This window comes from Solea senegalensis, linkage group LG8 (genome assembly GCF_019176455.1).
Source record: "Solea senegalensis isolate Sse05_10M linkage group LG8, IFAPA_SoseM_1, whole genome shotgun sequence".
Taxonomy (NCBI): Eukaryota; Metazoa; Chordata; class Actinopteri; order Pleuronectiformes; family Soleidae; genus Solea; species Solea senegalensis.
Window position 1 is genome coordinate 21,794,028 of NC_058028.1, and position 288,358 is coordinate 22,082,385.

Sequence of the window (288,358 nt, forward strand, 5' to 3'; positions counted from 1 at the left end):
ATATAGTTTCAAATAACATTAAAAAAAAAAAAAAAAAACATGTTATTCTTCCTTTATATGATCCTTGGACCAGTCTGTGGACCTTGCATAACACGTGTCATCATATTTGTTGATTGTTGGAGGATCATAGTTGATATAATACCTTTGTGATGTGCTGGGTCGAGCAGGATTAGAGAGGAAAAGGCCTGTGTGTTCATGCTGTTTTCTTTGGCCACAGACGATTTTCAGACTTTAGATTCATCCACTTCATTTTTAAGCGTGGGAGTGCCTGAATTAGAAGATGCTGACATGGTGATAGCATTCTGTCCCATAAACAACCTTTTAGCTTTCATTTTGTAATTGAATGCCCTCTTGTGGCTGCAGCAGGTGATTGTATCTGCAGAAGAGCTCCACTTTCTGCTGATGCACCTCTCATTGTGTGTGTGGTTCATTATGTCTGGGGCTTATCAAGTGGAGGCAAGAATTTTTTTTTTGTACATTGAGGATCAAACTTGAGGTGTAAAACTGGTGACCTTTTTTATGACTGACCTTTTTTTTTGCCCACTGTGAGATATGTTTCATTTTATCAAATGTTGGTAAACACCTTATTTCTCCTATCAAGGTACTGTTGGGGTGTAAGACTTTTTAAATGCCCTTTTATTACCAATTAGAATGAAATGTAATGTAATCTGCACTGCTATAACAGTTAAAAGGATATACTGGAGGATAAGCCCTAATCACTTATTATTCACCAGGTTATCTCACCAATATTTATTATTATTATTATTATTATTATTATTATTATTATTATTATTATTATTATTATTGTTGTTGTTCTGCCTTTGTTTTGGCTTCCTGAACAGAAAGGATGTAACATTATTTATGTAATGCGTCCTTCATCTGACAACTAGTTCTGCCAAACAATACTATCAGACCTGACTGAGCATTTGTGTGTATACAACAGCAGCACTTGTATGTATTTATGAGTATGACAGTTGTGTCAGTGTAATAGACCTTTGTTTATATTTAAGAATTATGCATTAACGCTTTAAACTAATATTTTTAGAAATAATTTCCCATGATCTGTAACATATTTCCTAGTCTGTAATCCTATAAAACCCTTTATAGGATTACAGGGTTGGGAGTTGTGTGAGCTTCTTATGCATTCAAAGCTCCCGTCAGGTGGATTTCATGGACAATGTCAGATATTTCAAGGGCACTTTGTATCGAGGCCGTGCTCATTTTTGTCCCTGCTCAAATCTCATAATGTGGAGCCCGAATGAAGACCAAGAAGTTCTATGATGCAGACATGCTGCGTGCCATGAGAATCTTTGCATCGTACTGACTGTGTTTATGTTGTCTTGTAGGAGTGACAAGTCAACGGGGCTGTCAAATCTGAGATTCACTGTCAACAATGACCACCTGTTTCCTGCTCCACAAAATGTTTGGGAGGACCTGCATTCTGAGACTTTACTGGCAGGGAAGCAAGGCGTGCTGAGACCAGCGCAGAGTGACAGGGCTTCAGATCTTCATCATCAGAATGGGGGCCACGAAAAGCCATCTGAAACTATTCTGCAGAGACATGGGGATAATACCGAGACCTTTGCTTCAAGAGAAGTGTCACCTGGAAAGCCGCCTCTGCCAAAACATGAGCCTCCAGGTTCGTTGGCCCTCGACAGTACTAGGACAGGTTTAACCACACAGGGAGACAGAAGGCTTCCCAACACGCCCACTCCATTCACTTTTTTCAAGGATCACCTCCACAGCGCAGCCCACGCACAAGCAACCTGCCAACCAAAGTCTCGCATCGTTTTCCTGAAGACACACAAAACAGCCAGCAGCACCATCTTAAATATCTTGTATCGCTATGGCGAAAGCAGGAATTTGACCTTCGCCCTCCCTCTGAACAAACACAGCCAGTTGTTTTACCCGTTCTTCTTTGCCTCGCATTTTGTGGAAGGTGTCAGCAGCAGAAGTGTGAGGGAGTTCCACATCATGTGCAATCACATGAGGTTCAAAAAATCCGAGGTGAGCTTTGTCACACTGTTGTTTTGTCCTGCACAATTTAAAGTTTTACATGTGGAATTTGAAAGTGTGGATACATCGCAAGAGCCCTTAATGCTGGCCTCAGACTGCAGGAGATTTAAAGTGCTGAAAGATCTGGTTGCTTTACGCACCAGAGGGGAATCTTCACAGATAATCTCTAATCTCAAAAAAAGAGAAGCAAAACAAAGTCAGTTCAGTTTATCTTATATTTTGTCACACACTGGCAAGCCTCTCCTCCAACTCAGCTGCCCACCTCAAAAGTGCCACTGCAATTTAAATCCTAAATGTCAAACATGTTTGACTGTTATTGAGGCAGCCACACACAGTAGTGTGGGCAGTTTTGGAAGAATGGCTCAGTCAAACCATCCTCCAATTCCTTGGCGGTGTGGGTGGGGGTGAGGGGGGCAAATATAGGTCAAATCTGCCGACATTCCTGTAGTCTGAGCTCATCACAAGGGCCATGTGTGGGTGAGGCAGAACTGCATTTGCTGTGTGGGTTCAAAATAATCTCCAGACTATTCCATTTACAAACCCAACATTGAGGCATAATAGCTAGATCCATGCTGTTGGGCAACATTATCGAGAACTTTCTTGTCCATTTACAAGTGGTTGAAAACTGTTATTGTGGACACAGCATCATCATAGACGAAGACTTAATGTCTAAAATAAATATTTTCTCATGTCACAGGTGGCAAAAGTGATGCCTGAGGATTCCTTCTACTTTTCCATCCTGAGAAATCCCGTGGCCATGATGGAGTCCATCTTCATTTACTACAAGAGCATTCAAGCCTTTCATAAGATGAACAACCTGGACGACTTCCTAGAAAACAGCTGGAGAAGCTACAACTCCTCAGTAATCAACAACCACTATGCTCACAATATCCTAGCCTTTGACTTTGGTTTTGACAACAACATTACAGCTGATGCTGAAGACCTGGAGGACAGAACCAGAATGGTTATTGCTGCCGTTGAACGGGAATTCCACCTTATTCTTATTTCCGACTACTTTGACGAGTCAATGATCTTGCTGAGGCATGTCCTCTGCTGGTCCCTGGATGACGTGGTTTCCTTTAAGCTCAACAGTCGCAGTGAGCGAACTCGTCGGCCTCTTTCGGCAATCACAGCAGAGAAAATCAGGAAGTGGAATGCCCTGGACTGGAGGATTTACCTGCACTTTAACACCACTTTCTGGCACAAAGTGAACAGCCTGGTTGGTGAAGAGCAAATGGTGAGGGAAGTATCTCAGTTGAGAGAGCTCCGGAACAACCTGGCAAACACCTGCTTAAAAGATGGAAGGGCAGTGGACCCGTCCCAGGTAAAAGATGCTGGACTGAAGCCATTTCAGTATGGGGCAGCTGTTATTCAGGGCTATAACGTAAACCCACACATCGACAGAGAAACCAGAGCAAAATGTGAGAGACTAATTACTCCTGAGCTTCAGTACACGGAACGTCTGTACACACAGCAGTTCCCTGGGATCGCTGCTAAGCCAAGGCGGTTATCGAGGGTAGTTCGTTCACAGAGTCTCCATCCGGACAGAACTGAGACGACGGGACTGGCCCGGAACAGGGACGCCTACCAGAGACGCTTTATAAGACGCAGATTCTCAAATCTCAAGAACTTAAAGGCCTTTACAAGTGCCTTGTCAGAAGCTAACTACAGAGAACGGTCGTGAGGGATGGTAATTGTCCTTAAATGATGATCTCTGTTAATACTATCAGGTATGAGAGCAGCTGGTCCATCTAATGCTACATTTCTATAAAGCATAATATAAAAGCTAAGCTGCACAAAGCAGCTAATTATCTGAATATGATTATTATTGAGGAAATGATGTTGGTGCCTTTTTAAAGTATTTAAAGTAACTATTTCAGAAATGAATCATAATGTGTATTTTCTGCCTCTCCTCAGCAGCCTTTAAAGTAAGTTATGTTATCAACATCCTTGGTCCAACTCTGCACTAAACACACACAACTGTATCCTGGAACGAATGTAAATCAGCCTGCATCTTTAATATTCTTTCAAGATATTTGGAAGAGCCTTATCTGTTCGAGAAGGTTATTTAATGTTATGTGCATCCTTCTGTCTGTGGTGTCTCATTTACCGAGTTGAGATTTGGAAGACTGTACGCGGTCGACATCAAAATGCTCCGTCTGCAGTTACATAGATTAGGTTTTAATCGTGTTTGTCAGGACCAGAGTGACGTACTGTAAAAACCTATCATAAGCTATGTGAATGAAGGATGCCTCTCTGTCCGATCGCCTTCTTTTGATGTTTTGTAGTGATAAGGATTCATTGAATGTGTGAGTATATAATCAAATGGGGGGGGGACTTGTGATTAATTGAAATGAAAATATTTATAAAATTAACTGGATGTTTTACAGTCTTGTTTCACTTAAATAAAGCTCGACAAATGAAGTAGCTGGATAACACACAAAAGCTTCCGTGAATAATGTGTAGTACGTACTGTATTCTTTTCCCTAAAATCATTGTGTATGCTGAAAATTGATCAATAATAAGCACAGGTTTGAGTTGATTGTTGAGATGTAGCTCACTGTCACATATTTCACATTCATTGTAGCAGTCCAGCTTTAATTTACTAGCCCTGAGATACATACAGTCAAGAAAACGACAAAGAATAATATCTCAACTGGTGGCAAACAAGATAAATGTTCTGTGTTTATATAATGCTATAATCCTAGTCTTGGAAAACACTTTGAGTGCTTTAGAAAACAATTTGCATACACTCTTTTCTATCACACTTTATGTATCCCTCGCTGCCGGCATAGCCATGAGGAAGAATTAGGTTAGACGCCGACCGATTAATCTGTTTGGCCGACTTACCAGGCTGGTTCTTGCCTGTTCCTCCATTTCAAATAAATAGGCTGAAAATGCTGTTAAATAATTGTGATGATAAATAAAAATGAATCCAAAGGATTTTTTTTTTTATTGTTAGACGCGCTCAACATTTAAGATAATGTATTTCATGTTTCACTATATATATTTATATCGTTTTTTGCTCATGGTGGGAAACTAATTCCAATCCCTCTTTGCTCCACTAGGGGGAACTGTTTGCATTTCAATCAATGCAATGAAATTCCCTATTCATTTGAATGTTGGAATGAATGCGCTGGATGGAGGGATGCATGAACGGACCTGATCCAATGATAAAGGAACACTGGGTTATTTTATATAACAGCATCATCATCCTCTCTCAGTGTGGTCCATTGTGAGTCCAAAACATGGTATGATGGATTTGTACACACGGTTGCAGCTGATTTTGCTGTTCTATCATGCAAGTGTGCACATATAATAAGTATGAATATAAATATGTATCCATAATAAGTTTTGGAATAGGAAAAAATGCATTCTTTCACTCACAAGCAAACAGATGCAGGGATATTTTTCAGGGGACAACACAACATGTGTGTCTATGTTGTATCTCACGTGTGGTTGTTTTTTTTTTTTTACGTTTGTAAGGTTTGCATGTGTGACAGTATTTGCTGAAATGAAGTAACACAGCACTTTTATTCTTCAGTCATGAAGATGAGTGCAGCAGTAAATCAGCCTGAGGCCACTGAAGGTAGACATTGTGTGTCACCTACATGAGCTGTTTGTTTATTTTAGGCTGTAGAAAGAGAACACACACACACATATGCATGCACACACACACACACACACACACACTCACACACTACTGCCAAATGCCCCTTTGGCAAATTCTCTACATGTGTCATATCATCTAATGTTGAGTCTTCGTGTCTTCCCAACTTCTCTGTGGTTAGTGCACTGCAATTTAACATATTGTCATATCTCTATAAAAAGATGATATTATAAATGTACAATAAACAATTACACATTAATGCAAAAAACAACAACACAAAGTTAAGCCTCATCATGTTCACATGGTTTCTAAGATAATCTATTCATTGACTCTCCAGTCATTATTTACAGCCCTTCTTGTTAGTTAGTTTCTCCCACTAACCAACCCACTGAACAGTAGTTCCATTTACACATTTTCATAACATCAGATTTCATATTAGAGGAGTTTCACTTCCATTACAGTACAAACATGTGCTAAGAGTCGACTTTACTAAAGATTACACCCAAATCTCTTGTCATGACGTCTGAAAAAAATTGGACTTAGATTTAATTCTATTCTACAAATGTTTGTTTTTTGTGTCTGTCCTCACATGTCCCCTCACATAATTGTCTGCCCCGCCCTGATGGGATACACCTGAGTCTCATCTGCTCCGCCCCCCCACCCAGGGTATTCGATCTCTATGCTGCCCAGCTTCTTCATTTGATTCTGCTCTGTTTCTTTGTGTTCCGTTCGTGTTCCTGCTTTATTTCTTCAAGTCTGGATAATGGTGTTTCTTCCTTCTGTCATCATTTGTAAGTTTGGACACTCAGATCTTCTTCTTTGCATTTAACCCAGGCCCGATCTCAATGTTCCCCCTAACTTTGACGGGTTTTCACGTCACTTGCAAAGTGCTTGAGTGCAAAAGGCTGCGAGGGCTCAGCATGAACAGGAATGACTTTCAGTGCTTTTCACTTTACTGTTATGATGCAAATGTGGCTCAAACCAGCAAGTTCTGGACTTTTTTTTTTATTGTTTTACTTTCTGTTCACAATGTGACTGGACCCCAGTGTCTGCATTTAAATCCCTGGCCTTTAATTATCACAATGTCAGCTATAGATTTGTTCTTTTATAATCATTTTTCTTCTGCGATTATATGTGCTAGATGTCAAACAAATGCTGTCCCTTATGGTCTATTTTGAAAATGGGCCAAGGAAAAAAACAAAAGAGTTCCCTCTTGACTAGGTCTTCATTCAGTAAGTGATAACAGTGTGTTAAAGATGACCACCTGTGCTGAGCTTTAATATACACAGCACAAATACGTCACTCTCGCTCTGTGCATTCAGATGTGAGGAAGTGTCTCTTCACTTGGTTTGAAAGCAGAGGAACAGATCACTGTCTGCTGTCTGTTCAGACAGGATCAATCAACCAGTGTGTCCATTTCAAATCAAAGTGACCCCCAGGTCCGCAACAACAACATACGCTGTGGATGAGTGTGTGGGGATATCTATGTAAGTGGACAGGATGAGTGACAGGTCAGCCTGCGTGGTTGACAACTTGCTGGTCATTTGACATTTAAGCAGATAGGGGAGAAGCAGAAGCAGCGCTGGAGGATATTACAGCTGCCTGTGTGTGTGTGCAGAGCGGCAGAGTAGTGGATGTGGATATGAAACAGAAGCAGATGAAGAGTAATGATAATAGGCCGGCGACACTGCAGGTCACTGCAAATAGAAAAACACACATCTCTCATAAACACCTTATCGGTTTAAAATGAGATGGAGCCACGCTTAATATCTAAGAGGACAACTGAGGGTTGAAAAAGAAATGAAGGATTTGTGTGGAGTAATATCACTGTGAGGGATATTTCAAAGCATTTACTGTAAAGCTACTATCTGTCCCCACAGGGAGAGTAAAAGTAATGTGTTTTTAATCAGCTCATCTGTCTAGCACGTACAGAAACACTGATAAAAGCCTCAAAATGATGTTTTTTTATTAACACACTAAACACATTTTTTGATAATATGAACAATGATGATTAAAATGACCCACATTTGAGTGTAGTTTTTTTATTTTGAAGATTAAATGAGTCATTTACATTTATATCAGAAGCTTCAAAGAGGCCACCATTTTGGACCACCATGATTTTACAATAGCCCACAATGGGAGTTTTGATGCAAACTGAAGGCTACATAGATTCTCCTACACACTTTGAAGGGACGATTGAAGTGGCTGGAACATACATTTATCTCATTTTAAAATAACTTTAATACTAGGATGCATTTGCATCGTGTGATCCTCTGTGGTGTGACACAGCAACGTCACGTGACACGCCTGAGGAAGATTACAGGAAGTCGAAACTGTCAAGGTAAACAAACACAGTTATACTAGGCAAAGAAAATAAGTTGTAGTTCTATTACAGACACATTCCTTCAAGTCAAAACCAGGGACATTATAACATACAGTTCCACACGTCCAGGTCCAGTTTAATGTTATCGTAATTGTGCAGTAGTAATTCTGTGTTTAGTCAAGCATTGAGAAATGTGATGTGGTACAACTGGGTCAGATAAACACATTTACATGTTTTAAAAATCTGATATTAGATTTTAAGACCAGTTATAACTGCAGGAACTGTGGCAGGGAGTCTAACATGGACAGACAGGTTGTTTCATCATTTTTTTTGACCAGAAACACACTGCTTTTCATCACAAAATCTTGAAAAGGGTCAGAGTTCAAGCTGCCGGTAATGATAGTATCTCTAAAGAACACAGATGAAGTGTATTTCCCTCCCTGCCCTTCTCTCCTACAACAGCTCTCTTCTTCTCCTCGTCAGCCTCTTGTTTTTGGAGATTCTGTTTGAACAATCTAACTTCAGTCTGTACATCTGAAGCTGGTTCTATTTGTTTTCTTAAATTGGAAGTGGAATGAAAGAGCATCGAAAGCGTCGGTGATGAGGTGACAGGCGATAGACTCGCACAGATTTCTCCTCAGTCAACTCTTTCTCTCTTGCCTCTTTGTTCCTGTGATTGATCTTGACGACAAATATAGTCAACGGTGATGAAAAACACATAGTGTGTTTTTTCTTCTTCTTCCTTTTCAGCCATTCTCATTTGTCAGCATGACAGTGAGTGCTTGGCTCCTTTTCTTTGCCATAATAAGAGCCTCCCACTGAGAATTCTTCAGCCTTCATTTCCCCAGGCTTGGTGTTTGCTGCATGCTCTCATTCTTTCTCATTCTCAGCATTGATTTCAGCAACAAAACAAATACATTTTCAGTTTAGATGGGAACATTAACCTTCCAGACTTACCTCTGCACCAGGGGTAATTACTGATCCATTACTCTCTCCTTTTGTTTCTAAGGTGACTATATATTTCTTTATTTATTCTTCCTGCCCTAAGGACAAGAAAAAATGCAAATAAAGTCAACGTCCAACTGATTACACTGAACAAAAGTAGCAAAAGTAATTATATATCTAGACTCATAAGTGTTGCCTGGCCTCTGGACTATAATGGAAACTTGGACTTTGTAAAGTAGCATTAGCAATTAAAACTTATGTCGATGGAAAACACTTTCATTGTCTTTTAGTTGTTAGCCCTGAGGGATTTAGAATATCCTCAAATGAAAAAGGTCAACAGGGTTAGGACAACAACAAAGCACTGCAGCATCCCTCCGTGCAGCCTCCGCTAAATTCTATAATTGGCCACTGAATAGTCTTGGTAACTTCTTCATAATCCGAATGTAGAACATCTCTTCATCTTCAGCTGACAGCTTTCTGGAAATAGTTGGGCGAACTCACTGAAAACCAGGAAGTGACCGTGCATAATATAGTCTATTGGCAGCTTCCATGTGATGAATGTGGGATTCATCGCACTGTTTCTGGTAAATTAACACCAGAAGTGACAACGTCCTCTGGGACAGACAGGGTTTTCTCAGAACTGTGATCTGTAGCCTGTGCGAGGTGTGTGTGTGTGTGTGTGTGTATTGAGATGATGTCCTTCACTTGTTCATTTGTTATTTAACCTCCATCTATTTTGTGTTCCGTCTGTGCAGAACATTTATTGCTGTACATTTATTTTTTTGTTCACATTTACGATGTTCTCATTCCGTTTTTTGGTTTTGACCAAGAAAACACATTCCAGTTTAATTCCTATAATCTTCAGCCACCTCTATAGTTATTATATATGTACCTATAGAGGACACTGATGCTTAGTTTGAGCCTCAGCAGCTTGTCTTGATCATGTCTACTTGCCTTAATCCAATGAGTTGCTGCCATGTGACTGCTTGATCACACGTTTATGTAAAAGTATAGTTGTACAGGTGTGTCTAGAACTAAAGGGCAATTAGAATGTACTTGAAGTTGATGATTTTGTCAATCCCCACTTAAACACCACAGGATTTTTCTTCTGTGGAGCAACTTTGTCTCCAACTCACAGTTGTGAAGGATGTAACAATACTTAAGTCAAGACGGAACAGAATTGGAAAAGTCTCACTTGGGCATAATATGCGCACCACCCATCTAATGTATAATAATCTGCAGAAATACAAGAGTAAGACAGGTAACAGAGTCTGTTAGTTCCAGTGTGAGCAGGACTGTACTGTAAACTGTAGCTGGGCAGAAAATGAAGAACACCCCCTCACCTGAGACAGGCTGGCACGTTCACTGGCAGTTCCAACACCTGCTGCCAAGTCACTGCAGTCTCATTCAATTACCCCAGGCACAAACTGGAATTAATCAGTTCCCCCAATTAACAGGGGAAGTTATGAACATGTGAGGTGGAGGCTGAGTTTACTTCTCTCTAATGGTTCCCAGATGGAGCGTGCAGATAAACACAAACACGCACACACACACACACACACACACAGTGTTAAACAAGCCAAGCCATGTGGTCCTGGAACAAACGCATGAAAACACACACCCAGTCTCTCAGTAAAACACACAGCATCAAATTGTGGCCTCAAGTATTCAGTTAGTTCCTCACACATAATACACGTATCTTGTTCCAAAGAAAAATACATGTATTTCTTACGGCTAATTTTAAAAGTGACTTCTATCCATTTCCCAGAAGCATTACTAATGTCAACGTTAGTTCGACCACAGTTGTGAGAGTGGATTGTTTTTTACTTGGTGTAGCAGTGAGGTCACCCTGTCTGTACAGACACTGAAAACCAAACCTGTGCTAGATAACTCCAGACTGTCTCATGAGTTTGGCATTCACATACTGTATGACCAATGTATGAGTCACACATGTTCTCAAGTTTTTTTTATATACGTTCTCTTCTGAGAAGATCATGGGATAGAGGGCTGAGACACTAGGTTGACTGAAAGGAAAAGCATTTTAACAACACAAAACCCCCAAAACAGCTCTAAACGCTATTGTACAAATATAGTAACAGCGAATGCAAGAGAAGTGGGGGCTGTGACATCATAGAATTGTTAGGCTACTAATAAGGAGCCTAGGATACAAATAATAACAAAAAAAGACTAAATTATGGATTCTCCTGAACTTGTTTTCCTGTATCCGGCCCTGCTGGCGCCAGTTTTCTAGAAAAATAATACAGTTTGCAAGTGGGTCGGGTCAAAGAGTGACATCGCTCTGACTTAAACATTATTAACTTAAACACTATCTTTGAAGCAGCCGGTTATTATCTGGTGACGAAACAGCCTCTTGGGCAACAGCCAGTATTTTGGGGCTTCCCATGTAGACAACAGATGTTTAGGTCAAGACTTCCATTAACCAGTCTGATGAGCAATGTGAGATGTGAAATTGGAGTTACAACTGACGTGTAAGATCATATATTCTCTTTCCCCAAACGATTTAATGTTTGTCCAAATTCTTATTAACAGCCGTGTGTATATGAATGCAGATGAATTAAAAAGCAGAAAACCTAATGCATTTCAGACAATCATTTCTGCCTCTTTAGTTCTCCACATGGACAGTTTTACTGCAGGCTTCCAAAGCTGATCATAAAATACGATGTATTATTATTATTATACCTGCCCCAAGATCTGGTAAAGATTTGGTATTGAACTGCATGCCATACTAGGCCACACAGCCACACACATGCTCTCGAGGGAGCCGGTCGTTTCATGGCTTATGAAGGCCTATCAACATTAACAAGAAGTTAAAAGTCTTGTCTCAGCTCATTAGCAGCTTTGCTTCCAGTGAGCATCTATGTCGTAAGTTGTAAGAGTTTTGGTGTTAATTAGTTTAATCTAAGCCGTATACGAGGCACATCGTGACAAAAACAGTAGTAAAACCTTACAATTAACTACTTAGCTCTTCCAGTGGACACATCGCTAGGGTGACAGAGTCAGAAAAGATATATTTTTATTGCTTTACAAGCACTTATGTGCACAGGGAAGGAGAGGTGAGGGGAAAGGAACATTAATAAAAGGCAGGAGGGAGGTACAGGACCTCCGAATGTAATTGGAAGGAAACAATCGAGAAGCGATTCTGCCGTCGGAGCAGAATAACCTCAATTGCAACAAAAGTGGATGCTATTAAGGAAAACGAAGGCAGAATAAAAAGTGCTGATTATGTAGAAGTGGTTATTATTTTGAGGGAAGGACCATTAGATGGAATACAAATCCACACATGCTTCATGCTGCAATTAGTATTGACCAAAGTCTCCAACCTGTCAGCATCATTCTTAAGCCTTTGCATATCAACAGTGACGTGAATAAACGGCATGAAATTGTGAATAAATCCGAAGTGAAATTTGACTCTCTATTCACTTTCAGCGTGGCATAAGTCATTGAAATACATAGATTTTTAGGACCAGAATAAAAATGCATAGTTTGGAGAAACAGGGGGAGTCAGCATTTAGTGACGATAAGCTGGTGCTCAGTCATTAAAAACAAAAACTGGATACTGGAACAAACACCAAGGATGGAAGCTTGCTTTATGGTGCACAAATTTCACCGCTTCACCGCTTCAGGATGGACATTTGGGAAATTTGTCATGTGAAAACTGCGTAAAGTTTTGGAAAAACAGCCATCAATGAGCACATAACTGTACATTCGGGACTCATAGAGAAGTACAAACACAGGGTACATGTACAAACGCTTACACAGTTCACTTTAAATGGACATACAGATAAATCCTTATCATTTAAGGCTACATTTTATCTTCTGAAATATATGATGTCTTATCCTTTCTCTTCCTCCTGGTGTGCCACTGTTTTCCACAATACTTGTTATCCAGCAGCCAGTTTGATTATTTAGTTTTGTTGAATCTGACATGTTGTGGATTAGAATATGTACTTTAAAGTGTGTGCACATCAACAGTAGCCTTGGCTTGCATTTGATGATGCATTTACACCATTTTTCACTTCCATCACTGTGTCTCTTGAGTAACTACAACCAGCGACTACTCGTCTGGGGCTAACGCTTGAGGAAACCTCAGCCAACAACGTACCTGCAGTCCAGCAGTTTGAATCCAGTGAGACAGACATATGTTCAGAAGTAAGAAGTGCAACTTCCTTGCTCAGTTTCTGCCCTCACAGTCTTTTTGCTTCCCTTGTGTACTGGAGATGTGTACATACAGCAGCTTTCCTGCATTTCTGGTAACAATGTCAGTACATTAGCAGAATTTCAATGACAACCGACCTTCACAACATTGCATCAGGCAAGAAGAGGACAGAGCGCTGTCCTGGACCTTTGGGGAGAGAAAATCCAATAACAGCAGTGTCTTATGGGGAGTCTAAAGCCACCATCACCCCTGTGTAGTAATGCCATAGCTGGCTACACACATCAGGGACAATGTGTTTTTCCATACCTCACATGTGGAGGTCAGTGAAGACCTAAAGAAGAAGCTGACAAACAAGTCCCTCCCCACTCCCACTCCCACTGCAAACTGCCTGGAGGCTCAGGGCATGGAGATTTTAGTGGTGGGTTCATACAAGGTTTCTTAAAATACCATTGATTGATAGATATAAAATAGGCAATTATGAATCCACCTTATTGTGCAGGTCACAGCTTTAATAAGATTGAGGACTGTCCCCCTGAGAAGGATTAAGTTAAAGCTGCAAGGTCATTCATTTAATGTATGAAATAATTTTGCATTCTAAATCTTTTTAATTTTAATGGCAGTTAAACCCATGAAGAGTGAGATGGATTCTGTGTGTGTGTGTGTGTGTGTGTGTGTGTGTTCAGCTTCTGCATTTCAGACTGTCCAGTACAAAGCAAGCACTTACTTCGCTTTACAATTTCTCAATATGTACTGATGTAATCTATTTTATATAATCAAACCATTACCCCTGGGTTACTCCAGGCCCATTTTATTGTACCTTTATTCAGTTTTGACTTTTTGTTGTAGTGTTCTTTCTGGGTTTTTATTTCTTTGTTTGTAGAATTCTGTTTTCCTTGTGTCGTGTTTTATTTTATTGTTCTGCAAGTGTGTGCACCTCATATAGTTTGACTTTTGTTCTGTTTTCCCTCCTGATTGTCCACCATGCCCTGATGTGATTCACCTGTGGTTGATTACCTCCCCCTCTCTGTGCTCCCCAGTGTCTTGGTCGATTGATCTGTTTGTTTCCATGTGTTCTGGTTCCTGTTCACCATTTTTCAGCTTCTTGAGGTATGTTTCTGTTTCTGTTTTGGCCTAAACATCTCCTGATTTCTTGGATTATTTTGACATGTTTGTTTGTGTTTAGTCTTTTTGTTTATTTGCAATCCTACTTTTGGGTTCTAATTTTAGCAATCATGACGTTTATATGGATTACTTTAAAGCAGCTAGGCAATCAATTTAATAAACACAGTCATTTTTACTCTTGAATAGTTTTGATTGAAACACAATCTTGGAGAGTGTGAAAATGGCTGAGGAATAGAGAAGTGTAGTGGTATCGATTTTCACAAAATCAGTCACAGCATGAAGGTGTAGGAAAGAGTTGTGGAAGTTTGATTAAGGAACGGGGCTATGCGAGATGCGTGCAGTACAGGTGATTTAAGGAAGCACAATCCTAACATGTAGCATACCAACATGATGGGGAAATCTCAGCTACCAAACATTATCATCTAAATAAAATACAAGTCAAACTCCAAGCAAATATGGGCATATAACAAAAACACAACATCAGCATATGTCCGTTTTTCATTTTCATCTGCTAACTTCCTATTGTTGCTGCTATTGTTGGTTGTTGTTCTTTAGACACCTACATTTGATTTTTCAAAATGTTATGACACTAAATTAGTTCTATTTATTTATTTTTATTTTCTCCTCTGGTTCCACAGTGAGGAGGATGCTGAGTGCACATCGACATCTGCTCATCACAGATCTGCTCCAACATTACCATCATCCTTGCCCACTCCAAACACAGAGGTGAGGAGCACTTACCTCTACTTACTTGATATTGCTATTTTTGTTAGGCCAGTGAAAAAAATATCTACTATCCATTGTATTTAGTAAATGCACACTCAAAAAGAGTTTGTTTACTTTACCAACATGGCTTGTTTACCCTTACTCCATAGTGATGATAGTGATGATGATGTGTTTATGCCAGCTTCATTCACTACTTCTGGCCCATTTACTGGTGCTCAAAAGCCAACACAGTTGAGATTTATGCCAGTTCCAGTTCCCCAGACCCAACATTTGGCCATACACTAAACTATCATATTCTCTCAGATTATTCAAGTTCAAGCCTCTTTACACCAAGATAGTGTCTGCCTGTTCAGAACATTTGAATTGATGAGAGAATGGTGGCGTCCAAGGCCCGCATCAGTAAGAAACAGTACATGAAGGACAAGCCCACTAGGTGGGGTTATTAAGTGTTTGTGCTGGTGGATGCTCAAACAGCATACACCTTTAATTTTTTTGTGTACCAGGGGAAGAGTGAGTCCACCACTGACCATTTCCTCTGTATGGGACCTGCTGCCATTTCCAATACTCGGTGGGGACTACAGACTCTATGTAGATAACTACCACACCAGCCCTGCCCTGTTTGTGGAATTGGTTGTTGTGGGACCTTCAGAACTAACCGGGAAAGACAGAGGTCAATAGCCTCCCCTGGTGGTTCAGAAGAGGGAGACTTCTGTTTGTAAAGTGGAAGGACACCCGTGAAGTAAACATGTCTTGAACCATCCATGGCAATTGTCAAAAGGAGGTTGAAAGAGGCTGGTGTAAAGCATAAAAGCTGTGTCTGTGCCCAATGCTGTGCTAGACTACAACTGCTTTATAGGTGGTGTGGACAAAATGGTACAAGACTTTTATTGTTGTCAAAAGTACTGCCAGAGGCGCCATGATGCAATGAGTAGCTTCTTATTTCTTATTTAGAAATCAAATCGCAGAAAAACAAGAGTATATACTTCGGGGCTATGTTTAGTAGTACACATATATGTATGTATGTATGTATATATATATATATATATATATATATATATATATATATATATATATATATATATATATATGTAGTAGCGACCCAGCTGGATGATTGGTGGATGCGCGGCGGCCATGTTGGAATGAATGAATGAATGTTGTTGACATTCGGACTGTGTTACTGTGGCTAATGGCTACGCCGCACCATAACGCCAATAAAGGCTTTAACAAAGAGTACGCGACTCCAACCTGTTTGTGTCGGTGTTACAAGTAGATTCACTTATACTTGAACTTTTTTTTGCTAGTAATAAATCTGTTGCTTTAATTTAATTTCTGTTGTATGAGTAAAACACTGGCAATCCCCTGTAAATAATCATTGTAAAATATTTGTTGTTATATCCTGAAGGCTATGATGAGTTCTTTGGTTTTATGGATGTTGAGTGTCAGGTTGTTTTACGATCCCCAGACGAAGATGAAGAAGTGAGTGCAGGTAGGAGTTGTTGGAGATGAGCGACAGAAGGATAGCAGCAATATTGAAAGGGAATGTCTACAAGACAGTAGTGAGACCATTGATTTTTATTCCTGGTATGGTTTGGTGGTGGGGACTGCCCAAGTCTCGCTAAGTGCATGATCCTTATTTATCCCTCAAGTTCTGAGATGTTGAGTCAGTTGGATCCTGCCCATCACACATCTGCCTCTTGACAGGAAGTTCATAACTGTTTATATGAAGTACCTTACTTCTCAAACCAGACTGCAGCTCCAGTTACGTAAGCACTGAACGAGGTTCACAATGAGCAGTGGGTAAGACAATGTGTGTATGACGTTACTGTCCTGGAGGAGAAGGTCTAGCTCTGAGTTATGTTGGAGTCCATTCGCAGAACTCTCCCTAATGAAAACGCCAGACCAATTATAACCCGGGTCTTATCTCTCCCTGTCTGAAGCACTTTTTAGCCAGAGTTCTCTTTGTAAATACATACAGATGTTCACCTTAAGATGGACATTTTGAACAACTCTCAGTTTTTGTGTAACGCAGTGCTTGCTGTTTTTATTCCCGCTGTTGTAAAAACCTCTGAGGCATCAGGGAAGAGTCTCAGCTCTTTTTAACGTGTTTACATAAAACAACAGTAAGATTCAATTGAGCATGCTGTTATCTATCATAGTTTCCAGGTATCTCCATTTGCATTGTCTCCTTCTCCCACTCTGTCTGATCTGAAAACCATTTTTAGCTGTCTGTGCCTGTTTTTAATTCACAGCACCATGCATCATTATTAAAGCTCACTGCTCTGCTCTTATTGTTGTTCTCTACTGCCAAGGGTGTTTAATATCGGAACAGTCTCATTATTCTGTGGCTGCACGTTTAGCAATTACGAATACAATCCATTGGCTCCTGTTCTCCCACACGCCACCCCCTCAACCAATTACCTTTTATTATAGTGCTTGTGCTGGGGCTATTTTTTAAATGAGAAACAGACTCAGTAGACTAACATGGCCTCTGGTGTGTGTGTTGGCAGCTGTCGGGCCTTATAACCAGTAACAGCCTATATTCAGATTGTAGAACAGTAAAGAGAATCCTGAGAGTGTTTCCATTGGCAGGTATCACACACGTTTCAACTAAAAGGTCGCTGCCGATCATTGTTTTGGGGATTTTTGGTAAATTTACATGTTGACGTGTGGAAAACTGACATCAAGCTGTTCCACTTTCATGTGGCTGTAATGTTCTAAAGCCTGGACAGTGAGTAGGGGTAGGTTGGGGCATAACAATCCAAGTTTGAGGTTAAAAGTACATTGGCAAGATAATGCTTAACTATTGTGCTAATACAATCCTATAGATGTGTCGTGATATATCAGCGTGACCGGTGGTCTCCAAATTTAATGAAATAATATTTAACTTTGGGTGGTGGGTGGATAATATATGCACATGAGTTCAGGCAATCAGAGCCAAACTTCGCATCACTAGTGCACAGTGCTGAGTTGTGTTTATACAGGCAACGGTAAAAACTTCATGGATGTTTTAATGGGCCACCAACACAATGAGCGTAAAGAAGGAGAGAGAGAGAGAGAGAGAGAGAGAGTGTGACTATGCTGTGTACAGATCTATGGTGAAACAGCAGAGCCAAACAGAGAACACACACACACACACACACACAAGACCATGAATGGATTGGAAGTGTTGAAACTTTTCCGATCATTATGAAACTTGGTCAGGACAAATTAAATATGGGGCCACCCCCAGTCATGGTAATTATACACTGTTTATAAATGAAGCAACAATAAGCATGAAGGAGATTCAAGTCAAGCTGCTGTTGATTATAAATCATAGTATGGCTCGAGTTAACAAATTACTATGCAAGAAAAGTAATTACAAGTAGCAAACAGAGGGCTCCTCCATTCACCCCTTCCCTTTTCAAACCCATCAGTGAACAACAGTAACCTTCATGTACCACAGAGAATATAACCACTCCTGCACTCTCTCTGCCATTATCTTCTTCTTTGTTGATTTATGCATCAAATTTATGTTTGTGGAGCTGTTCATCCTTGGCTAAGGTCGATGTAGAAGACAATTTTATTTACAATTTTTATTATAAAGCTATTATACACTTATACACACATACTTATGGGTAGTATATTACTTTTCTGCCAATAACCCTCCCAAATGTTAAACTGGACCTTTAAACATGAGGTTTTATTAGTTGTTGCAGAGATTTATCTGCTGAAATAAAACGTTGACGCACAAACAATTTGAACCCAGTTCACGAACTAGGGCCCTGTGATGGACTGGCGACCTTTTCCAGGTTGTACCTCACCTTTCACCCTATGTCAGCTGGGATTCACGTCCCAGTCCCAGGGCCTTTCTGTGCGGAGTTTGCATGCGCTTCCTTTTCTCAGGGTTCTCTGGTTTCCCTCACACATATCCAGAACATCCAGCAGCGGTTAATTAAACACTCTTAATTGCCCATAGGTGTGAGTGAATGGTTGTTCGTCTCTATGTTGGCCCTGTGATGGACTGCCGACCTGTCCAGGGTGTACCCTGCCTTTTCCCGTATGTCAGCTGGGATTGGTACCAGCAGCCCTCATGTGGAGGATAAAGAGGCAGACAATGAATGAATGAATGAATGAATGATTGAAATTAAAAAAGTTTACCTAAGGAACTAGGATCTACACTGTCTGTTTTTGAACCACCTCCTAAAACTAAAGTCCCATTTATACCTTTTGAGGATTATTGCTCAACAAAACTAAATAAGTCATGCAACATTTTAAACTTAGACTCTGGTTTATAGATTTTTGTCATCTCCCTGTTACCACATACCTTCAGCTCTTTCTGCTGCCAGTGTATAATGTGTCATCCTTATTGGTACTGCTGACTGTTTGAGAGAGCAACAGAGAGCTGTTCATAGGACTGCACTGTTCTGGACAAAGGTCTCAGATGTTGTGTCTGGAATCTGTTGGAGCCACTCTCACAGTTTGTGCTGTCTCCAGTGGGACATATTTTGCCTTTAATGGATCTGGAGGTCCCATAGGATCTTAGCTCTGTCATTCTCAACCACCTTTGTAGGTGTATTCCACCTTGAGCCTGGGACGTCCAGTCCACTTTGTTGTGGTGTTCCATGTATGCCTTCCCAGTCCCAGCAGCTTGCACCCTGTTGTGATGTGCTCACAACATCTCTGTGGCATCTCTGCACATCCTACAGCTGCGGTCCTGGTATGGTAGACACCTTAGTCTCTCTTGATCTGGTGCTTAGGGCCTGGTCCTGTGCTGCCAAGATTAGTGCCAATATCAGCCACTTCTTCAATTTGTTGGTGGATCAAGCTATGTAGTCACTTGTCCTTGCATTTGCCCCTGTGGTACTTCTTCTATGTGGTCCATGAACATTTCTGTCTCAGCTGTTGTCTTGATTAGGATTAAGAATGGAAGTTCAATTTCTATTCCTTTGTTATAAAATAATACTTTTGGTCGTATCTTTCTGTAACTGCCTGCGGGAAATTTTTTGCGTCCATTCAGGCTGTTCCATTCATACCACATGCGGTGCCTCTCGCCTTGCCTTGAGCTACTATATAAAGCCATGCAATGGTGTCTTTTGGAGTGTGTGAGCTGTGAAGTGTCACATCACATTCAGCAGCGTTTTAATTATGCAGATGCAGCACAGAGTGTTTCTCAGACGAGGATGAAGAAAACAGAGTTTGACACCAGACACCGTGGGAGAGATGAGCATACCACAAATCACTGTGAGTTATGTAAAGTTATATTAACATCACCATACCAGGTCTCATTTTAATATTCTTTAAGTCATTTTGCATCCTATTGCTGATTACTAGCTGAATTTTTAAACAGTGTTTAAAGATGACCATAGTCAGTTTTTATGATGGATCCCACTGACCCAAAGCATTGATCACTACATTGGTTTATAGTGAGCACAAATTCCTCCTGTCTCCTTTTTGCTGCTTCAGCTTCAGCTTGCCGACCTGCAAGTCTTGGCAGCGTGGTTCCAACTGAGTGCCAGGTTGTGTGGCAAGCTGCGTAACAGGGCTGGATGGTGGAGTGATGGGGTAGTGTGAGTTTCTAAGGCTATGGGTTCTGTTCCAGCAGCTGAGACTTGAACATGCAATGACATGTGGCCATTATTCATGCTTGTGCTGCCCCTACTGAGGAGACAGCCGTGATGTTGAGCCCCAGGCTGAGTTGCAGTTTAAGAGAGACTTGACAAGGAGCACAATGTTGTTGATGGCTATTGCTGTCTATGCTGTACACAGGTACTGTGACACCTCCTCCTCTGCTGCTTCACTCAGGTGGAGCTAACAGCTAAGCTAATGGCTAGATCCATGTTATCATCTACAGTGTAGAACCTGAAATACATCCACATGCAGCTTTTCAGGTGATGGAGTCATGATTGTTTGCTAAAGAAGATGGTTTAGTTTGCTTGTGTCCTCTATTTTCCTCTGCGTGAATGGTTTGGTACGAAATGGTATGTATTTTTTTTGCGTTTCTGTTAGATAATGTAACAAAATAACCAGCCCCAACCGTTCCATTTTTTGGTACGTTCCCTTGGGGTACTAGAGTAATGGTATGGGTGAAGCTAGACCCATGAGAGTCACTCCCCTGCAACTGGTATTCCTTCAACACCCTAGTCTATGTCATCTGTTGTGTTGTTGTCTGGTGTCTCACATTCGATGCTGTTGTTCGTTGTCATCACACCTGCAGTGTCACGCTACGTATCTCACTGACCAGGCCATAAAGCACAGTGCACACCTCACCAAAAAAGTAAAGGTACTGTTCTTAGTCAGAATGCAAGCCTGACCCAGGGCTTTACCATTCCAAACTTACCGTACTGTACCAAACCAAACTTTACCATGACGTCTTAGGTTAACCAGCCAAGCCGTGCTCACCGTACCCTCTTCTGGCCCTGGGGTAATTACTGCAGACTGTCAATGTGTTGACAATGACATAGTGTTTTCTACTTCAATTTATTTGTGGAATGCACAGAAATTAAACCAAATGCTGAAACAGACCATGGGTGCTCTGCGGTGCTTCAGTGTGGTGCCCAGTATGGACAGCACGACTGATTAACGTGCAAGCCAAATGGAATTGAGCTGTGCTTTGCAGAGCTTCTGTATTTAGTGTTGCCCAGAATATCCAACCCAGAGGTGCTGCTGCAGTGAGATTAACAATGTTATTCACGTCCCTGATCATTCAGGGTTAGGGTTGGGGTAATGGCTAATCAGAATAACGGTTGTTCCTCAAAAGAGTTAAGCAACCACTGTAGTTTTTTGCCACGACAAAACAATATAAGAAAACAATTTACAAATGGTAGCTTGATGGCAAAATAGCTATTTAATAATTATCAGAAAACTTTCCAGGCCGCAACGAATGAGACAAGACAGCCCAAAATGATGATGCCTAGCCCCACACGTACACACACACACACACACATACTTCCCTGCTCTCTCCTCTGCTAAATGACTGTCGCTCTAAAAGGCCATTTATGCTAATGCTGTCATTTATCTGTAGAGGGAAAGGGCAAAGCATGTGGAAACAATAATCTGGCTGTCGTTGAAATCCATCTCACGCTTCTGTTGCATTCAAAAGGTGAAGCTAACACAGAGGCAATTCACAAAGACGAGTGACACAAAGCTCAACAACATTGTTACATCTCAGGCAACTATAATGGGGATAAAGACACTGATGTGAGTCACCTATTAGAAAGGACAGGAGAACAGCGATGGGGAGGAGGAGCCTGCTCTCGCAGGATTTAGTCAAGGACAAAGATTAAAGTGTTTATTACAAAATACTTAATGACGTATAGAAATACATACATGTATAAACATAGGCATTAATAATTCATTAGCACTGCCTAACAGCAAGATGGGCTTATTTGAATCAGGGTTTGAACCTTCTTGCAAGTTTCTTCTGCAGTCCAAAGACAGGAACATTGTAATTAGGGTTAACCAGTCTCTAAATTAGGTGTGATTGGTTGTTACTGCTGTATATTGATACAGAAATACAACACTTTTCAAGTGGCTTTAATTTATATATGTAATAAAATACACATTCAAAAGTGCCTTGTTTACAACAGCAAATTCATGTCCATGTATTGTACATATAAATAGTAATTCAAGCTGCCATCCAACTGATTGAGTTTTCTGAAATGTTCCAGAGCCACAGGCTGATTAGGATTTATGGTGTTAAATTAGTTATGTAGGTCAGTACCAAGGAAGTTATTCATCTATATGATACAAACTCATTATATCAAGTACACCAGCATAAATTGTGCTTGCATGTGTTTTAAGTGTGTCCTTTGTGACCTCACTCCTTTACATAAATTGCAATGCTTTTGTCCTCATTATTATATACATGTACATTCTTAGAATGTTGCATTTCTGGTGGTTAAGTTGACATTTGTCATTTAAAAAGCTAACAACATCTAGTCCCATCTTAATCACAGCGCAGATACATATCAAAATAGGCAGGTGAAACTCAAATTACAATTACAAGAAACCTTCATAAAAGTTTATTAACTTTATAACAAGGTTTAAACCCATGTGGCATAAATACAGTATATTACATTTGGTGATTTTTTTTGTTATTGATGATGTTATCTGCCTCTGTTTTATCTTCCTGAAAAGAAACATAATTTGTATGCTGTATTCTTCATCTGCAGAACAGCAAGGTTTTTGGAGCAGAATTCACTTCTGAAACTAACCGTTTGCTGTCGTTTGCTTTCCTAATGCAATGAACGGGGCTTTAATCAGCATTGAATTAACATATCTGACAATAGTTTGAATGTAACTGACGTTATACTCGTTAAATGATGTACTACACTTTATTACACAATAATTTGACTAGTCAAAATCCATTCCTTTTTTTTAAAATTTACACTGCTCACAGAGACAGATTGATAGGCAGACATGGACACAAATACCCACCTTGTCAGGGGTAATGAACCACAGCTGTGCCATATACGTTCACATCTGGTGTTGATCGAATCCTGATCAGGTCCACTCAACTGACAATTGATTGTACTGATAGTACTGTTTTTGTCCCATTACTATTATGATCAATGACAAATTATCTTCCACATGTTGTTTCTAGCGTCAAGCTTTTTGTCAAATGTTCTCTGTCTGTGCTTGTTTCTGACGGTCTTTGTGTTTGTGCTCCTCATTCCCTCCAGACTGAATGCACACCTGCCATCCATCAGCTCATTAGCGCAGCAGTACTTAAACCTTCCTTTCTCAGCCGCTCATCAGATTTGTGGGTCAGCCAGTTTGGGTCAGTGTGTGCAGCAATGACGTTTTACCACCATTTTACACTTTGCTCTGAAGCATTCAATTGTCACGCGTCCCGAGTCCTTGTGCCAATAAGTTCTAATATGATCTTCTAACCTTCATGTCTGTGTTGTGCAATTGGTTTCAGCTGCAAGCAAAAGTATCTAAGATTAATGTCTGCTGTCGACAAGACCTAGTGTGAGTTACTGGCTTTAAACAGTTTAACATAAAGGAACACCACATAAAGGTGATGGGTTGTCACATGAAGAATGTGAAGGAAAGATTCATAAATTTGCTTTTAGTTTTTGAACCTTCTAATCTCTTTTTTTGTGTGTTTGGAGACTGGATTGTTTGAGCATTTGATGAAATAAAATCATGTGTGTGGTTTTTGGAAGAAAAGTAGAATACTGTCTGTTCACCTTCCTGCCACCAGGTGCTGCAAAGTCTCTCTTCACTGGTCTTTGTCGACGCAGAGAGGAGACGAACAGCAGCTTGTGAATTGACTCATTATATTTTATATCATACAGACACTGCACTGAGTAAATAATCAGAATTTCATACAGCTGCTCTCATAGCCCTGTATTTGTTTGGACAATTTCACAGTTCATTAGACACTCCGCAGATTTCCTCAGCAAACAACTTGCTATCAGGTTAATAATTTTATGCTGAAACAAAATCCAATTTGTGTATTTCTTATTTTCTGACACCTGAAACAGAAAAACACGTAAAATGAATGAATAAATATGAAAAACTATTGTCAGTTAAACAGCATTAATCCCAGGAGAAGTGAGAATGTAGGAGAAAGGTGTTGTGTTTTTTTTACTTTCACTGTCATCTGTTTACTCAAACCCGACCCCCGGCTCTTAAAATCGAGTTATAATGGAGTTATGTTTATGATTTTAGTAATTAATTTTGCATCATAAATACATTGTATTGACACTTTTAATTTGAAATTCTGTAAAATATCTCATTGTGATATCATGATGGACCTTTGTGATATCATTTTAAGCTCATATCGCCCACCCTCTTATTGAATCACTTGACTGGCCCCTTCCAGACTAGATACTCCCTTTCGTTTCAGTTTGAGAGCCCTGGGCTACATTCTGTAGGCGATGACACATCCTGACACAATGCCAAACAACACATCTCTGTTTACCCTACTAAATGATGTCCTATATCTCTGTCTCTTGTCATAACCTTCAGACTTGGAATCAGAGGTGATCACATTTTTTTTTCTATAATATTACCTGGGGTCTTATTAGTCTCAGGTGCAGATGATTGTTTTCACTTGACCCACTCTAGTCACTACACTCCACAACATCTTTTTCTTCCCCACTCACAGAAACGATTTGCTTCACTGCAATCAAAGGAAAACACAAAACACAAAAATGCACAGCAAGAGATGCTTTGGAATACCAACACCGAGCAAGTTAGGATGGTGATTCTTTTTGACAAAGAAAACACCTCAATTAGCTGAAGTGTTGACATGAGAAAAGGCAAGAGGCCTATCTTTTATAGCCCACACTTATCTTCAGAGTTCCCACATTATGTCAGCGCTCAAAGTATCAACACTGGGAGACACACTAACTAGCAAACTCACTAAAGCGGCTGTCATCCTGAATTTTAAGGAACTTCCTAACAACACACACTGTAACATCAGCGCTCTGTTATGTTTTACTGTTATTATTTTCACCATTTCTTATTTTGGCATTTCATTTGGTCACATTGGTCACATTCTTTACGGGGACCCAGACGTGACAAAGGGTAAAACTCTACTTTGTGGACATAAAATAACATGCACACAAAATATTAATACATATGCACAAAATACTAAGTGGTGGAGTGCAGGTCTACAAAGTGCAAAAAAAAGAAAAGATATTAAACAAGATTTGATAACTACATTATGATACAGCGCACCGCCAGCGTAAACTCACCTCACATTTCCTTAGGATTATACTGCACCACTCACTGTGAAAAATATGCTTCCATCGTGCAGCTTCAGCCCACTTGTGCCCATTTTTAGGATTTTGTGTGCATGTTATGCATATTTCATGGCCACAAATTAGCATTTCCTGTCCACAAATGTGTTTTGTGAGCAAGTTATACCTATTTCGTGGCCTCAAATTAGTATTTCCTGTGTACATCATACCTATTACATGGCCACAAATGTATTTCCTGTACTTAATTACAAATGATGGTAACATCTGCCATCTTTACATAGAAAAAGTGTTATAGCTGGCTGTGGTTTTGGTTTGTGAGGTCTTCATTCTGATGACCTTTACACTGTCAGTGTCTACTTTTACTTTTACACTCATAGGGTTATACGACTTTCAGGATTCATTGTAACTTGTGGTTACAATTACAAGAAAAGGTAAATACCTATAATTGTGTTCACATTCAGACTCTTTTAGTGATGGTCCAGAGGATGCAGCTATTAATAAATACAGTCATGTGCCGCTTGACACTTTTTGTTTATGGCCATGTAGTCCTTGTTGTGGGTTTGGTTAGAGCCAGGTGAAAATATCATTTATCTTCACGTCCCCACCAAAAAAATGATGTTTTGAGTTTAAATTCTTGGCAAAGCCAGTTCATTGACAGCGTATTTGACTATGCATGCCCTAATACAGTCATCAACTAATGTAAGTGAATGCAATTTCATTTGACAGCCACAGAGTCTGACTAATCACTTAGTTAGCAACAAATGTGTGCTTTGTCTCTCCGGGGCACAGCAAATTGTCCTTGATGTCAACACATTCCCCTGTTTGCTTGGGTTTGACTTCAGATGAGGACACAACGCTGTGTCACAGCACACTGAGACTTTCTTAGTCATGATCCTGAGGGCAAAGTCACATCATGATGCACCTTCATTGTGCACATTCAATACATAGTCACATACATTCTTGAAAATGAGTGGAGGTTTGTATTGAAGTAATGATTTCAAGCACCTCCTGTGTGATGAAAATCAATGGTCACACAATTGACTGGCAGACATGACTGCACTTTACTTTTACTGCTATGACTGCACTTATTGTCATGATTTGCTTTATTCTGTGATGAATGTTTCGTATATCTCATTTCCTGTGACTATGTTTTCTCTGTGTCTATAATTATTTGCACTGTGAGCACCTGGGGTCATATGAAATTACATCTGAAGTGAAAAAAGAGGGAAAACAAAGATTCAAGTGAATTGAAGTGACATAAATATAATCACAGGCAGCAGTATGAGGAGGACATTAGGCCAAATTACAGTCAACAGGGAGTGCTGTTTTTAGTTTACAAGCATTTAAATTTACTTGCAACATGAATTATTAGGCGACATAAACACTCTTGTCATCCAAGCTGTGTATGGAGGATTTCTGACTAACTGCTTACATCAAGGCATAAATTTACTTTTTTCTATTGTTAAAATTAAATATTTTGAAACCTAGGCTTTGCAATTATTTATTTACGAAATACATTATCAGTTACTAAGTTATATTATTACAAATCTAAAATGTGTGCTTAATGAAAATATGTTGCTGTCAATTGTACAGTAGGGGATGTTTAAATTCTATATATATCTGCTCAAAAGGTGATTAATTGGAATATCATTTTCCCATAATTGATCTGTAATTTGGTAGCTGTGCCTCTTCAAAACTCATATTTCAACGAGCTGCTGGGCTCTGTTTTCCTGAAATAGGGCACAGATGCAAATACAAGTCTCCGCAGGCACAGTCAAACACAGCTGGGCACATTGTGGACACAAGACTGAGTTTATTATTAGTTGGAGGGATACAGAATCTATTACAGTAATGACCAATCCCAGGAGCTCCTCTCATCCTTTGTGAAAGCTGAAATGGAGAGAGAGGAACACTGGTGTCTCTCAGAGAAAGAACATTAATCTGTATTAATGACGTCCTGTTCTGGAGAAGAAGAGAAAAAAATCTCACACCAACCCAAAAATGATGTATGTGTTGCAGACAATTAATTTCCGGGCACATTAATGTAACCATGTGGCTCTTTTTCCATCTCTACACACTATAAAGACAAATGTATGTCTTTTAAGTACAATACATATGACTATTTGCAAAGTATAGTACTCATTTGTCTTATTCAGACCTAATCTGTCCTCATATCTTCTAAAACAATATACAAACTGAGGATTTTCAGAAAACCCTCATTTTCTCAGCCTCTGTCACAGATACATGCAGGAGCTATTTGACTAGCTGGAGGAAAATGGCACCAGCCCCAGTGCTGGTACTGAGCCAGCAGGAAATACAATCCAATAGCCAATACTTCATGTTGTGAAGTTGTACCTGTGAGCTTAGGATATCAGTGACTGCGCTCAAGCATGAACATGTGCTTCTGCTGACAACTAAAACTGCAAATGTCATTGACTTTCTATTGCCATCAATAAGGTAGAATTCTGAGGGCTATCTTTTGGGCTCTTTGGAGTCAACTTCAACAGCCAAAAAAAATAAATCACAAATGCATTTTGCTGAAGTTGGGTTTAAAAACTCCAGTTTGGAATTTCAATGGCCCTTAAAGGAATTGTAGAATTACCAAAACACTGCCAGTGTCGTTTTATTACCTGCTTCGCTTTCTCCCTCCTCATTCATACACACACAAACACACATGTTTGGGCAGCAATCGTAGTGAGGACAAACATAGACTTAATACATTCTGATAGATTCAGTCTGTGCAGATGACCCGAAGAGCAGGCAGTGCTGTCTGTCGCTGCAGGAGCAGACTGGGTAGCGGGTGAGACTGGATCTTCTCGGTCGGGACAAGAGACCTGAAGAGCGGCATTTTGAAATGATGGGAGCTCAGAGTCAGAGGAAACGTCACAGCCAGAGATCACTTTGTGTCCTTCGGGAGGGCTCTCACATCTTTGCCGCTTTCTCCCCACCTCTTCACCAGGCACTGAAGAGCTGGACTCTGGTTGCTCATCATCCCCTGGTTCCTCATGATATGAGCTCATTTCACCACCACCATAACTCTGGAGCGGGGTTTGCGACAGCGCTCTCTCAGGGCCTGCATCGACAACTTTCTTGTCTCATACCCCATCACTTTGTCCGGCAGTGACATGTAGAATCACTCGGGTCATGGCACATCTGTTTCCCCACCTGCCTCCTCTCCTTCTCCGATAGGTCTTGGTTGGCCTGAAAACACAAAGTCTGAAAAGTTGAAACAGAACTCTTACTTGGGTTGAGATGCTGCTCCGGATCATGTTGAAGTTCACTGAACCTTTCTTGCCCCATGCAGATAATTGCCCGGCTTTGAATCTGCTGACTCCGGGGTCGTATGGAATATAAACTCGGTCTGCTGACCCCCAGTGCAGCACGTTCCCTTCATCAGGGAGTGTTGCCAACCAAATTGTTCATCCTGAGGGACAAAGTACCACAAGGGGAAGTCTGGCTAACTAACCCCGACCCTACAGCCCTAACCTAAACCCAATTGTAATCCTGAAACCAGGTCTTAACCCCCCAAAAGCCCTTTAAAGGTGTGACAGAACATGAGGACAAGCCAAAATGTCCTCTCTCTATGGTTTATATGGTTTTTTGGTCCTCACAAAGATACCCATACAAGAACACACACACAGCGAGTGAGCTGTTCACCTTCTGCTGTGCATAACCTCAGATTTTTGTTTCTACAGACATCAATATTGTGACGCTAGTCTTTTAAACTCACATTAATCATCCAGGGAACATGAAGCTGAATGGTGTAGTAATGGCAGCAACTGCGACTGGCACATGCAGACACATAATCAGGCATTAGTCTTTTACAGGAGTGCTTAGTTTGCTTTGTGTTCTATTGGTGGAACATGCATTTTCAGTATTGGATGATCATATTTGTTTATTCGTGAGGAGCCAAAATCACATCGTGCAGTCCTACTTGAGCGTCCAGGTTGATGTTAAGCAATAGATCCCAATCTTTGTGTAGAATCACTCTTTTTGTGGGCACATCCTGGTGTTTCCAGTCATAGTCCAACTGTATGCAAGCTGTCTCACCTTACTAGCCTGTCTACTTGTGCTTCTTGCATATTCACAATTTACTGTTATTGAAAATACTGGCATTATCCTCATTTTGCTGGTATATACTGTAGTTCCACATACTGCTGTGGTACAATTGTTAGCATTATTATCTGCATGCTTTTGACACGACAATCATTTCAAACATACTTATGAGTGGTATACTTTGTGGTTCATGTATCAAACACATTTGGCACTCCAAATAAACAATATCATTGTAATATAATCACATTTTCTCTTGTTGCAATTTGTATTGTGAATTGGGTCACATTATATTGCCATTTTTAGAAAGTGGGTCACCGAATAAAGTTTGACAACTGGTCAAATTAAAACTAAATTAAACCTAATCTAATTGTTTCCTGTTTGCGGTGTTGGAATAGACAGACTCTCATAAGCTGGAAAATAAATTTAGACTTTCTCAGCCATGAAGAGCTCTGATATAAATAAATGTTGTCTGTTATGGTGGCATGACCCTCACAGTCATCGCTCAGGAAAGACCGCTGCTTATTGGATTTCAGGATTGATCGCTGCCATGACACATCTTCCCTCTTGCTCTTGTTGTCTTTGCTAGCCTTCCATTTTTCCATCCCTGAAGCGCTGTGAGTGATGGAGGCACTTTGTGCCGCTTTGATGTCTCCACAATTTTCTCCTCCATCCTCATTTTCACATACTTACTGACAGCTGTGTGCTGAGGATGGAGACAGAGTTCATGTGTGCTTTGTTTTTATAGGTCATGTTTACATGGTCACATGTTATCGTAACACAAACATCACCACAGCCAATTAGAGAAATTTGTTTGAAAGATGAGTATCATAGTGATTCACTGGTATCTGCTAATATGAGAAAAGTTCAGGTAAGAAATTACCTGGTTACCCGGTCGCAACAAGGGTCTTTCTGCATTGGGATTGCATGTTCTTCCCGTGCTTTTTTTTTTATTTTTTTTTACATGATTTAGGGGTTAGGTGAATGTGAGGGTGGATGGCTGTTTCTCTATGTAGCCCGGTAATGGACTGGTGACCTGTCTAAGGTGTACCCAGTCTAGGGTGTGCTCTGCCTTTCAAATGTCAGCTGAGATTGGCACCATTGGCAACACTATTTATCAAGAATAGCTGTATTGAAAATTGAGTAAGATGCAGTTTTTACTCTTTATGTTTTGCTGGTATATTTCCATGACCTCTGATGTATCTAGGAATAAAAGCCTAAGGTGCAGTATCACATGAAGGTCATGTTATTAAGAGACACACAGAGAGTTGGGAGTATCATGTCAATGTTAACAGATCATATATTATTGATTTGAGGATTGAGTAGCAAATGTCTTATTGCATATTCATGAACGTATTGACTAATGGATCTGCCTAAATGTTATTGTGAAGGGTTTAATTTACCATTTGGGTTCATGCTGTTCGCAAAATCCAGGGAAGAAAAATACAAAATCCCATACAATTCAATAACACTTAATATCTTATAGATTAATAAGTTAAGCCATAAAGAGTCACATGCAACCACCATCATGTGACCAGACTGTAAGGATGTAGTGATCATGTGCGCTACAGTGTGCAGACTTATTTTATGCAACAACCTTCAACCTGAAGAACTGAGAGCAGCACAGAATGTTCATAATTGTAAAATTAAGAATTGATTTTATCATCTAAAGCACTTTGTGCTTCAATGTATATTTATATGAAAAATGCTATTAAGTCTGATTGATTGATTGATTGATTGATTGACTGACATGAAACAGTGGTATTGAGCCACCCCTACTTAAATGCACCTCGAGAGTAGACGAGTAGCAAGAGGCCACAAATCCAAATTGAAAATCCCTCCAGCTGCTCCAGAGGATTGTAACCTCAGGTTTTGGGACCGGCTTTACCAAGTGAGTTATTCAAGCCAACCTCCCCCACGTCTTATTTAGACTTGTCTAGAAATAAATGTGAAACCACTTGGTGTCCACAGGAGAGAGGATGAGTATCATCTAACAAACGGTGGCTCTGGGCTTTCATTGTCTCCTCAGAGTCACACAGTCTGCTCTGCTCCAGCAGATATCAGGTTTCAACACCTTACATCACTTACAGCTTTTTTACCTTTTGGTCTCTCTCTGGTTCTTGCTCTCTGTCTCTTGCCTCTTTGACCTTGTCTGTAAATTGTATTGGCTTCATGAAAACTTTGTCCTTTATTCTCCTCTGGTTACTGTTTCTGTCATCTTGTCTTTCACAAAGCAGTAATCATCATAAAGCATTTCCTTGTCAAGACACTGTCAGACAATGAGGTAATTTGTTTTATTTTCATGTTTTGCTTCAAGAGACATTGTTCTCCACATGCTGTGTGTGTAATTATTGTGTTAATTAATCATTATTTCTGCTGTGTTTAGTTTCACGGTGGACTTGGAGTTTATTTGATTCCAACAAATCAGTACAAAAAGCCCCTCTTCAAAATGTCTGACATACATCCCAAAAACACTTTGTATTGGTGAAGTGTCTCTTGTAATTGATAATGGATCATGGTTGATGGGACACTAAGTTGTAATGATTGAGATGTAGCTTTCAGGAAAAAGAAAGTATGTGTATTGATTTAAATTGTGTTTGAAGGTTCTAGTTTTTTAGAGGGAATGGCTTAAGTTTGGCTTCATGTTAGAGGAAAGAACAAGATAACTTATCCTTGATCATGTTGTTGTGCCTTTTCTATCAGTATTTTCTATTTTCACATGCTCTATAATCCACAAACAAGAATATGGACTTAAGCACTTGCAATTTAAAAGTTGATGTCTAGCATTATTCAAAGTCGTAGAAATGTATCAGATGTTTTCTTTCAAAGGCCTCCTTATCTCTGCATGTCTCCAGTCAGCCACCATTACTCATTTCTATTTTCCAACGTGCATTTTCTCAATTTATTTTCTGCTTAAGAGTGACTCAGACATGAAGCTCATATCTGTATTGATTTTTTTTTTTTTGCATACAAACAGCTCTCTCTCTCCCTCTGTACTGGTACCACGGTGACTTTTGTGAACAGCAAAGATGTCATTGACAGGATCTACACATTGGTAACTTGCAGTTATGTCCCTTTGTGTCTGTTTATCTTTGTGTGATATGAGATGATGGACCCTTTTCGTCCGCCCACCCAGGGGAGTTGGCACAGAAATGGCTGCACATGTGATGGTGGTCACAGCGGTGGTCGTTGCTGTGTAGATGAGGTGATGGTCGTTGCAGATGTGATGTTTGTGAGAGCTGGCAGGATTATGGAGGTTATGGGAGCCAGGTGCTTCTCCTTGCACAGAGAAAGGTGCTTCATAAAAGCCCCTTTCCACTAGCGCTACTCAACTCACCTTGTTGTGGCACAGCAATTATGTATAAAACAAAGTCACGGCAATTGTTGAGGAGGTACTATATTGTAATGGAAACTGTAGAGTTGAGGCGTGGCCAGGCAAGGTGAGCTAGGGAACACAGCAAAAGTCTTTACGTGATAGGATTGATTGGCAGTGAATACAACAAGTATTTTGTGAAGATGAAAAGAGACCAAGACAGTCTTGCTGCTTCACTTTTATATGGAAATATACCAAGATCTTAGTCAACAGAGCATGTTTGGTGCACAAAACAGTTTGACATCTGAATGAATCCATTATTCTAATTGCACCCATGCCAGGTTGTGGCAATGAAAAGTACAAGGAGAAAGGAGTGAAATTAGAGAAAATGATTCCACACATAGGGAGAACTTTTGCCTTCTTGGAATAAACCTCCCCCATCATATTTAATCACATAGTCTTACCCAGATGATTAAAACCCAGATGTGGGCTATATTCCAATAATGTTCACACATTTGCAAATTAATACCCGTATTTCAATAACTTATTTGAATTTAAAAGTGCCTCTCCAAAATTATAGGGTACTGTACGATATTGAATATTATAGATTATAGATATAGAACATTTTTAAGCTAGTAAAAAAAATTCTAATAAAGTAGGGCTGTAACGGTATATGTATTCGTCCCGCGGTGTATGGGGGTCATGGTTTGGTGCATGCAGTCATATGGCGAGCAGCCTATTGGAAAAAAAAAAGTCCTCACTTCAATCCAGGTGGTGGTAATGAGCCTAAAAGCTGCAACCATCATTAGCCTACAGAAGAACAGACTAAGAAGAAAAGTGATGTGGAGCATGGTGTGGAGTTGGGCAAAATCCAGCAATGTTTTCACTGAACAACTTTATACAAAACAGTTCATTTAGCAGGGCTGCAAGCTAATGTAGTAATAATAATAATAATAATAATAATGTAATATTTTGGGTAAAGTTAGCTCAAGTTTCCATTGACAGGAGTATTGTCATATTGCTAGCTTATCAAAAATGTTACACAATCACGTGCTGCTATATGTTGTTCATTTTGCAGTTTGATTCTCTAAAATGCATCTAATTTTAAACAAATTAAACTAAACTCTCTCAGTACTCACAATGCGATTGTCCATCTTAGGTGACGCTCATGTGCACAAGGGAAAACACCCCAAAACATCTAGTGTTCATTCAATTCCCTCAGTGGTGCTGTTGCAAAAAAATAAGGGGCCTAATTCTGCAGGCCTGAAACTGCTGCCTGCAAGCCTGCAGCTACACCATTCTCCACTACAGGGCCAAATGTTACAAACCAAAGAGCAGCAACCCTGGATGAGTAGGCAGACTTCTCTGCTGCAGTACCTGTGCTGAGGATTGAAATGAGTTAAATCTATAAATGTAGGTCAACATGCTCCGACACTCAGTTGACCACTTTTTCTACACTCATGCTTTTTTTTCATTTCTGTTCCTCTTAAACATTTTCTGTTTCCATCCAGCTGTCACGTGAATTTTGCCAAACTTTTGAGCAGTCTCAAAATTGTTTTACTTTAGTTGAGTCACTGGCCCATGATACAACAAAGTTATGCAATGCAGATCTGCCTGTGGGTGCAAGTGAAGAAAATTCTCTTTCCCAGATTTTTCTCCGATATGAAAGCACAGCTAAATCAAAATATAGGAAAAAAAAGGAACATTCTGCAAACGGATCTGCATAAAGTATATACGTATATATATAAAAATGGTGAAACATGCATTTGCCTACACAAAATCCAAATGATCACTTAAATATGTTGGTAATGTTGATCACTTATTCCATAACAACTGTTTGTGGGAGAAGCTGGAATATGTGGAGAAAACTTTAGATCTTTTTTCAGTGCCTGATCTCAGTGTTTTATAGGATTCAAAGATTGAGTGAAACTCTTTTCCATGTGACTTAACAAGTACCATTACTATTCTTTAACGGGTAACACAGCTGTTTTATTCAGAAAAAGTAAATCATCATGAAATGAGCGGTCATATTTTATTGCACACACTATACCATAGTGTGGAGTGCAACATTCATTCTAAAGCATTTTCAGACATTGCCTGCCAGTCTCCTATAGTGTATTAGTGTGTAGTTCCTTAGCACGTCTGGAGCAGCTGGAAAACAAACCAAAGTGTCACTCTGGTAACCTGGTAATTGGCAGATAAATGTATGTAATGTTATGTTAAGGGGTGAATAATTGTCCCACAATTCTATTGAATAAATCAATGACTGTACTCAAGTCAATAGATGTGATTGAATAAAAAACTGCATTCTCTGAAAAAGGTTAGACTTGTGTTGTAGTAACAGCTGTGAAAACAGTGGAACTATTTTAGGTGGAAATAATATCATTAGTCTAAGTATTATTACTTCTAGTAGTAGCAGCAGTAGGGAGAACACATTATTTGCAGTACGTCATAATGCTTTTGTGAGGAATTTAAAGTAATCTACTCCACCATCACAAAGTTGATGAAAATAAAATTAAAATGAGTTGAATTATGCAAAGTGCAAACTATACATTTAACTATGTACATGTCAGGCTCCAGTCCTAGGGAAATGGGACACGTGTGCATGTGACTCACCACCTGAACAAGCTGGCCAAACACTCCAACAGCATTATCTGTATTATCCTCCGTCCGCACGCCAGCTTCCATCTCGCTTGTCCTGTTGCTCTGAAAAGCTCTGAAAAACAGGGCAATAAAAAGACATTCAGCTTTACATCTATATTAAGATCTTTGATGTCAGTAGAAAAGTCAATCAAATACAGCAAACACTATTTACTTCCTGTACAAACTTGTAACAGTATAACAGCCATCTTTTGCATCATATTACTCACAATGTCAGATAAGATATGACTTAAAGTGTGTCCCATGGCACGTTGAATGGATCTCTGCCATGCTTGTCCATACTTAAATATACCTAAATTTGTGGGTCTGATTTTAGCTCAACTGACATCTCGTCATGCAGCATCCTACCAATGATTGCATCCTATCTCTTTTCCCAGTTTTTGCTAGGGAGACATTTTTTTCCCTGAAAGAACTCCCATGCTTCCAGAGCAAATTTTTCAAGACGAATATATAATAATACTTGCAAGGCAATTACTCATTAGGACTCTGAAGCTTATCTAAATTTCCCCAACTCCCCTCGTCTCATCTGCAAGACGGTCACATTGTAATCATAGTCAATTTTATGAAGGCTTTCCTTTTAAGACTTGGGTTTTTTGTGCTTTCACTCTAAATGACATACAGTAAGGTCTTCTGTCCCATTTTCTCTCCTTTCTGGCACTTCTTCACTGCAATTTTTGTCACACCTTTTGCCCTTCTCTGCATCATGTCATAGGGTGCTAGTGTCTCAACCTTCTAAGCAGTGTTAATGCCTATCTTGTTCACTTTTATTTCAGCATCTTTTTGAAGATCTCATGGTGACATTGGACCTTCTTTCGTGATGCAGTCTTTGCTAGCAGAGGGGCTTGATAAGGCACATAATCATCACCTTCTGATTCATCAGTAGAGCCAACAATTAATATGCAGAATTTAACCGGCATTTAACCTTTTCATGCTTGAATTATTACATCACATAATAACCACCAAGCACACCAAGAATCCCACAGGACTGAATGTGAGTCTCTCTTAAGGACATAGTCATACGTTTAAGCAAAGCACGTTTCTTGATACAGCATCTTTCATATACACTAAACAAAGAAATTAAATCTAGAATAATCAGAAACAAACAAAGCAAAGACAAAAGCACAGCCCAGTGCAGAACACTATCAGGCTTAGACTCAGTTGGAGTACCCATGTTATGTTCGTGTATATTTTCAGATTTTACAATGCAGTGAAATGTTGTAAGCTATTTAGTACTGTGTAAAAGTCTCAGGGCACACATTCTGTGATCGTTAGTACTTGGATTGGAATGATAGAGTGTGTTTAATAAACACACTGCAATCATATATATATATATATATATATATATATATATATATATATATATATATATATATAAACCACCCACTTCTGATCAGTCTGGGACAATGTTTAGGTAGGGCAGGTTTAGCTCAGAAGAATGGGTCACATGACTTTCTCACTGGCAGATTTCAGCTTGCATGACAGCTTGTGTCCACCCTTGGAGCCTCGCAGAAGCAGCACTAGTTATAGGAAGTCCCATTGCAGCTGGCATTCAACAAACAGACTGCTGGCTAAACTAGTCTCTTTAGAGTTTATGTGATCCTACTGCCAAAATGAAGCTTGGATGTGGCTCCACGGTGCTACATCTTTCTTTAGACGGTCTGTGTGTTGGTACTCTGACCAGGTTCATTTAGTCATGTGTCACAACCCCTGGCTCATGAAGTAAAGCTGAAGCAACATAAAACCTGGTGTAAAGGGCTAAGTGAAATGATTTTAAAGTAGCAGTTTAATAACAACAAACGAGGGTGAAGCAAAGTCTCTTGAAACCAAAGAAAATTCTATGTAACTAAAAGAGAATGAGCCTCACAAAACTATGGTATACAGCAAACACAAAACAAACTAAATACAAACAGAACAGCACCCCTAAGACTATTGTATTTAGACATCAAGTAAACTAATGACAGTGAATAGATCCAGGTCAGTATTGAAGTTGCGTGCTGGCCCAGTCTAAAAAAAACAATAATACCATTCCACAACATTGGGCAAAGCACAATGCGAAGCATTTGCCGGCTTGATGTCTCCTGCCCTGGTCAGAGGTGTCTTCAGACCAAGTCTCCAATCAGCTTCGACACAGATTGGCGCACCAATCACAGGCCAGAGTTGAAACACCTGGGACCTTGTGGATAAAAGAGTCCACATGATCACACAATTTGAAAAATACGAACACAAAGGTCTCATATTAATATAGATGTTTAAAAAACTGGATGTGCATTGTATTTTGTTCTGTTGTTCTGATATAACATGTATGCTTAGACACATCTGTGTGAGCTGAAATTCCAGATCATTTCAACAATCTATAAATTTGTGTCAGTGTCGCACGTCATGATTCAGTTGCACACACATTACACACATGTAGACAGAGCTCAGAATTACTCCTGACATGCACACAACTGCATCACCTATCTCTTCTGATGGCGCAGCGGTGGGCGAATTAACATTTTTGCAGTTCTTTCATTATCATATGGATTAAAATGAGATAATGAAAATGTTCTACTCAATGTTTAAGTCCCATTTTCTGGCATCAAAATACATTATTAGGCCAATAAAATACTCCCTGTTATTTACTATATATTTAGTTAATTGATAGGTCTTTATGGTTTATAATATAGCTGGACACAGGCCTCTGTGAACCCTCTCTCCTTGACTGCAGAATTGTGAATGTATTGACCAATCACACCCATCATCAGAAAAACCAATTGCCCTCCTGATGTCATACAAGATTCTGTCCTCTAGAGGGAGCTCCAGAGCAAAGGTGGAATAATGATTTCCAGAATTACTATTGCTATGAGGTGTTATGCTGAAACATATACAGCATGAAGTATAGACTCCTACAAAGCTATAGCACGATTATTGTAGTGAGGACCACCCAAAAGGTCCTCACTACAAGAAATGTCCTCACAAAAAAGGCTGTGTTTCAGCAACTGGACCTCACAAGCATAGCAAACCCACACACAGGCATACACGCTTGTGCCCCTGGTGTACACGTGCTCAGTTGTAATTATTCTGTAATGTGGAGTTGTAGGACCTGCGTGCCTTAAGGTAAAACCCTACACACGCCAGCAGTGATGTACAACAGTTGGTGTCTGACGTAGTGCAAAGCAACACCACATTAATCTGTTAGCGCCTGGAGACTGCGAGTGATCTGAAGACAGTGACGTAGAAATCTGTGCTAAAATCACATTACCACAGGACTACAGCTTTATCAGATTCCCAGCAGAGACAAGTGGATTTACAGCGCAGTATTTGTCACATCAAAGTTGAAACTTTTCCATACCTCAGTGTTGACACAGTTTCCACAAAGGAAGAGGACGCTTTGGAGCAGATATTTATTAATTCACCCGATTCACAGATATTTTTTTTTTTTTTAGAACAGCAGAAAAGCCACATTCGTGAAGTGCACTTCCATTAACACTTTTGCCAAGAAACAAAAACATCCACACACTACACTGCTACCACCAGACCTTAGATGCAAGGTCAACAGAAATCCAAACATAAGGCACATGCTTTGATTTAATGTGCAGAAATTTAAAAAAGCAGTATAACTATGTAAGTCAACATTAGTGTAATTGAAGCCATCATATCAGGAGGGTTCTTCTCCGTTGCATCCTTATATTCCATCTGGCCTCCTATAACAAGCTATAGTAAATATTATAACACAATATGCTCTGTTGTTCCTCCCGTATCTCCCCTCTGTCCTCAGAGTTTCGAATGAGATCTCCACCAAATAATGACAGTAAAACTACACCCCCTGCTGTTCAGGAAGTCAACAACTACAGCAGCACTTTTGTCACAGGATTATCCAATTACAGTTATTTCATTTTCTACAAATACAGTAAATGTTTGTGATTTCACCTCCTGGTTACAATAAAATGTGTCACTTCTGAGCAATTCTTCTAATATAATTATAAAATCATGGTAATGCAATGAGTTACAGTGCATAATTCATTCAAAATGAAATATTTCCAGGAGTCCTCCAGGCATATCATTTATATTTCTCTCTGTTCATATTGGTGTGCCGTAACATTGAGCATCTACGTTTCAATGAAATTGTAACACACACATGCACAAACACAGTATGGCAAAATGCCAGGGTTTTGCCTTTAACCCATTCACACACTGAGTAACGTGTCTTGCCCAGGGACACACTGGTAGTAGACGGAGCCGGGAATCAAAACGTCGACCTTGGCATTTGAAAGATGACCTGCTCTACCACTAAATAAAATTCTCAGATTAATAAAGTATAAAAATGATCAATTGTCTTCTCACAGTTGCTCAGCTGATATGTTCTCCTTCTTCTATCCATTAATCTGTTAGGTGCCTCAGCAGAATTTATGATAGTTTGGGATATTTCCTTGTGAGCTCATGATGATGCCATACACCAAACTACTACAGCCCTCTCAGCGAGTCTCTCAGGGTCATGTCTCAGGATAAATCAGAATAGATTGAAGGCTGTTTTCAGACTGATCCCAATCCTGGATGAAAACCACATATCCCCTCATCCATCGATTGGCTGGCTCAGTGTGTCAGAGCTGTAAATAAGGCTGCAGTAAATTCTATGAGAGCAGTATCCAAAGTACTTTTGGACTGGTACGAAGTCAAGTTTGGGATTTTTTTTTAACTGTGGTTGTGAGGTACACGCTCAGGTCTGCGCACAAAGAGGGACACAAGACTGGCTTCATTCCAGCATGTTTAGTGAGCAACAACAGTTCACTTTTTTGAAAGAAATCTATACTGCAATGTTTGGCTGAACTTGACTGTATGTCTATTAATATGCCGGTTTAAAAATGTAATCAGGCTGTTTTTAAATCATGTTTTGTCTTTGAAACCTCCAACAGCACTTTGTTTACCCCTGGGTGTACAAGTACCCCAGTTTGGGAATCACTGCTCTAGACCATATATTGTGCATCAGCTACATTAAAAAAAGAACAACAACAAAAAACAATATTTGAAACCATCTTTATATGCACATGATAGCATTCACATTTTAAATGTTGCAATGCAGGTGTAATCTGTAACAAACAATATCCATTAGGCAGCCATACAAGCAGTGGTTTGCTAAGCCACTTTAAATAGGAGAAAATATTTAAAAATAAGTATCATAAGTGGGAATTAACTGGACGAGAAACCTCATTACAGCCTTATTATAAGTGTGTTACATACAGGCGAGGTGCTCTGTATCTTTCCCTGCGCCAAGAAACTGCCCGGGGCAGGCAGGCGCAAGCTCTGTGCATAGCTTGGACATATATATGTAATAAATAATGGATAACGTCTCAAGGGTTTACCTCAGCACATCTGCCGTTATATTCCAAGCCTCCACCACGTCCAAGGTCAACAAAGTAAACAAAAACACATAGAGGCAGGCCCTGAAGATGCCACATGTCAGATTTGTCAGTTACATTTTTCTTTCGCTGGCATATATCTGCATGAGTAAGGCGCTGCACCTGGTCAGGGTATATGACTCCACGAGTTTGCGTCAAAGAGTTTATGGTCTCAGTCACTAGTTTGAGGTCTTTCTTTTCCACACAGCATGCAATTATGATCCCATTTAGAGTCAAATAGCTCATAAAGCATGAAGGATGCACTGCAACTTGACACATGGATATTCAGGGATCTTCCTTGATTACTTCTTGTTTCAAATGATGCATTGGGTATTCAAAGATGGTGATCACCTCTCCACCACTGAATGAGCCATCAACCTTGTTCTCCCTGCTACATTCTGGCTGTACCTTCAACCCAATGAGAGTGTGACTGTGTGTCCCCTTGAATAATAATGGGATGCAGCCAGAATATTACAGAGCACTGCGGAGATCTGGTCTGCACATGTGAGACGAGAGACATCGACGATCTTTAAAAGCACAATGACTATAAAATGCTGTTCTTTCATTCTCCATCTCGTGCTCTCTCTCTCTCACTCACACACACACACACAGAGTTTTTCATTGCTATTTATCCGAACACCATCGACTTCTAGTCATTTGGACAGCCTAAAGAAAGCATTATCCTTAACCCTAACCATAACCAGAGTTCACATCTTAGCCTTTAACAAAACCAGTTCCTCTGAAATGAGATTCTGTCCCATCAGGATCAGGTTTCTGATCACAATGAAGACTACTGGTCCTGACAAGGTCAGTGTTTATGTCAGCAAACGTCCTAAAGATGTAACGAATACAAGTACAGAGGGAGGGAGAGAGAGAGAGAGAGAGAGTGGAGGGAGGGAGGGAGTCTGCTCCAGATCACCACAGGACTGGGGTGCCTGCTGGATGTAAATCACCTCAGACTTTCCACCACACAGATCCGATGCCAGGCAATAAATTGGGGGCTCAGTGTGTGTGTGTGGTGTGGAGGGAGGGGTAGACCTCCCTATTTCACACAACAGTGAGATTTGGTTTCCTCTGCCTTTCCCTCAGTTGCCTCCCTCTCCTTTGTGTTTCTTTGTCTTCTGTCCTTTCCAGACGGCTGACTTTGACTTCCAGATGAGATCATACACTCTCAAGGGCACTTTATGCTCTGGGATATAAGGAACAGGAGACAGCAGGGAGGGGCGGGGGGTGAAGAGAGGCATCAAGCAGGCAGAAAAAAAGGGAGCATGTGCTGAAAGAGTCATGATCACTAGATATGAATGAACACAAGCGACAGGAAGCGTAAAGGAAGGTGGTAGACGTGGAGGTGGCGATAAAAATAGAGACGCCTGCGACAGAGACATGAAGTGGAGAGGCAAATTGGGGAAAGGAATTCTTTCAGTAAAGAGACACAAAGAAAGGCTTGAAGGTTTTTAGCTTCTGACAAAGAAGTGAAGAGTGAAACATTTCATAAAATTGTATTTTTCATCAGCCTGGAAAAGCTACTGCACATATTCCATTTCTGGAAATGAAGGAGCTTAGAGATGTAAATCCAAGGCATGATTCCACCTTTCAGACATTATTATGGAATAATGAATCATTGTCCCTGATAAATGTAGAGAATTCTTGGCCTGGAACAATAGATGTTAGCTCATGACACTGACAATTCTTCAATAGAATTAATACTGCACATGATGTGAGGGCTTTTCCTTTCAACAGACTGCAGCTCATGTAAAAACCTTAAACAGTGAAAGTCTGCAGCTTCTTCGTGTAACAACCTCACTCTCACGCCATTACTCCCTGACAGATTAACAACTGAGGAAGAAAATCACTCAACTGAAGCGATAAAGGCTGTTTATCTTATTATTTCATGACCCAGAGTGATTCATTAATACCAGAAGCATTTAAATGTTAAATGCGGATGATTAAATATCAATTGTAAATTGTAGCTGTTGGTAGGACTTATGTATAATGTATAATGTTGGTCACTTCACTGCAAGAGGAATGCATGACTGTCACCACAAGAAACAAATCACTCACACAGTTTCATTACATTCATACATTCTATTAAAACAACAACATTCTTATATGATTCTGAACGCTGGCTTCTCAACTGTGTGGGCGTGGCCTCTTTTATCAAATATCAATCCATCGAAATCACAGCATTTGTTTTCGTCTCGCTGACCACTTACACAATAGGTTTAACCCATTCACACAGCACAACTATATGCAGGGCTTTTGATGTAAGAAATAATGAGCAGTAGGTCGACATGCCATGATTTGTCATACCAAATGTGTAAAAGTAATTTCAGTATAAACCGTATTATTCACACATTCATGAAGTTTCACATCAATTTGTGAAGATATTGTCATGCTCCGCCTTCGTCTCCTCTTTTCATCAGTTCACCTGCAGTGGGAGCACACCTGCTCCCAATCCAATCATCAAGCACCTACTTATTTCCTGGTTCTCCAGTCACTTGTCGCCAGATTCTTACAGACCTCTGTAAATGTCACAGCTTTCTTGAGGATTACTTAGTACTCCAATGTCTAGTTATTGCTTGTTTCTCTGCTTGTGTGCTTTCCTGTGCCCAGAACGTTCTCCCGCGTTCATACTGCCAGTTACCTGGATCAGAATTCCACCATCTGCCGCTTCCTGCATTAATTCATGCATCTGTTAACTCATTCTTAAAAAGCCTCCTGTCTTCACCTGCCTGCTCTTAGGTCCAGCACTCTCCCTTAACAGATATAGTCCCTCCAAGCAGTCTGTTATTAACCAACCAACTAAATAACTAGCCAACCTCCCCTGCTGGGACAAAACTTTGAGGCTTGGAGATGTCTGCATTGAGGCTGAGTTTCTTATATATCTATATATCTGTTTCTTTAAAACAGACGTGATCAAAATAAACAATGCCCCTGAATGACATGCTCACAAATTCAAAATGATATGCATTATATACTGTGTATATGCCTACTTTTCACTTTTCTCTGCTTCCACATCATAAAACATTATTATTAAACTCACTTTGATTTTAGACCAGATCCTCAATCATTTAAAAAGAATATGCAGTCCACACTGGCTCATTAAGATCCCATCTAAGTATAGCTGCACTCACTGTTATATTTTATTAGCATTTGAATCAAGTTTTACTCTCGCTGTCTTTAGTGTCAGAATTCATCAGATTTTTTTATTTTATTTCTCCAACAATGCATTTTCACAGTAACTGCCTTTCTATATAGTCATTTTAAATGTCACTCAGACTGAATTGTACTATATATTATTGACTGGTAACTTTATTTTTAAGTTGTTTATCATCAGTGGTTACACTGGGTTTAGCATAGATAGATGAAGAGGGGTTGCACGTGTCTTTGCCACTGTCTCGGCAGTAAGTTGTGGCAAGGGTGTGATGGGGTTGTTCATGACGGAGGGTAGTTTGTTCAATGACCTTTTCAAAGTCTCTAGGTTCTGACCAGTAATGGTCCAAAAGATGTTGAAAGTACATGAGGAAAAGGTGATTCTCTCTGTTTCATTACTGCCTACATGTGGAACAATAATGATGACAATACAATAGGGTCTTTGTGCCAGTCAGTGCTCAGGATGTAATAAAAATAATAATAAAACATTTATAAAGCACTTAACAAAATAGTGTTACAAAGTGCTCAGCAAGACACACAACAAATGGAAACCAAAAGCAGGCAATCACTGAAACAATTAAAGCAATAAAATGAGAAACAAAAAGATTACATCATGGAGGCATTAAAAGGTTTTGAATGGTGAGTCCTCTAAAAGCACATTTATGGAAATATGTCTTTAAGAGACATTTAAAGGAGGATAATGAGTGGTCCAAAAATATTTTGTTTAGGTTAGTTATTCCACAGAATAGGAGACCTCAGATCTCAGCAGTGCATAACCTCAGGTTATGACCGGGCACATGTGGTGTTAAAATATCATCAATATACTGTATTTAGGTGAATGAGACAGTTTGGATAGAATCTCTACCTCCTCCAACTGCCAGTTTGTGAGACATGTGACAATGATTTGACAGAAAAGATGCTGAATGTAGTGCAGATGCACTGTGGGAATATGCATGTGGATGGGTGAATGGCAAAACTGTAAAGGAAAGCACTGTGAGTGGTTGTAAAGAGAAGAGGGTGCTGGGTACATAATATCCTGTAAATACAGAACATGAACAGTTATCAACAAGATGTATTGTTTTTCCTGTAAAAATGACATGTCATCTCTCTTTTCTCTCAACTCAATACAAACCAAACAGCAGCAGACCTTTCCAGTGTCCTGACCCGTTTTCATTACATTTTGAGTCCCTTGGCAAGACATCCATTAGTAGACTGATCTTTTCCTTGACACTTTTTAAATAATACTTTCAAAGGTAACTCTATTGAACGTTGCTCATCCTCTGCCATGTAATCAGCAGTGTCTTTCCAACCAGTCAATCACAGCTGCGCCTCCCTGCATCATGCTCAGTGTGCACAGTGGTTTCTGCATCACTGGAAATTGTTGGTAGATTCAAAAGCAGAGTCTGACTGTAGGTGGTGCCCTCAATAACGTTTTAGTTCACCATAACCTCCCCGAGGGTCACGTTAAAAAACATTAATATTGGGGCACTTGGACTTGGACATGAAAAGTGCCATAAATATTTGTGCGAAAGAACTGGAAACAGAAGTCACCCACATTTTCACACGTCCTCCTAATCTTTTTGTCAGAAAATTACACTTCACACTTGAACAATCTGACAGGTGTAATAAGTGTGTTTCCTGAGCAGATATTGGGAGAGTTATTCAGGTCTTGATTAAACATAACTATAAGAGCCATAATTCACACAACCACTGAAGGGAAAATGGAATTGTTAGTCATATTAATTTGATCCAAATGTTAAACCATCACCCATTGGTTTGTAAATTATCATTATACAGCCTTCACCTTTGTATTTTGTCCAGGTTGTTGGTTGTTTATTATTATTATGATTATTGTTATTGTTCTTATTAATAATGATAATAATACTAATACTACTACTACTACTACTACTAATAATAATAATAATGATAAAAATTATACATTTTATTTAAAAGCACTTTTCTGTCACTTTACAGTAAATTACATATAGTTAAAAACAGACACATAGTTAAAACAGATATATGCAGTTAATCTGGTAAATTACAAACTAAAAGCCAATTTAAAAAAGTGGGTTTTGAGTGACGATTGGAACTGAAGGAGATCAGTGATGTTACTGATGTCAGGTGGGAGAGAGTTCCAGAGTTCAGGAGCAGAGCAGCTGAAGGCCCTGCTCCCCATGGTACTAATGTGGAAGGAGGGGACAGTGAGGTGGATGGAGGAGGAGGATCTGAGGGAGCGGGAGGAGGTGGTCATGTGGAGGATGTCAGACAGCTATGCAGGGGCAAGATTGTGGATGGACTTGAAGGTGTATAGGAGGATTTTATACTGAATTCTGAAGTTAATGGGGAGCCAGTGGAGTTGTTGAAGGACCGGGGTGATGTGGTGAAATGAGGGCATTCGTGTAATAATGCGAGGGGCTGAGTTTTGGCCAAAGAGGAGAGAGTTGCAATAGTCTAGACTGGAGGTGACGAGGCTGTGAATAAGAATAGAGGCAGAGTGGGGGGAGAAGGAAGGGCGAAGGCGATTTATATTTCGGGAGATGAAAATAAGCAGACCGGGTAATGTTATTGATGTGGGAATGGAAAGATAGTGAGCTGTCTAGGATGACACCCAAACTTTTAACCTGGGGGGAGGAGGAAATTGATGAGTTGTCAATTTGGAGGTTTTTTTTTGTCGTTTAACTTTTATTTCAGATATACAATTGGTGACAGTGAGGAGCTGGGTTTACGAGAAAGGTAGAGCTGGGTGTCATCTGCGAAACAATGAATTTAGGTGTTGAAATTGCGGAGGATATTGCCAAGTTGTCTGACACCAGATGTAGCCATACTAAGAAGAGCATAGTTTAACCGAATGGAGAGCACCTACACCTGCAACCATGCATTTATTGGATGCAGCCTTAACACTATTGTAAAGACAATGTAGACTATGTCAGACAAAATCATGTCTGACATAGTCTTGTCACCATGTCATCTGTGTTTCGAGTAGCAGCTATGAGAAGCATTCAAGGACCCCCGCAAATTGCATCATTTCTGCACCTACACATTCACTAAACTTAATCTGTCGCTGCCGATTCTGGTCACTGGAGTATGTATGGAAATACACTTAATTCTTTATCATTGCTAAAATGTATAAGATATTCTTCTGTTTTGTATTCTTCAACATTGCAATAAATATTATAAATGTTCTACCTGCTAAACCAGAGATGTAAAAGCATTCAGCCCTATTTAATGAATACATCTTTGATGTGAACTTAACTTTTCTGTAGGCACTGAGTAAATGCACACACTCACAGACCGGGGCCCAAAGAGCCCACCAAGTGTAATTTGTTACAGTAGATGCTTTTATCCAAAGCTACTAAGAACTGGACGACAGCGTTAGATTTCAGTACAGTTAGATTTAAGTCAATTATACGTTTAAGATCTAAATCTGTTTAATAAGACAAAGTGCAGGATATCAAGTGAAGAAGTGCGGCACAAGTTGTGCATAGACAGAGGGGGACGGCTCTGTTCTGGTCGCATGTGTCAGCGTCTTGTACAGACTAGATAAGAAATAAGTGTTGTGATTGTGAATCCCTCAGTCAGTGACAGACAGAAGCATTAGTTTTGCTTTTCCTTTTCATTGTAGAACATTGGAGGACGAGCCTCTCTGTTCCCACTCCTGAAGCACTAACCATTTACACTCCTCTCTGGGCAGCCATGTTTGTTTTTTCTGACTCTTTCTCTTGCCAGCTGGTGCCACTGAGCCTTATTCCGATGTTTTAAATATCTGACAAAGTGGATATAGTCAACTGATTTATACTCTGTACTACTCAGAGTACGATAAACATTTAGTTGATTGAAGATTTTATTTCAGTTCTCCAGTGTCCTAAATATAGATTTTTGGAGTGATTCATAATTACTGTAATTTGGTTGTGACATTGTGGACTCTCTCTTTTCCGGGCTTGTCATGCGCACAGATAACACACTACATGAGCAGCACTACTTGTGTAACAATATCCTGTCTCACGCTTGTCAAGCGCACTGCAGATCTAACACAGAGATTATGATGTAGCGTCATGTGCTTGTTTACTGCAGCGTTTACCAGTCACCTGTCAGAGATCAAGTTTGATCCTCATAAAACAAGCTGCTTTTCTCTCTTCATCATCATCCTTTATTTGCAAAGGCCCTGCAAAACTACACATAACATAAAACATAGTAGTAATAGCAATACAAAAAACATCAGGTAGACAAAACAGTGATGAAAGCACATATGTTCAAATTCACTCTGCTCCAGGGCAGATAAAAGGTATTTTAATTACAAAAAAACAATCAGCTTGTTTGGAAGTTTTTGCCAGTTATTCAGTTTTTGAGGTGCATAATATCTAAAAGTGAGTTTTCCAATTTCACTGTTAATAAGATCGGGTAATCCTGTGACCTGGTGCAGTGAGAAGTTGATCTGTGGGTTATTAGAACACACAGATAGCCTGGTATTTAACCATTAATTCATTGCTTTGTTAATGTAAGTGTCACTAGTTATGCAACATATGGCCGGGTAATATGGCTGGGTAATTTATTGTAGAGACTGAGGAATGCATTTAGATAATGTCACCCAAGTCCAGCACAGATAAGAAGGTAGATTGAACGATTTGTTATCTAGAATTTGAAGGGATTATTCATGCTTTGTTTAAGAAGAGACACGGTCACACAGATGGAACATCTGGAAGTCTCCAGAGACTATAGCCTGCCACCACCACAAGTGGGCAGTACATTACAAAATGATTGGGGTGTTTCTGGGACAAAGTGCTGGTCTCAGATCTGATGTAAGTACAGATACCACTTATATTTAGTAATTATATTTATAAGATAAAGGTGTCCAGTGTGAGGTAATGGCTGCAGCAGGGAAATAAAGTATCTCCTTTCCTGTAGCTTCCCCCACTCTTGTGTGAGCAGCTGAGGACTATGCCAACATGTTTATTTATTACTTTTATTTTGTCATCTTGGTTTCTCCAGTCCCATGTTGTCTTCTACTTGCCAACTCTTCACCTAGGTACAAAACATGCTTTAGTGACAGGTCTCTAATAAAACTGATGCATGATGTCTGGTCTGTGGCCCTGCTCACACACTTTCAAGCGGTGTCCCAGCTGAGGCTGCATCCACATTACTCCATTTTTGTTCGTTAATATCAATAAATTTTGCTCATGTACTGTACACACAACCCCAGCCCAAATCACCCTTTGGCAACTGGAAAACGTATGTGGTGTTTCATCAGGTAAAAGGGGCTAAGAAGGCTATAATGTTTAAAATATATCATAGCCCAATAAAGCTTTGCAATTTTGAAGCAAACATATCCCGTAAAGTCTCTTTTTCAAGTGTTCCAACTGTTAAATGGGATGAAACGGCTATAATGTAAATGAAAAGCTCCATCAACACTAATTTTAGTATAAATTTCACAGTCCCATATCAAGATCCATGCTCTTAGTTTTTACCATTATTGTGTCTTGTGTGTATTATTTTCTGAAACTGGTTCCTGTTTACATGGATAAGAATGGTGATGTGATGTGTATACAGAGCTAAAATGCTCATCTGAATGCAGATTGTTAGTTCATCTATATCCATAGCCATAATACATCCATAGTACTATGAACATAGCCTAAGGGGCTGCATCCTCAGAGGCAATTTTGAAGTGTCACAAAGCAAATGCTTTGCAGTCCCATTCCAAAGGCTCCTCCGAATGTGACCGACAGGTATGTCCTTCCAACAAAGGGTCCACTGGATGTGTATCCCAAGATAGGCACCTACTCGTGATGAACACCACATCAGAAACACTTTCAGAGAAGTGGCCGGCTGCTGTTGCTAGTTGACAGCAGCGAGGATAAACATAAGAAATTTCACTGAATAGTCTCATTTTGGTTCAACCTCTTTCGCCAACAAACCACGCCATCTTTGTAGGGCCACAAAAAAGTAGGCAGCCCCTGCATTGAGAAACAACTTCACACGACTGTTCCACGGCTTTTATCTTGGATGACAGACTGTAAACACAGCCCATGTTAATGAGGAAGTTTAATGCTCATTGTCTGTGCATGCTTTAATAGTCACCTTCATCAATGACAAATGACAGTTCATTTTGGAAAATTGCAGCCATTAGAAAGTAATATGTTAGTCGTGTAACAGATAAAATAGCCAACATATGATATAACCTGATAAGATATAGCCTGATTAAATAACAGGACTGTGAAGTCATTATTCCTCCAAGCTCTTGTCAGGGATTGATTTTGGTGACTTCATTTTATCAAGCATATGTTTTTGGTACAACACAAAGACACTCACACACCCACACACTCCTGCACTTTCTTGCAAAGTTTCCATTGTTGCCCATCAGGGACAGACCACAATGAATTTCAACCATCCATCAGAGGAGTTGGACTTAATAACCTGTGCAGTATGTTTGTGCCTGTGTGTCAGGGCTTCTTGTTCAGTGTCAACCACAGTTTATTTTTATTGCTCTGAAGCGAGCATCTCCTCAGCCTCGCAGGTCCTCTGTGATGGAACAGCCAGCTTTTGGCTGAGGGTGACGACCCTTTTCAAGGACGCCATAGAGAGGCATCAATCATGGGCTGCTCAGCATTCTTTTCTGTGTCTCAGTTTAACAGTCAGAGGGGATGCTGTACATTTGGCATGTTGTTGTAGCAGGCGCCGTCTGGCCCCTATAGCTTCCTCATCAAGTTGATTGATTCCCTCCATGTTGTGCTCAGTGCTCCGACTTCTGATTCCAGAATCATCTCACCAAGTACGAAAGGACAGATGAGACGTAGACTGTTTAAGCAAACTTGATTCACTAATGTGTTAAATATTGGTACTAATGAGCATTACGTCCTTATTACAATAATCCATCCACCCACGTGAGCCATATCAAGATGGTAATTAAAGGGCATGATAATTGCACAGGTGTGAGTTGGACTGGTCACAATAAAAGGCCACTCTAAAATGTACAAATATAGGAAACACCTACATTGGGCACTGAACTCATTTACCTCATGCAGTGCAACACATTTTTGCATAGATTTGACCACATTACTGATTGTGGCCTGCTTACTATCTGCTTGATACAGAGTAAAGTGGGATTAGTCGTTTCTTGAACACACCATGGGAAGATTAGCATTTGGCTACTCAAGTCAGTAACACAGACATGCTGTATTCAGGTCAAGACCCCAGTAAGCCCGACTGGCACTCAGCTGAGCTCCCTGAGACAGTTTCCTACCATGTGCACAGAAATTCTTCTTTCATCAGCTGTCTGGGTGGCTGATCTCAGATTTATGAGGTCTGTTGGATGTACTGTCGGTTGAATGTGGCTAATGGTGCTAAAATAAGCTGAGGTGAAATGAGTATGCATTGCCCCCCATTGTCATGAGCCATTACACTGTTTCACTGTAAACATTTGAGTGCACATCACCTCAACTGTAGCACAGACTGTGTTTGGTTCAAAGAGCCTTCATGCAGCAAGCTGGGTGAGGTGAAATATAGATGTGAGACATATGTCAGCAATGCACACCAATGAGGATTGTGTTTTTCAAAGCATTAATGTAGCAACAGTACATAACTTTCAGTAGTTTTCTGGCATGTATGAAACTAAAGCAGTGCTACATAATGGACAATGCACATTGGTGTATGAAGCATGATGGACTGACACACTGAAATATGTAATGAATCATATTTATGGTGTGGATGGAAGTCAGTGGCCCCTGGTTGTTAGCTTGGCTGATATTAACTATCTTGTGACGACAGCACATCTTTTTTTCCCACCCAGTCTGAGTGTAAAGTCACGTGTTTCCACCAAGTGGAATGGTTCAGTTTGGTATAGTAAGTACTTTTTTGTGTTTCCATAGGAATAGTACGAAAATAACTTGCCCCAACAGATCATTTGTTGGTACCCTTTCATGAGGTACCAGGGTAAAATGGTACAGTATGGTACAGTCTGGTGTCCTTGCTCCGGTACAACGTCAGGCACAGCCCACACCCCACATTCCAACTAAAGGTACTGTTAGGTACTTCAGGTACTTCAAAATGAAAGCCTGACCCAGGGCTTTACTGTTCCAAACCATAATGTACCAAACTGAAGTGTATCATTATGGGAACACGACAATAAGGGTCAAAGCTCAGCTCAGGTGTTCTGCGAAATGTGTTCCTCATTGGTGGAGATCTATGGAGTGATCTGCTGCCAGGGGTGAAGAAGCACAACACTTTGACCAACACTGTGACCTTTGGGGAAAAAAACTGCACAATGTTCAGCTGCATAAATGTGCAGCAGTGTAATATGAGAGTGTCTTATCTGGACTGTGGCAGCTCAGTGATCGGTTATTATTCCTGTATGTCTCTGGCTATGATCAGACATAGAAAAGGAATTGTCTGTTCCCCTGTGGTCTGAACACTAATGCCCCATATATACAGTATATATACATGATAATGCAGGAAAAGTTACTGAATAAGCAAGAAGAATGAAAACTGCCCCAGAGGAACCTGACTTAACAGTGGAGGATTCCAGTGTCAGTGAGAAGCAGAGGGAGGTTTGCACAAGAAAATGAACACGACTCAATCCATTTCTAATATGGACGCTACACATGATCAAATAAGAGGACTGACAGCCTTTGCGCATCAACAGCGACTCAATTAAAACAAAACAAAGTAGTCAAATCAACAATAGTTGAAGCTGTTAGCTGTGTGCATTTGCTTCATTTAATTGAATAACTTCAATCTCGTGTCATCAACGACACACTGCACAATCCTGTTAGATGTCTTCCTGTCAGAAGCAATATGAATAAATAAAAGCCACACAATTGCTCAGTGAAATTCAGTCACTCCTATAAAAACTCACAATGACTGGATACAGGTTTAAAAAATAATAAGTGTGGATAAATTGCACAAAAACATGTCTCGTGCACAAAGGCCATAAGAGGCAACAACCACAGTAGCAGCTCTGCGATAGTGAATAATGAAGCTCTGAGCTGAATGTCAGAATCACATGAGCATCTAAGTAAGACAGATTTTACAATAGCTTTCTTAACAGAAACAGTTCATTCCTGAGCCTAGTCAGAATGCCTCACTTTTGTTTTTGTTTTTATAAAGTTTGCAGCTCTGGTGTGCATTTAGCAAATGCAACTTAACTCAAGCAAGTCCAGTTGCCTGTATCTATACTGAAGATACAGTTACCTATCAGTGTAAAACCCAATTAGTTATCATTACTTAAGAAAAGCATGCAAACCGATTCCACTTACAAAAACAAGTGAAGAGAACTAGGTATTTTAATTTGTACTAAGTGTTTCCTTCGTAGAGTACACTTATAAATGAGTTTAAGCAACTAAAACATTCAAGTAGTGTGTGCTTAATAACTTATTTTGGATCTACTTTCGACTCTGTAAAGACTGCTCAGAATTACTATTTTAATCTACTAAATCATTGCATGTGAAATTAACTCGTGTTTAGTCCATATAACACACTTATCTAAATTGGACTAACTTAGCATTTCTAAGTTATATTTACTTGAATAGCAATCTGACGTACTTGTTAAAACCATGAAAACGGATTACACTTAAAAAAACAAGTTACTTCAGCAATGTAAGTGCCTCAAATATCTATACAGTCCAATCTCCTAAAATAATCTGAATAACAATTAAACATAATAAATCAAGGTCATTACACAGTTAACACAGTTAATTGGCACAGTGCATGTGCCAATTAATCCAAATGTCGTTTGACTTGTCGTTTGCAAACCCTGTTAATTACACTATTTAAATAACACTGCACCTTTCCTGTTTGCACAACGTGTTTCAGTCTGGACGAGTAACATTATGTTTAAAGACAGTTACACAACACATAACTATTACTACATTACTGGAGTACCATGTCTTGCACAGCAGAAGCTGAAGCACTCTCAATAGTTTTCTGGCAGTGTTTTGTTAATTACTAAGACGTCCAAAGGGGGCATTAGAAGTTCCACACTGAAGCTTTAACATTTATACATTAAAAGGACAATGGCAGACTTGTGGAAAACATGTGTCAAATAACATAGATGGCTTTTGCTATCAAACCTAAACAATATTTAACTTAACTAGTTTCAACTTTTTATTCATATTTACTCTGTGATCCTCGATCAAAAAGTCCCAGGATGACGGTATAGGTATTGGTGGGTGCAGGTTTAAAAAAATGCAGGACTCTGATGACATGCAGTTCTATTTAGATGACAAACTTTGCATTCAGTCTTGCAGACCAAGTATTGCAGAGTAATCACAGAACTGAAATAAACACATTTCCCACCCACTTCCATCTGATCTATTTCTTGGTTCTTTTGGTCTCCTGCATTGTGTTCTTCCTCCCTACCATCCTGCCTCCCTCTCTGTGTTTTTGCCTTCATCTTCCCTCCTCTTCCTTTGAAGGCCTTAGTGTAACTAGAGCTGAAGGGGTCCACATCTTAACATTTCCCTTGGCAAAAATAGCCTCAGACTTCAGAGGGAAGAAACCCAAACGAAAAACCAAAAGGGTTTTCGTCTCACCCTCCCACACTACTTTGCCTTCCCTTGATGACGTTGTTTATGTGTGTGTGTGAAATATCATTCAAGCATGACTGTGAAATGACTTTATCTTTAATAAAAGCATGACTGATGAAGAAAACATGAAAAACAGCATAGGGAGCTGTCAGTTCTCACACAAGTAAAAACAGCCACAGGACAGAAGTTTCTGAAGGCAAATTGACATATTACCAGCATGAAGTCATTTATTTATGAGCTGAGTTTGGATTCATTGTTGATTGACTGATTAAGTGCTGAGAAATCCATCCATCAAGGCTATGTTCACACTCGTTTCCCTTCTCCTCCTCTCAGTTCAGCTCTTGTTAATATTTCTGTTGCTCTGCTTTTGATGTCTTCCTTTCAGCCACTCTTCCCCCTCTTTTCTTTGTCTCTCATTTGACTCACCACCCCCGTTCTCCTTCCTCCTCTCACTCGGTCTCCGACTGCTTATAAAATATTGAAGACAAGAGTCTGAGCTGTTAATTGTGTTGCTTGCCATCTGTGGAAGCAGTCACAAGTGTTCGTCAGGACTGTGTGCAGTCTGTGAGACCAGCTCATATGTAGCAGTAGCATGCATCTTGACTGGAGAGTTCCAAGTACGGATGTATTTAGGGCATAATAGGGCCTCGTCATTCCTACCACGACGGTCCACGCCAGTGTAGCATACCACACATGCATACTTGATCTCTCAGTCTATATTAAAAGCAGCAATATCTGATGTTCAGGTGCCCTCTTTTGTCAACTGGTGGTGACCTTAAATAAGAATCGGACCACTGGAAGCCTCCAGAAGCGCGGTTTGACTAGTGCCAATTCGATATGTTGCATCATTGTCTGTTTTCCTGTTGTTCTCGAGAAAAAGACCTGAAACTGGCGATTGAGACTGTTTTCTCTTCAGGAAAATGTTTACTGATGTGACAATAAGGCTCATTTTCCCATAGAATCCCATTCAAACAATATGTATATACTTAGACATTGTCCTTGGGAGAAAAATGAAGATGTTCACTTTTTATATATAGTCTTTGTTACCAGTGGACTGTGCACTAACTGGACTTGTACAGGAAGCATATGCAGTCAGCATGTATGGTCCGCATGGACTCAAACTAGAGGTGTACTCAAGGTTGTCTGCATAGGGTCTTCGTGAGCCACTGAGTGATGAAATGTACATCTGGCAGAACCTGGTGGACCACTGTGCTCATTGGAACGTGGACAGTCTGACCCAGGCCTTTGACCTCTTTCACTTATATTATGTGCACAGGAATGTTCTGACTCTCTGCATGACATAAGAGCAAAAATCACTGCTCATTGTTTTTATATAAGGACGTTGTTTGATGCATCATAAAGAGAGCGATGAGAGATACTCCCAAAAGGTGAAAAAAAAAAGAATTTCACAAAAGCAGAAATGATTGTGTCACAGGTGGAGGGCGGACATGGCTCTGAAGATGGTAAAAAAAAAGAAGCCTTGGTTGCAATAACTGAGGTAGTGAATGTTGTGTCTCCTGAGACTCAGATGGTGCCACATGTGGGAAAAAATTTGTTTGATATCAAAGTATCACAGGCCAGGAGAAAAGAAATAAAAATATAATACAAGGAACACTGGCTCTCACCTCTCAGGGGGTGAAGCTGGCAGCAATTACTGGACAGTCACTGTAAAGTAGAATTTGTTCAAGGCATGAGGTGAAAGTGATGACATTCACCAAGACACATCATCCAGAGGTAATTTATGTCACAGTTGTTATGATGATATTTGCAATGTCCTGTGTGCATTGGGAATAACGAGTGCAAATGGAAGAACATAAAAACCTAAATTGAAACACTATTCCTACATACTCATGATTATGACAGTATTATGTTGTGATGTACATATGCATTAATACATGTCATTATTGTTCCTATAGTGTGCGTTTTGTTTAAAAGGTTTGAGTTTACATTTACATGCTGGGTCTTCATCATTTGTGTATAAGCATTATCATAGAGTATAAACAAACACATTTTCAGTGAGAACATATACCACATTTGTGTGTCTAACATTCATATTGAGTGCATCATTTAAGCCATTATTGTGAATAAGGTCCATGGTTGTTTGTTTGTCCCTTAGCTTTTCTCACTTTTTAATTGCCAACACCAATAAAATGCTTGAACTGTTTTTTATTTTTTACTGAAATACAACTGGAAAACATCAGATCTTAGCTAAAGTCAAGCACAAATACACACTTGTTTTTGTGACCTCCTTAAGACCTTTTCTCTTTTCCACATGGGAACCAAAGCCTGGCTGGAAACTTACTTGTAAGTCTCTGGTTCAGGTAAAGTTACGGTTAGAGTTTGTGTAGCAGTGGTAGCCTCCTGGCCGAGGCTGATCAACACAGCTTGTCTGTGGTTGACTCTAAACAGCTGATACTGTACAGGCTGAATGAAGATAAAGAGGCTGTGCATGTTCTGCAGACAGTTAGCCTTCAGCATCATGAGAAAACACACATTTGTCCACATTAAGATTAAGTGGCATGCCACATGATCTGCCTTTTGAAAAATGATCTTGGGAATCCTAATCAGAATATCAGCATCTCCACTTCAGTTTCCTGTCAAGATTTTCTCGTAAAGTTGCATTTGTCTTTGTCCATCTGTCACTGTGCAGAGTATATCACAGTTCTGTAATGAAGTCACTGCAGTGAGATGCTGATGACTTCAGAACAGGGAAAACGTGTCACATAAGCGTTTTTCTTTCATTAAGACAGATGGCATTTCAGCCCTCGGGTATTCTTCAAGATCAGGATAAATGAGACACAGGCCACTCCCTAATCTCATATTAGTAACATAGGGAAGTTACACTGTTTGGGTGAGAAGCAATCCAAGCAGCCATTAAGAGGCTTGAGACTCCACACACCACAGCAGGAAAACAAGTCAGCACAGATGTTAGGAAACAAACATTATCTTTGTAAATATGTAGTAGAGCAGAATGATGCAATTCCCTCCCCTGTGTGTTGATATCGAGCCCCTGTTTTAGTTGCTGGTCTAGCTGTTGCATTTAAGTGCTATCAGTATTGTTAACCCCTGTATGCAGTGTTCAAATAGGGTTGTCTTCTGGAATAACTAAAGCTGTCTTTCTACCATTAGGGATAGTACCATCAAACCCAGCCCCAACGTTCCATTTTTGGGTGCCCTTTTCTTGGGGTACCAAAGTAGAATATTACGGTATGGTCAGGGTAGCTCCACCCATGACAGTCAGCTTATGGGCGATACTGAAAAACGCCACTCTCTTGCGATCGGTGTAAATCTCCCATGGAAGTCGAGGCAAGCGCAGTCTATTCTATTCTATCTTTTTCAGAGCTTGACGTCTCGTTTAGACAAACAGCCACAAACCAAGCAGGACAAAACAAGATTCAAGATTCACATGTGGATGTACAAGTACACCCCCAGTGAAATGACTTTACAACAAGCCCCACTGTGCAACTGTGCAGCAATAAAATACAAATGAAAATACATTTAAATTTAAAACCCAGTTTTGCAAAAATAGTATCAATATTATATTATTTACATTATTTACATGTAAATAATGAGCTGCTGGATGTCCTCCATTGTTGATGTCGTCATTTGTTGCTGTCGCACAATGCCACCTTACTACACAGCCCACACCCTGCCTACCAAGAAAAGTAAAAAAAATACTGTTTACAGTACAGTAACTCATTCCAAACAGTACCATACTGTACCAAACTGAACTGTACCATGATGGAAACACAGCATAAGGCTTCAGGAAACTCCATGTTCCGGATGTTCTGTAATTGACTGCCACTTCCATAATTACATGACAATAGTTGAATACAGAAATGCATACATTAAGTGCATGGTAGTATAATGGTAGTAAAGGCTGGATGACAGAAATGATCCAGCTGAATCCGAATTGCCTCTGAAGAAAGGTCACTCTTTTACGGCTTCAGACAAGGAGAAAATGGCCTGGTGTTTCAGCAGCCCTAAGAATGATGAAAAGGTTTCCAACATGTCACACATGATTGTGCTCGTGACTAAGTTTTGCATTCGTCACCTTTGGATCTATCTACTTCTTACGTTGAGTCATCTTGGGCCAGTCACACACCTTAATCAGTGCAGCAGACACAATGGTTCACAGAGGAGAGCCTGGAGATTCTCAGCTGAGATGCAAGATGAAAAGAGAACACCAGTGACTGTTAGTCATTCCTGTTCTTGTGCCAGTGGGACTTTAGTCTCAAACGTTACCCATAACTGCTCCACTGCTCACCTAACATTACACTTTCAACATTACTTCTGTAACACTGTTAGCTGCTGACAAATATCTTGGCTCATTAAGTATTTAGTAAATCAATAAAAAGAGATAGTGATGCTGAAGATGGTGGTGATAAAGAAACTGTGTGAATGTTTGCTTCGGTGGCGCACAAATATGAGGCTTACCCTTACAGGCTCGAACTGTAATGTGTGGTTAAAAGGCCATCTCATGTGTCAGATATGGCAGAAGGGAGCACAGCTCTCAGGTTCAAATGAACAACTCCGCTTCCTGTGGTTTGATTTGATCCAGTCATAGGGAGAGATGAGGTTTGGGTGTGCTAAGTGTTTCTCAGTGTAAGTGTGTGTGTGTGAAGACGTGCACAGAAATGCATCCCATACACAAAAACATGGAGTACTGTACATCTGAGAGGTCATCAGCAAAAGCATACTGTCTTCCTGGATGTCAGAAAACCTGATATCTCCATATCTTTTGTGTACATGTATATAAATATGAACAAACGGTGAGCCTGGAAACAGTACAAAAAACTTATTTTCTCTGAATATACAATTTTTACCCAACCTCCAACCTTTCATACGTCTTATCCTTATCTCATCTCAGCAGCATTGTTTGTTTGGCATGACAGCGCGTATAGGCACACCAGTCTCGTCAAATATTTGAATCCAAATATTGAATTGCTTTTGTTATTTTACTTATTCAACATTGTCACAACTCTCAAGCCATGACACAAACAGTTTTCACTACACTTTTCCAGATTTTAGTAAATAATCTTAAATTGAATATACTGAAACAAGAAAAAAGGTGACTTAACATGGTGCTGAAGGTCGGAATATCAGAGGCCTATTGGATTTCCAAATTGTATTTAGCTTGAGTTTTGAGTCTGGAGAGCTGAAAAACATATACAATCTGATTTTTGTAAAGCTTATTTGAACCACATATGGAGGCAGTGGCGGTTGCTGGTCTTTGAAACAGGGGAAGCTCATTCCAGGCCCATATATTTATACATAAAGTCATAGATAAATTCTGCAAACGAACGACTAGAACGGGGAAATGTGATGCACAACTCGAACGACAACAACAATGACGTAGATGCGGAGAGGCAGAAGTTTATGAAACGATTGTCAATACTTTAGAAGCATGGAAGACAAAAACAGACCCCGCCATCGCTTCCTGCACCACACGCCCCGCTCGCCTGCCACTCCAGCCGTGATGGCAGCACGAAAGGCGGCACAACTCAACAGTTTACTCCATTTCTGTCGCTTCTTTGATATCAAAAGAAAGTTTATGCTGTGGCTTCACATAACCATTTGGGACTGAAGCAGCCACAGATTTCTGTAGTTTTTTTTACAGCACAGCAGACCCCGCTATAGCAGGAGGGCCTTCACTTCATGTTTTAACCATTTACTTACTTTTGGTTTCTTTGCTCTCAGGGGTCGTCATTACTTTCTTGAGAGCCACCTTATGCAGGTGAAAGAGAGATTGGGACAGCACTTTGTGACATCAGATGATTACCTCCCCACATAGTTTCGTTATTACTAGTTTGCGAGCAAAAGCAAGAGTGAGCGCTTTGGTCAGATTTTAGTGAATAGCTTAAAAATACAATGCCATTCAACTGGTTTAGTTCAAAATAAAAACAAAAAAAACAAAGTAAAAATGCAAATAAGCCACAAAATGACAGGTTGCGGGATTTAAAATGAAGCTCTCTGGAGAGGCCGTCTGGTCTGATGTTATTAATTTAAGCAATACATTCAGACATGAAAGAGAATAAAACAATGCAGTGGAAAGATGCAGCAACACAAAACAAACCAAGGCAGCCTAACTCTTTTATCAATGAACCTGTCTGATAAACAAACGCTGAGAATCCGCGAGATGAAAAACTTCAAAGTCGATCAAAATCTTTGAAAAATAAAAGAAATCCATTACCTGCACAGTGACATAATGTCACATATATGATGAAAAGACTGTCTGTGTATCCATGTGGTATAGTTTTGTGTGTGTTGAAGACAGACGTTTGTGTGAACCGTGACACGAACACTTATGTGTTCAATTATGTGGCGTAAACCGATGAGGCATTTCTGTTTTATGTGGTAGTTGTGCTGCGCAAATAAGAAACCACTGTGTACATAACAGCCCATACATCAGACACAAAACCCCACAATTCCTGTGCACAGTCCATATTTCATCAACAAGCTGAGTTTGCCAGATAGATGAAACCCGTATTACACGTCTGTTCTACTCTACACCGTGGTCCATGGAAAACAAATTTGTTTCCCTGTGTTATGTCTCACAATGGTATTTGACCCAAATGTCAGCCTCCGATATGAAACAAAATTCATTTTACTGAAGTGAAAAAAGGTTCAGTGCACATGCAGGAAATCCAAAACACCAAAAAAAAAACAAGGAGTTCATACAAGAGCAGCTCTACAGGCGTACAATGGGATAAAGCATTCAAGCTGGGCTTGATCAATAATTCCAAAACTAGCTTCCAGCATGATGTGATCTCAGAGATAATGACACGTCTACGTCTCATTCAAGATCTCTTTTCAGCCTTAGAGAAATTTGGCATGTGACAGGAGACTTTGACCAATCACAAAGCAGTTCAGTGGGAGAGAGAGGCTACTGTAGCATCAGCTAGAGCTGCCTATATGTTGCAAAGAAACCTAAAATAAGCATTCAATTCGACTGCCTACTACAGCTTTACCTTGTGACAGGTGAAAACAAAGGAACAGATATCAGTAATTAAATAAAACTAGTAGTTAGAAGTATAACTAGTATAACTATAATGGGCACAAGACATATTACAAAGTAATACTGCCTCTGCACAACACGTGTTACTGAATGTTTCACAGCCTCTTGCCGTTTATTGTCATCGCAGTTGTTGTGCAGTATGTAACTTTTGAAGATTTGTCTTTGTTGATGTGATTCTGCCTCTGTTTGGTCTGAGCAGAAATGATATGTAACATTATTTATATGCAAAATCCTTCTTTTTGAAAAGAGAAGCAATACTATCAGACTTGACTGAGAGAGCGTTTGTGTGTATAGAGCAGCAGCGCCTGGGCGGGTGGGGGCAAGCAAGCAGTGTTTATCCTGTCAAGTACGACACGTAATGCACATGTCAACATACATGTGTTGTGTGACGATGACAAGAAAAATGTCATTTTGTAAGTGTGAGCGTCTCGTCAACGTCGTTTGTTAAAAGTACAGACAGAAGTCAGAACTGATCTCGGACACTGAAGAGCCGTGAGTGATGCACTCTCACAACAGTCACTGCAGAGCACCAGCATTACTAAACCATTTCCCTTGCATTGACCTAAACTCATGTCTAATAGCTGGTGAATTGATTTGCTGGAAGTGTTGCAGCTCTCACATCTATTCACAACAGGAAGCACGTTAAAAGCACTTAGTGTGTGTGTGAATGATGGACTAGAGGCCCGAGTGCCCCATTTACATGATGTGGATGGTGAACAGCTACTCTGTGGCCTGGATCATGTGACCCTTGTTTCATATTCCTCTCATAATGCATTTTAGTTTAATGTTACAAAGCACACACAGGTATTTTTTTGATAAATGTTTGTACAATGACATAACTGCATTTGAGTTAATAAATATAATATATTATACTTTTTCACTGTATGACTATGTTTACCTCAAGTTAATTCATATATACAGTACGTGTATTTTAAATTGTACTTAATTCGCTCACTCACCCATTCACCCATGCATTTAAAGGGATGGTTAAAGTGTGTGTGCGTCCGCTTCGCCTAGAGCCAATAGATTTTCTAAGGCAAGCCTTTTGTCAATTGGCTAAAATGTGTTTATCCTTGTGTCCCTGCTGCTGCTGCCATGTTTTCACTTGTCTTAAGCTGGCTGTAGACACACAAGGGCACAGTCAACAGCGACTGTGTATCTGTGCCTTATACAACCACACTAGAAAAAGCCTGGGTATTGGTGAGATTCAGACGACCACTTGCACCAATAGAAGATGGAGCCCCTGAAAAAAAGCTGGGAATCAGTGTACACATCAACAGAATGTGAGACTCTGGTGAGGAGCCTACTTTTACTCCTACCTGTACTTAGATAACCTGTATAGGATAATTATTTAGTACTTCACCCCACAGTGGTGGGAGTGAAGTATTGTTTTTAGTGTGTCTGTGTGTCTGTCCACTGAGGCTGACAGAGGCTTGGTGCGTGAATGGGATGAAGTCTGCCATCTCTGATTGCCTTGTTAATTTAGCAGACGATGAGAGGAGACACAAGTGCAGGGACAAGAATGACAATGAGACAAATCACCAGATCTGCCAGCGGGACAAACTCATCAGCAATGGTGTGGAACGCAGTAGAGACCTTGTCCCAATGTCCACCTTCACTCAATGACTCATATGTAAGTCAGTGAGGATGTAGGAGTGTCCCATTGTGAAATCAGCAAGAATGTAAGAGCACTCTCGTGGCCATTTTGAGCACTTTATAGCCACTTCCCATGAATTGGCATCTTTGCAGACTTAATTACCCACAGATCATAGTGTGTGGGTAAAAACTTAAAGCTCCAGTATGTAACATCTGTTGCAAAACACTGCCAGTGTTACTACTTCATACCTAGACTTACTCCACCAATGTTTCAATGCAAAATAAAAAGCCTCAAAGACAACATCAAATAAGCATTGCTGTTGATACTGTATAATTTTCATGCTCCTGCAGCCTCTCACTCTCAGGTTTTTGCAGGGACTTTGCTACGAGGTCAAATATTCTGACCCTGAGATCTAAATTCCCTTTCCCGCAAAACTCTACACCATCCAAGAAGTGTTGTTTATCTTCTAGGAGCTACTTGAGATGCTTCCTCACACATACAGTTACACACAAAACAAACTTGTCTATGCAAGTCGGACAGTGTACAGTGTACAGGATCTTTTTGTTTTGTAGCTTTGAGTCCTGCCACCATGTTCCCACACACCTGTCTCTGAAAATACATGTGTGAAGTGTCCCTTTGTTCTAGAATTCCTGCTTTCCACCGAGATCTTGTAAATGATTCATTCTCCTCACCTGGTGTTCCCCATCTTATTTCTCACCTGCAAACCGACAAAGATGTATGAGAATGTAGAAGGTAAGATACGATTTTGGGAGTCCCTTCAAAACCTCACAAGGTAACTCGTTAATATGCCACTGACCACACATAATAATGATAATTATTATTATTATAATTATATAGGCACAGTAATGTGAATGCTTTATTATTATTATTGACAAAACTCACAACAATGAGGGTTTTTCCATTATTACTGTCATTGTAATACAATGAACCAAAGCTTTTAATAATAACTTCAGTGGTTGCTGTTTTTATGTTCATACTTTTATGATGTTTTTATGTCAATTTTTATCTCTTAATTTCATGCAATTTTCACTTTTATTATTATTATTCTTATTGTTGTTGTTTTTCTTATTGTTATAATTATCGTTATTGTTTGAAGTAGAAGAAGTGGTAAAACATACAGGTTATGCAACCTGGTCTCTCTACTATAGAGAGAAAGCTCAATGGTTACCTGACCATTTCTTTCAATTATATCCACATTTTCCTCTCTCTCCGTGCAGCCCCAAGCCGCAGGTCTACAGGCTAGACTGGGTGTGTTGATGTTATTGAATCCAACCTGCCGTTGAGACTTATCTGATCAATACCTCACACTGTATGCACAGATGAGTCCCAGGTTTATTAAACTGCCCAAATTCACTCACAGAAATTAAGATGAATTCTTGCCTCCTCGTCGCCTGCAGCCATGATCATCCAGCTTGTAATGCTTTCCAGTTTATAGATATATAGATAGATAGATAGATGCTTTATTCATCTCACAGAGAAATTCACAGAGAGCTGGCCCATCACAGGCGATCTAAATAAATCTGAGACCTAAAGTGGTTAGCGTCATGAAGTCGGGAGTTATGATGCCGGTGTTTGGGAGTTAGAAAAATTCAGAGGTGTCTGGCAAACAAAGACGGCTGCGATCACAGTGTAGTTCACACAATTTATCGATCATTTTAAAGATTAATTTACTTCAAAACCAAGTTATTTGTGACTGAATGGTGTATGAGTAACTCCCATAATAGTGTGATAGCTTCTGAAAGATTCAATACTTTACATTTGATGACTATAAAATGGACTTCTGGTTTTGAGGCTATGTTTAGGTGTGAAACTTGACAATGGAGAGCTAAGCAAGGCTTGTGATTGGTTGAGTGTGTGAATGTTTCAGTGGTCCTAATGTGTTGATGTTGATGTAATAAATGTACAACACCTCCCTAATGGTGTTTGGAAACTGCTGTTGAACTCTTCCAACTCTTGCAGCCGTTTCCATCTTATCCGCTTCTCCATTTATTCCACTTATCTGATGTTTTGCATGATTCCGCACCAATTTTGTGGTAATAGTAACAAACAAGCACTCTTAACATCCACTATTAGTACAAATATATTATTATAATAATAATAAAAAAAAGAACAGCACATGCAAAATAGACAGTGAGTAAAGAGAATAAATATAGCATGAGCCTAATATTTATAGTAAAAGCATTGTAGAGGACTGTATATTGCAGTGATATGAATAACATTGGTGGTATTGCACAATACGAGATTCAAGACAGACGTCACACTGCACAATGAAATTCTTACTTTGCACATCTCCCTGGTCACACGAAAAAAATGAAAAAAATAAAAATATATATATAACTTAACAAGTTAAACATGTACAGACTAAAAAAACAAAATTAAAATTAAAATGTAAAATGGAATCTTAGAACAGATCCAAGGACAATATTGCACGATTGATTCTGGGAAGGAATGATAACAGTATTGACAGAGATCAACATAGTATCAAGATATTTATAGTTGTTGGAAAGAAAACTATCCACATGCATTTGGTGATAACAGAATAAATGTGGATGTTGACTGGCCTGGTGTTGTTGTTTTTCCCCCACTAAAGACTGCTGTCGCGTTCATGTATTTTGCCATTACTGTCTGAGCTTTGGCCCAGCTCTGACAGCCACGGGGTGCAGTTAGCTCCGGGCTATAGCACTGTGGTGGTGCACTGCGGGTGTGCACTGGCACAAGAAAGATGATTTAGCCACACAGGATGAAGCAAAAGGAGTGTGCAGCAACTTGGTTATTAGAGAGGCATTCGGATTATGCAGCATAAGTTATTTATGTAGCTTTATCTCCTCTTTTCTGCGAATCAACTTTTTTGTTAACCTGAAATACAAAAACCATAAGTCGTTGTTGAGGATTCTGCACGAGTGTGCCTGGCATCCTCAAACTCCTGACGAGGCAAACCTGCTTCCTGTTCCTCATCTACTGTTCCTCACGCAACCGCTCAGCCAGATTATTCTGTCAAGTCCGGTCATGCTATGTGACTCTCTTTGCTGAATGTCATTCTATACATTTTTGTGATAATTGCCTTTTGCATTTCTTCTCGGCCGCCTTGTCATGCCTCCAGTCTTTTTGTGCTCCGTGTGCTAATTGTACAGTTACTCAACTCAACTTAAACTTTATTCCTACAGCACCATTAAAACGACAGCAGTGGACCAAAGTGCTTGTCCAGAAGGGGGCACAGGTTACGTACAAAAATACAATAAATAGATGCGAATAAAAACAATAAAACATAGAATTTCTGCTCATTTATGAAATGGCAGAGAGAAGAAGTGGGTTTAAGGGAGGATTTAAAAGTATCTATAGGGTCTGGGAGGTTCTAATATAGAGGGAGGAGACTGTTCTGCTGCAAAGGTCCTGTCACATCTAGACTTAAGTCTGGTTTTAGCAGTTGGTCAGCGACGCAGGAGCGAAGAAAGATACAGAGAGGTCATACCTTTGAGGGCTTTGAAAACAATTAACAGAAGTTTAAAATCAATTGGAAAACAGGCCAAGAAGCTGGAGTGGAGGGAAGCTGAGACTGGCGTGATGTGGTTGCGTGTTTTCTCGCTGGACAGAAGTTGAGCAGCATCATTTTGAATGAGCTGAAGGTGGTTGAGACATGATTGGTCCAAGCCAACGTACAGGGAGTTACAATAATGTAATCTAGATGTAACTAAGGCATGGGTAACCTTTCAAGGTCAATCTTAGAAAAATAGGACTGATCTGCTTGTCAAATTTAAAATGTTTAAAAGTAAATTACCACCATTTCATTTAGAAAAAAACACTCATCCACACCCAACAAGCTCCCTCCACCTCCTCCAGCCTTCTAGTGTAGATGCATTTGTTGGACACTAAAGTTCAGTCATCAGGGTTGCGTTGGGCTCTTCACTACACAAACCTCACAATTGCTAAGATAAAAGTGATTGCACAGTGTAATGATGATAGCCAAACAACACCATCTGTGTTTGTAATGGTCCCGTACCAACTTCCATTTCACTACATTTTGCTCTTCACACGGAGACACAGTTTTCATGGAAAAGTCGAACACAACCGTAGTTGTGAAGAAGAATACCCGTGTCTTTATTGACGCCTCGCAACTGCTGTGTCTTTTCAACAAACAATAATACACATGGAACTGCTATTGACACAAAAAAAATTTCTTCTGCCTCTTTTGGACGACAAAGAAGACGAAAAGCCAATGTTGTAACAAGTAGTTTCTATTCCTCACTTGAAACATAACAGCCACACTCTTACAAACCACTTGGACATACAGCTATTGGAAGCTGATGAGACTGGAAGATAAGAAGAGGACATTTTACGGAAAAATGTTTTAGGAGATGAAAAGGTGAGAAGGAGCGCTGTTTTGGGGACGTTGTCACTTCAGCTGTAGTTTATTTTTTTTCACCTGTGTTTTTTTCTTCCCATGCAGTGATTTGCTCAGTGCTTTGGCATCTGCTGCTGATTCAACGCGCTGAATCAGCCAAAATGGCACTGATGTTCCACTGCTGAGGGCTGATGTGTGAAACACACTGCACCAACACCATCAGCAACACCGACACCAACGCACTGATGCAAACCGACGCTGGAGCGTCAGCCTGGTGGATCCCGGCCTTCAGGGAACAAACATCACTGACACATTTTGTCAAACATTCGTCAGCACCACTGTGCGGCGATTACTGCGACAGCGCGACTGAGACACAAACCAAACAGCGGTGCTTGCTTCAACATCGACGAATGGCGTTAAAGCAAACTTTGAAAATAGAAATTAAGGCTCCAGCAGCTCCTCCCATCTCAATACTCTACTCAACACACAGCGTGTGTCAGTGCCTCCAGCTGTTGAACTAAGACATATTTACATATTCAGAGTAGCACTGAGCTCAGTTTTTGCCAGCAGCACAGTGACACACACACACACACACATCCATTACACCACCTAACTCGGATGTGTGGCGTTTGTGTGGCTTTGATATTCATACGTGCATGAAGGGAAGTAAGGACACCTGTCCCTAAGCATCAGTTTGACTTTGCAGATTCTGTCACCACGTGTGTGTGTGTGCGTTGGCTCGTTAGTCAGTGTGTATAATAAGCCAGGTTGGTGCAGTGCCAGCCCCCAACACACACGCACACATGTACTCTTACATTTACATGCAGACTCTAGGACTTAATTACTTAATAGATACTATCAGCTGGTTTGCTTTTTATTTCAAATTTGCCACAGCGGCTTTTTTCATGATCATGTTTGAGAAATCTGCAGGAATATCTTGAACTCTCCCTCCCCCATATGGTCCATGTGTGTTTGTGTTTTCATGGGAGTGGTGAAGAGGACGCGGGCTCAGACATCATCTCATCTCTGTCCTGTTCTCCTTGTACCACTCCTCTCATGAATGACAAACAGATTGTGTGCGTGTGTGTGTGTGTGTGTGCATGTTGAGAGAATGAAAGATGGAGAAAGACTGCAGATCGTCTGAGCCATATAGAAAATTGGACAGGTGAACTATATATGTTGTTTGTGGCAAAACAGGGCCAGTAGTATGATCAGCAGCCAGTAGTATGATCAGCACATGAAGTATTTCAGTATTGCATAGTGGACAAAATAATATAAACAGCCTGTTCTCTGAAGGAACGGAGCTTTTCCCAGGAATGAGAACAATTCCAGGGACCAATGTCTGTGCCCCTGTGACATCTCATTTCTCTCAGCTCTCGGTGACCTGCATCCTGAATGCAAATGAAAGTTGATCGAATCCAATCAAACGGGCACCACAATTGCCATATCAAGCTGCTGGACCATACCATTTGTATTATACACACCCAGCAACCATCTGCACGACAAATCAGGATGCATGGTTACTGAGAGAACTGTGAAACCAATGAGAAACATGCCTTTTTTTCTTCATACACTGATGTTATTTAATATTATAAATCACATCATGGTTCTTGACGTGGCACCCACAGCATGCAGGACACAGGAGCTGCTGGTCTACTGCTGCTCTGTTTTGTGAGTGTATGTCACTGCAGTAAATCCAAACAAAAGATTTCAAAGACTGAAGTCCATAAATAACACATTTAAACTCACTGAGTGAGGCAGCAGGGGACCAACAACTCCTGTGTCTCTGTAAGCTAAAATGACTGGTTTTCTCTATGGACTCTGGTGTGGGGGGAGTGAGTGATACTTTGCTATTGGGAAAGGTTATCCAGTGTCTCGCTCTCATAAAGTGGAGAACATATCGAAGAGCTGGTCCATAATTGGCAGAGACTGAAGAGCAGGGGGAAAGAAGTATTATTTATTTATTATTTCGTAACTGCACACAAATGCTGTGAGTTAACATAAACGGAGCTTAGAGGAGCAGCTGGGACATGCGTTTAAGGATTCCCATATCTCTCAGATCTCATTACTTCGGCAAACAGTCCCCCAAACAAAAGCCCTCGCACAGGCTGACGGATACTGCTGCTGCAACGTTGTGCTCATAGAGCCACTACTAATGAGGTAAAAATTCACTAATTGTTTTGCATTCATAAATGCCATTGCCTGCAGTCATCAATTAAACTTTTTTTTAATATAGTCATGGCTATGGCTTTAGCAACTTCCATGTTAGTGTGCATATCAGGTTATAATTCTTATCTTCTTCTATCACCCGCCTCTTTAAGAGGGAACAAATCACTACAAGAGCTCAAATGGCCTGAAACGCTGAAATATGTCGCACTCTCAGAGCGCTACAGCTGCAAACGTATGCAGGCAAGCAGGAGCACATACAAAGTGAATAATAGATATTGATGGTTGATGCTAACTTCCTTTGATGCCACAGCAGCAGCTGCAGCAGCAGTAGCAGCAGTGGCAGCAGCAGTAGCAGTAGTAGTGCTGGCTACACAGATTAATGATATGGAGGGTGAAGATTAGAAGGCTGCTGATGTGGAGCAGCTAGTGGAGATATGAAGGCAGGGAAAAAGAAGTGTGACAAGGGGTGAAGGGCACTGGATATGTTTGTCTATGTGGGGCTCTCTCTTTCTTTCTGTGTGTGTGTGTTGTGAACCCTGGTAAATGAGGTATGGGTGGTGTGTCTTGGCAGGTGGTAATGGAAACCAGAAGGACTGGGCTCTCTTTCAGCTTTTCAAGGACAAAACCGAGATTAACGACAGGACACACATAAGCACTCCCAACCGGTACTCACCACCTCCCCCTCCACCTCCCTCTTTTAAGTGCAAAAAATAATAAATAATCTACATGTCTTCCTGTGGTTGTGAGGACATGATTGGGCTCAAACCGTACTTGTGAGGACATTTTTGCTCGTCTCAATAACCTCAAAGGTTATTTGTTTTTTTTAATCCAGATTATGTTTTTGACGGTTAAGGCTATGGAATATAGTCTGTATACAAGTGTCCACACAGAGACAAGAATCTGTGAGCACACATGTTTCTCTAGCTCATTTATCTCCCCTCAGTTTTGAGATGACATTTTGCTCACTGAATTTAGGTCAGTTACCCATGGCCTACTTAATTATTCAATACATACAACACATATACTGCTCAAAGCTGTATATGTAATTTGTAATTTGTAATCTGTAATTTGATAGAATTACAGATTAAAAGAATGATATTTATCGTAGAAATTGAAATGTTTTTTGTGCCAGGGATGAAACACAACTCCTTATATGGACTGACAAAAACTACTATGTGTAGCAGTCTCTGCTAAATGTTACTGTTGTAGTTTGGTGGAAGAAGTGTTTAAGATACTTTATATAGTAATGTGAATATCTTGAAAACTAGATATAATTTGTTGTATTCGACCACAATTTCTACAAAACTGGGAAATTCTTGTGTTACAGCTGTATAGTATTGTGCATATAGGAAAGAGAAAGAAATACACATGGAATAAAAAAGAATGACACATAAGAACACAATCCAATAGCTATACTAACATACTGAATAAAATAAAAAATGATAAGAGTGCAGCATGTTTTTTGTAAGACATGACTGATGTGACTGATTTACTTTATTGTTTGGATGTTGTCTATGAACTTGCATGATTCCCTGGACAAAGTCAGTGGTCTCCTTCTGGAGGAGGCTGCAGGGAATATCCACATGAGGTATGATGCAGTTTAATGGTTTCAGGAGGAAGCTGGTCCTCCAGTAGCCTCACAAACCCTCCCGCTGCTTGCACAGTGGAAGGATCAAACTCTGAGTCTCTGATGGTTTCAAAACACCGCCTGAGTTCTTCTCTGTGCCCAAACACAGTGTTGAGGGCACAGCCACGGATGTTACACATTAATAAGCTCACTCTTGGGAGTCTACACTGCCACATGCACTGGTTCTCTTCTCTATGTGAATGTGTCTTTGTGTGTGTGTGTGTGTGTGTGATGAAGTCCGTCACAATGACAAAAGACAAAAGTTATCATCCAGGAGAGAGAGAGAGAGAATCTTCCGGCTCTGTGAGAGTGGTGGGAGAATCAAGTCACTGCAATCAGGTGTGTGTGGCACTGATTGATGTGGATTAAGCCCAGGTGTGTGGAGTGTTCATATGAGTCTCCAGTGCTCAGTGCTGACTCATTGTCTCACCTTCAGAGGTAGTGAGAGGTTCTCCCTGTGGCTTCAACGCAGAACTTTGTGTGTGTTTGATGTCAATTGCCTGTTTCCCAGTGTATAACATGCGGTGCTGGAGAGTTTGTTGTGACTTCAGCCTTTTGCGTTATCAAAGGTCTCCCGGGCAGCCTTTGCCTTTTGTTTCGTGTTTTCTGGGTCTCCTGGACATTTCTAGTTTTGAGTCAGCCGCTTGGTGGCGGTGGTTTAGTTAATCATTTTAGAGCTTTATCTCATTAAGGAAGCCTGTAGCCTCGCAAGCACCCCACCCCCCAATACACACAAGACTCACACCTTATGTGTTATCTGAAAAGCAGTATCATAAAATTTCAGACTCATCATTAACAACCTTTATTAACTCTTTTGAACTGTAACTGCTGATAATGATTGACACGACTCAGTGTTGACACTCTCGGCAGTGTGACAACGTCACATATAGTGTCGGCTCAGCTTGATTGAAACCTCGCAAGAGCAGGTACTAATAAAAGTACCAGGTACTATCGCTAATGGAAAAACAAACAAACAAAAAAACGTGCCGAGGCGAGCCGTGCTGGGACTGTGTAGTGGAAAAGGGACATAGGTAAATTACTTTTCAGTTTCTCAAAGGGCTCTGGTGGGGTATCCATGCTCTAGTTCACATACACTTCTTGCACTTTCTTGGCCTGGGTTATAGAAGCAGTGCCTCTAAAGAACCAACCCCAGAACCAAGGTGTGCATATCCTGCTAAGGGCATTTACACTATTGTCCCAGAGGGTCTTAACAGAGCAGAGCAATGCACTGACCTTTCATGAAGAATTCTAAAGGGAGTGGTATGGATCCAGTAGGCTGAACTGTTTCTACTTTTGTAATCTCCTGGAACCTAACTGAAGCGGGAGCTTAAGGCAAGCCCCAAATACTGTGCATTTTATATAGTGCTCCGTTTTTTTTGTGCTAATATGACTTAACTGTTGAACGTTGGGGATGCTGGAAGTCTCTTGAATTAAGGCAACGGTGTGCCAGGAGAGAGATTCTCACACATTTGTTTACTCTTTCCAGATCACCACCCAAATGGAGGCATTTTATTCCATCACAGGTCGATGCAGTTAAATAATTAAAATAAATAAATGTGTTTATGTAGACATAGGGTTAGGATTAAGTGACATGTTCCTGGCTTAATTTCCCCTGTGTTCTTGGTGTTATAGAGGTCCAGATAGCGGGTGAAGTTTGTTTACACTGCCAAATGAGTGGCACCAGTGCTGGGTTCAAACTGCCAAGAGTTCACTGCATACTTTAAATCCAAGGAGATTGAGCAATATATTGAAACGCTTAACAAACTGAATTTTTAGCTGTTCCCCATAATGCCCCCACGGTGCTTTTCATGAGTATGGAAACAGATGGAATGGATATTTTTTCCAGACCTGCGGTATCCCAACGTTGTCAGCTTTTTGATAAACTTTCCCTCATCCTATTCCGCAGAACACACGCGACAACACAATAAAATCATGTAAAATAAACAAGATATTAAAGTTAGATTTGGTACCTAATATCCAGCATATGCAAATATCCTCAGTCAAGATTACTTTCTTTACTTGTTTTATGGCATTAGGGAGCCAGTAAAATGCTCTCCTGTTTGTTTTGGCGTCCCATGGCACAAGCTATCCCCCGTCTTGCCTGACATTCCCCTGATGTATACTGTATGTTACCTGGTATATACATTTCTGGATTTGAACAGTGTGGCTTCCTGCCAAAATGCTGTTGTTTTGATTATGTTGTGTTCTGTTGCATGACGTCAGCTGTGGAGCTCTACAGCGGTGTTTCTCAATCCTGGTCCTGGTGACCCACCGTCCTGCATGTTTGAGATGTTTCCCTGCTCCAACACACCTGATTAAAATGCTCGTCATCAGCCTGATAACGACTCATGTTATTCATCCACGAGGTGCAGTCAATAGCCATAGAAAGGTTTTGGATACAAGTGAGTAGATCTGTACTAAAAGAATACATTGATTTTGTTGTGACAATGTCTTTCAAATGTTCTAAACGTTGAATTCTAAAATTCAAATGTTTAATCTGTCAGATGCTCTTTGATGAGAGTTGCCTCCAACACTGAGGCAAAGGGGGTCTGTCTGTGATCCGAGGTTATTTGAAGCATCATCACTCTCCCAGATGTTTGCATAAGAATACTCATTATGGTTCTTTTAAGTCAGTTCTTCTTCTTTTAGTCAGTGCCTTGTGGATTTAATCATCCATTACTTCTCCCTCCTTTCAGTCGTCTCTCAGACTTGTTTATTGTTCATCTTCCTTTCTTTTACATTTGAGAGAGTCCCATGGACTCAGGGACTTTTAATAATAATAATCCTGTGTTTCTGATTTTGTCCTTTGTTTTTTCATTTCTGTCTTATTCTGTAGTTTTCTCCCAGTTTACTTCCTTTTTTTCTCTGTGCTTTGCTCGTCTCATTTCATTCCTATTGTTGCCCCTCTATCAATTACCATCACCTGTGTTGGAACAGCTTCGCTTCCACCCACAGCACGGTGATTGCAAGCTACTCCCAGAGTAGCAACACCTGTTCCTCATTATCCCCTCAGCTCACAGTATAAAGGCTCCAGTTACCCGTTACCCACTGCTCCATTATCTTGTCAGTAACCTGTAAACATTCCAACACGCGCGCCGGTGTTTATGATCTTCGTTGCATTTTCGACTTTGCCCTTAAGCTCAGTGTTTAGATGCTTTTGGTTTTTGGAATTGGGATCTGGATTTTTGCTTGAACCCTTCTGTGTCCTGCACCTTTGTGGCATGAAATACGAATACGAACTGGATTTCTCCAGTTTATATTCTATTTTTGTCTGTGGCTGAAAGATAAATTTTTTTTAGAGGTTACTTACCACTGTAAAGAAAACATACTTTATTTTCTGACATGTTCCTTTTGGGCTGTTGAGCTTGATCCTGTAGATGATACAGAAGAAACATTAGGGCACAAGGCATTGGGCCAAGGGTTAAAGGTCAGTGGACCAGAGAGGCTTCACACACCTTACCTAATAAAGCTAATACGATGTAGTGGTGTCAGTTTATAATACATTCTGCATCTCACTCAAGAGCTTTAGAGCATTTTCTCACATGTGACAGTACTTCTGTGCTGCAGCAGTGACCGTGTTTCCCCTGCTTTTCTATGTCTTTATATTTGTCACAGAGCTCTGTAATCAAGGGTTTTTCACCACTGCAGTTAAAACACTGCTCTTGGTTTTGGATCTTTCTGAGACATTGTTTCCTCTTTACAACAATCACATGATCTGAGCTGCTCCTACAGCCCATGAATATGATGATTAGATGCAACTGAATTGTCTTAGTTGAACAGGCTGAGCCTCAAGTAGAGGTTGAATTAAATTCAAGCTGGAACTCTACACTGTGGCCAGAATTAGTTTAGCCACTTGAATGGAAAGGAATGAATCTCCTCAATAGCATGCTCTCTCAAAACTAATAGCATGCAGTCAAGGAGTTCACTTCATTTTGAATCTTCAGTCACAGCCTGTAGATTGTCCTGTAGAACTGAACCCAGGGGGGGCACCAAAATCCTCCAATCCTCAAAAACTCCATGGATCTAAGAGCCTTCACTTGCCCATACAAGACTAAAGTTCACAGTCTGTTATTTTATTTTATTTTATTGCCATATTTTATTCAAGAAAATGCAACAGGACAGTGTGTAACACAAGGGTATGAAACAAGTCTGTTATTTTTTTACTTGATGTGCCTGCCTCCTCATTATGCCCATGGATCCCCAACCTACAGCCTTCATCAAGCTTGGCAGCAATGATGATTTTACCAAATATAGCAAGCTGCTCAAGATTCTCCATGTGATCCTAGTTTTGACTTGCATTTATTTTTTTTTTTTTGTTAATGTAAAATAAAATAAAAACTGTCTGAATCCAGACGCTGTTCTCATCCTGAGGGCATCGCAGACGTCCCTCTGCGTCACCTTACAGACGCACATACCCTTCCATGTCTGATAGAGACGCGCCAGATAGCTGCTCCATATGTGTAATACATCATTTTTTATGTATCATCAAATGAAAATAATATCTTGCATATAGAAGAGGACCTTACGACTCTTCACAAGCCAGTAATTTAAGTCAATATACTACTTTTTGATAGCAAACAATGCATTTTTTTAAAGTAGTAGTCAAAGAAACTCCTTCTTTCATTATTCCTATTTATCTAGCTTCACTACCCTTATTAGCTGTTACTACCTTTTTTAATCTCTCTGCAGTTTTTTTCTGACATAGCATATGAATCATAATATTGGATCGTGATATTGGATTTCAGGGAAAATCCTAATATCATTTCTCCAGTGGTGTTAAAAGGCCAAGTAGTGGAGCTTGTACTCTGGAGTATAAATACTGGGGCGCCATCCTTGTTTAACTGACCTTTCATTTTCACATTGATGCCGTTTGCAAGAAAGCCCACCAGCGCGTCTACTTTCTACACACACTTCACAACTTTGGCGTTGACAGAACTTTTTGAAAATGTTTTACTGAATTGGATTTGAACCTTCGCTTTTATCTGTTGGCATTGTTGGCCTCTTGAATCAAAAAAACAGAACCAGTTCACATGGCATTGTAAAGGTGTACTGCAAGGCAACATAGTCAGCCTTGAATAATCTCTCTCGTGTGTACAAGACCAGGGTTTTGAAGGAGGACTGGTCAGTTCTTGTTGACCCCAGCCATCCTATCACAGATGAATTCATGTTGCTGCCTTCAGACTGCTGAGAGACTTAAAAGAATTATTTTGATGTTCCTGCGATTATGGCTCTGAATGAGTCGCTGCTTGGCTTGGCTTGTGTCATTGTAATCGTTGTTTGTGTCTATTTTTTTTTCTGCTGCTGTGCTTCAATTTTCCCAAGTGTTGTATAGCTAGATGTAAAGAAATTATATTATTATTGTTATACACCAGTCAAGTGCAAAAATATATTGCAACTGGCTCACCAAGTACGGACTAAAACTAGATTTACAACTATACCATATCTGTTTAAGTTCATAAAAATATTTTACTTCATTAATTTCTTCTAGGCAGTCAGGAGGATGTGAAAATCCCCCTCTGGCCAACAGAATATGCAGTTATCAACTTCCCAACAGGTCCTGCAGAGCAAGTGGCACACTACCCACCTTTGCTTCTGGCAGCCAACAGTCATGATGTAAATGTCAGCATATCTCATCGCCGGCATTTCCTTGAAAGGACAGTCTCCAAGTGGTTGTCAAACTTTTAACAATCAGGGATGATCACAAGTTATTACGTGGGTCCAAATTGAATAGTCTAAGTCCTTGGTGTCCGTGTTGTTCCCTGTTGGTTATAATTGCACTGCATTTTTGAAGACCTTGGAACACTGACATTCAAAAGAAATCCAATATAGCAATAAGCAGCAGCTGCCAATGTGTAGAAGACAAACTGTCTGTCGGGTGGGGACATAAAATGGTCATCTGTTTTAGTTCTTTCACTCTGCGTGTGTGTGTGTGTGTGTGTGCTGTCAGCTGAAGTTGCTCTCTGATATTTTCCAACCTTTTAGTTTCTTTCTTTTTTCATTCCATCCAACCTGCTGCATCCCATCCCGGCTGATATTGAGTGAGAGGCACGGACACACAGAGACAAACAACCATTCGTTCTCACAGTCACACCTATGGTCCATCCAGAGTCATGATAATCAGGATGCCTGGATTTAGTTTGATTTCATGGCTGTAGAATTGTCCAAATATATCAAAAACTTCCACTTTCGATATCTGGCAGTTATTCAACCGTTTAGGAATTAAGGTTCTGAGAATCTGACGTCACAAACGCGTGGCGCGCTGGTGAATCTTGCCTGTTATTAGACGGTTGTTCCTCAGAAGTCCACACAAAGCTCCATTTCTATTGCTTTCTGGTATCCATACATGAGGGTCACAGGGGGTGCTGTGCCAATCTGAGCTGACATAGGGCTGACACTAGGTCCTAACCCCAGTCTGCATGTCATTGGACAGTGGGTGGAAACTGGAGCATCTGAGGAACCGCACCTGTTTTTGTCAGAGAGGAATTGCGTTGCACTGTCTTAGCCTCACAAAGGTGGGTGACATCATGTACAGTACTCTGTAATTGAGAGTCCAGACTCTGCACCCTGTGTTTTCTTCATGATCTCTGGAGACTCAAGTCATTTGATACTGAACACAGTACATTTGTACATTTGTTCTTCTGTGACTAAATGATTTTACCACAACAGCTGGAGCAGTCAGTGGGACACACACACACACACACAGAGAGACATCGGTTGAAATTAGAAAATGTTGTGTACTTTTAAGTAAAACATCTGACAAACTAGACAAAGGTACAACAATCAACGTTGAGGAAACACAACATGGAGATGGTACACGAGATATTCAACAAGAGTGATGCTGGAGCACTCACAGGTTACTGATTTGAGGATTTTTTTAAACGTATCATGATCGATTACTCTGTGTTGTAGTTTGTTGGGTGTCACAGTCTGGACAGAATTTCAGTTAAAAAAAGTTAAAATTGCTGGGATATTTTTTTAAGGAGGAAAACAATTTATTACATGTTTCCAATCTGAAGTTGAGCTCAAATTGAGAATAGAAGACAGAGCGATGGGAACCCACAGGCAACAGTTTCCACTTGTGTAAAGATCGCTATATATCAGGAAGAGAATAATACACTAATTCACTTTAACATTTTGTTTATTTTACATACTTTTATTGTGATGATGACCATTCTCCAGAGTGGGATGAGGGAATGTTTATCAGTGAGCTGAAGATGTCAGAATGCCGCAGGTCTGGCGTAAGATCCTGACACTCATTCTCATGAAAAACATGGTGGCAGAGGTTATGACTGCACTGCACTGCAGTTGTTAACTTATTATTTTTTCCCCTGCCACCGTGGCAGAGTGAGCAAACTAAGTCATGTGACATCCAGAGCTCTATATAGTATGTATATCATCACCGATGGCCACCCTCATGACACAAAATGATTATTTCATTGTGAAAAAGTTTGACTTTCTTCCTCATAGAGTGAAATTATACAAGTGGGTTTTTATGTAATGTACCTATTCCCTAATTTACTGGAAGAACAGACTACATTCAGAGCATAAAAGTAATTATGTGTCTAAATTAATCTGTTAAAATTACTCCAAGTCTGCATCTTCAGACAGGATTAAAATTACGCGCCTCTCAGGTAATGATTCCTATTACAGAACCTCCTCAGGTGAGACTTATCCTCTCAGTAAAGTAATGAGGTGGCTAAAACAATAACCACGTCTGTAAAAATTTAACTATGGTAGAAGTCAGATTGTGGATATTTTAGTGGTGCCCCAATTTCAGAATAGATTTTATTCCAGTTTGTGTATTTCACAGGTTGCCCACATGTTGTATCATCATATTTCACATTTATAGAGCAAGGTAACTGTAAAAAAAATCTTTAGACATTTTACACAGATTTAAAATTGGGGTCATTCCTGTGATCGAGGCAGCTCTCCACAGAGACACAGAAGTTTATTTCAACAGAAAAATGAGGTCAAAGTTAAATGAAGATTTTATCTTCTGGAGTTTTAGAGCTAAGAGGAAGGTGTATGTTGTTAAAAAAACTGTGAGCGTGCCGTTCAACATCTTTCAAAATGTGTTAGCTAATGGGTCAGATGTTTGAATTAATTGAGGGTAATGCTCAGTGTAGTGATGCTAAATCTAATAAATCACTCTGTCCTGCATTCTTGTAATCAAGGTAGTACACGGACTCCTTTATAAACCTCTTGGACATTGATTTTTCAACTACAAGCTCATCAAGACCTCACAGGTTTCATTCACATCAGGAATGTAGTAACCATTCAAAAGTGGCAGAGGGCAGACAAGTGTCCCAATTCCATGGCCATTCCCTCCAGTTATAATTTCCCTTGATGGAAAAGTTCTTTTGTGGTGAGCTGCGGTTGGTTTGCACTGGTCTGATTACACACGGAAAATGTGAAATATGCACACTCAGGTTTTCAAGCGAGCGAGGAGAATCTCTTTGATATCAGCCCTCTCAAGCACACGGCCATGCAAAAGGTCTGCTATGTAACCATCGACGACATGAAAGTGTTACAGGTTAGGTAAGCAGACAGCTTTTCTATTTTTTAACACAATATTTCTGAGCCAAGGTAGAGTCCTGCAACACCTCTTTTACAAGTCGGTTAGGATCTTATTTGGTTCTTGGTTGGAATGCTGCCTTTTTTTTTTATGGACTTCCTTATATCGTGTTTCCTCTGACAAACTGCAAAGCTTTGGCTCGCAACTGTTCAAAATATACTCCATGCTGTTCCAGAGAAAACATTTCATTTCATTCTTACGCATACAATATATGCGGCTGAACAAATGATGTCACATGACAAACTGGTGCTGTTGTTTAGTTGTTTGTGTGTTTAATGTCCATTCTCTATTGAGAGAGCGTAAACAGTCATCTGTGTGCTGTTGTCCCTTGTCCTGGAGGGCACATGATTGTGAGGAGGCAATGTGAGGTGGCACCAGGGTATCCATCGCTCTGACAGCTTGGGGGAAAAAGAGGCTGTTGCAGAAAATTGCAGTGCAGGTGTTGCAGAATAGATCTTGAAATAGAGGGCGGGCAATTTCACCGTATGATGTTTTTGACCTTGCAAACCAAATCAAGTTGAATGGCATGATGAGAAGAGCGACATGTATGGTGCAGATTGCCAAGTGTCCAGGAGATGGCACAAAGCTTGTGTTTGGTTTCTGGGTTTGCCACATCAAATTCATTTATATACAAAAGGAAAGCAATTCCAAACCCTTCCACTGCGAAGGCAGAATTGTCTTAGTGTCCCTAAGTGAGGGATGTAAGAATGGCTGTGGCAGCGAACAGATTCAGTTGATCTGCTTTACGACCTCTTGCAGGGGAGTGTCGGATAATTATGTCCGAGTCTTCCACAACTTCGTCAGCTCGCACTCAACGTCATCTACGTCAGAGGCTCTTTCCTCAGGTTGAGCTTTCAAACCGGGAGCAGGTTCTTGAGGTAAATTCTCCGAAGCATTTTGACTCAGCTTCAGATCTTCATCAGATCAAAGTATAAATCCGGGTAGTGTCGAAAGCAGACGGATGATGTTTTTAAAATGTGTTTTAAAATGAAAATGAAGTAGAGTGGCATGTATAGGAACAGACGCCAGGAGGGGTTATAGACCAGTTATAATATTATATTATATCTAACCCTCCTGTCGTGTTCGCCTCCCGCCCCTTACTTCCCGCCCCTTGTTCCTGGTCAATTGACCGGTCTGTTTTAAAGGTGACATAGAATGCTTGTATTACACATATATGTTAGTTATGGAGGTCTACTTACATATATGAACTTGTTTTCATGGTTAAAAACCTCCTAATCGCTGCAAACGAGCCGATCAAAATATCTCGTCAGCCGCGCTGACACACTCCTAGAATGTGGACTGTGTTGTGATTGGCCAGCCAACGAGAGCTTTCCCACTGTCCTGTGATTGGCCAGGTACCTGGAAGTGACGTAATAGATAGGCCAGCTCTCAGATACACAGCTCCCCCTCTGGCACGGTGGATGCTCTGCACCTCAGCAGCTACAACGAGAGTAGTTCTTCTTCTTCTGCGGTTGAATGTACGCAACCGGATGTGCCCGGACTAGTGCCCGCACCAGGAGGCGCTACGGTGGTGAGAGGAGTGGTGAGGATTTTTGATGACGACATCAAATTAAGGAAGTGCCGATCCGCTTCGCAGAGCCCAGGAAAACAATACAACACTATTTTCTCAGCAGTGGCTGAACTGTTTGTTCTGAAACTTTAGGGTTTCATAAACGAGGTAATGACGCAGATACACACACAAGCGCAGCGTTAATTGGAGCTTCCAGTCTATGTGGGCTTTAACTGTTCTTAAATTAGCACAAAAAACATTTGTCACCACCAAATTTTTATTCAACATGAAGTCGTGTGTGTGTGTGTGTGGGGGGGGGTTAGGGTTAGGGTTAGGCATAGCATCTTACAACAAACTGTTGTAAGGACATAGTTGCCCGGAATATAGGTCTGCCAGACTCTGCATCCCACAGACTTTTTGTACCCTCATTGTTTGACGATATACTCCTGCTAAAATCAATAGACCTTTGTAGGCTTGAAGGTCTATCAGGTCGATTTCTCTCCAGGTGTCCCCAAACACACGCTTCCTCTCCAGGTTTGTCATCTCCGGTATAATTCCCTTAATGGACTCTGGTAAAAAGAATTGGAAGCTGGACTTGATGTCATCTACACAAGATGTCGCATACCGTGTTGGCCCTGGCGTCATCTTTATGATGTTTTCCAGTCTCGCTCTACTACCTCTGTCCTGGGGGGAGGAAGACCAGAGCAAGTGTCCACTCTGGCACTGGAATGTCTCCTCAGGTGCTTGTTCTTCAGGTGCCTCTCCCTCTCCATCTGTTGACTGGGCAATCTCCTTCCACTTCCGGTACATCCTCTTCTATCTCTGGTTCAATTTCAGTGCCCTCTTCATCATGTCCAAAAAGCTGGACCAGAACCTCTTCGACAGAGAACCGCTTGGTCAGTCGCCAACTCATTGTGCTCAGAGTAAAATGAGTGCAAGGCAAACATCAAGCTATATATATGGGGTCTGTGTGGAGATGATACATTGATTATTCTGGAAGGTGTGGTTCACGTGTGAGTGAGTGAGTGAGTGAGTTGGGGTGGTGTGTATGGGGAGGTTTTCTGTCTGATGGATGAATACAGTCTGGATACCCATTCATTTCCTATGGCGGTCACTTTTGACCGGGAACACCACAGGTGTAATAAGGTTGATTAAAACGCTCAAAAATGAATGAAAGAGGTGATCATCACTTTTATATGTTCAAGTGCATAGTGTGGAGGATATCATAAGGCCTTGAGGCAATCAGATGTAAAACACAACATTTATGAGTGTTTTAACTTGTAAATCGGTCAGATTTGACCCGACAGGAGGGTTAAGTGCAGTTAAAGTGGTTGTGATGGATGGTGAAAATAACAATCATAGATAAAAAAAAAAAAGAATTATGTTGATACTATCAGAAAGATTGTGCAAACAGGAAGGATTTAGCTGATGCACTTAAACCAACCAGCATTTCTGTCAGGTGGATTTTTACCCACTGGTCTGTAGAGACCCCAGGTCGTGGTGCCTTAACTGTTCCAACTGCCAGGGGAGATCAGCTGAAGGCAAGCGAAGAGGTGGGCGGAGGAGACTGTATTGACCTTTCTGCATCTAATCTGTGCTGACAAACTCTTCCAAGACACATAACAGTACTCGCACACAATACTGAGTCCAATCTAGACTGGCTGATAGCTGCTCAGTTTGCTTTGGAGTGGTTGAAGTGAACTGCAGTGTTTGGCTCCTCAGCCACAGGCGGAGAACTGAGATGAGGATGGTAGAAGAAAGAAAGAAAGAAAGAAAGAAAGAAAAGCCATTGTTGCACTATTGTTCCATACATGAAGGCAATAGTAAAGGAAGCGTGATGAATAAAACATCTGTTATCATAATGAAAAGAAGCATGTTTTAAATGTGTGAGCTCTTGCATAAATCCGTACTGCATGTCAGTGAATGCTGGAGAAGGCTCTCATCGCTGTTGGCTGAATTGATCTTTTCAGGAACAGCTTCTGTTATCCTTCATGTCAGAAATGAATTATTCTCATTATTCTGTTCCTCATTCCCCCTAATAAGGCTCTAATCATTTGTGGATCGGGATACATTTGGATTCAGCATACATTCTTTAAAATGCTATCATTTCTGATGACATTTTGCAATTGAAAGGATATTTATATAATAAATATCCTAATATATAAGGTGTGCAGTATAATAATCAGTATAATATACACAAGTCTGGAACTTAAATTAAGTGAGGTGTGTGTATATATATATATGGGTGACTGCACTCTCTGTGCTGATAAGCAGCTGCACGGGGGCAGGTTAGTATGAGGCGAATAAAAATATGGCTGTCACCTGGGGCAACAGAAAAAAAAAACAGACTTCAGCCACTTAAGAAAGGGCTCACCTAATGAAATCTATGCTGGCCTGGGTTAGGGTTATAGCCATTTGCTTTTAGTTATTTTTCAGATTTTTTTTTTGGGCGGATCCGGGGTATTTTCAAGTGTGGTCACATGCACACTCTTAAGTGAAATCTGTTCTCGAAGTTGAAATCTGCAAATCGACCAGACTTTTGACAGTTTGGGGGTGGAGTCCAAGGAGGGACAAGGGACTTCTTGTATTTGATTGACAGATATCACTACGAGACATCCGGAGTGGAGAGGAATTTTAGTGAAGCAAATGATTTGTAATGTTCATAAGATGGCTCTGACTGACGAGAACTCATATTGAAGCCTATGTTTGATGTTGCGTGCCACGGTGCTGTGTGACTCACCCTTTTTCCTGTGTTTTGCTGTGTGCTTTGTAGGACCGCCCATTCTGCTCGTTCCACAGGTGCCTCCAATTCAGCAATCAAGCTGTGGACATAAAAAGCTGTGGAAAAGCTGAGGTGGTGCTCTTGCTCCTTGGATCCATGCTGATAGCCAGTTAGTGTGTGAGCCATGGAGTGGTGTGTTTGCTCTGTGCAGCTTGGGAATCTGTGTGTTTACTCTTTTCTTATCTTGTTAGCAACGATATGTGTGATACTTTGTCCAGTGGAGAAAGGGTGTATTTTTACTTTGGTGGTTTAAGTTTGGTCTGATCTGGTTTGATTCTTTCTCTCGTAGGCCGATCAGCTACTTCTGGAGCAGCTCACTTGAAGTTTGTTTTATGCGTATTCATTGTAAATAAACCGTTACATTCCGATTGTCTCTGCCTTTCTTCTTTTAAAATATCCCGAGGTTTTATTTGACATTGTTACTCCCCTCGTCCCCTGGACTTTAAGGGAACGTAACATAACATAACATAACATTTATTAAGTAACAAGTGTGTATTGTTACTGTAATGAGAAGGAACCAATGTTCCAGAAGCAGCTTCATTTTTTCTCCCTCGCAGCTGCAGGAACTGCTTGCGGTTGTTTAATGTGCGCTCAAGGACCTATATTGCGCGGTCGTAAGTGAATATTTGCAGTAATAATATCATTTGCTTGACTTCTGACATCAATGTGATGCCGTTACTGTTCGGAAAAGGCATCGTTGAAGATGCATCAGCAGTTGGGGGGCCTCATTTGCAAGACAGTCTGGGTTTGTAAATATTGATTGTTGGAATTCAGTCATTTTAAATTTCCCTCAACTGTTAGTGCTGGCTAATCTTTACTGTTATAGCTTATGCACACACAACATCTCCAACCTAGAACATTAGCTGCTGTTAGCAAATTGCTGACAATAACATTAGATTTAAGATAGGGTCTCATTAAAACAGATTATGGTTATAGATTAAGGTTTAGCTCAACATATGGACAAAGCTATGTCTTGCTATCATGTGTTTCCAGCCTGTGTGAATACACTTTGTGATCAATTAAAGGCCACATAGACCGGAAGCTCCAATTAACGCTGCGTTTGTGTGTGTATCTGCGTCATTACCTCGTTTATGAAACCCTAAAGTTTCAGAACAACAGTTCAGCCACTGCTGAGAAAATAGTGTTGTATTGTTTTCCTGGGCTCTGCGAAGCGGATCGGCACTTCCTTAATTTGATGTCGTCATCAAAAATCCTCACCACTCCTCTCACCACCGTAGCGCCTCCTGGCGTGGGCACTAGTGCGGGCACATCCGGTTGCGTACATTCAACCGCAGAAGAAGAAGAACTACTCTCATTGTAGCTGCTGAGATGCAGAGCATCCACCGTGCCAGAGGGGGAGCTGCGTATCTGAGAGCTGGCCTATCTATTACGTCACTTCCAGGTACCTGGCCAATCACAGGACAGTGGGAAAGCTCTCGTTGGCTGGCCTATCACAACACAGTCCACATTCTAGGGGTGTGGTTTTGGTCTGAAACAGCGCGGCTGACGAGAGCGTCAGTGAGGAGATATTTTGATCGGCTCGTTTGCAGCGATTAGGAGGTTTTTAACCATGAAAACAAGTTTATATATGTAAATAGACCTCCATAACTAACATATATGTGTGATACAAGCATTCGATGTCACCTTTAACACATTTCACATGTGCTTCATTACCGCCATGCTTTCTGTCTGTTTAGCTCGGTGTCTCTTTTGAGTTTATATCCGTATTTGCATCTGCCTGCGTTTCTGCGCAGTGGGAGCATCTGTGAGCCTGTTTAATTATTCAAAATATCTTCACTTCACCTTACTTCTCCCACTGTGTGTCTGTGCTTGGGTCTTAAAATCCTTAATAGTGGAACCTGCTGGTTATTCCAGGCTACTGTGAACAATCAGTACTTTAGGAATAGTTTTATATCCCCTTGCACTGAGCTTTAATGTCTTTCTAGACAACGTGCCATCACTTCAGTTTGCCACAGATGAACTCCAGTCCAAGTTCTAGACAGATCCCTTGGGTAATTAAAGCATCTAACCACAGCCAGTTTGTTATAATTAGGTTACAAAACATTTCTCATGTTATGTTTACACTTTGTCCTCGTGGATTATTGAGCATAGAATAATTGTTATCCATTTAAACAGTAGATGATATGAATCATTTACAAATGGTGCATTTCACAAAAGAGACAGGGCTTTTATTTAACACATTGTTGATGTAAACAAATCCTCCAGAGAAACCCCAGGGTCACTTTGCATTTGCTGTAATTGCATTTAAAAGGTGGAATGAAGTTAGAGCAGACAGCAGCCACAGAACATGTATGAATATATACTGGTGATATTGTAATGCACAAGACTATGAATAATTGAAAACACCATTCGTTATCCCCAGCTCCTCTGTGACCGTGGGAGGATAAGACGTGTAGGGTAATGGATGGATACGAAATCATCATTTATTATTTGCACGACTACTACTGTGTTGTATTTAATGGCTATACTAAAACACAAGGTTTTAAGAATAGTCTTTCATCTTATTTGCTATTCTATAAGTTACAGTAATGCATGATTCCAGATGTAGTGGACATACACTAGATAAGCATTCAAGCTGTATTCTCTGATACCCCCGTGTTTCCCATTTCATATTTCATAATATCTGTCTTATTGATCAGATAAAAAGAAAACGCATTTCTGTTTTTCATCTGCTGTTTAATGTACATTCTGGAAATAAAAAAAACTTTAATAAAGTGCTTCACAGTGTGGGACTGGAAAGAATACTTTTTATAACAGTGGGTCATTTTTTAACAACAAGATTCAGTGACACACCAAAGGCTTATTTCCAAGCCCAAAGGGACACAAGGCAGTGGAAAGAGGAAGATTAATGTATGTATTATTAACAAAAATTAATTATTAAATATGCATGTATGGTTTGTTACATACACACACACTGAGCCACACGCTGCAGCGCTGTCATCAACACTGCGTCTCAGTACAAGCCAGATAATAATGTAACACTTAATTGAGGTATGTTTTTATTTTCGTAGGGTGTTCTTAATACCCATAATGGGGGTCAGGACGGTGGGATATTCCATTCCACTGCAGGTCGAGTGGTTTGTCAGGAAACATGCCCTCTGTAATTACATGCATCCTTTACAAGTCCACAGAGAGCAGTGGAAAGAAATGAAGGATATCGAAAACATCGCCCCGTTGCTGCTGCAGCTGATGAGCTTACCGCTGTAGAGATGCCACTGGAACAGTTTGATGTCATGAAAAAGTGGAGACGTGGCAGAAAATTACACCCTGACATCAGCCAGTAGACTTCTGAAAGCACATTTTAAAATGTTGTACTTTTATTCTGCTCGTTCCATCTTGGTCACTTATATTTAATGACTAACTCGTCCAAATATTAGACAAGCGGTGGTTAGTGTGAGGTTATCCTTATTCTCTGAACAAATTAGGCTACTTAAGTGGATCATACAGTATGATTCATCAGAATTAGTCCAGCCCACACAAGGTCTCCTGATTCAGCTTTCTTTAAACCACGTCCAACTGCATGTCTGGTCTCGCTCCAGGAAAATCTGTCCCAGGAACTCCATTCAAAGATCTATCATTTTCTTGCAGATTTCTTGCAGTTTTGCTTGCTGGCAAATTAGCATAAAAACGTGTGAATGACCCACAGCCACAACAAACGGTTTCACTCCGGGTCAAATAATTTGTTGATTAATGTGATCCGTTCTATCCTCTGAAAGCACACAATGCACAAAGTCCATTGGACAGCATGTGTCCCCCTGCTGGACATCGCAGCTACGCACACAGCAAAAGCGATGAACGCATTTTTATCTTGTTAAACTTATTTTTATGATTTTAAGAGCCACCGTCAAGCGCAAGAAGGAGGAACAGCTTAATAACTCGGCTGCTTGTACCAGAGCGCTGAAGCAGCAGACATAAATCCTTCATGTTATTATCAAGTGTAAAATGTCGGAATCATAATGAAAATGTGTGGAGAGCCGCCACAGCTGAGGTCATTAACAGGAAACAATGTCTGACGGTGAAAACAACAGAATAATAGTAAATATTTTATTTTTTACTATTTGTTAAAATTATATGAGGTGATGTGGAGACTGACTGCTTAAAAACATGAGTCTTTTTTTTGTCTTTGTATATTGGGAACTTAATTTCGACCTTGCTCCCTATGGTTGAAATGCAATCGTTTATGTGCTCAAAACATGGCTAAACACACCTGCAGCTACCCAGTGATGCCCAGAAGTGATTATTTTCTGAATCAATGGACTGCAGTGTGTCTAGCTTAACCCTTGATGGGTTGAACCACTATAAAACTGAGATGGTACAGATCTGGTGTGGTCTAGGTAGCTTCCGTTCTTTTGACAAACCAAATGCAAGAAATTGTGCAAAGAATCAAATCAAACCACTTAGTGGGAAAAAGGTGTAGGAGACTGCCACCTTTGAAAAGCCCACACACCTTGATAGGCGCTTAATCCAGTCCTTCCTCTTCACATATTTCTACTTTCTTAGGTTTTTTTCAGTGTGTTGCATCACAGGCTATTCTAGGTAAGTCATTCAAATGCAAAGCAAGAGTGGAAAATGTAGTTTCCGCCGCATGTGTAAATGGAAAAGAGGTTTCACTTCTATAGTCAGAGGCAAGATTCTATAGTCAGTGACGAATTAGAGGGGAGAAGCAGGGTGCATGTGTGATAGGAGGAGGTGATGGAGGTTGAGGTGCGAGGAGGATGAGTGTTAATGAGGTGAAGAACGTCAGCGAGAGAAAGGTGAGATTCATCCCTCAATTTTACAGTTTGCATGAATACAGATGTGTCACACGGAGAATGGAACAGCTCTGTTCTCCCATGCTGTTCTTTGTTAAATGAAATTGGATTTTTCATCGCTAATCCTGGCTAATCCAAATGATGTGAAAGAGCCACGGCAACCGCACTGGTGACTCAAAACCAGCTAAACACATTCTATTTACAGTTTATTGTGTTGTGCCATGTTACGGCTTATTGAAAGTGATTGTGTGCCTTTTGTACTCAGAGTTTGTGCATATTTATCCATTTCAGGCCTTTCACAACTCAAACATCACTGGACAGATTCTTTATTGGCTCTATGTACTGTGGGCTGATAACTGCGGCTCTTTGAGTAAACTATGAAAATACTTTAATAAGAAGTTTCCTCTGCTTGTGTAATGCTCTGGAACCGACCTGAGGAGGATTTACACAGACACTCTCTGAGCTCACAGTGCTCCTGGTGAATGGATAAAATAAGCGCTGACACTAAACTAAACAGTTATAATGTTTATGAGTGTTAGTTAAGGGGACGATGATATCATGTGCTGATTGGAAACTGTAATGAGGCAGTTCAATTTACTGGACCCAAGGTGCAGACATGGGAGACAACACACTCTTAAAGATGGCAATGAAGAATCAGAAGAGCAAGTGAAGTTCCAGGGCAGTGGCAAGAGCAGTGGTTGAAGCAGGACAAGCTGAGAGTAAACTGATGAGGTCAGGAGGTTGATAGGTGAGTGACTGGGAGATGGCGACAAACAGGAATCAAAGTACTGGACTGGAGATTAAACGACTTTAGGTAGAAGAATGATCTGGCGAAGACAGCTCGTCCAGAACTCTGCTGCAAGTATTTGAACTGGAACTCACACAAGGGCTCATATCATGCCTGTTTTATCCTCCTTCCACCTTACCTGGTTAGGGTTAAATCTAACTTCTAGACCATTGCATGGTCAAACTCCCACATACCCATATTCACACTCAGATGTTCCATGTGGTCCCAAAGACCCATTTTAAAGGCCACATAGACCGGAAGCTCCAATTAACGCTGCGTTTGTGTGTGTATCTGCGTCATTACCTCGTTTATGAAACCCTAAAGTTTCAGAACAAACATTTCAGCCACTGCTGAGAAAATAGGGTTTTATTGTTTTCCTGAGCTCTGCGAAGCAGAAAGGCACTTCCGTTTGTTGATGATGTCATCAGTATATCTCACCACCGTAGCCCCTCCTGGTGCGGGCACTAGTCCGGGCACATCCGGTTGCGTACATTCAACTGCAGAAGAAGAACATCCACCGTGCCAGAGGGGGAGCTGTGTATCTGAGAGCTGACCTGGCCAATCACAGGACAGTAGGAAAGCTCTGGTTGGCTGGGCAATCACAACACAGTCCGCGTTCTGGGGGTGTGATTTTGGTCTGAAACAGCGCGGCTGACGAGAGCGTCAGTGAGGAGATATTTTGATCGGCTTGTTTGCAGTTTTTAACCATGAAAACAAGTTAATATATGTAAGTAGACCTCCATAACTAACATATATGTGCGATACAAGCATTCGATGTCACCTTTAAGACGTGAGGTGATCGCACATAGACTGTGGAACGCTCTCCCTTTTTTTCCCTTCACGGCCTAGACACTGTTGTCGCTTTTAAAAAGCAGTTAAAAACGTTTCTTTTTTTTAGACTTGAGCAGTATTTCCCAACCCTGGTCCTCAGGGAACACTGTCCTGCATGTTATAGATGTTGCCCTGCGAGGACACACCTGATTCAAATGTTCAGCTCATCATCAAGCTCTGCAGAAGCCTGATAAGGAGCTGTTCATCTGAATCACGTGTGTTGGAGCTCCCTGAGGACCAGGGATGGGAAACACGGGACTAAAGTTCTTGTTGTTTTATTCTCTTGATTGTGTTTTCCTGTTTTTTTGTTTAAACTGTCAGTATTTTATGTATTTTACATGTATCGCCCTGTAAAACACTTTGTGTCTGTAAAATGTACTTACTTATTTAACTTTGCAAAGGTGGAATCATGAGGAAACGATGAGCTGCAGGTGAAAGGTAATAGGCTTCATTCAGATTATCAGGGTAAAGTCATTCATATAAATGTTTTTTGACTTTTTTGACTTTGGCAAAGGCTGTCTAAAAGTATGACATTTTGGTCAAATTTTGAATGACATTCTAAACTGTGACATTGGGTCAAATTTTGAATGACAAGCTAAACTATGACATTTTGGTCAAATTTTGGATGACATACTAAAGTATGACATTTTTGTCAAATTTTGGACGACATACTAAAGTGTGACATTTTTGTCACATTTTTGACGACATACTAACCTATGACATTTTGGACAAATTTTGGACGATATACTAAACTATGACATTTTGGACAAATTTTGGATGGCATACTAAACTATGACATTTTTGTCACATTTTGGACAACACACTAAACTATGACATTTTTGTCAAATTTTGGACGACTTATTAAACTATGACATTTTTGTCAAATTTTGGTTGACATACTAAACTATGACATTTTACTCTGAAACCTGAGTGTTTTGGTGGCGTAGTGGTTAGTCGGTGTTAACTCTGTTACTGTTGCAAGCATGTGTTGGGTTCAATCACAGGTGCAGGATGTTTCTCTGTGCAGTAACATTGATTTTTCATGTTGTACTATACGATAACATTTTGGAGTATCAAAAACATCATGTGTTTAAAAACACAAAACTATGACACAAACACAAAACAATGCATTTTGTCAAATTTTGGACAACATACTAAATTATGACATTTTTGTCAAATTTTGGACCACATACTAAACTATGACATTTTTTTCAAATTTTTGACCACATACTAAACTATGACATTTTTGTCATATTTTTGACCACATACTAAACTATGACATTTAGGTGTCTTTTTTGACCGCATACTAAACTATGACATTTTGGTAACATTTTGGACAACATACTAAACTATGACATTTAGGGGACTTTTTTGACCACATACTAAACTATGACATTTTTGTCAAATTTTGGTCGACATACTAAACTATGTCATTTTGGTGAGTTTTTGGACCACATACTAAACTATGACATTTTACTCCGAAACCTGAGTGTTATGGTGGCGTAGTGGTTAGTAGTCGTTAAATCTGTTACTGTTGCAAGCATGTGTTGGGATCAATCCCAGATGTGGGATATTTCTGTGCACTAACATTGATTTTTCATTTTGTACTATACTATAACATGTTGGAGTATCAAAAACATCATGTGTTTAAAAACACAATCTGTTTTAGTAAGGCATAGAAGCGACAGGAAGAACATACAAAATACACCGCCAAAGTTTTTGGACGACATGCTAAACTATGCCATTTTTGTCAAATTTTGGACAACATACTAAACTATGACATTTTTGTGAAATTTTGGATGACATACAAAACCATGACATTTTGGTAACTTTTTGGACTACATACTAAACTATGACATAATGTCAAATTTCGGACGACATACTTAACTATGACATTTTGGTCAACTTTTGGACGACATTCTAAACTGTGAAATTTTACTCTGAATTTTTGTCAAATTTTGGAAGACATACTAAACTATGACATTTTTGTCAAATTTTGGACGACATACTAAACTATGACATTTTTGTCAAATTTTGGATGACATACTAAACTATGTCATTTTGGTGAGTTTTTGGACCACATACTAAACTATGACATTTTACTCCGAAACCTGAGTGTTATGGTGGCATAGTGGTTAGTAGTCGTTAAATCTGTTACTGTTGCAAGCATGTGTTGGGATCAATCCCAGATGTGGGATATTTCTGTGCACTAACATTGATTTTTCATGTTGTACTATACGATAACGTTTTGGAGTATCAAAAACATCATGTGTTTAAAAACACAAAACTATGACACAAACACAAAACTATGACATTTTGTCAAATTTTGGACGACATACTAAACTATGACAAATTTTGGACCACATACTAAACTATGACATTTTGGTCAAATTTTGACAACATACTAAACTATGACATTTTTGTCAAATTTTGACGACATACTAAACTATGACATTTTTGTGAAATTTTGACCACACACCACACACTAGATATTTTGGTCAAATTCTGGACGACATACTAAACTTTGGCATTTTTATCAAATTTTGGACCACATACTAAACTATGACATTTTTGTCAAATTATGGACAACATACTTAACTATGACATTTAGGTGACTTTTTTGACCACATACTAAACTATGACATTTTTGTCAAATTTTCGTTGACATACTAAACTATCACATTTTTGGCAAATTCTGGATTCAATTCAATTCAATTCAATTTTATTTGTATAGCGCCAAATCATAACATACATTATCTCAAGGCACTGTACATAGACAACATCAAAGAGAGCAGAGAACCCCAACAGTTCACACAATGAGCAAGCACTAGGCATGACTAGGGATGACACACAAAACTATGACATTTGACATGGTAACGATATAAGCTTTAAAATGTATCATCAGATATTGGCTAGATATGACTTATGCCTAAAACAGTCGGTAAAATAAGCTGCTACCTCCTTGACGTCTATGCTGGTTCCCTCCCTCGGTAATTTTTTATGTTGATTGATTTTGCACAATGGAGAAAATGTATGTTTATATTTCATGCGTCATGAGTATTCGAAGTATTATGTTCATTCCATTGCAGAATAGACTAAATGACCTCTCTAATTGGGCACAAAGAAAAATGTATATATAAAAAATTTATATTTATTGGCATTGGCATATAATGCACAAAATCATGCCTCCCTATTTTAAATTATTAAATTGTGGCAGTGTAAGTCATCGTTTTGTTTCTCGTCTCTGTTTAGTTTACGTGTTATCACTGCTTGGTCTCAGCTGTGTGTGTGTGTGTGTGTGTGTCCATCAGGGCTGGCCTACTGTCGACACCTGTCCACTGTGCGGACTCACCTGTCGGCTTTGGTCAACCACAACATCGTTCCTCCAGACAGACCCTGCGAGGCGTCCGGGGGCCTCAGCAAAGAAGTGTGGAGCAAGTACCAGAAAGACTGCAAGGTGAGAGCAGACGCCACGTTCCGTCTGAGACAGGACTTACTTTGTGGTGAGCTGCAAAAATTACAGCCACACCACAGAAACTTTAATCTTCCTGCGACACTCTGACACTCCTCCACCTCCCACAGGCTCTACGATTTAGAAGCCAGACATCTGAGCTTTGCCAATTCATTGTTGGTATTGATCAGTGCCCACAAATAAATCATGGTCATTTCATGCTGCAGGGAACCTGTGTGAGTGTTATTTAATGCTATGTTTTATAAAGTGAGATAAACTGTCACCCATCCTGGAACTCTCGCTACATCATCTTGTGACAAATTAGCCTCTGGGGCGGACCTTTAATTCAGATCGAGGACATCCAAGCGAAGACTTGCATTTGCACTGTCGTACATTGTTATCAGTCGACCAAGTGAGGCGAGACGCAAGAATGGAGTGGTTTTATGGTCTGTATATGGTCTGTATTTACAGTAGATAGCACCTTTCCAGTCTTGATGACCAGTCAAAGATGCTTTACAACCCATTTTTGCCATTCACCCATTCAGTCACACGTTCACACAGTGCATCTCTGTGCACTGTGATCTATCATACCCATTCACATGCTGTTTGCACAGCCATCAGGAGCAACATGGGGTTAATTGTCTTGCCCTGGGACACATGGCAGGTGGACTAGCGGAGCCAGGGATGGAACCCTCACCCTTCCTGTTGAAAGAAGACCCTCTCCACCACTGAGGCATGGTGCCCCTTTTTTAAGTCATTTCTACAAACAGCTATTTGCATATGAATGCAAAAATGAATGAAAAAAGCAAAATAGAAGATGCATTTCTGTCAATGTTTTCTGCTTCCTTTGCTCTATACATGGATTGTTTATCCGTGGGCAAACAGAGCCCACTCAAACGTGATCGGTCAAATCAGAAATAGAAACCAGAAGGCAAATATTGTCCCTCACCTACAGATTATTGATATTCAGATCATAAAGAATCTCTCTATAGAGACAAAATGTTCCGCATTCCAATTTTAGACATGAGGCGTTTTTATATAGCTCATATTCATTCTTCTTTATGAAGAGCAGAGCTGCTGGAGTCACTGGTGTCAACTGTGAGAAGTGTTATGAAATGTTAAAGGAAGAAAAGCCTCCGGTTTATGTTGTAAGTGGAAGAGATTTGACGGAAAGTGACATCGCTCTGCTGGGAAAGTAACTCACAGTGTGTGAGTGGCCTCAGTGTTGATAGATGACTAAGAAACAAACGTCTTCTCTGTAGATGTGTCTACTGCTGTGACCATATTCAGCCAGGCAGTGACCTTTTTGTTCTTATGTACAGCCGTTTACATCTTATGTACTGCAGCAGTTGATCACAACAAAGTGACAGTCTGGAAAATGATAAGCAGATAAACGGCGGGGTTTTTTTTTTTATTCCACCGTTTTACCACACAGCACATGTGTCTTCTAACCCAGTGCTATTATATTATAACCCCCAAGAAAGACAAGAAGGCCTTTAATAGCACACTGAGCACAACATCGTCAGCACTGCACACAGGAAGTGGTTCGTCTTAACAGCAATACTGCGCTTGTCAAGCAAGATAGCTGATGACTTGGTTGGAGTGTGACTGGAAACACAAAAAAGCGCCCATGAAAAGTTGATTCCATATTGTTGCATCCAGTTTCATCCATATTAAAATTGTGTAACATTATAACTATGATCTTAACGTCATGTACCTTTTCCTGATCCGCCTCCCTCCTCCCTTACATCACTTCATGAACACGTGTGGTGAGGTCATTTATTCACTGACAGACTCTGTCGAACCTCATGAGCAGAGAGGATCCTGATTGGATAAAGTTTTCCCCCTAAATTTACTGTTCGAGCACGGAGACCGATGAGTGACAGCTGTCACAATATACAGCTATTTTCACACACAATAAACTCTTCATAGACACGTTATGTGTACTTTTATTAGCTCATAGATGAATGAGTTTCTATACCTCATGTTTATATGATATCCTCTGCTGATGAAGATGAATATTAATTGCTCTATATTATGTCAAAGACCATGTAAGTCGCCTGCAGGCTCCTCTCTCTCCTTTACTCTAATGAAAGTTTAATGCATCTCAGGGAAATGAAGTCTCATTAATGAGTGCAGTGTGATACTATCATAAAGCACCGCGGTAATAATTTATCAGCTCCAACAAAGTCATCATTACTAATTCACTCGCTGCTCATACTTGCGTCCTTTATCTTCCTCTGGATCACAATCACGCTTCTGTCTCCTTCTATTATTCATGCACTTTCTCTACCTCTTGTTCCTCTGAGCACTCAAACCCAGCTCCTCCTTCTTCTTCCTCCTGCGTGTGCGTGTGTGTAGAACTATAAGGAGCTGGAGCTGCTGAGGCTGGTGTATTATGGTGGAGTGCAACATGATATCAGGAAGGAGGTCTGGCCTTTCCTGCTGGGACACTACAAATTTGGCATGGGCAAGAAGGACATGAGCCAGGTACAACACACACACACACACACACACACACCTGCAGAGTTTTGTCTGTCATAGCCTAAATCTTCTTGTGTTGGCCTCCTGTACAGATCGATGCAAAGATCAGTGAGCGTTACCAGCAGGTAATGCGGGAGTGGAAGGCCTGTGAGGTCATCGTCAGGCAGAGGGAGAAGGAGATGCAGTCGGCCATCTTTGCCAAGCTGTCGTCAGGCAGCAGCATTGACAGTCACGTCCTGCGACTGGTTCACAGAGACTCCACACTCAGCAATGAGGTGATGGAGCTCAACATCTACAATAAACACACCACAAACACACATCTGGCTCCTGATAGCGGGGCTTCTTTTACCAATGTCATGTTGACGTATGAAGCAGAGCAAAGGAATAATCCTAACTGTACAAAAAAGCACAAGAAACAATAATTATCGCACCATTAATGTGAGTCCTGAGTCTGTTTTCTAGAGACAACAAGGGCGTGTGAGTAACAGACACGGCAGGTTTTTGAATATTCACTCTGCTGCTGAGCCTTGTTTTGGTTTGGTAGATTAAAATTAATATAACATTGAGTTGTGATACATAATAAAAAGTTTGACATTTCCAGGAAAAAAAACAAAAAACAAAGCAGTAAACTTTGACATGCATACTTGTCATTACCGTTTGTGATACCTAGAAGATGAAAAAACTATGTACTGGCGATCTGTCCGGGGTGTGACCCGGATAAAGCGTTAGAAGATGGATGGATACCGGAAAAATAGAGAAATAGAGCTTTGTCATTACGGTAGCCCTCAGGAAGTGAAGCACTCACTCATTGAACATATTTTGACAATTTTACAGCCATAAAATCAAAGTAAACCCAAGCGGCCTGATTATCATGATGGTCATCAGAGGGTTAACAACCCCCTCGTACTTTACTTTTTTTATATACATGCTACAGCATTTACAACAACACTCAAATTGCTGGACCAGCGACACACAGAAGCGTGACCTCGCATTTGTTCTCTAGTGTCTAATAATTACATACAGTAGGTGATATTTGTTTCCTGTGAGGCAGAATGTTGCAGAATGAACCTTTAATGTTGCGCGTGTACTCTTCATCACCACATCCTCAGGTGTTTATGTCGGTGGATGAGCCAGATGCAGGGAGCCAGGAGACTCCCAGTGGAGAGGACATCACTCCCACCATGACCACCTTGGTCCCCCCGGCCGCCCTCCCCCCCGAGGAGCGTCCTCTGGTGGAGTTTGACTCCCCTGACTCGGGTCTGCCCTCCTCCAGGAACTACTCAGTGACCTCAGCCCACTCCCAGATCCTGTCCAGCATAGACGACAGTCAGAGCATGGAGGAGGAAGGAGGGGGCGGGGAGGAGGCCAGGACTCTGGGTGTGTTGGGGGGGCGTCAGGACTCTCTGACCGAGGACCGGCTGTGTAGCCAGCTGGACAAACTGGTGACCAATGGAGCGTCTGCGGAGGGGATGTCACCATCACTGTCCAAATACACAGTACGTGTCTGTCTGTAGTAACATGACTTCTATTTAACTTTAAGGCTGAAAGTGAGGATAAGGTCACACTTCTGATTCTACTGTTCTGAGCAACATGGGGCTTAAATGTTTTTTGTACCAATAAACAATAAGACGGCCTATATAAATGACCTATAAATCATTTATAATTAATGTTACCATTAGCTTCTCAGCTATTTAATAGGTCTCTTGTATATACCTTTGTTTGCATAGCATAGCTTAACTGAAAATGTAATCTTTCAAGAATAAAGTCATAACATTACGAGAATAAGGTCATAATATTAAAAAAGTCATAACATTACAAGAATAAGAGAATAGAGTCATAACTATACGAGATGCCTCATGAAATTCTCCGTGTTACTCATCTTGACCCAGGTTGCAGCTGATCATCCGAGATTTTGCTTGAATAATAATGACGACTTTATGCTCATAATATTACCACTTTCTACTTGTAATATTATGACTTTTTTAATGTTACCACTTTATTTTCGGGATTTGGTCATACATATGAATGTGTGACATATCACCTGTCTTTAGAGGGTTATTCATTTTTACCTGTCTGATTTACCGATTACATTTTCTGGTGATGTGCTTTTTACCCAATGAAGAAGATTATGATAGTGCTTGGCTAAGGATTCAGGAATTTTAACCACATTTTAACCATACTAGATAGGGGTTAATATAGATATTTGGAAATATTTTTGTTGAAAACTTTGCTAAAAATGTCTGTGTCCTTTATAAGGGTCGTTTTATCGTAAAGTGGTGTCCATGCTTTTGTGGAAAGTGGCCGATGAGGAAATTATTTGTTTTTTGATTAATTATTTGATGTGGACCACACGCTCTCTAAGACCTGAATCAAGCACAACCACAGTCACATAAACACAGGAATGTTTCCTTCCAATCAGATTGAACTGTTGGACATCGTCGCCCTGAACCTCCACAGGATAGACAAAGATGTCCAACGCTGCGACCGGAACTATTATTACTTCACCCCTGCCAACCTGGAGAAACTACGCAACATCATGTGCAGGTGTGTGAAGATAATGAATGTTTTATATTAGCAATGGTTCAATATAAAACCATTTTTCGGCCTGTTTTGCACATTCAGACAAAGACTCACACAAATGTTATTGTTTTACATTGAGCAAATTTCAAAATCTGGTGTTCATGTACAAGCACAGTGATATTTCAAAAACCTTTTGTTTTTCTTCATTTTAAATTGTTGATACACTATTTTAACATGCATTGCATGTAAATGCATGTAAATAACGACCAGATATTGAAAGTTATTCTGGAAAATGGGCAAAAGCATTTACACTCACAGGATATTATATGGTTCAAATAAGCAAAAAAAAAGGCTTAAGTGTTAAAGGGTTAAAAAATAAATAAAGAAAAAACTATTATGCATACATATATAAAAGATTATACATGTATGCATAATAAACGTTTAAGTAGCTGCTTAATGTAGAACATGTCACTATTTAATGTTGAAAGCATCAGTTTTATCAATCTGAGCGACGAATAACTGGCACCGTCTGCTGACCTAATGTGTTTTGTCATTGCTCTGTGTGTGTGTGTGTGTGTGTGTGTGTGTGTGTGTGTGTGTGTCCTGCCTGCAGTTATGTGTGGGAGCATCTAGAGATGGGCTACGTTCAGGGCATGTGTGACCTGCTGGCTCCACTCATGGTCATCCTGGATGATGGTGAGAACTAACACTCACTACGCTTACAATACTCAGCTGCGTCGTTTGTCCTTACTTAAGACGGGGGGAATCAATTTATTGAATGAAGTGTGAGCGACCCTGCTACGCTTACGCCGCCGTCATGTAAGCGTGTGCACATTTGTTTTAATATTCAGTTTTAGTCGAAAGTCCTCTCAAAATGTTCAGAAATAGATGACGAGAACGCGTCAGTTCCAACATCACTTTTTATTAATTACACTCTTTTAAGAAGAATGAGCACTTAAATTAATTATCCAGAGTTTTACAGACATTCTAGGTCTAATTTCGGATAAGTTGCAGTGCCCAACACTCTCTCAGTGGACACCAGTGCAGGATTGTATTTCCATATTCCAGTATGGGATAGTATTGAAGTTGAAATTGAACGGGATCTGCAGAGAGCCTCATAGTCTGTTTGGAGATAGCTCTAGCAGTAGCGTAAGGACATGTCACATGATGCAATCGACTTTTACGGACTTTGAAGATGGGGTCACACAGGAAGACAACTTGGGGTAAAGTACTGTCTTCATAAACAGTCTTATAGAATATAATATATAATATAATATAGAATCTGTGCACTTGCAAAGTGATGGACGCTTGAGATTTTGATGATCAGGTGAGACGACCTGAGCTAAGTTGAAAGATTTTGTTCGGAGAATAATTGAGACAGTGCCTGACATCTGAACAGTGAGGCATCATCGCAGATTGTGGCGAGCAGCGTGCCAGGTCTGATACATATAGTAAGTAAGCCTTGAGATAGTGTATCCAGTCCAGATGACCTGGCGCCTTGGTATCTAATGAGGGAACCTTGAAAGGCGTCTAGTTAAGGCTGTTTATTTTGAACACCAGGTCTGGTTATAAGAATATGTGAGCAATTAAACTTAAAGTTGGCAAAACACGAGAAGTATTATCCTTAATAGACCTAGAAAGTAACTCTGAATTTTTCCTTTAAGGCATGAAAAAACATTTAGAACGTTGTGTCTGCAAATGCATTTATAACACACAAATGCATTTATAACACACAAATGCATTTGCAGGCTTAGTAATCACTGTGTCATCTCAGTCACTTCTCTCTCCCTCTGTGTGTGTGTGTGTGTGTGTCAGAGTGCCTCGCATACAGCTGTTTTACTCAGCTAATGAAGAGGATGAGTCAGAACTTCCCTAATGGTGGAGCCATGGACACACACTTTGCCAACATGAGGTCACTGATCCAGGTGACAGATAACTCTTAAGTGTCCGTGTGTGTGTGTGTGTGTGTGTGTTCATACTAACAGCTGAACTCTGTCTCTGTGTTGTCAGATCCTGGACTCGGAGCTGTTTGAACTGATGCAGCAGAACGGAGATTACACTCACTTCTACTTCTGTTACCGCTGGTTCCTGCTGGACTTTAAGCGAGGTGAACACGCTGTACTGTGTGTGCTCGCACTGACCTGAATTCACTGGCTGTATCAGCCTTTCTCCAGCAGCTGGTGGCAGTCACACAGTAGTTAGTTGAAGGTTAGGTCATACTAATTTGTCCACAATGTGGAAAATTGAATTTGGGTCTACTTAAATTACAATTGATTGAAACAAAGAAGCTTTTTGTTGTAGAACTTTAGTTTGTGGATGTGGGGATTTAAAACTGTGGGGAAGCAGTGGATGCAACAGACCACTTATATCAAGAGCTCAGTTCAGTATTAGCATGGATGTAGTGTGTATGTAATTGGGATGTAATAATATCATAAAACCACCTGTATCTATGTTGTAATTTTGCTATAGGCTTCTATCGATGTAATACCTTCATATTAAAGCACATCGCAGTGTTTTCCCTTAAAGGAGGAGGAGGGGAGAAGAAGGAAGTCAGAGCTGTTTTTGAGTGGACAGAGGACACTGACATGTTTTTCTTGTATGTGTGTGTGTGTGTGTGTGTGTGTGTGTGCGCAGAGCTCCTGTATGAGGATGTGTTTGCCGTGTGGGAGGTGATCTGGGTGGCTCCCCGGATTTCCTCCAAGCACTTTGTCCTCTTCCTGGCCTTGGCCCTGGTCACCGTTTACCGTGAGATCATCATGGACAACAACATGGACTTCACTGACATTATCAAGTTTTTCAATGGTAAATCACACACACACACACACAGGCAGAGTGTAGACTCTTGTAGATGTCTCACCATCCTGTTGGCTGCTGTGTGAGTGGCATTCACAGTGATACACAGCACCCTCTGGTGGACACGTGTGGGGACAACCCTCTGCAGTTACTATACTTTCCTGAGTAAACTTTAGAACACATACAGCGTAAAGGTCTTGGCTATGAGTAACTTTGTTGTTGTCCTTGCTAATGCAAAATGATCATTTTATGTCTGTGATATTTGACATTTTGATTGGAATGAACGTAATAGAATAAATGATCTTCCACTGAGTCAACACTGAGTTTGTAATAGAACATTTTCACAGCAGCCATGTATGGCATTAAATAATAGTACAAATACAAGTGTTACCAATGACATTAATTATGGTTCCACTCTAAACATTTCTGTTATTGTAATATTGCATATCAGTGTTTTTCAACCCTGGTCCTGTGGACCCACCGTCCTCCATGTTTTAGATGTTTTCCTGTTCCAACACACCTGATTCAAATGAACAGCTTGTCAACAAGTTCTGCAGAAGCCTGATAACAACTCGATTGAATTAAGTCAGGTGTGCAGGAGCAGGGAAACATCTAAAACATGCAGGACAGCGGGTCCACAGGACCAGGATTAAGAAACATTGGCATACATGCACTGCAGTATTTTCTGTACCTAGATTGGGATGTAATTGATATAATGATCATCAAGGTCAAGATCAGTTTAAATAATGATAGAAATAAAGGTAAATAAATAAAACAAAAGGGGAAGTAGATTACAATATAAAGAAAACTGTACCCAAGAATGTTCCAGATGCTCCGAGCAAAGTGAAATAGAAATACAGCATGAGTAGAAACTTAAGATATAGATATAAATAAAACAGTAATATAGGCAATAAAATGCAATGAAATAAAATAATACAATAATAAAGTAGACAATCTGGAAATATATACAATATACAAATAGTTAACAATGAAATGAGGATGAGAAATTGGTTTAGTTTGTTTTAGTTTGTTTGGGTGACATCTAATACAGATTGTAACAAAAGGAGAATTTCTCCTCTCATCTCTCCCTTAGCCAAGCAAATCTGGGACGTACAGTGGCCTTTGCATATCAAAAAGGATTCTGCTCCTCCTCTTCTGCTTCAAATTGCAAAATGCAACCTCTGTCTGGGTTTGTTGTCCATTCCGGAGAGCTGCAGAAACATGGCAGCCTCTATAAAGCAAGACCCTTATCTATATGAGATTTAAAAGCATTGTTTCAAAGAGATTACACACAAATACTTTATATTGATGGTTAAATGACTGCCAAGAAAACACACTGTACCTCTCTGCGTGTGTCGCTCTCCTCACTGACAGTGTGTCTGCTCCACAGAGATGGCCGAGCGTCACGACGTCCAACATATATTAAAGATAGCGCGGGAGCTGGTGCATAAGGTTCAGTCTCTGATGGACAACAAGTGACCGAGGAGGACGAGACGGAGGAGACGGAGGAGGAGGAGTGGGAGGACATCAGTGCTTCCTCTCATCCCTTAGAGAGATGTCAGCGTGTTTACAGACCTCCACCTGTCCAGAGAGAGTCCATACGGTCCATGTCTCGTCCCTGGCCAGGTGAAGGTGAGCGCGGGGCAGGAGTGCTGCTCGCTCGGTCCGGCTCTGGAGCTCGGGCCTGGATCTGTTTACATTTACCTTTACTTGGAATGCTCATGGTGTCCGTTCAGACATGTGGATTTGTCTGCATGCTTGTGAGTTTGACCACACTGTGAGGACATTCTTGAGTCTCCCCAGTCTTGCAGAGCTTGTGTGTGTGTGTGCATGACAACACACACACACACACACACACACATATATACAAATACACACACTGTATATTAACTCTTGTCAGTGCTCCTATTTCAAGAGTCGCACCCTTTTCTCCAACGCTTGAAGCAGAACATATTGGATGCCTGTCAGGAAGTGTTTGTTCCTCCAGTAGAGGTCAGTAGAGTTCAGGATTTTACCCACAACATTGCCAGAGGAGCGGAAGACTTTAGCCACGAAGAAGTTTTCATTAGTGACCAAATGGACTGTGCCAACTACCTTTTCATGAGTGTTTTCTACAACTAGCATGTGTGTGTTTCTACCCTTTCACCACTGTTTGTTTGTTTTTTTCTTTTATTCATGGAAGTTTTATTATCACACAAATGTTGCCTTTATCAGTAAGAGCCCAAGGTACTTAGTTGCACTTTTTTCTGAGGGTTTCCTTCCTGGTGCCTATGAAGGCCTCGCTACAGTCAGCGGAGGCTGGAGGTGCCACAAGAGGCCAAATTGTCGAGAAACTCAGGATGAATTGCAGCCAACTTTTCTGAGCATGTCAGTCAGTGGTTGGGCCATGTTTCATCCTTGTTCCAAGATGGAAGAACTAACAGCAGAGCACAACAGCGTCGACAAAAGCACACTGGGTTGTTAATCTTAACCTTTGTAGAGTCCCTTGATTTTAGTCCAGGCCTCAAATGAAGACACACTTTTACAGTTTTCGAGCACTGAATTGGGAATCACAATTACAAGTTTGGTTTTGAAGTCGTATTCTGACATTGGTGGAATAAATCTAACCATCACAGGTTTTTAAAACAGTATTATGGCATACATTTACAGAAAACACAATGAAAATGATTCATGGAGAAATATGAGGTGAATTTTCTAAGAATTCTATTTTTTAAATTGTCAGCTATTTGATTCAAGCCAACCATTCTTGAGCTTAGGAACTGGCGATGGCGGTGTTTCACTTAGCTTCTGCACTTCTGATCTAAGTTGTAGAATTACTGATGTAACACAGAGGAAGAAGACATGACGCCCACAGAGGGACAGGAAACAACATTTCAATTGATTCTATTCAGTGACGTCTACAAGTGGAGTTCAAAATAAGGCTGGTGCTACTCTGTTTTATTATTGTCAACAGATCCCATGAAAAGACCAAAACCAGCAACACAAGCAGAAGTCTGATCACTATTTCCCCACAACGTGGTGGTGTTACAGTGAGTTTTTACAGCAGCTCGACTCTGGTTTAACCCAAAAGCAACAATATATTAAATAGACACCAGGGGGCGACTGCTGGTTACAGAAAGTTTCTGTTTCTGTAATTTTCTCATGATGTCTATGAGAAAATTAGCCTATTTCCCACTTAGTAGGAAATTAGAGAGCATTTTATGTGTTTCTGTTACAGTATGTACCGTTTGTTTACACTCAGTCACAGCAGTAGATTCAGGGTTTGCTGTTCACTGTCTAGTTTCGGGGGAAAACATCTAACTGTGATTTCGATTTGATTTGGAAAACCTTCAAAATCAAGTTTTCATTGTGTTCATAGATTAAAAACAGCAAGTTGTAATAAATAGAAAACAGTTCCATTAATAAAGCCAATTGGAACTTATAGTTGTTATTCACTTAACTTGTAATAATTTGCATCCCTCCATATCGTCCATATCATCCATAATTGTATGTCTAGATTGTTTGAATAGACACAGCCCTTTATTTTGTGGCTCTCACTGACTTCCTGATTGGCGACAGATGATTTTACATCTACACTAGTTAGTTCTCAGGATGAGCTTGAGGCAGACCCTGCATATTACCCCATTCTAGAATATTTGAAGGTCTGTGCCTCTACTGCGGTTACAGTACATGACCAGCATTACAGCCAGTGTTGGTTTGGGTCTTTTCATGAACTACGGTGACAAACTCTTCCCTTACCTACGCTTTCTTTAGGAATGAATGGAATGGAGTCAAACATGCCCACTGATCTGAAGGCAACCGCTTTGTGTTGCTTTCAGTGCTGTTAGGAAAAAGTGGTTGCAGTTGTCCATGTGGAACCTGATTAATCCAGCCTCTGAGGAGAAGACGTGGCTGGAGTGTGTTGGTCCGAGTTCACAGGTTGAACAAAAATACCTGAGACAAAGCTGCTTTTGACGCAAACCTTTGTGGAGTGTTCAGTGAATCAGTATTCGGATGGATTCGGCTCAACCGCAACAGCACAGAGTACAGTTTGTGTTTGTACCAGAAGGGAATCTGGTTTACAATCCCCTTCATCACTTTGGCCCTTTACCCCCCCAACCCCCGACCCACCCTCCTTGCCTCCTTAACATGTCCAAAACGGCTGCATATGATTGGTCATCCAGCACTGACCCACACCTGTGATTCAAGTGCCAAGAGTCTTCCCCAATCCTGAAGTGTACTGTAGTCATCTGGCTCGCTGATTCGCTGGTTTTGATCCCAGGAATGGGCAGTGGTGTGGATGTACCTTGCTACGGACTCTTCCTCTTCCCCACCCTGCCTCTACAGCGACACACGGGGGCCGGTAAGGGAAACCTGGGCCCATAGCAGAGCCTTTTCTTCCAATCAGGACATTGCGTACCAAAGCCTTGAAACTAGAGCCCGACTGATACTGGATTTCTGGGGCTAACCCTGCTTGTATTTTTTGGGGGGAATAAAGTAATCCTGAAAAGTTATTAACCTCTATGATGAGTTTCACTCTGGAATTGAGCGTCTCTGATCCTCCATTTTGGCACAAATGTTTATAAAGATCTATGAAGGTTTATAATGGTGCACATGAGATGACATAATACTCATGCTACAGGTCTACATTGGCAGATAAAACTGATATATCAGTCGGGCTCTACTCAAAACAGCCCCCTCTGTGGCATGACAGCAATGTGCAATTTCATACTGCATCTTGAATACTGACTGTTTACTATGTGTGTAAAATATTTTTGAAAATGGTGATCTTGAATTCTTTGACTACAGTGTCATTCCTGTTGTTTGAGAAAACCCATTAAAGTCTATATTCCTGTACATACGAACCAAAACCCAATATTTCTATGAAGACAGTCAGAACATATAACTTATTTTGAGATCTATTTTTATGTTGGTTTTAGCGGCACTTGTTGGAGGTGTATACTGTGCAGAGCTGCAGAATGTGTGCAGACCATGTACACGCTGACTGTTAAGTGTTTCTTTCTCAATGTCGTGCACTGACTTCAAGATTTAAAATTTCTATTTATTTAGAGAGCCAGTGATTGCATTGCTGAATATGTACTAGTGAGGATGTATCATTTGCCTTGAATGTAATGTATTATTAAACAAAGGGTTGTTCAGTAGTGTGCTGCTCTCTTGGTTCCTTCTCCACCTTTTCTCCACAGGACATGACGAGATGGAGCTAAAGGTGCTGAATCTAAAGAACTGTTTAATATGCGCGTCTCTGCTTTACAGTAGGACAATACCAAGTCCTTGTCTCATTGTTTACCGTTAATATTAGGTCAATGCGTTCTTTAATGTGAGCGATCATTACCATTTTAAAGTAGGATGTTTTGGCAGAAATTAAATACCATACGTTTGAATAAGTTTATAAACCCTTTTAAATAAAAACATCACAGCCTTATACTAAGCCTTTTATGTCAACTTTAGGGGAGTGTATTGCTTTACTGAGGCCGCCATGTTTCTAGCTGAAGCCTCAACAGACAATTCAGCCAGAAAATGTGTATTATGTTGTAACCTGTTCACCTGTAAGCCTCTCATTTATTTCCATTACATTGAAGTCTTTGAAGCAAGACAAAAATAAGTGTACCATTAAAACCCAGTACTGTGGACTCACTAGAAATCCTCAGCTATCACAATAACCATGATAAAGACAGAAAGAAAATCACTATATTACTTCAATGTAATGATTCTTTCAGCTTCTTCATTTAGGGGTTGTTTGCCTTGTTTGTAATCCAGACTCATTAATGAACAAATCAATTAAAAAAACCCTCAAGTGTTAAGGACTTGAGCAACAACTTAGTAGACTTTGTTCAAGAAAAAAAATCACCTTAAACTGAATCGTTGTTATTCTTCCCACATCATATTTGTACCACCTTTGATTATATTGTATTTGTTTGACTGTTTCTACATAAGAAAAAAAACCCAGGCGGACAACAGGCTTTAAAAAAGCATTATTTATCACGGTTGATACTTAAAACTGATCAGTACCCATGACATTGCACAATACAAAGGCAAGAAAAAAAACTTTAAAACATTAAAATAGGTATTGCATCTTCCAAAAGCTAACTTTTCATTCATAAATACTTCTTGTGATTTCAGTTCACGGCAGTTTCTTACAACAGGATCACAAAGTCGTTTTCTAAATAGGCAGAGCTCACTTCTAAGAATCAACGTGTGATGTGACACCAAAATAACATTCAGCAGACATTCTGTGGTTGAGACAACCTGTGGGACCTTTGTACAGTCGCTTATCGAAAAGGCCAAGAGTTCACTGGAGAAGATTACTGGTGGATGATACTGTCCCACTGTGGTCATGTGACTTAAAATACGCCAAGCCCCCCGATACAGATGGCTGAGATGACGTCCATCATTTTCTGTCACACTGCACCGATTCCTGTACGAAACATTACGATATGATGTTAGATCAGAACAGAAGTTTCACGCTCTGTAAGGTCAACTATCTTCAGGAACCCCCTTCTGATCCATTTAGCCTCAGGCCCATCAAGTGTCTTGAAACGCCCCTGCTTTATTGGCATCTCTACACTGCTGTAAACAGTTATTTGTTAATGTATTAATCCATAGAAATCCCTGCATATTCAAATAAAATTGCATAACTGATATGAGCATTTTAACTTTTAAATAATAACTGGCATTGGCAGATTAATATTTATCCCAGAAACTTGATGATAGTTCTTTTTATTATATTATTATTATTTATATTTATATATATAAGTAAAGCTGTAATTAGATGGAGGGAAAAGAGATGAAACGCTGAGCTTCTCGGTAAAAAAATAAGTCTGTATTGTATATATCATCCTGAGATTGGCGTTGGCATCTGCCATGAAAAAAACATATCACTCAACTTTTACTAAACATTGATTTCCCATTTTTTTGGACACATAACACAGCTGAAGACATCCTTGGCTGAGGTAATAGCTGAACTCCATTAATAGCAACTTAGTCAACACTCTGGTATGATACCTGAGCTCCAGTGTGTTAGTCATGTCACAGGTACCTGCATGTTGAGCTGGCGTGCTCCCTCTGCTCTAACTGGGGTTGGATCTCTCTGCAGATTTCTGGATCTGTGAGGAGGAACAGACAGTGGAAGGTTATATTAACAGCTCTCAGCATCACAGACCCTCTCCAACAAGACGTCCAAACAGCAGACATCCATTTCACTTGCTCAATGAAAAATAGAGCCTGAATGTGTTTAATAAAAAGTGCATCATAAGAAAATAAAATAAAAAGGCGACACTCTTCAGAAATGAACAACATATAGATGTAGATGCATCAAACTACCAGAAGAGGGCAGATGTGCTCTTCAGCCAACATCAAGCTACTGAACCGAGGGGCAGGCGACAAAACAAAGAGACTGACAAACAAAATAACCATTTAAGACCAGACACAGGAAGAGAATCAAGAAGCCGGGACCAGAAAGCAACAGGCTTCAATAGATGGCAAGAAAATAAAGCCAAAAAAAACAAATGATGAACTGTGAGCTGATGGAAATCTGTAATGTGATCTTCCGCTGAGCTACAGATGGTTTCACTCAAATCAGACACTTGAAAAAGGCTGAATTTGAAGGAGAGGCAAAACCTCAACGACAGGCAGAACTGTTACTGTACCTGTGGTTGTTCTTTTAGGAAATCTGGAAGCTGAAATTCACCTTTAAAGACCTGGAAAAACAAAGGGCCAGCTTTAGAACTCCACAAATCCATCATTTGAATTACCATGCTGGAGATCTACTGGATTTCTGTCATGACTCATTCAGGAAGTGAGGTTAAGGCATCATTCTGAATGTAAAACTCTATGAATAACATCCAGCACAGTGTCACAGACAGATTTAGTGACACTGTGTCAAATCCGGTGGAGAGATGGAAGCTGCTTAGCATGTGCCAAAAGTCCGACACTACTCCTGGTGTCAAATACACCCACCATTCATTCACACTTATTGTACCACTTTAGCTTTTTACACAGGACCGGACGCAGATGTGACAGAGAGCAGACAGTATATGTCAGCATTCTGGGATCAGAACTGTGATGTGATAAACAACAGTCTGTCTCCTGTCCCTCTTACTCTTCCTTTAACAGAGCCATGGATGCTGCTGCTGGTGATACTTCAGCAGTACAGCAGAAGGCTGTGAAAGAGTGGTGAGTTCACTCCAGGAGGCTGATTCTGGATCAGAAAAGTCAGGGAAAGCTGGCTGAGCTGGAGGTGCTGTCAAAAAGGTCACATCAGAGAGAGGGGGAGGGGAGATCGATATCCTATAGAATATAATGGGGTGTACCACAAAGCAAAGAGAGAATTTAGTCTGAGGGTTGACAGTACTTTTCCATTTTTCCACAGAAATGTAACTGTATCTGGACAGGAAGTCTCCTCCTCCTGCTGCTCAGCAAGCCAGAGGAGAAGAATGTGGAGGGAAGGCTATGTGATGAGTAACAGCAGTTTGATGATGGAGGGAAGCTCAATGTCCGAAGAATTTACCAGATAAAGACACGGAGCAGTGAGCAGGGAGACTGTGACTGTTCAGTCAAATAGACCCAGTTACAATATTAAAAAGGTGCTACATGCAAGATATGCAACTAGAGTTTAAAACCTGTACTGCAATGTGTGTGTGTTTGTGTGTGTGTGTGTGTGTTGGTCCTGCAAAAGAGTGGATTGAAATACATTTCTTTTTAGTTTTACCAGCAGTATTTCAGTTTAATACGTTTCCTTAAACTCTGATGACATATTGTGATAATTTTACCACTTTATACATTCCATTTCTCACTTTCTTACGTTTCTGTCCATAAGCCAATAAAGACAGATATTTCTAATGTGTGAGTATTAATTGTGTATATATACAGTATATATATATATATTCATATACATATATATATACTGTATACACACATATATATATATATATATATATATATATATATATATACACATATATACATACATATATATATATATGTATATGTATAAAAAACAATCACACAGACCAACTTAACATTTTTGGTTTTTAATCTTATTTCACCAGTTTTTGTTTTTTTTTATCTTTTTCCATTAACAATATAACCGTGCTAGCAGAAGTACAGTGATGTAATCAATGAAGATTTCATTTGAGCTGAGATGGACCTCCACAGAGAGGGAGTAGTCTCAAGTCCCGTCCTCCTTCTGGGTAGCATCGATTAAAACGTCCCCTTAACACAACTCATTCTTTAAACACCCCATGTGCCTTTGTGCATGCTTGTGTGTTTGCCTGAAATCAACAAAGGAGCAGAACGTGAGTGTGACCTCAAATGATTTCCAACAGCAGACACTTTGAGGCAAGCGTATGTTTCTGATCAGTCTACGGAGGCTCTGCTGTGAGCCTGACCAAAATCCCCTCAGAGCATGCCTGAAGGACATGTGGCGCGCAGTGTTTATACACTGGGTCACACACACTTATAAGTACAAGTGGTGTAAGATGAAGAAAAAAAACATGCATGCATGTCACAGATCCATACATTGTTCAAAGTGGAAACAGACATGAATGAGGGGGGGGAGACCAGACGTCACATCTGCTTGGTGGGAAACTGCCATAACATGAATCCAGCGTTTGACCTTGAGCTCTACAAGTTCAGTGTGATTTGTTAAAATGGTCATGAAAGGAAGAGGAGTGTTCTCGTGGTGGAAGATTTACAGACGAAACCAGATGAAATACGACAGTCTGATAAAAAAAGAACCACTGACTGCTGACCTCGGTGGTGAGTCAGCCGACTCACTGAAATACTGTGTCCCACTCTGCTGTCATCCTCCCAGAGCACATCGACAGGCAGCTGACCTCTTTTCAACTAATGAGAGGAGGGCACCAAGCAGCACTACGCTGTTCTTCAGACTAGATACAGTAACTGATTTTCTAACATGTAATTATGGTCAGAGTTCATCATTATACATTATCAACGTTATACATTGTCATCATCATATACAGTCATCGACTGCCATGTTTACAGTCATGTTTATAGTCATGAAATCAGAATCAGCTGTTTATCCCAGATAGTCTGATGCAATTTTCTTCTCATACATTCCCACAGCAGCACGGCAAATTAAAACCAGTAGAAGCCCAGCTCCAATTGATTTCTTTGAGACCGCACAGAATAGCTTTTTTTCATTGTGGTGGGTGAAACGGTGATTGGATTAATGTGACAAAAACACAACTTCCAGGGAAGCACAGCTACTCTGGGAGTCAAGAGAGCAGTGGGCGGGCACAGACGCTGGTCTGATGCATGATGAGTGGAGGAACTGTCTGAAAGGCGGAACCAGTTTTAGATTGACAGCGTTGTAGAAATATACACAACACTGGAGCCTTTTCTGTCTCAGTCCCAGAAAAGTGCAGTTTGCGATTGAAGCCAAGAAACACATATTATGTATAAATACACACTGTAAATAAAAACACTGTTATAGCTGGACAGGATGGGAAGGTGTGCAAGAGAGAGCCATGACCTGGAAGGACATCTGGACCATAAAGGCACACAGTTCCTGTTATGCTGCTGATGTTCGGCTGACACCATTCCCACATGGGGGCTAAAAGAGAGCCACAATTGCCCACTGTGCAGGAGAACAGCTAACCTTGAGCGTCTTTTCTCCTTATGTCATGCAAGCCTGGCAGACGGGAAATTTGGTGGAGAAGTGACCAAATCCTAAACCAATTGGCTGCAGGTCTGGAGGAAGCAAGGAAGAAGAAGCCAAGACAACCTTCTAAAGGCCCCCAGTTCATCACAACTGCAAGAGCAACATTTTAGAACCAACAATTTCACAGAAAAATGGTTCCAATCAGAACCCCAATCACTGAGTCGTGAACAACTGTTGGTGTGCAGGAACCCTGAGAAGCTGACACAGTGTGACAAAGCAGAACCAGACAAAGTCCATTTAGGGAGGGACCAGCACAACTGGGTCAGCCAAGCAATCTGCTGGTACACGTAACAGGTCTAAGAGCACTGAATCACAGTTGACAGCAGAGAAAGTCTTTGAATGCAAACTTTATAGTGGGTAACAAAATATTTGTATCTCTGCTCAGCTTAGAAGACACACCTATGTTGCGACAGTTATTTACACAATTCAGTATCAAGAACAAAGGGTTGGGAGAGTTGATGTCCAATACTACTACAAATCATGCAACATGGAACAATTATGCAAGCTATTTTACTGTGGTGTGAGAACAGAAGTTGCTTTAAAACTTGAATTAACACACAGATTCATGGATATGAAAAGCAGGGTCGAGAACATCCCAAAACCACACAGGTTTCACTGCAGGCATCTTTAACCAGTTCCCCAACAACAGCTAATGTGTTGTCTGTGTTTCTCACAGCTGCTATATGATCACAAACATGTTCCAACTGCTATAATAAAAGCGTTTTATATCTATTCAATTATAATTAGTGTAAAGATCTTTGAATTTTTTGGTAAATAAAAGCCACTGAGAAGAAATGTGTTCACATGCCTCTGCTTGATAAGAACACAGACCACATACTGGTCATAGTGTAACCACACACACAAAAAACGCACAGAATATTTTAACGATTCCCAGAGCTCTTAATCACCCTGTGGCTCATTTTTGCCAAGAGGCCTGAATACACACAGTATACTAACACAAATACACTCACTACCCCCCACGGTGTACACACGTGTGTCTGTTCAACACACTACTGAAGGCAACTTTTATTGAAAGCATGGTTGTCTATGGGCCACCGGGTTTCACTTTCCACCCATGTTGTCTCACTTTGTTGTGTGCACATAGAGATGGAGGGCAGGTTTGAGCCTGTCTGCTTTTATACAGTATAGTAGCGGTGCTCAATCACTGACTGGCACACAGACCACCTCCTTGCACGGAGTTTCAGATGCAGTTAAGATGATTTAGAAAGCTCTGTGTTATTAAGTGCACTGAGCCCATAAGCCTCCTCTGTGTAACTGCAAAGAAAGCGTACCGCACAGCTTATTTGTCTGACTTTGTTACCCAAAATCCTGAAAACAAATTTAAGTCATAAGACTACATTCTCTGGACATTTTACAAGAGGCTTCTCAGAGAAACTCTGGCTTACTAAGTCAGTTTAAAATGATTCTGTTTGCTTAAACATTTCATGTGAAATCTTAATTTAAAAAAACAACAACAGACATTTTCTTCTGTCACTGCTCTTGTAGCCAAAGCTTTCAAGAATACGTTTGTGATGAGCAAAGACAAAGAGCACCATGGTGGCAAAGCACCGACGACGGCCCGAGTCAATATGATGTGATTACCCTTCACATCATTAAGTGTTGCTGCAGCAATATAACAGAGGAGGTCCAGCCACAGACATGAAGTACATGCTGCTTAATGAGGAGCTTCACAGACATTTGATTCTCATGCCTCCACTCACTCACAATATTATCATTATTATTGTTGTTGTTACCGAGAACAAACTGAGAACTTATTGATCCCAATATCCATTTCTCACCAGGGATCAGAACAACTGCACAGCCACTTAAAAACTATTGATTGCGGCTCAAAAGGAGACACCTCATTTACAGCACACTGCCACAACCTCTGCTGACCAACAAGAAGAGACGATACTGGGGGGCGGAGCTTCACATGCCCTCCACTGGTGGAAAACATACACGAGTGTTAGGTGCAGCAGCACCGGTTCTACTGATGTGATCTTAATATGAGACCTGTCAACACATCTCTAAAACCAAACCCACAGAAACTAATACTGTATTTAGACCCAAACTGAGATCAGAAACTGAGAACACACAACACACTAATGCAAAAATATTAGCTGTCCGCACCTGCGTATAAAATATTTTGAGTTGTGTGAGTCAATGGAAGTCATCAAATTTAGTCAATTACATTTGTCTAGCACCAAATGTTATCTCAGGACACTTTACACAGTAAGGCCTAGACATTACAATATTATAGAGAGAAAGAGACACCCAACAGCTCACACAATGAGCAGGGACATTGTTACAGTGGAGAGAAAAAAAAAACAACCTTTAAACCACCACTGGTTGGGGTTGCAGGAGAAAAGGGAAGTAGATAAAAGGGAAAACAGGTGAAGTTAAGAGAAAGGCCTATCAGACAGAATGTATTATTTATTATGATGTCACTTTAGATTTGAAGCTTAGCTAGCATAGGGTAAGTATCAGCAGAAATCATTATCCAATGGAAATGGGAAAATACAATGCCTGTTTTGTATCAATGAATTGTTTCCACACAGAGAGTAAGATTCAGCTGATTGGAAACAGTGTGATGCTCTCTGGACTCTCATCTAAGAGAAACATGAGTCTGAATATATTGCAAGACGTCACAGCAGTGAGCATTTAAATGTAAATTACGTTGCTTACAGCCACTTTGTTAAACGATGGGATGTGTATTTGTATAGTTGTGGGATTGCCACTCTAAACTCTGGACACAGAGACAAAGATTCAAGCAGACTCAGTGTTACTCACTACAGTATATTTATGAATGATGCGTGTTTCAACTGAAGATGCTGATACTTTACAGCTATTGTTGCTACTGTTAGCAGTAACAACAATAGCTGTAAAGTATCTGGGTTACTGCTGTTACTGCAACACATTGAAAATTGCACATTCTTAAAGAGTGACTCCATGTTGCAGTAAATGTTTCATCATGTTTAAGCTGTTTCCTCCCTTTCCTGAAATGTCCCCGCTATTGATGTTTCATTTTGCAGTGACGCCATCTTTCCTTAACAAACCTACCCAGACTTTAAGGGCACACGTTATCAGCCTTTGCTCACTATGTAAACAGTCTTGTCTCCTCTTCAATTTTGTTGACATACTGCACAACTAATGACGTCAAGTTAGGTTCATGTAGCAGGTCCTAGCAGACGAACAGCACAAACAGGAGCACTGCAGGAGCACAAATTAAATGTTAGACACCAAAATACAGCAGTGAAATTCTCAAGTTCAGTTGAATTTAAGATTCTTGGAACTGGTCCTTCATACCTAATCCTGCAAACCTTTTCCTGTTTATATTCAGGGTTATTTTTACTTACATCATATCCATTTCAAATTCACTGAAGCATTATGGGTTAAATCAATACAGACTGATGTTTATGAGGTGATATGCATTAACTCTGTTAACAGCTTTGACCACAGGGTTGACACAGTTTAGAAGGCTTCAATTCAGTCATCGCTCGTAGAACACAAACAACGCGCATCAAAGCACCGCTGAGATAAGGCTGCTCTCCACAGGTCAAGCTTCCTGAACCGTGCACACTCTTCCATCTCCACAGTACAAACATGATGTTCATCAAACTGCCTCCTAAGCGTTTCTCTGATGAGCAGCTACATCCAAACTGCATAGTCTAAGACGAAATCAGGCCTGGAGGAGAGATGACACACTGACACAGAAGACAAATATTTGGATGGAGCTGGAACACAATACACTTCTTCCTTTTAAAAGCTAGAGTCCACTTTTTTATTTGCTATTTACATTTTGATTAGCCATCAATAAATAAAGTTGCCATGGCACAAACGTCAAATAATCTGGCACCAATCATTCTATTCAAACCACAAGTATTAAACGAGTAACATACCCGTTCTAAACTGACTTGCTCAACTATGTGCTTAATGATAATAACCTTTTCTTAAAAGTGATTTAGACATAATGTAGTCAATGATAACAAAGCTGTCCTCCACACTTTTAGTGCAGAATCAAGTGTGTCTCAACATTGAACATTGCAACTAGTGCAGGCCTGTCACACATACATAAACAGGATATCTCTTAGATAACAGTGGTAAGTAGGGCCGGGTATTTTCAAACTCACAAGTCAACAACATACCACAACAATATTCCTTCCAACTATGCAATTAAATGAAAATGCACTTTATTTCTGCAAACTTTTCCTTGAACTCAATAAGCCAAACTTGTCAAAAGAAACTCTAAAATAACACAAAGGAAGTATATGGGACATTACTCTATTTAAAACAGAAAACTGACCTCATTTGCAGTAAACACTCTCTGTAATGAGTAGGCTCACTTTATGACTCCATTATCCTGTGCTGCAAAGTTATGTAGACTCCCTTTATTTATTTATTTTATATGCATCATAAAATAACAACTGTAAGCCAAGCTGAACTCTTTTGTTCATTACCAATGGATCCAAATTATTATATGAGAGGGGTTGGTGGTTGTGATGAAATCACCCAGATTCACCTACCAACAGCCTTTTATCACAGTGTGGATCACCATGTAACCGTTGCCTCTACATTCAGAATTAGGCAAACTCTGAAGCAAAAATATTTCAACAAATCCCCTGAACACTATCTGCCAAGTACAAATTTAGCACTTAGCTAATACATCAGAAACCAGACAGCACCAAAACGAAGCTTAAAGGACAGAAGAGTCTTATGCTACGTCATCATGAGAATACGTTACATTAAGTTTACACCCTCGGCCAACAGTGCCGCACAGTTTTGGAGCCCCTAAAACAGAGAGGTTAAAAAAATGCTCCTGGCTCCATTATAGTTGAAAAACTGTGGGGCTGCTTTTTAGTCTGGACAAGCAGAAACTGAGACCTTTAGAAATAACATCAAAGTTACAGAACATCTTTCACACTGTGAATATGAAGCATGATCAACATTTGAGTTTAATCTCTGCTCTTACTTTTCACAATTCTTGGTAGTAGCATTTTCTGAAACAGCAAACAAATGCAGAGGAGATTTGGTTACTATTTATTTCCACACGTCATGTGATATACTTAGCTGTGACAGTATGCACATAGATCACTCCTCATATGGAGCTGAAATGCTCACCTGAAGACAGATTGTTTAATAAAACGTAGAATGGGTGTAGTCGTACACACTCATGGTAGAAGCTTTATTATAAACATTAAACAGAGCATTATCTGCAGTGCCTTTGGTAACTGACTCAAAGTTAGTAGTCAAAACCACAGGCACATTTCACACTGCTGAGGTTCATTGCCCCACCCTGCAAGAAAATGAATAGGACTGGATGACGTCCACTTCACGGGCATTGTAATGCTCATTCAATAAAGCATTGCAATGGCGGATGAAATGATGTGGTGAAGACTAAAATGATGTTTATCTGCCATCAGCATCAGCATCAGCATCACCCAGCTGTCCAACTCTATGACTATACTCACAAAGACAAAGTGCAGACTCTGCCGAGTTGAAACATCCCAATCTGGTTCTGAAGCATCTAACATGAATAAGCAGCAAACTGAACACAGGGCCCTTTGTATGATAGCTTGTTCAGTTGGCTACGGATGGTAGAAAAAATCCTTTTCTGTATGCAGAAACTTCGGGCCCAGAAGGAAGAGGGGGTGGGGGGGGGAGATGGCAAGTAAACAAATATATCAATCCTACAGCTGGATTTGATGCAGGGGAGTCACACTAATAACCTACAGATGTACACAAGCATAAATCGGAGCAAACGACCGTCAACATGCCCATGCTGTCAACAAGACATGAAAGGTAATGGCATAAGGAGGCAGAGGAGTAAGCAGAACTCAGATTTGGATATCAGCTGCATCAAAAGCATGTAAACAGGACCACAGGCACATTTGAAAAGTGTTCCCATACCCAGCACGGTCATAACATGGATAACTTGCGATATATGCCCAGCACTGTGACATATGGCATTGTCAGAACTATGGTAATATATACAGTATAGTGTTATGTGCAAAGTAAGTCTTAAGAGGAACAGTCCAGCCTTTTGGGAAATGTGCTTCTTTGTGATCATCTTACAATGAGACATTGTGGTACTTAAAGCAGCTGATTCCAACACAATGGATCTATTGTTCACCAGCGGTTGTTTGCTATTACTGTGAGCAGCATTTTTACAGTCCTGCAACCAGGTGCATCATCACAATGTATGTCAAATATATAGACACGAGTATTCACATGGCTCTATAAAAAACTCAATCACTGTGACACTGTGTAAAAGTTCATCGACCTGATTTCCACTCATTCTCAGTCACTGGTTTTTTACGGTCTTTAAGCTTTCTGTGTTGCAGTGCTAACAGAAAAATGTCTCTGTGTATGCATCTAAAGTAAAGATGGACACAAACAGCTGACCATTCTGGGTATTTGCCTTTAATTTTGTGATTCTTATATTCCCTGTTTTTACATTTCCAATTGCAGGTTAGTAATAACTTTAGTTCTTAACCTATTTATATCAATGATTTAATTATTGTATTTTTAAATCTCTACACATTGCAGTACTTCTTCACGGAAAACATGATTTTCTAGCTTTGAACTTGATAAATTTGATGCTTGATGATACTGCAACTGCAGCTGCAGCTGCGGGTTTGCATCACTACAGTGATGTAGTGGCGCCAAGCCCCAAGGTTGGCACATTTTCACCGTCTCACTGAACACAGTGTGAGCACAAAGCTGCAAATCAAGACAAAAAAACTTATTTTTTAATTGTTTCACAGCAGTTATGAAACACTCTGCTGTGGCAGAGATTCAGCTGTGATGGAGACAAACTGCTGTCAACAGAGAGACACAAACAACAAGTATATGGGAAGATGTTTTATATTATACTAACTAAGTTATGTCAACAAAACACATTTTTCAAATAATTACTTGGCCAACAAGAGGGAACATCTTTTATGGCCAATAATCCGATAACTACGATCCATGTTTGAACCTCAGCACCTTTCCACACAACAACTACACCAATTGCTGCATTTAAATGCACACAAAATGCACAAGTCATACACTACAAGCAAAACCTATCCTATCCTATTTCCAAATGAAGCTACAGAAAATAGACACTCAGCCAATGAAAAGAGGGTAAACACTTTGTCAGTAGTCTTGAAATGTAAACAGGGCGAAATTAGAGCCATTCATATTTGAAATCCTATGGAAATCCTGAAAAGGAGCATTCCTGCCACCTTGTCTGTACTTTCCATCCCCGTTTGTGGTCAGACACAGTTTTCCGAAGAATTCCCCGTCCCCTCACATCTTACACACTGAATGTTTTCCATTTGACTCATAACAGTCTTGACAATATGATGAATTGTGCCAAATCCATTCTGTGTCCTCATTTTACGTCTGTCTGGACATGTTTTTATTTATTTGTTTGCTGAAACTATTAAAATGCTTATGGATGGTTCGACCATTGGGATGGGCACATGGAGAAGCTCAAACCTCTGAAGTCACCAAGTAAGCTTCATTAGTGAAAGACCATCAGTAACAACTTACATGATCCAAATCAGAGTACATCTATCTGAGTATCACAATCAAGACTGAAATAAAACTAGAGAAAGACGCCTAGATGTGGCTGGTATTTGTTTTTTTTTCCTGCAAACTGCTTAAATGCCTGTGTTCTGTTCCACTCCTCCCCCACTGCCAACAGTCTGCCATGGCTATTTACGTTTCTCTGAGTGTGCAATTTCATGCCCATGGGTGTCGTGTCTTTCTGCTGATCCACAAGCCACTGTTTTATGCGACCAGGGAGACACTTCCTGCTTGAATGAGAGACGTCAAGATGATGCAGCAGTGATGTTTCAGCAAAGCTGGACTGAGAGAGAGGGTCTCCCGGTCACAACACTTCAACACACACACACACACACATGGCACAAACCAACACTGCTGACGAGATCCTGAGATTCCAAACTTGAGCTTCTCTGACCATGGCCCTCATGCAGTGTGGCTGAGGCAAAGTAATACTAGCTTTTACAAGAACACAGACCTACTCATTAGGCAGCCGCGGTTATGGTAAGGGCAAGTTAATCAGAAATGACTACAAGTCCTCAAAATGTCCTCATAAGTGGCCTGTAGATGTGTGTTTTCTGTACGAGTATTTTAGAGCAGGTTGTAAAACAATGTTTCCAAGTTTATCAACTTAATAGACTCAAAGTTTGAAACTTAGGATGTTAACCACTGATGGTTCTCATTTAACTTGCATGTGTATCCTACAGATCATTTACAATTGAATGCTACCACTACTGTATTTACTGTTAGTCTGTTGTAATGCGACTGTATTGGTCAGTACTAAATTTTAAAGAACCTTTATTTTATAAATGTGTGCTGAAAAACTAACTTGGTTTAAAATGAGCATGTGACAACAGTTATCTCTTCCAGACAGGATCAGCACATATGAACATTTCATGCACATCATTAAAGAAAATGGTACCTGTACATCGCTATCATCAATTAGAGGAGATACTTAATTTCAGTGTATAAATTGAGGTCCAGCAGAGACCTGGTAGTGTCATCCTGTAAAGATGCTCCAGTATATTTGGATACATGTAATGCTTAAGTACTATGACTAAATGTTTTGTGTGTACTATAAACAGCCTCCATGACTAAAAAGACATTAAGTTTCAACACCAAAAAACCTGGAAAAGTCTCCAGGCTTCGTGCTTGGGAACAACAAATCAGCCAAAAATATTTGGACAGGAGTCCAATGGGGGAAAGGTCAAGCTTGGAGAAAAACATGCTCACCATCAATGAACAGACATTCTTCAGTCTGCAAAAGCAATACACTTCTAATGCAGCTGCACACAACACTTAAAGGAGAAGTGTACCATTTTCAATGTGCTTTTCTTGTCAATGATAATTTCATTACCATTTCAGTGCAGCAGTGGAGAGCAGCAGGTTTGCCGTCAAATCATTACGGGGGGGAAATTACAGACCCATGAAAACTACAGCCACTTCTCTTAAATGTTTGATTTGCTTCCATTTTTACTCGTCTTACTTAGCAGATGCAAGCACATTTCAACATGTCTCCACATTTTTTCAACATTGTTATACACCAACTATTTTTTTCCCAATATGAAAAAATAAGGGACAAACACAGACATTTGGGAGCACAATAAAAAAAAGTATACATATACTGTTTGTGTATTGTAATTCATACTTTTTTCTAAATGCTGGCAGCAATATTACATAAGCACTGTAACACTGCATCCACACTGTATCGCTAGACAGGGTGGGTGTGCTTTGTGCTGGAGGTGGCTGTTGGAAGTCAGCAGAGCATTGTTTGTTATGGCTGGCTTCACAGCAAAATTAGCTTAGGTTGCTAAAGTGATGGTGACATGGCATCTGCTGTTGCTGGGTGCACTTTGTCTGACAAATATTCTGTTTCTGTATTGCATAGTGCACTTCTGAGGTATAAAAAAAAATATATAGCCAGTCAGTATATTGTTGTTTTCTGCTCATATCACCCAGCCTTTAAAAGCCAGGATTCCAAATCAAGCGTATCCTCAAACTATTCAGTATGTGAATCAAAGAGCAGAGCTGTAGATCACATCACCTGATGGCTCAGTCTAAGAAAAAAATTTAATAAAACATATTCCGCTCCAAAAATAGCAAATGTCTTCCCATGATACGAGGAGGATTTGACATCTGGCAAGGACATAACTGCTGAGGCAAAGACGGCTTTGCTCATGCACAAAGTGGATGTAATGTGAAAAAAAAGGGATGACTAATACAAGGCAGGGTGATGGTTACTCCTACTTAGAGTTTAACTGCAACCAAATGTGTGAGTATGGAAAAAACGTAATCTCACTTTGGACAAAAGCATCTTAAATGCTGAACTGCCATCATGTAATGTGAAGAAGTAACACCAGGAGGGACTGCTCTGTCACAGTTTTAAATTCCCATCATCTCTGTTTAGTGAGAATGGTGCGTGCGTCTCTGAAAGAGGTATAGCAGTCGATCACAGGTGATTTGAGCATCTCGGTGGTTTGTTGAGTTCACAGTTAGTAAGATAGGAGGAGCTGAGTGTGTCATTGTGCTACACGCAGTTATATATTGTTCTATATTTTGGATAAGACACTATTCTTACCATACTTTGCATTATATCACTATAACCACCATCAGGTGTTCCGTCTGTTTCAGTGCAGCATAAAAAGTATTTTATGAGGAACAGTGCAAGCTATAGAACTAAAACTTTAAAGAAAGTGATCATTTTATTGAAAAATCTCTTTCAGTTTCTGGCTAAAATATCGATATCACCACACCTCACATCTGTATGCGTAATATAAATCTACAGCCAGAATACAGTTAGCTTAGAAGAACATAGGTAAAGATGCACCTCGGCTCTGTTCAGTAATGATACCCACCGTGTAAGACCTCTAAAGCTTGGAAATTAACAATTTTTTGTTAATCTATGCGAAACCAAGGAATCATATTAGTGGGCAATCTTCCCAACTCACCCTTCTGGTGTTGTCTAGGACTTTAGCGTCAGGCCGGCCATAGTTGGGAGGGTTGGCATGAGGATCGTAGCCCAGTCTGGACAGCATTGGAGCGATGACAGCCATGTCCCTCACCACGTCTGCTGGGATTTTCCCCACCCACTTGGACAAGGCCTCGACGTTGACAGGTTTGATGACCTGGTCTGTGGACCTCTCCACCCTAACAAGACACCAAAAAAAGGAAATGTTGATTAAAGCTGTGATTTCAAGCAAAGGGAATGCTAACAGCAGCAACAGACAATATTTTAGCCAAAAGACATCACAGACAGCAGATTTGAGTTATGGCCAAACACCATTTCCATGAATTAATACTGTTCCACCACTCTTTATCTCCACTAGTCGCTGATATATTTTTCTTTAGGTCATAAGTTGACCATAGACAGCTGAAAATATTCTAAATTTAGTGCACGGTTAGAATGTGGTTAATTCTTTGGCTGGGTCTTCTTTTAAATTACATATCTGGCCGTCTCACCACTATACCATGTGTGAATTGCCTTTGGTCTCCCAGTCTCGCCCTCCAGGCAGCCAGTGCACTGATGGCTTATATCGTGTGCATCACACCAGCTATGGTTCAGTACCTCTCACACCCTGACTTCAGCAAGTCTTTAAATTATTTATTATATGAAATTAAATATTTAACAAGCAAGTGCACTGGGGCAGCTGGACTGAGGCTTTTTTTCCCTTTCCTGAAATGACCAAATTTCACCACCTTTGGCCAGCACAAGGGACTTGATTTCAGGTTTATGAAGGTGTAAATATGACCACACTACACACACAACTGGAACATTTACCAATAATGACATTTCACTTTCATGGTCCTTTTCAGATAAAACAAAACTGAGCCTTTTAAGAAATTTTGAGAAATCATTAAAACCTACAGAATGATGACATTTGCTAATTATGTTTTCATAATATCCATTTTTATTCTTGCTAACATAAAATGTGGTTTAGTGAAACCAAAACATGCACTTCTTTAGAGCTAGACCTTTCAGGTCGCACCCTTTGCCCACACATCAATGTACCATCTGTAGTCCAGCGTCTCCCTCCGTATGTTTCCTGTCTGACCCTATACCTCAATCTGGCAATTCACTTTCCTCTAATCCATTTACTTTGCAATTCAATCTTTACACTGCACGGGTATGGTCTCCTGCATGATTAATAGAGTGAGCTGGTTTTGTCATCTCAGGAGGATGGTGGAGATGGTTTCAGAGAGACGGGCCGCGATCCAAACATCCACTCTACAACAAATAGGTAGGGAATCACTTTAGGTAACTCCATCAAGACTCAAGAGGCTGCTAAGTGTTGATGGGGAACATAAACTGATAAAGACAAAGACAGTGTTGCTAATACAGTTCAGCGTCACTATCATGTTTAATATGGTTAAACATAAATGAAAGGTCACTTCTATCAACATTCATATATATTCACACACAAAGGGGGATTGTCCATTGAGGGTTTGTTAGGGCCAATTCTTAGTTGAGGTACACATTATGAGAAGGTCTTCATCCACCCATGTGCTTGATGGTGCAAGTAAACTGCAGACCCCTATGCGGACATAAATGTGCCAACAAATTTGTGAAAGCACAGAAAACAGAGCGATATTAGATGTGTCCAACGCCAAATCTTCATTTAAGTATGAATGAAACATGTATCTGTAGTGTTGGGTACTAACCCAGTACTTTTAATGGCACTGGACATGTTTTTTCCTATTAAATCAATTGGTACCAAGTATTGGTATCTGAAGGTTCATCCAGTGGAGAGAGTAAATTGAACTCTGAGTAAGAAAGAGTTGCACAGCTGTTTCAGCTTCAAGTGTTACCAAAATCCCTCTCTGCAGTGACAGATTGCAGAATGTAGTATTTACTTTCTTATCTCATGGCAAAGGGAAAATAAATATCTAAATATTTTGTATTATTAACCAGACATGACAGATAATGTGAAGAGATTATTCAGACTTTGGTAAATATTTATCATTCTCTTGCATTTCAACAAATTATTTACAGATATTAGGCAGATTCTTCTATTGTAAACATTGTAATTCCATGCCAAGTCTTGTAAGCCTAAAGGGTAAAACATAACAGTATTGTCAGTCATCACCTGTGGTTTAGGCACACACACAGAATCCCTCTATAAACTATAACAAGATTCATTTACATTATGAACTAACAGAATTAACATTATCAAGGATACAGTTCATATATCATCTGTTGGACATAAAGAATTGCATTTGTTCACATTTATGTTATTAATGTGATGTGACAAAAAACCTTTCAATCCATCACATGACCACTTCCCTTCAGGCTGCTGCTCTTTATGGCCTGCAGCTTGTCAATTATTCATTACTGGGCCTCCTTTACCCAAGGTGGTGTTCTGTATCACCAACAGCTAATAACAGAGAATGAGACAGAGACATCAAGATCACAAATGGTACAGAGAGTTAGGGAGGAGGGATGGAGTGGCTCCTTGTTCTGGGATAAATGATGGAGCAAGTCTCTTAGCTAGACAGGGCCTCCACTAAATAAAAGCCAGGTAATTGATGTTAATGCTAAGAAGAGGACGTGCCGTGGGACCTGGCTGCCCGCTGACTGAGATTTTCATCTAGATAGAGACCCAAAGCTGTGGGACGATGCAGTTGCAGTGGGCAAAAAGCCTGCCATGGTGGGGTTAACTTCAACGCACCAACAGCAAAGTGCTTTAGAGGGAGTGGGGCAACATTTTTAATGATAAAAAGGTAGCTTGGCTGCCATGACGGCTACTTGTACTTGATGCATTATTTCTCCTCTTCTTGTTATTATTATTTTGTGGTGGTGGTGGGTGGGGGGTTGGGGCATCTTGTAACTGTATGTAATTGTGACAGAAGAGACCAGCAGGAAATATGGAGAAGAACAAAAGCAGGAAAATGGTTTTCTATCAGGACTGGTAAGGAAGTCTTAACAACAACAACAACAATACATCATGATATCTATTTAACTGAAGATTACAAAATGCCCTCCCCCCCAAAAAAAAATGCAGGATTTCAAGGACTTGCATCCTGTCCTCTGTCATCCCACTATCAACTTTTAAGCATTTGTGTTACCTTCATTCATATAATGAACACCACTGTGAGGAGTTATGAAGTAGCTAACACTTACAGTGACTTTTGTGGTGATTGAAAATTAAATTATACAAAAAAAAAACACACGTCACTGCTGGCTTTGTTGGAAATGTGGAGAAAGAAAGTAAGAAAAAAAAAACGTGTGCTACAATGAAAGAAACTACTTTGTGACAAATTTTAGCCTGGAAATCTCTGCTGCATCTTGAAGAATCATAGACTTTCTGTGTGACTGTGCCTGCTAATGCTCGTCCAAGGCAGTGCCTCCATGCACATCTTCTGCTCAGCTCAGCCGGCTCTGTTTAAAGTCCCCATGCATTAATATTTGATGGAAATCAATTTGTGGAGGGGTGATGTGCGCAATAAATAAAGAAAATCTGCATCTGGAATTGAAGAGCTAATTCACTCTCCCTTCATGTTTTCAACAGTTTCAGCCTCACATTTATTTTTCTGTTAAGCATTGTAGGAATGTACACTTAGGGCAGGAGGTTAAACACAAAATGTCTGTTAAATAAAAACACGACCACTGGAAATTTTCCAGAGTCTGGACACAAGTGAGAGACAAGGAGACTTTGGCGACACTGAGAACCTCAAGGGTTCTTACAACTGAGGCATAATGGTCTAGCCTTATAGAAGTAGATATGAGAGCACTTGAGAGTCTCCATGGTGTCTCTGCCTCTGTCAAAACACAATACACAGCATCTTGAAGTCTGTATATGAAACTAAATTTATGTATACTAAGCTAAACTAAACTAAACAGATTTGACTGCCTTAAGCTGTGGTATCTGTCCGTCTTGCTGCAATGTCCTTGCCTCACTTAATTTCTGGTGGATGGAATTAGTCCTGTCTGTAAACACCGCAGGAGCTGGGATTTGTTGGAAAGACAAGAATTACAATTGTTCCATTTCTCAATCAATTATCTATTTACAAATTGAGGATCTAGATTATAAAATAGGTTTTGTAACTAGTTATTAAGAATTCTGATTGTTAGTCCACCTTGACAGTTAAAAAAAAAAAAAATCAAGTCTGAACAAATATTAGGTGTTGTATATTACCAACCACATACCCACACACAAACATGAGAACATTATTTATTATTAGATGTGAGGTGGAGCACTTGTTTTGCTGTGTGTCTGTGATGCCTCTTCTGCTGCTTCCTGCAGATGGCACTTCTACATACAGTTTTTTTAGATGTGGATCTAAGGCCAAGCTGCACCATGGGCTTCTGGGCTGCATATTTTGAAATGAGCTACATCTGTGTTCTCTATCCAGTCAGTAACTGCTGATTTACAAAACGAATTGACATTCACTGACACATATCATACTCCACAAACAGAACAGTGGGATAATGAAGTTGAGTTAGTGTGAGTTACAGTGGTGGCTATAACTCAAAAGGTAGAGTCACACTCTAATCAGGTCAAGGGTCATCATTGGGCAAAACTGAACAAATTGTTACTGGTGGCTAGGCAGATAGTGTATAGATGTGTGATTGAGATAGTGTTACATAGCAAGTGCTGAGTCGGTGCTTTTTCATGAATCGTGACAAACTTGTACAAACATTTCATGCATACATTTTCAATCACACATACCACTCTTTGTGTATTAATCGCGCATGCTCAGAAGACAACTCCAGAGCTTATGCCAGCTTGCTAAACATTCAACGAGACACGAGACAGTTGCGGCGACGTTATGGCAGAAAAGCAGCAACAACAACAACAACAACAACAACAACAGGTGTTGTTTTTTGGGAAAGCTACTGCCAAGAAAAGGGCTGATGCAGAGCGAGAGTGAACATCGGTGCAGCCTTTCAACGGTGGTAACAACTGAGAGCCCAGAAAGGGGTGTAGTGGACAGGTAGGTTAACTTTATGTCTTTGTGATCTTTTAAGAGTATTTCTTCTGATACCGATATCTGAGGTTTAGAATCGGCCGATACTGAAACAGAAAAACAGCGCAGAATGTTGGTAACAAACAGTATGTCTCATTGTGTGGAAAAGACGGGGATCATTCTTTTGTGGAAGACAACATCAGGCTTGACTACAACATTTCTTTCCTATTTAAAAAAAAAAACCAAAAACATATAAACAGATAAATGTACTGAATTAATTATTTATTTATTTATTAACAGTGCACCAGTACAGCAATCTTAAATAAACCAATAGCTTCACAAGCTTGATAGACATTCAATATAAATAGTCAGTTCTTTGCTAATGGTTTAGTACAAAAATGATTTTAACATGCAACTCAAAAGAACCCGAATAAACCAATAGCTTCTCTCTCTTGGTCAAACAACATGTAAAAAGAGACAGGCACAAAACCTCTTTGAAATGGTTCAGACGGAGCAATTAGTGAGTCATTCATTAACTCTCATCCAGCCAGTGTGCTGTTAAATTTAAAGTGACACGGGGGAAACGTCAGAGCTCCAGATATCTGTAGTGAAACTCAGAGCTTTGACAGCTTTTATCTTCTCTAATATGTGATTGTACACTTTACCATGAAGTTCAGGTAGAGCCATCTTAAATGTTTTCGGCTTACCATGTCATAACAATGAAGTTCAGAATCCTCTCAGTGATTTTTGTTGCCTGCACACTATTAAGTGGACATTTTTCACCTCTTTCCTTCATCTCCTTCAAAGTTAGCTCCTTTTTGTTTATTGAGCTCAATGAACTCTGCATGCTCTCTGGGGTGAAATTTCTCTAAGTGCTTGATTAAGTTGGTTGTGTTATAACCTGATGTTTTACCACCGCCCCTCGGTATTGCAAGTAGCCGTCGAGTTTGTTGGGTGAGGTAGTGTGAAAAAATTCCAGATAATTGATCCTTTCACTCACTCTAGAGCCGCAACTAACGATTACTTTCATAATCGATTAACCTGTGAATTATTTTCTCGATTAATCGTTTGGTCCATAAAAGATCAGAAAACCTTAAAAAATGTTGATCGGTGTTCGTCAGACCTGGAAATAATGATGTTCTCAAATGTCTTGTTTTGTCCACAAACTATGGTTAATGGTTAACTTTTAATGATTTCTGTTATCCAGAGGAAAGAAATGAAGAAAATACTCACATTTAAGAAGCTTATACAAATCGGAAATCTTGTTTTAATCATGAAAAAAGCTTCAAACCGATTATCAAAATACTTTTCAAAGTCGATTAATTTAGTAATCGATTAATAATCGATTCATCGATTAATTGTTTCAGTTGTAGCTCGCTCCATTTTGAAAACAATGTGGGCTTCTGTGCGGCGTGTTGCTTGCGTATGACGTCACTCACAGTGCACAGCATAAAATTAGACTGATTAGATCGGCCACTATGGCTCAGCCCGTTGTCATCTGGAATTTTCTTCAATATCGGGACCGATACCGATACAAATATCGGATCAGTGCACTCCTAGGTGAAAAATACAGAAAGTTACCGATGCTGCACAGTGAATCTGTGTTCATTTAGCGTTGCTGTACTGAAGGTATAGCTTCGGACGGAAGTTTGAAGAAAGGGGCCTACCTTTAATTCAGAGCATAGAAACAATCTCAGTTCCTCCCGCAGAGGCAGCAGTCAAACAGAAAAGTTAACATTCAATAAATGTTCCTAAAAGGTAAAAACTGCAGTACCTGCATTGCACCTTAATAGAAGAAGCCTTGAGACAGAACCAAACATACTGTCATTTACTGTAACTTTAAGCCCTTACTTACTCCTTGGAAATTCTACTTAAAGAGTTTCAGCTAATTTTATACTTGAATGACTTTTCATTACCATTATTATATAGATTAACGCCACAGAAGTACAATTCCACCCCTACCATTATATTAAATAAAACAAGCCCAATGTAATTATGACCTCATCTCCACTGCCTCTTTGTTCTTCAAATCGAAGTCATTAAACACTAGAAGGAAAACAGAAGGAACTAATTTCAAGTTTTCAACCAATCTCTTTTTTTTCTCCAGTGCAAATGGGATGTGTTCATCGAGTGTGCAGCGAAGCCAAAAGGCATTTAGAGAGAAAACTACTCAGTGGATGCTAAAAATGTAAAAAAAAATAATGGCTTGAATCATCTCCAGAGGCAATGGAGAGTGTTCTGGATCAACGTGGCAGGAAGAGGGGGGTAACAGAGGGGGTTAGACAGAGAACAAGGAGTAGGGTTGCACCCCTTCAGCGTTTCCTCAACAACTTCCAGAGACCACCCATCCAAATCACTGAAACTAAAACAAGTTTGACACCAGGCACGGCCATTAGCAAAAGCTACTTACAGTTGAGTATTGCAAACATAATCTCACGTGTTGTTCAGTCACTAATGAGTAAATTCCTCACTGTGTTTAAGGGCAGAGTGTTTCATTTCCAAATATAATTTAATGATGGACTGTCTCAAGGCTATGTGAAAACATAGGAAGGAATTATTTCATGCATTTTAAAGCCTTCAGTAAGTGAGATTATATGAAGAGTGATTATTCCCTTCAGCTTGACACACTGCTTACCAACATGTCATTTCTCTTCAGGATAATAGCCAATCTATACTTTCTCTCCCCTCCAGGCTAAGTAGTTAAAGGCCGAGTATAGGCTTGTCCAAGCTAATTTCTGTTGCAATGGGAATGTGATATATGGTAGGCCCAACTTACCTTGTGCGGCTTGTGAGCCTTGTGGATATTTCATATTTATTTCACCAACACTGCAGTGGCATATTTAATGAACCTGGAAGTGTAGAGAATGCATATAGTAAAAGAGAATGCCGTGTAATTATCGGGGTCAAAATGGAAACGTTAAACTAGGATGACACTGCCTTGACTTGTCTAGTTTTAGAATCACATGCATTTTCATAAAATTTAAATAGTGGATTAAAGATAAAGTCAGAGAAATACTTTATTTAAATCATATATATATGTATTCTTTGTTTGCTTGGTAGGTACATTTTTTTTTTACGTCATTATATATTGATATAATGCTTATGCACTGTGCAAACACATTTTGAGACATTTCTGTGAATTTATTTTCCCTAAAAATGTTTCTCTGTTTAACAAGTGTTTGTTGTTTTCTGTCCATAAAGAAATAATAAAAAACAACACACAATTAACTGGTTTCACTCAAGAGCAAAACTCAATGTTTAGTTATTTTATATTTCTGCTCATATTGTCCAGCCTCAATGGCATCACCACTGTAATATTATAAAAAAAAAACTTCACTAGAAAAAAAGAGGTGAGCACTGTTTCTTTGTTTTTGAGTAAAAAAACTATTAGGACCAGTCACTGTAAAATCCAGGGAGGACCACAAACACTACAGACCACTTTTCAGAAACTGCATTCCAAAAGTGTCTAAAATCACAGGATGCCACAGTGACAGATGGTGGTTCAGTGTGTTGTCACAGGTCGTAACTAAGGGTATGGGAGGCAACTAAATAGACCCTAAACTCAGTTTAAACATAGTGGGGAAACAGACATGAGTACATTGACCCTCATATTACAAGGTAATATACTCAACACTGATGGAGCCACTTCACCTTAAAAATAGAGTTTGAAGAGAGAATCTAACCGTGAAAGGCATCACACAGCTATGTTGTAATTACACCAAATTCAAAGAGCTCCGTCTAGATGAACCAATGTAGAAAGGTTACTTCCAAAGCTATGAAGCAAGACATTTACAATGGCCAGAGTCACATTTTACTCTCAAAACTACTACAGTAACAGGAAATGGAGAAGTCAGCATTACTTACTTGGAGAGGGACACTCCTCCAGCTTTCCCAATGAGCTCCTCATGGTGGAGAACCGCATCATTCCAAGGAATGTCAAGGAATTTAAGTAGTGTCTTCATCCATTTTTCAGGATGGAGGACCAACTGTTCATAGTGCACTGGTAAGCATTTATCAGCTGCCTCCAGGCACTGAGTGTACATGGTCTCTATAGCCCGGTTCCACTTTGTCAGGCAGTCCCGGTAGCTGCCAAGATCAAAGCCTGCAATGGTCACCTTCCGTGAGATCATGGAGTGGACTGAAGCCCGCCCATCACGAATCATGAGTACAAACTTGGCATGGGGAAAGATTTTGGCCAGGTAGGCAAGTGACTTCAGGGAAAAAGGGTCCTTGTTGCACAGGAAGTTGGCAGGCTCACCATGTTTGACGATGATTTCCAGCAAAAAAGCCTGCATGGCAGCGTCCAGCACCTCATCCGTCACACCTGCCTCATCCAGGCGCATCTTCTCCCGGCCTGAGCGGCTCCACATCTGCTTCATGGCCAGGATACGTGGGATGACACGGGTTTCCTCTCCACAGCGTACTTCTGGGTGGGCATCCAGCATTGCTCGCATCAGTGTAGTTCCACTTCGCGGCACACCACCGATGAAGATAAGTGGCATGTCTTTGTTGTAAACAAAAGGTGTGCTGAGATTCTGTCCTGTCCGTAAGGTGGTCCTCATGCTGCCTCCCAGTGCTGACAGAGGCAGGATTCCAACTGACTGGCTGCGCTCCTCGATGCGATGATGGCACTCCATGGCATGGCGGCCCAGGTAGAATACTGTGACTGAGCTGATGACCAGACAGGCCACCAGCAAATTCTGTTTCAGCTTGCCAATCATACTGCAGGCTATAGACAGCACTGGACAATATTTCCCTGGGGGCAATTTAGGGGGTGGGATGGGAAAAAGGAACTGAGAGAGAATTTAGGTCCCCACCGTTTACGGTTGTTTGCTGGGAACCAGGCATGGATCAAGCTCCCTGGTGCACAATAGGTGTCGAGTTCCCAGCTCCATGAGACCTGGATTGTGGAACAGAAGACAGAAAAAAAGACATAGTTCATATTACACATCCAGTACTGTTCGCAAAGTTAACAGAAAAACTGAATCAAATGTACCTTTATATAAATAATATATATATACACACACACATATGAATAAATTAGTGTAGAACACTGAAACTGCAGTGAGTCAGAGGGCATCAGAGGAGAAGGCAATCTGTAGTCCGTCCAGAGGACAGATTGCTTTCATGTCGGCTCAGGAATGTGACCACGTGCTTCCTTAAACCACCTACAAATACAAGCATAATCCCTAACTTTAACCATATCCAGTAAATTACTAAACGTAACCTTATCATAAACACAATTCAAATCTTAGTCTTGAAATGAATCAGTTCATCAAAAATGAAGTTCTGTCTCATTAGGAACAGGTTCTCGTCTCCACTGGTCTTGACAAAGTCAGTGTTTATGCCAGAAAAGATCCTGAAGAGGAAACGGGTAGATTAAAATTATTCGAGGAAAAAGTCCATTCAATTTTTGTCAAAACTAAAGATGGACTAATCTCAACCTGGAAACCAGGCTGAAATATCAGCGTTTGTAATTGCACTGCCAATCCTGACTCTCATGAGGCTGTTGTGTCGAAGCAGTGGTAGCTTCACTGCCAGTGTGCTTGTTTATTTGCGCTAATATTTCTTCCTCAAGTATTTCTGTTTGTTTTGAGCCTATTGAATTCATAGTTGGAGGCAGCCCTACTGTCTAAATGTAATCAGGTCACTCAGGACTAGGGCCACAATGATTATGGGATTATTTTGACAATCGATTCATCGGTTTGAGTATCGCTTTTTTCAATAATTGATACAAGCTTTCTGATTTTTCAGCTTCTTAAATTTGAATATTTTCTGGCTTCTTTGCTCCATATAATAAAGACATCATTAAAACTGAATTGTGGTTGGTTTGTGGACAAAGCAAGACATTTGAGAACGTCATCAATTCCAGAACACTGATCAACATTATTCAACATTTTCTGACATTTTACGGACCAAAGAAGTATTCAATGTATCGAGAAAATAATTGACAGATTAGTTGACTATGAAAATAATTGTTAGTTACAGCCTTACTCGGGATGAATGTTTATACTAGGTCCGAACGGCATCTTAGAGAAAATATACCATCCAGCAACGCAGTTTGTGTAATACTGCCTCCATAGTGGATTCAACACACCTCTTCACATCTTGTTAACAAAAATGCTTCAGTTAAACTCCATTTGAGAGCTCCTCCATCAATCACTGTATTAAACCCTCCACATTTCTGGATAAACTGTTGTGACAGGCCCAATGAGTTTCAGAATGGACATACATAAGATGTCAAAATAGAAGAACCACTGCAGTTTCTTCTAAATCGACAGGCTTTTTGATCTCTAGGAAGAAATAAAGGAACTATGTGAGAGATGGTAAAGAATTCAGAGCCCACACAAAGATAAATGACTGAGACAATCAGGGTACAAGACACAGTGGAGGTACAAATCTATTCATTTAAGCAAGAATAGTTGGATTTTCCATCTGGATACACATCACACTGTCTTTGTAGCATATAAATCATCAGCGATGCATCCTGCAGTGGGCTGGCAAATAGTATTTCCTCTGCTGTTGGTGAGTAAAAGCTGAAGGCTTTCTCTGGGGTGACCCTGCAGCCACAGTCAGCCTCCTGAACAAACAGCTTTGTTGGGAGAGGAGTGGGTGACAGATGAGGAGGCCACAGTAGCTCGGTTTACAGTAATGCTTTACTTGCAAAACCACACACTTATCTGGGTGTGAGTTTATTACCAAGTAAACCTGACCTGGATGCCGAAAAATAATTCAACCAGGTCATCTTAAATTATGGTTTAGACTTAAGAGACTTCATAATCTCACCAAAAACAAGGCTGCAAATGGAAAAACAGATCTCAGACCACTTAACAAAAGATTTGCCTATTAATGTCTGAACACACTGGTCCATTTATTAGGATCATCCATCCCTTAGTTGTGCAGATATCTTAGTCTAGAACAAAGTAATTACAGACAGACATGCCTTCTCTGTGGCTTTTATTCAAATTTAATAAATTAGGCAATGCCAGTTTTGTATAATCGTTGTTATTTTTATGTCCATTACCAATTAGAGTCGGACTATGTTGCTCTGCTACTGCTAAATGAGCCATGTTGCTGCTTCACTGCTACCTCATTGTTTAACAAGTTAGGAGCATTTCACAACAAAACATTATTGCTAATCTTTGCATTAGCCTCCCTGTGAGAGGGAGCTTGTTCCAGACTAAGCTTCAGATGAATGCTTCAATAATTCCCTCTGCTCTATGCCTGGGGAATGAAACCAAAAAATATGTAGAAGGATTCGTACAATAAAGCATCTGACAATGTTTATTTCTTCCTTTCTTTTCATGCGGCTTTGCTTTACTTGTCAGCCCACCCACGCAATCTCACCACTGTGTTCGCTTCATAGTGACTCAGTGTTAACAGGAGGGGGATGTCACAAAGCGTTCCAGGCTGCCAACACCTCAGGTCTAGTATGAGACAACAGGATTGCCATTTCCCCAAGACTGCTACCACTGCCCTTGAGCATCGTTCACACTACACAATTTTCAGCTTAATAATTCGGTCACAATGACATTAACAAGTAGCAGCTAATCGGCATGTGATCGGCATTAACTCTGTGAAATATGTAAAGATGAAAAAAAAGCAATGACTTCCAACCTCTGCAACCAATCAGAGACCTAGTCAGAGTGAAACTCATTCAGGAATACACGGGTTTAATAGAGATACGGAGAAGAATGATGTTGTACGATGTCAAAAAAGGGTTAACATGAATCACAGAGAGCACTTCTATAAGTTCAGTAGTCAACCTGTAGACAGGAAACTGAGAAACTGAAACTCTTTGTCACTTTTTGTGACCACAATTCAGAGCACCTCCCAGTGAAAGTTTGTCACTCAACCACAATCTGTGAATTCCCAATGACTGGAGAATCACCAAGACTGCTCTGCGACAACAAGCTGCTCCTGGTAAAAACATCATGGGGTGTGTAACCTCCCATCCCCAGTCATGAAGTGTGAACTCAGCAACTGCACAGATTCCCAATCACAGAACAGCACATGGTACTAGTGTGATGTGCATAATTATGCTTTAACGCTCTAGAGTAAAGTGAACCGACAGTGCACCACAGCAATATCAATCTAAAATTTAGATTTAAAAAAAAGTTAAATATTAATACATTTAAATTTACTAACTTTTAAATATGTACAGGTTATCTCATTATATATGAAAATCATTTACCCAATAAGGAAAGGAAAACTGTCAGAAATGAGTAGATACAGTTTCTTCAGAGGTAAAGCCTTATGCATGGCTGTGGTTGAGATTCAGACCAGTGTCGTGTTACACCTTACACCAGGGCTGAAATGTGTTTGTGTTAAATTAATTGCTGCTCTTCTCTCCTGTTACGGACACTGTATCCTCCTTGCAGCGCATTTCTCCCATTGATCTGTTGGGGAAAAGCAGTTGAGGCTGATGTTGTTCTCCACGGAGCAACAGTGAAACCCAACCACATCAAACGTTAATAACAAGGGTGGCACCTGGTGTTATGTGTGAGGTGAGAGTTTTGTGGGTCCATTTCCATCATGTTGAAAAGGTCAACCACGTCGTGTTGGATGAACAATAACTCTCTTATAAGAACACAATGTAACAAATACTTCCTCTATCTCCCGTTTTGAAAGACGGGGTGACCTTGAGATCTTCCTCTTTTATGTGAAACCAGGACATCAGCACTAATAAAGCTGTAGAACATGGTTACTATAACAGAAATCTACAGCTTCATTGTTACAATATTAATTCTGTCTAATAAAAGGATCATTTTCTTTTTATTCAGTGTCCAATGTATGTATAAAAATAACTAAAGTATTCAAAATAAGACATGTGACCACACACAGCCCATTTGGAGCAGCACACTGCAATGCAACACACACAGGACCTGCATCACCATTATGCAGCAGGAGAAGAGAGCAGAGCTGCTTTTGTGTTACCAGAATAAACACTGGCACTATCTTCCTACACTGAATGACTACCATTAAAATACTCCACACATCTGTCCATTCTTTCCACAGTCAAAGCAGGTGTTTACTACAGATGCTGGTGAGCAGGGAAGGAAGGAAGAGAAAGTTGATAACTATAAATATGAATGTGCTGCTTCAGCAAGGATATATTATTTGGGTGGTACAATAATACAATAATTACTGATTGCAATACAGTTTTTTTCAAACATTTAATATATATTCAATTTAAATATTATATAATGGTACAAACACACCTGTGATATAACGTATATATAGTCACTTTGAATGTTTTACCTTAGATGTGTGAAACAGTTTGTAACTGATTAACTGGTTTCTTCAACTTTCACTCAGGTGAAAAAAAATTTTTTTTTAATTATCTGCTCTCCAGATTATCAATATTAGCACATTTTAAAATTTTGTCCAGCCCATCAAACAAATATGACTCTTTGTACATGTCAGTAGCTTCCATGTAAACAAGTGAATAGGCAATAACTGTGTAGCCAACTACTGACAGCCTTCACTGCAATACGTTGGAATTAGATACCCATTATATTACAATGTTCCAGAGAAACAGAGTGGCCACTCCTCGTCTCCAACTTTCAACCTTTTACAGACAAACGAGTACAAGTTATGAGGCTTCCGATCTAATAGCTTCCACACAACTGCAAGAACAATCAACAGGTCATGGCCATTGTCCTGTCTGTGACCTCTGCCCCTGAGGCTCAGTCATATTATTCCTAATGAGTGAACCCCTCATATTCTAGCTGGACTGTATAACAGATATAAGACTCATTCCAGTAGGCATAATGCAGCCTGCAGAGATGCGCTTGAAACATGACTACGTCTAAACATCAGATGAGCACCACAAATAATGTTTTAAAAACACAAAAAAAAAATCATAGACCCAATGAGTTATACAGTGCACTTATTAGAGCTGTAGTGTGCAGTCAGTATTGGCAAACAGTCCTATATGCATCTGAACATCCTGTCTCATGTAGTCAGCACAATCAATTTCAATATCCCCTGTGAAAGCAAAGAAACACTCTAATAAATCAACTTCACCTGGTACAGCAGACCACTCAGCAACTGCATATACAACAATGAATGGCACTACTAATCAGTAAAGTGACAGGCTGAGAATCACAGATGAGTCAATCTGCTTGTGACAAGACGTGGGTGTTCTAGGCGGAGCTGAATCTGTGTACGTAAGTGCTACTGGTCGACATCAATTTGTGGGACAAACGCAACACCACGGCTATCAGTGTTGTTATCTCAGAGGACACGTCAAATGAAGTTAGCATGTAGGTACATTAAAGATTAGCCATTAGTCGATAAATTGATATTAAGAATTTATTAATTATCCATTTGTCTGCATCTCACATACAGTTATGACTTGGGGTGCATTCACACTAGCCCTCGAACCTTAGTTTGCTTGCTCTGAAAGTTTTTTTGGGGAGATGTGAATGTGCAACCGAACTCTGATGCGCACCAAAGAAGCGAACGCTGGTCCATCTAAAATATAAGTCCTGGTTCGCTGTGAGTGAACCAAATTCAGGAAGAGGACTACAACGCAGAGCACTGTTAGTAAACACAACCAAGGCATATGTGCTCTCATGTGGCGGAAACAGAAGTTGTCCTGCATTAACCGATAGATGAGTGAGTTTTCTTGTTCATTGTCTTGTCTTGTCTTGTCTTGTCTTCTCCTTCAGTAATTCTTGATGCCTCATGCAAGGAGGGGAATACGTCATTCAAAAGGTTTGGTTCGTTTCACTTAAGTGTAAAAGTGTGAAAGCAAACTGGGACCGGCTGAATGTTGCAACCCCCAATCGTACCGAGTCTAGCGGACTATTAGGTTTGAAAACGACCTTACACAGCAGAGGATGCACATTAACCAAAGGACAAATATAATTAGCAAGTAAAGAAGCAAAAATGCCCGAGAGTAAAGCAAACTGAAAAGGCCTCTGAGCTGCACCCTCACTGGGACATACTGCTGTGACTCAGGCAGAGGAAAGAGCAGCTTCAGCCATGATGCTACTGCTTGTGGAGTACTACTCTTCACATTCATCCAACAGTGCTGAAAACAGACGTAAAATAGAAACATTTCTTGACAAACTCTCTCCTTTGGTTACAAACCTCATTGACTGGTGGGAAGCGAACCATGTTTCCTGTAGTGAATTGGGTTAATATCTGTGTATCACACTCAGATCTGAGTCAGAATTTCACTGCAGCCGGAATTGACGACAGGCACGAGCGTCTATTTTAAGCAACAGCCTCATTGTTTATTTGGTTAACATAACTCATGTGCCACTAATGTACAATATTTCAAGTTTTGACAAAGAAAAAGACATTTATTACTATTATTATTATAATAATATTATCAAATATTGTTATTAACTAATTCAACGGTTAAGAAAGTTACACAAAATTAGCATGCTAAACAGCCATTCCAGGTTTGTTTCATGCCATAGTACCTTAATAAGCGACAATGGGTCACTGCAGAGTCAAGTCTGACCTAGGACCGTCACTGTAAAGGAATTTAAAGGAACGTTAAAGTGATTTAGAGTGGCTTAATAGCCAGTTTGCTACATGTGGCCTGCCCTCAGTAGCAAAGACACTATTTTCAGTGGCAAAGAAAGAGGTAATTGTAGTAGACATACACATTATATGACAAGTGTTTCAAAGAGTTAGGGATCCTAACTGTTCTTGGCTATCAAAGCTTATGCTGTCAGTCGTGCAAGGGGTTGTCTAAACTAGTGTTATTTAAAGAAATGGCAGACTCAACAAGTAAACATTCCTATGTCTTTTTTGTTGTTGTTCTTTAATTATTATTAACAAAAGCATAACAACTTCAATTCAATTTTCAATTAAATCAGAGGACAGCCAGTGTAAATAAGACCTACCCAATGTAAACATCATGCTACCTCACAAACAAAATACACACACTGCTGTGTTTGTTTAACTAAGCTAAGCTTTTGTGCAATCAGCTACAGTGGTTGGGAAACACTACGTTCTGATTTGGGGTTGCAACTTCACAGAGAGTGCGTAGGTTGCTAAACTGTGAGGTTGTTGTGGATTAATGAGGCCTTGCAAGCATCCTTTTCTCCATAGTAACCTTCAGCATACATCCAGACTCAGTGTTTCTATTATGTAATTGAGTTACCTGGAGCCCACTCAAGGACTCAATTATTAGATGGCAGGTAATTCATTAAAAATTGCTGTTGTCAATCAAGACGTTTCAGATTGTGTGTTGTTTGGTCCATGGTCTATCTATGTCTTTGTCTATCTCTATGTCTGTGTCTATTTTTTTTTTGTCATTTGTGTGAAGCAACAGCATTACTCAAACTATGTTCCTACAATGCAATGCATTGTTCTAAAAGCTTCTGGGAATAAACAGCAACCAAATATTGTGGGTAGTTCTAGAATTTAGACCCATCCCCTATGACAAGTTAAGAAAAAATGTAAACTTGTGATCTTAAAATTAAATATAATGGGATACTGACATAGTAGTTATCATCAAGATGACTGCAATACATGATCGACAAGAGTTTCACGTCAGTTAAAATGTTTGGGGAGAAACAGGAGAAACCCAGAAAAACAATTCTGGAAGCAGCATCTCGTTCCACTTTGCTACTATACAATAGGTCCACTCTTTCCCTCCACACAAAGAAGACACATCAAGTCACCAAGGAAACGTGGCCAGTGTGTGTGGGTGGTCACAAAACCTGCTGAGTAAGAACTCGGCTCTTCCTGGACACTGCTCATGAACAGCCATTTTTCTTGTTTCCCATCAATTAGGATTTGACTGCATATGTCACATTAATGACTACCTATCAATGTAGGTAAAATGAAGAAAACAACCTATCTGCAAGCTGTCAACCTTGTTCTATTTGTGGAGGTTTGATGAGTATAGGCCCCCGCATCAGGAAGTCCTTGAGTAGCATTCTCTTTTTGGAGGGATCCAATGAATATGGGCCTTGATCTCCAGTTGAAACCTTGGCTGGCCACAGCAATGAGACAGCTGTTTGAGTCTGTGTAATAACTGTGATGCAGCGCTGCGTGTTCTTTTCAGACAAGGAAATGAGAGTGTAAGTGAGCTGGAGTCCAACTGATCCAGCACTGCAGCTGTGGAAGCCAATCCACTGAGAAATACTGTGAATTCAACTGCATGAGAGTATTTTTCCCTTCAGACCACCTGTACAGAGCAGATGTGCTCCTGCCACCACCACAATACAAGTCCATGCCTCTCGTTGCACACTGGAAACTTTTTTTCCCCCCACTTTAAGACAACTGATACAAAGCGTTTTCTTTTACACACGAGCCAAGTATTTACAATGTTTACATAAAATACTAACAAGCAATTATCATGTCACTCAACAATGTGGGATGTTGCAGTTATAAAAAGTAACACTATTATGTGAAAATAAGAGTAGAAATATATATATATATATATATATATACATATATACATATATATATATATATATATATACACACATATACATATATACACACACACACACACACACACACACACACACACACTGTATATATACATACATACATACATACATACATACATACAAAAACACATTATACAAGTAATATTCACTAAATTTAGACCACATCTGCAGGCCACAACACAATAAAGTGCGATTTGTGATTTCTGACAAGATCTAACCATGGAAATGCAACAATTAATCGATTAGTAATCAACTACTAAATTGATTGCCAGCAATGTTGATATACGATTAATCAGTAGGGATGCATTGATCCAATATTTGTATCAGTATCGGTCCTGACATTGAAGAAAATTCTAGATTGGGTATCGATGACAATGGGCCAATCCATAGCGGCCGATCTATTCAATCTAATTCTATGCTGTGCGCTGTGAGTGTCATTGTGGAGCAAGCAATGTACCATGCGGAAGCCCACATTGTTTTCAAAATGAAGCAAGCGAAAGGATCAATTAGCTGGAAATTTTTCACACTACCTCAGCCAACAAACTCCACAGCTACTTGCAATACCTGCGCAGTAAATGTTCCGAGGGGCGGTTGTAAAACTTCAGGTTATGAACACAATCAACTTAATCAAGCACCTACAGAAATTTCACACCAGAGAGCATGCAGAGTTCATTGAGCTGAATAAACAAAAAGATATTAGAGAAGATAAAAGCTGTCAAAGCTCTGAGTTTCACTACAGATATCTGGAGCTGTGACGTTTCCCCCGTGTCACTTTTAAATTTAACAGCACGCAGGATGAGAGTTAACGAATGAATCACTAATTGCACTGACTGAACCATTTCAAAGAGGTTTTGTGCCTGTCTATTTTTACATGTTGTTTGATCAAGCTAGAGGAGCTATTGGTTTTATTGGTTTATTCGGGTGCTTTTGTGTTGGATGTTAAAATCATTTTTGTACTAGACCATTAACAAATAACTGACTGTTTATTTTGAATGTCTATCAAGCTTGTGAAGCTATTGGTTGATTTAAGATTGCTGTACTAGTGCACTGTTATTAAATAAATAAGTAATTCAATACATTTATCTGTTTATATGTTTTTTTTTTTAAAAAATAGTAAAGAAATGTTGAAGTCAAGTCTGATGTTGCCTTGCACAAAAGAATGATCCCAGTCTTTTCCTCACAATGAGACATATCGTTCGGTATTGGGCCAATTCTAAACCTCAGATATCGGTATAGGGTATTCTGTGATTGTGCATGTTCAGATTTCTTTGCTCTGTGACATTAAAAAAAAATACCTTTATGGTGTCAAAAAAACAGTATGTTTGAGGACGTCGCCGTCTTAGGGGTTCGGGAAGCCATTTGATATTTTACATAATGTCAACTAATCCACTTATCAAGAAAATAATGGACAGGTTAATGGATAATGAAAATAATTGGTTGCAGGTGTAGTACGACTGGAAAATAATGATTATCACAATATAATATTCTTTAAAAGCAACATAGCAGTGCTTTGTAGCCAATTATGTTCAGGCATTATGCAAACACACTTTGACATTGAATGTTTTACCATAGATGTTTCTGTGTTAGTCATTTTCTGCCCACAGACGTTTTACCTGTCTGACAAAATATCAAAACTATTTTATCATACTGATGTTTTGGCTCTACTTTTGTTGTATGTGGAAATGTAACGTGTCACAATAACATCCTCTTTGGCATGAGCTCGACCACTGTGACGACCTAAGTCTGCATTCACAGGCCAGAACAGTCACACTGTCACATTAGACCACATTAGTCCACATTAGAGGAACCCTCAGACCAAAGTAGTTTAATACTGCAGTTGAATCAGCGTCAGGAAAAGAGTATATGTCATTGTAAGTTAACTTAATTTTATGGTCCTCTGTCCAATTCTGTGTCAAACTGCATCACTAAACCTGCACATTTTACCTAAAAATGTTAGGAGCTAATAAATAATAATCACCGTCATTAGTATTAGTGTGATTACCATTAAAGCACTAAATCAAAATGTACCATGACCGGAGTCATTTGGAAGGAAAAGGTCGGTTGAGGACACGTTAGAAGTTGAATTCCTCTAAAATGTCGCGTCTCCAGTGGAAGAGTTACATCTTTAAGATGATGAAAAATGTCTTGCTATTATCTTCGAGATACGATGGTGAATAAACGGAGCAGATTTGTGTCGGACAGGCACCGAGGGCGGCACGTAACGGTGCTATCTGTCAACGCACATTATGATACGGAGTAGATTCATGTGAAACGGGCTCCACTGGTGTGTTTTTCTATGAGCCTCGTACATTTCACAGCCTTCACTGCCAACATGCCCAACACCAGCAATTACATAACAGTCACTAAAAAAGGAGGAGTAGCTGTGTCCAAGCTAAAAAAAAACAACAGAAAACGACGAATTGGGCTTTTCCAACAGAGTCGTGCCACAACGTACGTTCACAGCCGCTGCTCCTGGGCTAAAGGGAAGGAGAGGAACATTGCAACAGAACCACAGCGTGAAAAAAAACCTACCCACTGCTGCTGATGCGGCGCAGGAGACTCGGGTTTCTCGGTGAAAAAACTTCCAGTGAAACCAGTGCGAGCGTCCGGGCAGTCCCGCCGTCCTCCACACTTACTTTCCGGGCATTTTCTCTGCACATTCACGGCGTCAGTTTCACTGAGGGCAGGCTTGTTGAGCTCCTTTCACGTACGGTCTGTGGCGATAACGATATGAAGCAGACGGCTACAACTTAATGCTCTCCGGTGATGAAAGACATGCTGTGATTGGTCCAGATTCAGAGGGCGTTGTGTGTCGGAGATGCTGATTGGTCCATACGGCTTTGGGCGGAACAACATTAGATTTAAAAGCACAGTACATTCAGGTTCGCTACGTAACATTCAATTAAATCATCACCTCTGGAGATATTGATTTTAATTAAAACGTTATGCAAATAAATCATTTCGACTCGGTGTCTTTTGTAGACATCAGGAGAGAACACCACTTTTTGTTTCCATTTTCCACGAATTGAAGTAAAAGATGATTGATTTCTAGCGTATATGCAAACAAAATACCTGTTTCTCTCAGTTTGTGTATGTATGAGCTTTAATGCCAGTTTTATTCAATCTGTCTTTTATTGATTATTCTGTACAGCATTTTGTTCCACTTTACTGTATTTGTAAAGTTTACAAATAAAGTTGGATTTAATTGGCTTTAGTATATTATTGTGTTTAATTCCAAACAACACTCACCTAAATAGAACAAAGACGTAATTAACATTCTTAATTACACATTTACCTTTCCTGCTTTGTCAAGCCACATGTCTGCCATGAGCCATTGCTGACATCGAATTAAGTATAGATTTTGGCCATGTTGTTACTATGAATGATCTAAGTATGTCACCAACACATCCTCTTTTCCATGTCGAACACTCTGATTTGCTAAGACAAAAGTCAAATTGCACTCACAGGCCAGAACGCTGTCACTCTGTTACCTTTTCAAGTTAAAATAGGTCAGAGAAACTGTTAATAAACCTTTATAATTGTTGTTGTTATTATCATTAGCACAATCATCATCATTATTTTCTATCTATAAGAATTGCTTGATAAAATCTTCCCTTGACTCTGATGTCTAAATCAATTGCAGACCAACTGTATATCCAACAAACCACCCAATTAACTTTTCATGGCTTGAGACTGTAGACACTAATCCTGCTTAATCTCAATTCATTTGACACCATCAATCACAACATTTTACAACAGAGACTGGAACATGTTATTGGGATTAGTGGAAGTGTAATAACTGTGATACAGTAATGCAGTGTTCCAAACCTCATCCTCTCTTTTCCTGCACGCAGAAAGACCCTTGCTCCGAGCCCTGGTTGTGAGCCCTGGTCTTCTCTCTATCAAGCAATATTATTAGAAAGCACCACATAAATGAATTACTTTACTTTTAATTACATTTAAAATGTGATGACACACAGGTGAATTTATCTATGCAGTGAGATTAAACTAACCAGGATGTTAAAGTTCAGGAGTGTTTTAAAGATTCAACTCACTATGGAGTACATTAACAAAACATGATCTGATCATGAAGCCACTTTGCATGGCACTCCCCAAGTTGCCATTTCTACTGTATGACATCTTGGTGTTATTTTTAACTTAGAGGATGATGTAAAAAATAATAATAAAAAAAATAAAACCACGTTGAACCATGTAATTTTTACCTTTAGACTGGACCAATCTAACCTTGTGTCATGTGAACGATGAGCTCATGTTTCTGAACCAACATTTCATTACTTATGTCTACAGATGTAGTCATTGTCATTTGGTATCACAACGTCGTTTGACATTTGGACTAATCTAAATGCACACAACCTTCGGTCTGGTCAGTTTGGCAAAACATTCCATTTTAACTTTTTTTCCTGTAGAGAATATAGCCATTTTGTACAGAATAGTTTTTTTTTCTGGGGGACTAGAGTGCGAGTGTGTGAAAAGCCTCCAGTTACTTCCCTCTGTCTTTTGAAATGAAACAACAGCATCCACTTCTAAACTTGCATCATCACAGACAATAACACACATCATAAAATGGCAGTTCAGCCGAGACATCAGACAATATCAGGTGATTTTATGTGCTGGAATCTGTCTGGCTCAGTAATAGCCTACTGAATATATGTCTGCTGTACCTCAACAGACTTTAGAATAAGTCTGACCATTACACAAGTTGACCTCTCTTCAATATCAGATTGGTCACATTGAGGAGACAAAAGCCCCTCAGCAAGCAAACACAGTTATCTTTGCCTGAAGGTCAAAGACAGAGTGAAGCAGTTGGACTAAAAGCACACAGGGCTTCAGGGGGTTAATGGGGGTTGCGATCAAGCCTCTCACCACATTACAGATTACTTTACTGTGTCGCAAATATTTCTCATGGCACTGGGAGCTTTGAAGGCAGCAGCACAGAACATAGCCAATGATCAATGATGCCATTATTGTGGATGCTCTGGTTCAAGTCACAGTGAAGAGTCAACAGAAACCAGCACTCAGCATCTCTAGCAGGGTTCAATAGTGCATGTGAACTGATATGAGAGGATGCAGGGAACACTACATACTGAAGTGCACACTTTGGGGCATTATTGCAGTGCATGGTAGAAAATGCAGCTTTTGTTGCAGTTATTCAGTACATCTAAGTCTCAGCTACATAATGATGAGCATTCAGGTTTTTTTGATCCTCATGTCTCATTATTTCTTTTCTACATACTCCCTGGTAGGCATATTATTTTAAGCTGGGGGGTTATTTGCTTCATTTGTGTACAGACAATAAGTAGAAGACAGGAAATAATGATGAAAGCAGACAAGCAGTAAAGATCCATCAAACCACTCAAACCAATGATTAGCTGCCCAAGGCAATGTATGTACCATTCAACTGTCACAAAACCCTGACGACCCTCATTTAAAGCCCATATGACAATAATATCCTAATAATAATAATGATAATTTTTAGAGGACAAGTGCAAAAACACTGAAAAGGAACTCGATTAGTCAAGCAGGAACCTCCACCGTATCACATGTCTTGAAATCTGATATTTAGATGAATATTTAATGACATATTGATCCATGCAAACCAGATGTATGGCTAGTCATCGGACAGTTGACATCTTAATACCGCTAAATAAGTGCTCATTACCACTGAGTGTTAATTGCAACGACACTGCGTACTTTGATATGACAGTAAGGTTCGGCCAACACTCCCTCAAGACTCATCTATGGCAGAGCAGTAACTGTGCACACTGGGTGCTCAGTGTCTTCTCAAGGTGTGGGGAAGAACAGCAGGACTGCCATGTACACCAGGGCAGGAAATGAGTGCCTTTGAAATTGTTTAAATTGCCCTTGAACTTTGCATAAATTACATCATTTGAAAGTCAACAATGTCCACTTAGGAATGTGTCCCTGTCCCTTCCTCCGACACTTGCCCACAGCATTATTTGCCATAGCAGCAAGATCAGCCATCCTTATGGCATTGCTGAGGTAATGACTCTAGCCCCAGTCAAGGTCGAGCAGGCCTTCTCCTTGATGAAATGCCACTGGAGAAACCAAATGAGCACAGACACCCTGAACCAACTGAGGGAGCAGCAGTGGAACCGCTGGTTCACATCAGGACATAAAACCAGACATAAGCAAAAATCATCATGCCGTATGGAAAAAAGAAAATCACCTGCTGCTGACATGACAGGACGTCCAGGATGTTGAATGTTTGTAACATTCTGATATCCTCAACCTTAATCTTCACATGGTCGACAGAAAATACAGTATTACCTTTCACATTCCAGTCTAGTGTTGTGAAAGGTGTGGAGCTGGTAATATGAGCTAGTAGGTTGCTGTATTCATAAAAGAAAATCACATCAGAGAGGGCTCTTGTTATTACCTTTGCCTTACCCTGCATATGTGTGTGTGTGTTTGCCAAAGTTCTCTGTGTTTACTGTGTACACAGTACGTAATAATGTACAGTGACATTGCAGTGTCCATATGGTAGATTTTGAGTAATGTTAAGTTCATTTATTTCACACCAGTCATATTTTTTTTTACAGTTGTTTTCCACAAAAGAGCCGAAGAAGCAAATACACTTTAAACCTTTCAAACTTCTCAAACCTGTTTCAGGTCCTGCAGAAAAGTACAATTACTGCCCAGGACTTGCCTCTGCTGACAAAAAGTTTCTGTCTACAAGTTTTTTCCAGACTTCCACTTAACATGTTAAATATACATGTTTAAGCTCCGGTACAGACCCTCTACTGCCCCCTGTGGATCTCCTCCTACTGACTCTCCACACCAGGTTTATTTTTGGCAGTAGAATCCACCTTTGAAACATCCGTTGTTTTCAATATAGTGCTTGTCTTGTTTTTTACCATTTTCAGTAGAAAATATACACTGTCCTTCCTTGTTTGCACAGCAACACATACAAAGTGCTGCTGGATGAGCAGTTGTTGATTTTGAAATTTGTCTTCAAGCTTAAGCCCTTAATTTGTTTCCAAAACACTTGATTCATGTTATTTGTTGAAATCCTCTTCACATCCTGAAAGCATTTAATGAAGAAAGCTTTCTGGGGGAAGGAGGAAACTAATACAAATCTGAAAAAGCTTACAATAGCAGGCTATACAGCAGCTATTAAATCCCACTCCCTCCTCTCAGTCCTTAAAACACAGAGAGACACAAACACTGTCAAAAGCTGAGTGGAGGAGAGAGCACTGTGAGGACAGCTTCACTCATATCGACTGATTCATATCTGAATCACCTGTAAACGTACTTAAAGCAGCGTAGGTAGACAGACAGGTCGCTTCAAGACTTATAAATAAATAATAAATAAAATGATAAAACTGTTGCAGTGCTATGTGTAACACCTTTTATAATTAGCTGTCAGTTGTTTCCTGTTAAAAGCCAAAAACGATCCAAAACCCAGAGAAGCAGAGGAGGCAGATACAAACTGCGAAACATGCAGGCAGCACAGCAACATTCACAAAGATTTGATGTAATGTAATAATGTATTACAGCACTGATGTTATCTGACGTACTGACAGTGAGTACTATGTTAGAGAAGAGTGAATCCAGCACAGGGAGCTGTATAGATGCTCTGTTAGCAGGAACAATCTAGCTTTGGGTTCTGATCAAAAAGGCTCTTTTGGAAATGCTTACTGGTCTATTCTTGCAGGGTAGAGTGGCACAAACACGTAACCATGGTAACTGTACGAACAGGTGGTGACAGCTGTTGCCTCAAATCGCTACGACAGTAATAAAAAACAAAAAAAAGACATTGTTATCAAGTATAGTGATTGCTGTTTATGGCTCAAACAACCTCGAGCATTTTGTTTATTACTCACTTAAACTTAATTTGACAGAGAACGATAGTAAATGCTGAAAGGTCTGTTTTCTACTTTTGACGATCACTGGAAAAGATTTGCACAAAAGTTTTTCCATTCTCACCCATTCATACACTGCATCTACATGCAGCCCTACTTCTATCACACATCATTCTCACCCATTCACACACTTGCTGGCACGGACATCGGGAACACATCAGCATTTAGACAAAGGGAGCCGGGGATCGAACTGCCAAGTTTCCAGTTAAAAGACAACCCACTCTACCTACTGAGACACCGCTGCCAAAGGAGCCTCATTCATCAGACCATCAGTCAAACTGTCTGTAAATTGAAATAATTCATTTCTGTGAATCGTGTACAATCTTGGAACACATCGGTTACATCTAGAGACATATTAGCCTTTAGGGGCAACAGCAGTGGCGTGCACATGCATTTGGGAGGACGGGGGCGAACATTACAAGGGCACATACTGCAAAAAAAAGGGGTGTTCTTGTAAAGAAAGAGCCGAGCCTGGTCAATCTACGCTCCTACCCTCACATGGTCACGAGCTGTGGGTGGTGACTGACAGAACGAGATAGAGACAAAGTGGATGAAATGGCCGTCCTCCGCAGGGTGTCTGGGCTCTCCCTTAGAGATAGGGTGAGAAGCTCGCTCATCCGGGAGAGACTCAGCGTTGAACTGCTACTCCTCTGCATTCGGAGGAGCCAGATGAGGTGGCTTGGGCATCTGGGTAGGATGCCTCCTGGACACCTCCAGGTGGTGAGGCGTTCAAGGCATGTCCCACTGGGAGGAGGCCTCAGGGAAGACCCAGGACTCACTGGAGAAATGATGTCTCTTGGCTGGCCCGGGAACGCCTCTGGATTCCCCTGGAAGAGCTGGACGAAGTGGTCGGGGAGAGGGAAGTCTGAGCTTCTCTGCTCAAACTATTACCCCCACGACCCTGACCTGAACGGTGGAAGATGGATGGAAGGGCGCCCATAGGGAACACACTTGCAAGGGCATCTTGTAGTGCACTGCATCACTTTTCTCCACTAGAAAGACACTCCTTTAGAAACTATCAATCTTTTACATTTATTTGTCCCCCTCCAATCATTTTCTTTTAAAGTGCAGCACCAAAATCCTGCAATCAGACTGAGGGAAAATTAGGATAAGGGTTTATGACACAATTACCTGCAATCACTTTCCGATTGGCTCTTGTCAGTCACTTCTCGGCAATCGTCCCACGAACAAAATACTACATTGATGTGTACCTTCACTTTCACCCAGATTCACGAGCACTGCACAGTATCGGTAACTTTCAGTACTTTTTGCCTTTTTTGGATAGACAACATGATGCTGAAAAACAACAAATACTCTCAAAAGATGGTTCAATATGATTGGATGGTGTAATCTGGTCTGTAATGTCGTTGTGTTTCGACCTTCAGGGCCACCGTACAATGAGTGAGAGTCAGAGTCCAGAATATCAGATCACATAACCGGTCCAGCACAAGGGCCGACACTATCTCTCCACCAACTGTCAGTGCAGTTCTTTTGGCAGGATGAGGTTTGGATAAAACGCCAAAAAAGTCAAACAGAGAATCATAGAATACAGATAGAGCTCATGTTTCTTCCACTGATGTGATTGATTTAAACCAAAGTTGTGTTTGGCCGGGCAGTGATGACTGCAGGAAGCAGGACATTAACATGATTGATGGAGAATTTCTTATTTTTATTCTTTTTCTTAGAATAAGTGATGTAGCCCGTTGTAAATTGTTTCAAAACGATTCATATTTCGAGGAATAACTGTAACAGATAGCTGAGTCTAGGGTAATGCTACCCCTAACTTAGAGTGTGGAGAGGAAACAAGAGCAAACAAGAAGTGGTTTAACACACAGAGAGCATATTTAGGTAGGTGCTTTTCTTGTTTCAGCTCACTGTCTCCTTCATCTCTTCGGGGTGCTTTAAGGGAGTTGGATAGGTGAAATAAATAAAAGCTGCTTTTTTAAAAACTGAAGGTGCATACAAGGGAGGAAAATCTCATTGGTATCTGCCCTCTCCTCTAGGTGGGGTGACTATTTACCCCCACGCACTGCATTGGCTCTCAGCTGCAGCAGACTGCACAGGGTGACTTTTCTTTCAGGCTCTGAAATACGCTGAATTCTCCGACCTCCACATACATTTACTGTTTCACCAGGTGTTTCCACAGGTTGCAGGCGTTGTCTTGTCCGGCTTTGTACCTGCAGCAACAAGTGTCTGTGTCTGATTTGGTTTCATTTACTTACACTCGTAATCTCTCGTCACGTCAGCTTAAGATACTGTAATTTGGCTCCGTTCAATTTAACGGCATTCAATACTTGCAACTCTGAAAGTACAGAGTTCGGTATACCCGTCCCTGGTTGCAAATGCAGGGATTGTACCATAAAGAGAGTCATAGAGCAGCAGCATAAAAGATATAAAAGGCATAGAAACATTTAAACACAGATGTGAGGTTACAGTTACGGCTGAGGTGCAGCTGTGATGATCATTTTATTTTTATTCAAATTAAGTGGCAAATGGAGTGAGGGTTTCAGACTAGATTCAAAACCTGCACTCTTCTGGGAGTGTGTTCCAGATATTTGGGACATTTTACTAACTCTCCCTTTCATTGTTGTCCATGGTTGTGTTCTACAAGGGGCAGGAGTAGAGGAGGTGCTCTGCCAGCCGCATCACAGACCTCAGAGCTCTGAGTTTTATCAGGTGCTTGTCCTCCCATGCAGCCAGACGATTTATTCTTCGGCTTTGCTCCGAGGAAGTTCCAGGGAGTTCCGCCGCTCATAACTTTCTTTTCCAGAAAACACAGTTCTCCAGTGTCTTGGATATCAGCCCCATCTTTGCAAGGTTATCCTTTCCATGGCAGGGTTGTGTCCATTTAAGTCAGTTTACTTCCACATTCACCTCTAGACAGTGGATTTTTTCTGGTTTCCAGGAGTTTTTTTGTAAAAGTTTGTGGGAATCTTCCTCAGTAAGGAGAGTCATCTTGAAGATGTGTCTGTAGGTGGAATGGAAAAATAGTGAAATTAACAGCTAAGCCCTCAGATACTTTATTTACATGATATCAAAAGGTTCTTATGGAATTACGAGCACTTTGTGTATCGTGTGAACATATGTCACTATTTTATGTTTATTATTAATACCATTCTTTGAAAATGCGACTTCTTCTTCCATATCTTTTGCAAAAATTGAAATGTAAGAAAATGAAGTGCAATCCTTGTGGCAATTTCAGTTTTTGCTGCTGCTGTTCTGCAGAGTGCCAGACTAAGCTCTTGAATGCCGTGTAGAATTTAGGAGCTGAGACTGAGCCAAACTGAGAGCCACAGACACGTGGCTCCAAATGAATCCGTGTCTGCTCAGTGTGTTAAAAGGCTATATTGCTATTTCACACTTTTTAGAGTCTAGGCTCATAATAATAAGTCATTGTTGTTTTTGCAGCTCATGTGACATCCACTGGCTCAGCGTGTCATGTGAACCACTGAGAGAATAGAATAGAATAGAATAGAATAGACTTTATTAATCCCCTTAGGGAAATCTGATCTGCTGCGTCTCGAGCATCATTTTGTTTTGAACACACAGGGAGCTTTACTATGGAGCTGCTACTGTGAGCTCTACATAAGTAGACCATTGTAGATCACTAATGCCAGGTCCTGCACATATTTCCCACTGAAAAACATATATGGATTCAGTCAACAGAAACATTAGAGTGCTTTGTAAATTGTGATGGAAAATCATTATTTTTAATGTCTTTTTTGCTGTGAGCTGTTTGTGACATGCAGGAAAAACAGAAGGTCAGGCATTCGCTGTCAGAGAAAAACACCAACACAGGCACGGGCAAAGAAAACAAAACAATATTCGCTGTAAGAGCATCATAATTACCCGTCACAAGTCAATGTTGTTGGACAACATGATCAGTGATGTTTTTTTATGAAAAGCTTTCATAATCCATATATCAATTATTGACCCTTTCAAAACTTAACTTGCTGCCAAATCCCTGAGCCGAGATTACGAGTTATTCATCAGCAGATGAACCGTACTTCAGTCTGAGTTTGTACACAAACAAGTCGATCATCGATTCACTGTCACCTGAGAGTAATGCATGGAAGCCGGCGTTCGTATTTACGTTTGCCTGTCATTTATGACGTGCCATGCGCCAACACTCAAGTGTTAAAATTTTAAAATGCTACAGTACTGGCTAATGGCTGGTGGGAGTGATGAAATACATTGCTGAACCATATCAATGCTGCACTCCATTAAAACATCACTCTTTGGTTTTCATCTCTTGGCCAGAGAGAGAGAGAAAGAGAGAGAGAGAGAGAGGGAGACACAGAGAGAGAGACAGGGCTGAATTAATGGCCATAATGGCCCGGGTGGAGACTGCTGCTTCACAATTTATGAGCAGGACAGCAAACTGTTACAACATTTTACATTATGCAAAGTGACTGGCATCAACTTTCTGACATTCATTTTGCTACAAAGAAGCTAACAAGCGGAGGAGCTGGACCTAATGCATTTACAGTTTAATTGGCCTTGACACTTTATTGTATTTCCTTCCCACTTTGGTAATGCTCTGGGGAGTTCTGGCCCAGGCTGGTGCCTCATTGGTGAAACTTGAGCTCAATCAGGACAATAGACTCCTCCAATAAGGACCCGCTGATTGTGCCGTGTCAGAGATTCTGCCTCCAAGATGACTTTGTGAGCGGCGGCTGAGCTGCAGAAAGTCGAATATGTCGTCCCGGACATGCTCATTAAGTCTGTCAGGGCCATGACGGATCACATCTTTGGTTGATGCTGCAGCAACTGATAGCCGGGAGATTAGAGGGGAGGATGGTGATTTTTTTTTGCTGCTTGGGCGTTTTTCTTCTGTCTTTATAGATTTACTGGACTGTTGTCAGTATTGGCAAGTAATGGCCCATGGAGAGCTTAATGGATTTACAGCTCTAACTTTGATTTATTATTCTACAGCGGCATGTGCTGACTTTACACCAGATAATATCCATCGTGACTAATTGCTTTTTTTTTTCCAGTTGTCCCTTTTTTTGCATGTTTTAGTCATGAGGACTGAGAAACGTGACGTCCATTAGTAAATCAGACAGCAACAGGTCTTATTTCTCATCTCACTCACTCATCTTCTTCTTTATCCTCCACATGAGGGTCGCATTGGTCACTGGTGCCAATCCCATAGGGTGAAAGGCGGGGGACACCTATGATGGCCAGTCCATCGTAGGGGCCACATAGAGACAAACAACTATCTACTCTCACACCTACAGTCAATTTAGAGTGTCCAATTTGCCCAATCCCCAAATCTGCATGTTTTTGGACGGTGGGAAGAAAACCGGAGAACCTGGAGAAAACCAAAAAAAGGTTGGGTTTGAAACATTTTCTTTGAGAATGTAGTCTAGGTTGTCTATAGTAACATCAGCAGGCTCTTCTGTACAGTAATCCCTGACGTGTGGTGGCCACACCTGGTATTGCAGGTCACAGCTGTACACTAGTTTAAAAACACAAGTCTGCAACAAGTCTCGCTATGGTTATAGTCCGACCACTCAGTTTAATTAGACTACTGTCCTTGTCCAAGTATGCAAGCACGAGTGGGGAATTGATTTATAGAATGAAGTGTCTGCTACACGAGGTGACTTCAAAGTATTGAATTATCTAATCTTACCGATCTTAAATTTGGTCCCTTCATCCCTCCAAAAAATGAATTTTGCCACATTTTTTGCCTCACAGTTGTTTCCGTCTGTGTCGTGGCTTCTTCTATTATTTGGAGGGTGGGAACTGTGTGACGTGCAGAGCACCCAGGCCCATTTGAACTTATACAGTACATGGAGATGTAATTTGACGCCTAATCAGTGTTAGTTAGAATCTCGATGTAGTGACATTTTTACATGTACAATCATGTACAATCTTCATGAAAGAAACAGCTGTTTAACAACCCCATGTCACAAAAAAAGACATTTCTGCACTAAGCTGCACTCACAATTACATTTCCTAAGGGACATACTTAGTGGTACATGGTGGCGATGTGTAACACAAGGCAGCAGACCACAGTTCCAGAGCGTCAAATGTCAAAAGGTCGTCTTCTGAGGAGATTTCAGTGGGATTTTATGGAGAGGACGTTGATTCCATGACGGAAAACCATGTTTCTAACAAAAGCACCACAAGGGGCTTAAAATACTGTTTCTGATTTCTGCACTCATCTGTATGAATGTAAAATAGTAGCATGCACCTTTTTGGATCAAAAAGCTTTTGGGCATGGAATGATTATTTAAAAGTGCTGCATGGGTGAATGTGACATGAAGTGTTTTGAGTGGTTTTTAAGACTGTAAGTGCTGTATAAATGCAGTCCGTGCACCGTGAACATTCTAATGTGACTTTAAACCATTAGGTTGGACCCATTAGGTCAGAGAACATTTGAAAAGTCTGACTCAGGAGGAGAAAACCTGAAAATGCATTAATGTCCTTTATTGAAAAGACTGCGGACGACATCTTGGAACACAAATATTTGTGGTCGTGTCTGCAGATTGATTCCCACGGGCAGATACAGTGTGTCCTTGAGAATGCTGACTCTTTTGCTCTTTTTTTCTTTTCCTACTTTCTATAGCCTCTTTGAAAATGAGCTGACACAGGAACCAAAATACTAGCAACAGCAGCAGCTGGTGACAAGTGAGTCAGATCTTTGCTCTCCAACAGCAACTCTGTTGTTCTGCCTTGCAGCAAAACACACGCGGCTGGTACATTCACAGGTTCCAGCATGTTGAAATATCATCTCAGTGCCCAACACAGAATCATAGTGTTTTATTTACAGCACCTTTCAACACAGAGTAAAAGCAGATACTACATTGTAGTATAAGGATATTAACAATACACAATAGAAAAGCATTAAAATAAAACACTTGTGTGATGTTTTCACCAGAGAGTTAGTGCAGTTGTTGAAGAGTAAAGGTTTTGTGACACATTTCAGTCTGCTACGGTTTCATATGGATGCACTGAAGAGACGGAAATTGACCTAATCCAGATGGGATGTAATGAAGGCATGTATCATGGAACTGAAGTGGGACAGAGAGACAGAGAGAGAGAGAGAGGCGGAGTCTTTTGATGTTTTTCAAATGGAAAGCTGCTGTTTTGATGATGTTTAATGTGAAATAGGTGGTGGAGCTGAGGACGACAGTCGGGATTTATTCACTTGAACTACAGAAGATGTGATTAAAATCAGGCCTGGACTGATTTCAATGAGGTATTTTACAGAGGCAATGATGACGCTTCAGTATCTACTGTATAAGACTGAGTTTGATGTATATCGCGGGCCACACGGTTGCTGTAGTAGTTAGCACGCTTGTCTTTGCAGCAAGAAGAACCGGATTTGTGACCCGGTCAGAACAAGGGTCTTTCTGCATGGAGTTTGCATGTTCTCCCCTCTGGGTTCTCCTGTTTCCTCCCACAGTCCAAAAACATGCAGATTTGGGTAATAGGCAAATTGGACACTCTAAATTGACTGTGAGTGTGTGAGTTGATGGTGGTTTATGTCTTTGTGGTCCTGTAATGGACTGGCGACCTTTTCAGGGTGTGAGATTAGCACCAGCGACCACCGCGAGCCACATGTGGAGGACAAAGTGGTAAAAGATGGATGGATGAATATTGCTCATCATCCAGTCCATCAGTTGAGCAGGTTGATAGGTTTAGTAGTCATTGAGTCTATGGTGAATGATCTGAGCTACTTCCCATAGAACTAAATCCCCTTTTTTCCAGCAGATGACGTTATTTTTGACAAATTTCCACTATTGACAAAGTATTTATGGCAAAGTCTCACCACGAGCAGAGGGGTAGGAGGTGGCGTGTAACAAAATGAGACATCCTCCAAAGAGCAGACCATTTAGAGTCAGAAGATTTGTTGCAGATTGTTCTAATGGCGACGTTCCAGTGTGTGTTTCATGAAGAGGACGATGACACTAAGAGAGGAAACATGATGTTTTCCCAGCTCATGCACATATATGTACATATTATGTTTACAACACACACAGTATCTTCACCTGTGAGTGGCTCAGACATGTGTATTTACCGCGTGACTGTGTCAGGAGATAAGACTGAAAGAATGTAACGGGAGAGACTTTTTCTCTCGCCACCCATCTGAACTTTGACCAAACTCCCGTTGAGGGATTTTCAACCAGACAGAGACAATTGTTAACTGTCATAACTTTTCCGCGTCAGCAAGTCAGTGAAGCGAAAGCACAGAGGGAGAGCTGGCAACGCACGATCAGTCATGGCAGCACACTCTGAAATCAACCCTCTGCTACGCACAAAAGGCCAAAGTACAGTAAACAAAGGAATTAATAAAGTGCGCCGTGAGTCACTCTTTGTGGACGTGTGGCGATGGAAGATGATGAACAGCTGGAGGTACAAAAATATCCACTGTGTTGCCACAGACCTTAAAGGCATAGTTCGGATTTTTGACCTTTAAGTTGTATATTGCACAGATGCCAGGAGTAGAGCGGATGCAACGTTGTTAAATCCTTTAACGAGATCTCGCCACGTGTGGGAGGCGAGAAAAGTACACTTAACACTTAACTAACAGCAAACATGCATGCATATGTTATGTTAACACGTTTGAACAATAAAACCGCTGCCCACGAGTATGTCAGATAGTTTGGGACTATTTTCTGGCCCGTATCACTACACGACACTGCACACGTCACGGTGTTTCACCTGTTTTAGTCAGAGAGAGTGAGGGAAATGAAAACAAACAAACATATCTGACGATAAAACTGACGAAGAACAACTGTGTAGAGAAAATCCAACGGGTTATCTTTATGCATACAGATGAGGAACTTTACCAGACAGAGAGAGAACAGGCAGAGAGAGAGAGAGAGAGAGGAGATGTGATTAAGGCCACGTCCAGACAAAAACAGTACAGAATGTAAACAATCTTTTTCTTTGCCATTTTCAGAAAATGTCCCCGTAAACACGGCATCGTTTCAGGAAATGAGTAAAAAATCTCAAGGGCACTTGATTTGCAACTGAAGACTGTGTCCATTTTTATCCACAGTCAGACAAGCATGGGACCACTGATGGACCATAATTACCATAATTATGTGACGCTTGTGCTATCGGAAATATTCCAGCGGTTTCTGAAAGCTGAGAAGTGAAGAGAGAATACATGGTTATTACGGTAATTTCACTCACGCTGTCACAGGAAGCCGGCGAATCAGTGTCGCGCCATAGTTTCCATTTTCTGGCCTGTTTTTGGACATCGAGACAAAGACTCAAACAAATGTCATTTTAAATATGTATTATACTGTTCAAATTTCAAATTGAACACGCAAAATCTGGTGTTTGTGTATAACTACTGTTTTTTTTTCTAAATAAAACTTTGTTTTTCTTGATTTTAAAGTGTTAATACACTATTTTACCATGCAGTAAATTGTACATAACTGTCAGATAAAGAGAAAAGTGAAAGTTATTCTGGGAAAATGGGCAAAAGCCCTCACTCACAGGACATTTTGTGGCCCTTTTCTGGTTAAAATAAGAAGGCGTCAGTGTTCAAGGGTTGAAGTTTCTGAAATGGAACACAGGATATTTGAGGAACTGCAGTTTAATGCGCCGCTATTCTTACAGCAATAAAATCACATTAACCACTCATGGTCTTTCAATGTTTTCAATGTTCTGCAGGTATTGCTGCTGCTGCTGCTGCTGCTGCTCCCCCAGAATTAAAAGAGCGGTCATATTTTTAAATGTATCCCACACAGCTCAGCCCACACACTTGGCAACATCTGACGCGACTGCACAAAAAAACATTGGGAGCAGAATTATAAGCCCATAAAGATGTCAGTTCCGTGTCCTTGTCCTGGTTGCCATGACAGCGAGGCAGTCGTAATTGTTGGCTTTTTGTCGTCGCCCATAGCAGTTGCTCCTGGTAATTACTACACGGTATTAATCAGATGAGAGTGTGAATATAGGACACATGAAAACAGCATTTTCTGATGTTTGGATTTTGGATGAAATTTGCCAAAACACTCATCACAGATGTATCAATATTCAAGTAAACATAGAATCCATTTTTAACCTTATTCATTTCTGTATCCTCCTCAAGTCATGTTCCCAATGTCATGGTATTTTTGCACTATTTCTCTCAGAGAATTCCTTCATCCACCACATTAATTTCTTCATATCTCGAGATGCTGGAGAATAAGAAGCTTCTTCTCGAATGACTTCTCATCTCTGTGCGTCGTACATACGACCCGCAAAGCACAAAATGACACATTTTCCATTCAAATATTGACACATTTACGTCACATATTTAACTCTGATATGGATCAGATATCAGAGCGGCTGACGGAAACACGGGAAATCCTGTCCCAGGTAATCACGGACGTTAAAAGCGTTTGTTCAACAACCTTCATCAGAGCGGATCGATGTCCTGCCGACCAACAGTGGCACCATCTGTCCACACAGCTTATCACGACATGTACATCACGAGTTGGCAGGTGGAAAATAACGGTGAACTTCCATCGCAAACCAGTCAATGCTTCACGGTTCATTGCACATACATGGTACATTGAACTGGAGCTGGACAAACCATCTGTTACATGAAGGGGTACGATATTTCACACAGACGTGTTCCTTGCAGTGCTGATACACACAAATTACATATTTTTGGCCTTGTTGATGAATAATTCAATATTAAGCTTTCAGTATAATGCAATTCAGATCATCTGAGAGAAAGTGCTGGACCCTCTCTGGTCTCTGTTAACAGTCTTGAGGAAATCTGGCCTTTTTAGCGAAGACGCTGTTCAATACTGAGCAGATACGCATGTATGACCCTTCAGGGTAAAGGTCACTACACAGTTGCACAACTCGGGAGACAAAGTGAGGATTAAACAAACTTTTATTTTGAAAGTGCAACAACAAAAAGGCTAAAGCTACAAACAAAATCACTCTTTCGAGGGAAAAACTATTAGAAAGAACAAGGGCTTGACAAAGTACAACAAAACAAAAGTACAAAAACCTGACATGGAGCAAATATGATCATTCCTGACAAGATAAAAGTGCAGGAGTTACGCTGCTTCTCTGGTTCACAAGACAAGACGAACTGGACACACGCAGACCATAATATACACAAGGTGGGGAACAGGTGGAAGCAATCAGGGCGGGGCAAACAATCAGACTGGCAGGAAACAACAAGGGGAAGTTACCTGAAACGAGAGGAGAGAGAAATTTCAAAATAAAACAGGAACCAACATTGACACAAGACAGCAACTAAACACCACCAGCTTTCTTGTTGTATGCACATTTTTGACTTGATTTGATTTAAATTCCTCTAAGTTGTGTTCAGGACATCTATGACGAGGAGCATACTGGAAATCAGACTTTTACCTGCACAGTTCTAGAGAAATTCAAGTTAAATAGTCCTACATTGGCTCTTTTCAATTGAAAACATTCTCAAATTTGCCTAGTCATAGAAGTAAAAGTAAATTAAAATTGAGGAGTTGGAATAGAGTAACAGTGGTTCAGTGGTAGAGCAAGTTGTCTTTTATCTGGAAGGTTGTGGGTTAATTTCCCAGGGTCTACTAGTTTATATTATGCCAATGTGTCCTTGGGCAAAACTGGAAAAACTGTAGTGTAAAGCAGCTTTGAGGGCTCATCAAGCCTCAAGAAATGCTATAAATACAGAGCATTTACCAACGCTTCTGCCTCTGATTGTATTTGGGAGTTATGAAGATAGTAAAAGTTGATAGAAATACAAATAGTTTGTTCTTAAGTACAGGAACAAATGACGACACTGTGAATGTCCCTCTTCCTTCCTTCCTGTGTCGCTGCACTGAAGGTTAACCAACCAGCTAACCTTGGTTCCATGTGAGCTGTTTACAGGGCATTGAAGAGTTGTTTGGATTTAGATATCCAGATTATAACACGTCCACTGGTGTTTTCGTTGAACTTTTAGAGCACGGTCAAACTCCTCCATATACAACTCTGACCTGTCCCAGGGACACTGATGTACTTGATTACTTATTTTCCTATGTGTGAAACTAACTGTGAGATTTAAGGTGAAACTAAAACTTCCAAACCCAAGAGACAGACTCACCTAGATAGAATAGAGTCATGAGTAATATCCTTAATTGCTTCTGCTTCTTGTGTCAGCCTTGAGACGGGCGTGCTGTGAGGTTACTGGAGGACGTTTGCTTCTCTCGGGGAGTCAAACGAGTGCAGGGATTTTCAGTGGGACTGCTGAGCCAGAGCTGATCTTCTGAGGAGCACGAGCATGAAGCGAAACAGCTGCTCGGTGATTTACAGCGCAGGGCCTCCAAGAAAAAGTCACACACAAGACAAACAAAGCAATAACACGGCGCGTTGTCGTGACAGAAACATTAATGATGAAAGATTTTCCAGAAAACACTGGAGGTCTGACATCCTACAACAATAAAACACAAGCAGTGGAGAGCAGCGAGCGTTCCAAGAAGAATGGAGAAGGATAAACACAGGACGAATTACAGTCACAGCTTGGCCCCCTTAGAGGTTACATGTTGATTCTGGATCTTAATGTCAAGGGGTTTTTTTTTGGGAATGAGAAGTTTGCTCATTCAGCTCTGACGTCAGGTCTAAGCTGAAAGGAGGTCAACAACAGAACAGTAATCAAGCAATGTTTGCCAGTTTGTGAGACTGTAAATAATATCAAATATAATAACATCAGTGCAACCAAGAAGCGACGCCACTCAGGCCACTCATTACAGAACCGTGGCTGTGATTATTATTATATATTATTAGACTAAAATCAGAGAGCGAGAGAGACAAAAATACTGAAATTACCTTCAAGAAAGAAAGAAAGAAAGAAAAGAAAGAAAGAAAGAAAGAAAGAAGGATATGACCTTGGGCCAGTTCATGAGATTTGCATCATATAAGCTATATAGATTTGAAACATGACATTTTCACCAACTGACAATAAAGCCTTACTAAAGGAGGGGCCTCAAACTCAAATGACCTGAGGGCCACATGAGTGTCAAGTCTGGTAAAGAGGGGCCAGTCATGTGGGGGAAAACAACTGTTCAATCAACATTGGTGACAATATTTTACATAATTTCAAAATAAAGGGGCTTGTTTTGATGCATAACGATATATAATTCACAATATAAAAAAACCGCTTTATCCTCAATGAGTGTCTCTGTGCTTATATCTGTGCTTATCTAAGCTACAACAGGCCCTGGACAGATCGCCAGTTCATTGCAGTGTCACATAAAGACAAACAAATATTGACTCACATGGTCAATATAGGGTGTCCAATTCAACTAATCCCCATATTGCATGTTTTTGGACTGTGGGAGGAAGCTGGAGAAAACCCCCGCACACACGGGGGAGAACATGCAAACTTCATGCAGAAAAAGGCTCATGTTCCAACCCAGGGCTCGAAACCCAAGAGTGCTAACCACGACACCAACCATGTGGCCCCAATGCAAAATGAATCTACAAATATCAAAAACAACAAATCGACTGAGGGGCCACAAGTTAGAGACCTCGGCTCTAAAGTCTCCTTCTTTTAAACGCGTTCATACAAAGTTCCCAGAGCCTCAAGACGGTTAACATTATAACATCAGCAACTGCTGTGTTCACACACTTAACCGAAATTAGCAAACACTGTGTGGCTCCACGGAAGGTGACATCAGTTGTGTGAGGTGCTTGTGCTTCTGGGAAAATAAAATACCTCCATTCTTACACAAGCCTTTCACCATTTCTCGTTGTTTAGCAACACTTCACATATACGGTCATGAGAACTTTGCTTCTGATGCCTTCCTCTTTCTTCTTCACTATATTTAAAAAAAGTCTTGTACAAAGTATCTTGAGGAAGTATCTTACCAGAAACTGACTTTGGTTGAGGTTGAAGTCACTTTTTATAATATTACTTAATGTATATGACATTAATCAAAATTATTTTTCTGATATAAATTGTACAGAAGTTTTAGAAGTAATACTGGAAGGTTGTGGGTTCAATTCCTGGCTCTGTGTGTCCTTGAGCAAGACACTTGACCCCATATTGCAGCATGTGAATGGGTATGAAAGATGTGTGAAGGGCAAAGCTGCAGTGTAAGACTAGGAAAGCTCTATAGAAATACAGATCATTACCAGAACTCTTCTTCTTCTTCTGATTTTGTTTCGTAGTAACGAGTAACAGAGATAGTAAAAGGAGATGGAGTGGAGTAAAAGTAAACATGAATTTGTACTTAAGTACAATAATTGCACTTAAGTACATTACATTACAACACTGCAGATGACACACACACTGCTATTTAAACAAACTACAACAATAAAGATTCTAACTAGTACTGAGTGTTGAGGGAAGAGAAATTCAAGCTTTTCCTTGTTTTCTAAATGGATGCTAATGCAATCTCAAATTCTATAGATGGTCTGGTTTGTATATCAGTATATTTCCCTTCCTTCCCTCCTCCCTCACTCACAGCAGCACTTTTCCTCCAACAAGGTGACGATGAGCTCCGGCTCTGCAGGACACCTCTCATTCACGGCTCTGTAGGTGACACTAATCACACCACGTTTAGAAACTCCGTAACGGGGCCCGGGGCCATTTGCCTTGCCTCTCTTCTGCTCTTGTGTGTGTTAACGTCTTGTCAACATATTATTTACGCAGCATAATCCCAGAAAACAGTGTAAACAAAAGTGCTTTAAAGTGTTTGCTTCAAACTCAACCAGGCTGTATGTGTTTGCCAGTAAAGAAAAGGGGGATTTCTTATAGATTACTGTAAGTCGGAGTGTTTTATTTAGAATGTGAAAATGAATTGTGCGTTTGTTTTCAAACGTGTGAATAGAGCTATGAAGCATAATCTCAGTCCAGATACACAATAATTCACAACAAAACTAATTAAACCCCGATGTCGTCACACGTAGAACCCGCTGAACTCGGTCTTACGAGGAGACACTAACAGACGCACTATCAGTCCTGCTGCAGATGTCAGAGATCTAGTGTTTATAGTTGATTGCATTAGAGTGTGTTCTGTGGTCAGGAGCTCGATCTAATACCACATACAGTGTTGAAAACCTCCTCAACAGCAGCATAGGGTTGGACTGAGAAATGTAACTGCACCAAAGCCCAACATTTTGAACTCCAACATGGGAGCAGCTGGTCTGCTGCTGCAAAGTGTGTTTAGGAAATCCCAATGAAAGATTTCTCAAACAGAAGTCACCAAATAATACATTTGAATTGACTAGATTTTGGTTTAAGGATGCGAGCGCTCTACAAAAACATAAACTTCCGTGTAGTGACGAAGTAAAACATAAACTTCCGTGTAGTGACGAATTCTATTGGTTTATACGTCGACGCTTCACACCACTGGAATCCTGTGACTCAAATGTCTATCCGTCCGTTTCCCTCATACTAATTAACACCATTAAATTCGCCCGGCTGTGTAAATATCCAAGGCGTCAATCGTCCCTTGGGAAATTTTCAGTGGTTGCACCACTGCTGCTGCTGCTGCTGCTGCTCCCTAGCAAATGCTCCACTTTACAGTTGCAGCACTCCCTGCTTCTCATCCACACTTTGATAAATAATTAAATCTTTTGTTTTGCACATCACCACATGAGCAATGTTGGTATTTAAAGAACTGGTGTTGTACTGTGGGAAGTAAATAGTTATAGGGTGTGAACTTCCAACTCATGGATCAGACATTTAGGACTCGTCTTTCTTCAAAATAGTGTTTTAATGATGTTTTTTTTTGTTGTTGCTATAAAACAGTAAACCAAAGTCTCATCGAGCCAACGAGAGATTTAAATCCTCCTCGGGTAATGGCACTCCACTCCGATGACGGCACTCTGACGCCTTGTGATGCCACTTTTGTCCAACACTTTTGGGTTGTAGACCAGTGTGAAGGTATAAATGAAGTTGTCCTCCGTCATCTCGGGAAAAAAAACAACGCACAATTAAATGTGTCTTTGTCTGAAATTAAACAAAAAGATTAGATTAATAAAAATTTAAAACTCATACCATAAGTGTGCTGCCACAGCCATGCAGCTCCGACTCAAAGACGAGCACATGAGACAAGTCGTCAATTTCAGTGGGTGGACAACCACCAAGGTTGATTTCCTCCGGTTGGATCAGCTTGTTGAGGCCCAGCAGGTCCTGATACAGTTCCACCTGGATCCTGCTCTCCCCACACCTCACAGCAATGCGGTCAGGCGTCACCGGCCTCCGCACTTCAAACTCAACAGGAGGCCTCGTCACTGGATCCACGGGAGCTTCCGGAAACCTCCAGGCGAGAGCACCGTCCGTCACGTGGCTCTGCTCCACCTGGAGGCCGTTGTATTGCTGAGCAGACGACCTGGAGGGCTTCCTCTCCGGTGGTGCTGTCGCATGTCTTTGGGCCTCAGCTCTCCAGTAGGTCGGCACTCTCCTACTGAGGGAGAACGCGTCGCTAAAACTCACACATGCGAGTAGAAACACAATAATCACACTGGAGCCCAACATTATTGCAAACAAACAGATGCTGCGCCGTGCGGCTGTGTTTTAACATGAGCAGACAAAGGCGGAAGCTCCTCCCTCTGCACAATTAGCTGAATCTCTGTCCACACGTGTGGCCTCGCAGCTGCATGGCCGGCGTCGTTAACGGTCAGTAGTTTAAAAAGCTGCTTGAGAGGGAAATATAAACAACCATCATTCACAGACTTTGGAGATTTGTACTATAAAATATATATGCTCTTACCGTGTGTGAAATCTCACACTTACAGCTTCTTATGGAGCAATTATATATATTATATCCTGGGAGACACTGATGTACGTACATTAACAAAGTGAGCGGTTTATTCTACATTTAGATTCTAGCTCGACTTTAAACCAAAGTACTCATTAGCCCCATGTTGACCAGCAGTAATAGAAAAGTGTTGCCGACATGATAAATAGAATGTATTATGGGTAGAGCGCTGTTGTGTTTTTAGCCAGCACTTAACCTTTGTAGTAAACAGTTTTATTTCTGATATTATTTTGGTTTCTGTGGACAATGCGATACAGAGATGACAGCCCTTAGAATGCGGCTTGTCCAAATGTGGTCTTAAGATATGGTATTTTACAGTTACCATCAGAGGTGGAACGAGTACTGAAGTATTCTACTCAACTACTCTGATGACATTTACCTAAGTACAAGTAAAAGTACTGGTCTAAAAATGAACTCAAGTTTAAGTAAAGAAGTAGCTTGTTTAAAATGTACTCAGAGTAAAAGTTACTTTTTTAACAAGGTTAGGGTTCTTTCTTGTGTCTTGTAAAAAAGGACAAGGGAACACAAATCTCACATGAATTGTTTTTATTTAAAGGCAAACGTTTACAAATGAAAGTGCAGACAAAATAAAATGTGCAAACACATAACGTGTCAGTCAGAATGGGTCAAAGGTCATAAATGCTTTAACTTTCTCACTCACTCAGGGACCTTGATTAAAGCCAACCTGTCTTCATCATTCACATGTCCTCATCATGCACATGTCCTCATCATTCACATGTTCTCATCACTCACATGTCCTCGTCATTCACCTGTCCTCATCATTCACATGTCCTCATCACTCACATGTCCTCAACATTCACATGTCCTTATCATTCACCTGTCCTCATTATTCACATGCCCTCATCACTTACATGTCCTCATCATTCACATGTCCTCATTATTCACATGTCCTCATTATTCACATGTCCTCATCACTCACATGTCTTCATCATTCACCTGTCTTCATCATTCACATGTCCTCATCACTCATATGTCCTCATCATTCACCTGTCCTCATTATTCACATGTCCTCATCACTTACATGTCCTCATCATTCACATGTCCTCATTATGTCCTCATCACTCACATGTCTTCATCATTCACCTGTCTTCATCATTCAGATGTCCTCATCACTCACATGTCCTCATCACTCATATGTCCTCATCATTCACCTGTCCTCATTATTCACATGTCCTCATCACTTACATGTCCTCATCATTCACATGTCCTCATTATTCACATGTCCTCATCACTCACATGTCTTCATCATTCACCTGTCTTCATCATTCACCTGTCCTCATCATTCACATGTCCTCATAATTCACATGTCCTCATCACTCACATGTGCTCATCATTCACATGTCCTCATCAAAAATGAGTTTGACACCCCTGGTGTAAACATTTGAGATGAGTTTGAGAAAACAACGATAAATGAAGCTCTCAAAGTTAAGCAATTGGCAGTGATTGGCAGCCAATTATTTCATGACTGTATTAATTATCTTTAGGGCTTGGTTTCATAGGGATGAGCAGTGTCTGGTCATAGATGGCGATGCTTGAGCCCAAACAGTCACACATTAGGAGAGATGTGAATAAGATCATTGCATGCATAAACATTTGAGCATCACTGATAATAATTCCATGCACTTACACATAGATGTGGGTTAGAGAAGAGAGTAACACGGCAGTATTAATACAACAACACAGATCACTACTAGTGTGTGTGTGTGTGTGTGCGTGTGCTAATGCATGTTGTTGTTTTGTTGTTTGTGTCAGTGTGAAGCTCTTGTTTACCTCCTTTTTTATTATCTGCGCGAAGGGTGCTGTATGTTTGAGCAGAGTGCCTGAAGTAACACTGCATCTCATGGTTGGAGGGGAGGCGGTTACCATAGCAACAGTTGCAAAGCGAGGCAGAATGAATGCCTGTCACTCACAGATTGCACAATGCTTCAGTTTACATAAAGGGGCATTTGAGCTGGGTTTTTTTTTTTTTTTTGGAAATGTGGTTTTATGACGTTACAGAGTGAGACAAATATACTAAACTGAAGGCTTTAAAATTGGAGTTTATGGGCGGGGTCACCGCGGGCTGACGAACAGGACGCTGAATCCCAAACTGTCCTCACTGTGTGAATGAGACGTGACAGAGGAAGATGTGCTGTGTGTAAAGCACTGCAATCACAGGTCACTAAACACTCAGGTCACTCGTTTCCTTTGGTTGTTTAGGAACATAATGCTCCGCTCTCATCAGCAGTAATAAAATAACTATAGCAACCAAGGCTGTCGTGCAGACTGTGTGCATACACAAGCACAGATAAGAGCGTGTGATATGAAGGAGGTCACGGCCAGAACAAACAGTCCCAGTGCTTCTCTTTCACGTTGCCCTCTCTAGGTGACAGACAGAATCAGGATATAAGGGTTTGATCATTGAGGAGGCATCATTGCTTGTTTTTGCCACGTTTTCCAAGGCCAGTGAAGAAAGAGCATGCAGGGAAGGAGAGGAGATGAGCGAGGGCAGTAAATGGTCCTAAATCAGGCACCGAGTGCTCATCCATGTGCTGCAACCGTTCAACCATTAGTTCTGTTGTTTTGGAATAGGAGATGTGTCAAATTCATTTTTGCCATTTGGCTGTGAACAATCTGTATTAATAAAAACATACTGAGTGATGGATTGAGTTTAACTGGAGCAGAAGAAAAAGAGATCCTGGCCTCGGGTGTCTGAAAAAAAGGTTTGTTTCCATGCGAGCAAGAGCCAGTAATGAGTTGTTTTGTCTGTGGATTCAAAGGGTGGCGGTTTGCATGTGCACACAGGTGAAATACTTGTATTAATTGCCACCACAGATGTAATAATATAACCGAGGGAGAGTCTTTAGATGCTGCAGCACACATTACTGGTGTAAATGTATGTTAACTGTAAGTATAATAATCTGGCAAATTAAATGCTAATATCATAACTTAGGGGTGGGATAGTAAATGAAATAAAGCAACGCTTTTGCCCTCAAATGCCTGAGTGAGTGAGTGAGTGAGTGAGTGAGCTGGCACATGATGCCACACATTCATGAGTGAGTGAACAAGTGGTGACAGGCTGCATGAGTTCTACAGAGGAATGTGAGCGGCTGCAGAACCGCTGACGTGACGACAGGTTCTTTGTCAGAGAGCTTAGTCTTTTATCTGGCTAATGAAATTAATGCAGTGAGGTGTCAGATGTGTGTGTGTGTGTGTGTGTGTGTGTGTGTGGTGTGTGTGTGTGTGTGTGTGTGCAGAAAGTCTTATGGCAACACTTTTGCCCAGAGAACTACACTATAAGTGTTGAAAACTGATAATTTATCATTTATTTATTCAGAGAGTGTATTTAAAGCAGCAGTGTGTGCCTTAAGGGTGAGTTGTTTGTTGTTAGGGAGCATGTGTTCGTATGCAGCTGCAGGGCAGGGACAGGAAGTGTTTATCCCGTCAAACTACTCAAAAACTGGGGTTTTGAGGCAGAGGATTCACTTCTGAAACTGTTCATGGAGCCTTTTTTGTGTTTTCACTCTGCAGCCGCCTCACTTCACCAGCTCAGTGCCGCTGCGATACTGAGAAACACGCGTGGAGCTGATTAAACTACAGTTTTTAGTAAAAGTATCAAGATGTCCATGTAAAAATAACCCTGAACAATCCTTCTTATTTGTGAAGTTAAAGGTGCAGTAAACAGTTGTTTTATTATCCGTCCACAGACAATCTCAGACTCTCATAATCTGCTGATATTGAACTCTCTGACAGGATCTGCACAATGTGTTACAGTTACAGAAAAAAACACCCGAAAGTTTCTCACCTGGCTGCTTTTCACAGGAAGTGCATGTCAGAAGAAATGAAATGCAAACAAAACCACTTCCATCCTGTCTCACGTGGCTGAGTATATATGTTAACTGAAGAGCAAGGTTTTTAACGTTGAAGTTTATGACATTTAAAGGCGTATAAGGTCACACTTCTCTTTCAGACACAGAACAAATGGAGTTCTTTTACTGTCAATGTTCTGTTCAGATCTCTGCATTGAGTCGTCATGTTGCAAATGCTTCATATTCCTTTATGTTCTTGATTATTCTGACTGTATTTGTGCTTTGTCATATACAAATAAATGAATGTGATTTAGTGTCCATTGATTAAAGATGATGTTCAATTATGACAATGATGATGATGATGTCTTTGGTAGAATATGTTGCTATTTTACTTTTCTGTAAATCTCGTTACATTTGCACATTTTGAATAGAGAAAGAAATTTAAAGTGACATTTGGCAAAGTGTAAAATCCGTTTTCATAAATATTTTGTAGTGTAGTGAAGGCTTTTCAGGGTGAAGCCATAATCTTTTTTTATGATCTTTAATCAGGTGTTAAACCTAACCTACATTCATCACCGGAAAACACCGGATGTCCTCACCCTAATTTCCTCCACTCAGCAAAAACACAAACAGCAATTAAAACACTATCACAGTGTTCCGCGTGTCTGTCAACACGTTCATGTGGTTGAGAAACGTGAGCTCACACGTGTCATAACACCTGATCCTGGAGACTGGGTTTGGTTCTAAGAGCAGAAGTGACACGGCAGAGCTGGAGAACCACAGTCACTCGTGGGCTCTGAGGTGAAACGCGGCTCCGACCCCGAGGCAGAGCGGACGCTCGCGACTGCATGTGAGGACGGAGGAGTGACTTGTGACCTTTTCCTGGTGTTCACGGAACATGTGGTGACACTGAGACGGTGCAGACGTGCAGAGACCTCAGTCCAGAGCCCTGACTAATCAGTGTCACTGACGCGGTCACGTGTCATTAGAGCAGTGAGTTTATATGCGTCACAGTCATCAGAGGTCAAGCTGGGGATCAGGCAATGACTGACAGCAGGTGTGTGATAGAACACTGTTGTGTCCCAATACACAAGTGGTGATTTTGTGCATATGACAATATTTCTAGATATTTCTACCACCATTTGTGTACCACCTAATATTATACCCAGGGTTGGGTTATAAACGGCTTGATTTAGCGCATGTCATGTCATCTTAAAGTCGTGGTGTGTCATTTTTAAATATAAACAAATCTCGTTGACATGAAGCGCACGTGACTCTCCCCGTGTTTTGAGTTTGGATCTCGCGTCACCAGGCAACATTCTCTTTGCTTTATGCCGAGACAGAGACGGCTGCAAACATGCTGAAAACAACACAGCGAGGCATGATCAACAACGTATAAATAATGTCAAATGTAACGTAAGTTGTTTGCGTTCACAAAGATCCAACGCAATAATAACAACAAATCCTATACATGGAAAAAACTGTGATTCCTTACAGAGCCAAATCTGGGAGATTTTGCTGCATAGTGTGAACGTTTGTGTGTGAATGAGTGAATGGCAAAACTCTACTGTGATTTGCTTTGTGTTTTTACAACGATACGAGAACATAAAGCCTTCTGAGTGTAAACACAAGCACTTTATCATCAAACCTAGAAACCCTCAACATTCCTGGACTGCTGTGTCTTTGTGTTTTCACTCGTGCAGCTCGCCGTGATCACGGTGGAGCCAAGAACAAGCTGCTGGGCTCTTCAATAACACGTGGAGACTCAACCATATCAGTCCTGTTCATGGCTCACTTCACTGGTTACTTGTTAGCCGCAGAATTTTGAAAGATTCAACTCATTGTTTTTAAAAGCACTTGGCTGCGTCGCCCGAAACCTTTTTAGTGGCTCTAAGCAGAGTTTGATTGAATTCCTCATTATCGTGAATGTTTTAATGAGTCACACAGTGAAGGCAGCAGCCAGCAGAAATCCATTGTTTTCAAGCTGTTAACATAATATTATATTTTTGTATGATGATGTCCAATAAGTAAAGCATTTAAAAAGGACACCGCAATCTCAGTTTAACACAGTGTAGAACATGGCTGCCAAAGTGCCTGCCATTATACTCTCTCTCTCTCTGCTGTCAGTCATGTATGTTTTAACACAGTTAAACGTGAACGGGACGTTATTATCAGGTGTGTAACATGCGGGGCGGCGGTACTGCAGACCTTTCTTTGACTCCTCCTCCTGTGGTCAAGATGTTTTTTCTGAGGGATAATGAGGCTTTTTTTGTAGGTTTGTAACATTTGTGACCCATCAGAGATATATGTACAATTTAATATGTGTTTGTGCTGGAGGCGTGGCCTCCAATCAGCTCACCTGCACCTTAGACTCACCCGCCACTAATCAGTGCTCTCTACCCCTGCTCTTCATTTGGGTTGTGGTGTTTTTTTTTTTAATGGTTCTTCTGTTTGCTCTTGCGTCTCGTTGACTTTACTAGTCCTGTGTTCAGACGCTCAGCGTTGCTTCGTTGGACGCCGTCGACATCCACCATTACTCACCCCGGTTCCTGAGTCAAACCCTAACAGAGTGCGGTCTAACCCTCACTCACATTTAAGAGCTTTCTGCATCTATGTGTCTGCAGAGGTCCACGTGGATCCTACATGGAGAAATCCATGCACAGCGCACGGTCTGACTGAAGTGCTGTGCCCTGTCGCACAACACTTTCCAATCCAGTCGGCGGTCACCTTTTGCAACAACAAAGAAGACAGTAACCATGGAAACTGGTCTGCGACGCCTTCATACGTTACACCTCAGGTTGACTCAAATAACAGATCAATGTCGTGATATTAGCAGTAGACGGTCAAAGCGACAACACTCAGGATCTGTGGAGAGCTATGCTAAAGCTATGCTAAGTTACTGCAAATACTAAACACAGCCAGACTTATTATCAGTGAGGTCACATGTCGCAGCAAAAAAAGAAGGTATTTTTACTTTAAAAAACAAAACAAAACAAAAAAAATAACTTTTATTTGTTGTCCTTCGCTTGCTTCATGTATGTCAGTGTGGCCCTCTGGAAAGTCTGCACCCTAAGGGCCACGTCATCCTCACCACGTCCCACATCTGTATGCGTGTACATATTCCATTTGAGTAACAGCAATTTCTCACCAGGAAATCTCCCTCATTTGTATTTACTTTTAATTCCGTGTGCGCTGAGTTGTAAATGTGTGGGAGCTGGTGCTGCTGTGTCGTCTCTCTCACAGAAACAAGGGTTGGTGGACGTGATCTGTGGTACGTGCAGATCATTCATACAAACCAGTGTGGAAATGAGCGGATGACATTCATGTCACATGGACCACAGCGGCTCTCAGTGGGTTTGTATGTGGAAAGTATGAACTGTTTTATGAATATTCAGCACATTATTTTAACATTGATCATCATTGTTTTTATATATATGTAGGCAGTTTTGTATTTTATGGAGTCTACTTGTTTTACTGTGTTGCAGCACTTTTATAACTTTGTTTTGAAAAGAGTTGCTTCTTTTACTGCTTTATAAGCTGAAGGCTGATATCCACAGATCTCCACAGAGCCATTAAACGGTAAAACTGTCAGAGGAGCAGGGAGAGTTTGCTGCTAATGGGAGCCTCACGACAGCATGAAGTGACTCCGGCCAAGTGGGAGCGGCTGCACATTTGTCTCCACTGTTGTTTGAGACTGTGCAACTTCAGTCAGGCGGATAATCAATAGTGATAAGAATTGGATTTTAATTTACTCCTTATATCTACAGCCATTCCAGCAGCTGAGCTTTAAACTAAAGAGACAGTCAGCGCCCAAAAACTCTGGACTGACCGGCCTGAGGCTCAGCTGAGGTCATCTCTGATTTTTATTTTATTTTACTTTTATATTTCTGCCAATATTTTGGTTTGAAATGCCTTTTCAAACTATGATTTTGACTAGTCTGTATTGCTTTATTTTGTTGGTATTATGAAGCATTAAAAAGTTATAAAATAAAGCTGTTATTTTAATTGTCATTGTTGTGTAGTAGTATCAGTTGTATTAAAGCAAATGAAAGTGGAGATTGTAACTTGGCTCACTCCTGTCATCTGGTGGCCAAGCATGGAAGAGGGCGTCATCATAGAAGAAGCTGCTGCTCTCTTTGCTCAATGTTTAATATTTGTTTGCTGCAGGGGTTGTTTATGATGTTTTTGTCACATCAACAATCAACAAACACATGCAGCTTATTCAGCATTCTGTCTGATTCAGATATGAATGACACATTATTTTAGAAACATGGGACAATGCAGCACATCTATATCACATATTGTTATTTTTAACTGAATTACTTCTCTCAAATCCATACCTCAGCACTGATTGATTGACTGTGGGGTTAAATGAAAGTATGCATCAACATGTGAATGTATATATCTATTACTTATTTAATTTACTTATTTAGAGTCTACATCCCGACAGTGCACGTGAATGTCGTTGTATATGGATTCTTACAATGACAATAATCTATGGAAGAAATTGCCTTTTGATCAGAATTATGAGAATCCACAACCTGAATTAGTAATATATCATTTTATTTTTCAATAAAAAAAGCAACAAATAAAAAATACTGTTCTGTCAGTAGACAGTGAATTCAGAGGCATTACGACAAGAAGAGGCTGTCACATACATAATAATAATAAATGAAAGTTAGTTTTTACAGTAGATTAAACATATTCATTATAATACAGGATTGACTGTGTGTTCATCATGTTCTTGTTTGCACAGAACTCACAAAACATGGAACACGTGCTTGTTGCAGTGTCTCTAGTTATAAAAGCCTCTCCAGTACCAGCAGGTACAGTTGAGGCCTGCAGCTATGAGCAGGATGACCACAAGGGTGATTAAGAGTCCAGTGCCGATGATGGTGGCGACGACAGCCCAGACAAGCGTCCTCTTGGACATGTCGATCAGAGGGGCCCTGAGGGCCATGCGCGACCTCCGCGCCCGCCGGCGGTCCTGAGGAGGATACCGAGACAGGTTGACGTTCTCCATGCCCAGGGAGCGGATCAGACACGCCCTCTGGTGGCTGAGCTGGTCAAAGCTGTGTTTGCCATGGTAACGGCCCATACCACTCTGACCTGGAGAAGGCACAGACAAGTCATGTGTTTTCAAGATGATATAAGTTTGTCCTCACAAGAGAGTCTCATTTAATAGATGAAGCCAGTCACACTGTTCTCTGATTAACCTACTAAGTGTATTTTCTTCCTCTGTCTATTTGACTTGATGTGAATGATTTGAATGAAACTTTTTATTTTTTTATTTTTAAACATTACACACTACAGCAGGACTATTCAACTCATTAGGAATCGGGGGCCAGTTCATGAAACTAAGGCAAAGTAAGGGGCCGCAAAATGAGTAATTGTGGTAACCTATGAAGAATTTACATATCTCTAGTTGTCATTTATTTCATTTAACAAAACAAACATCCATAGTGTGCCTAAATTAAATTAAAACAACATAATACTACCTTTAACAATAAGCACTTGATCCATTTTTAGCCATTTTAGGGAAGACATGAGTGACAGTTCCTCAGTTGACCTCTCTTTACAATGCCAGTGATAAACAGTTCCTCTGCTCTAAATCCTCAGCCAAACACAGACACACAGGTATTTTTCTTGCCAGGTTCTCCAGTTTCCTCCCACAGTCCACTCTGGACACTCTGACCGTGGACGTGAATGTGAGAATGATGGTTGTTTGACTCTATGTGGCCCTGTGATGCTCTGGCCTATGTCAGCTGAGATTGGCACCTCATGGGGAGGATCAAGGGCTAGAAGATGGATGGATGGATGGATAAATAATGCTGACTTGGGCACAGATAATCTTTTTAAATAAATAAGATTTTTACATTTTTAACAAACCCAACTGCATGATTATGTGCACCCATGTCTAAACACGTCCGAGTCAAACTCACCAACACCTCCGAATGGGAGCGAGCTGAGCGTGTAGTGCATCATGACATCATTGACCGTCACTCCTCCACTCGTCGTCTCACCTATCATCTTTTTTGCAGCCTTTAAGAAACAGGAAACAGAGGAAAAGACAAACGTAAAGGAGTCTTTCTGAAAGAAAAGTGTCATATCTGTGCTTGCGCTCACCTTTTTATCAGAGCAGAAGATGTACATGGCCAGGGGTTTCTCTCGCTCGTTGACGAAGCGAATGGCGTCATCCATGTCGCTCACAGTCACTATGGGCAGCAGAGGGCCAAAGATCTCCTCCTGCATCATCCTGGAGTGTGGAGGCACGTCCTTCAGCACCGTCGGGGCTTTAAGTGCAGCATTAACACAGTCATCACACAGGAATACGCACCAGATACGACTGTGTGACTGCTGCAGGTGGACAATGTGTCTCTACCTATGTAGCACTGTGATGCGTCACTCTGTCCTCCCAACACAGGAATATAACCTTCCATCAGACTCATCACTCTGTTGAAGTGGCGCTGGTTGATGATTCGTCCGTAGTCAGGAGAGCATTTTGGATCAGCGCCGTAAAACTCCTGAGACAGATTTACAATGTCCTGATTGAGCAGATTTACATTTACACCGCGTCATGTGGGCTCAGAGATGAAACGTTACCAGCAGAGTTTTCCGGATGCTTTCCACCACTTGGCCCTGGATGCAGGGTTCACACAGGATGTAGTCTGGAGCGATGCAGGTCTGACCGCAGTTGAGAAACTTTCCCCATGTGATGCGACTGCACACAAACCAGACATGGAAGCACAGATTAACAGTGACTGACACACAGGGCATACACACATATATATATGTACAAAAAGTGTTTTAATGCTGTCACTCTCAGTCAGGTACATACGTGTGCGTCACTAGACTTTAAAAAGGCCTCTAACACGCTTGGTAACCCATCACATTGTGGTACCACCTTACAGTCCGACGACTAGCCTTATAAAAAGAAACTCATACACTCTAAAACCTCCTGATATATATTCAAATGAATGTAAACACAAAGAGTATGAGCTGCTGCCCTCTGGTAGGAGGTTTAGAGTTCCTCGCTGCAGACTGAACAAATTCAAAAACTAATTTATTGTGTATTACACACCATTAGGTTCATTTTAATATCTGTTGTATTATATTTGTATCATATTGTAGGCTATATGTTGTTGTTGTTTTTTTATGACTGGTGCATGGGTGAAGGCCCCAAGACAAATTTCCCACTGGTGGGACAATAGAGTCTTAATCTTAATCATAAACTGCTGCAATCAATCAATCAAATTTGATCAATCTCAAATCATGTACAGTATATTATAGAACAATTATATGTAAAGCATTAACTACCAACATCAGCATGTACCTTTAAATGGTGCAATATCCTCACTTATCCTTCTCTTGTTGCATTGTAACACTAAAGCAGATGTTCATGAAGTCCTAAATTACTCCTTAACAGGACTGCAGACACTTATTATGAGTGTTTAGCGGCTGCTTTGATGTCTGTGGACAAGCTAAACCTCTAGAGGGCAGCAGAGTCATCATTTTGAATCTGTGTAAGATACAGTACAATACACAATCCTGTATTCAGAGCCCAAACCACAGGGTTAAACTGTCAAAACAACGAGGTTTGACAACTGCTGCCGATGTGTGGTACTCTCAGGAGAGCATTACCGGCAGGCCACTCGGATGTTGCATTTCTTGTCGATGTAACAGGGACACTTTCCTCCCAGTTCCAGGGTGACTGGGGTGAGGTGCTGAGCTGCAGCCTCCATCACCAGTTTGCCAACAGAGCTGCTTCCTGTGTAGAAGACGTGGTCGAACCTCAGCCTGAGCAGCTCCTGGGTCTCTGACACTCCACCTGTTACTACTGGATACAGCTCCTGGAACCAAGCAGCATGAACAGGAAAGTCTGTCAGTGGCTCTGGCTCACCTTTCTGGTAAAGATTCAGTTCTGATTAAATTGTAAGTCTGCTTATGCCTCCTGGCAAAAATTCCTGATGTCTCCTACTTGCCTATCACTTGTAGCTTCAGGCAGCACACATAACCCAGTCTACTGAATTATACATGCAAGATGCTGACTATATGCACGTTGCTCATGCAGCCACACTTCCACACAAAAAACATCTGTCACTTTAAGAGCAGAGCAATAACTGTGTTTTAATGCAGCTCAAACTCAGCCAAGTCTTAATAGCCTCTATGAAACATTCCGCAGAGACTGCAAGGTAAAACCAGTGGGAAAAATATTGTAAATTAACGTTTGCATTGCTTTGTTTATGCTATTAAAAAAATTAAAAATAAATCAACAGTTTGAAATATTCCAGGTCACAGTAAAGGGAAGATTTTGACCCCTAAAAAGAGTCAAACTAACTGGCCTATATTGTCAGAATACAATAAAAATAACACAGTTTTGTTGCCTCAAATTTGTTATTTTTGTCCAGGGCCATGATGATCTTTAAATATTATACATGACTGTAATTGGTTAGTTGGTAGAGCTGAGTAGAGCTCAGTAGAGCTGAGTAATGCTAGAACTGTATAATGGAAATGTACCATAACATTATAAATCAATGGAGAATTAGGCAAATTTTTCACCAATGGCAATTCAAGAGAATACAAGTTTGAGACACTTCCACATTGGCTTCAATTTGCAAATACAGAGAAATCTATTTTTACAGTCATTTTATCTTGTTTTTCAAGAACTGAAAAACAAGATAAAGTGCCACAGGGACTGTAATGAAGGCACAAGGGTTACATTAACCCATCTCTAAAACGTGTGGATACAAGCCCCTGTGCTCAAAGGGAGACTTCTCTTGCAGTGACCTCACTGCCTGAGAATCAGAATACTGTGTTTCACCAGGCTTTGCCGTGACAGAAGCTATACGAGCATTGTTCAGACCTTGTCCAGATAGCGGGACAGCAGCGCCCGCAGCAGCAGGGAAGAATACTCGCTGAGCTCTGACGGCTTCACCACAGCTGCGTTGCCTGCAGAGACAGAACAAAGTTTTTCTGTGAATGGGATGAGATCAGTGTGTGACGCAGAGCAACACAGGCAGAGGCTGAGAATGCAACGCTGCATGGGCTGGTTTACAGTTCACAGCAGGACATAATTCGCTCTCACTGTCTTTGAGTTGTGATACTTTTATTGGCAGGATATAACCGTTACCTCACAATATTATGATAATAAACTTTATACAGCATTTCTCAAAAACAGTTACAAAGTGCTTTAAAATTAAAAAAAAAGAAAAGTAGCGGAAGCAGACGAAGATCTTAAACCTCTGCCAATGCTGCTCAGGTTTCTACAGCTCTGTACTTTATTTCTTGAGATTATGCTGCCCAAAGACAGACAAACTCAAAGCTTTAAATAATAAGCAAAATGTCATAAAGCACAAAAGCTTTCAAAAGTGAATAAAAAGAAAAAACTGTATTTCTAGAAGCCCAGACAGTCCCATCACCTATCATCACTGTGACTGTTGGTTGAAAAAAACAACATCAACATGATGAGCTGACAGGTTCTAAAGCTAAAGAATAAAAGGTTATTCATTTAAAAATAATACCAATATTCTAAAGGTAACTAACAAAAACAGCAACAACCTCTCTACAGTCCCTCAAATTTGATGACCCCCAATTGAGATTAGCAAGCACGCTGATCGCTGATAACAACAACAACACAGCTTTACCAGCTTCAGGTCCTGGTTAACAAAGGAACCTGTGACCTAGACTCTGGATCTGACCATACCATTGTCATAATGCATATAGACCACATGCACACAAAATTCATTATTCTGAATGATCATGGAAATATATTCACCACTATTCAATCGGAGATAGCACTGTTTTGTTGTTGTTGCTGCCATAACCTTGTTTTTGTAAGAAAAAGTAAGAGTGGCAGAGGTATACTGTATAAGCGTTAGCCTCAGCCTACAAACTTTTTGGTTCACCACCAAGAATTTAGATGTTCTTTTGTATTTGTATATTTACTACTACTTAAAATAAAGCAAAAATAAATCACTATATATCTACTCTACTACCTGCACTGCACAACCTAAGCACTACTCTGTGGACACATGAAGGTTCCTACCTGCAGCTATAGCACCAATCAGGGGCAGCAGAGTGAGGGCCCATGGGTAATTCCATGCTCCAATGATGAGCACCACCCCCAGAGGCTCTGGCTGTATATAAACCTCATCTGATATAGTGAGGACGCTCTTGTCCACAGGTCGAGGAGCTGCCCACTCTGCCAGCTTCTCTATTGCCAGACCAAGCTCATTCTCAATGCTGATCAGCTCCAGCAGCGGTGTGTCATACTGGCTCTGTAGAAAACACAGCATTTGGTCATCTACGAGACAAGTACCTGCAACATTCAGCTGTACCTGCTGTTTGCACTCACCCTGTTGATGTCCTGTTTGAGAGCAGTGGAAATCTCAGTCTCTTTCTCAGTGATCATCCTCTGCAGAGCATTGAGCTGCTGCAGCCTGAACTCCAGAGGCCGAGTGCGGCCGCTCAGGAAGGCCTCCCTCGCCCGCTGCACCGCCTGCCTCTCCATGTCCACACTGAACCACAGGAGGAGACAGGTGTCACTGCGGCGTGAACAACAAACCACTTCAAGAGAATTTACACACTGGAATCTAAAAACAGGAGAAATCAAAGTCCTAGAATAACATTCCTGTATATCCTCTGTAAATCATATACAGTCAACTCCTTAATTCTGAGACCATGTTCACATGGAATATTAAATATACAGTGCACAATATTAAATATAGAGCAAACCAGCCAATGAGTATTGAGCACTTCAGTGACTAGTTCATGGTTTTAAACTCTGCAGTGAGAATTATTTCAAGTCTGGTAGTCAAGTGAGACCGGACCACTCTTCACACACAATGTTTATGTCAATTCTACACTCTATACAGGCAAATGATTTCATGAGAAGTTTGAGGACTTTGTCTGGAATTTCTCTAGTAGATAGAAATATGTATAAATCAGGGATAACAGAGGGTATTTAAAGGGAAACAATCCACTGTATACAGGATACAAGAAATAAGGTTAACTAAAACAAAGCATTTACATTGTACAATTAGCATAGTCTTTATAAATAGGCAGATATAAAAAAATACATTTGTTATGTTTGTTTTTAAACACATCAACATCCTCTGCCCTCTTTATAAATGATTGTATCATCAGTTCTGAAGCAGAGCGGTGGAGCAGTTAAATGTTTTCATTGGCCCACACCAATAATCACCATAATAGAATATTATGGTGATTTTATACCATCGTCTTGCAACCATTGTACTTCATTATTATTACTATTTGTTATTTTTTCCAGTAAAGTGCAGGTGCATAACACTTAAACTGCAGAGTCTATGAGTCCCACGCTGGGAAAGAGAAGTGTGGAATGTGATTATAGAGGAGTTGTACTTACCTCAGTGCAGAGCAGCTTCTCTGTGAAACGCTGTGTCAGTGAGCTCCGTCTCGACTCTGATATAAGAGCAGCTCAGATGTCAAACACGCTTCTGCCTCACTGACTCTCACCGGCAGCCACAACAGCCACTGCAACAAAGAGACCACCCCCACACACACACACACAGAGTGCACAACTATATATTCAGTCATAAACATGCACACAGTAACTGCTGTAGCTCACTGGCGTGTGCTCCTTTTTTACAGCCTTTAGTTGAGTGAATCTTTAACTCCTGCCATCATGATAGTCAGTGTATGATAACTATAATACAACAGTGATATTAAAGTACAATAACAGCATATCTAGTAATAAAAAAATCAGCATAACAGTAACAAAGCCACACAAGCGACACAACGAATTATAATAACGTTTGATGTTTAATTTGACAGTGAAATGTGATAAGTACACAAAGTGAAGTAAAAGACGTGGCTTTATAAAAGCACATGATGATGCACTGTGATGGACGTCCACACTGCAGGTAGTGTGTGTAGTTACGATAATTAAATTAGCACTGACATATTTTTTATGACTGCAAATCTCCATTGAGGAGTTCAATTTAAAGTGTTACAGATTTAATTTGCATAATGTTAATTTAAGAAGATTAAAACTTTAAAAGCAGCTTAAGGTGCAACAGAGATGAAATGTAAAAATCAAGTTTCCACAGATTTCAAATCTGTTAAATATGAGGTCATGTATGAAATTATCTGGACCGATAAATGTCAGGTGTGGCCAGTTTCACCGAGGGTCGGGAGTCCGTGTTTCTGTTCCAGGGTCAGAGTCCAACACACACCACGGTTTGCGTTTGTCAGCCTCTGCGCAGGAACCGCTGCAGGAAACACAAGACACCAAACATAAAGAGAGACACCACACAGATAACAGACACTTTAACTGTTCACTGAGCACAACATGTGTGCATGTCAGCACACAAAAAGTGGGGGTGACCCGAACAAAAGAGGCCATTTAACCTATGACAGTGAAGCATGCTGGGTAATTAAAGAGAGGGTAGATGAGGGGGCAGTGGGTGTTTGATTTCCTGGACAACACCATGCATTGTCTGCTGCAGACAAAGCCATTGTTGTGTGAGGGTACAGGACTGTGGGCCTGGGGTATGTGAGGCAGAGTACTCATATCTGGATGTCTTGGGAAAATCTGTTTGTCATTATTGAAATCATTTAAAAGCCTGTAAACAGTCACAGGACAAAAGGGCCACTGTTGGATTACATTCTCCTCTTCATGACACATGACTTGTTATTTGAAACATTAATCTTCCCTGCTACTGAGGCTGCACAATAACTTCATAATACGTAATAATTAGCTAATTAATTTTCCTATATCAATTTAACAAAGGCTCAATGTGCAAACACACTTTGAGACAACACATGATGCTATTAGTGATTGGTGAAATGCTTCTCTGTTTAACAAGTGTTTATTATTATTTTACTGGTTTCTTCAACTTACACTCCGACAATGTGACTTTTTAATCCATGATTATCAACATTGACTATTTCATTTTTAATTTCTTTTAATGTGATGACATATTTGGCCATACTGTCCTGTCTGGCTGACCGTGGTCCCATCAGTGTTTTATCTTGTCTGCACTGAATATCAGTGAATAAACACCTGGGTTCAGGGCTTGGGTCAGACAGTGGAAAACTGAGGAGAATTAATCATTAATAAAGAAACAGCACTTACAAAATGTTGTCCTTTAGTGACACCTAAAGGTTGTCAGGCAATTTGCTTCTCATGTGTCTATAAGGTCAAAGGCAGAACTGTGTTGTCGTGTGACTACATATGTACATGATGTCCCTGTCACAAAAGGTATAGGGATGTACATATGAGAAATGTATGTCTGCTTATGAAAACATGTCAGTGGGCAGCTGCTTTGCCTTAAGAATCAAGTAAAACATAGTTTCCTAACTTCACAATAGTAGCTCTCTCATTGTTTTAGTTCATGGACATGTTTACTTGTATGAATCTGTTTCTAACTCAATCATTTCATTGCTGAAGCATATTTAAAATACAGTGATGTTAAACCAGCAATGACTGGGGAAGGATTGCTTTATTGTTTGATGCGTCTATTTTTTAATTGCTTTGAATTTGTACTATTATTTAATATTTTAATACATTTACTTAATACTCGTTTGTTACTTTATTTTATCTTGTGTTCATTGATGTACCCTTCTGTCTGCCCTGCATTGTTGATATATCTTATAAAATATTATAAATCAAAATACAGTAACCAGACATCCTGGTTTGTCTGGGACTGTCCCCGTTTCAAGATGAGTGTCCAGAGTCCCAACAAATAACTGTAATACACTAAAATGTCCTAGTTCAGGTCAAATGTCACTAAACTATTGTGATTACCAAAAAGCTGTCAGATGTCCACTCATGTCTTTGTAGGTTATTGTGTTCTGCATACACAATAATAATAACATTGTGATAATGCTGAATTCAATCTATGGCCTCATTAAAGCTGTAGTAGGCAGGAAAAATGTTGATTAGTGTGAGTCTCATCTCCAACTCTCCATCTGTGCTCCACACATAATGAAGCACATTTTATTGGGTTTTTTGTCCAACTCTCTTTCAGATGCATTTTCCTTTTATTAGGTTTCTTTTCAGCATGTGAAGTTATGACACACTCCTGACACATTATATTTCTGCAAAGCTGTAAACAGAGTGTAGAGAAGGAGCAAAAATCTTGTTCTGTCAGATTACTAGTTTTACATTGTGCTGAAAATGCTGGACAAGGTTGCTAAGTTTATGTTGCTTTACCTGCACCGCAATTGCTGCTATGGCAGTGAATAGGGTGAGCAGTGCCATGCGGCGCAGTCTGCACATGTTGACCTGCTTGACAAGGAAGAAACGAGCCCAGCCCATTTTCCTGGCAGTGTGTGGAGGATACCGCATGTTGTTCACCACCTCCATCTTCAGCTTCTTGATGAGACAGCTGCGCAGGTGGCTCAGTTGATCGAAGCTGTGCCGGCCACGGTAGCAGCCCATACCGCTGTTCCCTGAGGAGGCAGTAAGAAGAGCGTCTCAGCTTTGTTCCTGCACTTAAAATGTGTATATATATATATGTGTACATACAGTTTTTTTACAGTCACACACACTCACCAACTCCTCCGAAGGGCAGAGTATTGACAGTGAAGTGGACCAGACAATCGTTAGCTAGCAGAGCACCACTAGATGTCTCAGCAATCATCCTTTTGATCAGCTGTTTGTCAGAAGAGGGGGGTCAGGATGAGTCAGACAGACAGAAAAAGTCACACACCAAAACCAGGGACACAAAGGCCCTGTTCAGAGCCTTGTATCGTCACCTGGCATTAAAATGGGTCCTGGATGTGTGACCACATGAGATCAGAGTCTGATGTGGTCACAGCACAACAAACGTACTGTCTGATGATCAGAAAAAAAACCTGACTGTGAAGATGCGTCTACTGTGTGTGTGTGTCTGCACGAGTGACAGAGAGACAGAGGAGAAAAGAGATAAGAGGAAGGTGATCAGTGCTAAAATTGTGGCAGAGGATGCAAATAAATTAAGATATGGACACACTTCTTTTTGCAACAAAATACTGTGAAACTATTGCTGATCAGACGTCAGGTGAGGAGGAGGTCTCTCCTGAAGACAGACTGCAGGCAACCTGCCGAATCCAAGGAGACATGCAGAGGAGAAAATCTGTGTATTGGCCGTGTAGGTCTGACTCCGCCTCCGCTGTATCTCTCTATAAACTACTGCGTATTGAATCAGTTTCTTCTTTTATGTCAGAGAAAAACAAACAGCGAACGTGCTAGATGGATGGTGAGATGGATCATGCTGCGGTTCTGTATGTTCTGTACCTGCTGTACATGTTAATTGTGACACACATTAGACCGAGCATGGCTCTTGTGGTTGCTGTGTTGTCTGAAGAAAGACACCACCGCCATATGATATCTGGCAACAGTACCACAGCTTATACCCTTCTACCTCCGAGTCAAGGACAAAGCCAAGTCTGACTCCAGTCTGACTCCGCATATACATGCAGGAGAAATCGGACTATGAATCTCAATTACCAGGTATGTTAGTGTGATTAAGACTAGCTTGACGAAAGTGTTCATATGACATTAAGAAAACCAAATTATTGCCTTAGTCCGACCAAAATTGGACTTTGAAGGGACACAACTAGTGATGGTGATTTTACCTTGTTGTCATTGGTGAAGACATAGACCACCAGTGGCTTCTCTCTCTCGTTAATGAAACAAATGGCCTCGTCTACACTGTTCACTGTGATGATGGGCAGGAGTGGACCAAAGATCTCCTCCCTCATCACTTTAGATGTCCCTGTAACGCCTGTGAGCACAGTTGGGGCTGAATGGAGGACAAAAAGAAACAAAGAGTCAGTTGAAAAACTTGGTAACTAACAGTCTTTCTCTGAAAGTAACACCCTGACGTTGTTGTTTGCTGAGCAACAGCGCCCTCTGCATGTGAGAGTGGTACTTTTCAATCCATGAACATGACAGTGAAAGCTACCTGAAGCTGAAAAATAACACAATAGATCCAGTTTCTTCCAATTTAAAGCTTGCCAGCACTGCAGCACAATAAACAGTATCAAGGCTTTTCACCTACCTATGTAGCACTGAGATTCATCACTATCTCCACCAACAGCAACTGTGCTGCCCTCCATCAATGCCATGATCCTCTTTAAGTGCCTCTGGTTGATAATGCGTCCATAGTCCTCAAAGGTCTTTGGATCATCCGTGTAAAACTCCTGAAATATGTCACATTCAACATATATTTAAGTTTCAACTAATACAAATCATACTTCTTCCATAAAACATGGATTTATAAGAGAAAGAAGCGGCAAAGGGAAAGTCTTCAGTCCTGATGTCCAGGAAAATGAAAATATCTTCCTTAGATCTTTTTAATGTCAGATAAAAAAATATTTAAAATATAATTTTTTCCATACCAACCTTAATATTCTTCTTAATCTCTTCTACTACTCTGCTCTGGATGGAGGGTTCACACAGGATGTAGTCTGGAGCAATGCATGTCTGACCACAGTTGACAAATTTTCCCCATGTGATGCGACTGTATTGGGAGACAACAAACAGAAATGGTGTCACGTCTGAGAGGTACATCTTTTATATGAGCTGCTGATTAGCAAAAAAAAAAAAAACAGCTGATATTCGCTGTGTATGAGACCATGTGGACCTCGTGGACCCCCACAATGAGACTGACAAATTAAAAAAGCTGTATAACAAGGAGATGTTGTGAAAGGCTAAACAAAAATTCTTCTGTGTGAGTGACAGGCTGGTAAGATCCAATCAACATCATCTTGATTCCAGCAGTACCAGGAGCAGTCGTTAACTCCAACAGATAATAACACAAACCCTCATCATAAAGAGATGGATAGAGATGTCATTGTATTTAAAGTTACTGTCAATGAAATACTGTGATTTAAATCTCTGTTATGTGTCGGCTCTATATTCTGGCAGCCATCACTGATCTAGAGTCTTCGACCACTGACATGGGTCCCTCAGTCTCAGGTTCTGACACACACTGACAGCCACTGGGAGCTAAAAAAGTCTTTCAGTTATCATCAGTTAAATCAGTTAAAAACGACACTGACCGACATGCGACAGTGATGTCACAGTTCTTGTCGATGTAACAGGGACTCTTCCCTCCCAGCTCCAGAGTGACTGGCGTGAGGTGGCGAGCTGCAGCCTCCATTACCAGTTTACCAACTGTGCTGCTTCCTGTGTAGAAAATGTGGTCAAATCTCTGCTTCAGCAGCTCCTGGGTCTCAGTCACTCCACCTGTCACCACTGGGTACAGCTCCTGGAGAAGGTATATGCAGCCATTAAAACTCCATATGCAATCACAGTAAATGTAGATGACAGTAAAAGGAACACAGTGGGAGACTCACTTTGTCTAGATACTGAGGGAGGAGGTCCTCCATGAGCTTGGCAGAGTGTGAGCTGACCTCTGATGGCTTTATTATGGCTGCATTACCTGAGAGGAGGGAAAACTCATAGATCAGACAACTGGGTGCTATAAGAGTGTGCTTTGCATGTTCATAATTACATCATAGTAATGAGAATCTTTAATTCATTACACTCAAGTACAAAAATGCTGTGTTTGTGTTGAGTGAGGGGGAAGACGGAGCAGGAGGTAGATGGACTGGTGCTGTGTAAAGCAGAGGTTGAACCAGTCTGGTCCACTATGGTGAGGAGAGGGCTGAACCACAAGGCACAGCTTTCAACAATTCGACAATTACCTATGGTCAAGAGCTTTGGGTAATGAACAAAAGAGTGAGCTCTTAGATTCAAACAGCTGAAATTACTTTCCCATTTCTTTGCTGGGACTCAGCGTCCTATATAAGGTGAGGATTTCAGACATTGGGCGGGAGCTTGGAGTAGCTGCTCATTCAAGTTTCCAACATCTGATTAAGATGCCTCTTGGGTGCCTCCTGCTGGTGGTTTTCTGAGCACCAATTATGTAAAGTTATGAGTTAAATATACAGTCACTTCCTGTTTTTGTGGCAAAATATGGATATTTATCTCCTTCTTATGGCTACTCAATATACCTATAATATAATAAACAAACCTAACAAACCTTTGGCAAAACTTTACATAATAACAAAGTATACTTACTTTTGTAATTTGGAGGTAATATCATCCAATTTCCACATGAGTAAAAGCAATGGTAACAGTGCAATAATATTGCATTTGCAATAATACATTTAAATAAAATAATTTTGATAATGAGAATTACTATAAGCTAAACCAGTCTCATAACTTCACATGAAACTGTATGTGAATGTAAATAAATAATTATCATATCATAAAGTTAAAATACATCCTCTCTTGTGTCCTACTGATAACAATAAAAACAAGATGAGATTACCACAATATCACTTCCCTATTAAATAATGATTACCATACTATAAATGTATTACGACTGTTATCCAAAGTTTGATTAACACGCCATTAAGGTCTTTTAAATAATCTGCATTTGACCAGTCTGAGTTGAATCAGATTAAGCTGATATAGTTTTCAGTGAGTGTACATGGAGGTGTAAGTGGGTGTATTTTCTTACCTGCAGCAATAGCTCCAACCAGCGGCTGGAGTGTGACAGCCCATGGGTAGTTCCAGGCTCCAATAATAAGTACCACTCCCAGAGGCTCTGGCTTAATGTAAACCTCATCTAATAAAGTGATGGGGGTCTTTTCAACGGGCCGAGGAGCTGCCCACTCTGCCAGTTTCCCTATGGCCAGGCGGATCTCCCCCTCCAGTCCCATAGTCTCAAACAGCTCTGTCCCATGTTCACTCTGAAAGCAGAAGACAGAACCCAAAGCCTTGATCAATCCGTCAATCATTACATCAGGTTCATTCATACAGTATATGGAGATCTAATCACTCCCCTCTCCCCACGCTGTTCAGCTCTGTTTCTCTATTCAGCTTAAAGACTTAAAATCTAATCTTGCGAATAAGTGATGTTAAAACAAAGTTGGAATATTAATTCTGCTGTACATTCTGCTGACAGAATGTACAGTTTTCTGACCCTCACAAAGTTGTTCAACGGTCCTGGAGTTACAGACCATTGAACTCCTGTAAAGTTTTGGCTGACTTACCTTGCCAAGGTCTCTTTTAACAGCATCTGCGATGTCCTTGCGTCTTTCTGAGATGAAGCGGAGCAGACTCTTCAACTGCTGGATTCTGTACTCCAGAGGTTTGGTGTTTCCTGTCCGGAAAGCCTTCCTGGCTCGTTCAACAACAAGCTGTTCTCGGGACATCTTGAAAAGAAATTAGGACCCTCTGTTAGCCAATAATCAGTTTGACATTATATGGAAAATCAAGGATAATTAAATCATTAAAAAATATCAGGTCAGTGAGAGCTAAGCTTCCATTAACTGGATTGTCTTCACTGAACCCAACATTGGCTGCTCAAGATGACCTAAACCACAAATCTGGTTATCACCTGGCTCAGTTAACCCTTATCCACGTTTATGTGTGGGTGAGATAAAACCTTGATTAAGTTATACTGTATATGGCAGGAAAATGCAGCTTCAGCTGTTTAATCTTAGGTGTAATTAAGCATATTTCTTTCTAAAAAAGTAATGTTTTTCAGCAGTGTCTTGAAATGCATGACAATGACACTCTCTTAAAGGTGAATACTTTATGGTTTGTTTGCTACACATAACAAACAATAAAACATCATCATTTTGCAGTCTGAGAAACAACAGTAAAGGTTAGGCTGTAACTGCATAGTTTTGTCTTTTTATAGAGAATTTTGAGCTATAATTTGAAATAGCTTCTCATATAATAAGCTACTTATGCCAGTTTTGTATAAAAAGTAGCTTGCCCATCGCTGCCTAGTTGTAACCATAGGTTAGGGGGGGTTGCTGCAGGGAAACTGCTCACCCCACCTTCACCCCAGGGCATCAGGGAACTACAGTCACCCTTACATACCAGAGGGTTTTTCTTTCATCTCTGTATGTATAGCTATATATGAGCTCCCACTTCAAAAAATTAAATGCATGCTCTGACTTGTTTGTCTGCTTGGAAACATGGTAGTGCAAGTTGGCAGCCTCTGTAAAGCAAGGTCCTTACCTTAATTCTAAGGGTATAAAGCAAAACCAATGTTGTTAGTTGGTGATTATACCCTACAAACACACTTGTAATCTCAATTCTAAACCCTCCTAAATGTAACACAATTAAACTTTGAACAGAGCACAACATAACACCACTGTAGTGCCATAATAAGCACCCTGTCATGACGTAACCCTGGACATTCAGTTGTTTGTTTGCACAGATTTGCATAAATGAAATATAGACATCTGTCCCTACTTTTAGCATAGCAACTTCAATTAACAGTTACAATTATGTTTCATGGACGCGACAACATTCTGTGGTGCGAAGGTGTTGTTTTTCACAAGGTGAGGCAACACATGGCACAACAGCTGATTCTTTAGTCCTACTACTCCAAGACGCACGCACACACACACACACACACACAGCTGTTCTTGTTGGGACGCTGCATTGACTTCCATTCATTTTGAGAGCCTAAACAAAGCATTAACCTAACCTTTCCTAAACTTAACCGTAGCCCTAAACCTCCTCAAAAATGAGGTTCTGCCTTATTAGAACAGGGTTTTTGGTCTCCATAAGGACTACTGGTCCTGACGGTGTCAGTTTTTATGAGTTAACAAATACGCACACATACAACATACGACGAGCCTTGTCAGAACCCCTAATCCCATTTAGCTTGGTTGCTAACTGCTAAGTAAAAGACATGTTCAAGTGTTGCCAGTGACGTGGCGTTAATAAAATTATAGACAGAAAACATGCTGTAACAGAAGAGTTTTACCTTTTAGCCTAACTCCGGTCGACAGGTATTTACAACTACGTACACAGATATAACGTTCTGTTGTAACAACAGTTATATCCGAACAGAGGAGTCACCCACTGGTCAAGAGTTACGTCACTCAAGAATGCACCAATCAACATAAGGCACAGCCAGCGGAGCTCCTCCCACCTACCGACGCCAATAATAATACTCACTATAGCCTGAGGGCTGCAGGGGCGTATTCCATCACCAAACAGGCTAAGGCAAAATACAGCTTAAATAGCCAGAGTCAGCTATATATGGAGTGAGTTCGGTTCCATCAAGGCTGAATTCAACTCAGTAACCCATGGAAACTACAGGCTCTGGCTGGCTTCCAACCTGCCGGCTGAAAGCCATAGCGAAACAGGGTTTTCCCATTCCATCCTGGGCCTCCAACTTCCCCTGTTCCACCAGGTGTGGCCCAGTCTTTGAATGCCAGCCAAGTAGCAAATGAGCAACTTGTATATGCTGCTAACCCAAGCCGGTCTGTAGCAGGCTAAAAGTGAAGCTTAGCACCATCTATGATCAAAGAATGTCCAATAGACAGAAACAGAGACACACACAACTGTCATGGAATGATAACATAATATGTAAAACATAAACTATATAATAAAATGTATTCAAGAAATTATTTATACTAATAATTATATATCATATAATATTAAGTACATTAAAGAGCATTATCACCAAAATAAAATATAATAAAAAACAAGACACAAATAAATACAAAATTAAACTAATTAGCAAAAAAAATATAATAAAAGGAAATTTAAAGAGATCATCATTCTTTTGATGTAACAAGGGTTAGGGCCTCTGATTGATAGGAGATACATGATTGATTTGCTGTCACCTGCATTCACTTACTGTAATAGGGGTCCTTGTCTCCATTTAATTGCTTGATTTGCTAAAATGATTCTAGATAAATAATAACTTTTTTACAATCAATAGATCTGTCATATGATTATTTCCTATAGAATGATAACCAACATTGTATTTCTTCATGTAATAATCCACCATCAATTGTATGATAAATGTGATGAGTCGTGTAAAATACTTTGATTAAATGTAGCCTATTATTATCAAAAATGTAGGCAAGGCAACTTTATATAGTACATTTTAGCACAAGGTGATTCAAAGTGCTTTACATAAAATAAGATGAAAATACAACAATTCAACATATAGCATCTGGGACTAAATACATCATGTAAAAATTATAGGCTTAAATGAAAATGATATCAATTCTATACAATTGGCCATGCAGGAAATAAATGAAAGCCATCCCATCGATTTGCATAACATTCAGTTGATAAATGTGATGAATATTACTTTCTAACATAACTACTAGGGCTGCCAAACGATAAAATATGGAGAATTTCACATAAATTGCAGTGAAACAATAATGCTAATTTAATTATGTTCATATGAATGTTACTTCTTAGGGTTGTCTTTTCCTTTTAATTTTAGGGATTTGGTTGCATTAATAGATCCACATAATTGATTAGTTTAAAACAAAAACCATCAAGAAATCAATTGGTAGATTATTGTCTACATATATTTTGTCCCTTTGATGGAGGATTTATATAACATGATGATGCTGAAATAATTCATTTTCTTTGTCAATTACCCATTCAACCTGTCGGCAATAATCTGCCACGCCACATACCTCGCTTTATTGATTGCCGCGGTATTGCCCTTCTTTCGGATTATGTGGCTGTAATCCTCATTTACCTCCATGAGGAGGGTTTGCTTTTCCCTGTGGGCGTGCACAAATTGAGGCTTGACTAAGCGTCAGGTGGAGCCAGCTGATTTCACTTGATGGAACGGCTTGGAGCTAGATTGGGAGGTGGAGTTTAGTCAAGCTTCAAGTTTACACCTAAGTCTGGCAATTCTTAGCTACGTTGATGGAATACCCCCCAGGTTGGAATTAGTCGAACAACAGTTCAACAACAGCAGCTTAAGACTTTTCACAGCTGGAAATCCTGCCAGTGTGTTTCTGTTGTTATCATACTTGAGCCACATAAAGGCAGTGCTGTAACACAACTATAATGATGTACATCAGGCACAGTTTACATACTATTGTAGTATTTCTCAATCACTTTGATGCAGGACTCATCTCACAACATGCAGTTTAATGCATCTCCTCAGTCCGAACTGGACTGGACCATTTCATACACTGCTCCTGGAACTGAAGCTGTACCGCTTCATTCATTTCAATTTTATTCAAAGCTGACGGGGCTCATTAAGAGCAGCACGATGCATCGAGTTTGCAAATAAAAAAAAAATAATATTTATTTACTATATTTACTTATCTTCAGGATGACTCATATGTCATATGCCACCTGTATTGGTGCACAATATCTTCACATTATCAGAACACACATTAAACCTACATGCATGGATGTTAGCTGGACATGAAACTTTGCATCATTTTCTGTACTCATCATGGTGATTTCATCCGTGATAACAAACATCAAGATCATTTCAACACTCATTGTGTTCGGTGTCAATGTCAGCCCCTTAAACACAACTCACCAGTGCCATCTGCTGGAGCAAATTGGTTAAACAACAACAAGGTTGTCTGCAAACATAGGAAGGTTCACTCATTTGTTACCCATCGTACATCCAGTGTCACAGGCATGCAACTGTTATATGACAAGTCATATACAAGTGATATAATTAATGATATGTAACATGGAGAGAATGCCTGTACTGTAGAATGTTAATATATACCAGTAAAGTATCTATTTATATACCTATACATTTATATATATATATATATATATATATGTCTATGCATTCATTTGTCAATCTAATCTATGTAATTCTACATAAACTTTGCACTTATCTTATGACTGTGACTGCCTATGTAGTGAATGACCTGACTGTATACTGGCCCTACTGGTCAGCTCCCAATTACATTAATTTTATAAATAAAGGTGGACAAATTTAAACATTTTTGGTGGAAAGCTTTTCAACAAAACTTAAACTGTACACAGAACTAAGACGGAACAAAAACAAAACCCAAGACATGTTCATTCTTTTCCTTCTTTTAATAACAAAGAGTGTATTTGAGTTCCATAAAGAACAAAGAGAGACACCCATCAGTGAGAGACACAAGTATAACATGAACATTTCTCTTTGAAAAATCAAAGCTCGGAAAGTTGCATCTTCAGGGTCGCAACTGACAGCGGGGTTCTTCGAAAAACGCATTCGGGTCAAACTGGGGAGGCGCAAGACAACGGGGCACATACATTCAAGACTGTTAAGGTTCTATACAGGGCAACATACGGACTGGGTACCCATGCTTTATCTAAAACTTACAGTCCATTGACAAAATGGTACAGAGCAAAGATGGATTTATATCAGCTTTATTCATCCCCCCCTCACTCAATGAACAACTGTGTGTGGAAAGGGAAGAAGGAAGGAAGGAAGGGAGGGAGGGAGGAAAGAAAAACCCCTTATAGTTGAAGAAAAGAAGAACAGTACATCAGATTAACAGAACCAGAGTCCACTGGCCTGTGAATGGGTTTATACACATTTATACACAGAAAAACTATGTATTGTATTCACACCTGTACAGGAGTAAGCGTGTCTCCTTTCAAAAGAAGAAGGCGGCATCTCCTTTTCCATCACTTACTCTTCACTACCAGTCTTAATGTTCACCTGGCAAGTATGTGTGTGTACATATATATATATATATATGTATATATAGTCATACATACAGTACATACACTGTTGTGAGGACAGCAGACTTGAGGGGAGGCAGAGGGACTAAATAGATACTAGGCAGTGAAGGTGGTGACAAATCATGTCTCTTAAATTTTTTAGGAAACAAGCACAAAATCTGAAGACCTCGCACTTATTTCAGAAAATTTCAAGAGATCCACTGAACAAAATGTGTGTGTTGAACTTGACAGTGAACAGTCCTGGTAGAAAGAGTTCTCTGGAAAGTTTCAGAGCTGCCACAAGTTTTTGTTGTATTGGTTGGCACACCCCTGTTGTGCCATAGTAGGTTTCATTATCAAACCCTTGGCAGGCAGACATGAATAAAACGTATCAAATTCATTTATATACATATAAAGATTTGTGCTCATTGACTTACAGGCAGGGTGTCTGATGGCATCATCAACAAGCCCAAAACTCACACTCACTCATTCTCCTCTCCAAAAAAAGGAATCATTGCATGAACCACATATAAATATATACAAGATTGCAAACATCAAGTTTTGTTAAAAGTAGCTACAGATATTGAGAAAACGTAAAAAGCTCTAGTATATTATAGTAGAGTAAGCTCGTTTTTTCCAGGTAACTTGTCAAGTAATGACCATTCCGTTTTACAATGCACTCCATCGCTGTGGCACAGCCTGCTGCCATGGCAACAGTCCTTAATGTCCTTGTCTGACGTCTGAACATGTGACGAGGTGAGCAAAGTGAGCCAATCAGTACGTTCCCATGACATGATTTTGGGTAATTTCAAATTTCCCAAAGTCAGACTAACATGACAAGATAAAACAAATAGGAGTCAAGCAACTACTGAATTTATACCTTCAGTCAGACCAGAGTCAGAGTCAATAAATAACTTGGAAATTCAGAGCAGTACATTTTTTTTGACATTATATGTATGCCGATAGCTTTAAGAATTAGATACTTTGAAGTTAATCAATGGTAGTTAGACAGTCTGAAAGTAGAGGTGGATTCACCCCCCACTAGTGCTTGTACACTGGGACGAGGACAGTTGAACAGCATGACTGTACTTGGAAATGTAGTAACTGTTACACCAAACTCACATCAACACCTCCTCATCATCATCATGAGCAACTCCATCATGTCACAGTGAAATAGAGGAACAAACGCCTGTAATGTTATTTATATTCTCTTGTGTTAGGGTCAGCACTGCATTCAAAGTGCAAAATGAAAACCGAGCTGATAAAAGCCAATCAAAGTGTTCCAGCCGTGCGTTCTTATTTATCAAACTTTGTATTTCTCTCAAAATCAATTTCCTTTTTTTCTTTTTAGAGCAATCTCAGTTAAGTGGTAGAGACACAATTTAATGGGTACATTCAACTTGTAGCCCAGGTTTCATGCCAGAAAATGCTAATAGATGTGACATTAAAGGGGTATCCCACCAATATACTGTTACAAACTCCAGAAACACTCCCAAGATCCTACATTTCTCACACAACACATGGATGCCTAGTAAAATCCCTCATCTGTCTTATTGACAAACCTGATAACATCGTCATTGAGATAATGACACTAATAAGCAACACATAGGAAAGTACAACTGTTTCCACAGATCGCGCAACGCTCTATGTGATGAACTAACTCATCCTAATGTGTCAAAATATATGTGATATGCCCCTTTAATTACATGTATTTACAGTCCAGATGAATGGAAGTTCAGACGCTATCTATTTTTACTCTCTGACAGCTGTAGCCAAAAGTCTGAGAGCAAAGAGTGAAAGCAGGAGTGATTAGAGTGATTAAAGACATTTTCCTTTACATTTCTACTTGTACACATTTACAGACACCTCTTCTCCTCTCAGTCCACTATAAAGTGCTTGACCTAACAAAACGAGAAAAATAAAAAAAACAAAGCAATCCCAAATCCACTGCTTCATTTGCTCTCATGGCGGTCTAGTTTCTGTAACAGGAACATGTGTTTTCTGTAAATGTTCATGTCGTTTCTGAGTTGGATCCGTTACAGTGTGCATCCATTAGTCTTTTGTTGATTTCTTCCGTTTCCTTCCACTCCAATACTTCGGGTTTTCAAGACAGACAGGAGACTCAAACACCCATGTTTCTCCTCAACCAATAAATAAGAACAATGACAATAAAACAGTTCATAATCACTGACTTGAAGATTTTAAAAGACGATGCCTCGTGTGGAGCTTGAGTTTGTTCAAGTTCGCAGCATAGTCTCATGGTTCTGTCCATTCTTGTTTTCTTCGAGTAAAAAAAAAAAAACGTATTAAAAAAGACATGCACTTCAAAGTGCATGAACTATGTCCACATCAGGTTTCAGCCGTTAGATTCTGGATGTGTGGTCATCTTTGGTTGTAAAGTTGTGCATCAGTCACGTGTTACAGTTCAGTCTGTGATGCAGCCAATAAAAAGAAAAAAAAAGATCAATTCAGATGAAACCTATCAAATGAAAAAGTGCTTGAACTGCTACATGAGGAAAAAGCGGCTCTGTGAAGAAGGTAGTCTATAGTCCGAGGACGTGGTCCCTCTGTGTGTGTGTGTGTGTGTGTAAGTTCTCTGCTATTCATAGAGCGTGACAGTGCAGTAGCAAAGGGTGGAGATCCTGCGGTCCACACTCGCCTTGTCTGCAAGGAAGAGACACACAAAAAAAGGATATCATTATTTGAAATTAGAATTCATGCATTACTTGAAGTTAGAACTCTATATCAGGCCTCTAGTGGCTGTAGTTAAACACTATGCGTCTCACGCAAGAACATTTCTGCATAAAAATGAGGTTGGATCACTCTAATTAATAACATTCCAAAACTGTATTTGCAGAATTGTAATTCGGACTCACATTTGACCACATTCTCAATGTCACTGGGGTCCTGCAGGATCTTAGAGAGGCCATCGAGCAGCATGGAAGCCTTGCTGTAGCGGTAGGCGATATCCTCCGTCTGCTTGAACATTTCGTCTAGAGCTGCAGACTGAACCTGAAGCACACACACACACACATCGACAAATGCACGTTGGCCTGACGTCTACAAACGATAAGTCTGTTCACACTCGAGACAGTTTTCATGCGTCTGACTCTCACCATCTCCACAGCCTGATTGTAGATGAGCTTTTCTGCAGTGACACTGTTGATCTCGTCCACAAATCGCTGCTTATCAGAGAAGAAGTTGTTGAGTTTGTCTGTCAGTTGCCGGCAGAGGGAGATGCAGGTTTTGTAACGCTCATTCAGATTCTTCACCACTGAGAGGAGGAGGGGAGAGAGTTCAGTATTTTTCACATAACCTTCACAAACTTGCCTCTGAAGGTTGCATACTGCCAATCAAAAGGTACAGACAAAGAGTTTGAGAGTGTCTTTCTCTTCAGGGATGAGATTGAGTCTGAAATTTCCTTACCCTGTTTGACAGCAGTGGAAGGATTGAGCTTGGCTGATTTAATCTGAGCCTTGGCCAGATGGAGGGAGGAAGCAAGAAGCTGCGCTGCCTTCATGTAGAGAACCAGCTGCTCTACCTGCCTGTAGAGGGCAGCACAACCACAGTGTATTAGAAGCACTGCAGCAACAACACTGGACAAAAGGCTCACTGAGGATACATGATGTTATTAATTGCACTACTACATGAAGTCAGAAGACACTCTGGTCATTCCTTACCCCCACTCTTTGCTGAGCTGGCTAATCTGGTCCACAACCACACTGTCTTGAGGAGGGTAAAGGGAGGCCGCTGACATGCCAATCTCTGTCCCTCCGGCTCGAACAGCCGCCATCTCCAGGACGCAGTCGGTGAAGGAAAGCATCATACGCAGGTGCATCAGAGTGTCGGTATGCTCACGCTGCACCAGAGCATTTAAAAAAACAGATTTACAATGCTGTTAGTCTAATCAACTTCCCTGTGAAGTGAATAGACTGCATGTAAAATTGATATAGCCTTCCAGTTGGAAAAGTGAAGCCAAGGAATTAGGATGGAAGTAGCAGTCGGCCACCAGGGGCGACTCCACTGGCTACAAATAGAAGTCAGTTTGAATGAAGGAAAATTAGCCAATTCTCACTTCTGGTATTATCACTTCTGTAAACATTTTCCCGAGGAGATAATGATCTCAATTGCTAGTTTAAGTCCTCTTCAGTAGAGCATAATGTCAATTTTGTAGAGCTGCAACTAACGATTATTTTCATAATCGATTCATCTGTCGATTATTTTCTCAATGAATCGTTTGATGTTCAGAATATCAGAAAATCTTGTTTTGTCCACAAACCAAAATGATTGACTTTTAATGATTTCTGTGTTATCCAGAGCAAAGAAATTAAGAAAATATTCATATTTAAGAAGCTTAAACAATCGGAAATCTGGTTTTAATCATGAAAAAGTTTTGTGCCTATTTAGAGCACAGTACATATAAGTGGACACCAGTGTGATTGACAGCTAGTATCATCCAACAGGTGCCTGGTTTTGCAAGTGGAAGACAATGTCCATTTTTACACACAGTCTGCAGTTAAGTAATGGGTGAAACAATGACTTAATTATTAAGTAAGTGTTGCAGACGTCTCTCTCACCTCCATAAGAGTCTCCTCAGGCAGCTCAGGTGCTTCAAAGGTGATGAATCCTTCCAAACTTGGAGGGGAGGTCCCATACGGTACATAACGCAAACTGCTTGGTCCCGCCTCTGCCCCGTGAACAACATGCCCACCTCCAAAACCTCCTGGAGGAGAGGAGCCAATGGTCATGCCTGGAGGGGATCCAACATGGATCCGACCACTGGTGGAGCATAGTGAGCCAGCCGAACTGTTGGAGCCCACTGAGGAAATGGTAAAGGAGAGAACAGATAGATATATTAACTAACTAATGCAGAAACACAGAACGGATGCTTCTGGCTGTTAATACATTTGCTAATTTGCTTGCACACTAGCTGCTCTCAGGTGAATGGTCCTCACCAGAGGTGGTGCGTGGTCGTGTGCACAGGTGGCTGCAGGTAGGGGGAGTGCTGCTTTTAGGCGGTGAACCTACAGTGAAAACAACTGCACGGGGACTTGGTGACCCACCATGAGCAAGCCCGACTGGACCTGCAGGGGCTGCGGGGATAAGAAATATTTTCTTGTTAGCAATAAAGTCACTGTGGTACTGAACACAGTTCAGAGTTTGTTAATTCATTGTAATTTTTTATATGGAACACAAAAGGACTGAACTATGGTAAAGTGATACCTGTGTCCATGGGTCGCTCTGTGTTTAAGCTCTCGGTGCTGCCCTGATATGCTTGTCCGCCCAGAGTGATTCTGACTGGATGCTCAGACAGACGACCTGTGCTGACCGACCTGCAGGGAAACCCAAAGCAACATTAGCACAACGTCAACGGCCGTCATAGGTTGAGAGAACCACAGAGGAGAGTCACCGTAAAAACACACATCCCAACATTTCACTTATTCAATAATGACATTCTTACAAGGTTACAAAGTCTCCCATTATAAGTGACAGATTGTCTTCCAAGCTGGTGCTGTAAAAACTCTGTCGTCCATTGCATGTGACGGGCTCAAAATTAGGAAAGAGCATTCCCTAACCCTAACCCCAAACGTACTGTACATTTTCTGCCAAAATTAAGCCACCGTGAACCCAGCATAATAAATAAAGAGGCAAGTAGAAAAGAACTCAATTCAAAAAGGTTCAAAGTTTCAGTTTTGTTGTACACAAAACATGTAAACAACTGACTGGTTCTAACTGGACCAGAATTTATGGCTATTAGTTTGCAAATCTTTAGTTCAGGTAGAGAAAGACACTAGTGTTAACGAAATAAAGTGGTCTCATCAGTGAATCCTACCTGCCAAACGTCCGACTGGCCTCAGGGGCAGCTGGTCGTCCAGTGAGATAAGGGCTGCTGTAGTGGGCACACATATCCCGGACATCTGCTAATGTCCTGGTGGGCGTCGGGCTGTCTGCCAGGGCCATCAAGTTACAGGACGCTTGTGTTTTAGGAATTTTGAATGGCGCAGAAATTATCTGGAGAAAAAAATTATGACACAGATCTCAACTTAAGTAACACACATACTAGTGGTATGGATATGGGACATCTGCAAACTTGCCAATAACTGCACTCACCTTGGTGGGAGAGCCAATAATGGTGGGCAGCGGAGACTTCTGCAGCCAGTCAGACATACGGGGGGAGGAGCCCAACAGCTTGGTTGGGGAGGAGCCAAGGTTGGCTGGTCGGCCAAACTGAGGGGAGTGACTGCATGAGGAGGAGGAGGAAGGATGAACGGGGTCTGACAGCTGCTTGTGGAGCTTCTGTCTGGTCTGGTAGAACTCAGTCAATGTGGGGGCACTCTGGAGTCGAGCCCCAAGGAGCTGAGAGGATGGAACGGGAGAACCTGGAGAGGGTAGAGAGAGGAACTTAAATTTACGTAAACAAACTCTCAACCAAAAACTGATCATACAGTTTGTAAACTGCACATCAAGTGGAACTCAACACTATCTCAAGTATTAGTGGAGACATTTACATGAGCTTTTTATCACAAGGCCTGGTATTAAGATGTGTGCTTACAGACCTAATGCTTGAACTTATACTTGGACATATTACATGTGTTCAGCCCTGAACTCCGAGCTGAACACTTGTGATCACATCAGAACAGATGTTAATACCAGAGTCTGAACAGGGTCAAAGTCTGGTTGTTTGGGTGACTGTCCAAACAAATGGACAAAGTACTGTCTGGCTGAGCAGTCATTTAGGTACACTGTGGCTCCCCCTCTTTCCAAAATGGTCACTATGAAAGCCAACCTCCTGACACAAACATTGTAGGAGGTGTAAAACATCTGAAGTGTGACTGTAACCACAGCGTCAGAGACACGGACCTTGGCTCATGGTGACTCATATACTTTGAGAACATTGTGACGCAGACAATAGGCTGAAAACAACTCTTTACTGCATACGGTGCTAATGCTGCTCCAGTCAGCAACTGAACCTTTGTACATGAACTTACCTCCTGAGGAGCTGCGACTGCGAGGCTCGTGGTTCTGCAGGTGACAGCAGCATTGACCCAGCTGCTCAGGGATGGTGCCCACTGCAAACAGATTTGAAAATGTGACTGTTAAGATAAGTCCAATTCCTGTCTGGAAGTTTTTACTGAAAGACCAATGTTTTGGAGGGATGATCTTACCAAGAGGTGAGGGTGAGTATGGCCGGGAACTGCCGATGGAGAGGCGTCGTCCCACTGTTTGAGGAACATCTCCTGAGCTGGGGGACCCTGAGGTCATTTTGGGGAACCCCATTGGACTAGTGTTGGAGCGCCTCACTGTGCCAGGCCTATCAAAACCACAAACACACACCACAAAAAACCCAATTTTTTAAATGTATTTATCACATTAAAAACTCAATAAAGTGGTTAAATAAATAATTCATTATCTCAAATTAGATCTTTGAGCCCTTTAGTTTATTCTTTAAGATGAACATCAAATGCATCATCTCATTTTTGAAAGAGGATTTATAAAGTTTTAAAAGAAAAAGCAATCTCTCCACAGCATTTGTCATATTATGTGAACATCACACCCCAGTAAATGTCCAAACCCCCTCTTCAACATGACCATTTTCATGTTGGAAAATTACTAAAGAATGGGAGATCAGGTGAAAATAAGTTAGCAATGGGCTGCATGGGAACTTCAAGGACTCACTAACCAAAGTGACCAAAGTGATCAACGAGAAGTACACCACTCTCTTAGCCTGGTTTTCAGACTTAAGTGAGGATCTGGTTATATATGCGTTACTTGTACAGCATTATTAACATTTCTGCAGTAACAGTGTATGAAAATCTTTAACCCTTTAATGTTTAAAAAACACTGTAGCACATCAAGAAGGGTCTCTCCTGGGTCAAACTCTTCTTTTTCTGAGAAGATTAACGTTCAGAAACACAACAAAAGCAGAGCAACGGGTGTGGGATGAGACTGTGGGTAGTCATTAACTCCCATTGCTGCACAAAGACTTAACCTGAACTCTGCACTTTTAACATTAACACCAACATTAAATTGATCCTTATCTTGAGAGCTAAAACCTCGACACATGGATTAAAATGAAAAAACAAAACAACCACAGGCCCCACAATAAAACATCAGAATAATAAACACATTAGCAATACAATACAGATGATTAAAGTCCACATTACCTCTTCTTTCTCCTTTCAGACAATAGAGTGTAAGTAGAAACAAGAGAAGTAATCTGCCTGTGAAAGCATCTCTCTTCTGCCCAACTAGCTGCTTTGTCTTCAAGATATTTATAAAAAAATAAATTTAAAAAAATCACACCTAACAACCGACTGAGAGGCCACAAACTCAGGCTGATGTAATTACAGACCAACTTTAGTGGCTGATGAAACAACCGCCTGGGGTTTCATTACAAATGTCACTCCTACTAATTCATTCCAAATTGATTTATACATGAGTCACAAGGTGATGGTTCAGTCGGGACTTGTATCACGGGAAGGTCTTACCTGGGGGAGCCGTAGAGTGTGGTAGTCGGGCTGCTAGAAAGGTTCTGCTTGATGCGCTGGTAGTTGCGGACCTGGGTGGGAACAGGGATGGGGGTGGTCTCCGTTCGTGGGGACACCATGGGGGTCTGTCCTGGAGTGGGCTGTGGTTGCCTGGAAGGAATGAAGGAGGAGATGAGTTCAGTCAGACAGTCCACTCAAGGCTGCCGATGGTCCCATATCTGGATGACATACATTTAAATCTAAAAAAAAAAAAAAATCTCTATGTGAATAGGTCTTTGTTTACTTCAGGCTGGAGACAGACTAAGGAACTAAGCTTAGCCTGAATCATGAGGGCAGTCAGTGGGTGAAAAAAGGGGGCAGGACTTCCATGTAAACACAAAGATAGGACCAATCACCCTCAAGCTGAACAGGCTGGGGGCTGGACAAGAGGCGGGGAAAGCCAACAGCACATGTTCTCTGTATACTGTAGACACAGGAGGGGAAGTGAAAAGAGGCCCAGCTTCATTTGCATTCCTTTGTTATTCCAGAGGAGACAAAATGTTCTTAAACACAGTCATCACCGTGTCACCACAGAGGACCTCTGCTTACATACAGGAACAAAGAAAAAAAGAGGAGGAGAGAGGGAAATGGCCGTTACAGTGCAGATCCAGTTGGAAACCAGTGTTATGTAATGATATGGAACCTGGGAGGGACTACTGGGGAAAGACGACAAGGGCACGTGAGCCAAAGACAAGTCCAGACAAAGAACCGAGAAGCAGTTGGTTTGTGTAGCTCTGAGATGAACTGTAAACTAGACCATGTGCTGTTCTTCTCCACTCACTCAACACTAAAAGACATTTGATACTGTAACTTCATAATGGCGGCTATTTCTCTCTAGGTCGTGAACAGATTTATTGATTTCAGCAGAGGCTTATCATGGAGTTGAACGTTGTTCTCTCTCGTTAAGAGACTGAGAATTTGTAGGTCAGTGCACTGCCGTTTAAAAAGAAAGACGCAGATGGAAAGTGGAGAGAGAATAGATCTGAGTGAAATCAGCCGTCTCTATACTGACCTGGTTATTACCAAGCAGCCCTGGAGAGGGGGATGGTATAAAACCATTTCATAGTAAAGCTTCTGCTTATCCTTCTCCCTAAATTGCTTGTCTTGCCTGTCTTGTATTTTCTTTACAATGACTGAATCTGCTTAAGCATTTTCTGTTCATCTTCCTCCCTCCAATTCTTCTTCCTTGACACTAATCAATATAAGACACACAGGTCACAGTGGATGAACAGGGTTGTGAATTAAGAGCTGTTGATTTGCATGCAGCTCTAAATTGCATGGGGCAAATCCTGTAATTAGAAAAGAACAGGTTGTTTGTGTGTCAGTGGTTAACCAATTTATGAAAGCAGCAGTGAGTTATTGTAATGGAAAAAGCCGTGAGGAAGGTAGAACAGGGCGGGAGGAAAACCGTCAAGCATTAACAGTTCAAGCAGGGTGAGACAGACAGGACTTGTTTGGCTTGAGGCTATTTACACCTGCAGAAAGGACAGAGTAAGATAGAGGTTTCACACAACCTGTGTCAGTTCTGGAACTATACAACACCAGAAACAGCAGGGGAAAAAACACTGGACACCAGAATGTGTACTATACTGTATATGATATGTGGTGTGTGTCATACACATTTAAAGGGAGTTCAAAACATTTTTAAAAACCTTGGCTTTAATCTTTTGAGACCTGTTGGCAATGTAGAAGAAAACTGTTGAATAATGCCAGCTTTGTAGTTCCAGTGTGCTGTTGTGACTGGGATGTTTTTAAGTCTTGGTTATATCAGTTCCACACTGATCTTTTATCTGACAAATAAATCATGACGTTAAAAAACATAATTACTTTTTAAGGCCCTGCAAAAACCCTCGAAGCCCTAGAGTCAGAGATATCAAGTGATATATGCATTTACCTGTCACTTAAATTTGACCTAAAGCTGAATGTATAGCCAAAAAAACACACAATAAAGTACATGACAGTGATGCAGCGTATTATAATTGAGAAACTATAAGTTGGCAGGACATGTAGCAGCAGCATCAACATAACAATGAACTCTGAAAATGAACTGTGGAGTCAGTATAATGAGTACTGAGGCTAAAGTCTACTCACTGTGGTTTACACAGGTCTTGTGAGTTGACCGACACGACACAGCCCAGGCATCATAACAACAGTTAGACTTTTCAGATAGCGTGTGAGGCTATTGTTATCCCGCAGCCCTTGGTGGGTCAGGTGCTGTTTTTATCACAGCACCATCGTGTTGTTTGTCTCAGGTATGATGCAGATTTGAGGGTGTGCTAATGGAGTGTGAGTGTGCGAGTGTGAGCAGAGATAAGGCAAAGCCTCTGGTGGTCAGAGAGTCAGAAATAGCAACGTGAAGAAACAAAGACGGTAACATAAACACACAGACACACTCGGTATTCTGTCCCACTTCCATTGCATACTCAGTCTATTTTTTCCACAATGACTTTTGTCAACACTGGCGAGCTGTCCAGGGTGTACCCCGCCTATTGCCCTATGTCAGCAGAGATTGACACAACTCCCCCTGCGATCCTCATGTGGAGGATAAAGCGGTAGAAGATGGATGGATGGATGGATGGACTCTTGTCAACATCTATGGATTTTTATGACTACACTGTCACAAGTTAGCTCTATTTCATACAGTCTGCTTTCTAATGGACTATGGATGGTTAATCCCTCAGAGCAGGGGTTCCCGAAATTACATCCCCCAAACCCCAAAATAACAGTACTGGTGACTTGCAACTTTCATGATCCCAGTAGGTGGCTGAAGGACACAAAGGACATTGATTTGAGTTAGCTGGATAAAAAAATACCCATGTATGTTTACTATTGTGATCTGAACAGACCCGCTGCAATTAACACTGTAGCTTATCTGTCACAACAACGTCAGGGGTTAAAGGGTTGATTACATTACACACTGTATCATACTCACCCTCCACACATAAGGAACTCGCTGGAAGGCCTACGTCCAGCTCCTACTGGTTGGTCATCTGAGGGAGAAAAGGAGAGAAGGGATGATGAAAGAGTCACAGGCGTGTAAATCATCCGTAAAAGCTGATTGAAACACCACTTAAAATGTCACCGACACAGCCAAAGCTTTTCACTTTGTCTATTGTCAGTGTGGAGGACCAGCAGGTGTGTTCGTGTTGCAGCAGGTGCAGAGCACAAGGATTCATTTTACCAGTGACGAGGGTGAATATGTGCGTGCCTCCTCTTTGTGGGCTGCAGTCTTCAATTACAACATGAAATGCTTAGCAGCTGTCTAATTTACAAGATGTGGATTTAGTGACATGTGCTAAGTGAGTGTGTGTGTGTGTGTGAGCATGTGTGCTGCTGGGAGTGAGTGAATGCAACTTCTCTATGTCTGCGTTGCACAAGTCTATGTCGTATAAAACAGATGTCGGAGCATATTCATCTGTTGGACGTGCTGCAAGTGTTTAGTGAGGTTCATAGGCTATTGACTTTTAAAAAGCCATCACATCATGTTCACACCTATTCCCAGTATGTAAAAGCTCAGCTCAGTTGCTGATTTTAAATGACAGTCTCATGCTACATCCACGCTACTGGGTTTTCATTTTGAAACTATATCTCAACATAACTTAAGTTTGACCAGCTGTCTACACTGCCCCCCCAGAGTTTTGAAGCCTCTAATACAGACACTTTTGGAAATGCTGCAATCTCCATTTTAGTGTGAAAACTCCAGGGCTGCCTTTTATTCTGGATGGGCATTTGAAAGTAATGACACAGTCACTAGCGGTTGCTTCTTGAATAGTTCTCATTAGTCAAGACTTGTGCGCGATCAGCTGCGCGCAAAAGGCACCATTAACACTTTCTGTCTCAGTTTCACCATCTCATTAGTCTAATAAAAGACATCCTGCACTTACTTATGACGCTGAACAACTGTTGTTGCTTGTCTTGTAACCAGTGGACTGGACAAAAAAGTCCTCTTTACACAGGCCCATGCATGCCTAGTGAATGGTCATGTGATGTACACTTACCAGCCACCTTAACTTAATTGAATGTAAATAGAGAACATGGTAGTATGGATGTAGCCTCTGTGTACAGTGTTGTATTTGACCTTTACAGGAATGGTATTTTATCTGATATTGTATAATGCATTGATTACACCTGACACAAACCACGTGAGTTGTATGAATAGTCTGCCTGATTACACTTACAACTGTCAATAGAGATGTTGGGCACCAGGACAAAGTCGTCCGTGTCACAGGACGAGTTCTTACTGCTGGTGCTTCCTGCGGACTCTTTGGACAGCTGAAGGAAGTTAGGAGGACCGAGTGGAGGGGATGAAAGACCATCTTCTGCTAGAGTCTGCATGTCCGGGAGAGACTGTGTTATCACAGACGGAGAGAGACAGAGGGAAACGTTGTAGCACGGGTCCTGATTGATGCAATGTTAAGACTTCCTGACAACACAGTGCTGACTGTCAAGTTAATGAAATCACATCGCTCCAGAGAAAACTGACATGCTGAGAAAGTGACTCAGCCTGCATTCCCACCACTGCTGGGAGATGAGTTGTGCCACTGAGCAAAGAGATTATTTTAACTAGCAGCACCACTTACACTGGCAGAGATCGCAGACACATTAGCGACAGCTGAGCCAGCAGGGAACACATACAGAGCTGAAACTTGCAATGGTGACTTTTTTTTAAAATGATTGGATTTGTATTTATATTTTTCAGCACAATAGTTGTAACCCCCTCTGAATGAGGATCTTACAGTATAAAGAAATATCACACTCACAGGAGGAGAGTTGTATTGGATGCATGGAGAGCTACTACAGGAACAATCCGTCACTGTGTTAGAGGCGCTGGGAACCGGCACTGGACACGCTGTGGTCAGCAAATACACAGTAGTCGTGTTTTCAGGTTGAACAACGAAACAGCAAAGAGGAGTGAGTTACATGTTGCTCAGGAGCAACTTACATTTTTTAATGGTCGATGACGGCTCCAGGAAAGGATGGCTGAAGAAGGCGTCTGCAGAGGGAGGGGTTTCAGGACAAAACAGTTACACCAACATTGATATTTATCATATATTTAGCATGTAAGATTTTAAGGGCATCACTATTATGTAAGCACTCACCAAAGTCCATCCTATCTTTCTGATTCCTCTGCAGTAATCCAAGTAGAAGGTCATTAAGCTGTGGTGAAGTTTCTCTTGGGATGCTGGGTAACGAGAGCAACAAGAGCAAGGGAATATTAATGTGTTTTTCAAAGATGCCCACAGCCTGTGTAAAAGAAGAATCTTATAAGTTCACAGCATATTACACTGTGCCAGAAATGTCTAATGAAATACAATGTGTTGCTGCCTGCAGACCTGCATTATCTGGCCCAAAATATCTTCAGTGTCCTCAAAGAAAAACAAATAAATGCACAAAAATGTGTCTAATGAAGGCCAAGGATAGTGAGATTCACCTGCTACTATTACACTTCACATAAGATGAGACCGGGCTCAGTATCTGTATCTGAGTGCTATATTAAGTTACTGCAAAAGCAGATCAAATGAATCAGCTCCCACTGCTTCTGCTGCTGCCTCTCCACATTAAAAGGATTTCAGTGGCAGAAAACAGGCAAGTGCAAGGTGTCAGTTAGTTTACCACTTCCTGGGACAGGTCAAGGGCTGGGGTGCCCCTGAGTAAGGCACTTAATCCCCATTGCTCTCCGGGAGCTAAAAAGTACTGCTCATGCGCCGAGCTTCAGTGTGTTCACTACTGGTGTGTAATAAGGATGGGTTAAATGCAGAGGTCTAATTCACTATCATTAATTGGCTACCATTTCTAATTCTAGCTCTCTTTCCTGCTCCTGCTTCCATCTTGGATTTGTTACTTGTGTTGTTGAGGATGGTTCTTATTACACAGACTCACATTTCTGTTTGTTAAATGTTGGAGCCACAACTGGCCTCAACTCATGCAATCACAGAGGGAGAAATATACCATTAATAGGCAGTGTAACTTACATAGGTTGTAGACTCTTGTTTTTCTCATAGAACATCCTCAGGTCTTGGGGACTATTGGCCTGAAAAGATTAAGGTACAAATGATTAAATATAATGGTCTACAAAAACCTGTGTCACAAAACTGAAACAGGATTTACCTGGAATGGTGGCTTGCCAACCAAACACTGGTAGATGACTGTCCCTATGCTCCAGAGGTCGGCCTTGGCGTCATAGTTCTGGGACATGATGACCTCTGGGGCCTGGGAGCACAGAGGTCACAGGTTAGGCTCTACTGTAACTAGACTTATGCTTATACAACATACTGCTGAGAGAGCAGGTATTGTTAAAAAAGCCAGACCTCAAATGCAATTCTACACACACACACACACACTGACCATGTACATCGGTGACCCGCACAGTGTGGCAGCCATCATGTTGCTCTGGAGATATCGTGCAAAGCCAAAATCAGCTGCAGGAAAAAAACAAGAAATACACCACTATCAGTCAGTATCAGTGTTGTTATTATGACCAGTAATACAAACCGCCATTGTTGGAGTGTGAAGGATACCTGGGTGGCAAACACATGAACTCAAAACAAAGCCGTGACTGTGATGAGACAGCCAGCAAACCTGTCAAGAATGTATTAATTACAGTAGTCCAGTTGCCAAAATACAATGTTTGGAGTGTGGACAGTCAGAGTTATGTACACAAAACAGACGTACACATACACAAATAAAAATGTTCTCTTCCGGGGCCAGTGCACCTTTTATTCGATTTCCAACCGTAAGTATGTTGCTGCATATTGACATATTATTTGAATTTAAAAGGCTGACTATTTGCAGGAGGCACAACTTTTAAAAGACAATGAGACTTTAAAAAATAAAATTGGATAGATGCATGACGCCACTCTAATAACAACCACTGAACAGTTTCAAACAGATCTCTCAGGGAGTAACTGCTCCACACAATGTTTGTGTGCCAGTAACGTCTGCATGACTCGCTTACCTATTTTGACGCGAATGCCACTGATGTTGGACCTCTTGCGTCCCGCGTAGGACAGCAGGATATTTTGTGGTTTCAGGTCACGGTGGATGATTCCTTTGTTGTTGAGGATGCGCATGGCCGCAGCGATCTGCTGGAGGAACACTCTCAGTGTTTCTTCTCTCAGAGTACCCTTGGCTGAAAGAGGGGAGACATCAAAATGACTGTCACTCAAAATTAAGATCAAAATGTCATTGTTCGTCATTGTTAGTACACATGTGCTTAAGCTGACGCAACAGCTGGGACCACTTGCTTCCTGAAGCAAAACTGCTCCTTCATGACTCTATTATCGAGGACTGTCCTTGGATTACTGTCTCTAAGGATCTCTTTAGTCATTCTCATGAGATGAACTCAGGTGAGGAGTCCCCAAGGAGGACATGTGCTCCTGAATTATAGAAATTAGGAAAATATAATTTATTACTTTTTACTTTTTAAATGTATTCCACTGTCACGCCCTGCCAGGCTTAGGTGCATGTCTGAAAACAGCTATACATATGCTTTCAGATGTCTTGTGCTTCTGCAGTAACATGAGGGTATTAACTAAAAATGTTATTATTTCTACACTGGTGCCATAATTATTTTTACAATTAAGGAAAAGTACTTTTTAAGCTCAAAAGTGTATAATTAACATATTCAAGTAATAATCCAGGGATAAATAGTTTAAATTGAGTGAGTGAAGAGGTAGTTAAATAATGCAATGCAGTGTAATCCAATGTAATACACACTCTCTCGCTCACTCTCTCTCACGTCAGCTTACCAACAATAATCTGGGATTTCAGCTGTTCTTAGCCTACAACAGTGGACTAATTTGCTGACACGCCTGACACAGAAAACTTGTGTAACTCCCAGCAGAATCTTTTATAAGCCAGATCCTTTTATATAATGAAATACAGTCAGTAGAGTTCAAAGGCTTGCGAAACACCTTGTAAAACACAGAAGCCATCCACTGATAAGAACATCGTTCAAGTGACTGATGAGTCCAGGACGGGGAGCCAGTAGGGCACAAACCACTTTTAACAGTGTAAACACAAATCCACTTTGTTTTAGATCCACAGCTATCAGTGTTGCACAAGCAGAGACTGCTGGACGTCCCTTCTTCGGAGTCTGACCATTAACAGTCTGTACACTGGAAATGTCGGACAGCTACATTAAGCAAACATTCAGTGAGATAAGGAAGGCAGTTCCAGCAACACAATCAGTGATTCTAACCACCCGTGTTTGATTATCTAAAAGATTTATTGGCAAACTGCCATTTATATGGAGGGATTTGAGTTTGCAGCAGGGGAACAGTGGGGTGAGCTGGGGACAGTGTGTGATGGGGCTGGAGGCCTCTTCAACATCAAGGTCTCACCACACTTTCCCGTGATCCATGCTTGTAGACCATCCACAAACTGATAAAATCTCCTTTCCTGCCTTGCAGATATAAAATCATCGCAGAAATCAATCAAAATCACAGGTGACAAGAAATTCATCTTTGATTCCAAACTCTCTTTTGACAAGCAGGTTAAAAGTGTTGTGAAATGCTTGCTTCCCTTCACTGGCTCCTCATGAGCTTACATAATAATTTAATTATTATTTTTACTTCCCTCTAAAGCTTGAAATGGTATCTTTGATCTCAATGGTTGGGCAGGTACATGCCAACTTAGTTAGTTCAACAGTTGGAGCCATACTGGTTATTCTCAAATCTCAAAATGTGACAAAACAAGATCAAGCCTTTTGCCATTAGTCTCTGACTCTCTGGCACTTGCTCTTTTTTTAAAAAAATACATCCCTACCATCTCTTAAATCACATCTTAAAACCTTGTTATTTACGAAAGCTTCACTTCATAGATAATTCTAATTTGTTAAGTAATTTTGTCGGTTTAATTTGTTTTTAAATTATACGTGTGGGCCACATACTTTTAATCAACGGTTTCTTTGACTTGGCAGTTGGCATCAATAATGTTGCCTTAGGGCCTTTTTTGTTTCCTCATTCCTCCCTGTTCTCATTTACATTAAAGTGTTAAGTGCTTTGTAACACCATTAAGAAAAGTGCTATATATGCTACTACTTAAATTCATACTCGATAAGGGTCCCCGTCCATGTGGTCACACATTTTGTGCTGCATGTAGACGAATGAATACAAGTCTATGCATTCTGTAGCGGACACGGGTGAAGGACACAATGTTAGCATTTAGCATTTAGCAGGTCCATTATGGTCTATAAACTGAATGCAAGTAGGGACAGTCTTTTGATTTCAAGTCTGAGGGTATTAAGACCATACCAGGTGCAGAATATATGGTAGTCTTAGTCATTAGTCCACTTTTCAACTTGATCAAGAGCGCTCATCTAATTCACCACATGTGATCAAGGCTTGCAGCTAAAGGCTCTGGTAGCCCACTTGCAAATGGACCTTGAGCTTAGAGGTTTGCATCAAACCTCTTTTTCCAATGTTAGTATTTAACCTTAAAGCTCTATTGAGAATTAGCCAATGGCATAACGGTTCAGTACTAGCCCATGAAGTGATGCCTTTAAATTTAACACCACTTTAACACCAAACACCACTTTCCATTATATGTCCGTTAGGCACCTTTTACTCATCAACTAGAAATGATGACCTTTGTAATGAACTATCACAATGATAAACAGTGTGCTGCAGAAGAGAAGGAACTCTTTGTGCAATGCTGCAATGGTTCCCACACACATACATACACACAGCCCCCACATAGAAATCCTTAGAAACACACAAGCCAGCACTCTGTCCCATACACATGCATGCATGCAGACGCACACATACACACACACATTTTAACGTTCTCACATAATACAGACTCTCCATATTTACACTTACTATCCATCACACATAAATAATACATGTGCAATCACACACAAAATCCCCAACTATCCGTTCATACCAAGTGCAGTCACATGGATTTTCCTCATCTGCTACGTTAGTTACTTTGTGTTGATGAACAATAAAGTGTGTGTGTTTGTGTGGGTGTGTACTTGAATTTCACCTATTTATGACCTTTTCTGGCATAAACACTGACCTCGTCAGGACCAGTAGTCCTCATGGAGATCAAAACCCTGTCCTAATGAGGCAGAACCTCATTTCTGAGTGCTAAGATTTGAATTGTGGTTACGTTAAAGTTAGGGTTAGGCGTAAACTGGTTATGGTTACGGTTAGGCATAAAGTTTCTCTTACCAAATGGGTTAGGAACATGAGGAATAGCTGCGCTAATATAAGTATGTGTGTTTGAGCATATGTGTGTAAGAGCCCAAAAGATATGACGCTTACCTTGCAGATAGTCAGCGAGATCACCTCCGTTACAGTACTGTGTGTGGGAAGACAAACATTCACTATCAACAAATACATTTCAGATTAAACAATGTCCAAAGAGAAGCACAGTCACTTAAAACAGACATGTATGTTAAAATTTGTCTGTGTTTGCCAAAACCCCAGACCAGATTATAGCAGTCTCATCAGTTAATCTGCTGAACAGCAGTTTTAACTGCTGAAGTGCAGTTACTTCTCATCGGGAACAAGAACAGATGGATACGGTTGGTGTGGTGTTTTATTATTTTTTTATGTTTTTTCCTGAAAACACAGTTGATATCATGCAGCGTCGTAGCAGAAGTATGGCAGGTGATCCAAATTTAGATACTTTTGAAATATTATCAAAGTGTTACACTGCAGAGATCCTCAAACTGGCATCTAAACAAGATGTCACTGAAAGACTTTCGTGGAACCTGATTCCTAGAAAACGGAGAGGGGAGTGTTTTTACTGAGTAACTTGAGGTTGGGTAATAGTTTGTTTTCAATCTTGCAGCCAGCTGGGAGGGCAAAAAGAGTAGAGCGAGAGCTGGGGGCGATGCCAAGAGTGAGGTTGTTGGTGAGATAACAAAGGACAATTCGGACACAGTGTGAAAAGAAAACAAGAGAGGAGAAGGCGCAGCAGAAGCCTGTGGGGAGGGGGCAGTGAGTGCAGTAAAGCATGTGAGGAGGGGAAGACTGCTATTACTGTGTGTGTGTGTGTGTGTGTGCGTGCGTACTGACTGATTAGGGTGCTTTTTTTAGTGGTTTGGGGCAAACGTAACACTTATGTCATCACTAGCATTGCGTTTAACAGCATAAAACATGTAAGGTACTGGATCTAAATATTTTTACTGTAAGTAACAAGAAGAAAAAAACTCCCCACACACAAGAGCATATGGGCTCTGACTAATCACATATCCACACAGTCACGTTTCTAAACTTACCTCCATGACCAGAAAAACAGAGTTGGGTGTTTCCTGGAAGAGAAGAGACAAAGAATCAGTTACAGAAGCTATTTATCCTAAAGCAGCTGTCAGCTCCATCATACTCATAGACACACACACACACACACACGCAAGGAAACAGCCGCTGGAGGAACATGTTATGTTATTTATGAGTGTTTTCTTAACATGTATTTTTAGGGAAATTAATGCGTCAATGTGTACACACCTACTCGTTAAAACGTAAATATAACCGTTGTATATAGGAAATGTATGTACACTTGCCAGCCACTTTATTAGGTACACCTGTTAAAACGTTCCTTAATATTAAATCAAACATTCACATGGCATGAAGATAAATAAAAAAAGAATATTAGCAATTATATTGACTTTGGACAAAAGCGGCCGCCACATAAATACAGTGCAATACAACATAGTATAACTTTTAATATTTTATATGTTACTACACTATTATAGTATTTACTACTTAGGCCTCAAACATAGTTTTGTCATTCACAGAATGTAAATGGAGTTGACGCTTGCACCTAGGTTGCATAGTGTTCAGTGATACGCGTTAAAATGTTACTCACAAAGTTGCATTAACACAGAACGGAAAGGAATAAACTGCCAACTAAAGTCACCACAGTATTTCCTACAGCGTTCATAATTCAAAATTCAAAATACTGTGCGACCAGTAGTTCCTGCACTGTCCCACTATGAATGTCATCTGACATGTGACCCCATGCTAATGAGCTTGTTGGGTTGGTTGGTTGGTAAGTAGCTCAAGTCTTTTTCAATCCTATAATGCAATGTAACTCTGAACGCATCGAGACGACATAACCCACAGGAGCTGTGCGTATGAACACAAATGTCCCAGTCACCTCCAGTGACCGATTAACCAATAAATATGAAGGGAAAAAAACATGACACTGTGATTTCCTCAGCATATTTTCTTTGTCATTTTCCACCTCCTGCACAATTTACACAGACAACACCTCTCGCCCACACTGAACAGGAGCTACAGCTACACCAAACCACAATATATTCACTTGAAAACACTGTGATTTTTTCCAACTGGGGCAGGTGCTGGTGGGGGATGGGACACCAGCATTCATGCCCACTGTATGTGCGTGAAAATGAGTGTGTGTTGGGGGAGTTAGGGGGATTACATAATGTGGCTGTGGTCTACGATCTGTGAAAGAGGGGGGATGGGAGCAGAGTGCTGGGCCAGGGATACATCTGTCCTGTCACAACTCACGTGCAGAGTTAAACGCATGAAAAGGAAGAACATTTTCGCTGCTTATAGCAACATCCAGATGCCTCAGTTTCCTGAGTTTTTGTGGGTATTTTGTTTGGCTTTTTCACATGACTCTAGCTGTTGCATTTTTCTCAGTGTGGTTTGTTGCCTAATTAGCGAGGAGTGAGATGAATTTCAAGAGGCAGGTGGTGACAGAGGCACATAGGGCCTTTGCTCATGAGGGTTTAGATGGAGCAGCAGCCCACAGAAATAAATGGAACAACCAAACAAGGTGATTGCATGAACAAATGTTTTGTACAGGGCATGTACTAGTGTCACATCTGAAATGAAAATTGCTGGACTTTGGACACCAGTGACTCAATACCAGACAAGGGCCAGGCTCAATAACATCCCCCTCCAGAACAAAATATTCCAAAACAACCATCATATAAATAACCTCTCGGTCATAACAACACTGTCACACTCACTGTAACATTTAGATGGTGTTTCGCAAGCAGCAGAATCCATGAAGCCTGAAATGAATCATCATCCTGAGACCCTTTATCTTAAAGATGTGACAACTGCCACCACATGATTACACAGGCACTGAAACATAGGTGCCACAAAAAGAAAAATACACAGGATTTCCAAGAGACAAGAGTCAATGGAAGAAAAAAAAAGAAAAACAACTCTGGGTCTGGTCAGCTATTCAGTTATTGCGTCACACTTCAAGTAGTAAACGTTACGTAACAAAATGGGGGATGGGGTCAAGCTACAGAGGGTGGTGGAACTGTGTGTGTGTGTGTTTATACTGGAGAGGAGGGGGTGTCACCCATTTGCGGGCTGCCATGTTTTTCATACGCAAGAGACGAGCATAATCCGGGGTCTTCTGAACTTTGTGACGGGAGCAGCACACAATTACAGATGACTACGTCAGTAACGGTCATAAGTAAACTTTTATTACGTTCCCAGGGCAAAAGGCCAGGACTGCTGGTTGATTATCCAGTGGACGTTAACGCTGGGTAATGAGGGAGAGAGGATGTTTTTAAAAGTTATAAGTTGACAATTTGTTATTTTTCAGATATGCTGATATGGCCACATTCATGCCACACCTATGTGTGGCCCCACAGCAAAGACACATGATCATGTAGACATGTTCATATCTGACATTTCAGCCACAGAATGCTGTATTTAAATAAATGAAAACAAAAGTGGAGCCTCTATCTCCGTTAACACCTGTTCTTACATCTCCCTGAGGATGTGCGTAAAGGCCAATATATTAGCTATGTTCTGCCTGAAATGAATGTCGTAATCAACACATGTCCCTGACAGTAGGTACTGACATCTGAGGTATCACAGTAAAATGGTACGCTACAGACTGTCAGCTGATTGGCCGTCAGAAAAACATCAGTCCCTTGCGACTGGTGTAAATATCAGTCTATTCTCATACAAAGCTTGACATCTTGTTGAGACAAACAGCCACAAACTGAGCAGGAAAGAACAGGCTGCTGGATGTCCTCCATTGTTGTCTGCTGTGTTGCTTTTGATGTCGCAGCCAAGTAACACCTACAGTACTGTCCAAAATCAAACCTTCCTGTGATAGAAACACAGCTACCCAAGGTTTTATCATTAATGGGACCATGAGTGCATATATGCAACTCTCTTTGAACACAGAACAAGTAAGGAAAGTATACAGAGGACTTAAATGAGCCAAAAATTCAGCTTGAGTGGACGCACACATTTTCAGACCAGCCTTGGGTATTGTGATGCATTGAAGGTGCACAAACACTGCAAACAGTCCCGTCAACTGCACACCACAACACTCTTAATCGACAAACACCATAGCTTCACATGTTTGCAAACTAAAAACATAGTTTGTGGCCTGAAATAAGCTTTAAAGACATGTTTGCAAACTAAAACCTTTTTGGACACACCAGGCCTATTTAAATAACTTTCCTGAAGTGAGTTGCATTTTTTTCCAGGCTTTACCTGCACTGAGGACATCTACAAACTCATTTTGGTGTAAAAGGGTTTGAGTGTGTGTCTGTGCTTCACTGAGCAGTAACTAAAACTCTCAAGTTCCGTCTCAGTCAGATGAATACCTGGAAAAAGCAAAGCTATGCAAAGGAATGTGGACGGAGGCCAGGGAACTGCACAATGCAGGTTTTCTAGGAAAAGTCAATGAGCTCCAAAACCACTCTGTGAAAGTATCCAAGAACAAGAACAGCCCACTTTTTTCCCCTTTAAGCTGTGGTCATGTCACTCCTGCTTCAATACCTTGTGTAATTAGGAGTCACACAAAAAACACACAGTAGGCCGGGGGCCCCTCTCTGGGCAAAAACACAATGTTCATAAGGAGCAAACAAACTCCACCAACCCCCTTCCTCCATTTAATCTCCACCCATTTCTTTATGTTCCTGTTATGTCACCAACAGAGAAAACAAGCAATCTTCATGAATACCACACATGTCAAGCCCAGATTCAGGTTTAGGAACAAAGCAACAACAAAACTGAATATTACCAATGTTATTTGAATAGATAAAACACTAGCACATAGAAAGTGACTCATGATCATTTAAAAGTGCATTTTTTCCCCAAGATGTAAGTACAAATCCCTACTCTTTTTTTGATGAAACGCACGTGGTGAGCCTATAATGTGCAGCATGACTGAGAGCGAGTCATATAGCTCTGACACAAGACACCTCCTCAAAGAGCTGATCAGTCATGTGCTTAAAGGCTACATCTGTACGACCACGTTTTGCTCCAAAAGGTGTTAAAAAATGAAAACTTCCTGGGTCCAAATTAAGCATGTCAGCAACATATCAAAAGGTAACTGCATCCATATGTCAATTCAGAATTAACGTATTCTAGACATGATCGTGCCAGTGGAAACAAGAAGCAGATTCTCTACTCTCCTTTCCAATGTACTTTCAGAAACTAACGAAAAACACGATGGTGAGGTAAACCTGAATCTGAAAAGTCCAGAATTTAGCCGCGCTTTTTTGTTCTCAAATGATAGTCGTGTCATGACTCTTGAGAGCCAGTCAGAAAGCAAATGTGGGTAACTGCGTCATTGTCAGCATTTCCAAATTTCTCTGTTTTAGTAGTCTGTAGTAATATCAGTGCCAGGAACAAAAAAGCAGTCTCAGCTGAGCCCAACAGTCTTGCAGTATATCTTTCAATACTGCACATCTATTCTGACTGGCAGGCCCGAAGCTGGAGGTTGCTTTTCATTTTCATTTAAATGCTACAACCTAGTATTTAATATGGCAAGTAGTAAGGCAAGAGGAAGAGAGAGAGAACAAGCTTCAGTGATATTATGAGGAATCTAAAATATTTCAGGTACATTATCAAAGTGTGGCGGGACAAATAAAAGCTGACGGTGTGCCAACACAGTCTAGATGATAAATGGGAAACACAGATATGTATACTACATTAACTTTTTGTTCATGTCTCTGTGACAGGACAGATATTATTCTATGTCATTAACTATTTTCAACAACATGGAATTCATAGATCTGACATCTAGTGAAAATGTCCACACGTCCTGAGAGAGAACTGCAGTTGTTTCCTCTTGTGCATGAACAAAAAGACACAAGAAGTGCTGAGGTTGTGTGTTGCCGTGTCACACATTATGCCAAACATACAAATGGCCATAAGCTCTTCCATTCATTGCTTATTCAGTGTACACACCATCAATGCCGCTGAGTGAACGCAGTGCCACGCAGCAGTGTGAACAAGCACACAGTCAGCTGTAAGCTTCAGTGACTTCACAGAAGAAAAGGGAGTTTAGGCCTGGGTTTTAGGTTCAGGACAATACCATTAACTAGAGCTCCAGAAATACAGAAATGCTGAGCATTGCAGCACCGTATCTGCATGATATGACTTAAAACAACACTGTGTAACTTTTGCTTGATGTATTGTCACTGTTGCAAAAACAGATGACTGATGACTTGACCACAATTCAGCATTATTTTTGCACTAGTTTGGTCAAGTAAAGTCTCTGTCATTAATATAAGTTATACACTTCTTATAGTAAACAATATAAGAAAAAACATGAGGGAGTAAAAACAAAAAGTAAAAAGGTTGCCTAGTGCTTAAAATGGCAATACTTCATTAAGTTCAAATTTAGTGGATATAATTATGCCATTAGGTTTGAATGCATCTTGTACCATAAAGGAAATGTTAATATCAAATTTCAAAGTGCTGCCTTGGTTGACAATCATCCTGTGGGAACCATGGATGTTTGCATGGGAGTTGTAATAGCTTATGTAACAGTTGAGTCTGGATGTGGAAAGATCAACTGACAGACAGAGACATTCCTTAAGTAGCTGAAAAATAAAATGTCTGTTACAGACATTGCTTTTTAGGATTACAGTGACTTGAGGTTTTCATTATCAGTCATTTTGAGAAGAGCAATTGGATAATGTGCCTACTTATACTGTATATCTGTAGAGTGCTCACTGCCCACAATGTTTTTAGTCCGACCAAGAGCACCAAGTCAATTTTATACCCTTCTGGGACAAAGTAATTAGTCTGACTAGACTTTGGAATAAGTTTGAACTTTCTCTGGTCTCAATCCACGCAACAGTGCCAGTAACCAGAGGTGAGCCACTGCATAAGAAGTATTATGCTTATCAAAAGGTCAAAAACTATCAACATCATCATCATCATCATCCCTCTTTATGAGTTTACACTGACTCAAATCAGGTCTGCTCAGGTCAGAGAGGTCCTTATTATCGTCAGACTTTTATATAGGTAACTGTGTTAGCAAAGGTAATTCACAGGTGCAATGTGATAAATTCTGATAAAGCCGGGTCCAAATTTCAGCTTTCAGTCATTCCACTTCTTTAACCATGAGCTTCCTCACATTTTAACAAAGTTTTCACTTTAATCAAATCCACGAATATTGATTTTCTTGTAGCACAGTGTTTTGTGTCATGTGTTGGAAATGCATTTCAGACCGTCTATAGAAGAAAGGTCTTCAAATAAGACTTTGAAAGTCTATGTCATGCAAGTTGATCGGATTTTTCTGAACAAAAATAGAAGCTAGATGTGACTAAACAGTGTGCAGTTGCACCAACCAGCTCAGATTACATTTCCTGTGGGCAAACCCAGTCACACAGCACATGGGCTGATGAGGATGGAAAGAAGTCAATGGGTGGTGAAAGAAGAAAGCTTGATAAAGGGCAACAAAAAAAACTAAACATATGGCATAAATGGTGAATGGGAACAATGGAAACAAGGGGAAAGAAAAGTGGCAGACATTAGTTGGTCTTGGTAAGCAAAGGGATGCAATACACTAGAGTCTATTGATAGATGCCACAAGAGGAAATGCACACCATTAGAGTGGCTACCAACAGACAAATCAATACTGCAGGGGAGGGAAGAAAAAGGTGAATCGTAAGAAATGAGACAAGACTCAGTGGCTAAAGCTGAGCAGAAGCAGCTCAGTAAATGTACATAACAACCGGAAACAGAGAATGGATGGACTGAACTGAAACCACACAATTAACAAAGTGGGTTTTAATGGACTGAGAATGCATCATAACAGGCACAGCAGCAATGTCTCAGTGTCTGTCAATACACGGTTTTTCCATGAGAAGCCATGACAGTGGCAAAGTCCGCAATTGATTTCTACATTCCTTTTTCCGGCTATGTGTCCCCTCTAAATTTAAAATCATCAAACTTTGGGCAAGTAATTGTACATAATAAACACCAATAATTAATAAATACATATAGTATAAATGGATTCTAAACAGCCACTACTGTATTTTTTTTTTTTTGCATTAAAGCAATGGTTTTGCATTAATGCTTGATAGAAGATCACTGCAACATAAAGGGAATGTCCAGCCACTGCTTTTTGGTCTCAATGCAACATGAAGCAGCTGCTAAGTCAACCATTCCCTTATATCTAACATAAAAGATGACAATTGTACACATTCAAATCTACATTCTCTCAAATCCAGACCTACAGATTATAAACCTCTGAGCGTTATTACACTTGACAGAGCATTTCTACTTCAACCAGCAAGGCTCTACTTGTCTTCACAGCACTGGTTTGGTTCAGCGACCCAGAAAACTTACATAATGACTGTGTGCATTCTAAATCATCTCAAGCAATGCTGCAAATTCAATCATAGCTACATGCTCCACTTCTCACTTTTTCATATCATCTCTAAGTTCATAGATTGTCAATGTCTAGTTTATTAATGTACTTAGTAAATACATAAATGAATACAAATGACCATTCTTCATATAAACATACATTTGTAACCTGTTCCATCATTAAATGACTGGATGTCCCTCTCACATGAGTAGGGCTGGAGGATGGATGAAATCATGAGTGGACAAGTGGAAAGACAAGTGGTAGGACGGATGGTTCAGTCAGGACTCAGGAGTGTACCCGTGGGAGGCTGACGCAAATACAGTTAAGTACCACTACAATGTGGGAAGTGTTTCATCATCATTGATGTCCATTTCTCCTTTTGGAATTAAAAATAACAAAAACCAATGTAACAAAAACTCCATAAGACTACTGGGAACAATAGTTTGAAGACAATAGCTACTTTTAGATCCATTTTAGTGTATGTTCACACAGTGAGAAACATTATCAAATCAATGAAAATCAAAGAGCCCCTGTTCACTACAAGACTTATAAACAGGACCAATTGTTTAATCTGTATAGCTACAACCACGACATAAATCTCCACTATTTGTCAGCAGCAAGTTATCCATGTTTGTGTAACACAGTACAACACAACAACACCAGGACCCGTGGTAATAGTGCTTTTCCACAACACACTTCTAGCATGACTCGGCTCGGCTCAGCTCAATTCTACTCGTTTTTCTTGCTTTTCCATTAGGGATGGTACCTGGTACCTGCTGCTCCTGTGAAGCAAGCTTAACTGATACTAACATGTGACGTGAACCGACTACCGGCCACTGATTGTCGTCACTGGAAGAGTCATGAGTGCGACGTCTGCGACAGAATCAAACCGTACAATGCCGAACTGTAGATGGTTAAAAATCCTGGAAATATGAGTTCCTCTCCAACATTAAACAAGGACATTTCTAAAATCTCCCTGCTGCAATCTGCCAATTATGAGCCTCATCACAACCCTTTCCGCTGTATTTTAGTTCCCTGACTGTGTCAGATGGAGTCTGCACTCCGGTCAGACAGGAAGTACTGAACTAATCTTTTAAATTAACTGATTCCAATGATTCAGTACACCGAGAAGAACTGCTTTTCTCGTGACAAAACAACATCACAGCAATGGGAAACGTCATGCCCGATACCAAACCGAGTAGAGTCAAGCTGAGTAGAGCTAGAACTGTATAACAGAAAAGCACCATAAGCTTTGAGGGGATAATACTCTTTATTATTAATTTTCAAAACACATTTTAATGGGAATCTGTTCAATGGCCAGCTCCCAGTCAGATACAAAGGATTTCTTGTTCACATGTGCTCATGTAACATGTGAATATAGGTCCCTCAGATGGACAGCAGACAGAGTGGCCTTTCAGATTCAGCACAATGCCCTGTCATCCACTACTCTGTCACTACTCTGTCACTACTCTGTCATACATCATACTTACTACATACAACAGGCTTCACAGTTTGACCAAAAGTCTCCTAAAGCCTTTTCTTAGAAAAGCTTGTTGTTGCAGTTTCACAGTCAGCTCCATGCAGAGTCATGGAAAAAGGGTTTAGACGGGTGTGTACCTGTTGTGAGCATACACCACATGATAACATATTGGCTGAGCAGTTACAACAAAGTGGGGCGAGTGATTCACCAAATGACCACATACGTAAATCTTACTGTTTGTACTGTATAAACTAGAGTACTCAGTGTTGATTGGTTATAAATGGTACACCGTGTACACACCGGTCCCTTTGGTGGATAAACAGAAAGCACTGCCGCACCACGAGATTGCTGTCGATGTTGCAAATGGGTATCAATATTGGCAGAGAGTTTTAGAGTTGGAGTGATTTTCTCAGGTCAACCGACACGCGTGGAACAAGTGTTTCCATCCATGTTCATCTGATGAGAGGAGCTCAGGACAGACAGCTGTGATAAGTATTTTAACACATCTCCTGCCTACTGCAGCTTTAAGAAAGGCATAATTAAGCCGGGGAGTTCCTCTCCTTAGCCTCAGTCGTTTGAGTCATTGACTCAACAAGACAAAACTTTCCTGTGAGACTCTTTCCAGTTGACATGACAGTAACACATCATTACTGCAGATTTATCAGCAGTGCATTCATGCTGCCAACAAAGCTGTTCTACTGGATTCACATGTGAAGTTCACTGAACTCCAGGAAACCAGTTTGAGACTTTCACTCTGTGACATGCAGCATTATCATGCTGGACAGAGCAGAGAGACATAACCATCAGAGGGCAAATTGAGGCAATAAAGGGATAAACATGGTCAGCAAAGATGCACAGTGACATTGAAATGTGACACAGTGTTCTGCTGTTGTACTGTAGATAATCTGTCTAAAGGGCAGCTGCACACTGAAAGGTTTTTGTTAGTTTGTTTGTTTTTGGCTCCACTCTGGGTTAAAACTGTCGAGTCTCTTATCTTGTGTGAGAAAATGTCAAGAGATCAGCAGTTTCAGAACAAATTAAGCCAAGTGATACTTGATTCCACTTTTTCCGTGTTTAATATTGACACCATTATCACAACCTCAATCCAGCAATACCAAGTCTCTTTATTCCTTACGAAGCTGTTAATAACACAGTGGTACTGATGCATTGACCTAACCATAAAAAACACAAAGCTCCAACTGAGTCAAAAATGCTCTGCTCCCAAAAAGAAAGAGATAAACAGCCCAGGAATATGACTCATGTTAAAATGTTGCTGCTTCTTTTTTTCCAAAACAAAATGGCACTTGGCCCTTTTGCTTATTTCCTTTTGTCTCTAAAAATAAGTCCACACAGCTGACATGGTCACTGCAGTGTAGCAGACATGTGCAGCCCTCACTCACGTTCTGGTCACATGCAACAGCAGCCACTTCACTTTTTGTTACAGCCTGTGCTTAGTAAAGCGTTTTTGAGATACTCAGGGTGTAAGGAATTGATTTTAGGTAGCAGTTTCAGCACTTCAAATCTAGCTGGTCTGTCTGAAACCCATAATCATGCCAGGTGATATTAAATATTTTCTTTCTTATGTTTGACATCAGCAAGAGCATACAGTCCTACTAGGCTTTATACATTTCAGTGCTGCCACATGATTGGCTGATTGGATGATTACCTGAATACGCAGGTCTTCCTAATGAAGTGCCTTTTGAATGTATATTCCATGACTGCACTCACTGAATGTAATTCAGGAAAAAAAGTAAAAACAAACCTACCTGTACATCGTAAAGTGCCACAATGTTTTCATGCTGTAGCTCCTGCGTAAAAAAAACAGAGCAGAAAAAACAGGATGCATTAACACGGACACTGAACAGGCTAAAGCAGCAAATAGACTCAGTTGAACTGACAGACCTATCAGGGAAATAAAGACTCCTCTCACAGTAGATCAACATCAAATTACTCTAAGAGCGCACAGAGCAGATAAGTGAAAGGCTTATTTAGTGTCATACTCACCTTCAGGATTTTGATTTCCTTGCCAAGAAGGATCTGGGACTTGGACAGGTTCTTCTTATTAATGCACTTAATGGCCACCTCCCAGTCAGTCTTCTGTAGGGCAGAGAGCAGAAAGGACAGGAAATATTAATAATAATACTACAAACAGTACATAGGTTCACCTGACAGCAGCTCACTGCCAGTGCAAAGCTTCAGCAGTATATTTATACTGTTGAACGTGGGACAGCAGAAAGGCTCATCGTGGATAATTACTCAATTAGGACAATATATGAGAAGATAAAGAGATACTGGGTTATATTCAAATCAAACTGTGTGTCCTTTTTATTCATATTTGCTCAATATACTCATTTGTTGTGGGCCACAGTAAAAAAATCACCAAATATCATTCCAGTTTTTAATCACATTTTATCATATTTGCCATGGCATGTCTCAGGTAAAAGTCAGTCACTTTATGTTCATTGTTGCGGACAGATTCTTCTCTCAGCCAATTGTTAGTTATTGTTTTTACTGCATTACTTGCAGTTGAGTATAGTATTTTTAACAAATGCTCTTTTTACTTTTCAGCCGACAGAACACTAAAATATCTAAATCGGCAGCATCTCCCTCAAGATATTTGCTTACAAATGTCCTTCCTTACTTATTGTTTCAGGTCTAGTTGAAACCGTTAAGATTAACCCACATCTGTAGCTAATGTAGCCACCGTATCATATCATGATTTTAGTCTGTCCTCTTCATCTTTGATGACTCTTTTGCATAATGGACCAATCCATTAAGGGAACGATAAAAGAGAAGACTGTTATCTCTGTCATTTTATTGGCTTTTAAGACGAGGCAGCCTTTAACATTTAATGATGTCGTCCACCACCAAGCATCGTTGTGCCACTTCCTAAAACAACTTAGATATGAGAGTTTATATACATTTGTCTGACATAACAAATAAGATAAATGGAAGCGCATACATATTGACATTGTAATTATGCTAAATAGCCATACAGAAGGGTTATTAACTTTTAATAAAATAATTTCACACCAAACAAAACATACATGTGTGCCTGTTAGTACCTTAAATCAACCTCTATTGCTATATTGTTGTGTATACAACATCATCGGCATGTCTGCGCAAGAGATAACAGGGATGGGGGGCTGGCACATCGTTCTTCCCCCAGCTCAGTGATGCCCGTTCAGCCAAGTGTGACTAAACTGCAAAGGCTATACTTAGAGGACAAAAAAGAAAGGAATAAAAAAAAGTGACCCTACTGCTGGTCCTTCATGTACTGCTGGAGGGTGAGAGGTGTGGGCAGTGCACAATGCCTTGGTGATGCACCCAGGAATGATGGAAGTTAAGAAGTGCAGGGCGCGCTGATACTTTCTGATCAGAGTCATACTTCAAAGACGGAGGTATGCCTACATTTTCCAGACTAAGAGATGAGCTCATTTAGAAATCATAACCAATTATAGTGGCGTGAGCAACAAAAGGGATTAGCCTCAGGTGACACTGCAGCCAGATGCAGCTGTAACAAACAGGGGAAGATGCTAAAGAAACATACTTAATGGTGATGTCATTTTGTGTGGAAAGAAAACAAAAACATACAATTTCTATGAGATTTATGATCATTGTTGTAATAGTTGTGGCTTTAGTGCACATCCTTTTCAATGCTTGAAAAACATTCAGACACATGCACACTCGGAAAAAATTTTTGTATGCACTTAGTCACTGCAGCATGTCTCTGTAAAAGCTGTCCAGTTCTAAATGTTTTTGCATAGGGTCAATGTGGGTGCAAAAATCTGTGAAAATGGATTTAGACAAAATAATGTAAATTAATTAATTTTACAGTTGTACTATTGTGAATTTACATATTTAACAAAAACAATGATGCTATGGGCTGAATGCCCTGCCTCAAGTCACATGAAGCTACAAAGTATAATAATGTGATATTACAGTGTAACAAGAGTGCATATCAACACTGCCTATTTGTCATATAATCGTCTGTTGGTCAGGTGGCTCTAACCTTCCCATTCAGTCAAGGTGAAAATATGCTGAACAGCATGCACAGGATAGGATGATGGGAATGAAATAGTAAATATATTGGTCACATCATATTCCTCATCCATTTTAATATGATCGTTTTTTGCATGTGACTAATAAGATGGATGGACAGTGACAGTGTGACTATATCAATTGTGACATTCTCTCTTGAAGTGAAGCTGTGTCCATGTCTTCAGGAGTGATTGTTTTCAGTTAAGTTTCAAGGCTTTGAAAGCCAGTTAAAGTGGCTTGGTGAGATGTGATTCAATAACAACATAACAAAAGTCCAATAAATGAATGTTATATTTATGGATTACACACACACACACACACACACACACACACACACTGAGATATAACACATTTAATTGCTTGATGTGTGAAATAAAACCACAACTGGTTTTAACCATCACAAACCATATTTAATTATCATGATATTAATTACCATGACAGTTGTCATGGTGATCATCAATCTCACATTTGTTGCCAAGATTACCAATATCACCAGATTTTCTTTTTTTGTTTAAATTGTAGTAACTTATTTTGGTCACGTCTTCCAGCTATAAACATAGACTCTGCAGTACTTCAGGAAGTGAGGGGATGCTCTAATATTGGCATTCATTGACAAAATGAGCACCATCTGTTTCATACTAGCAGCAAAGGGGGCAACATGATGTCATGTCGTGCATCTCTCCCCCTCTCTCTCTCTCACACACACACACACACAAACCAAGTGGTCTTGTACAAAAACCACATTCCGTTCAAATGGACTTCAATATCAGAGCCTTAAACTCACAGAGCCATAGGTTTGAGTGCTTCAGTATGAATACAGCTTATGCAGCTCTTACGTAAGGAGTGTATGTCCTTAAAAAGCTGAGGAAAAACACATCTCCTCATCCTCCCTCAGCATGTCAGCAAGACATTCAGTGCTGCCTGACTCATCCATTTCATGAATGAACCAGACAACATACACTAAATCAGCCAACATCAAGTAGCTGACATCACACCGATACCCCAGTTTGTACACAGTCCTGCAACATTACATCAGCCTGCGTGTACATGTTTGGTTTCTGTTAATATTACCACCACCAAACATGGTGACAGCCCACACATACAATGCTGCAGGACTGCATTGTGCACTGGCACTGGCTGACCCAGATTTTCAATTGACGCTGCCCACACCTGCCCCTTTTAAATTCAATTAAAAGATTTGGTGTCATTGAACCAGATAGTACAGGATTTGCTGAGCAACACCATACACACATGGGTGTGCACTCATTCATACACATCTATACGTGAGGAGGAATAGTGAAAATAAAATAACATTAACAGCTTTAGCATCACGATGGCTTGATAAAACCGACACATAATGTGCCAGGGTAATACTCAAATGTCATTCCAGTGACTGCACATACAAGATAAGCCGATAAGTGGTCTAGACCTAAAATTATAGTATTGATTTCATGCAAGACATGGAAAGAAGGGGTAAGAAAACATTGCTGACAAGCTGTTTGTTTACCTTTCTGTGTCTTCCTTTAAACACCACAGCAAACGCTCCATGACCAACCAGGTCTTTCCTGCTGTACTCAAAATCTCCCACCGTCTCCATCGTAACGGGCCGATGGTCCAGCTTGTGCTGGCTCCTGGTGGAATAGCCTTGAATGTTGCTCTGCTCTTCAGAAAACAGTCACTGGAGCAAAAGATCCACTCGGTACCTGAAGATGCTTCCAGTTATTTCATGTCGGGCTGCTGTGATAAGCCTTTTTACATAAATAAGAGATGCAGTCAGGACATGGTGCATTCACGAGCCCCCTGAGTGAGTTAGGATGTTTGTGTTATTGTGCAGAGCAGACGGCTCTGAGCATGGCTAGCGACGACGCTGGCCTGAACTGTAGCACTTGTCCTCGACCTAGTTGGGTGGATGCAGTCCAGCTTTGCATTACTAACTGTGTCTACTAACGAGTTCTCGGGGACAGTCTACATGATGCCGAGCCTGTAGGACATGACCATGCGAACATTGAAGCAGCAGCAGCAGCAGCAGCAGCAGCAGAGAGCGAGCTAGCCTGACAGTGACATAACCATCCACTGGCTACACCTAACGTCATTGCTCATAGTAAGCCTCGACTAACATCCTCAAAATAACGCAATAAATGTCCTTGTTTTGCCTGATAACACGGAATTATTCAACCCGCGTCTATATTAATTACACAACTTGTAGCAACCTATAAAACTAAACGGACATTAACGGGCTGCTAACAGCCTATGTTAGCATGTATCTAAGGATGCACCACGAATGTCAACACATAGCTGCTGAGGGAGTTAGTCCTTATTTATGTCTTCCTCGACAACACGTACGAGTCCACATGACGCGTCTTTGTCCTCTTGGAGAAGGAAAAAAACAACACTGACGTCTCCTCAGTCAGTCTTTTAATGTGAGCATAAAAGAAGAAGATTCGGTTGTTTGTCCAGTAACTTCTGAAATGACAGCAGTCGTCAGCCTGGGAGGAGCTGTCGTCTTTACTTCATATTTGCTCCACGTTACGCTGCTGTACGTTAACCTGCTAATACACAGTGGACTTATTAGACTTAAAGCGCTATGACATCAGGGCACAGCGACAGCGGTAGCAGCGGACACGACGCTACCTTTGACGTGAACAATACAGTGACCCACCACCAGCTGCTTTCTGCTATATATACGCTAATCCCTCCGCGGAAGCCTACTGTAGATGTCTCCTTCCGCTGCAAGGATTATAGTCCGCTGAGTGCTTGAGAAGGAGCCGCAGGAATAATTCAAATTACAAATCCTTTAATCGTAATGTAAAAGTACAATACATATCGACATTTATCCATTGCACAATTTTACAGGTTTCTTTAATCTTCACTCAAAAGCAAAAATAAGTCTTTAATCATGTGACATCTATCAGCATAATTATTCATGTTGTCTCATTTAGCATGTCATTTACAGTCTCGTTAAAGTGGAGAAAAATCTATGACTTATAAAAGAAAAGTTGTTGACCTAACCTGGATATTTATTTAACAATAGATGAACAATGTGAGAAGTGTTTGCATAGAGGAACTGTTCTGTTTGAAAACAGTAGTTATCAAAGACAAGGTCATAGGTCACATTATTATTTTCATACTAGTTCAGATTGATGTGCATATGTTTTAAATAACATTAACAGAAATTTGCCAAACATCTCTTGGGAATGAATCATTTACCAATTCAAAATGATATTAATATTATTAAGTGTTGCAGATATGGCTATAAACCAGTCACTCCAATATTCACAAATTTGCTCTAATCACGGTTTATATTGTGATTCGTTCGCCATCTTTAAAATGTGGGTCTCCATATAGAAGGTTTGGAGAACACTGGTGTAGCACATAAACAGGGAATGAGTTGGTGATTTATTTCACAAAATTGATTTAAAAAAAAGAAGACATAATGAAATACAGATTGCATTCAGTGTAAGCAGCATTGTATTCAAGCTACAGCTAAATAATGACACAGTATACTGTATATAATATGTGAAACATGCAGGCAGGGAAGTGAAGTGCTCACTGTAGCCTCAGTGTTTATTTAGTTCTGACATCCTCTAGCGGCTGAAAACATAACAACAACGCATTAATGTTCCCCAGCGCTTGAACTCTGTACTTAAGAGTTCAAGTCCACTGAGCCGAAAGGCTGACAGAACTTTGCATGATTTCTAAAGTCTCTCTCTGAGGTTTGACATAATATGATACAACATGTGGCATAAATACTGGTCTTGTCAGGACCAGTAGTCCTCATGGAGACCAAACCCTGACCAAGTTTCGGGCTAAGTTTAGAACTGTGGTTAGGTTATGGAGATAGTTCGGCTAAGTCTCCTGTGATGGGACAGTTAGCAAAGGCTATAAACATATAACACAGAAGAGATGCAGAGGTGTTGTTCTCTCTCTCTCAAATTAAATAATCATAATCAGATCACATGAAATTGAAAACAATGTCTACTTTGTGTCTTCCTCATGTTAAACAACCTTTTCTGAGTCCGCTGCTCTGACAGGAAACTTGCTATAGGAGGTCTTTTGACGAAGTTTCATATAACTATTCCATCCCATCAAAAGGCAGCAGGCAGAGAAACAAGAAAAACACCTCTCATGTTGAACAATGAACTGTTTTTAAATTGAAATTTGCAATTTAAAGGTGGGGTTGATCACATCTGCACAGATAAAGAAACAAGTTATACGTGTTGTATGAGGATTGTATTGAGTCTGATAGAAGCAGATGATATCCATCATTCTTATGATAATGTGGATGGTGTGGATTTGTTTATTGCACAGTAGTAATAGTAACGCACTGTTTTACAATTTACTTCTCTTAAAGCACCAAATCACATCACATCTCAAGGCACTTTAAAAACATCACTTTAAAGGAGAGAAGCAGAGAAGTTGAACTATAATTCTAGAGAGGGTATCTGCTCCCTGAACCCACACTAGGACCTGAATTTGGACACAAATTTGCAGACATCTTTGGAGTTCATGTCTGAAAACGGTAAGCCATTCATCGACAACAATAGGTTTACATTTTAAGGTATTATAGGGAAGAATGTGCTCAGTAAGGACCTTGTGTAACTTACAAGACACACGACATCTCCTGTGGAGTTACCAGAATAGAAATAACATTGAGTGTATGTGACACAAATATGAACAGGTTGGATGTTCATGAGTGTAAACAGCTTTAGAGAGAGCAAAGTCATCTATCAGGATACTTCCAGCTCTTTGAGATATGATGGGGCCTGATCATTAAATGTAAAAACATGTCATGTGGATTTCTCAGGGGACCAATTAGTCAGAGAAGTTTAATTGAGTAATATGGTCTCTATCCAGTTCCTGCTAATACTTGTGCTTCAGCATTTAGTGGGGACTAGTTTTATCTGATTTATTTAGGTATTTTTAAATGTAATTTTTTTTTTTATGGTTTGGCTGTTTTATTTACTTTTATTAACGTCATCCACCCTGTTATTGTCTTGTGTACAATACGACAGCTGGGGGTGGCGGTGGGACTTCTTTTTTTTAATCTGTATGTGTGTGTATGTATGTATGTGTATATATACATGTATATGTATTTTTCTCTTTATTTTATAAATCTCTTTCTTTCTTTTTTTTTGAACAATGGCAGTTTCATCCTAATTATAGTGTTACAGTGGATACAACTAATTCACAGATCCACCATTATCACACACAGTCACTCAAAGAAGTAGAAAATGATCTCCTAAACTCAGAGGATGTGAGACCGGTGCAGTCTGCTCCAGTGTCAGTGCTTCTTGGACTTAGCCGACCTGGAGGTGGAGTTGTATGTGGAGGACATCAGCATAGTGAGGAGCAGCATCACAGGTATCAGCAGGTACGGAGCGTAAATGGACACCAACCACAAGCGTTCGTGCATCGTCTGCGGTCCAGGGTAGGGCTTCATTGGGAAATCATAGAAAAGGATGTGGGCCAGGATTGGGACCAGTGTAGTGGCCACATGTGTGGAATACACGATGGCAGGAGTCCTGATCCACTTACAGCCACCTGACAGGAAACATAACACAGAGCATTTAGGCTGCTTTTTTCTATTACTATGTTAAAACATAGAGTCTATAAGAATGTGCAATACAGAGTGTCTTAAATCCTTTTTTTTAAGCACAACCTAGACAATCTGATGAATTGTATATATTCGATATAAACACACCTGAACAAAAACTATTCAAAATGTTTAATATCAGATTGAATTTGCGAAATTTGGAAATACGTCACAGTTCAACGTTCCCTTGAAACTGAAAGAAAAAACTGAATATCACTACCTAAATGCGATATAAAATGAATCATAAGTTTGAATTCAACAACACACAAGAAGAAAAAAGCCTGAATGTGTGACCTATAAACACACATGTCCATATAAGGAGTTGTGTATTATTCCCACAGCAATTTATCATGGGTGCACCTGCGGCACAGATCCGTGGGTTAATGATTAAAAGATGTTTAAATCCTAAAATCCTTTTGCAGTCCGACAACAATTTGAATCAAAACTCAAATGAACACATACATGAACAATGAAGGGCTCCAACTGGGACTCAAAAGGCAGAGTACACCCAGCAGTCCATCACAGGGCCAACAACCATTCACTCTCAAATGTACACCTATAAAAAGGCCCTTGGTTAAACCGGGATCAGAACCATCACCTTCTTGCTGCTGCAGGTCAGAACAGGGTCAAAGAGAGTCTGTGTGTCAATGCTGGCAGAGTTTCAGATGCAGAGAGATCGACTCGAGTCTTCAACAGCAGTGGTTCTCAAACTTTTTATATAAGTACCACCTGAGAAAATATCAATATCTGGAAGTAATAACATAATCACCAACGTTAAAATACAGTGGTGTAAATAGACCGCGCAAAGTCAGCTATACAGACTTTTCATGTTTTCATGTTCTCTCTCGTCATCCTCCTCTTCCTCACATATACTTCACACACTGGTATAGTGAAATTAGATTAAGTTGGAGCAAGGGATAAGGTGACTTAAACATTTATTAAATGTTTATGTATTTTTTTGTTATTTGTTTCATTTTCTACAAACTCTGGGGCCCGTTGAACGAAACTAGAATAAGGGATCGAGCCGTGCTATGTTGCTTATCCTGGCTGAACTTAGCCTCAAGTCGGTTGCACGGAAGCAATGGCGCATACGTTACCATGGCGATTTATTCTTTGCAGAACAACAGGATATGTTAATCCTGCTGCTCAATCCGTCAAATGTTAATCTGATCAGAAATAAACATGTTTTAAACATTCATGATCGATTTGGAGTTTTTTATTAACCTGCATTAAAATACTACATTGGTTACATGTGGCTCAATGTTATTTTGATTCTGTTTAGTCTTAAATGATTACATGAAGACTGATGTTGGTATTTGATTAAAACGTTTTTATCGTGATATATATATATACATACATATATACACATATATATATATATATACATACATATACTGTATATATATGCAGTTGTTGCTGTTGATGATTAGAAACAGCTGAGGTTGCAATTATATCACTCAAAAAATATCAAATCAAATTATTCAAAAATACTCATTCAGTCATCTGTGTTTGCATGACATTGTTGATTAATTATCTTGTGACTGTATCCAAACTTAATCATCGCAGATGATCTGGCAGGGACTACTTTACGATTATTTTTGCAGAACTGTGATAAAGTCAGTGATCATGCATTTGTGATTTCGCTGCATATCAATACATGAAACTTTATCTTTCATTTAGCTGGTGACATCTCTCCAGTAACTGTATGCAGAACACCCTGTAGCACCTCCTAGTGGCCATAAACTGTTATAACACAAATTTCACTCAAGAAGAACATTAATGGATAATTTCACAAATAATCATGCTCTCTTCGTCACAGTAGGAAAACTCATGTTGTGTTACAGTTTTCTGCCGTGTGATTGGTCATGTGACTGAACACAGATCCACACCAAACGTCCTCCAGGAAACATGAAGGAGATTTTACACTGCAAATTGAACTAAAGAAAAATGCAGGCGGTAACTACAGTATTTAAATTGCAAATGTAATGATGTCAGTGGATTGATTCTTTTTTTTGAAGTTTTATTTGTAGAATACCATTTTTTTTTTTAAATCTAGGACTAAACTGGGATGAACTTAGTGTCATAGGATAAGACTTTCTTTCTCAGATATCCTGGATATCTTAATTCTACTTTTGAGCAATAGGCCCCTGGTCAAACTTCATACCCTGGTATTTACAGCAGAATAGTTTTTCTACTGTTTTTCCACCAGAGGAAGCTCACATACCACTGGTGGATCACGTACCACAGTTTGAGAACCATGGATTTAAAGCAAATGAGTCACAAAAGAAGACTATTGTGTGTTGCACTGAGCTTGGAACTTTGTTACATTGTGTATTTCCATGTTTTGGATTTTACTAGTTGCTTATAATATCATTATTATTAGTAGTAGTAAAATGAGTGTGATAACAGATCCTGCTCCCTCTCTCTCTCACACACACACACACACACGCGTGCGTGCACACGAGCCACGTCGCCCCAAGTAGGGCGGGACTTTGGTCAACTCTAACCCAGACTGATAAAACAAATAAGTTTTTTAAAGTGGTCGTTTGCATGTGAACTGTTGTGTGATGTGGCAGACTGACCTTTAAGGAAAGCATAGGCTGCAATGGGAAAGAAAGGCATCTGAACCAGAGCCTCGCATAAGATGAAGGACTTGAACCAGTGCGGAGGATCCAGCACCATGGGATCCCTGAAGTCCTCAGCATACCACCTCAGCAGATCTCTGAGCTGCAGGAGAGAGGGAGGACAAGTGCGAACACCACATTTAAGAAGACACTTCACAAATTCCCCTCACAAGCGTCCGCAGCAGAAGTGTCACTCACCGGCTGAGGATACACATGTTCCGGCAGCAGCGCCTGCAGGTCGATAAATAACGTGATGGGAATGTGTGAGGCGAAGTAGAAGAAGAAGATGATTTCTAACACACGGAGAGACATTGTTTCTCTGTGATTGTGAGTAAATGACAGGTAATGTGTGTCAGCAGATCTGAGCCGTAAAAACGCGTGTTCTCAGGAACGATCCCATTGGCTATCACAGGGAAATGGGGGCGTTCCGGGGGCGGAGCAGACGCCTCAAGTCGCCTCTGATTTGTCAAAACTCTCTCTTTATTGATTGGGCCACAGAAACCTTGAATAGAGTTTCACACTGTTCAAATTCATAAACTGTGAAGGCATAAAACCCATCTAAGCTTAACAAAACAAAAAATTCATATTCTTTTCTTCTTTCAACTTTTTAAACATTTAATAACTTTTTAAACATAATTTATCTTAACTCCAGATTCCCCACGACCCTTAAGAGGATAAAGCGGTAGATAATAAATTAATGAATCAGGAAGGTGTTTATTTAGAATATAATCTGCATTTATTGTTATTTGAGTCTTTAGCTATTACTTCTTAGACATTAGTTATTTATCAATAATCCCATAATAACCTTTCAGCATAATGTGTGCTTGTAAATTTACATAATTTGGGAAATATTGGTCATATTTGGAAAATCATGCAGGAAAATCTTCTCTTTTTCAGGTCTAGAGGTTAGATTAATCTATTTCTAACATAATTGTATGTACATTCAAAATCACAACAATATCTGAAATCAGTATTTATTTAGCTTCAAAATAATAATACTAATAATAAAAGCAATGCAAATGTTAACAAGGTAATAAAAACAAATACTTAGACCATAAAATTGTAAAGGCAAAAACACAAGCAAATGGACAAAGACAACACCCAAGATAAACAGGCACTAAAACAGGTGATACAAAGACCAGTTTAAATAAGTGGGTTTTTGGGTGCTTTTTAGAAACTGTTACAAAGGCCACAGTTTGCTACTCAGGTCACCAGCCTTTGAGAGAAGAGAAGAAAAGATGGCCAATTTACTGGATATGGAATTCTGCTTTGGAAGAGGTCCACATCAGAGTCAAGTGTGCTTGTCCCAGAACTCTAATAATGTTGACAAATATTGATAATGTCCTGCAGAGCAACCAGTGTTGTATGTTACAGTAAAGCTGCCAGATGGACAGACTTAACATGTTATAAACTTCAGTAGCTACTTATTTATTGTGGTCAAGGTTTCTCACCATTTGTTAGAAGTCCACACTTTTGGATTGGAATGTGACATGAAATATTTATCCTTTAAATGTGATGAACTCTGTCTTTGTTTTAAAACCACAGTGGTTTTGCTGAAGGTTCTTGTTGAAGATCCACCTCTTCACTTTGGCTTTGGCTCAGGTTGAATATGGGCTTCTTGATTTGGTGTGCATGTGGAATGACAGAATGAACATGCAATTGTGTATGTCTTTGTTTTCTCTCTTGGTGGTTGTTTTATCCTGTTTTAATCCATTTAATTCAATGCCTGGTCAAGCCTGTAAAGCACTTTGGTCAGCATTAGCTGTTTTGAACATGCTATATAAATGAATTTGGCATTGAAATTAGCTCTGTGTAAAGAAGCACAATTTGTAAGACAACGGGAGGAAAATTAATAATTTATCACTTGTTTGTATGTTTATAATACTCACCAGTGTGACACCGTGGGAAGTGAGGACATAGCACAGAGACGGGACAGAGATCGACAGCACTATGACGTCATCACACAACAAGACTGCTTTAGCTTCAGAATGCTAACAATGTTGGCTGAAGTGAAGTCTGAAACAAACCACTGAGCCTTTAACACGGGACTTTGAAATATACGTCATTTCTGACACAAATGAGACATTATAAACTGAGAAATTGAGATAATTGACTAATTAAACGGTATCTTCGATCGCGCAGGAAGATTGAATGCGGAACTAATGGAGCCATCTGATTGGGTATGATCTGGAGGGCGGGACATCGCATGAATGATTGGCCGAAGTTGGAATAGAAAAGCTGGAACCAGATCAGCAATGTGGTCCTCTACTGACGCTTGGTGGACATTTTGTAGAACTGCAGTTTCATAAAATGAAATAACAATAAGACAGTGGTTACCAACCAGAGGGAGGAATAAAGAGCTTGTGTGTTTCCCATCAACCACCGGGAACTCCTGAAAAAAAACCCCCATAAAATGTGAAGTCGGTTAAAGTCATTTAAGGACAATTTAAATTCAACCGCTGTGTGTCGGTAGCTGTTACTAATAATTGCTCTAGCACCATGTAATGTATTTTGAGGCCTATAAATATTTCTCACCTACTTGCTTAGCCATTGTTATGCACATATACATGTAAATCCTTTGACCATCAGAGGTAAATGTGCACACTGAAGGAAGTTTTGTTGATTCTGCTGAAGATGATTGTTAATTAATGTTATTGTTATATTGTATTTGGATAATTTTGGTTTTGTTTGCATTTTAAATAACTTATAAAGACCCACCTCTTCTCCTTCACCTCAGGATAGGAATGGTAAACCCAGACACCTAGTTTTTTACTTATTTATTTATATATATTTATTTTATTTTAAAGTTTTACTCTTATGTTTTTATTGTTTTTATGTTTTATACCTTGTTGCTGTGCCTTAACCCTATAAAGCACTTAACCCCCCCCTTGTTGCTGTGCCTTAACCCCCCCACAAGAACTTAAAGCAAAAGTCAGGGCATAAATGTGATGAAAAGTTACCTAGGCCACCATTAGATTTGTTGTTTTAGCAATGCTATAACGACAATAGAGGATAATTATTTCAATTTCACTTTACTGGAATACATCCAGAAAATATGTATGCAGTTTTTTGTTGTTTACAGAAAAAGAATAATCAGAAAAAAAACCCATCCGGTACAGATGTCAAGTATTTAGCGTGATCGACCCTTACACTTGAACAATAACACAGCTCCTGTGTCCTGTGTTTGTCCTACTATTTCATTTAAAGAAATATCTGCAGTAAAAAACGTCTATTACGCCAGGTTTATTCAAGACATGCATTACATACATGCTGCATGAATTAAACTGCAACAAAAATGTTGCACAGTACTGTACATCTACGATTAAAAGACGTCAAGGTAAATTAAAGTGGGAATTATAAGAATTGTATGAAACAAATACAGCCTCTTCTGGTGCTAGCACTACTCTACATACTGTAACTCTTGCTGTAGCTGCAAGGTGTATCCAGCAGGGGTCGCCTGAGTACCGACTTCAGCTGTTGTCCCGGAGCTCGCGACTCTGGTTGGCCGTGGGAGCAGCCTGCTGTGATAACGTTAGCTGGAAGGAAGCAGCCAGTCTGCGGCTTGTGTTCCCTGCGAGCCGAGCCGCGCTTCATCTGCTGTCCCGCTGAACAGTGAGTATTAACTCATGTGCTTCGAGAGTCAGAGGATATGTTTTGTTCGCAGACAGCTGCGCGGGGACAATAATTAATAGAGCAAACAGACAGGCAGTAAGGCAGCAGATAGGCGGTCGGGCTTGACTGGGTGGTTTTCACTGGATCCCAGCGCGTTCCAGGGTTTGCCTTAATCTAAAAGGAGGGCAAAGCACTCAGGCTGTGACTGGAGCCAATTAGGCTACAATGGGAGGATAAACCCCGATGAAGCGTCGCTTTCTTGTGTTTCTCTGGAGCTTTTCTGTTTTCATTTGCTGCAGGATTAAAAGTACCAGCGTTATAAAGGTATCGTTGCCCCTACCTACCAAACAGTAGCGCGGCTAGCTAATGTAGCCGATATGCTACACCTATCTTAGCCCTGTCATGCTTTTTGTCCCGTTGACTTCACGTTTTAAACGGGAGCCCGACATCATTGTGTGAGCCGAGGGTCAGGTGTTGGTATCGTTTTAACCTCGGCGTTAAAGCAGATAAACACAAGTTGGCTTTAATGAGCTCCGTGGAGCTGAGACACTGTTTAAATGTTCCCGAGCTTTTACGTTGACACAAAAGCAGTGCTGTCATTACGGCCCTGGTCTCTCTCGCTCTCTCTCTCTCACACACACATACACACACAAAAGAAGACTTTTTACTAGTACTTAATATATAGACAGACACTGTGACTTTCCCTTTGTCTCGTGTGTTGTTGCGTACGTTGTTTTTATTGTGTTTGCACTGATGAAACATGTGTCCATTCATTAACGAGCAGCACAGATTAAACAGCAGCTTTGTGACACAGTGTTGGTGTTCCCTATGGGAGAGATATCCCCCCCCACACTGTGGCAGTACTGTGCATGATTAGGATGATTTATGTCATGTTTTCATTTGTGATTTAAAAGTGGAAAAACCAGTAGTCTGATATCACTGGGTGTTTCACTCCATGTGAATAATGGATATGTGAATACAGTAGGGGTGGGAATGACAGGGCACGATACAATATGCGATACATCGTCCACAGTACCATAATATCACGATACAGCGATTCTGTGATAACCCCCATAGCCATACATCTCGATCTCGTCTAACTGAAGAAAACAAATCGTCTATGAAAAGTTTATAAAGTACAGGATTTCTTTGTTTATTCATATAAAGTCTATGTATTGAACGTGGATGGGGCATCTCGTAACGTAGCTTTCTTTGCCATTATCCCGCTGTAAACTCCCCTTTTTTTGGCCAGGTATCTTCCACCCAAGTTTCCCTCATTCATTTGAGCAGTGGCCTGAATGAGTTAGTTTGTTGGTTAGTGGTTTTGGTCTGTTGCACCACCCAGCTAATAATGCAGATTGTGGCACGTTGACTCTTGGTTCCCCTGCAGATTTAGTCCAACACAGTGCAGCTGTGTTCAGAAGTCCTGAATGTGATGAGGCTCTGTAGTGGAGGTGTATTAAAATATACTTTAGAAAGTGGAGAAGTAGTGGAAGAAGGATGCTGGTGTGGAGAACTTTCTCCTGGAGGCAACTGAGCTTCAGCCAAGTTTAGCCCCCCCCCTCTCTTATAACATAAAATAATGCATAATAACTCAAAAAGGGAAAACTTAAAATACAGTCTTTGCAATTTGTGATTTTTGGTTTGACAATGATCAATAACTCAGTCCGTGTATGTAGTGCTGGTGTTCAAATCAGTTAATGCCACTGTTTGTGGGTTATTGAGAGGGATGCCTATTATATATTGATTAATGACGAAAACGTTGCTCAAGAAACCAGCTAATTGTGATTTTAAACTTCTTTTTGTTATTGTTAATGACTTGATCATTTAATAATGAAGTTGTTATGCTACTTAATAAAAGATAATTAGAGAATATGTTTTTGACTAATATTCCTGTAAGAATGTTAAATCGATGTTTTGAATATAGACTTTATTGAGATAATTTAAATGTATGTTGTCCAGCATTACATAGTGTTCCCATATTATTCCATATTGTATTTGTTTGACATAGTTGTCTCTTTCCCCAGGGGATTTGTCCCTGTTGGTCAGAACCTCCTTCCTGGTGAACGGGACCTCCAGGACTGTAGGGAAAATATTACCTCGTCGGACAGAAAAGCAGCATTTAGTTCTTCATCATGTTTAATCTAATGAAAAAAGATAAGGAGCGGGAAGGGAGTAGGAAGGAGAAGAAGGATAAAAAGGAGCGAATGTCTGCAGCAGAGATGCGCAGCCTGGAGGAGATGAGCATGCGACGTGGTTTCTTCAACCTAAAGAGGGAGGCGAAGCGTGAGTCCAAGAACAAACTGGAGATCTCCAACCCCATTCCTATTAAAGTGGTAAGCAGCCATGAGTTCACTCTCACCGACATCGAATCAGACGGTCTGAGCAACCGAAGCAGCATGGTCCTGGATGACCAGCTCAGCACTGCCAGCTCCACTGATGACCTGAAGGGTGAGGGTGGAGGAGGACTGGATGGACACCGAAGCTCTGTACACGAGCGTGTGGCACACTTTGGTGCACTTGCCAAGCAAAACTCCGCCCAGGTGGGTCAGATGATGAAACGCTTCTCCTTTTCCCAGAGGAGCAAAGAGGAGAGCCCTTCTGAGGGCTCCACACCTTCAGCTCCAAACTCTGCTGCCCCTTCTCCGCACGTGGAGAGCAAAGTCTTCAGCATGCTCCGCAAGCACAGCATCAAGCAGCAGCCTGAATCACCAGCCACCAAAAAAGTCTGCATCCCTGATTTGGTTGACAAGACCTTCTCAGCACATCTGCAGCTGCCTGCAGTGGTCGCACCCAGTGAACCAGAAACACGCGAGCTGGAGCTCCAGAGGCGCAACACTGGTGACTTTGGATTTTCTTTGCGCCGCACTACTATGCTGGACCGCAGTGTTGACGGAGGAGTGTACAGACGTGTCGTCCACTTTGCAGAGCCTGGCGCCGGCACCAAGGATCTGGCGCTGGGGTTGGTCCCAGGTGACAGGCTGGTAGAGATAAATGGAAAGAACGTAGAGAACAAGAGCCGTGATGAGATAGTGGAGATGATCCGTCAGTCAGGAGACACGGTGCGGCTGAAGGTGCAACCAATCCTGGAGCTGAGTGAGCTGAGCCGCTGTTGGCTGAGGAACACGGAGGGGTTACGCAGGGATACCAGACATGTAAGCAGCTTGTCCACTTTCTATGTACAAAATGCACCTTTACTCTCCACTTTCAGGTTTTCAAGCTCCCACTTGTTTGGCCGACAGATTATCTGCAGCACATGGACAGCAGTGTGTTCTGTATTCTCAGTGTTTGTGTCCTGCTTCAATAGACAACCTTCTTCGAGGACATCATCTGTTAGTGTCTGATTGTGACGAGTAGAATGCAATGGCAGCTTCTATGAGTTTCAGGTCTTGAATATAATATGTTAAATTAGTTATTTTCCCACTGAAATATCACACTTTTTGAATTTTTAAATTCAGTAATAATTTGCTTGAATGCACTGATACAATTAATAGCTGGGAAAGCTTAGAGTAGACACACATTTAATGTTTCTTGGTGTGATCTTGTTCATTTTTCCATCCTCTTGACTTGCTCTTCTCTCCTTAGAGCAGGGACATGTCGAGTACTATCGAGGCAAGGAACACAAATGTTCGTGTATTAGGTTAATTTTATCTCAGGTAATCATGAAATATTTGTTCCACAGGTAAAGTTTGAGTCTTTCTATGTACTTGCCATCACAGCTGCTTTATTACAGCATCATATTTAAGTGCTGGTCATGGTGTGGGAAAGCATGGTGCTTGCTGGTGATTTCTACACTCATGTTCCCTCTTTAACAGCATTTGGACCTATTATTGGTTTGAAAGGTGGAATTTTGGAGCTTGTTGTAGCTCTTATATTGAGATCAGTGTCCTATTGTACTTGTTTTGCAGTGGTCAACAATGCTGCAGTGAATCACCCACACATATGAGACTGTCATTGAATCAAGTCTGTTTCCATAGCACAGTCACATTTGTCTTGGGCAAACATGTAAAATAAACTTCTCCCTAACAATTTCACTCATATTATTTAGAGTCAACTGAGGTTTGCTTTAGACCCATTCATTGTGGCAACTTGGTAAATGCACTAAAACCTTTTCTTTTCATCTTAACAGTTTTTAAACCAGTTTTCTAATACCTATTTGATTTATTTTGTTTAACTTGAGTGCAGTGCAGTGTTTTTCAGTAAATGTTTGTTTAAGATTTTGTTTTGTGTATGTTGTGTGTATATTGGACAGTGGCTTATGGAACTTACTTTAGGTGTTTATGTATGAGGAACAGCTAGTGGTCAACCAATTTTGTTGATGTTTTCTAGTTTGAGCTATTGATACAGTTGTTGGCATGTTCTCTCAAGTCTGAGTGGATTTCCTGCCAAAGTCCAATGGCATGTCCTTCATGTCGGTGACTGTTGTCAATGGATGGACCCAGTGTGAGTGAGGTTAAAACTGTATTCAGTGTTATGGCTTTGTATAGATTAGTTTAACGTCTTGCTGATGAATTTAATTTAGTTTAAATTTGCACAGCACTTACTTTGTTAGTCCAACAAAGTAATGGCAGGCTCATTCTGTTGCGCTGATTTTCTTTCACACAAAGGCAACTTTCCTGTTGCCTCCATTGTTTTTGATTTGCCACCAATGATTTTGAATTGTTATTGATCAATAATCCCATATTAAAATGTGAGTGTAATGCAAATGAATTGATATGGGAAAAAAACTAGACTTTTGCTCTTGTCTCTTGGCTTTTTTATAGCCTTTTGTAAGTCTGATCCATAATGGGAGACTTTGAGCAATCAAGGGGAAGTTCAGATAGAGATAAGGAGCTCATTGGCTACAACAGTATTCCAGCACTGGCAACAACTGCCAATGCTGCAAAGAACCCTAAAAAAGGAAAGGTGCATTAAGAGAGTTGGACAATAATATGGCTGTCAGCATTGGTGGAACATTTCAGCAGTTGCATCTTCTGCCACATACAAGTGCATCTTGCACTTTTCATCTGGACAGAGATCTGCAATTCCAAAATGTTATTCAACAGTTTTTTAGTGATCCTGCCAACTGCAGCTTTAATTTATTGACCGCAAAACCTAAGTGATGTTCACATTAAAGCTCCTCCTTTGGTTCACAGGAAAAATCCCTTGTAATTCTCTGAAGCTTTTAATATAAAAATCTGCACACATTTTTTGCATACCTTGTTGGCAAACATTTATTATTGAAAAATCCATCTGATGAGTTCCTGCTTTCCTGCTTTGTATGTTTGTTGGATGATGGCCTTTGGCTTTTGAAGCATTGGTTGAACCAAACCAGTGACAATATATCAACAAATGTGTCGTGACTTTGTTTGTCATTTTGTTACGTAGCAGTAGAAACCGTCTTATAAGCCCTTACATATGTCCTCCTCAGGTTGCAGATGTCGTGCATTAGCAGTAGCTGAGTGTCCACCAGTATGCTCAATGTCTTGATCATGGCGCGTTTGGCACCATCAGAGGGGTTTCTTTGTTTGCCTCCGTTGGCCATGGTTCAAGGGTCCTTGTGACACAGTGAGGCTGAAAAGCAGCACTAACCCCCCCCCTCCTTTTCCTCACCACAATTGAATTCATCTGCTCTGCGAGGCAGGGAGCGACTCTGTGTAGACAGTGTTGTCCTTTTCCTAAAGTAAGACAGGAGCACTGACCGAAGCTCCACAGTGGCTGTTTGGTGGAATACTCCCACTCAGCCTGTGTCATGTGAAGAGCTGCTCTAATGATTTCCATGGAGCAAACAGGAAGTAGACATTATATCATTTAAGTATGTATAGGCAGTGCCATTTCAAACACACTCAAACATTACTCACTGACTTGCAATCATTGTCTGGACACATCTCAAACTGGATACCTGGATACTCACATGTAGTTAGCTGCCTACACAGTTCTCTCACTGACAGTGTGTGAATTCCAACATGGTAGTGTGAATCAGAATAGCCATAAATAAGTAGCCTTAAAATCATTATCATGACATATGATATAGCTCTTTGTACTATGATGTCATTGTGTAGAATATTATGTAATTTTAATAGTGTGATCTCCTGCATTGTATCTCATGTCTTTCTTGCTTTTAGGGCTGAATGATTTGGCTAAAGTATCTAATGACTGCGATTTACTATTTCACTTTTTTTAAGTAAAGCTTCAGTTTAATATTCACTTTGTTTTGAAACAAAATGGGGCATTACTAAATGGCAACAAGATATTAACTACTTTAATCTAATACACTACAATTAATTGATACGGAACAATCACAATAGAAGGATTAAAACTGCTGCCTTTGTGATTTGCTCATAGTGTTTTAATGTTTAACTTTCACTTGGAATGAATTCATTGATCAGCTCTACTATACTGTAACATGGAATGTCATAATGTAAAGTTAGATGTTATGTACACTCGACATGTGACCTAGTTATATGGTTAATGCTACACAGAAGCCAGAAAATGTCAATGTTAGCCTTTCATGTTACATTATTGATGAGGTTTTTGTCCTCTCGAGGAAGACGGGTCCATATATGTTTGTGAAGAGATACACACACACACACCCACACCATCCTTTGACATCATGAGCCCTTGATTTGTGTGTGTGTGTGTGTGTGTTAAACAGCAGGCCTGTCTGTATCTCTTTGTCCACTTTAACGGATCTCACCAGCTCGACTGCTGGTTCAAATAAAGGCAAACTGACAGAAAGGAACATCATTCAGTGCTGACAAAAGGTTTAAACAAGGCACTGCATCTGCCAAGTCACATAACTCCCAACAACAGTTTCTCTACATATATTATGTCCCTTATACAACACTAACCCAGTAATTCATTGTCCCAATAGTCAAACCTATATTTCATATTTTAATACCTGATCTAGTTACAGTACATGGTTTCTTCTAAAATGTATAATTTCCTCATGAAGTTCTTTTTGCCCTGATCCCGGTTCTTTACTATGGTCTAATATAAAGTACAGTCTGTTACTTTAATATTCACCACATGTTTCTGATAAAACTTTCAGTTTTCATATATAACATGATTTGAATCTGAGGATTCTGGTTCAGTGTGAACTGTGACAGCCACGGATAAGATGCATTGGGAGTTATGAAACAACAACAACAACAACAACAACAACAACATGACATCAATGATGATGATAAGTGAGATACACTGGTGCTCCGAGAAGCTGGTTCTCTTTAAAATTAACTACAGGAATTGTACAAGAGGAAACTGCCAATTTATCATCTTAATTGCATCCCTTCAACACTTAAGTTCACAGGGTTTGTCTGATTTAAGACAGAACACAGACCAGCATTGCCATGAAAACCAAAATGATCCGATGTGAAGCAGTTGGTTGATGTCTAGGTATGAGATACTCAGGCCTTGGAATAATGGGATAATTTTGAACAGGGATAATAACTAGTTTCGCAACCAATGTTTTATTATGATCAGATTATGGACTGATGATTTATTTTGATAAAGTATTGAAAATGCATTTCACCATTTCCCAGAACTAAAACACAGATCCTAGCACTTGGTCAGTGAGGACAGTGTTATCATAACTGACATGTCACAATGAAACAACAACACAAAACAAAACACGATCCGCTAAAAGAATGATTTGGTTTGATAAAGAAATGCCGTGTCTGTTTCCAGCAAATTGCCACAGCTGAGATCATTTAGCATCGTGTCAGTCCATACAAAGCTGGTGCCAAGAGTGCTCCACACAAACACGAACAACACATTAAGATTCAATCAAGATTTGGAAGCAGACAGACAGGATGCAGGCTTTCTCGTAGCTGTGACCAATACAAGGCAGGATGTTCCAAAAAAAGCACAGTTGCAACGTCCTAGGAAAGCAGGAGATATTTTCCTCCCTGAACCAACAAATAAGACAATCACTGGCTCATGTTTGGTTAAGACCAGCTGCACAGATGATGGCTTAACTAATTTCACTGCTCTTATCGGTTAGTTTTTTATTGATTAATCCAAGAATTAGCTGATAAATGGATAGTTGTGGTGCCATTTTTTTAAAGAAATGAACATTTCTTTAAAAATACAATGCTCACAATGCTGTTGTGACTGTATGGGAAATTCAGCATGAATGTGTGTGTGTGTGTGTCAGAGGCAATATGCATCACATGAGCTCCTGATAAAAGGGCACAAAACCTGCAGTATACAGTACAATTGACTGTGGCAGCTTAAAGTCTGCCCCACACCAGAGGATTTTCAAATCTGACTCCATTTTGGGAGACCACAGATACAAGGAACTTTGTAACCATTTTCAATGTTGTAATCCTGAGCAAGCACAGACTAGACGCAGCCTGACAACGGAAGGCTCTCTCTATTGTCGGAAGGACCAGATCGGTACCAAAATCTGGCCAATTATCCTCCCAGGGTGGGACAGGCATTAACAGATTAATTTCTCAGTTTTTGTAGAACCGTGTGTCTGTTGTTGTCACTCCCCCATGACTCATTTACCTGTCGTGTTGGCAGCACTCGGATAAATTCCACCACATCGATTGGTATATCAAACTATCCATTAAACTTTTACCATCCGTCAGTCAGGCGTAATTCATGATAACACTTGGACTGTGCAGCTTCAGCAGACCTCAGCTTAACACCTGCACACGTTGGGTTTCACAGCACACTGACAACCAATCTGGCCTCTTCATTGGCCTGTCTCTCTCAAGGTGCTATATCGTAAAACATGAGCGATCATGGTCTACTACAACTCTCTGTCCTTGGCCATCACCATCAGTTTCACTCACGTCCGGATGTTCTACACCTCTCTCATTTAACCACTCATTTAGACTAGCCATCCACATCATGCGTTTCCTTCCTCTGCTACTTTTTTCCCTTTAAACTTTCAAGTCACTGCCAGGTTTTCTCAGTCATCCCTTCTTAGCACATGTCCCAAAAATCTCATTCGCTTGGTTCTTTTTCAACATTCGTTTCGGTATCTCACTATGGGACACGCCCCTACGCGCTTGTCCCCAGAAGCTTTTCTTTCATTACGCCAGTCCTGACTGGCCGGAAGACGTGACGTCTGCCTCCGGAGGAGGGATTCCCTCCTGCTTTATAAGCCTGACGTCACGTCATCTCTTCAGTTTATTACCTCTTCTCGCTCTCAGAAGCGTCTCTCAGACGGCAGGTGTAGCTATCGGGATAGCATTGCTGTTCTCAGAGTGAGCTAACAACTCGTTCGCCGAACGCTACCTCGACCTACTTTGCTGACTGAGTGTAGTAGCTGGGCTGTCACCAAACAGTAGCTACTGCAGCTAGCCACCATACTAGCTGCTCACCACTTCGTGTTTTAATTACGGAGCTTGATAGTTCTCTTCTCCTTACCATGGAGAAGGTGACTATTTCACCTAAGACATGCGCGTGTGGGTGCAAGATAGCCGGAGCGGACACCCATGCCGTTTGCTCTGCGTGCCTCGGGCTGCAACATGCCCAAGACGCCCTAGCATCTCCGGTTGCCTGTGAACACTGCGCCCGTCTTTCGAATAAGACCCGCCGTCGCCGACTAGCGCGCCAAGCTAGTCTGTCGACCGCGGATCCTATGGTGGGGGCATCCATTCCCCCGCCAGCGGAGTTAACGGAGAGCACGCAGGGAAACACCATCCCCGCGGGAGCCAGCTGGGGTGACCAACTCGACGCTGCCGACCCGCTCTCTGACCCAGATGATCACGTTCCCGACTTCTTTATGGGACAAGTTGACATCGACGACTGTGACTCCGAGATAGGGGACGAGTCCGTGAGCCTCGGCTCCGATGATGACGAGCAGGGGACCGGTCTCTCTTTCCTTTCACCGGCTGCAAAGCCGGTGCTCGGCGATGGCGCACGCAGCGGCTCACCAAACCCGACTGACAGTGCGGACCTTCACGTCGTCTGCAGGAGGGCAGCTGCAAAGCTGGGCATTACGTGGCCAGAAGTCCCCGTAGAGACCACCACGTCTCGTTATGAGGGTAAGCGGCTACCTAAAGCCAAATCAGCCTCGAAACAGCTGCTGCCGGCATTCCCCGAGTGCCTGGAGGAGGCGACGCGGTCGTGGAAGAACCCCCTTTCCACCAAAAACCCCGTCCAGGGAGGGTCGGCGTTGGACTGGGTCGACATGGAAGAAGATGGTTTCTCCCGTCTTCCTCCAGTTGAGCCCCTGCTGGCCTCTCACCTCCACCCCACACGAAAGTCCACCTTGACTTCAGTGGGTCCAGCCCTCCCCTCCAAAGCTGACTGTTTTCAATCGTCGCTCACTGAAAAGGGGTACAAAGCTGTGGCCATGTCCGTGAGGGCTTTGAACGCGTCGTCGCTGCTGCTGGCGTACCAGGCCGAGTTACAGGACGACATGTCAACCTCACCCACCCCGGCTGTATGGGACGAGCTGTGCGTGGTCACGGACCTCTGCCTCCGTCTACACAGATGTGCTGTCCAAGCCTCCGGGAGAGCTATGGCTCTTATGGTCACCCAGGAAAGAGCTAGGTGGCTGAACCTGTCTAGCCTCTCTCCAAAGGAGAAAACACACCTCCTCGACGTTCCTGTGGACCCAAAAGGCTTATTCGGCCCAGCGGTGGCCACGATGCAGAAACGCTGCGAGGAGAAGAAGAGGGAAGGTGAAGCACTTCAACTGTGTCTCCCCAGGAAAGTGCAATCGCCGCCCCCCCCTGCACCCCAGCACGCGTTTGCCCGAGCTGTGGCCCGCCCAGCATTTCGCACCCCTAAGCTTCAGCCACAACCCCAGCCGGCCGGCCGAGGTCGGGGCAAGCGACCAGAGCTCAAGGGTGCGTGGGCAAAGAAACCCTTCATTCCCACCGTGACATCTGGAGACCAAGCCGGCTCCTCGGGCACTGTGGGCGCGAAGAAGAAGCGGCGCGCTACCTAGAGCGCTGTCACCAGGGTGGGAAGACAGGTGCAGCCAGACACCTGCTCTTTCCCCCCGGGAAAATGTTCTGTTCACCACGTTCGCAAGGGCATGTTCCAGGCCCTACAAGAGGCGTGCAGAGGCCATGTCGGCGCTCGCCGTTCACGTCCAGGCGAAGAGGGAAAAGGTCGGACCTGCACAGAGTTCAGTGGGGCCACAGCAGCGTCGACCACGCACACACCAGTGCACAAGCACACACCAGTGTTTTTTCCCCATGCCAAAATGTTCATTAAAAATGTTTGCAGGCGCGCATCCAGGCCATGTGCCAAGGGCGCAGCTACCAGTGTTAATAAAAAACATGGAAAAAACAAACATGAAAAAAAGAACATTGACAAAAGAACAGAACAGGCCCGTGCACATGAGCCCGCTAGGGGGAGCCCTTGCTCCACCAGCGGGACTGCAGCCAGGCCAGCCTGTGCAGTTGCAGATGAGCCCGCTAGAGGGAGCCAATTCTCCACTGGCGGGACGGCAACCTGCGGTGATGGGTGTAATGTGCGCGGTGGCCACACAGCCCATCGTTCCCTCTCAGCCCGGTGCTGCGGGCAGGCCACAGCTGGGCCCGCTTGCGAACCGAACCCAGCAGTGGCAGGCGTGCGGGGCACCAGACTGGGTCATAAAGACTGTGACCAGGGGCTACAGGCTCCAGTTTGCAACCACCCCGCCCCGTTTCACAGGGGAAGTGCAGTCACAGGCTCAGGGGGAGAAAGCTCTCGTCTTGCAAAGAGAAATAATTTCTTTACAAAACAAAGGAGCTATACGAGTTGTACCGCCAGAGCAGAGCCAGAGCGGTTTCTACTCGAGATATTTTCTAGTCCCCAAGAGGGGAGGGGGATTGCGACCGATTTTAGATCTGCGAACGCTGAACAGGTTCATGAGACAATACACGTTCAGAATGTTAACACACGCAGCTCTAATACGTTTCGTGCGTCCGAGCGATTGGTTCATATCCATCGATCTAAAGGACGCGTATTTTCACATCCCTATTTATCCACCGCACAGGAAATATCTCAGATTTGCCTTTCAAGGCATCTGTTACGAATACCTGGTGCTCCCGTTCGGGCTCTCTCTGAGTCCGCGGGTGTTTGTAAAATGCACCGAAGCTGCAATAGCACCTCTAAGGGAGGGAGGGATGCGGCTGGCAACGTACATAGACGACTGGCTTCTAGCAGCGGAGTCGCCCCAGCAACTTCAGGCACAAACCAGACTGCTCATATCGCATCTGATGACCCTGGGTTTCAGAATAAACTGGGAAAAGAGTGTTTTGACGCCGACTCAGAACATCTCTTTTATAGGTCTTTCTCTGAATTCAGTCGCGTTCAGGGCGTGTTTGTCGGCGGAAAGGGTGAAAGCCTTTCAGGCTTGTCTGGCACTTTTTCGCCGAGGGACACTGCTAAAGTTCAGACTGTGTCTCCGGCTTCTCGGGCTGATGGCATCAGCTCTGATCGTGGTCCCATTCGGCCGCTTACGGATGAAGCCGTTTCAGAGGTGGGTTGCGTCACTCAAACTGAGTCCGACGCACCACGGTCACCGCCAAGTTTTGGTTTCTATGGCATGCGTCATAGCGCTGCGCCCTTGGAGACGCATGGCGTTTCTGAACTCAGGCGTTGCCATGGGAACCGTCATGACGAGGAAAGTGATCACAACGGATGCCTCCTCGACGGGCTGGGGTGCCACGCACGAAGGCAGGACAGTGAATGGAGTTTGGAGCTCGCAGATGCGTGTGTTTCACATAAATTGTCTGGAGCTCCAGGCCGTCATACTGGCGCTGAGACATTTCCTGCCCTATCTGAGAGGGCGACATGTTCTCGTCAGGACAGACAACACCACAGTGGTGGCTTATATAAACAAGCAGGGGGGATTACGCTCACGTCATCTGCACACACTGGCACACAGACTGATCGTATGGAGCAGCTCTCGTCTGCTGTCGCTGAAAGCCACACACGTGCCCGGCATCCTGAACCGGGGTGCGGATTTACTGTCCAGGGGCAGTCCCCGCTACAAGGAGTGGAAACTCCACAGCGCGGTGGTGGCTCAAATTTGGGAAAGATATGGTCGGGCAGAGGTGGACCTCTTTGCGTCAGAGGAGAACACACAGTGTCCTCTGTTTTATTCGCTGATCGACCAGGACGCACCAATGGGGCTGGATGCTTTGGCGCACGAGTGGCCGCACGTCCTCCTGTACGCGTTTCCCCCATTAGAGCTGATCATTCCTACTCTCGCCAGGGTGAGAGTGAGGGGTCTCTCTCTGATTCTGATAGCTCCCCGCTGGCCAGCAAAACACTGGCTGGCGGAGATATATCCGTTGCTATGCGACCAACCGTGGCCGTTGCCTCTCCGCAGGGACCTCCTGTCACAGGCGCGCGGAGAGATTTTTCATCCTCATCCAGAGCGTATGGCTCTGTGGGCTTGGCCCGTGAAAGGCTGAATCTGACCACTGTCGGACTGCCACGTAATGTCATTGAAACTATTCAGAGCGCCAGGGCATCCTCTACACGTTATGCCTATGATGGCAAATGGCGTGCGTTTGAGGAGTGGTGCGTACGAACAGGAGTCATTGCTTTCCAGAGTCCTGTTCCTGTTATTTTGACATTTCTGCAGAGTCTGATGGATAAAGGTCTGGCTTTCTCCACTGTTAAGGTGTATTTAGCCGCTATTTCGGCTTGTCACGTGGGCTTTGGGGACAAAACGGTGGGTCAACATCCTCTCGTTTGCCAGTTCATGAAGGGAGCGCGGCGCCTTCGCCCTGTGTCGAGGAGCCTGACGGCTCCGTGGGATTTACCAATGGTGCTAGATGCCTTGTCTCTACCACCTTTCGAGCCGCTGCAAAAGGTAGGGCTCAAGATGCTCTCCTTTAAAACGGCTTTATTGCTGGCACTGGCATCGGCTAAGCGAGTCAGTGACATTCATGCGCTATCGGTGAACCCGGCATGTACGCAATTTTTGAATGGGGATTTGAAGGTTTTACTGAAACCTAACCCAGCGTTTGTACCTAAGGTATTCAACGCTTCTGTGGCGTACCGCCCTATTGAACTGTCAGCCTTCTATCCTCCGCCCTTTTCGACGCGGGAGCATGAACGGCTGAACACGCTCTGCCCGGTGCGGGCATTACGCACGTATATAGACAGGACAGCTGGATTCAGGAAATCGGAACAGCTGTTTGTGTCTTGGGCTACGTCACATTTGGGGAAACCCCTGACGAAGCAGCGTCTGTCACACTGGATCGTGGGTGCTATTACTATGGCATATAACAGCAAGGGGCAGCGTCCTCCTGTGGGCGTACGTGCTCATTCCACCCGTGGTATGGCCACGTCTTGGGCGCTGTTTCACGGTGTGTCTGTTGAAGAGATCTGTGCGGCTGCCAGCTGGGCAACGCCACACACTTTCACCAGATTCTACAAATTAGACGTCACGACGCATGCGCTGTCTCATACGGTCTTGGGCGTATGTGCTGTTCCAAGTGTGTCTATTTAACTGGTCATAGACTGGTAACGGGTCTTCGAGATAAGCTTGTCTGGCAATGCGGGAGTCTCTATATCCCATAGTGAGATACCGAAACGAATGTTGAAAAAGAACTCTAGGTTAAGAAATTAACCCCAGTTCTTTGAAACATGAGTGAGGTATCTCACCAGACCACCCTCCTTGCCTGGAGCGAGGAAGAGGTGTGCTTATTGAAACTGAAGAGATGACGTGACGTCAGGCTTATAAAGCAGGAGGGAATCCCTCCTCCGGAGGCAGACGTCACGTCTTCCGGCCAGTCAGGACTGGCGTAATGAAAGAAAAGCTTCTGGGGACAAGCGCGTAGGGGCGTGTCCCATAGTGAGATACCTCACTCATGTTTCAAAGAACTGGGGTTAATTTCTTAACCTAGAGTTCTTATCGCGCAAATTAGCTTCCTGTTTGTTATAGCCCTTAGTAGGCACCTCCTCATTACTCACTTTATCTGTCCGAAGAATCCTCAACATTCTGGCCACTCAACATTGGCCTGTGTCCTCCCAATGGAAGAGCCACATTATCCATTTACCCTAATGAATAAAGGCATAAAAAGGAGGGAAGACAAAGTGAGAAATCAGCCTGGTCTCCTAGAAATCCATTGTTATTTTACTGCAGATTTGTCTGCAAATCATGGGAAATCACGTTTTTTTTTTTGCTAACTTTTGATACTTTTCACCATGTCTAAAATGACTTGGTACTCAAATATTGTGAGTGGCAGTGAGAGCCAGATGTCTAACAAGTGGCAGACCACAGTTTGAGAGTACGTTAAGACATCCTTCTGTTTTGTAACACTGTGATTCATTGTGTTTTTCATGGAGAGGATGTTGATGTATAACAGTACAAATCATGGTCTTTTCCTAGCCTTAACCAGGTGCTTTTTGTGCCTTGACTTAATCACAGGTAACCACAATCATAAACACAAAACATTTATCACCTACATTTCAGCCAAAATCACCACAAGTGGTTAAAACACCATCACACGGATATGCACATCTGTAGACATGTGAATAATTAACATAGTTTTGGTTCAGAAACGTGAGTTTGTGCATATCTGTGGTTTGCTGACACGTACGGTTGCAACATATGATTCTGACGACTGACTGTGTCTGAGAAATTAAAGCAAAATTAAGAAACTAAAAAGAATGATAAGCTGTGGGGTTTGGTTCAAATCACATTTCTTTGTATATCACATTGTAGTTCTTTTTTTTTAGTAATATCACACAACATATATTAAGGCTTTGAAAACAGTATGTTGCAAATTATACCACAGACTGATCCCAACAACAGACTCAAACATCATCGAACACCCACATGAGAATTGTGTCAGAGAGTATCTTTTAATCCAAGAGAGAGAGCTGAAGTTTGGCGAGTGCAGACATGCAGTGAGGGAAAAAGGACCAAGATCGAAGCCCAGGACATTTGTGCAGGGAAAGTATAACTAACTGCTGACGCATCGTTTCTGTAGATGCAAACTTGCACGTAAGCCACGACTGTCTGCAGCATGGTTTTGAAGGAAAAGCTTTGTAAAATCCAAACAGGAAATGAAATGAAATTAGTAATGCTCTCAAAACAATGTCCACTGTTGATGGGAAATAAACTGCATACCCCTTTGTCCACCATGGTCTTCCCTCAATAGTGCTTTACTATTAAGTTACACCATAGTCATTGTTATTTTGACCCACTCAAGAATCTGTTCTGACTGAAGTTATTTCCCCTTTTTTTTCACTTATCCTTAAAAATTGAAAAGCTTTAGAATTGGACGATGTTATTTTTGAGCAGTAGTATCTATGTAGTGTGTGGGCAAGTTAGGATTCAATAAATCAAACTTGCAGCTGAAAGATTCTGATGTAGTCTGAGTGTAAAGGTTTATTGCACTGAATCACTACTTGTGTTTAGGAAATCAGTAGGCATACTGTATACAAAGCTTAGAGATGTCTTGGGCTGATTGTGGGGACTGGAAATGGTGCCTTGACATATTTTACGGTCAGTGTGTACCATTTAGTAGATTAGTTCGATGTGTAACCGAGGGTACAACTTGTATTTAGTTCTCCTATTTAGTAGTTTATCAGTAATTTAAACCAGAAACTCTAGAGAGATTGGAACTGATGATAAACGTACCTGGCTGGTACAATGGGAACTTTGTGGTGAAGTGTTGTGTATCCTGAAACATTTACTCACCAAATATTTTGGCTTTGGAGTGGTTAAACAATTCAAAAGCCGTACTAGTTATACGAGAGTTATTCATTTGAAATCAAAGCTCAATGATAGCAAATTTGACAATAGTACGAACAAAACATTTTTAAGTAAAACAGTTCGTCATTCCCGGTTACCTGACCACATCTGTGTGCTCTCAGCCTCAGTCTTTAAAGCCAGTATTAACAATCAAAGCAATACAAACAAAGGTAAGTCATGCCTTATTTGTAAGGCTAGAAGAAATGTAGTCTCTTTTTGTTGTTGTTATATATATCTATCCCGCTTAGTGTGGTGTCTTAGTATCATAGCAATATCCTGAATACTGAGTTTGGATTGGACGAGTGGCTTCGTTGCATGTTGCTCTTTCATCTCATGTTTCCTCTCAAATCCAAATTTCCAAAAAGAGTGGAATGTGTGTATGAGAGTCTGGGAAAGCTGGAATTCTCCTTATTTAGTTTAATTCTCCCAACCACACTCACAGCATGTCTGTTAATTATTATAATATGTGTGTAGGCACTTAAGCAAACATATTAGTTTGTAAATCTGCTTTCATTTAATGCCTCAATCTATCTTAAACATTCAGATGAAAGAGACCTGGAAGGAGCATTAGAGAGAGAGAGAAGCAGAGTGAGTGCCCATGTAAAAATAGTATGAAGCCATCCTCACTTGTCTTAACAGGCTGACTAGAATCAGTGGGAAGCAGGCCTCTCCCTTTAGGTCTCACTCTGGTATTTGTGGAATCTGCTATGGAACAAATAGACCACTTCCTGACCCTCTCCCCATGGGATTCTCTTATGGAGGAAGAGGAATGAAGTTGTGAGGCTGATGCAAGGGGAGAGAGACCTTGATGTTTGTGTGAATGTAGTTGATAAGGAGCATTGTTTTCTGAAGCCGGCCAGCAAGTTGTTGGTTCTCGTACAGTGTGGTCAGAAAGTCTGAAGACCCCTCACTTTTTGCCCACACCATTGTGTTGTAGATTCATTTTCAAATGGCTCGGCTAAAGTTCTTTGAGGTTACGAGGAAAGCAAGGTCTCATGTCTGATTATACAAAATGTAAACTCCATTGTGTTTGTTGGACGCCAGGCACTGTTCACCTCCTGGTTAACGCCACTCTGATAGTGCAGCATGGTGTTTGCATTATTGTGTTGTTTGGATTTTTGGAGACCCGGTCAGAATGGAAGGAAGTATGATTCCAACCAAATAGAGAATTGAAGAAAACCTGCTCAGAGAGTACATGGGGTGATGGTTCACCCTTCTCTTTATTAATCACATTAAGCAAACAACTAAGATGTAGGAGCTCCAGGGCAAGTCTCTGACTTTGCATTTTTATATTAAATAACTTTAACAATTGACATTCAAATATTTATAATAACAAAAATATGCTCCATGGTTAAGTGAGCTTGTACAAATCTTTCACTGTGTGCGATCCAAAGACTGTTTTAGATGGACAACCGAGGAAGCAGAGAGTGATGCTTTTGAGGAAGAAGATGAGGAGGAGGACATTTCTGGTGTGAGGACATGTATGTTTGAATCGATACGCAATGCCAGTGTGCTGCAGAGGGTGGAGAGTCCTGAGAAATGCAAAGGGAGTTGATCGTCGGGTTGGGTTTGGGTGGAGCATGGCAGTGAAAGAATATACGGATTGGATATAAATTAGTATATTCCCTGGGTACAAGATGAGTCATCAAATATCTGAAAGCGAGTTTGAGGGCGTAGCAACCTCTCAAGTCCACTAGGAGTTGTGGGAAAATGGCTCTTTTGATATTATGGGGTTGCATACGGATGTTGACGACTTTTCTCAAGCGACATAGACATGATTAAAGCTATAAAATGTTGATGTTGCCGCCATGTGGGCTTAAAACTGCCGCTGGAAAAAGTACCCAACGTTTTCTGTCTGTGTGTCCAGAGATTCTGAGCAGAATGATTTGACACTCTTTATGTGCCACATTTTTGTACTGTTTTATCAGTCAAAATGTGAGAAGTTCTGTACTTAGCATCACTGACTGTCACTTCATTACTTCCACCTGGCTCTTCCTTCCATGTCTGAGTGACGAGTGGCTCACTTGGCCTGCGTAAATGCTGGGATTTCTATTAGATCCCCAAGCTCGGAGGGAATAATAACAGTGATCTTGAACATAAAATATACACCACACACTTTGGCTGCAGCTCAAGTTACTTGAGCAGGAGCAGCTCGAAGTGGTGGAGGCGGAGTTGATATGTATGTAATTGCTGATGTAAAGGAGTCGACAGCAGACTTAGAGAGGCAACAAACAACTATGGTGTCGCTAGCATTTCCTGTTTGGTGAGCAGAAACATGATGCTGTAAGGACACTGGGTCTTTTCCTCAAGGCCAGTGTTGTGTTGTGTTCTGTGATAATAAGCACCCCTATGTGGAAAACACGATAAATATCAGGTGAACGCTATTCTCGTCATTGTTTTGGTTACAGAAGGAAGTTGTTCCTTAATGCTCTGTCATTTTTGACATTTCTCACTAAAAAACTAATTCCAGTGGCCAAAAGGACACAGTAAATGCAAGGATGATAGTGAATCACTATTATATATTTTTTTTATCCTTTTCTAAACTCAAAAAATTTGCAATTTCACTTTTGTTTGCTGTATTTTGCTTTAAAAACCTATGTTTTTTTTTCTCGTACTGCAGTCTCCAGTCTGCTGTTGTGACTGTATGGGAAATTCAGAATGAATGTGTGTGTGTGTCAGAGGCAATATGCATCACATGAGCTCCTGATAAAAGGGCACAAAACCTGCAGTATACAGTACATGTGTTCGGATTTGACTCGCAGAATACCCTTTTAAAGGCGGGTTTTAAGTGGGCGCTTGGGTGACGCACTCCTGTCAATGTTTATCACTACGAGGCAACCACAACCTGGGCACAACTGAGTTCACCCAGTGTCACTGACTCAACTTACTCACCTCAGGAAAGAAATCAAACACAATGACAAATGGTTTTCCACCACTGCAAATCTCTCAGCTTTCCTGCTCAAAGTTAAGTGTGTGGAGAAGAAGAAGAAAGAAGATTTGCAGTCTGTTCTCGGCCGATGCAAATCTTGTGGGGGTGATTAGATCGTTAGTATCACATGACTTAGATATGCTCAGAAATACATCATGTCACAACAAATATGAGCCATGTCAGCGCTGCTTTCATGTGTGGACATGCTCTTCATTTAAAATTATGAAAACAAAGACACAATGCTAATTGTTTGCTTCAGTGGAGAGGATAAAACAAATTAGTTGAACTACACATGAATTCATGGGCACATGTGGGAGCTAATACCTGTCATCAGAAAACACAGTCTTGACGGTGAGGATGAGAAAACAGCCTCAGTACCATAGTCGTTCTACTGAACTTGAGTGTTTGTGGAGGATGCACTGTGTTCATCTGCTGCTCAGGCTCTGTTGTGTTGTGCTATAATTCCTTAGTGGTTTTAATAAAATAACATCTGGACTTTTTTTGTTTTTATTCGAGTCCCCTGGGCTTTGAGCTAAAACAGCCATCTCTGAATGCTACACTTATTTATGTAACCACATTCTTCAAGAGAAAAACTAACCAAACCAAAAAAAATGCATAAATCAGAAACAATTGCCTTTGACTGAACTTCACAGTGTCTCGTGTCTAATCGTCAGGTTTGCTACAGAGCACAATTACAACATCGATGGGTGTGTCTTGTCAGGGCATAGGTTTAGTGTGTGTTTGCATTGTAAATGAGCAGTGCTGATTTTAATGCTGGTGCACTGCGGCTGAGATGAACAAGTGCTGAAAGGCTCTGTTCATTCCTCGGTGTTTCCTGTTTTCTTTTGCTATGTGAGAGTTCAGAGAGCAGTCACGTCTGGACGAGACAGGAGATGGGAATGCTGCTGGACGAGTTGTAAAATATGAGTGACACTTCCACCACACCACTGGTGACACACACACACACACACACACTCTGATGTGCCAAGTTCTCAAGTAATCATAGACAGAACTGTGGCTGAAACTCAGAGCAGATGTCTAAAAATATCAAACATCAATCAATACAACTCCCTCAGTGTATCGGTTGCTTTGCTGCATAAACCACTTCAGGTCTTCACCATAGAAAGTGCAGAAGGGAATGCGTCTGTGAATGCTACTGTGAAGCAGTTTGATGGATATGTTATTCTTGTCCCCACCTGCTTCTGTGCTGCCGCTGTATACTCAACACAACTACTAGCTCAATGAAAATACACACGTACAACCAGAAGACAGAAGCTCATCTACCTCTCTGTTGCCTTCATTAGCCTTGACGTAAAAAAACGAATCTGATGAGATGCTTCTTGGGTATTTTCAATTGGAGGTTTTCTGGTCTAGTTAGTTGTAATGTGGTGGTTGCTTGGTTAATATATCTGGTTTGCAAATGCCTCAGGATTTCCCCAAGATGATTTAGAACTGAACAGGAAGACTTGGACAATCTTCCTCAACCTGCTGTCACCACGAGACGACAGCAAAAACTGATATTGGTGTTGTTGTCTTTCTTTGTTGTGCAGATTAATGGATGTCTCATGGTCTAATCTTCTAAAACATGTTAGTCACCCATAATGCTGTCATGGCTGGATTATGTGATCATGCTGCTTCTGATGTACTTAATAAGAAGGTTAACCCTGCACTGATAGGCATTTAATCCTCTTTACTTGGTGTCCACTGCTGATTTGCTCTTATGTAGCCGCCCACTGTCAAGTAGCCAGATCAGCTTTCTCCCATCAGATGTTTCATTAAGTAAAGCAGAGCTGTCCTTCTTACTGCAAGCACATTCTCACACCTTCCACACACATGGATTAATTAGTTGTGAGGGAGGATAGTAGGAGCCGATCCTGGAATGTAGACTAAATGCCTGTCTTTATGCTAACGTCCTGTCCTTTGCTGCCATTGCCTACCTCACCTAATAAACGCCTTTGGATGGGGGTGCATTTATTCACCCTCAAACGGTCAAAGGTCATATTTTTCTTAGTGCTCATTTGTCCAGTTTTGCGTAGGGTGTGTCCACCTTCCAGAAAATGCCATGCTGAGGTACAGGGGCCAATAGTGCAGTGTCTCTGCCTTGGTCCAATGCCACAGATTTTTTTGCCTCACTGTGCCGAAAATGGCTCTGTCAGCAGTCTCCATCCCTTCTCGCTCTCTCCACAATGAGCACAATGACACAGCAGCACGGTTAGAGCTCATTCTGCCTAAACAGAAGAACCTGGTGGTTTCCATGGCAACGGAGTGCTGTTTGTTCTCTTGTCTTATTTACTTATTTGTCTTTTTAGGAAGTTGTCATAATGGCATTGCATTGAGGGCCTGCTTAAACCCTTGTTGTAAAACCCTGCCTTTCCACACATAGATATAATATTAGTGCTAGGTTTGCTCAGACCAGTGTCATATGGCATTGATATGAGTGGCCTTCCTTAAGTTTATGGAATTCCTCTGGGATACAGGCAATTACGCTTTCATCTACAATAATTACAGGCTCTGAAAACATCACAAATGAAAATGGTAGGATAGAGCAGCCAGTAGATCAGTGGTGGTGTCAGTGTGTGCAGTTCCTCACATGTAAGGCTGCTGATTAAAGGCAGGAGAGCTTCTGACCATTGACAAAGCGTTTCCTTGGGTAAAAATTAAATGGGCTTTCCATTTTGTGGATATATAATAATCATGACCGTCTTTATGTTGTCTAGTGTTGACATTTCCTGTGTCCAGAACATGCCAAACCACTTCAGTGTGACCACCGCACTGGCAAAGCCAAGCCGGATAGAGGCTACAGGAACTCCCATTTGCGGTCCTCCCGCTTGAGCTATAGGAAGGATGTTCTCACTGTTTACGCCCGGAGCTGAGTTGAGGAGGAAATTGCAGAATTGCAATGGAGGAGCATGTACATTCAGTCTCCACTTAAGAAGGAAGGGTTGGTCAGTGGCAAGTCGTCATTCTTATAATGTAACCAGTAATGAGTCTCATTCTGATTTGGATCATGTTTGACATAAGGAGCTCTGTGTTTGTAAACCCAGTCAAGTGTGCAGAGCTTTGCCGACTGTGAATGTGCCTGTTGCACTTGGATGTGCGGTCCTCGGAATTCAAATAAACTGTTTAGGTCCAACTAACGTTTGATAGTGTGTGATTTTACCGGTCATCATAATAAAACATATACTAACATCTGCCCTTAATTACCACAGTAGTACCTTCAATGAAATGAAAGAAGAGGTGGTGTTTTTGTGGTGGCGTTCATGTATTATTTTAACTTTTAACCATCAGTCAGTTTCTATTTAAATTCACCGTTTTCCATGCAAAAATGCTGGTTTGAGTGCTGGAATCGTTATCTGCTCAATCTTGACACAATGACATGAATTTGATCCCGGTACAAAATTGGGCAGATTAGATTTTCAAAATAAACGTCTTCTGGGCGGACCACTGTAAAATAAAACCTGAACAATTTCCATCACGTCATTATGATTGCATATTTGCTGCCCCGTGCCAGACTCTTAGTAAATGAGACGTCTGTTATCCTGGTAAGGTGATATTGGTGGAAAGACACTGAGAGATGATGGACAGGACAAAGGTCGATTTCTTTTTTGATTTTTTTTTTTTTGCTTCTCACAGGAATTAATCTGATGTTGCAAACTGGTTAAGCTTGGCTTGATTGTAATTTTGCTTTTTTAGGGTGCACAGTACACACTCTATTTCAAGGCCATACTTCAGCATGTCCACTGCCATTTAGCAAATCAGTTGTTCAGTTTCCATCTGAGCAAAGAGGCCAGTGAATGGCTCAGTATTTTATCTACTATCCCTCAACTGACCTAAGCCCTGGGGGCTTTTGTCAGCCAGAGCAGACTGTGCACCCAGCTCTTTGTTGACTACAGTGTCCTCCTGTCATTGCTGTGTGTGGGTGTGGTCATAAGTGTGGGCAGCCATGGTGGCACTGGAACATTTAACGGAGAACTCGAATGACTTGAAGTACCTCGCATAATGACACCCAGAGTGAGTCAAAGTGTAATATTATATTAAATGTTCAGTCACTGGCAAGTCATGAAATGCTTAACCATAATGGATCAACACTTACTTCACAATCACATCATTTAAAGGTCACATGGCAGTTTACGCTGTTGAGACCACTTCACAGTATGTCCTCCTCGTATGACATTTGTTGTGACAGTAGTAGTGGGCTTTGGACTGCACTCTATGCCTCTTTGTTGCTTTTTCACTGAGATTTAGGACAAAAAATAAACCCATCCAATACTAATATATTAGATGGATTGGCCCAAAATGCATTATGGACGTTTGGACACTCTTGACTCTCACATATTTCCTTTCTCTTGGACTCTAAATAAGTTTCACATTGTCCAATGCGTTTTATCATGGACACATTAAATCATTGCAGAGTGAATGGCATTATTGTCGGTCTCATTTGTACTTCCACTCTGCCAAATGGACTGAAAATGAATAATAAGATCAAATCAACGTCCATTTTGTCCACAGCTGTCCTGCATGTTTGACTGCGAGTACAATTGAAGCCATGGTCCTGTTTGCACTAGAAAGACCTGTGGATAGCAACGTCTGCAGCTTAGACGTTTCTACACCAGCAAGTTAGTGCTGTGTTTGTGTAACTAAATAAAAACTAGGGCTTGACTGATTTGGCAGCTGTGGCTGAAGATCTGCAGGAAGACTCACACGAACACACGACTTTAAGTTTCAAAATGCTTCATGATGAACTCTTGCAAAACAGGTGACAGACATGCACAGATAAGCCACAACATAAATACCAGTCATTGGTTTAAATTGTGAGGCTTATTGGTGTGCACATCTGATTACACAACTCAAAAGGATCCATTGTTGGATCAAAATGACATCACCCTGGCTCTTTTTCAGCCACGACAAAAACTCTCCCAGACTCCGATCAAAGGGTATCATGAACAGGATTGAATGACATCTTAAAAGAGAGAGGTAACAAACATCAGTGGCATTTAAGTCAGCTGAGTGATATTTGTTTGTTATCAACCACTGGATCACTTGAACAGACTTTTAAGCTAGGACAGGAGAAATACTTTTTAAAATCTATCATGAAATTGTGTGAGTGTTCAGAAAGTGCACTCTGACTGCTGACGTGTATTGGCTGTTATCACCGATGCAGTCGATGCAAACACACATTCTTTCAGCCACTCTCATGTCAGACAGTCGTGGTTTGAAGTCGATGACCTGCGTCCAGATCTGATTGCCAGTGAGAGTTTTTGAGGTGGTCCCTGACCTGACATTATGACTGCTATCTCCACACACACACACACACACACCTCAGGGATTACTGCAGCTAGTCTAATCATGCCTGGAAAGTAACAAGTGAACCTCATAAATGTTCGTTGTTTCTGTGTGGAACTATTGTATACCTATTCAGTCTACAAAGACATGTTTCATTTCTTTATGAGATTTTAATCCTCCAATCCCCCAATCCTCAAATGAAGTAAAAGTCGTCATGACAACAACATGAACATTTGCTTTTATGGATATACTGTAATGAGCTACTTGTATTAGACATGGAGTGACTCAAGCTTTGTGTTGATATGTTGCTGTATATCATTTCCTTGTGGGCCTTTGTTGATAATGGTAAACCATGTCTCTCTGCTGTTTTTTATATTCTCGCTGATTGCTTCAAATGCCTTTATCTCTACATGTGAAATGTGAGTTTTAGTGATGCTGCCCTGACACGTCTGTTAAGCAGCTTTGTGCAGTTCTCGATCTCTGTGATTGTGTGTGTTTGTGTGCTCTGTATGTTCGAAGTGTTAACGGATTTAGAGAGGTCATGTGCGCTTGTGTGTATGTGCTTATCTAAGTTATTTTTCAGTTGATATTACATGTGTCCAGACAAAGACATCGCACACTCTGTTTGACCCACATCTGCCTCCCTTTTATTTAGTGATTTCTCCGTTTCAGTTGTGCGATATCTGTAGGTTTATTAATACTGTGTACTAATACAGACTGCAGCTCTATGATTTTTGTTGTGTCCGTTATGTTAATGAATGAAGCTCGAGAACATCAGCTGTGCCAAATGTTTAATGATGTATTTCATTTTTATTATCATCACTTCATATCCAACAAACCGAGGCGACTCCTCTTCTAATCCGGCAGCTGCTAAGCAGGGGCCTGCATGCGCTTTATCTGACAGCGATCAGAGTTAAGCCTGGGACGTGTTTAGTCTAGTTAAGTCAAAAAAGCCTAAAGCATCAAAAAAAAGCATACCTTAAAAGAAAAAAAAAAAAGAATTATCTTTACATTCCATTATTATTTACTCTGTGAATCTCTCTTGCTTGTCATGTAAAAAACAACTACACTGTAGATTTGGCCACGGTTGGAGCTGTTTGTTTGATCACTAACTACTGGGTGTGGTGACCACACGTGCAAAACATCTCAACGCTCCCTCCCAGTAGGACTGTCAGGTTTGAGCTCTGCTTTGACTCGGCAGCTGTGCATGTGGCAGAGCTTTAAAATGCTGTGTGGTCTCAGGTATTCATGATGTAATTAGCTGTAATTTATCTTCATAATGGTGTCGCAAGCCTGTGTTTCATTGAATTGTCCCGATAAAGCCGTAGATCAGGTCAGCTCTGACTGTACTACACACGCTTCTTGCACTGATAACCAGCTTAAGGCTCGCAGGTATGCTATCAGTAAAAACATGACTGCCAGCGGGGACACGAGGAAAAAAATTATTTTTCTAAAGAATATGTTTGCTGCTTTATCTCACTGTTTGACAACCACTTTGTAAACTATCTCTCTCCTGCAAGAGTGTCTGTCTGTAGAGAACATCAGTTTTTTTAGCTTGTGGGGTCTTCTGTTGCCTTTTTTTTTGGTAAATTTATATATCTATCTATCTATATATCTGACCAAAGCATTTCAAACACTACTTACTGGTGGAAGTAGGAGTGGATCAACAACTCATTGTGTGCCATGATGACATGATGGAAAAACTATTCTAGTTATACAAAGCTAAATTCAAATCAGTGAAGTATTCCTTTAAGTGCAGGGAGTGAGTAGTTTTCAAAGTGACACAAATCAAAAAATGGTCTTAGGTCGAGAAAAAGACTCGGCCTCAGCAGATTTCGGTCTTAAATATTGATTTTGTTAGGTTTAAAGTGGCTGGTTTTCCTCATGTCTCAGCCAGCAGCTGTGTTATCAGTGAGAACAAGCCTCTGTGTCCCAGACTTGTTCTTCACACGGGAGCATGCACAGTGCAGTCAGCTCTGACCATGTCAGTAAACTATCTCTTTAACATAATTGGTGTTTGTTAGAAGGCGCTGAGCCGCGCTGACGTCCAAGAAAACACTTCAAACAAGGTGAAGGAGACGTCATTAAGGCCTTCTTCATGTAGACGAGTGCGAGGGTGTTGTATTATGCTGAGAAATGACCGTCGGGTCACTGTGTCCTTCACCATTAATCCTGACAAAATCATCTGCTTTAGCAGGAAAATGATTGAATGCACTGATAGATTGTGTGTGTGCATGCATGTTTGTGTGGGGGGGATTTGGCTCTGAGATTGTCACCATCTGCTGACAGCAGAGAACATTAGAGTCCATTCCTCTGGGCCCGTTGGTGGAATGTCACATGCCACTGCAGGAATGTACATTTTATTTGTGTTACATTAGAGGCTGTCGGCCTGTGGGCTGCTGTGAAACTGTTAATCTACAAACAAATAAACACTCATTAGTCATCATGTTGGTAGTAGGAATGGAAGCTACAGCACACAGCAAACTTTCCCCCCTCTGCCTGTAATTGAGTCAGAATTAAAGTGAGGAATGGGGTGTGGACGCTGGCTTACAATCTTTGGAAAAAAACAAATAAGTGTTTAACAAAAGTTTAATTTTAATAAGGACTGGCATGTTTTTTCATTGTCCTTATCTTGAAATGGCTAATTTAATAACCAAAGATAGAAATGGAAAAGAGAATAAATGAAGCCAAGAGAAGTCGCACCCACAGCCTGAAATGCAGTAAGCGTTCAGAAATGAAGTAATTTTAAGTATGTATGAAAATGAAAGTGAAGTTACATATTGAAGATTTTGAAAGACAATGTTTTCATTTGAAGTCCTGTCACGCAGACATGATAGCCTTTACTGTCAAGTTTATCTGCGCATGAATCATGCACCATTTCCTGCTGGCTTTCCTCGATTACTGCCCACAGTTGAAAAACCAGGTGTTGTCGAGCATAGCGTGTTTTAGATACTTAACTTGTGATGTGTGGTGGCACAAAATAAATGTATCAATAGTTTATTAGGTGGCCATAACGCTCATGTTCCCCTATGAGACTCTTTTGTTTGATATGCAACTTATTGCTCGCCACAGTCCACAAAGTAGCTTCATAATTAATAATGTAATACCTGCAAGATGAGTACCTGTATTGAGTGACAGCTGTTTAGTGTGTAATATTTAGTGACATCTAGTGGTGAAACTTGGGAAGCAATGTAAAAAACACAACTTTTTTGATTGTCGTATGATCGCCTGTCTGTCGTTTGGTTTGTCCTCTGTGAGCTGCTGTAGAAACCTGGTGGGACAGCATAGCAGAGGACCAGTGTTACTTCTTCATAAACATACACAGGCTGTACTGTAGACAACAATATGTTTAAATTTTATTTATAAATGATGCTGACTCTTTCTCAGATAAACTCTGATTCCTTTATTCTACACACAGGCGATTTTATTTGTTTTATGTTGTAAGCTGTTTTTGTATTTCTATTATAGTGAACTTATTGATTATTAATATAACTGTGTGTTGCCTATTATACAGATGGGGAACCCTGTCGTCACCAGTGAAATGGAGCCTTACTCCTCAGTCATAAAAATATTTCCCTTCACATGTGTGCAGCAAAGAATGTCCATGTACCTCAAAAACAGCCATAAGACATTTTTGCAAGGTTACTCACTACTCACTGGAACAAAATAACATTTTTGTGAGTCTTGGACAAAAAAAAAGAAAGAAAGAAAGAAATTGGTTCTTTCATTTCTTATTTTCCCTAGATTGAATGAACACACGGAACAGAGTGAGTGCGTTGTGTCTGTATCCTGCTGACTCATGTTTTCTGCAGAGTCCTGTGGTGATGGACTGAACACGGATCATTTCCACTCTCGGCTTTATTCTTCAGAGCAACATTTACACTGTGTACCAACCACTCTGTTGCTATTGAGTAAGTTGGAGATAAGGCTAATAGGGAATTTGCTTGTACATGTGACACCTCCCATACTCCATTTATTTCACTGCATACTTTGCACTCTACCTACATCACTTAGGCGTTTACTCCCCAGAATAACAAGGCAGTTTCTGTGAAATAATGGAGGCTTTGTGTGGCTGCAGAATGCCTAACATATGTAAAGCATTTTCTAGTCCTCTGCTGCCATCTTGAGGTCATACAGCAGATGTGGTGGTGGTGGTGGTGGTATATAGCTGCATCAGATCTCTTGGTGGTTTGGGTCTTCTAGTCCGGGATGTTTGTCCTTGTGACGGCAAAGCGTCTGCTGTGGGTTTCAAGGAGTTTGATATGCTTTCGTATTGATTCTTTGCTTGTCTAAGAAAACACTCAAGTCACTCCTGTATAATTACATTCATTTAATCAGCCATGCTTCACATACATAATTCAGGGCTAATTTGCCTGTGTTCCCTTCAACTTCAACTTCCTCCTGTTTCAAGAGGAAGTTGATATTTGGACACAGATGGTTACAACACAACAATTGACCTAAGGTGGACATTTGATGACATTTGTGACAAATCATTATTATGGTAAAATTCACATTCAGTTAAGTGGCAAAAACAATCAATTGTACCAATGTGCAATTGCAAAATCTGTCTCCAGCTTCACCCTGTTCAGGGTTATCCCGGCAGTGGTCCTCTGATGTTGATTTCCACTTTTCATTTCAACATTTCATTTCAACAAGGGGGAAGCTGGTGCCAATCCCAGCTGACATTGGGTGAAAGACGGTCCATCACATGGCCACATAGAGACAAACAACCATCCACTCTTACACTCACACCTAAGGTCAATTTCAAGTGTCCAATTTACCTAATCCCTAAATCTGCATGTTTTTGGACTGTGGGAGAAAACCCACGCACACACAGAGAGAACATGCAAACTCCATGTAGAAAGGCCCTTATTGTGACCGGGTCATGAACCCATTCTAGACAATGTTGATTTACTTATAATACTGTGATTGTGATGTCATATTTTTTCTGTCTTAAAAGGTCATTCCAGGCCAAAGCATTTACAAACATTTACAAACAAAGTTGCCTGGAAAAAAAGTTGTTGCCCTTGCATACTGAAATAAACATGACTTTTTTTTTTTTACTGGGTTGAGGACATTTACATGTCACAGCTGGTCTCAGTTTAACACGTTCAAAAGGTGCTGTCGCTGGCTGATGTCACAGGGAATGTGAAACCCTTCTGATGTGACACTGTTACCAGGTGCAGCTCCTTGTACCAAGTGCTGTGTTGTTGCCCCTTAACCATGTGGAATGAAAACAGTGCAAACATACTCCACAGCTTTGTTCCTCTCTGGCTTGATTGATTCAGAGCCTTAAGCAATGATAAAATCTTCACAAATGACTCATGAGTTTCAGGTCACACCTTTTTGTTGCACGTTTTTATGTCGGCTTTATCAATTCAACGTTAGCACTGACAAAAAGAAGATTTCAAACTAAAGACGGGGTTAGACCACTGTATTTCTTTTAGGAATTTAAATCATCTTTCCATTTTATTTGTTATAAATCCATTTATTTATTTATACTATGCTATACTTTTCTTTTTAAAGCAGTTGAGTTTCCTAAGGCAGAGACAAAATTTAATTCAGTCTGCAGTTGTCTTTCCGGCAACATGTCAACATGCTTCCGCTTTCCTCTGTGCTGCCTTCTTCCTCCTTTCTGTTGCACAGAACAGTTCCACACAGGAAGATGATGCAGCTCACAATTCAAACTATAGTGTAGATACACACTGCTGATTTGTTCGCGGGTTCTAGCAGAGGTTGGATTTGTGAAGGACTAAGCTGCAGAATGATCACTGGACGAAATGTAAAGGTATGTTACTGTTACTCTGAACATGTTCTTGAACAAGCAAATGTTGTTGAAACTAATACAATGAGCAGCATCTTCATTTTTTAGCCAATGGTCTGGGTTGCAGTTTTGACCTGGGACTTTTGAATGATGATTGTATCTATTTCCATTGCAGTTGGTGAGATGTTTAAAGGATTATTTATACAGTGGAAAAGCCACAGGTGTAAAACTAAGTACAAATGTTCACGTAAAATGCATCGTGGACAGTAAAATGCATCTTGGATGTGTCTTCTGTAATCATATGTGGTCAGATCTGGCACCCATGTAACGTCTGTTCACAGGAACAAAGTTTTTAATGAGTTTTACTGCATTGATGTGTCTGCTGTCGATGTATTTTTTGTGTGTATGTTGATTGTGTATATAGATACATGTGTGTACCGACATGAATGACAGAGTGGGTGTAAAACTATTGCTCAGGATTGTGATCCTAAAACAACCCAGAATGTGGATTATGTGATTGGATCAAAGGACACAGTCAAGATGCATTGAGTGTGTTTCGACCTTAAAGCAGTTAGCATGTGATTTGTTCAATCAGGATGGGTGTTAATACTCAGGTCTAGATGGGGTCATAGGTGAACATAGTTTACATTATATCTTGTCAGGATCAGCATTTAAGCATCATGCTGCTAGCATGACTTACACTCAATATACAGATGACACATTAACTGTAGGTAGCATGTGTCATTTACACATAGGAAACCTTCACCGAATTTGCTTGTTCCTTCTTGTGTGATCTGGCTTTGCATTGCATGGTTCACAGCAAGTTAGCTTCAGTTACACCTCACATGCCTCTAAAATGTGTATGTTTTTAAAACCTGTATTTTTTGGTTATACTCTCATTTGATAGAGAATTTGGGCTTTGGCTCATTGACTGAAGTGTTCCCAAACATAACACCACTTTCTGACTGCTGTGTCACTCACAGTATCACGTTAAGTACCTTAACACATAATAAACCAACTGATGGACCACAAAATGAGCAGTGTGATACAATTACATTAACAGACCCTTAGCTGTGTCACACACACACACACACACTGAGGCAGCTGAAAAGACAGCAACTGTGGGACCATGTGTTCAACACTGTGGCTCCTGATTGGATGGTGGAGGTGTCTTAGGGAGTCGATGGCAGACCTGTGCTGGACGCAGAGCAGAGGCTCCTATTTTTACCCAGGCTCAACACGCTCATATCACAACAGCTGTCCCCACATCTCTTCTCTGTCCACTGTCAGGAATAGCCGGCCCATAAGAGGCCTCCCCCTCTCTTCAGCTCCGCTGCAACAGTCTTTGTCCGCTCTCTTGGATCTCCTCAACTTTGGCTACATACTGATTTGACTGGTGACATCTGGGGGTTTCGGGAGTTGTGGAATAACTTCACAAACAGGTAGAACAATTTAAGCTGTGCATTAAGAGCAGGGTCTTTTGTGGAACATTACTCAGTGGTGGGGCCTTGAGGCTCCACAGACGGTGGGTCTATATTTAGACTAGTGTTCGCTATGTAGGGGCAGCGTGATTTGTCTTCCAACTGAAAGTCATATTTTATAACAGAAGCTTTTATGCCATTGTGAAAATGATCTTTTCCTCTCGCTATAAATAGAAATGTGTGGAAGATAAATGTGGTCGGTTTGATGTGGTGTTTTTGGGAGCTCGTGTATGAACTGCTTAGTTTCACACTTGTGCACCTGGTTTTTAGTTCAGACTTATGTTTGGTTCATATGAGGTGTTTTTTTTTATTTTCGGCCTGTTGTGCCTTCACTACCTGGAAAGCTCATGTGATGAGGACTTAATCTCTGTATCAACACATTGTGTGTTCACATGGAATCAAAAAAGAGAACAGCTTGACTATTCAATAACTACACCGACCCCACAAAAACTCCAAAACTGATTAGTCAAATTTTCTATGTCTATACCTTTGTTACAAATGTGAACAATTATGAAAATATGGGGGATTATCGCACACCACTTCAGATTAGATGTCCTCTTTTGATCCCCAGAATCTGTGGTCAGACACAGGTCAGACTTCAAGATCCAGGTCAGGGTTCTGTTATTTCTACTTGTCTGTGTTTTTTTAGTTAAACAGAAATAGTGAAATATGAAAAACAACAACAGTAGTGGCAGGTTAGGTTGACAACATTTCAGATGGAGTCTAATGTTTGGTCTGTTTGTCCCCTCATCTTTTTTCCTCTGTTGTGTTTGCGGGACTGTTTTCAAATTCAGTTTTATTGTAATTCTAGTCATGAGCAAAAAGGGCCTTCATTTCTTATTATGGCAATTTTTAATTTTAGATATTTATTAATCCCCTTATGGAAATTATTCTCTGCATTTTGAACCATCCTAGAATTAGGAGCAGTGGGCTGCCACACTAGTAGTGCCCGGGGAGCAATGGGGGTTGGGTACCTTGCTCAGTCCTTTCGACCTGGTAGGGACTTGAACCGGCGACCTTCCGGTTACGGTTTTTACAGATTTTTTTTTGTATTGAAAACAGTAATCCTATATTATCATCACATTCAGTGATGTGAACTTCTGAGTTTAAATGATTTGAGACTAGTAAAAAGGTGTGGTGAAGTAGCCTCTTAGAAATAAGCTTTCTGGTTCACATTCCAGTTTAACTGAAGCCATTGCATGTGTGTGGGTTCTCTGTTGATACTTTAGCTTCCTCCCATTGTCCAAAGACATGCAAGTGTGTGTAAGGTAAATTGTAGACTACAAATTAGCGGTAGCTGTGAGTGTGAATGGTTGTTTGTCTCTGTATATTGGCACTTAAACAGAATGGTGACCCTGTCAAGACTGTACTGTCTAATCCAAAAATAATCCTGTTAGTCAGTGTGCTAATTTAATGAACAGCGACAAAACCCTCTCACTTCAAGCAAGGTCATTAGTAACCATTGTTTATGAACTTTGATGAGTCAGGTGCCAGATTCCAGAAAGGATACCCACGGGAAAAGGAATGCGTTAAAAGATTCATCTGAATTTTCCCTATCCTTCAACGACTATCTGGATGATTGATGATATATAAAGGAAGAAATCGGCTTGAATTATTGCATATTACAAGAAAGATCCAGCTCAGTATAATTGTTTTGTTGTTGTTTCCTTTTTGCCAAGTTTAGATTTGTGGAGTTTGGGTTGCTTTTGCAACTTGTTTCCATTCCTCAAAAATCCACACTTACCATGTCTCCTGTCCGTCCTCTGCTTTTTCTAGATCCTATGCGTTGCTTTGCCATCAGCCTGTGGCTTGGCCTGGCAGAAATTTCTATGCTCATCTGAAGATCCTAATTCATCTGTCCCTGTGTATTCTCACCACTCTTCTTCTCCTAGTTTCCCCCCACATCATCATCATCTCATCAATCACTGCCCATGACAGCAGATCAGCCAACATGGCATTCTCATCTCGCTTTTCCTTCTGGGAACAAAAGGGAAGTCTCATTTGGACATTTCATAAACACTGCATGGTTTTCCAGCTTTGTACACTGGGATCCTAACATGTGTGGCCTTTGTGTGTGTCACACTGAGAACTTGTTGCTTTTCACTCACATGTATATATTTACTTTAATTACCAATGGTGGAAAGTTCAAAACACTGTCAATAGTAAAAACACTGTATTTTAAGCAACAATGCAAGTTATATTATAGTATCAATTCTGTACATTTATAAATACTGTAGGTATCACACCAGATATCTTGTGTCTAAACAAACTAAAAGCCAAATATTTTTTACACAGTGGACTGTCAGATTGTTCTGATACACTGTATCATTTTTTAAATCTGTGACATTAGCATATTATGACAAATTTAATTTCATTATGGCAAACTGTAAATGTAGCAAACTACAGTACTTTGCAACGTTCAAAAAAACGTTCAGATTCAAAGACACAATGTAAATTCTTACTTCCACCCGTGGTAATTGCCATTTGCTGTGATTTTGAGCCACCTGAGCACCATTTGTTGGACACAGTACCAAAGCAATTCAATCACAATGAGTGCATCACTTATTAGTTCTTGAAAAAGCTTAACAGGGTTTGTTTCCAAGAGATCAGATGTAATTATTTTTACGCTAAAGTTGGTTCACAGAAACGTTGCATGCTTTGAGACTTGCACGATTGTTTGATGGGCAATAGTCTCACAAAATGTCAAGATTTTGACTTGGTTTCCTTCTTGGTATTAACACGTTTAGATCAAAGAAGAGAACAAGCCAGAAAGCCCAAGTGTAAGTAAACCTAAATATGATAATTCATTAGTTTTTACTTGGATATATGTAGTGTATATCTGGTCAACGTTTTTAACAATTCGAACATTTAGTGAATCTAAAAGAGTGCATATTCTGTCTGAATATCTTCTGTAGTGCTGAATTGAAAGTTGTCTGTTACACTTTCAGATGTATGCTTGATAGTCTTTGACCAAATATCTGGTTAAATATCTCTGAGATATTTCCCCTGATAGTTTCTCTTTCTTTGAACAAGTGGTCATCTGGTTCTTATAGAAAAAGCCAAACAACACAGAATATTTTATCAATAAATAATAGTATCTTATGTTGACTTAGTTAATGGGTCTGTTGGGGATAAGGTTTTTGTTTTTTTTAAAAAAAGTCATTTTCTCAGTTGTATTTCAATAGCTTGGTTTTGATTGATTTATTTTTTGTCATTTACTGATACTTCCTCCTTTTGCTCTTTATGAGTAGTCAGAAAGTAACGGGCTGTCCAGCCGTGCCAAGTCAGTGCCAGCCCTTGATCCTGGCAGGGGCTTATTCCGGGTAAAAAGTCCTCCACCGTGTCCCAGTACAGAGTCGGGGGCCAGGGTCAGGAGTCCCTCCCCACCTAGACTCAGGACACCTGTTGTGCCAGAGCGACATAAGACACCACCAAAGACAGGAGAACAATTTAAAAGCCTTGAAAGACCACATGATTCTGGAAACTCAGAGCCAGCTATGAACGACGAGAGACAGCAAAATGGAATAATGGGTAAAAGTGTGGTCAATGGTACAGGCAACAGCTATGTCAAACATCCAGGCACCACCCAGATGGATGCTACAGATGACCAAGGTTATGGACATAAGAAAGTAGTAAAGGTGGTTCGTCGTGTTGTCAGGAAGATCCTGCCTACAGAAGAGGATGAGACCCAGGGGCCAACACTGCCATCGAACAAGTCCTTGCAGGCCACCAAACCTGCAGCACCAGCTGCCGTGTCTAAACCCCCCACAAATTCAGGGTTCTCTTTTAAACATGATGGTTTTAAAACAGAAGAAAAGGACGACATCTCACATGGACTGACGAGCCTCATGGTCAGAGGCAGAACACGAGAGCCCCGTCCACGAATACGCAATGAGGAACGAATGGAAAAAATAGAGTTGGAGAGGAAAAATGAGAAGAAAGAAGAAAAGGTTGAGCAGGCAGAAACAAAAGAGCAGCACCAAAAGGACAAGTCTACAATAAAACCAAAGGAAGTTAACCCTAAACTCACAAGCTCTGGTCCAGTTACACAAGGGCCCAAATCAGCTGTAAATCAAACCAGCACGACTTCAATGAGCTCAGCTCCAGCTTCTTCCAAATCCACTCATTCCAGACCCTCACCTCTTTCACCTGTTGCTGGCTCGACCCCAGCTTCCAAATCCACACCCTCGTTTCCACCTGGTGGCTTCACCCCTGTATCCAAATCCACCATTTCAAATTCTCCTCCAACCAACTCAGTTGCCCAAAAAGCTTCCGCCCTCTCTCCTTCATCTCGTTTCATCCCTGTCCCCAAACCTTCTCAAGTTGCTACCCCTGCCTGTCTGAGTCCCGCTCCACTCTCACCCTCTCCAAGAGTTATTCCCATTCAACAACCTGCTGTCTGTCAACAAGAGGTACAGTAAGAATGTCCTCACTTTGCATGTGTGGTCTATATTTGAGACATAGATGTGGAAAGTGCATGGCCATTTAAAAATGCATGGTTGAAACGGAAGAGCACCGTGGTGTGTGTTTGCAGACCCCAGACACGTGGAGGGGACAAAGGATGGTGGTGTCAGTTGGTTAAAATGTGTGTTTTGTGTCCACAAGTGGTGTGGGTTGAAAGTTGACTTCATGTCCAGAAAGAGTCAGTGTAGCCAGTGCTGGCCGGATAAAGGTCAGTAATCAGTAAAGCAAAAATATAAACCGAGATCAGGTTAAGGTCTCAAGTTCGTCACCATAGGCTTCATCTTGAGCATGCAGGAGGCAGGACACTCACCCATTCACTCGCTGTGGATTATCTGCTGCTTCTCCTTCTTCCACTTCACATGAGCTCACTCACACGTTATCTGGATTAGCAGGAGAATATGTGGAGAATGTATGGAGGGACGTCTGTGGATATTTGCAATAACACATACAGTCTCTCTGGGGACTCTCTCAGGATAATGTCCAGACTGGGCAATTACCTGTACTGATGATGATGATGACTTCATTACTGGTGCAATCTCTGGTTTTCAACCACCATGACATCTGCTGAAAACATTTTCTCCCAGTGGAACAAACCCTGTTTGAATGACTCCATTGCTTTTGTTGTCTTAACCTTGGGATGAACTACATAAAAGACAACGCTGTACACAATACAAAGTTTATTGCATATTTAATAGACTAAAGTGTTTTTTGTGGTTTCAAAGCAGAATCCAGCAAGAGTAACATTACTCTACAAGAGGGTTATATATGTCAGATATGGCTATATAAAACATTTTGATTGCAGGAGAGCGATTAAGTTATTAGTCGACCTCAGTGTTTCACTTACTATATGAGGTATATGAGTTGCATTGGGATTGGAGATTTGCTCCCGCGTTGAACAACCTAATAATACTATACATTGATTTATCATAGTGAAATGTATGCTTGCTCAGTCTATTTTTTTCACTTACTTGGCTTAAGTTGTTGCAAATAGTTTTCTCCCGTGCTATTGATATTTGTGCGTGCATGCAGTTTGAAGCACCTTTGTGTATTTTCTCCTTAACACAGCGTTTCTTTGCGTTTGTGTCCACATTAATCCAAACTGCCACTGTCATTTTTATGACAGCAGTGTGTCTGTGTGTTTGTGTGCGTGTGTGCAGACATATTTTCCCGTAACAAACATCAGTTTGTTTCAGTTGTGATTGACAAGGTCTTAGATTTGGAAGAGGAATCCATCACTCATGTGTACTGTATGTTTTTTGTAATTCTGTGTTTACTTGTAGTCGTGTGCTTTGCGTCTGTTGAATCAGTTGCGGTTGCTTCAATGTGTCGCTTGCTGCTTTGACTTGTAGGAGGTGCCACTCATTCCCACCGAGGAGGCTCAGAGGCGTCTGATGAGGATCTTCGGTGTCCCTGTAAATCTCCTTGCAATTCATGTGCATATTGTTCCTGTGTTGTTTGACTTGTTAGCTTGTGTCAGAGTATTAGCATGGTGTCTGTTGCCCTCATGGCGGGGTCAACAGTTGGTCTACCAGCTGTGAGTAGTGACGTAGTGAAATGTTATCCCCTCTGCTGTTGTCTGGGCTCCAACTGTAACCCTTATTTCAGTAACGCCGCAGGTCCTCCGGGTTTCATCTCACTCTTTCTCACTTACTACTGTTCTACTTACCCAAGTATGGCTGGTCTCTCAAGTTGAATCTCAGTTTCCCAGTTGAAGCTTTGGGACTCTATTGACAGTGTCTCATGGCTTATTTTTGGAGAATCACTCCAGTGGTAAATGACCTACACACTCAAAGAATGTTTTTAGTCCAGTTCATTTATTTTGGTCCTTCAATTGTGAGCTCTTTAGGCAGTTCTTTGTTTGGGATTTTATCGCATACTTATATGTACCTAAATATGACACAATGCGGATCCTGATGTCAACGGTTTACAATAATTTGACGTCACCATTATTCTACTTCTTGTGATAAGATAGTAATTTACTATCAAGTTAATTAGGGAGTCAATATAAAATGGTATAATCTACCACCAACAGAATAAAACCGAGTGTTTTCTACACTTAAAAGAATGAAAGGAAGCGAGTCATTGTCATAAATCAGGGCTGTATGAAGCTCTGCTATTTCAGTTTGGAACAAATCACGATTACACTGATGCTGAAGCTGGTTTCTGAAAGTGACTCATGCACTGCTGAATCTGTTTACAACCTTCATATTATTTTAATCATCATAGTCATAAATGTCCTCATCATTTTTATGTCGATAGTCTTGCACCTTTGAATAGGCTATCAAAAAAAAACAGTTTTTCTTTTGTATTGATAATTAAACCAGCAAATGAACTCATAGAAAATCAAACATGACTTTTCTTTCTGTAGTTAAGTGGATTGATAAGATAGATTTGATCAAATTTTGACACAGTCCAGTGAGACACACCACTTATTACCACACTAACACTAATCTTATTGTTTTCTAATGTCTTCCTGGTTGATAGTGATGGATTATTCTCTTTAATGTACAGAAATCCACTCTGGCTTTGTTCCTTGGCTTAAAGGCATGCTGTGTTTCTACTAATATCTTAGCATTTGGTCACTCTTCTCCACCTCATGATTGCTTATGTCTTTTAATCATCATAGTCATAGATTCCTCATAATTTTGATGTCCACAGACTTGAACCTTTGAATAGGCTATCAAAAAACTGTTTTTCTTTTGTATTGATGATTAAACCAGATTAATTAATAGAAAATCGAACATTACTTTTTTTCTGTGGTTAAGTGAATTGATAAGATAGATTTGATCAAATTCTGACACAGTCCAGTGAGACACACCACTTATTACTAATCTTATTGTTTTCTAATGTCTCCCTGGTTGATAGTGATGGATTATTCTCTTTAATGTACAGAAATACACTCTGGCTTTGTTCCTTGGCTTAAGGCTTGCTGTGTTTCTACTTATATCTTAGCATTTGGTCACTCTTCTCCACCTCAAGATTACTTCTGTCAAAAAAAAATAATTTTCACGTTTCATTCTTTATTTGTTTTGATCTTCTATATGTTCTGGTTTCATGTTGACCTTGTCTTCCATTCCCTCCTCATTCTCTTTCCTTCTCTCCATGCTTTACTCACACTGTATTTGCTGGCTGCTGTCGTCTCTCTGTGGCTGCTTTGTGGCTAAGCTGGAGCCAACAGTCAATGTTTCGTCCTCTGTCCAAGTCCATGTCCCTGCAGCCTCGCAGCCGCAGTGTTCCTTCCAGGTACAACAGCCTCCATGTCCTCCTCTGGGCCCCCTGACTAGAATTTGTTCTTGTGTGATGTCGCGGAGTATAAGACTCTGAATCCTTCTAACTTTTCCTCATTTTTTCAAACCTGTAACTGGTTATTTATTCTCAGTCATACTATAATTCTAACCCTGTTTGATGGTGGCCTTTTTGTGCATGAAAGGAACCACATTGAAAGAATATTTCTAACCACTAACAATCAGGAAATGTTCCTGTATTGTAATTCTGGTTTGTCTGCCGTAGATGTAGATTTTTTTTTTATTTTAGGCAAGTATTGTAAAAGTATTGTGTTACACAAGCAAATTAAAATAATAGTATTTCATTTGAATGTTATAATCCAATATGGCATTTACAGAATATTGGTGATTTTTTTACAGACTAAACAAAGATGGTCACTGCCTCCCACTGTACAAACCTTTAGCCAATATATCTCGGATATCTCGTAAGAGTGATGTCTTAGTGACATTAGTGCTATGCTCTACCTTAAAATTACAGAAACCTTTCACAAAATACATATCGGTCTATCTTCTGATTTAATGTTTTGGTTCGGTCCATGTCCTGTCTGCTAACATGGAGGAGATGGGGTTAATGATCTGTGCTGTAGCCAGTCATCTGGATGGAATCCAGCCTCACTTAGGTCCTTTATTTACAGTTGATGGTTTTGTTTAGTGTTAAATATTGAATTCTTGTTGTATCATCAACACAAAACTGCAATTGGTGACACAGTAGCATTGTGCTTATGCTTGTTCCACAAAGTATTGGACTGATGGAAAAACACCTGAATTTGCTGTGTATTTATTGTTCACTGAAGTCTGTTGTAAGATCGTGAGACTAACACATTGAAGTGGTGTGGAGCATGTAAAATAATAAATAAATAATCTGTGTTTGGTTTGTGTGGCTAATTATGATAGCTGATGTCAACCTTTGACGTCCAGCAGTAATTAATGAAGTATTGTAATGGATCATATCGGTTCCTTATGACAGTAACTGATATCCTTGTCACACGTGCTGTGAGGACATGTCCGACACACAACACTCTGTTCAGATGCAAAGACAGTTTAGAATTTTGCATTTGATCTCTGTTTGTGTGTCTGTATAAAATGTGTTGCCCGTTATAACTGTAAACTCTGACCTCCTCATGCTGGCCAAATCACCAGGGATCAGTGGAAGAGGATCCTGTGGCCCTTCTTCAGGCGTCTCATGCTGCAGCTCAGCAAGCCCAGGTCTGGCCTGCACTGTGCCTGAGTGTGATTCACGACCAGCTTGTCCCATATTCACCAGTGTTCACTGTCGAGTGTTGTGCTGTGTTGTGCTCTTTACCACTGCTTGTGAAGCCCAGTGTGTCTTGTTTACTTTTTCCCATTAACGTTTTAATATACTGTAAATATTTTTCTTTTGGTTTACTTCTAAAAATATTTGTCTAATTATTTTTATTCATTTGCTCCTAATATGTGTTTCTCCTTTCAGTTATTTTTGGTTCCTTCTGATCACTACACACCCCTAAACCTTGTTGAGTTCACATGTTTTTTGGTTTGAAGTTTCTGACACACTTGACAAGCTTTTCCCTCATTACCTTTCAGCATGTACTGGTTTCAAACTGGAAATATTGCACATTTTCATTGAAACCCAGTGTGATGATGAGTGGTCCAGTGATAAGTGAACTTTAACAGAAATATCCTTCATCTCTGCTGTCCAGTCATTTTCTGTTTTTGCCCTTTATATCCAACAGGTGAAGACAGAGGAGCAGATTGCAGCAGAGCAAGCCTGGTATGGATCAGAGAAGGTCTGGCTAGTCCACAAAGATGGCTTCTCTCTGGGTAAGATGTCATTTGTTTATTTTTTAGCATGTTTACTATTCTCTGTATCTCCATCTTTATAATTCAATTGAATATTCCAAAAAAGCTGAACTCTTATTTAATGTCGTAGAAATGTTGGTTACATTTTATAGTTGTTGGCCAATAGATCTTAAAGGAATGGTTTTTAGGTTTTATGAGGTACTTAGGTACTTCTGAGGTATCAGCTTCCTTACGCTACCTTAAGAAAAACACTTATCTTGTCATTAGACTGCCTTTTTACATCAAGGCACACAGGATTTTTTTGATCCACTACTGCCCTCATTAGTCAGTTCACCTGTTTTATGTTCTGATTTTAGTGTTTAAAATCTTTAGTTGGATTTCCTTAAGTGACACACACATACCAGCAGAAGCAGCGGTAGACCAGCAAAGTAAATCTCAATGGACTTTGGTATGGGAGAGTGAGTAGTACATAGAGAGACATAAACTTTTCTTAAATGTTCAAAAGCCTACATGTGACCTGGTGAAGATTATTTTGGTTGTACCCACTTTTGCAGGCATGATTTTTTTAACACGTACACTGCTTTTCAACACAGGAAGCATGCAGAACACAGTCACCTGTATGCAATGTAACCCCACCTTAGAATACCTGAACTACTTACTTTAAGTTTTTTTTTTGCTCTTCTGCATTTCCTTCTTATCTGCTGACTAACTTTTCACGTTAACCAGCATTCCAACAGAAATATTTATAGTGTTACAACAAATGAGTGGTGGTGAAACCCTTCATCACATTCTAATATTTTCTATCTGTGAGCAGAGGGCCAAGGTTATGGTGATCGCTCAGACTGTAGACACAGGGTGTGTGCGTTCACACCGGCATTGTTTAGTCCAGTTAAACCCAACCCTGGACTGTTAATGCCCCTGATGCAGATCATTTGGGTCTGTGTAAATGCAGTCTGAAACCTTATATGCGATCCAAGGAACTGGACTCTAGTCCACTTGAAACTGCTTGCAAGTGAACACTGGAGTAATTCATCTTGGAGATCCAGCTGCTCTATCCGCATCTTTTTACTAGAAGCGTAATATGGCTACAACCTCAGTGTTCTCATCTCAACTGAGAATGGCACGTTTATCCTACGTTTCTGGCAGGTCCCAACTTTTTATCTTCCAAAGGTAAACAAGCACATTTAACCGAGCTTTGTCACCTCAGTGTGGCAAGAAGCTGCTGAATGCGGCAGGAGGATGTCAGCTACACCTGTCGCTCAAGACCCTCCTACTCAAGCAGCAAGGGATTTTTTGTCACCTTACATATCTGACCAATAACTAAGCAGTATTTCTGTGCACATTTACAATTTATAGTGTGTTTGAAATTTGCCTTTGTGAACATGAACAGCTGAAAAATTAAACAATTACTATTCAGTGTGAACACGCTTTGCCTTTGAATCAACCAGCCAAAAATGAAGCTAACAATGATATTTGCATCTGATGTGGTTAGCCAAATTTGCCATTTACACTCATGCTACCTCTAATAAATATATGAATATCAACGTCTGATTTAAGCCGAAGATGTTACTGCTGTTTTTTGCGTGACAATTCTTTGCTTTACCCATTCATCCACAACGGCCTCTTCATCATACAGACTTTGGGTCTCTTCACACAGCCTTAGAAAACTTCCACTTGCATAGTTCTCATTAAATACTGCCTTGAAAAAAAGTGTACCCTGTCCTGTACAAACAGCACGTCAGGTGTTTTGGGAGCCGTTGGTTGTTCCATGTGTAAATAACTTAATAGATGCTCTGTGAATATTTTACAAAAATATAGTGTGAGCGCTTTAGTAGACTAACAGCTGCCATTGTCTTTTCTCTGTTCAGCCACTGTGGTGAAGACAGAAGCTGGCTCCCTGCCAGAGGGCAAGGTGAAAATCAAGTTGGAGCATGATGGGACAGTGCTGGACGTGGACGAAGATGACATTGAAAAGGTACAGTAAAGTTTACTTTCCATTACAGAATAGCTATTGGTGTGTAATAATTTCTTTTTTGACACTGATTCAGTCATTTATAAATGATCCCCCAGTCAATCAAGGATAGAAAATAGAACGGAATAAGTGCATTTTCCACATGCACTCTCTCTCTCTCTTTCTGAACTGCCCTGTGATTGGTCAAAGCCAGTTGCAACACTACAGATTTAGTTGTAAACCGAGCCCAGAGGAAAATATTGCCAATTCTCTCCATTGGATCACCTGTTAAATCACCTGTTTTCCATTATGCTGATTGATTATTATGGAACTATTGATCAATAATGCTTAAAAAAATCTCTATACACAACTGCTATATTATTTCGCATTTAAGAATTCTTTGCACGGATTTGAAATGTTAAAAGTTATAGTGTGTTTTGACAAAGTGTTCCATATATTTGCTCCCTTAATAGAGAAGGACATCTGGCCAAAGGACACGTTCCAATATTATAATTCAGCTGCTACTATTAAGAAGAAATAGATGTGAGCTAGCCTGAAGCTAATTGGCTGGAGCAGGGCCACAGAGGACACTGATTGCTGTCATCAGTGATGTGGTGGGAGATGAGATGATGAGAGATTGGGCAGTTGGTTGACATTTGCTACTGACTGCAGCTCTTTTCCTACTCAAATGTTCCACCGTGTCTCTGAAGGCGTGTTAAACGACGCAAAACAACTGTGTTATTCACGCTGTTGCCAAGATTTTGACAGTGGTCATTGCATTGATGGTATGATGGCCTCCCTGTTCAGTGACCTGTTCACTGCACATCTGCAGAGGAACTATCAGTGTAACTTTAGTAAGGGGGAAAGGGGAGGACAGATGGTAGAGGAGAGTCTGTACCCATAAGATAAAGCCTTTTTCTCATTGGACAATATAATGACATGAGCTAAAGAAAATTGTGGACGGTTTATATTCTTCTTTACAGGACAGCTTTGTAGTTTCATAGATGTAAAAACAAATGTATTAGACTGACATCAAGGTTGTGACAAAAGAATGTGGTATTGAGTCATCCCTACAGATTAGTGTCCTAAAAGATGACCTACCTGATTACATTTAAAGGAAAGGAAGTTAACAAGAAGTTAACCAATGGTTAATTTAAAACATGACATTGTTGACATCATTGAGAGCAGCTTTAATTACAAGTTTGAAGCTTCAGGAAAGGAAGGTTCGTGATAAATACAGCCATGGTTTTATTCGAATCAACCAAATACATCATCATCATAATCATAAATGTCATCACTACCATCTCTTTCTCTCTCCTCTATGAATAGGCCAACCCTCCTTTGTACGATCGATCAGAGGACCTGGCTTCACTGCTCTATCTGAATGAGTCCAGTGTGATGCACTGTCTGAGGCAACGCTATGGAGGCAATCTCATTCACACCTATGCCGGAACCAACATGGTGGTCATCAACCCTCTTAGCACACCATCCATGTACTCTGAGAAGGTAAACTTCTGGTTAGGATAACCAATTGACTACGTATTTGATTGAGTGTTCCGTGATTTCCTGTTTTTTTTTTTCTTCCTGCAACTACAGTCTTTGTGTTTCTTCCAAGTTTGTGGGCAATCTACAGCTGAGTGCCGTATCTAAACACATGTGCTTCTCTTGTGTCTCCTCCTCCCGCTGTATCTCCTGCTCCCATCAGGTTATGCACATGTTCAAAGGCTGTCGGCGCGAGGACTCGGCTCCTCACATCTACTCCGTGGCTCAGTCGGCCTATCGCAACCTACTCACCACCCGGCAGGATCAGTCGATCGTGCTGCTGGGCAAGTCTGGCAGTGGCAAGACCACCAACTGTCAGCACTTGCTCCAGTATCTGGTCTCCATCGCAGGAAGCACAGGCAAAATCTTCTCTGGTGAGCCTGCAGACACAGAAGAGGGTGGTTGGGGCAGAAAGAGGACAGAGTGACATAGCTTTTTTTAATGATGCAAGAAAACCCCCTAATGAGACTGAACTTGACTTGATCACTTAGGACATTGGATGTAGTGGCATCTAGGGGTGAAGATGCATATTTTATCCTTCTGAAAACCTTTTGCGTCACCTTCATTCAAGTGTACATTAAAAACTACAGTGGCCTTTAGGCAGAATAAAACGCCATCACCACTAAATCCTACACTGCACTTGCAATGTTTTTATGCTCAACATGAGATACATGTATGGCAGTGTGCAGAGTATTCTGTCTACTCTCTCTGTTGAGTTTCTTAAAGAAAAATTCCTATTTAATGAATCATGCCATTAAGTTTTACTATCTAGACAAGAGTGAAGACACTGCAGCAGTATTTTACTTTTATCCTCCTCCACTCAACAGAGGTATTTTATAGTTAAGCACCTTTAAGCTGATACTGCATCTGAGTTGGAACAAGTTGTTTGTTGTGCTCCAGTAGCCGGTCCAAGTACGGCAGTTAATTTCCAGCAGCACTCACAAGATCGAGTGTTTAATAAATCCTACAGTGTAGCCACTGCACATTAATCACACATGGCTATGCGTGTTTCGCACAGTAAATTAGTTTACTTTTTTATGGCGAGGCATATGATGAACTGATGAAGCTGATAGGGAGTTTGTGTTGTGATGTCACAGACAGATAAAGCAGGGTAATGTACATATGTTGTGTCTTCCTACAGTCAGGAATTAAGGAATGTGAATATTGCAATTCCCAGATCTGCCATCACTTGACTATCTCTGATCTCTGCATTGGCATTACATTATGTATATATACAGGTTTATTTTGAATTGAACCATATAGCTTGTCGTTATTGTAGTTAAATTATTATATAATTCATTTTCACAAAGGGGCCACACGGTTGGTGTAGTGGTTAGTACTCTTGCCTCTGCAGCGAGAAGACCCAGATTTGAGCCCCGGTTGGAACAAGGGCATTTCTGCATGGAGATTGCATGTTGTCCCTGTTAATATTGGTTACTCTAAATTGACCATAGCTCTGAGAGTGAATGGTTGTTTCTCTCTATGTGTGGCCCTGCGATGGACTGGCAAACTGTCCAGGGTGTACCTCGCCTATCGCCCTATGTCAGCTGAGATTGGCACAGCACCCCCCGCAACCCTCCGGTGGAGGGTGAAGTGGTAGATAAAGGATTGATGGATGGATGGATGGATTTTCACAAATATTTTTATTCTTGTTTTAGGAAAATTGCTTCAAAGTCATTGAAAGGTCATGGTTATGGTTTGGTAAAAAATGCAAATAAAGCCATGTTAAATTGCATGTTCACACTTTTGGTCACCCTGGTGTTGTATTCATTGTAGGATCATTTCTGTGTATAATTAGCTGCTGCACACATACTGTAAGAGCATCATATGTATGTGTAATAATTTTTGGCATTGTGTTTGTTCTTTCTTTCTCTTTTGGCACAGCTGAGAAATGGCAGGCTGTTTACACCATCCTAGAGGCTTTTGGCAACAGCTCCACTGCTATGAACACCAACGCCAGCCACTTCTCCCATGTGGTGTCTCTTGACTTTGACCAGGCTGGGCAGGTGGCCTCGGCCTCCATCCAGGTTATACAAATAAAATGCACAAAAACTATCACCATCCACACCATTCCCTTTTCTTCAAAGTCACTGTGACTCAAATAAAACAGAAATATTTGCAAAATAAAATTGAAACAGTCTCAACTCTGGCATCCTCTCACGGCACTGCACTCACAGTTTAACCTGTATACCATCACTCTCTGACTCCTGTTGTGTGCTGCTGTTTAGACGATGCTGCTGGAGAAACTGAGGGTGAGCAGACGACCTGAGGGAGAATCTGCCTTCAACATTTTCTACTACATGATGGCAGGAGCTGACAGCACTCTCAGGTGACTCCGCCAAAGCCTCTTAATCAACAAAATCACTTTTTCATTTCCTGTCGTGGGCAATATGAGCAAAAATGTGCCAGGATTAGTTGTGTATCCTGTGTGATGTTACAAATAAGGTAGAGTACCTGTAGTCTGGATTGTTTTGACACAGATCATTTGTTTTTGTCTTGCTGGAGTTCAGTTATCATAAGGTTTTATTGACCATATTATGTCTTTATCAAATCATCTAATTATTCAGTGTTTTTATCAGCAAATATTCAGTCAGGACAGAATCAATGGGTCACTTAACAAACACATGCCACATGAAATGAAATGACATTGAAAACTTCAAGATTCGAGAGATTCAAGAATTCTTTATTGTCACTGTGTGTAAGCATAACCGAATTTTAAAACAAACAAGACACAACATTATAAATATGCGCCACGGTTAAATAGCATTAAATTAAGTTGAATTAGCAGCACTCTGCATACCTCAGCATTTCACTGGTCACTGATCCAAGTATCTTCCTCCTCTCTTTCCAGAACGGAGCTGCACTTTAACCATCTGGCTGAGAACAGCACGTTTGGGATCGTACCACAGTCTAAGGTAAGTTTACCTGAAATTAAATAATTTTTTAAAAGAATTTGTATTACATCCAGTCAATGTCAACAGATATGTGAGCAAGTAGTAAAACACTTGCTACGTGATTATATTCAACCCTTAATCTATACCATAACATCAGCCTCAACATGCGTACGTTGATGGATAAGTGGTTAGATGGAGGTCGATGGAGTAAAGTTTGATCTCATCTCCTCCAGCCTGAGGACAAGCAGCGAGCCTCGCAGCAGTTCACCAAGTTGCAGGCAGCCATGAAAGTGCTGGGAATCTCTGGTGATGAGCAAAAGGCCCTTTGGCTCATCCTGGGAGCTATTTACCACCTGGGAGCTGCAGGAGCCACTAAAGGTACCAGATCACAATCCACTGACTGATAGAAAGATACTGTTCTGACCATTACATTTGAAAAGACCTTGAAACTCATCACGTGTTTGCATGTAGTTCTCTACTTTGCCTCTCACAGGTGTTAAGACAGTTGCTCTGCTTTTAACACGAGAGAATACAGTGAAAACTTAATTACTTTTATTCACTTTATTTGCAAGTTTGACTGCAAATAAGCACAAAGGTTTACACCTGCTGACTGATTTTTAAATCTAAGTTTTTTAAAATTAAGCCTATATATATATCAGATCAGTGGACTGTAAGAACTCACTTTTCAAAGATCACAAACTATTGTGACCCTGTTCACATACTGTCATCTCTGTAACAACCTACTCACATGATAATGAACCGGACATATCCAAATCACAACTTTATTTTATACATTCTATCAAAAACATATACAGAGAAATGTCAAGTTAAATGTTGGATGGAATTATGCAAATATATTTGGAGACAAAATCTCTGTGGGTTCCAAGCCCAGTCTCTGGGAATGACTGCATTAGACTATACAGCATATTTGGCGTTATAAAGGTTAGTTGTTATAGTCACACAAGTTTTTATTTTATTCTTGTTAGTCTTTTGAAAAATTCTTATATATTAAAGTAGAAAAAAAATACACTGATGGTCAGAAAGAAACCTAAACATTATTTTTTTTACAAACATTTGAATGTTTTTTTGACATTTTAAATCAACCAAAGGGAAACAAAACTCCACACCACCTATTGCATTGTAACAAAAGAGACTCCGATAACGGATAACTGTGTTACATCCACTTTCATTAAAGCATCCCAATGTGGTGGATTTTCATGGAAAGGAATACAAAGAAAAAACTCAATGCGATGTTAAGTCCATTCATTTGTCAAGACTTTTAATTAAATTCACACTTCATTAGCGTCACCCAAAGTGAGAGACAATGCAGGCTGTTAATACAAAACGATGTTAAGCACAGGCAGCTTTAACAATGGCAACACAAAACCACATTATCACATTACAATAGAGAAAGACGGATAAATCCACACAGACACAGTCAAGTCCAACAACAGCGTCTTTCATGAAAAAGTGAACAAACCTGGCTC

The 288,358-nt window shown here is 40.7% G+C and overlaps 11 protein-coding genes across 19 annotated transcripts in view; 5 read left to right on the forward strand and 6 right to left on the reverse strand.

The window, feature by feature from the left end:
* gal3st2 (galactose-3-O-sulfotransferase 2) overlaps nucleotides 1–4,938 on the forward strand; it is a 15,926-nt gene extending 10,988 nt beyond the window's left edge. Inside the window, exons 3-4 of the mRNA XM_044031507.1 lie at nucleotides 1,347–2,007; nucleotides 2,714–4,938. Coding sequence (XP_043887442.1) covers nucleotides 1,347–2,007; nucleotides 2,714–3,700 — 1,648 coding nt within the window. The 3' untranslated portion in view covers nucleotides 3,701–4,938. The remainder of the gene's footprint in view (nucleotides 1–1,346; nucleotides 2,008–2,713) is intronic.
* Nucleotides 4,939–15,293: 10,355 nt separating this feature from the next.
* On the forward strand, nucleotides 15,294–107,099 carry LOC122773580 (small G protein signaling modulator 2-like). The gene is made up of 17 exons (XM_044032351.1): nucleotides 15,294–15,352; nucleotides 15,423–15,589; nucleotides 16,322–16,405; nucleotides 79,883–79,991; nucleotides 80,788–80,873; nucleotides 82,294–82,434; nucleotides 84,312–84,337; nucleotides 93,928–94,167; nucleotides 96,523–96,651; nucleotides 96,738–96,920; nucleotides 97,755–98,141; nucleotides 99,065–99,189; nucleotides 99,779–99,861; nucleotides 100,981–101,090; nucleotides 101,176–101,272; nucleotides 101,800–101,967; nucleotides 103,349–107,099. Exons 1-17 carry the CDS (start codon nucleotides 15,294–15,296, stop codon nucleotides 103,435–103,437), a joined length of 2,283 nt encoding a protein of 760 aa, XP_043888286.1. The 3' UTR covers nucleotides 103,438–107,099.
* Nucleotides 107,100–107,918: 819 nt separating this feature from the next.
* On the reverse strand, nucleotides 107,919–144,259 carry tpst1 (tyrosylprotein sulfotransferase 1). Of its 3 annotated transcripts, none has more exons than XM_044032044.1 (6): nucleotides 144,056–144,259; nucleotides 131,957–132,992; nucleotides 123,136–123,334; nucleotides 109,605–109,655; nucleotides 108,995–109,061; nucleotides 107,919–108,373 (listed from the first exon to the last, which is right to left on the reverse strand). In XM_044032044.1, the coding sequence occupies exons 2-5, from the start codon at nucleotides 132,811–132,813 to the stop codon at nucleotides 109,026–109,028; spliced, it is 1,143 nt and encodes a 380-aa protein (XP_043887979.1). In that variant the 5' UTR covers nucleotides 132,814–132,992; nucleotides 144,056–144,259; the 3' UTR covers nucleotides 107,919–108,373; nucleotides 108,995–109,025. The 3 variants fall into 3 exon arrangements, with proteins under 3 accessions (XP_043887979.1, XP_043887978.1, XP_043887980.1); XM_044032043.1 differs by having other exon boundaries at nucleotides 144,052–144,259; XM_044032045.1 differs by lacking the exon at nucleotides 109,605–109,655 and having other exon boundaries at nucleotides 144,052–144,258.
* Nucleotides 144,260–165,069: 20,810 nt separating this feature from the next.
* Nucleotides 165,070–165,884, reverse strand: LOC122773892 (zona pellucida sperm-binding protein 3-like). Its single transcript, XM_044032872.1, has 2 exons — nucleotides 165,373–165,884; nucleotides 165,070–165,284 (listed from the first exon to the last, which is right to left on the reverse strand). The coding sequence occupies exons 1-2, from the start codon at nucleotides 165,850–165,852 to the stop codon at nucleotides 165,156–165,158; spliced, it is 609 nt and encodes a 202-aa protein (XP_043888807.1). The 5' UTR covers nucleotides 165,853–165,884; the 3' UTR covers nucleotides 165,070–165,155.
* An 8,298-nt stretch (nucleotides 165,885–174,182) lies between these two features.
* Nucleotides 174,183–181,650, reverse strand: LOC122773688 (aldehyde dehydrogenase, dimeric NADP-preferring-like). Of its 3 annotated transcripts, none has more exons than XM_044032532.1 (10): nucleotides 181,328–181,650; nucleotides 180,299–180,488; nucleotides 179,990–180,221; nucleotides 178,808–178,893; nucleotides 177,586–177,794; nucleotides 176,548–176,665; nucleotides 176,327–176,468; nucleotides 176,071–176,237; nucleotides 175,887–175,986; nucleotides 174,183–175,053 (listed from the first exon to the last, which is right to left on the reverse strand). In XM_044032532.1, the coding sequence occupies exons 2-10, from the start codon at nucleotides 180,452–180,454 to the stop codon at nucleotides 174,740–174,742; spliced, it is 1,524 nt and encodes a 507-aa protein (XP_043888467.1). In that variant the 5' UTR covers nucleotides 180,455–180,488; nucleotides 181,328–181,650; the 3' UTR covers nucleotides 174,183–174,739. The 3 variants fall into 3 exon arrangements, with proteins under 3 accessions (XP_043888467.1, XP_043888468.1, XP_043888466.1); XM_044032533.1 differs by having other exon boundaries at nucleotides 180,299–180,529; nucleotides 181,328–181,389; XM_044032531.1 differs by having other exon boundaries at nucleotides 174,184–175,053; nucleotides 180,299–180,461.
* Nucleotides 181,651–181,724: 74 nt separating this feature from the next.
* Nucleotides 181,725–190,813, reverse strand: LOC122773689 (aldehyde dehydrogenase family 3 member A2-like). Its single transcript, XM_044032535.1, has 11 exons — nucleotides 190,713–190,813; nucleotides 188,977–189,138; nucleotides 188,442–188,673; nucleotides 187,270–187,355; nucleotides 186,973–187,181; nucleotides 186,314–186,431; nucleotides 185,970–186,111; nucleotides 185,545–185,711; nucleotides 184,481–184,580; nucleotides 184,139–184,377; nucleotides 181,725–182,192 (listed from the first exon to the last, which is right to left on the reverse strand). Exons 2-11 carry the CDS (start codon nucleotides 189,136–189,138, stop codon nucleotides 182,172–182,174), a joined length of 1,476 nt encoding a protein of 491 aa, XP_043888470.1. The 5' UTR covers nucleotides 190,713–190,813; the 3' UTR covers nucleotides 181,725–182,171.
* A 2,948-nt stretch (nucleotides 190,814–193,761) lies between these two features.
* Nucleotides 193,762–229,672, reverse strand: ulk2 (unc-51 like autophagy activating kinase 2). The gene is made up of 27 exons (XM_044031905.1): nucleotides 228,525–229,672; nucleotides 224,981–225,073; nucleotides 224,743–224,784; nucleotides 214,154–214,186; nucleotides 213,192–213,228; nucleotides 209,879–210,052; nucleotides 209,269–209,342; nucleotides 209,032–209,133; nucleotides 208,896–208,954; nucleotides 208,023–208,105; nucleotides 207,866–207,916; nucleotides 207,684–207,772; nucleotides 207,102–207,270; nucleotides 205,856–205,913; nucleotides 202,885–203,034; nucleotides 201,562–201,707; nucleotides 201,385–201,465; nucleotides 200,507–200,775; nucleotides 200,229–200,407; nucleotides 199,619–199,728; nucleotides 199,351–199,488; nucleotides 198,973–199,214; nucleotides 198,076–198,254; nucleotides 197,822–197,940; nucleotides 197,512–197,669; nucleotides 197,272–197,407; nucleotides 193,762–197,059 (listed from the first exon to the last, which is right to left on the reverse strand). Exons 1-27 carry the CDS (start codon nucleotides 228,612–228,614, stop codon nucleotides 196,995–196,997), a joined length of 3,126 nt encoding a protein of 1,041 aa, XP_043887840.1. The 5' UTR covers nucleotides 228,615–229,672; the 3' UTR covers nucleotides 193,762–196,994.
* A 1,613-nt stretch (nucleotides 229,673–231,285) lies between these two features.
* tmem97 (transmembrane protein 97) lies at nucleotides 231,286–235,605 on the reverse strand. The gene is made up of 3 exons (XM_044031491.1): nucleotides 235,433–235,605; nucleotides 235,193–235,337; nucleotides 231,286–232,558 (listed from the first exon to the last, which is right to left on the reverse strand). The coding sequence occupies exons 1-3, from the start codon at nucleotides 235,544–235,546 to the stop codon at nucleotides 232,299–232,301; spliced, it is 519 nt and encodes a 172-aa protein (XP_043887426.1). The 5' UTR covers nucleotides 235,547–235,605; the 3' UTR covers nucleotides 231,286–232,298.
* A 3,147-nt stretch (nucleotides 235,606–238,752) lies between these two features.
* On the forward strand, nucleotides 238,753–273,874 carry LOC122773624 (unconventional myosin-XVIIIa-like). Its single transcript, XM_044032425.1, has 3 exons — nucleotides 238,753–238,846; nucleotides 240,874–242,001; nucleotides 272,734–273,874. The coding sequence occupies exons 2-3, from the start codon at nucleotides 240,982–240,984 to the stop codon at nucleotides 272,890–272,892; spliced, it is 1,179 nt and encodes a 392-aa protein (XP_043888360.1). The 5' UTR covers nucleotides 238,753–238,846; nucleotides 240,874–240,981; the 3' UTR covers nucleotides 272,893–273,874.
* Nucleotides 273,875–274,376: 502 nt separating this feature from the next.
* LOC122773625 (flocculation protein FLO11-like) lies at nucleotides 274,377–279,839 on the forward strand. Its single transcript, XM_044032426.1, has 3 exons — nucleotides 274,377–275,369; nucleotides 276,771–276,833; nucleotides 278,587–279,839. The coding sequence occupies exons 1-3, from the start codon at nucleotides 274,455–274,457 to the stop codon at nucleotides 278,743–278,745; spliced, it is 1,137 nt and encodes a 378-aa protein (XP_043888361.1). The 5' UTR covers nucleotides 274,377–274,454; the 3' UTR covers nucleotides 278,746–279,839.
* Nucleotides 279,840–279,845: 6 nt separating this feature from the next.
* LOC122773623 (unconventional myosin-XVIIIa-like) overlaps nucleotides 279,846–288,358 on the forward strand; it is a 76,540-nt gene continuing 68,027 nt past the window's right edge. For all 5 annotated transcript variants that reach the window (XM_044032421.1, XM_044032423.1, XM_044032422.1 and 2 more), the window contains exons 1-9: nucleotides 279,846–279,911; nucleotides 280,418–280,505; nucleotides 282,353–282,459; nucleotides 283,765–283,941; nucleotides 284,141–284,351; nucleotides 285,862–286,004; nucleotides 286,206–286,306; nucleotides 286,829–286,892; nucleotides 287,105–287,249. In XM_044032421.1, the coding sequence (XP_043888356.1) occupies nucleotides 283,834–283,941; nucleotides 284,141–284,351; nucleotides 285,862–286,004; nucleotides 286,206–286,306; nucleotides 286,829–286,892; nucleotides 287,105–287,249 (772 nt within the window). In that variant the 5' untranslated portion in view covers nucleotides 279,846–279,911; nucleotides 280,418–280,505; nucleotides 282,353–282,459; nucleotides 283,765–283,833. The remainder of the gene's footprint in view (nucleotides 279,912–280,417; nucleotides 280,506–282,352; nucleotides 282,460–283,764; nucleotides 283,942–284,140; nucleotides 284,352–285,861; nucleotides 286,005–286,205; nucleotides 286,307–286,828; nucleotides 286,893–287,104; nucleotides 287,250–288,358) is intronic.

What these genes read in the sequence shown, in the direction of transcription:
- LOC122773624 (XM_044032425.1), top strand. Translation starts at nt 240,982, where the DNA reads ATGTTTAATCTAATGAAAAAAGATAAGGAGCGGGAAGGGAGTAGGAAG. An exon ending in TACGCAGGGATACCAGACAT is followed by an intron (nt 242,002 to 272,733) that starts GTAAGCAGCTTG and finishes TGCTTTTTCTAG; the next exon opens with ATCCTATGCGTTGCTTTGCC.
- LOC122773580 (XM_044032351.1), top strand. Translation starts at nt 15,294, where the DNA reads ATGGTGGCGTCCAAGGCCCGCATCAGTAAGAAACAGTACATGAAGGAC. An exon ending in AGATGAAGAAGTGAGTGCAG is followed by an intron (nt 16,406 to 79,882) that starts GTAGGAGTTGTT and finishes ATGCACACTCAG; the next exon opens with GTTTTCAAGCGAGCGAGGAG. An exon ending in ACATGAGGTCACTGATCCAG is followed by an intron (nt 101,091 to 101,175) that starts GTGACAGATAAC and finishes CTGTGTTGTCAG; the next exon opens with ATCCTGGACTCGGAGCTGTT.
- LOC122773689 (XM_044032535.1), bottom strand. Translation starts at nt 189,138, where the DNA reads ATGTCCCGAGAACAGCTTGTTGTTGAACGAGCCAGGAAGGCTTTCCGG. An exon ending in TTAAAAGAGACCTTGGCAAG is followed by an intron (nt 188,674 to 188,976) that starts GTAAGTCAGCCA and finishes TTCTGCTTTCAG; the next exon opens with AGTGAACATGGGACAGAGCT. An exon ending in GGTTGGAGCTATTGCTGCAG is followed by an intron (nt 187,356 to 188,441) that starts GTAAGAAAATAC and finishes CCCTCCTCTCAG; the next exon opens with GTAATGCAGCCATAATAAAG.
- tpst1 (XM_044032044.1), bottom strand. Translation starts at nt 132,813, where the DNA reads ATGATTGGCAAGCTGAAACAGAATTTGCTGGTGGCCTGTCTGGTCATC. An exon ending in GGAGGAGTGTCCCTCTCCAA is followed by an intron (nt 123,335 to 131,956) that starts GTAAGTAATGCT and finishes GTGTCTTGTTAG; the next exon opens with GGTGGAGAGGTCCACAGACC. An exon ending in TCCTAGACAACACCAGAAGG is followed by an intron (nt 109,656 to 123,135) that starts GTGAGTTGGGAA and finishes TTGTTTTTCCAG; the next exon opens with GTCTTTAAAGGTGAATTTCA.
- LOC122773688 (XM_044032532.1), bottom strand. Translation starts at nt 180,454, where the DNA reads ATGGAGAGGCAGGCGGTGCAGCGGGCGAGGGAGGCCTTCCTGAGCGGC. An exon ending in GCATCCGGAAAACTCTGCTG is followed by an intron (nt 176,469 to 176,547) that starts GTAACGTTTCAT and finishes AATCTGTCTCAG; the next exon opens with GAGTTTTACGGCGCTGATCC. An exon ending in TCTTCTGCTCTGATAAAAAG is followed by an intron (nt 175,987 to 176,070) that starts GTGAGCGCAAGC and finishes TGTTTCTTAAAG; the next exon opens with GCTGCAAAAAAGATGATAGG.
- tmem97 (XM_044031491.1), bottom strand. Translation starts at nt 235,546, where the DNA reads ATGTCTCTCCGTGTGTTAGAAATCATCTTCTTCTTCTACTTCGCCTCA. An exon ending in AACATGTGTATCCTCAGCCG is followed by an intron (nt 235,338 to 235,432) that starts GTGAGTGACACT and finishes TCTCTCCTGCAG; the next exon opens with CTCAGAGATCTGCTGAGGTG. An exon ending in AGCCTATGCTTTCCTTAAAG is followed by an intron (nt 232,559 to 235,192) that starts GTCAGTCTGCCA and finishes GTTTCCTGTCAG; the next exon opens with GTGGCTGTAAGTGGATCAGG.
- ulk2 (XM_044031905.1), bottom strand. Translation starts at nt 228,614, where the DNA reads ATGGAGACGGTGGGAGATTTTGAGTACAGCAGGAAAGACCTGGTTGGT. An exon ending in TTAAAGGAAGACACAGAAAG is followed by an intron (nt 225,074 to 228,524) that starts GTAAACAAACAG and finishes TCTGCCCTACAG; the next exon opens with AAGACTGACTGGGAGGTGGC. An exon ending in GTCATCGACCATTAAAAAAT is followed by an intron (nt 207,773 to 207,865) that starts GTAAGTTGCTCC and finishes TGCTGACCACAG; the next exon opens with CGTGTCCAGTGCCGGTTCCC.
- LOC122773892 (XM_044032872.1), bottom strand. Translation starts at nt 165,852, where the DNA reads ATGTTGGGCTCCAGTGTGATTATTGTGTTTCTACTCGCATGTGTGAGT. An exon ending in GCTGTGGCAGCACACTTATG is followed by an intron (nt 165,285 to 165,372) that starts GTATGAGTTTTA and finishes TTTTTTCCCGAG; the next exon opens with ATGACGGAGGACAACTTCAT.
- LOC122773625 (XM_044032426.1), top strand. Translation starts at nt 274,455, where the DNA reads ATGAACGACGAGAGACAGCAAAATGGAATAATGGGTAAAAGTGTGGTC. An exon ending in CTGCTGTCTGTCAACAAGAG is followed by an intron (nt 275,370 to 276,770) that starts GTACAGTAAGAA and finishes TTTGACTTGTAG; the next exon opens with GAGGTGCCACTCATTCCCAC. An exon ending in TGAGGATCTTCGGTGTCCCT is followed by an intron (nt 276,834 to 278,586) that starts GTAAATCTCCTT and finishes TTTGTGGCTAAG; the next exon opens with CTGGAGCCAACAGTCAATGT.